This window comes from Lithobates pipiens, unplaced genomic scaffold, assembly GCF_037356315.1.
Source record: "Lithobates pipiens isolate NorthernLeopardFrog02 unplaced genomic scaffold, aLitPip1_a1.2 Scaffold_30, whole genome shotgun sequence".
NCBI lineage: Eukaryota > Metazoa > Chordata > Amphibia > Anura > Ranidae > Lithobates > Lithobates pipiens.
In genome coordinates, this window is record NW_027507791.1 from 6,166,949 (window position 1) to 6,455,306 (window position 288,358).

Sequence of the window (288,358 nt, forward strand, 5' to 3'; positions counted from 1 at the left end):
CTCTACTCTTGTTTTATCGTTGCTCCAGCTTGGACACCACAATCAGACGGTCTGGAAAATTTGGCTATCAGTCCGCCATCTTTAAAAAGAAGTTCCAGCGTGAAGAAATCCCCAGGTATAGAAGGCCTGAACATCTCATTACATCCACAATACTTTTGATCTTCTAATCAATGTAGAAAGTGTGATTTATATGTTTTCAGCCAACATAGATGTTGTAGGTTTATGTGACATATTTACAAAAGCTTTAGTTTAAGCGCATTGATTTTCCCATTTGAGGATTCTTCTCTTATTCTGAGGGGATAGGAAACAAGATGGCCTGTAGTTGGCAGATTTTCTTATGTGGCTTGCAATGTCCTCCTTTTCTCCTGTATCAAATCAACCGGCAACTTGTGTTTAATGTTCACAGTACAACGAAGTCCATACAGAGACAGATCTTCTATCAGTCGTAGCTCTGATGTCTTAGATGCTACTGTGCCCAAAGAACTGCCCAGACCAGACCTGGCCATCATTGAGGTGTTTAAACTTCTGTCTGATGATGACTGGTAAGCATCCAGGAAATATTTTATCAGTTTGTTTTTTGTTTTGTTTTTCATTTTGTTTTTTATTTGTTTTTTTCTTTGATTTGTTTGACGAAAAGGGCAGGACTTGTCAAAATTCAATGATCACTACAATATCAGGCAATGTTTGGGGATGCCTTAAAGAGGAACTGCAGTCTGCTCACATAATTTATAATAAAGACGACATTGCCATTCTGAAGCTTCCCTCCAACCACTTTGCATATTATTTTGTCTATACTGTGATTCAGTACTTTCCAAATATGCTGCAGAAATTCTTCCTCCACTGAGTCTTGCTGCATCCATTTTAACTGTGGGCAGCTGAAGCTGCTGCCTGTTCACTTCCTGGATTTACACAGGCACACCGCCCAGCTCTCATTGGCCCTCTTATGACTTATCCCCTCTCCCTTCCTGGCAAACTTTCACTATAGTTAGAGACTGACAGTTGTGCATGATGTCATAAGCCTAGGCGTTTTACCAGAGAAGAAACAGAAAGTGGGAAGTTTACCAGAGAACAAACAGGAAGTGCCAGGTATTTACTGGCAGAAAAAAGTGTTTTTCTATCCAAAGTTAAAACAACAAGAGTAGAAGATTTAATAGATTGAAAGTTGAAAACAAATTACTGAAGGTCCGCTTTAAAGTGTACATATAATTCTAAACTTTCTGTTTGATTTGGATAAAGTAGGAAAAGTTTACATCCCCTGTGACATTATTTTCCTTGTGTCCAGCTGGGGAAATGTCCTTTCCTTTCCTATATAAGAGACGCAACAAGGAAATTCTAGAAAATCTCACCTAAGTTGTGGAGGTTTCCATCATTGACAGTGGATCATTTTGTCCCTATTAGAACATTGTCCCTCGCCTCTTTCGTGACAACTAACGTTCTGGATTTTCATGTTTTCTCTCAATTATACTGGGCACCAGGACAAATAAAGGGTTAAATCTCCCTAGGGGGAACTTGGACAGCAAAAATAACCTGATAGTGTCTGACCCTTCTCTACTGCATCTAAAAACTAAAGCTACATGTTACATTCACATTAGAGCCAAACTACATGGAATGGTTTCCATTGGATGCTTACATTGGCCCAGCTTGGACCAATGTAAGTATGCATATATAATACCTGGGGAGCTAATGTGGAAGCTGACAATCGCTGTCATAGTTGACGCTATTGCAGTAAAAGCTGCAATCTTCTGGGTTCTGTGCTGAGCAGCTTCCTCCCTGCACATGGACTACAGAGGGGAATTTCCTTAACACCACCTACATTCACAGAATGCTTGCATTTTTTTAAATACAAGACATGTTCTGATTGTACCATCACTGCCCCTCTTCTCCATCTTGTTCAATCTCCCTCTCTCTCAATTAGGGAATTGGCATGTATTGGAAAAATAAAAAAGGTGAATGGTGGCAGTGTAGAGCAATTGACCCCCCCCCCCCCCTGTGGTCAGTGTGCAGAGGGGAAGCCACGCAGGACCCAGAGGGTGGCGGCTGTTGCAGTGATAGTGCCGAAAAACTACAGTGGTTGTTGGCTTCCCCAGTGCCATCCTGATTTAAAATGTGTGCTTTCACTGTTCCAGACTGGACAAGTCCAAAGCAGGCCATACCCCTATCCACACATTCAAGGTGGATGAGAGAACCTGTCCGGCTGCTCTATTGTGTTCTGATGGTGGGTAGACTTCCCTGATCAAGTGTTGCCATCTATAGCCAGAGGCAACAATTGATATGATAAATCTCAACAGGCAGCTTGTGCAGAAGTCAATCAGTAGATCGACTTCTGTTCAACCAGGGTGCCCATACATGGATCAAAATTTGGCTAGTCCCTGGTGAACTGGCTGAATTTCAATCCATGTATGGCCAGCTTAAGCATGCAGTAAGGATCATACCTTCTGTAAACATTAAGTTGTTATGCATTGGTATATGGAACCTGAGTAAAGTGATTTTACCCCCAAATGGAGACTGGATGGAGAATGTCCACACAGGCTTGGGAAGGTACCTAAATGATGGTACCAGAGTTAATGGTGGCGATACACAGGACAGCTTTATATATGATCATGTTGTTAATGGATAGGCTACCACAAGACTGAGGTCAAACCAATAGTCGGGTGGAATAGTTAGCTCTGCAAAATACTCTGAAGAAAACCTAGCTAAACTCTAGATTGTGCTATTCCTTTTTAAGTAGACTGATCAAGCAAAGGAAGTGCAAGCTTGGCAGACATTGGAACTTGTGAGGCTGAGAGTGTCTGTGTCCACAACAAAGCACAATGGGTGCTCAGTTGCACCAGGAACACTGCAAGATAAGGGGGAAGGAACAGGAAGCCATGTTGCAATATTCTGTTACTGCCCAACAGAGCCCCCCAGGCAATATAAGAAACCAAAAATTGAAATATTACTTAGGGGTGGACTATCTATTTAAATATCTCCCTATGTTCATTAATGGGGTTTTCTGTTTGATGCATATATTTACAGGGAGAAAAAGATTGAAGGTTTGAATCTGCTACGATCACTGTCCATCTTCCATGCGGATATCATTATTGAAAGGCTCCATGAGCTCAAGATTGCAGTTGCACAAGAGGTAAGGGGGATGTATTGGAGAGTATGCAGTTATGTGCTCTTTGACATGTTAAGATAATATGTAATCAATGATATAAAAAAAAAACATGACTGGTCAAGGAAACCAGATGTGGAACGTCCCCCACAACCCAAGGTCTCTTTTCCTTATATGTTCTTCTATTCTGAATAATTTGAACCAGGGGCGTACCTAGAGCATTTGGAACCCGGGGCGGATCCTATACCTGGCACCCCCCCCCCCCCCACCTTAAAATGTAAAAACACCCCACTTTGCCCCCTGCATACCTCTGCATCCTTGAATATCTTTTTGTCACTACTGTGTACCCCCCCCCCTCTCCACAACTGCACCTCTGGACCCCTTTATATTACACAGCACCCTGCACCTCTGCACCTTTTTACATTACACAGCCCCTCACAGCTCTGGACCCCCTGCATGTTACACAGACCCCCTACAGTGCAGACCTCCTCCCTACCGTACAGACCCCCCATCTTCAGTGTAGACCCCACTAAAGAAGAGGACTACATATCCCAGCATGCAAGGCTGCACTGCATTACAGAGGAGATCTAAAAGTCCCAGCATGCACTGTACCACAAAGGAGGGCCACAAGTCCCAGCATGGAAGGCTGCACTGCACTATAGAGGACTACAAGTCCCAGCATGCAAGGCTGCACTGCATTACCAAGGAGGACCACAGGTCCCAGCATGCAAGGCTGCACTGCACTGTAGATGACTACGTGTCCCAGTATGCAAGGCCTCTACTGCATTACAGAGGAGAACCACAGGTCCCAGCATGCAAGGCTACTCTGCATTATAGAGGGCCACAGGTCCCAGCATGCAAGGCTGCACTGCACTATAGAAGGGGACTACAAGTCCCAGTATGCAAGGCTGCACTGCATTACAGAGGAGGACTACAAGTCCCAGCATGCACTGTACTACTGAGGAGGACCACACCTCCCAGCATGTAAGGCTGCACTGCACTACAGAAGAGGACTACAAGTCCCAGTATGCAAGACTGCACTACAGAGGACTACATGTCCCAGCATTCAAGGCTACTCTGCACTATAGAGGACCACAAGTTCCAGCATGCAAGGCTGCATTGTACTACAGAAGAGGACCACAAGTCCCAGCATGCAAGGCTGCACTGCACGACAGAGGACTAAAAGTCCCAGCATGCAAGGCTGCACTGCACTACAGAAGAGGACAAGTCCCAGCATGCAAGGCTGCACTGTACTACAGAGGAGGCCTACAAGTCCCAGCATGCAAGGCTGCACTGTACTACAGAGGAGGCCTACAAGTCCCAGCATGCAAGGCTGCACTATGGAGGACTACAAGTCCCAGCATACAAAGCTGCTATGCTCAGCAGTGGAGAACTGTAAGCCCACACAGCCCGGTATGTTGGGACTTGTAGTCCTCCTCAGCTGCGTCTTGCAATTTGAGATGTTGAAGTTACATAATAAGAGCTGCAGAGAATCTCTTCACCCCCCGCAGTCGGTCTTTCTCTGTATGACCAGCACTGACCTGTACCTGGAGGACACAGAGCCAGTGACACCTGTCGGACCCGGTGCAGCATTCCCCTTCTCTGTGGTCGTGTTGCGCCGTTCTTATCAGTCTCGGGCAGCGGCTGTCATTCACAGCCGAGCAGAGTGAAGCCGCCTCCCCCTCCTCCTTTATGTCTACACAGTGCTGTGCATGCAGGAGGAGGGGGAGGCTGCTTCACTCTGCTCGGCTGTGAGTGACAGCCGCTGCCCGAGACTGATCAGAACTGCGCAACGCGACCACAGAGAGAAGGGGATTATTGCGCCGGGTCCCGGATCACTGCTGGCAGATGTCACTCCACTCGGGTGCTGCTCGCACCTCTCCCTGCAATGCCGCCTGCTGCCAGCTCTCTCTGTGTGGTCCGCCTAACCCGTGGCGCTGTCTCCTCTTCAGACGCGGAGGGGGAGGGCGCTGGCCTGGCACCCGGGGCGGCCCACCCCCCACTTAGTACGCCACTGATTTGAACTTGCGTATCTTACTGCTCCAGTTGGGAAAGATACTTTAGCACCACGCACACCCCTGAGACCTGGATTAAAATCTGGGAGGCATTATTCCATTCCTCCCGTTAAATAATAACTTTAGAAAACTTTCAAGGTCCTGTCTTGGTGGTACTTTACCCGGCTAGCATTGCGAAATGTCTCCCTACATACCCATCTACATGCATTAGAGGATGCTCAGACCTAGGTGATATGAAACATACAGTGCCTTGAAAAAGTATTCATACTCCTTGAAATTTTATACATATTGTCATGTTACAACCATACACTGTAGTGTTTAAATGGCTAACAACAAAATAACATAATGTCAGACCATCTAAAAAAAAATTGTGGCTTAATGGAAACAGGGAATATAAAAAATATCTGACTGTATAATCTCTGTTAGATATATCAACTACAGTGCCTTGAAAAAGCATTCATAGCCCTTGAAATTTTCCACATCGTTTTGCAACCAAAAAGGTAAATTGTATTTTATTGGGATTTTATGTGATAGACCAACACAAAGTGGCAATTTGTGAAGTGGAAGGAAAATGATAAATGGTTTTGAATTTTTTTTTACAAATAAATATCTGAAAAGTGTGGTGTGCAATTCTTTGCAGCCCCCTGACTCAATACTTTGTAGAACCCTCTTAGGTGCAATTACAGCTGCAATTCTTTTTGGGGAATGTCTCTACCAGCTTTGCACATCTAGAGTGACTTTTTTTGCCCATTCTTCTTTTGCAAAAAAGCTCAAGCTCTGTCAGATTGGATGGAGAGCATCTGTGAACAGCAATTTTCAATTCTTGCCACAGATTCTCAATTTGATTTAGGTCTGGACTTTGACTGAATATGATTTGATCTAAACCATTCCATTGTAGCTCTGTCTGTATGTTTAGGGTCGTTGTTCTGCTGGAAGGTGAACCTCTTCCCCAGTCTCAAGTCTTTTCTTCTAAGATTGCCCTGTATTTGGCTCCATCCATCTTCCCATCAACTCTGACCAGATTCCCTGTCTCTGCTGAAGAAATGCATCCCCACAACATGATGATACCACCACCATGTTTTACGGTGGGGATGGTGTGTTCAGGGTGATGGACAGTGTTAGTTTTCCGCAACACATAGCGTTTTGTTTTTAGGCCAAAAAGTTCAATTTTGGTCTCATCTGACCAGAGCACCTTCTTTCACATTTGCTGCATCTCCCACATGGCTTCTCTCAACTGCAAATGGGACTTCTTATGACCTTTCTTTCAACAATGTCTTTCTTCTTGCCACTCTTCCATAAAGGTCAGATTTGTGGAGAGCACGACTAATAGTTGTCCTGTGGACAGATTCTCCCACCTGAGCTGTGGATCTCTGCAGCTCCTCCAGAGTTACCATGGGCCTCTTGGCTGTTTCTCTGATGAATGCTCTCCTTGCCTGGCCTGTCAGTTTAGGTGGACGGCCATGTCTTGGTAGGTTTGCAGTTGTGCCATACTCTTTCCATTTTCGATGATGGATTGAACAGTGCTCTGTGAGATGTTCAAAGCTTGGGATATTTTTTTTATAAATTAACCCTACTTTTAAACTTCTCCATAACTTTAACCCTGACCTGTCTGGTGTATTTCTTGGCCTTCATGATGCTGTTTGTTCACTAAGGTTCTTTAACAAACCTCTGAGGGCTTCACAGAACATCTGTATTTATACTGAGATTAAATTAGACACAGGTGTCCTCTATTTACTAATTAGGTGATGTTTGAAGGCAATTGGTTCCACTAGATTTTAGTTACGGGGTATCGGAGTAAAGGGGGCTGGATACAAATGCACACCACACTTTTCAGATATTTATTTGTAAAAAAAAAATTGAAAATAATTTATCATTTTCCTTCCACTTCACAATTCTGTGCCACTTTGTGTTGGTCTATCACATAAAATCCCAATAAATTACATTTGCGTTTTTGGTTGTAACATGACAAAATGTGGAAAATTTCAAGGAGTGTGGATATGTTTTCAAGGCACTGTATATGGTGGACATGCCTGAAGGTCAAAAGACTATAGATAAGAGTCTACAACATTGTCAACTCAGTGTTGCACATAAACTTACAAAAAGACCCTTGGGAGGCACTCCTACACAAACTGATAGAAGGTGCTACCAAACGAGAGCGAGCTCTTGTGACCCATGTATTCTCGGCCAAACAGATGATTGCCAAAGCGTGGAAGATGCCTATTCTAAACTTTGACAAAGTAAAAAGGCTGTGCATGGCACCCCAGTGAATGAGAAATTGAAAGCGATTCTGACAAACATGATAGATTTCTGCATATTTGGCAGCCCTGGCTACATTATTTCCCATCAACACAACCTAGAACGGTAGTCTAGTACAGCTTTTTTTTTTCTTAATTTCCTTTTTAATTTTATTTTTTTTCTTCTCTTTGTATTGGAACCTGCATTTTGCCCACAAGCTAGAGTGGTCCCATAGACGACTGAATGTTTTTTTTAGCTCTATGGTCCACCCCCCCCCCCCCCCCCCTTTTTTTTGGGACATGAAATGCCTCGCAATTTCAGGCATGGCTTTACTATTTGATTTCCTATTAACTTAATGCTGCTGTGAATGGTCGTTGTTACTTTTTTTTTTTTTTTTTTCCTCTGTATCATTGATTAATGTTTAATACTTGCAGAGAGAAACTCCTTTTGAATTTGCTATTGTATAAACTTATTGCATTTTGTACGTGCCCATTTTCCTTATTCTTCTCAATAAAGTTAATGTAAACGAAGATGATATGTAATCTGAATGCTGACTTGGCCAACTTGCATTAAATTCATTACACAGACTTTCTGCTGTGTTCACTGGACATGGCGCAAAGGGAAATTTCCCCAGTGGACACAGACGACAAAATAAAGCCTCATATGAGTTTTACTTATTCCCCACTATTCAAAATGAAAAAAAGATTTTGACTTTAGATATACTTTTATATGTTCAACAGAAGCCAGTTGTTAGACTGGCTTCTGTTAAACAAACCTGATGGAAAAACCAACATTCGATCAGCTTCTGCAGCCAATGACTGCAGCACTGATCAGTGTGTTCTGACAGGGACGGAGTCCCCGCTGTCAGAATAATATAGTGCAGGGAGGGGGGAATACCTATATCCTCATCGCATGTGTGGATGCAGGAATCTTTGAATTCATTTTTTGTTCAACCAGCTGGTTTAAGAAAAATACTCATATTGTATGCCAAGCTTTAGAGAAGCACAGCCAAAGCTCATTTGGCTGTACTTCTCCTGTGGGTCACAGGAGTGCAGGCTGTTCTGCACTCCTGTGATCCGTTTTCAGCAGACAGAGGGGAAAGGCAGAAGCCTGCTGTCAGCTGACATCAGAGAGCCCGTCCAGGCTTGGGAAAGATTGCGAGTAGATGGTCAGGATCCACCAGAAGCCTGGACCAGTGCTTGGCTCAGCCTCTTAGTAAGGCGCTTTGAGCCTGAGCCAGCTACTCTGCCTCTTTCACAGCCCAGAGCCGTTCCAGGCTCAGGAAGGATCGCAACCATATGGTCGGGATCTGTCCACATACCTGGACCGGCACCCAGCTTAGCCTCTCAGCGAGCCGATGAGAGCCTGAGCCGGAAGCTCTCGCCCCCTCCACAGCTCAGCGCTCAAGTGAGTGTGGGTAGAGGGGCTAGCAGAGCGCTGGTTACTGACAGTCACCAGCTCATTGCTCAGGGAGCTCTGAGAACCGAGTGATCGACTCGGCATTAGAACCGGCGGGGGACTGATCCTGCATTCACCTAGGTAAGTATGATTCAGATAAAAAAATTTTTCTCCTACTTCTCTTTTAAGTAGACTTTGGTAGGAAACAACCAAGATAATCCCACATAAATACATACTCGTTATTACCCTGGGTTCCTTCAAATAACCGATCCCTAATGCTTCTAATTATCACAAAGAACAGGTCAGAACAGAGGATGATGTAGAGAAGATCTCTACAATAGAATAGTAAAGCTTTCAGACAGTTAGTAGCTGGTCACCAAGGATACTAAAGGGCAAGGATTATAAGATTCCTTCCATTTCCCCCGTTAATTCTACAGCACAGGAAATGAGGGCAAATCTGCCTAATGAGACAAAGATGGCAAAAAAACAAACTGATAGTTTTACTTAAAATTATACATTTTTTGTTGTTGTAATGTTTGATACAAAACTGTACTTAAAGTGGTTGTAAACCCAATGTGAAAAAAAAATCTAAATAATATCACCTGCAAGACGAGGCATAATGAGCTAGTATGCATAGCATACTAGCTCATTATGTAATATTCCCCTTATATCGAAACCCTCGCTGTGGTGCCTGTGCACAGCACTGGCGGCCGACATCACTCTCGGGGGTTACTTCTGGGTACCGCAGCTCTGTGCTGTGATTGGCGGGAGCCGCAATGACGTCACTCCCGTACACGGGAGCGGCCAGTAACGGCACAGTCTAGCTGAAGCAATGGCATGTATGTGCCGATGGGTTGGCTCCGGGCAATCACAACACTGGAGCCCGCGATACCCGGAAGTCATTTCCAGGAGCGATTTCTTTAGCCAGAGCGGTGTACGGGGACCGGCATTTCGGCCTGTAGTGGTGCGCTTTTACCCCCAGCTGGCGGCCAAGAAAAGGTTAAAACCGCCCGCAATAGCGGCGTTTTGCCGGCGGTATTGCAGCGCTGCACCATTGATTTCAATGGGGAGGAGCGGTAAACACACCGCTCCAAAGAAGCTGCTGGCAGGACTTTTCCTGATGCCCTGCCAGTGCACCGCCCCAGTGTGAAAGCCCTCGGGCTTTCACACTGGAGACAATGGAGCAGCAGTTTGAGGGAGTGGATTTCAGGCGCTATTTCTATTGCGGTATGAAAGGGGTCTCAGTGCCATCTAGTGGCGGAAATGTGGTATAGTTTTCTGAAACACCTCAAGAATTAAGAATTAAACATACTGCATTTTGGCAAGTAGATGGAGCTGACAATCATAGGAATAAACCGATTACCAGTGGCAGCCTGTCCATAGGGGGCTCCACACTACCCCCCCCCCCCCCCCCAATCCATGCGTCCAGCCCGATGATCTGCATGCAGGGCGCCAGACACATGGATACCAATCCGACCAATCACCCAATTGGCCGAAAGGAGATTTGATAAGATTAGCCGCCAGGAGAAGGATGATGATGCAGGGCAAGTGAGGAGCTACTGCAGGGCCCCCGACTACTGACAAATCAACCCCCCCCCCCCCCCCCCCCAAAAAAAAAAAAAAAAAAACACCAGCCGCCACTGCTTATTACAGAAAGTACAGGGAAATTTTGTCCAACCTGCACATACACTATATTGCCAAATGGCCTTCTTATCCAACATCAGTACCTGACCTCACAAATGCGCTTCTGGAAGAATGGTCAAACATTCCCATAGACACACTCCTAAACCTTGTGGACAGCCTTCCCAGAAGAGTTGAAGCTGTTATACTGCAATGGGTGGGCCAACTCGATATTAAACCCTATAGACTAAGACTAGGATCTCATTAAAGTCCATGTGTGTGTAAAGGCAGGCGTATCAATACTTATAGTGTATGTATGTGAAATTTATTCAAGGAATGTTTTATAAACCAAATCCTTAGTGTGTACCATAGGCTGGAAGAGTGTATTTGTCATGTTACTGCAGCCCCATTCAGTCCTTCACTGTATAACCCTGAAATGATCCGGTTTTCAGGGTTTGGCGTGAATAGGCACAGCACTTTTGGAATCTTTCTTTTTTAGGAGACATTCGGGGACTGAAGCGGTGCTTTGAAAGTGTTTTCAGTAAACTGTATACTTTGTCACCTTTTTAGTGCACACTGCACGGGCTTCACTTATAGCTTACATTGTATTGATTAATTAGAGGACCTCTTTAAGCAATTGAAAGAAGTGTGATCTGTTTTTAGTGAGTTTTTTTCTAAATTGTGTGTTTGTGTTTTAGGTGAAGAACTTGCGATCCACTGTTTCTCGGGCAGCCATCGGGTGTTTAGGAGACATGTTTACACACCTAAAGAAGAACATGGACCATGAACTGGACAACTGTGTCCGCGTACTTCTCCACAAAGCCGGAGAGCCAAACATCTTCATCCGAGAAGATGTGGATAAGGCCCTTGGCGCCATGGTACAACATGTGACGCCGCTGCGTGTTCTAGCCGCACTCATAAATGGAGGGCTCAGGTAAAATTAACCACCTTTTGACTTTTGACTTCCTTTGTATTCAGGGGCCAGAGTTTTTAAAGCAGCAGTGTGACCTTACTGCTACCATGGTGCTGCTTTTAATAAATAATAAACCTCGGCACATATCTAAAGTCTACACCCCTGTTAAAATATTGTTTCTGTGATGTAAAAAAAATAAGACAAAGTTAAATCATTTCAGAACTTTTTCAACCTTTTTATGTGACCTAAACTGTACAACCCAAGTGAACAACAAGTGAACAACAAACTGAAATCTTTTAGGTGGAGGGAAACCCTGCGCACCTCTGAGCTCCGCACTCTGAACACCACGCACCCCTGAACACTGCACTTTGTACACTGCGCACCCCTGAGCTCCGCACTCTGTACACTGCTCACCCCAACGCCACGCACCCCTGAACACTGCACTTTGTACACTGCGCACCCCTGAGCACTGCACTTTGTACACTGCGCACCCCTGAGCACTGCACTTTGTACACTGCGCACCCCTGAGCACTGCACTTTGTACACTGCGCACCCCTGAGCACTGCACTTTGTACACTGCGCACCCCTGAGCACTGCACTTTGTACACTGCGCGCCCCTGAGCACTGCACTATGTACACTGCACCCCCCTGAGCTCTGCGCCCCTGTGTCCTGCGCGCGCCCCCCCCCTGTGCCCTGCACGCGCCCCCCCTGTGCCCTGCGCACCCCTGAGCTCCGCACCCCTGCTCCCCCCTAAGCACGGCCCCCCTCCGCGCCCTGCACACGGCACCCCCCTGAACCCTGCACTCTGTACGATACCCCTAACTAAAATCTAGTGGAACCAATTGTCTTCAGAAGTCACCTAATTAGTAAATAGAGTCTACCTGTGTGTAATTTAATCTCAGTATAAATACAGCTGTTCTGTGAAGCCCTCAGAAGTTTGCTAGAGAACCTTAGTGAACAAACAGCATCGTGAAGGCCAAGGAACACACCTAGACAGGCCAGGGATAAAGTTGTAGAGAAGTTTAAAGCATGATTTGGTTTAAAAAAAATATCCCAAGCTTTGAACATCTCACAGAGCTCTGTTCAATCTATCATCTGAAAATGGAAAGAGTATGGCACAACTGCAAACCTGTAACAGATGACCCCTGCCCCCATCTATAACTGGCCTTCACAGCAAGGAGCACATGGAAGGGCAATGCATACAAGACAGCGACGGCCCATCCATTAGGGGCATGTGATTAGAGCCCGAGGCTCTTATAGGCTTCAAAAAAGGGTGAGCTCAGGGCGCACAGCACTGCTCTCCGAGCCCACGCAATTGTGTGACAATAGAGAATGAATATTCGCTGTTGCCACAGTGATCCTTCTCCCGGCCAATTAGTTGGCACACATTTGCAATTGCAAGCATAGGCTGCAAGGCCCCATAACGGCACCCTGTATTACCTGCATTCCTAACCCTTGTGAATTTATGAGAGTCTCCAACAGTGGGAGCACATGCAGCTGAGCTGGGAATCTTCTCAGGTTTTGTCTTGTATGCGTTTCCCCTCCTGCGTTGTGCTCCTTGCTGTGAATGCCAGTTATAGACAGGGGCAGGGGCTATCTGTTTGTTACTGGTATAAATATTGGTTAGGGGACACACTGGATATTGTTGCTGCCATGTGCTATGGGTTGGGTGTCCAGTGTCCCCCTGTGCCTTTAAGGAGGATTGGGCTACCTCCAGGTCCACCTGCCCTCTATTGATCCATTAGAATGCATGTGCTTCCGCTGTTGTAGACTCTCATAAAATTTCAAGGGTTAGGACTGCAGGTCATACAGGGTGCCGTGAAGGGGCCTTGCAGCTTACGCATGCATTTGCAAATGTGTGCTAACTAAACCCCTCTTTTTGACGCATACTGTTAGATAGGTTAATTCGGTATGGTAAGTGGACTGGTTGGTGAGTTGAGCTGGGAATTTTCTCTGGTTTTGTCTTGACAACTGCCAACCTACCAAGACATGGCCACCCACCTAAACTGAGAGGCCAAGCAAGAAGAGCATTAACCAGAGAAGCAGCCAAGAGGCCCATGGTAACTCTGGAGTAGCTGCAGAGATCCACAGCTCAGGTAGTAGAATCTGTCCACAGGACAACTATTAGTCCTGTACTCCACAAATCTGCCCTTTATGGAAGAGTGGCAATAAAAAAGCCATTGCTTGCAGTTTGGAGAAGCCATGTGGGGGACACAGCAAACATGTGGAAGAAGGTGCTCTGGTCAGAGGAGACCAAAATTGAACTTTTTGGCATAAAAGCAAAATGCTATGTGTGGTGGAAAACTAACACTGCACATCACCCTTAACACACCATCCCCACCATGAAACGTGGTGGTGGCAGCATCATACTGTGGGGATGCTCATCTTCAGCAGGGACAGGGAAGCTGGTCAGAGTTGATGGGAAGATGGTTGGAGCCAAATACAGGGAAATCTTAGAAGAAAACCTGTTAGTCTGCAAAAGACTTGAGACTGGAGCGGAGGTTCACCTTCCAGCAGGACAACGACCCTAAATATACAGCCAGAGCTACAATGAAATGATTTAGATAAAAGCATATTCATGTATTGGATTTAGGTTTGGATTTTGTACCATTCTAACTGAGAATCTGTGGCAAGACTTGAAAACTGCTGTTCTCCATCCAATCTGACAGAGCTTGAGTTATTTTGCAAAGAAGAATGAGACAAAAATGTCCCTCTCTAGATGTACAAAGCTGGTAGAGACATCCCCAAAAAGACTTGCAGCTGTAAGTGAAAGGGGGTTCTACAAAGTATTGACTCAAGGGGGCCCCATACAAATGTACTCCACACTTTTCACATTTTATTTTTTAAAAATTGAAAACCATTTATCATTTTCCTTCCACTTCACAATTGGCCACTTTGTGTTGGTCTATCACATAAAATCCCAATAAAATGCATTTACCTTTTTGGTTGTAACGTGAGAAAATTTGGAAAATTTCAAGGCACTGTAGTTGATATATGTAACAGAGATTATACAGTCAGATATTTTATTTTATATTCCCTGTTTAAGCCCCACATTTTTGTCAAGATGGTTTGGCATTATGTTCTTTTGTTGTTGTTCTGCTTCAATACCGTATTTTGGCTTGTGTCTCCATAGCCATTTGAACACTACAGTGAGGAAGTGCACAGCCCAACACATGTCGGACTTGGTGGAGCGAATGGGGCCTGGACGTGTCCTGTCTGGTATAAAGGACATCACAGATAGAGCGTTGCCCGCTATATCCAAGTTTGCTCAGGACAGCTCTCAGGAAACCAGGTAAGAAGTGCCATGTGGATGTGCCAAGCAAACATTCTGCACCATGCAGTTTGTCCCTGTACCCATTAAACCACTTGGATGTGTAGTTACAAATTGGCATAGATGTACAGCCTAAAAAAGAAACGCAAGAGGGCGCCTCCATCTAGGTGTCAGGAGCGTAACTATAGGGGGTGCAGCAGTCACGACCGCAACCGGGCCCTGTGATGCAGGGGGCCCATGCAGCCCCCTCTACATATGGCCGGCAGCAGCATAGGCAGCTAGGGGTACCAGTGCACCATGCACACGGGTGGCTGGAGGGTGACTAGCAGAGCTCCATGCTCGACTATTGCACTGGCTGCTCTTCAGTTGTGCATTCCCCGCATGACCTGTGTCCTCGGCCGGTTCCTCAGAGTACCCCTCTCCTGCTCCATGCATTGCCGCTCAGTCCAATGTCTGTTTTCCCCAGCCAGAGTCCCGCGCCCCCCCGAGTCCGGCCTGCACTGCATACGTCTCCCGGGTAAATAAACTTTAAGCACACAGATGCAGTTCAGCCCTATGAGAGCTCCCTGGAGGACACTGTAGGCTTGTCCGCCAGCCCCCCTCCCCCCCCCTTCATACAAAGATGATGAAAGGTCTTTCTGGGAGATATGCTGATCACCCGTCCAGCACACTGGATGGAGCCCAGGCCAACATGGATGAGTGCGCGCCCTACAGCTTGGTCATGGTGAATGAGAGGACCCCATCCCCCCACACACCATTACATACCCCCTCCATCTCCCCCTAGGGACAGGGACTCCTTCTCACGTGGGGACAGGGACCCCTTCTCACCTGGGGCAGTAACTTCATCTGCCCTGGAGAAAAGGTCCTCATCTCTTCTGGAGACGGGGACCCCATCCTGCCTAGGGACAGTCCCCCAATGGGGCACCTAAAAATAAAAAATAAATAATTAAAAAAAAACTACTGATACCAGTGGTGGAACTACAGGGCTCACAAAGGTCATACCTGTGACCACGCCCTGGAGTTCCACTGCCAGACTCGAAGGGCCCTGGCTGGGGTTCAGGGGGGCCCTTCATGGTTTCTTGCATCAGGGCCCTGAAAATTCTAGTTACGCCACTGCTAGGTGTAGCAATTTATTAAAAAGTATAAAAGACAATAAAAAGCACTCGCTGCATATGTGAATCAAAGCTTGTTATAGACCTCCATAGGAGCACAATGGGCTGCAAATAAATTAAAAACTGTACTGAGCTTTTTCAAGCTGCAGTGTGCAAGAGACCACAATGTGGTGGTTGGTTTGTTTTGACCAGGGCTTTTTTTTTTTTTTTTTTTTTTTTTTTTTAGCGGGAACGCAGTTCCGGCACCTCCAAGCATTGAATGGGGTTCTGGGCTGTGCTGGAGGGTCTATTGATGCCGACTGCAGGGGGATCTATTGCCACTGGGGGGGGGGTCATTTTGTTGCTAGGGAGGTCTATTTTTGCTGGGGGGATATTCAGTTAGTAGCTGGTCAATTATTGCTGGGAGAGATCTCCTGTGGAGGGGAGGGGTCCCTTGTTGCCAGCTGCTGGAGGGTCTATTGATGCTGGCTGCTGGGATATATACTGTATTGTTACTGGCTGGGTTTTTTGTTGCTGGGGAGATCTATTGTTGGGGAATCTATTATTGCTGGTGGGGATCATTATGTTGCTAGCGGGTCAGTTGATGCTGGGGGAATCTACCGTTGAGGAAAGGGTTTGTTGATGCTGGCTGCTTGGAGATGTGTACTGTATTGTTATATTGGGGGTCTATTGTTGCTGGGGGCATAATTTTCTACAGGAAATCTATTGTTACTGGGGGATCTGTTGATCTACTGTATTGTTATATTGAAGGTCTATTTTTACTGGGGGGGGGGGGGGGGTTTATGGTGTTATTTTGCTATGGGGCATCTATTGTTGTTGGTAGGGGATTCTGTTGTTGCTGGTGGGTATCTGGTGGCTGTTGTTGCTGGCAGGGACGCGCTGTCCCTCTCTCCATGGGGTCCCGTCTCTTGATTGGATAAATTGATAGCAGCGCAGCCATTGGCTCCCGCTGCTGTGAATCTAACCCAATGACACGGGCGCCGGGGGGAAAGGGGGCGGGGCTGAATCCGGCATTCATGTAGATGGACACAAATGCTGGACTCGGGAGCGCGCCCACAAGGTAACCTCCTCTGGAGAACACCTCTCCTAGGGAGTTATACGATGTGGGGAGGAGCCATGAGAGCCGTCGGGTGACCCCAGAAGAGGATGTTTAAGGTCACTCTGTGCAAAACAAGCTTCACAGTGGAGGCAAGTATGATATGTTAAAAACAAAAAAAACATTCCTTTACCATCACTTCAATGCTTTTGTTGCAGATTCTATGGCCGAAAGATGCTTCACTATCTGATATCACATCCCGACTTTGAAAAAATGCTACACAAATATGTACCGAGCAAGGACTTGCCTTCTATAAGGGACGTAATTAAACATATACAGGCCAAGGTAAGGAGAAAGATCGTCAAAGCAGGTTTCAGGAGACCACGTCCCAAAGGATATTGCTGACCTAAAACCTGGTCTATGTTCCATTCTCTATTTTCCAACAAACTACAGATGGAATGGTGCTCTTTTACTGTGCCAAAAGAAATTATTATCAGATTGCCCAGTTTGTACACGTTTGGTAGGGGAAACGGGGGAATCATCCAAGGGTCTATTTGTTGGGTTTGGAATAATCGGACCTTTTGTGTATGGGAAGTCTTGTATAAACGTGGTTGTGTCCCTGGTGTCAGTCTTGTCATTGTGTATTGTCTTTGTTGTACAGGGTGTAGGAGAGATCCAGGATGCACCATCTGCCCGCGGAAGGAGATCCTACCATCGCAGTGTTAGCAGCCTGAGAGCTTCTTCTGTTTCGCAGAATGCTCAGAATACACTGGAGAGGTATGCAGAAGTCCTCTCCTTCTATATGTTTGAATTGGGTTACCCCCACATATGACTAATTCTGTAGGTCGAGGACAACCTAGTCATTTTAAAAAAAAATAATCGAAGACAAAGTAACAGCACAGAAGAAAATCTATATGTACATAAGAGATCTCGATACATACATAGATATTTTCTGCTCAGAAATATAACTTTAACAGTCACATATTAGATTGTAAGCTCTAACGAGCATGGCCCTCGGATTCCTCTTGTACCAAATTGTAATGTAACTAATGTCTGCCCTCATGTTGTAAAGCGCTGCGCAAACTGTTGGCGCTATATAAAACCTGTATAATAATAATTATAATAATATTCTCTCCCTTTACTTTGGCATCTGAAGAGAGAGATTCTTTGGAGGAGCCTCTATTATTCTACTGATGTATGCGTTCTAGGGCTGAAATGATTAATCGATATTATGGATAATAATCTATAATGAAAATCGTTTTCAAGGATTTTCATTATCAATTAGTTGTTCCGCACCTTCCTCCCTGCCAGTCCATTAGAATCCTCCTGCGTACAAGCCGGTGGCTCCGTATGTGACCAGGCACATCCCTGCCGCACCTCCTCGCTGATGTTGGCTCCCCACTGATTTTCTCAGCCTCACCCGCTGCTGCCTCAATTGAATAGCAGAGAGAGGCGAGAACCAGCCGTCAGAGACAAGCTGCACCTGTGTGAAGTGATAAGGTAGCGGTTACTGGCTATACAACTCAGTCAGTACAGTACATTAATTACTATGATGAGTTTTTCTGGGGGGGGATTGCCCCATCATTGGTGTTCCGGGGGGTAGATTGAATAGTGCCCCATCATTGGTGTTTCCGGGAGGAATAGTTCCCCATCATTGGTGTTTCCGGGAGGAATAGTGCCCCGTCATTGGTGTTTCCGGGAGGAATAGTGCCCCGTTATTGGTGTTCCCGGGAGGAATAGTGCCCCGTTATTGGTGTTCCCGGGAGGAATAGTGCCCCGTTATTGGTGTTCCCGGGAGGAATAGTGCCCCGTTATTGGTGTTCCCGGGAGGAATAGTGCCCCGTTATTGGTGTTCCCGGGAGGAATAGTGCCCCGTTATTGGTGTTCCCGGGAGGAATAGTGCCCCGTTATTGGTGTTCCCGGGAGGAATAGTGCCCCGTTATTGGTGTTCCCGGGAGGAATAGTGCCCCGTTATTGGTGTTTCCGGGAGGAGTAGTGCCCCGTTATTGGTGTTTCCGGGAGGAATAGTGTTTCTGGGAGGAATAGTGCCCCATTGTTGGTGTTTCTGGGAGGAATAGTGCCCCATTGTTGGTGTTTCTGGGAGGAATAGTGCCCCATTATTGGTGTTTCTGGGAGGAATGGTGCCTCATTATTGGTGTGTTCCCGGGAGGAATGGTGCCCCATTATTGGTGTGTTCCCGGGAGGAATGGTGCCCCATTATTGGTGTGTTCCCGGGAGGAATAGTGCCCCATTGTTGGTGTGTTCCTGAGAGGAATAGTGCTGCCCCATCATTGGCGTTCCTGGGAGGAATAGTGCCCCATAATTTTCATTATTACTTTAAACTAAAAAAAATTGCATATTACGTTTTTTTTAATGATTTTATCTGTTTAATCAAAACAATAATCGACCAACTAAATGATTATGAAAATAGTCGTTAGTTGCAGCCCTAATGTGCCCTACTGTAGGGGGTCTGTGTCTGGCCAGACCTAATTAGTGCTGTGGCAGTCACATGACTAAATAAAAAAAGAAAGTGTTTCAGAAGAGCAAAATACGTTTTTTAGCTCCCTATAAATCTTTATTGAACATGAGATGTATATTTTTTGTTCATTAAGCCCTTCACGTCAGCCGTATGCAGCCTCGGCATGTGGGCCTTAACACAAAGCAGCTGCATATATGCATACCTGAAGGTAAATAGAGCCGTGCTGAGAGTGCCTGCTCCCGGGACAGTTAATAGGCGACTAACAGAAAACTCCTGATCTCTACAGGTGATCAGTAGCTTTCCGATCATGTGACTGCTGTGGCAGCTAATCACGGTGGTCACATGATCAGCAACCCTACCCCACCTCCCTGCATGAGAAACCGCTCAGGGCCGGGAGGTGGCAGCGGTAAGGGGGTTAATTTGCTGTAGGCAGAGTCCATACCTCCCAACATTTTGAGATGGGAATGAGGGACACCTACTAGCAAACATATGTAGGCATAGGACACTCCCCCCTGCCACACCCCTTAAAGGGGACTTAACCAGAAAAAAATAAAAGTTAATAAAACCCCCAAGTGCTTTTTTTTTAACCACTAATATTCCTTTATAATGGCTTTTAAAATGAACAGTTGCAGCAATTTAGAATTTGGATGAAAGGTTTAGCACTGGGAGACACTTTTTGAAAGCTAAAAAGTGCCTTTTATATACAACTATATAGATCGGGGACAGAGGGACATTACTCCAAATCAGGGACAGTCCCTGGAAATTAGAGACAGTTGGGAGTGACATTAGCTTATGCATCCAAGGCTTTTTTTTTTTTTTTTTTTTTTACTTTACAGGTATTACCAATTACATTTAATATATTTGCCTCTCATTTATACTAAAGTTAACTTTTTTTTTTTTTTTTTTTTTGTAAGTTTCTGAGTGAATGTAATCAATTGGCATACTATGTCACGGCCCCATAGTGTTTACCAGTAGGAGGACATGGAGGAGGGAGGGATGTGTTATGCACCATTTTGTATACGCCCACATGTGTGACTCTATAGACGTGGGCTGCACAGATTGGAAAAAGGAAATGAAGAGCTTAGAAGGGAACTGAATTTTGAGCATGCTTAGTAGAGGACACCAGCTGGGCTACAGAATCTAAGCCTGCAGTGTGGGGGCACAGAACAGATGAGAGGGACAGCTGAAGGCAGGATCAACCAGGTATTTTTCACTGGGCATAAAACAAATGTTTTAGTGGCCTTCTATGTATGAACACTCTGTTTATATAGCTTGTAATGAGAGTTTTTCATAGCCTGGGTTTAATGATACTTTAACCAAAAAGATCACTTGATGTAGAGAAGGAAGGGGGGTTACCTTACAGGCCATCAATAGATTTTCCCTTTAAAGGGGTCCATCTGTAGTGGGGCCAGAACTTCTCATCTAAAATACTGTACAGGCAATCTTTGGGGTGCATTGTAATCCAGGTTGAAAATAAGTCTTTAGCCTGGGACCAAAAGTTGCAGAGTACATTGCATGATCATAGGAGGTGAAGAAATCCCCCCCCCCCCCCCACAGTGACATGGCACTGTGCATGTGCACTATGCCTGTGTTTGCCCAGCACATGCAAAGTGCTGTACATTTCCCTGAAGCCCCCTAGGATGGTTGATGTGTTTATTTCAGAAGGCTTGTCTAGGGAACCTAGGAAGTATAGGGCTGGGACCCGCCAAAAGGGTTTATACAAAAGGGAGTACATCCCTCACATTCTTTGTCTGGGACGACAGCCATGCAGACCAATTTGATGCAGTGTGCAGCGTATGGTCTGAGCACTGACAGGCTGACCCCCCACCCCTTCAACTTCTGGCAGCACTCATTCGTCTATTTCCCAAAGACAACCTCTGGATATGAGGCTGAGCATGTGCACTCAACTTCTTTGGTCGACCATGTCAAGGCTTGTTCTGAGTGGAACCTGTCCTGTAAAACCGCTGTATGATCTTGGCCACCATGCTGCAGCTCAGTTTAAGGGTCTTGGCAATCTTCTTATAGCCTAGGTCATATTTTTTTTTTTTTCAGATCCTCAGGGAGTTCTTTGCCATGAGATGCCACATTGAACTTCCAGTGACCAGTATGAGAGAGTGAGAGTGATAACACCAAATTTAACACACCTGCTCCCCATTCACACCTGAAACCTTGTAACACTAACGAGTCACATGACACTGGGGAGAAAAAAAATGGCTAATTGGGGCCCAATTTGGACATTTTCGATTAGGGATGTACTTACTTTTGTTGCCAGCGGTTTAGACATTAATGGCTGTGTGTTGAGTTATTTTGAGGGGACAGCAAATTTACACTGTTTTACAAGCTATACACTCACTATTTTACATTGTAGCAAAGTGTCATTTCTTCAGTGTTGGCACATGAAAAGATCGCCATTTTGGCTCTCTGCCTAATGATCGAGACCGTGGTACCCGCAGATCAGCTCTCGCTGTGTATAATCGCAGCGGGAGATGGTTGCTGGCAGCGCACATCAGACCCGGAGGTACGGGATTACATGCTAGGTACATGATCCTGCGCAGGCGCCGCATATGTAAGTTTTATACGGTCGGAAAGCAGTTAAAGGCCACTTTTTAGAAGAAAATAAATGCGCAGGAAAAAAATGTGCATTTTTTTTTTTTCAATTTACAGAAGCCTGCAGAGCATTACACCCATGGTCAGGGGGTACACTTGCCATGCTCCTGCAGACTCTTGTGCCAGTGGACTACAAGTGTGGTGATTACTGCAAATCTGTCTGCCACAGTAGAAGACAGTATTTGTAGTCCATTCATTCACAGATCTCAGTGTAATGTGTTACTGGTGCTTTCTTCATTCAGCCCACTTCTAACTGTATTTTTTTTTTTTTTTCTGCAGCACAATGTACAGAGATCTGAAATCTGTGACTAACTAACAAACAAAATAATTTGCCATCATCAAGAAAGACGGGCAGAAGATATCGGTCGCTGACCCTGAACAACATCAAGCCACTAACACTGACAAAGAGATACTAACAATTCAATTAAACGTCTTTTGTAAAGAATAACCGGTGAAGTATTAAAAATGAATAACTGTATAGTTTTCTATTTTACCGTCTGTTATCGTGAATCATTTTTGTGATCCATAAATACTAAATGTCTAAAGGCAGATGCCTCAAAGCTAGTACAGCTACTCTACTCTTTACTAATAGAGATTTGCTTTACTTTTTATTGCCTGTATATTTTGTTCTATATATGTGTGTGTGTATATCAAGAAAAGAGCATTTCTTTAGTAAATTAATATGGAACCATTTAAAGCATGTTTACACCCAAAAAACAAAAGTGTATTTTATTGAATCTTACCGGTCCTTAGATGAGGTGACTGCATTCGTTTCCTTTTTTTTCCACTCGTTTACCTTCAGCGGCAAAAAACACAATTCCCGTCCACGGTTTGCTACGCTCCCTCCCTCCACTGTGTCTATAGAGGAAGCCATAGTTGTCACCCCTGGACAGGACTACAAATATGTCTTCCTTCTCCATCTCCATTACATAGAGGGTAGGGGTATCAATCTCTTACAGAAGATATCTGGTAAAGGAGAAAACTTTGTGATCTCACTACTAGGGTTGCCACCTTTTGTCAAGTCAAACCTGAACACTTTAGCGGGCACGAAGAAATTATTCTTTTTTTTATAGTATAAACTACATATATTTTGCTATTGCATAACATTTCTAATCATATGAAGTTAATAACAAGAGTTCCATTTTACATCTGTATCCGCAGAGTTCCCCTGTATCCGCAGAGTTCCCCTGTATCCGCAGAGTTCCCCTGTATCCGCAGAGTTCCCCTGTATCCGCAGAGTTCCCCTTCACTGTAAGGGGGGGGGGGACTCTGCAGACTCTGATGTAAAGGAGAACTCTGGGAACTAAGGGATGCTCTGGGAACCCTGATTCAAGGTGGAACACTGAGAACTCTGTACGGAGAGAACTCTGATGTAAGGGGGAATACTGTGGCCTCTGGTGTAAAGGGGAACTCTGATGTAAGGGGTGCTCTGAGAACCCCGATTTAGTGTACTCGGAGGCAGGAGAGAGAAGGAAGGAGACTTCAGTCACAGACAGATGGATGGTGAGCTCACGCACCCCTTGGCAATCATCACTTCTCATCCAGATGCATCTGGAAGCCATAGTCCATTCTAAATAATGCGTCCTGGTTTCAGGCAGTCTGAAACCTGGATGCATGATTCCAAACCCAAACTATCCGGGTGAATCCCGGACAGGTGGCGACCCTACTCAGTACACAGGAAGTGGTAAGGACTGGCAGGCTAAACCGGTATTTTCTCTAGTTTCTGAAGAAGTCATGGGCCTGAAAAATGAAAAAATAATGCAGCTACCACATCTAAGGACTGGCAATATAGAACATTTTTATTCATGTTTTTGGATATCCTTTAAGCCAGCCATGCAACCAAGTTGAGGATGCTTTGTGTGGCTTCTGTAGCACCTCATTAATCTTGACTTCTCATTTGTGCCTTTTTATAGTGTCTTGTTGACTTTGTTTACAAGAATGATCATATTACAGTTTTCGATCTGTCCATGTGACCTGTCTGCTCTCAGGTCGCTAAGATAGGTCGACATACACAAGCAGATCACTAACCGTGAAGGACTAGTGGTGAGAAAATGCCCATTGTAGTTACCGTTGTATTGGTATATCTGATCCTAGACTCTGGACACTGTATCACAATCTGTACACTGGTGATGGTTCTCTGAGACATCTGCCTGTGTATGGCTACAACCGCTAAGCAGACGCAAAGATTCCCAACATGTAATGATCCCTACCAATATGCCCTTGGGAGTCAAAGCAGGTCTTGTATAAAAATAACATTTTAACACATTCTACTTTGCTTCTGGAGCTATGAAATATACATAAGATGTGTATAACCTAATCAAAACCAATGTTACAATTTGAAGGCACACTATATTACTATAAGTATTGGGATGCCTGCCTTTACACACACATGAACTTTACTGGCATCCCAGTCTTAGTCCATAGGGTTCAATATTGAGTTGGCCCACCCTTTGCAGCTATAAGAGCTTCAACTCTTCTGGGAAGGCTGTCCACAAGGTTTAGGAGTGTGTCTATGGTAATGTTTGACCATTCTTCCAGAAGTGCATTTGTGAGATCAGGCACTGATGTTTGTGAGCAAGTCCTTCTCATCCGTCTCCGCTTTAATTCATCCCAAAGGTGTCCTTATGGGCCTTGCTTTGTGCACTGGTCCAAATCATTTGGTGGAGGGGGGAATTATGGTGTGGGGTTGTTTTTCAGGGGTTGGGCTTGGCCCTTTTAGTTTCAGTGAAGGGAACTCTTAAGGCATCAGCATACCAAGACATTTTGGAAAATGTCATGCTCCCAACTTTGTGGGAACCTGTGCACAAAGCAAGGTCCATCAAGACATGGATTAGCGAGTTTGGGTTGGAGGAACTTGACTGGCCTGCACAGAGTCCTGACCTCCAACCCGATAGAACACCTTTGAGATGAATTAGAGCGGAGACTGCGAGCCAGGTCTTCTTGTCCAACATCAGTGCCTGACCTCAAAAATGCTCTTCTGGAAGAATGGTCAAACATTCCCATAGACACACTCCTAAACCTTGTGGATGGCCTTCTCAGAAGAGTTGAAGCTGTTATAGCTGCAAAGGGTGGACCAACTCAATATTGAACCCTATGGACTAAGACCCTATGGACTAAGACTTTTGACAACATAGTAGTGTATGTAATATGAGTAAGATTTGGATGTTTGTTTATTGCGTGCCTGAATGCAGAACCGATAACCCAGTCCAGACTGTCTGGACTGTTGGTCATGTGATGTGTGATGTCGGTAATCTCCCGCATCCCCAGCTTTGACTGTACTTTTCTCTATATCTAAAATCTCATTCGGAGCCTGTAAGGGAAGTATGCACTCAGTATGTAAGATGCTTTCACACAGCCTGAGCATGAATAAATAATCCAGCTCCAAAATACACTTCACACAGAGAATGCAGGGTGTGTGTGGACCAGACCATGACAATAGGTATTTGATATTATTAGCTTAAAAATGGGTACGATTTTAGAGCTTTTTAAATGTAAAATGGTTTAAAAGGTTTATAATGCAAGGCCCTCTTTGAGAAAGGCTTCATGTACACAGGACGTTTTTACAACCTCTCCTGAACAATTTAACTTGACAGATAGTAACCCACATTTAAAATGTCCGCTTTTGCTGCATTTACATGCCGCATTTGCGTTTTAGAAGATTTTTTTAATTTTGTTTTTAAATGGCCAAAAACTCCTATAAACGAAACGCGGCTAAACGTGGGTTACCGTGTTTGGCGTCTGAAACGTTAGCGCCCAAACTCATTTTTTTTTCCTTAAAAAAAAAAGGCCTATAAACGCAACTGCCTAAAAACGACAGTAAACAAACCTGTGTACATGTACACATAAGATAACAATGAATGAGTTCAGGGGCCGTTGAAAAAAACTGCCTCTGAACGTCCGTTTAGCAGCAGCAGTGTACATGGGGCCTAAAAAGTAGCAATGTATATTAGAAAATTTGAGTATAGCACATGCGGACCATAACTACCTTGGCTAGGGTGTATAATAGTTCTCATTAGTCTAAATCTGAGCAAGGCCTCCAGTCATAATTGCTAGTTTAGTTTTGTTAACTATTAAAAACGTTACTTGGCTTAGCGAATATGCTTAGCTCTTTCTATACTTGTAAAGTTCCACAGTTATCTTGTTCATTCAGTGGTCATTCCACTGCAACAATGGGGACTAGATGTTGGCCTATTGGAAGAACGACAAGCTATCAACATAGTTTCATGCCACAGTGATGGGATCTATTTTATTTTTATTTTTTACAGGATCCAGCTAGTGAATGTGTAAAATTAAGAAAAAAAAAATATATATATATAATATACCAAGGCAGATATACCCTTAGTTTGACTGTTCTCTTCCCAGAACTGGGGCAAGACCAGCCATCTTATGGACTACCAGCAAGTGGAGAGGGCCTATCTATGGGGACTTTAGAGACAGCAAAGTTCCAACATGGGTACATGGTTCGGTCTTTGGCGATTTTAACACTTATGTGTATTTGTGTGATTTGGCGAGCCAGCCAAGAGTGGAGCCTAGCTTTTGGGGTCATTGAGGGAACAAGGGCAGATGTCTAAAACTGATTTACAGGGGGATCACCTTTTTTAACTTTGCACTTGTGTGCATTGTGTGATGGGGCTGTGTACACTTTAACAGGAAAGGCAAGATAATTCTTTGGTGCTGAAATTTGGTGTCCATGTGTACTTAGACTTATTGTAGTACTAAACTTAGAGCTGCACAATTCATCTTTAAAAACTTCTGATTCACCCCCTCTGATGATCTCTCCTGCGGAGGTTGCGTTTCTTTCATATAAACAAGTGGAGAAACTATCTGCTCACTCAGCTGTCAAAAGAAAACATCAGGGCAGTGTGCCAAGTTTTTTTTTTTTTTTTTTTAACTTGCAACATTGTAACTAAGCCTCCTTCTTAGATCAAAGGGATAGAACTGCAGGAAGTTTAACCACTTAAAGTCTAAATCTTTTTCTGATGCTTCTTTCTTAAGTTAAAATCAATATTTTTTGATAGAAAATGACTTGGAACCCCCAAACATTATATATATTTTAGCAGAGACCCTAGGGAATAAAATGGCAATTGCTGCAATATTTTATGTCGCACTGTATTTGCCCAGCGGTCTTTCAAATGCAATTTTTGGGGGAAAAATAATACACTTCAATGAATTAAAAAAAAAAAGAAAAAGAAACAGTAAAGTTTTTTGTTTTAATGTGAAAGATGATGTTACGCCCTGAGAATCGTGATCTATCTTCTAAGCAAAAAAAATCGTGATTCTCATTTTAGCCAGAATTGTGCAGCTCTATCTCAACTTTACTCAACTTTAGGCAGATGTAGGCAAACCTACTCCACCTTCCATCCATTACTAACAGTCTATATTTATATTTTTATTGGTGTTTTTTAGCGCTGCCTTGGTATATACTTTCTTAATTTTACAAATTTTTCGTATTTAAGGTAGCCACTGAAAATTTGTCTACCCAACATCTATCACAAGCTTTTCTTGAGTTTAGCGCTGCCTGTTTTAAAATAATTTTGCGAGTGATTGTGATTAAAAGAAAAGCTACTTTCTTTTAAATCTAAATTTATGTTGATTTCCATTTCAGTAAAATAATTATGGATTCAATTTTAAAGTGAAGCTAAATTAATAATGATTAATAATATTAATATTGAATTCACCCCCGTCCCCTTCTACAGCCAATCAAACTGACAAAAAAGGGCAAGAGCAGCACATGGCATTCACCTAGTTGGCTCCAGAAAGCATTTTGTAGAAACGGGTGGGTGCCCAGGTTATGATGGGAAAGCCCATATATCCTTACACTGCTACTATACAGATGTGGGCAAAATTATTGGTACCTTTCCATGAAAAAAGAGGAAACCACAATTTTCTTTGAAATAACTGCCCAAAGTAATCGGTATCCATCGTGGTCTACTCCGTATTTAATAATAATTTGATTTTGCTTTTCATTTTTGTTTGAACAGAATATTTAAAAATATTAAAACAGATGAAATAGAATAGACAAAAATGATGGGTTCTTTACCTAATATTTTGTTGCACAACCAACAACTTCAGCGTCTGCCAGCAGGTAGATTGTCCCTACTCTTACGCAGCTGACTCAGGTTCGTAGGATGCCTTCCCCAGACCGCATATTGTAGCTCTTGCCATAGATGTTTGATAGAATTCAGATCAGGGCGCATAGAAAGCAACCTCGGAATAGTCCTGTTTTGTTCTCAGCCATTTTGGGGTGCTTTTAGCTTTTGGGTCATTATCCTGTTAGAGCAGTGGTGATCAACCCTGTCCTCAGGCCCCACTAACAGGCCAGGATTTATGTATTACCTTGGGGAGATGCAGACTAGATACTGCAATCACTGAGCAGCAAATGATATCCCCTGTGATGTATTTCAGTTATCTTGCAAACCTGGCCTGTTAGTGGGCCCTGAGGACAGGAGTTGATGACCACTGTGTTGGAGGACCCATGACCTTCAACCCGAGACAGCGCTTTCTGACACTTGGCAGTAAGTTTTATTCCAGGATTCCTTGATAGTCTTGATTTCATCATTCAAGGCACGCTGTGCCATATGCAGCAAAGCTGCCCCAAAACATTGCTGAGTATCCTCTGTATATCACAGTAGGTATGGTGTTCTTTCTTTCTTGTTTTGGTTAATAAATGGGACATTGTGGCTAAGGAGGCCATGGGGGGTAGGGAGTAAGTTAATACATTTACTTTTCAGCTTCATACATTTTTATTTCAAATAAGTTGTAAAAACTTAAACTAAAAACATTTGCAGTGGCACTTTAATAAACTTTTAGTGTAATAGGAGAAGATATAAACACAAATTTTTAACATTTTAATACATAGTATTTTGTAGCTTTATAGCTGGATAGCTCCGTGCATACAACAGAGCTGTGTCAAATGCTGCACAAATCGATATTTGAATTTGTGTTAAAGTAATGGCACTAATCTGTCAAGGGCTGTCCTGTTGGGTTTTGTAAATCCCAAATTATACCAGTAATTATAATACATTTTATACTCTAATTAAAATACTAGTTTGTTCCCAGTCCTGACTCTCTAGTTTTGGGGGGTTTCTTTGCTTGTTTTCTGCTGTAGATACAGCAGTTTAGGCCAGCCATGAGCCGTGAAGGTGGGTGGGAAGATGCTTCCCAAAAAACGAGGGTCAGGTAGACACTCATCAGTCTTTTGTAGTGTGAAATCTGTTGCTGTTTCCTGTGCAACTCATTCAGCAGACTGAAGCAGAGGCTTTAAGTTAGGAGGAGAAAAGGTTTTTTTTTCTAGATTGTACAGAGATTCTTCAACTAATTGAAAAGTCTTTGAATGTGATGAGCTCCTTTTTGATGATGGAAGTTCTTATTATTGTCCTTTGAAATACCCCTAGTTTGACTTTTCCCCTCCCAGAACTGGGGCAAGATCAGGCCATCTTATGGACTACCAGTAAGTGGAGAGGGCTATCTGTGGGGACATTGAGAGAACTAGGGCAAAGTTCCAACACGGTGCATGGTTCAATCTTTGGTCATTTTAACATGTATGTGTATTGTGTTTTTGGCGAGCCAGCCAAGAGGGGAGCCTGGCTTTGGGGTCATTGAGGGAACAAGGGCAGAAGTCTAAAACTGATGTACAGGAGGTCACCTTTGGTAACTTTGCACTTCTGTGATTTGGCTGTGTATAACAGGAAACGCACGAGACTTCTTTGGTACTGAGATCTGATGTCCATGTGTACTTAGACTTATTGCCTACGTAGGCAATCCTACTCTACCTTCCATCCATTACTAATGAAGTCTGAATTTCCATAGAGATTTAGAGAGACATATTTAAACACTAAACGCATTTACAGCTGCGTAGTTCAGTAGCGGCTGCCCTTTAACAAAAGGCACTGAATGCCTCTTATAAAGGACTTATGTCAATCTTCGCTTATTTATGAAGTATTGATTTTTAGTAGCATATACAGTACTTCTCACTGGCTTCAGTAAAAAAACAAATAAAACCCAACTTTTTCTTAGTTAATAGACTCAGGAAGCCTAAATACTTCTGTCAAGTTTTTATTGCTAACCTGGGTTTGTGTCTGATACCTGTACTCTGCATTTCACCAGTACTTGCACTTCTCTCTGATTATTTCATCTGCAACCTATTGTCAAAACCGATTTTGGTTTTGTTGCAATCAAATTAAAATAGCTTCTATTGTAAATCAGCCTTGATGGGGGGGGGGGGGGGGAGGGGGGTGGTGGTATGTTTTTACTTTCCTGAGTCCATTGAATTATGGTTTACATTTCACAGTAAAGCAGATTTGTCTGTTTGAAACATTTTGTTAAAGTGGTTGTAAAGGCATTTATTTTATTTTTTTTATCCTAATGCATTCTATGTATTAAGATTAATAGCCTTCATTGTGCAGCAGCCCCCCTCAGCGCCCCTAATACTTACCTGAGCCCCATCTCGATCCGGCGATGTTGCATAAGATTTGGCTGTCCGGCACTGTCCTTCCTCATTGGCTAAGATGGCACCAAAGCTCCGTTGGCTTCCGCTGTTGTCAAAGTCAGTGAGCCAATGAGGAAAGAGGCACTGCTAACACAGCAACGTATACTTGGCTCTGCATTGGGGAGATTTCCCATCAAATCCTGGTATGATGACAATACGTGATATTAATTCTCTCTAGAAGTGCACACAGACCACCAATAAAAACCTGACAGAGGTTCTGACTCTTCCCTAATCAGTTAAAAAGCGTTGGCTGCAGTTGGCCTTTAAATGTAACTGTTATTTATGCAGGTAAACCTATTGTAGTACAGCTATTGCAAATTGTATTTTCTTTATACGTTTTCCCTTTGTTTGTCTCAAAGCATGCTGGGAAACTAATTTAAAATTGAATGTGTATTGTTGTCTGTATAGTTTTGCAGCTTCTTACAAAATTTATTACAGAAATATATTACTAAAGGTAATGTGAATTAATATATCTGTACAGAAAGCCTTACTGTTCCCTTTTGTAGTGCTGTGATGTATGTATGTACATATATATATAAATATATTTCTATTTATAAGTCTTCAATAGTATTTGGGAAATTTTGACGTTAAACAGAAGTCCGTTCCACCCCAAAACTGATAGTTCAATGCTCGAATCACCTAGTGGATGCTGGTCTCTGTACAGATGTCATCACTTACTGGGTTTTATGCCAAACCCAAGTCCAGGTTGCCCCCACTCTTGGCTGCTTCCCCCCCCCCCCCCCCATACAATGTTGTACACATACCTTTTTTCCCTGAGGTCTTCAGAATAGGGGCAGCAAAGAACCCATGATTCAACTAGACTGAAGGCTGCCGAGAACATCACTACACATAGTCTCTGCAGAATAATCTTATGAGCCCAGGGTGACTTGATTATGTCCACCAGGGGACGTGTCCTTCACACCGTAGGCTTTACTGGTAGAGGGTTAAATAGCACCTCCTTGAAACAAACAAAATATTCAGGCACTATAAAAATGATACTCAGATAAAATTTGTAGAACACAATCCTTTGCAGCTAGGAGGACAAAACTTGAGCACCACAGAGGTGCCCAAACATGGAAGACAAAGTCCCCTATCACTATTCAGTGAGGAACTTTGTGTTTGTAGCACCTCCTTGAAGAGTACTGTTGCTGGATCTTAGACCCCATTCACACCTTTCTTTGCATTGTGATTGGGGTGCCATTTTTTTCCTAATGGAACCCCCAAACTCAGCAGACACCAAAAATTGTGCAGAAGCTGCTTGGAAGTGCATAGGGCAGCCCATTCATGCTTGTTTAAGCGGGCATTACAAAGAAGGAGGAGCTGACATCACTGGCAGGGGACCGCCAAAGGGGAGGTAAGGGAATGCTCTGATCAATATCATTGCAGGTACCCTCCTTTTTTTTTTTTTGTTCCGTTAATATCGCTTTGAACATACCCGCAACATCAATTGAGCAAATCTGCTTGTGGGAGGCCTGGAGGGATGTGAGCATCTGGCAGGGTTCTAAACCCTCCAATACCCATCCAACAGTGAAATATCAACTTTGGGTGGATTTGGCTTTTACTTTTTCTCTCTCATTGCACATCTTTAACATCAAAGACCTTCTATTTCATATCAATACTTTAATGTTTGGAGTAAGCCTGCAGATTTTATTTTTACATGTCGTGACTAAAAGCTGAGTATTTTATATTTTATTTTTTTACATCTTGTTCTGTCTTTCCCAAATGTCTTTGTAAATTTGTCATGCCAGAATAATGTTATGTGAAGAATACACTCATTGTATGTTTTACCTATATATTTTTAATTAATAAAGAATATTTTTGGAAGTCTGCTTTCTCTGAAATTTGGTTCATTATTTTCTGTCTTGCTACATTAGACCAACAGGATTTGGTTGCATCTTTACATTTACCTTCCTTACTTTATGAGGAATAATGCAAACATATTGAACATTGCATAGGATAACAAATAGAACTAAAAGTATAACCGTTCTATTATAAAACAGCGCAATATGCTACAATAAAAGGTAATTATACTATGTAGTCCAACCATAATGTGCACACCGCTCAGGCAATTGATGAGCTGCTGACCGCTGCCGGTGCTCGCCCCGGATCACCACCATGAATATACAGATGAAGGAAAAGGGAAGGCCGCACACCACAACGGAATCAAATTCTTTAAAAATCTTTATTTTGACCGCACCAGACAAAAACGGGAACGCTGTTGACGCGTTTCACATGGACAATTCAGGCTTATTCATATGAAAAAGCAAGAATTGTCTGTGAAATGCGTCAGATTTTTTTCCTTTTTTTTTTTTCTGCCACGGTGACCATAAAGATTTTTCCTACATCTATTATACTATATAATTAGTAACAGATTCTTGAGAATAAATGGCATCAAGTGCAATCAAGTAGAGCTCACCATCACAAGGATCTCTGAATTTGCCACAGGTTAATTTCCCTGATTAGTGCAACCGCAGCCGGGCACACTGAAACAATCACTCTTCTGGCTCAATGAATAGTCTAGGGGTTGCCTTTCTTACAGTGATTGCTGAAATAACTTGTATAGGGCATAGGGTGCTTTGGGATATACTCCATGAAAGCTGAAAGGTAGACTGAGGACACTTTTCACCCTGTCACTACTCTTTAGGGCAGTCCTTTTTAATACTGGCTTAAAAAAGCTGGACCACACTGAGACACCATCAGAAATATCCCGGGCCAAGTAAATACTACTACTGTTAAACAAGGGATAGCAGCAGCAACAATCACAAGAATCCTACATGCAATGTACTCACAGTGCCCCTGAATAGTTGAATGCCTCCTTCCAATATCAGACAGACATTCCTACAGTGAACTCTCCAGACCCAACTCTGCTTCCCTCCCGCTCTCCCTCTTTCCTGTCGCCTCCCAACCCCCATCCTAGGCTGAGGCTCCGCTCCAGGTACGCTATGCTCACAGGGTTGGTCAAGCTGGACCGTGCCTGCTTCACCGACGTCTGGGTTCCCGAACTGCTTGGTAGGGGGAATCTGGGGTGGCACGGTTGGGGCTGGCCAGGGGAGGGGAGCCTCCAGTGGGGCACAGAGCTGGCCTCTGCTTGGCCATGCCATACACCATCCATGGCAGGGGGGTTTTGTTCTTTGTCTTCGTCCTCATCCCGCACTCAGTAGGGCAGCGGTGGGAAATTTTTTCTCCTTCAGGAACCCTTTAGGCAGAGGCATAACTAGAACCTTTAGGGCCCCCCTTTCCCCCGGCTGGGGCACTTCTCCTTCAAGCCTGGAGCCCTTCCTTCCAAGCCCAGTGGTGTAACCCCAGGGCCCAATTGCGAGTGTGACCTTTGCGAACCTAGTAGTTGCATTACTGATGGCGGTAGTTTTTAGTTTTATTATTATTATTATTATATACATATAATATATACATATTTATATATTATTTTTTTAATAGCCTCATTGTGGGGCTTTGGTGAACTATCAGGGGTCTAACTAGACCTCTGATGTTTTACCTGTAAGACAGAGAAAGGAGATCGAGGACACAGCTTCAGCTACATGGAATGAATGGACAGGAATAGCTTCCTTTTCATTTACAAATAAACACCGTTTATGCATCGGTTATGAACGGACAGAGTCAAGGACTCGGATAGGTACCGATCAGTGACTCTGTCCATTCACACCTATTCACACTTGACTAGCGCATATATTTTTTTTGGTGCATTTTTAACCACAGTGCCCTACAGGAGCTTATTTGGGGCAGGATCAAGTGTTTTTGGTGCCATCGATTTTTATTATGGGAGAACCTTAAAAATGCGCTCCCTTTTAGGCTCAATTCACATCTATGCAAGCTGCTTTTAAGCATTTCTGCAGTGCTTTTTGTGGTGCTTGCCGCTTTTTTGGATACGTGTTTTTGCTGCGATTTGAATTTTTAATTTTTATTTTTTTACACTGTATATAGCTGGTTGCTAAGGAGGGGGCCAGGAAGCCAGCCGCTGCGTCCTTAACAATGGACAAGTCATCAGCTGTCAGCGGGCTTCCTCGCTAACCCAACCCAAAGCACCTTGCCCCCATGTTGATGGGAACAAGGGCCTCTTCCCGACAACCCTTGCTGGGTGGTTGTCGGGGTCTGCGGGGGGGGGGGGGGGCTTATTGGACTATGGAAACCCCAGATCCCAGCCTCCCCCCCCCCTATGGGAATGCGTATGTGGTACATTGTACCCCTACCCATTCACCCAAAAAAAAGTAGTGTAGTGTAAAAAAATAGTAGACAGTTTTTGACAAGTCTTATTAAAAAATATCTTCTTCCCTGCTTCTTCCTCCATCTTCTCCCTCATCTTCCTCCTCGGGGCTTCTCCTTTTCCCACTGCTTTTTCTTATGCTCTTCTTCTTTCTCCTGTCTTCTTTGTCCAGTGTTCTCCTTCCTCTGCCTCAGAGTATGAGTCTGCTCCCACCAACAACCCTCCGATGCTGCGCCCCGCTGATCTGTCCGGCGATGACAGAGGGACATCCGCAGCATCTGTGGAGGGTCGGTGGCGGGAGCGGGACTCGGCATCGGAGGAGGGTCGGTGGCGGCAGAGGAAGAACATGGACAAAGACAGGAGAAAGAAGAAGAGAGGAATAAGAAGCCACGGGAGAAGGAGAAGCCTGGAGGAGGAAGATGAGGGAGAAGATGGAGGAAAACCGGATGAAGAAGCAGGGAAGAAGATATTTTTAATAAAAGACTGACAGTTTCTGACACTATACTACTTTTTTTGGTGTGAATGGGTAGGGGTACCCCATACTCATTCACATAGGGGGGAGGCCATATTCCGATAAGCCCCCACGCCCGCAGACCCCAACAACCACCAGCAAGGGTTGTCAGGAAGAGGCCCCTGTCCATATCAGCATGAGGTCAAGGTGCTTTGGGGCACCCAAAGCACCCACTCTCCCCCATGTTGAGGGCATGCGGCCTGGTATGGTTCAGGGGGGACACTCGCTCGGGCTCCTGCCTTTTCTAACCTGGTCGGCTGCATGCTCGGGTTAAGGGTCTGGCATGGATTTTGGGGGAGTCCCCTCCGCATCCATACTAGTACCAAGGACCTCAAGGGGGGCATGCTTTTTTCACAATTTTTTTTTTTTTTTTTGTAGCTGTAAATTTTTATTTTACATTCAGCGGGGAAGCCCGCTGACAGCTGATGACTCATCAGTTGTTAAGGATACAGCGGCCAGCTTTCCAGCCCCCTCCTTAGCAACCAGTTATATACGGTGAATGTAGAGCTAAAAAAAAAGCAAATCGTAGTAAAAAGTGCCACTTGCGCTTTGGATGTGGGTCTATTGAAGTCTATTACATGCAAAATGCTGCATTTTGCACGAAAAAAAGTCCCCAACCCTTTCCAAAAATGTAGAGGCACAAAAATGCATTGATGTGAACATATTCCATTCCATAGGAACCCGTGTTAAAAAAAAAATTCACTGCATTTCTGCAAAATGCATCAAAAACCGCATTAGTGTGAATCGAGCCTAGAAGTCAATGGGGCCAAAAAAAAAAAATTCGGTTTCAGAATTACCTCATGTGCCTTTTGATTCAGGAAATTAGCTACAGGCACTTGAATGCTCAAATGGCAACATGAACAGCTTTTAAAGATAACCTTCTCCAAAATGTTAGAACTGCAAGAGCTTTGTATTGTTGTTTGGACTCCACAACATATTTTATGGGAATGGACAAGTTGAAGTGGAGCTTACACTAAAATGGTTAGGTCAATTTTTTTTTTAAAGGCCTCCTCCCCATTTCAAAATGCTGAAAAATGAAAACCTGTGTGGAGCAAAAAGTTAATATACCATATGCCTACTTCCTGCAGTGGTGAATAAGTGAAATCCGCATCCTTTAGGCAATGTCTCTGTGGATGCCAATTAGCCCAGATCTCAGGAGAAGAAGCTAACGTACTGTGTTGTACCAGCATCTCACAAGATTTGAGGTTCTTGGGATAATGTCCAAAAGATGTCACCCCCTGCAACACAGAAACCGGGGAAAACTAAGTATTTTGACTTTTGTAGTTGTACAGTAGTTAGGCTACCAGTAAGCCTTTTGGATTATTGTCAGAGACCAAAACAAATTCACAGAACCACATAACTTATATGCAGTTTGTGTCCTTGGAGAACTTTAGACCTAGGACTTCAGTTCCAAAGATAACACCAGTGTTAAATAGTCACTATGGTGTCCAATATGCAATATGTCTTCAATATATGCCACATTTGGAAAACGCTCCAATTTTCCTACTTAAAGACTTCAAAATTTCAATGAACTCTGCCTAATTATTCTTGGTTTAAGGACATAAATTTCACCTCTCAACTAGCATGCTAATTAGAGGGGGCAGTTTATTTAGGAAAATTGCACAGTACACCTTGTTTCTTGCATGAACAGTCCTTTTAGATTTTCCTCATGAATCACCCTGACAATCCTAGCATGTTAAACATACCTCCCAACCATCCAAGATTCCTCGGGACTGTCCCGGAGTCTGAAGTCCAGGAGGCCAATGCCGAAACAAGTTCCAGCAGTGTGCTCCACTTAGGGGGATATCCTCAATGAATGCAATGGGGTTTATTTACTAAAGGAAAATCCACTTTGCACTGCAAGTGCACTTGGAAGTAAAGTCGCCGTAGATTCGAGGGGGACATGCAAGGGAAATAAAAAACAGCATTTTAGCTTGCACATGATTGGATGATAGAATCGGCAGAGCTTCCACTCATTTCAGATCTACCCCTTAGATTTAGAGCGACTGCACTTTCAAGTGCACTTTCAGTGCAAAGTGGATTTGCCTTTCATAAATAACCCCCCAATGTGTACTCTCACACAGTGCACCCAGTGAGGATTCCTGCATGCCTGCACTCTCGCTTCTCCCCCTCCACTTCAATCTTATCAGTCATTGGTTGTTAGGACTGCCGTCGTTCTAGCAACCAATGACGTGCTTTGCAGGTGCCCACTCTGCCACCTGACTTTGGCTCCCACTTACTGCCTCCCAGCATCTCCCGACACTGGCACCCAAGGATGATCATACCAGGTGCTACAGCTGCGGTGCAGGTTGTGTCCCCGCATACAGTGTCCCCTCTACTGTCTTCCATGTAATATTCCTTTCCCCCATGTAATGTGCCCTGCTCCCATATAATGTGGCCTGCACCCATGTAATTTATCCTGCTTCCATTTAACATGCCCTGCTCTTATGCAAGGTTCCCTGTCCCCATGTAACGTGCCCTGCTCTCATGTAATTTATCCTGCTCCCATTGTCCTGTGCCCATGTACTGTGCCCTGATCTCATATAGTTTACCCTGCTCCCAAGTAATGTGCCCTGCTCTCATGTAATTTATCCTGCTCCCATGTAAGGTTCCCTGTCCCCATGTAGCATGCCCTGCTTTCATGGAAGATTCCCTGTCCCCATGTAACATGCCCTGCTCCCACGTAACATGTCTTGTTCCCATGTAATGTGCCCTGCTCCCATGTAACATGTCCTTTTCCGTGTGCCCTGCTCTTGTCTAATTTGCCCCTGATCCCATGTACTTTACACTAGTCCCAAGCAGTGTTGGTCATCTTACTTTAAAAAAGTAATTAGTTAAGTTACAAATTACTTTTTCCAAAAAGCAATTGCGTTAGTAACTCGGTTACTGCATTGGAAAAGTAATTAGTTACACAGCAAATTAACTGTGACTTTTTTTTTAATCTATAGCCGGGACTAGCAAAGGAAGTGAATGTCACCGCCTCCATCAGTGAGATTGACATACTGTCGCCTGGTATGGATTTAAAGGGGAACCCCTACGCCGAATAAACGGCCAGAGTTGTCGGGAAGAGGCCCTTGTACTCATCAACATGAGGACAAGGTGCTCTGGGATGGAGGGCATGTTGAGGGCAGGTGGCCGATCGTGTGTGAGGAGGATATTGCGGTAACATCTCATTATTGCTTAGTGTACACCAACACATACTGATTACCCCCCCCCCCCCCCCAATAAAGAGGACCTGTCACCAGCCATCAAAGTACCTGTCATCACCCATCACAGCCCATCTGAGTACCTGCCCCAGCCCACCTGAGTATCTGAGTACCTGTCACAGTCCATCTCAGTATCTGTCACAGTCCATCTGAGTACCTGAGTACCTGTCACAGTTCATCTGAGTACCCGAGTACCTGTCCAAGCCCAACTGAGTATCCGAGTACCTGAGTACCTGTCACAGTTCAACTGAGTACCCGAATACCTGTCACAATCCATCGGAGTACCCGAGTACCCGTCACCAGCCCGTCGGAGTAATGGAGTACCTGTCTCCAGCCCATCAGAGTACCCAAGTACCTATCTGCAGCCCATGCCTCATAGAATACACGTTGAGGTGTTTGGTTTCCAAAATGGGGTCATTTTGGGGGTAATTCCATTGTCCTGGTGCTCCAGGGCCTTCACAAATGTAATAGGTCGTTAGGAAATTAGAGGTGTAACACATGTGGTATCGCCATACTCGGGAAGAGTTGCAGAATGTATTTTGGGGTGTAATTGGAAGTATGCATATGCTGTGTATGAGAAATAACTTGTTGTGTAAAAAAACAAAACAAATAAAAAACATTCTTCTTTTTCCCAAGAATTGTGGGAAAAAATTACAACTTCATAAAACTCACCATGCCCCTTACTAAATACCTTGGACTGTCTACTTTTTAAAAAGGGGTCATTTGGGGGGTATTTGTACTGTCCTGACATTTCAGAGCCTCAAGAAATGAGATAGGCCGTCAGTACATCAAGTGTGATCAGATGTGATCAATTTTCAATGATTTGCACCATAGCTTGTAGACTCTATAACTTTCAAAGAGACTAAATAATATCCACTAATTTGGGTTATTTTTACCAAAGAGATGTAGCAGTATAAATTGTGGCCCAAATTTATGAACAAAAATGAATTATTTGCAAAATTTTATCATAGAAACTAAAAAAAAAAGTGTTTTGTTTTTTTTCAAAATGTTCGCTCTTTTTTCACTTATGTCGCAAAAAAGAAAAAACCCAGTGGTGATTAAATACCACCAAAAGAAAGCTCTATTTGAAAAAAATGATACAAATTTTGTTTGGGTACAGGGTTGCATGACTGAGTAACTGGCATTCAAAGTGTGAGAGCGCTGAAAGCTAAAAATTGGTCTGGGAAGGAAGGGTGTATAAATGCCCTGTATTGAAGTGGTTAAACGCGCACTGTCCAGCTTGCATGCAGAAGCGAACGCATACGCTAGTAGCGCCCACATAGGAAAACGGTGTTTAAACAACACATGTGAGGTATCGCCGCGATCGGTACAGCAAGAGCAATAATTCTAGCCCTAGACCTCCTCTGCAACCTGTAGAATTTTTTAAACGTCGCCTATGGAGATTTTTATGGGTAAAAGTTTGTTGCCATTCCATGACCGGACGTAATTTTGAAATGTGACATGTTGGGTATCAATTTACGTAACATTATCTTTCACAATATAAAAAAATTGGGCTAATTTTACTGTTGTCTTATTTTTTTATTAAAAAAAATAAAAAAAATTCCCCCAAAAAAGTGCGCTTGTAAGACCGCTGCGCAAATACGGTGTGACAGAAAGTATTGCAACTACCACCATTTTATTCTCTAGGGTGTTAGAAAAAAAATTATAATGTTTGGGGGTTCTAAATAATTTTCTAGTAAAAAAATATGTTTTTAACTTGTAAACAACAAATCTCAAAAAGAGGCTCGGTCATTTATTGACACCCCCCCCCCCCCCCCCCGTATTTCCCGCAGGTACAGCAGTTGATTCAAATGAATGGGGTGCTGTGTTCATGCAAAAGCGTCACACTGGATCCACACAAGTGTGACCCTAACCTGAGATAAAGAAGATTGGATACAAATGTTGCAGTTTGGAAGTGGGCTTTATTCCTGGGTGCCACTTCTATACGATCCTGTGATTGTGGTGGATCGCACTCCCAGCAGTAACACTGAGATGTTATGGACAGCTTCCAGTCTCCTTCTAACAATCCAGAGCCAGTTGTTATTGATCGTGTGATCACTGTGATTAGCCAAATAACCCAGGGTTGTTTTTCCTCTGTGAAGGGGAAAATATACATTTTAGTGTTTGTAAAAAATTGAAACCATCAGTTGAAAAAAAACAATGAAATAAAGACTAAAGTGATTGTAAAGGTTTAAATTGTATATATTTTTTTTACAATAACCAACATGTTATACTTACCTGCTCTGTGTAATGGTTTTGCACAGAGCATCCCAGATCCTCCCCTTTTCGGTTCCCCCGCTGGTGCTCCTGGCCCCTCCCCCCTGCTGAGTGCCCACCATAGAAAGCTGTTTGCTATGGTGGCAATTGTGCATGCTCACTCCCAAGCTGGCTTTGTGTGTCTATAAGAACCCGTGCTCCCTCCTTACTGGCTGTGACTGAGTCTCTGAGCCAATGAGGAGGCAGAGATCTGAGAGAGCCTCTGCTCCTGTGCACATCGCTGGATCGGGATCGAAATCAGGTAAGCAGGGGGGGCTGGCAGGGAAACTAAATGCAGAAAGTTTTTTTACCTTGATGCAGAAAATGCATTAAAATGATAATAAAGGCATGATTTAAAAAAACAAACACGTCATACTTACTTGCTTTATGCAGTTACTTTTCAGAGAGCAGCCCTCATCCTCTCAGGTCCCCCACCGGTGCCTCTGGCCTCTCCCACCTGCCAAGTGCCCTCAGAGCAAAGAGCTTGCTATGGGGGCACCCAGAGCAGGCTTGCTCGCCAGCCACAGTTCTGCGTGTCCAATCAGACACAAAGCTGAGACTTTTGTCTTCTCTCACGTCTTATTGGCTCATAGGATATGAGTGACAGCAGCGGTAGCCGATATTAATAAAATAACAAACATATTAGCCCTTGTACACACGGTCGGACATTCCGACAACAAAATCCATCAGATTTTTTCTGAAACTGGTGTTGTATACACACGGTAGGACAAAGTTGTCGGAAAATCCGATCGTTCAGAACGTGATGACGTTTGTTTGTTGCGACGGGACTATGTTGTGGCTAGTAGCCAATAGCGTTGGTCTCGTAATTTGATCTGAGCATGCGTGGCACTTTGTCCGATCGGAATTCTCTAAAATGATTGGACAAAGTCCAATCGGACCATGTTGTCAGAAAATTTTATATCCAGCTCTCAAACTTTGTTGGTCGTAAATTCCGACGGAAAAAGTCCGATGGAGCCCACACACGGTCGGATTATCTGACAAAACGGTCAGATCGGACATTTTCCGTTGGAATTTCCTACCGTGTGTACAAGGGCTTACACTTACTTACTCTGTGCTCCTCTTCTGGGGTCACCTGCTGGAGCTCTTGGCTCCTTCCCTTATTTGTGTACCCCCGATAGCAGGCTGCTTCCAATCGGGGCACACCTGCAGGATTGATCCTGAGCCAGACTGTGTGCGTCTTTTGGCAAACACAGCATGGCTCAGCCCTGCTGCCTGCTCTCTGCTCATAGGATTTGATTGGCAGAAGTCAATGGTTCCTTCTGCTGCCTCTGTGAGCAGAGTAAGAGGGAGGAAAGAGCCACTGCAGATGGGCACAGCGCTGGATTGAGAGAGGACATAGGTAAGTATAAAACGGGGTGATTGGGCGATACAAACACTGGGACACTTTTTAGCTTAATGCAGGGAATGCATTATAATCACTTTAAAACAGAACTTAACTTACCTTCAGTGATACCACCCCTCAACGGTGCCAGCATCTTCAACTGTGTGCCGGTCTTCAGTCTTTTTCATGGGCCAGTGTAGTATGACATCACTCCTGCGCATGCACAGGAATCAGTCACTACAGCACCAGGGGCGGACTGACAACTCATGGGGCCCCCTTGGTCCCCACACTCAAGCCAAACATGCACAGGGAGACACGGGGGGAGGGAGAGCAAACAGGGGGACACTGAAGGGGGAGGGCACACCGGGGGGACACTGGAGGGGGAGGGAGAGCACACAAGGGGACACTGGGGGGGGGGGGGTGAAGCACACAGGGGGGACACTGGAGGGGGGGAAGCACACAGCAGGACACTGGGGAGGGAGATCACAATGAGGGACGCTGTGGGGGGGGGGCACACAGGGGGACACTGGGAGAATGTACACACACAGGGGGACACTGGAGGGAGAACACACACACAGGGGGACACTGGAGGGAGAACACACACACAGGGGGACACTGGAGGGAGAGCACACACACACACGCAGGGGAACACTAGAGGGAGAACACACACACACACATGGGGACACTGGAGGGAGAACACACACAGAGGGGGACACTGGAGGGAGAGCACCCACACTAACGGGGACACTGGAGGGAGAAAACACACAGGGGGACACTGGAGGGAGAACACACACACAGGGGGACACTGGAGGGAGAGCACACACACATGCAGGGGAACACTAGAGGGAGAACACACACACACATGGGGACACTGGAGGGAGAACACACACAGAGGGGGACACTGGAGGGAGAGCACCCACACTAACGGGGACACTGGAGGGAGAACACACACAGGGGGAGACTGGAGGGAGAGCACACACAGGGAGACACTGGAGGGAGAAAGCACACAGGGGGACACTGGAGGGAGAACACACACACACAGGGGGACACTGGGGGGGAGCGCACACACACAAGGGGACACTGGAGGGAGAACGCACACACACAAGGGGACACTGGAGGGTTACACACACACACAGCGAAAAATCTGGAGGGCGAACACACACACACACACACACACGGGGACACTGGATGGAGAGCACACACACACAGGGGGACACTGGAGGGAGAACACACACACAGGGGGACACCGGATGGTGGGGGGACCAGGGGAGTATCATGGGCCTTCCTGCGGTCATGTTGGGGCCCATACATCTGTACTCCCTCCCCCCCCCCCCATCATTTGTGATGGCCCTGGTGTCTCACTCACCGAGTCACCCAATGCCAGTAATAATATTTCTAATGCGCGTTGCTCCCCGCCACCACCTCCATTCTTCTTGTCCATCCCAGGTCATGTGATGTCACGATGCATACCGGACACAAGTAACTGGGACAGACAGGAGGGAAGGAGGGGCCGGCGGGGAGCAGCGTGCCATTAGCAGTATTATAATTGGCATAAGGGCATGTAATACAGCCGATTCAAGTGGCCTGTTAGGTGGCCGAGTGAACGCTCCTGTCCAGCACATAGAGACCAGGCCAGCAGTGTAAGCTGAGCTGCACATGTGCATTGCAAGTCTCTTCTGCAATAAAGAGCCTGCCTGCTCTCTGTGGCAGTGAAACTTTAGTTCTGCTTTAAGGTTTGCTTTGACCTTGGTTATAAAGGGTTTAACCTTATCGCTTTAAGCCCCACCCACTGTTAGCACAATTTGACCACATCCACCATTATTGTGATGTTCTATGCACATTGTATTGTTGCACTCCTTAGGGTGCCCAGGAGGTTCAACTGATCCTTCAAATTCCTACTTATGTCCCTGACTCTCAGCATACAGAATAGGAACAGTAAGAGCCGTGTACTGAGGATTACAGCCCGCATACTGAACAAGAGAAGTGAGGTGTCCATACCTGCAGAATGGGTGCTGAATGGGCTGAGGGACTTTTTATTTTTATTTTTTTGTACAACATTTTTACAGATGTTTTTGTGGCCATAATATTGATCCTGCTCCCTGAAAGCATGGTATACAGCTTGTGCTGTGTCATTTGGCCCCCTGTAACAACTAAAAAGCCTGACTGACCCTTCCTGGTTCTGCCCTCCCCCTGTAAACTGACCACAGTGTATGGATGCTGCAACAGGGTCCTTCCGAGTCAAGCATTGGCAGAGCCAGTTACAGCTTGTGCACAGGTCTGGTAGAGCAGAGAACACCCCTTCAGCACAGCAGCGTGCGGGTGTAATTCTCAGTAATGCCTGTAGATGACAGTGCTGAGCTGGTGACGTCACTGAGAATCCAGCTTCTAGATAAAGAGAAAACAGCAGTCCCCTCACTGGGCGTGGTGGCGTGCGTCTGTAATCCCAGCTACTTGGGAGGTTGAGGCTGTCGGATTGCTTGAGTCCAGGAGTTCTGATCTACCCTGTGCTATGTCGATCGGGTGTCCACACTAAGTTTGGTATCAATATGGTGGTTCCAGGGGAGCCCAGAGCCACCAGGTTGTCCTAAGGAGGGGTGAATCGGCCCAGGCCGGAAACGGAGCAGGTCAAAACCCCCGTGCTGATCAGTAGTGGGATTGCGCCTGTGAATAGCCGGTGTAGAGCAGCCTGGACAATACAGTGAAACACAGTCTTTTTTATATATATATATTAAAATAAATAAGGGTGTCTAAACACAAAAAAAGACAAAAGATTAAATATAAAAAAATAAGGGTCTGTAAATAAAACAATCACCTATAAATATAAATAAGAGTGCATAAAAATAATAAATATAATGCACACTTACTCATATTTATGAGTAAATATAAAAATACAAATCTAAATAAAGGGGTATAAAATAAATAAAAACCATAAATCTAATATTTCCATTTTTATATGTGATTGTTTTATTTACACACCCTTATTTTTGTATATATATATTTAACCTGTTTTCCTTTTTTGTGTTTAGACACCCTTATTTATTTATATTTGTTAAAACATGTTCACATTTTTTCCATAAACACAGAAAAAGAAAATGATTCCAATAATGATGATGGCAATAAACAAAAAGTTACTGAATTTGCATAGAAAGCACATAGAAGTAGAGCACCCAGGAGGTCATTTGGCTATCATGAAATGTATTCATAAATATATATTTTTTAACTTTTTTTATACACCCTTATTTATATTAATTTTTTTAAATTATTATCATTATTTAATTTTTTTATACACTCATTTTTTTTTTTTATATTACTTTTGTTTGTTTATATTAATTTAAATTATTTTTTATCCATCACATATTTACAATATTTTCTGTTTGATTTCAGCACATTTATAGAATAATTATTTGTAACATATTGCATTGCAGATTTTTAAAAGATTGAAACATGTTGTAATAATTGTGTTGTATTAATTGCAGTTTTTTATGAGGGAGAAATTCAATAATTATTAGTATGGAGTTTTTTTTTTTTTTTTAATCAGTAATACTTTTAAACAATAAACTGTATGAGCAGCACTGACCCCTGCTGGTAAAAGATAGATAATGCATCTTCAGATCACATGTGATGCTGCATATTTACCACACGAGGTCGCTCTGCTCACAGCTCTGAGCCTGCAGTTTGCCATCCCGAATGTGTAAAGCAAAAGCAGAAGGTTGATGCTGATGATCAGCTCTAGTGAAGTGCCTGTGAGTGACATTTATCAGAGGAATTACTGACAGAATAAGGAACCTAACTGATGCCAATCAGACTGCCAAAGCATTAGTGAGATGTTTTGAGTGCATAGGTCAGTGATGGCGAACCTTGGCACCCCAGATGTTTTGGACCTACACTTCCCATGATGCTCATGCACTCTGCATTGTAGTTGAGCATCATGGGAAAAGTAGTTCCAAAACATCTGGGGTGCCATGGTTCGCGATCACTGGCATAGGTGATCCCTTCCATCCCAATACTGGGCGACCTTCTGCTATAGATTTACAAATATTTGTAGATTTGTGATTAAAAAGTGAAGTTCTGCCCATCCTCCTCTCCCCTCCTCTACCTCTTTTTTTTTTTGAGTGGGTTCCTTTTTCTGACAGGTACCCGCTCCCACTTCTGCTCCTCCCCCCCTAGGTGAGAAAAGCCGAGGTTCGGCTCTCCCCCTACCCCACCCTCCTGGGACACGTCTCATGCCCTAGGAGATGCGGGACCAGTGTGAAAGTGCAGTAAATCTCGCACATGAGCAGTGGGGTGCCAGCTGTGGAACAGCAGGAAGTCACAGCTGGCTTCCCACAGTCAAGATGGCGGCGCTGAAGAACAGAAGACCAGCGAAGAAGCTGAGTTTACAACAAAAAAAGAAAAAATGAACTACTAAGACGAGAATCAGACATATGTGGGATGGGAAACACACGCTAATCGCACACGTTCCCCAACCTGCAGGAACTGCCGCACGCCCATATACGTCCTAACTTTGAAGAGGAGTATCGTTGTTGTGGAAGCAGCTAGCTGCCATAACCCCGGTATCCTCTTCTTCAGCGGGCGGTCAGGTTTCTGATAAGAGTGGTCTCTGCAGCGGATTCACCACGAGATCACTTCTATTGGTGGTGGTAGAGGGGCACCCCTCCCGCCACGCTCCGGTGCCCTCCGCTGCTTACCAGAGCCGTCGGCAGCGGCGGAGGTGACTAGATGTTGCCCCTTGCTAAGTATGGAGACGAGTGAGGGGAAGATGGCCCCCACCCGTCTCCATAACATTGCAGAGCGGAAGAGACGTAAAAACATCACTTCCGCCCATAGCTCTTAAAGGGCCATTTAAAAAAAAAAAATTTAATGACATTTATTTTTTATTTCATTTTAGTGTAAATATGAGATCTGAGGTCTTTTTGACCCCCAGATCTCATATTTAGGAGGTCCTGTCATACTTTTTTTGTATTATAAAGGATGTTTACATTCCTTGTTATAGGAATAAAAGTGACACAATCTTTTATTTAAAAAAAAAAAAAAAAGAACAGTGTAAAAAAATAAAATAAAAGGTAAAATAAATAAGAATTATTCTTTTTTTAACCACTTCAATACCGGGCCATAGTCAAATGATGCCCACAGATGGGATCTCCCATCCTGGGTGGGCGTCATATGACGTCCTCGGTATTTTGCTGCTCCTGGGGACCCACAGCGCGGAGATTGTGGATGAGGTGTGTCCCTCGGACACAGTCCATCCCCGATCCACCCCTGGTACACGTGACCGGCCGTGTCCAATCACAGCCGGTCACATGTACTGTGTACATTCACGGCACTCGTGCACGCGCCTAGGGCATGTGCAGAACGGCGATCGGGGATACGGCTTGTCACCCTGACACAGCCCAACCCTGATCGATGAATGAAATTGTCTCTTTACCACGTGACCGGCTGTGTCCAATCACAGCCAGTCTCAGAATGTAAACAAACCGAGATGTTACCTACCTCCTTTCCTGACTGGCCGGTCTGCATGCTCGGATAAGGGTCTGCTATGGACTTTGGGGGGACCCCCACGCCATTTATTCGGCGTAGGGGTTACCCTTTAAATCCATACCAGACGACGGGGCTCCTGAGGTCTCAATCTTGCCGATGGAGGCGGCGACATTCACTCCTTCGCTAGTCCCATCTACCTGGAGTCACGCTCAAAATGAAGCTGGTCAGCTGACTTCATTTTTCTGTGTCCGCCCCGCCTCCCTACATTCTCTCTCTCTCTCTGGATAGGCGGGGTGGGATGGGGCGGTCCAGACAGGATGTAATTGTGGTAACGCTGCCCAAGTAATGGGAACGGTGTTACTATGAGGGGAAGAGTAATCAGTTAGATTACTCGTTACCTTCTAAAGTAACTGCGTTAAGTAACTCTGTTTATTTTAACTAAGTTACTTACATAACTAAAAGAAAAAATATAGTGTAGCGCTTCAATAGTGGTAAATATAATCAATATCAATTGAAAAAGTGATCATGTAACAGAGATCATATAAATAATATAAATGGCTAAAGAAATAGTCCATAAGATAGGCACAAATTTCACAATGTAGCTGGCACAGGGGTGGCCGAATAGTCACAAAGCAGGTAGAGATCACACTAAGCGGATGTATTCATATGAATCAGCTTGTCTGTGAACATCAGGGAAGGTAGATAAATACTTCTTACCAGCTCTGTTGGACTCGCACAGTCATATGACAGTTGAGTCAAAAAAGGCTTGAGGTCACAATCTAGGACCAAGGGGTGTGTGGAGGGAGGTCCGTTGAACTGGTGGAAGAACTCCAAACGGCTGTATGTTCGATGGTATATTTCACAGATGGAACATCAAGGTAGTTGGAAATCCAGCTCAGACGCGACCCATTACACCGATACTCCAATCTCCCCAAGTGGGGAGGAAGATGTTTAGGGGTTTAGACCAAAAGGGAGGAAAAAAAGAAGAAAGGGCTCCACATGGTGCGGGTCAGATGGTATAAAATAGGAATTTATTGAAGTCAAAAAGTTATTAATGACTTGGTGATCACAAAAAATAGAATAAAATGAAATTAAAAGCAATGTAGGGTGCCAACAGCTAGCCCAACGCGTTTCGACACATATGTCTTCGACAGGGGCACTTACATAACTGCTCCCATGCAATGTGCCCTGCTCCTATGTAATGTACCCCGCTGTCAACTAATTTGCCCTGCTTCTATATAATGTGCCCTGCTCCCATGGAATTTGCCTTGCACCCGTGTAATTTACCCTGCCCCATATAATATGCCCAGCCTCCATGTAATGTGCCCTGCCCCTGTCTAATCTACCCTACCTCCTTGTAGTGTGCTCTGTTCCCATGTAATGTGCCCTTCTGTCATGTTCCATGCTCTCATGCAATGTGCCCTGCCCCTTGTAATGTGCCCTGCTCTTATGTAATGGGCCCTGCTGTGTGCCCCATAATGTGAAATGCTTCCGTGTAATGTGCCCTGCTCTCATGTACTGTTCCATGCTCTCATGCAATGTGCCCTACCACTTGTAATGTGCCCTACTCTTATGTAATCTGTCATGCTCCCATGTAACATGTCTGGCTCTCGCGTAAGGTTCCCTGCCCCCATGTAACATGACGTTCCCATGTAAGGTGCCTTGCTCCCATGTAATTTACCCTGCTCCCTTATAACATGCCCTGCTCTCATGTAAGGTTCCCATGCCCCCAAGTAACGTGTAGGGTGACCACATTTCCAAACTGCCATTTAGGGACACCCCCCCTTCTTAAAAATCAGCTTGTGCTGCAACGAATCACAGCACAGCTGGGGCAGTGGGTGCGCTCTTTACCCAGAAGCACTGATCACGCCCCTTAAAAAAGTCCTCCGAGTCACCACTTTACTCACTGACAGTACTTGTCCTGGCCGGCCGAGAACAATTTTACCTTGTTCCAATGCTGGCTCTACAGTGATTACACGCAAGAGGCGGGATTTATGATTTCTCCAATCACAAGCAGGGGGTGGGGATTGTGCCTCTCTAGACATTCCCAGCCCGGACAAGTACTGTCAGTGAGTAAAGCAGTGATGTGGCAGCCTTTTTTGAGGGCATCAGATCAGCCCTGGGTCGTGGGTGGTTGTGTCAGTTTTATTCCGGGACACTGTATTGTCCTGGAATGAGGGTGCTCGGGACAGACCTGCAAAATGCGGGACTATCCCGGGCAATCCAGGACGCGTGGTCACCCTAGTAACGTGCCATGTTCTCATGTAAGGTTCCCTGCTCCCATGTAATTTACCCTGCTCCTATTGTAATTTGCCCTACCCCCATGTAATGTATCTTGGCAATGGTCAGCTTTTATACATTTAAGTAAAACCTTTATCCCAAAAAAAGTGTCAACTGGAGTTCAGCTTTAATTTGTAGGTCAAGTCCATCAAATTTTGCTGCTCAATCTAACACCACCCTCTCCACAGGCTGACAAAGCTGCTGTCCAATGGTGACTCTGCTGTTTCAAAGAGTGAAGCCACCCGAGAATGGGAAGTGTGTTACTGCCAAGATAACAAAGTAAAAATAAAGGGAGGGGGGAAAAAATCTAAAAAAAACAAAAAAAAAGAAAAAAAAAAGAAAAGGAAACAAAAGCAACCGCCATATAAAGCTGCAACATGTTATTTTTTTTGTTTTGCTGCAGTTCAGAAAATCTACCATTAGATGGCGCAATGTCACACTATAAATGACTGCAGGAGTTGCAGAGTTTAGTTTGTGTTCATTTTATGGCTTTCATCAGAGAAAGACAAGACTCAGGATTGCAACACAATGGCAACCACAATGACTCCTGACATAGACACTCTACAATGGGAAGTATTCCTCCCTCTGTGATGTGACCTCCAGCCGCAGACAGAGGCGGGCAGTGGGACCCCGGGGGACAGGAGGGGGCTGATGTCTTACAGAAAAGGTGACAACACTTATGAGTCCCAACAAATTAAACTTTTTTTACAGAAGCAACAAGAGAATACCCCAATGTGCTAATATTGCCTAATGTGTAGAGAAGGGGAGGCCTGGATGGGTCTTCCCTGCCAATCACTACTTTTCCTCCAAACTAATTGCATGGATGACAGTGCTGCAAATTCTTAGAAACCTTCTTGTCTGACTACTCTCACCTTTCTCTATATAGGGTGTTTATTATATATATATATATATATATATATATATATATATATATATATATATATATATATATATATATATATATATATATATATATATATTTATTTATATACACTATATTGTCAAAAGTATTGGGACACCTGCCTTTACATAAACTTTAATAGCATCCCAGTCTTAGACCCAATACACACTATTCGATTTTATTCAGATTTACCGAAACCATATAATATGAGGTCAAACCTTAAGAGTTTCAATCGGTATACAATCAGGCAGGCCCTTGCACTACAGTACATGGTTTTAGTAAATCGGAAGACAAAAATCTGCAGAAAAGCTAATGGTGTGTATGGGGCTATACTCCGTAGGGTTCAATATTGAGTTGGCCCACCCTTTGCAGCTATAACAGCTTCAACTCTTCTTGGAAGGCTGTCCACAAGGTTTAGGAGGGTGACTATGGGAATGTTTGACCATTTTTCGAGAAGCGCATTTCTGAGGTCAGGCACTGGTGTTGAACAAGAAGGCCTGGTTTACAGTCTCCGCTCTAATTCATCTCAAAGGTGCTCTATTGGGTTGAGGTCAGGACTCTGTGCAGGCCAGTCAAGTTCCTCCACCCCAAGCTCGCTTATCCATGTTTTGTTGGACCTTGCTTTGTGCACAGTCCAAATCATTTAGTGGAGGGTGGATTATAGTGTGGGGTTGTTTTTTCAGGGGCTGGGCTTGGCCCCTTAGTTCCAGTGAAGGGAACTCTTAAGACGTCAGCATACCAAGACATTTTGGACAATTTCATGCTCCCAACTTTGTGGGAACAGTTTGGGGATGGCCCCTTCCTGTTCCAACATGACTGCGCACCAGTGCACAAAGCAAGGTCCATCAAGACATGGATGAGCTAGTTTGGGATGGAGGAATTTGCCCATCCGGCACAGAGTCCTGACCTCAATTCAATAGAACACCTTTGGGATGAAGTAGATAGAGCGGAGACTGCAAGCCAGGCCTTCTTGTCCAACATCAATGCCTGTCCTCACAAAGGCACTTCTGGAAGAATGGTCAAACATTCCCATAGACACACTCCTAAACCTTGTGGACATCCTTCCCAGAAGAGTTGAAGCTGTTATAGCTGCAAAGGGTGGGCCAACTCAATATTGAACCCTATGGATTAAAGCCCCATACAAACTATCAGATTTTCTGCTGAATTTTTGTCTTCAGATTTACCAAGGTCAAACCTTAGGAGTTTCAATGTGTATGCATTCAGACAAGCCCTTGCTCTACATGGTTTTGGTAAATCTGAAGACAAAAATCAGCAGAAAATCTGATAGTGTGTATGGGGCTTAAGACTGGGATGCCATTAAGTTCATGTGTGTTTTGCTCTGGCCTTTGAACATCTGGCAGCAGCTATTAGGGGGAACTTGAACATCATTGGTTTTAGGAGGGGGGACATGTAAGAAAAAATTGCTTTATATGCGGACAATGCTCTCCTTTTTATGGGGGATACCTTCAATTCTTTGTCACATTTCATGGCTTTGATACACAGGTTTGGGTCCTTCTCTGGCTTCCAGATAAATTGGGATAAGTCCACGCTTCTACCCCTGGATCCGATGGACCCACCCATGCCTCGTGTGGAAGAACAGATTAAAATAGTGGAGACCTTTTGAAATCTGGGCATAGTTGTACATCCCAAATTAGATAAATATGTCAAGCTGAATATTAAACCCTCAAAAGTTTAAACAAAGATAAGCTAGTTGGGTCAAGTTACCATTGACAGTGGTCGGTCGCTGTAACTTGATAAAAATGATATGGGGCCCCCAACTTTTATATGCTCTCCATAACGCCCCGGTGTAGCTGCCTATTCATATTTTTTAAAAAAAAAGTAATACTATATTTTGTGCTTTGCTTTAACGGAAAGAGAGCCCTCGTATTAAACTTGAAAACTTGCAAGAGTCAAAGGATTCAGGAGGGCTAGCACTACCTATCCCCAATTATTATTATTTAGCTGCACAACTACAGCATCTCACTGGCTGGCTTAACTCCGAATCGTCTGACCCCTGAAAGAGTATACGAATAGCGTTGCTGTCTAACAACGATCTAGTGGAATGCCTGGAAGCAAGGGACTTTAAAGATCTATCTACGCTTCCCACATTGGCCTTATAGATAACCTATGGTGTAAATCTAAACAAGAAAGGGATATTGGTAGCTATGGCGCTCCACTTGAAAATAAGTTATGTATAAATGAAGCAGAGATTCTCTCAGAACCCAATAAATTAATTAATTACAAATAGGTGTAAAAAAAAAAAAAAAAATGATATATAAAGGGCTAGGTGCCTAATACAGAGTGTTTACTTTTTTCACTTGGGCACTAGCACTTTTATTTTTATATTTTCTAGCAAATGTATGTTATAAATATTATTGTTAATATTGTCATGTTTATATGATACGGTGAAGTTTGATTTTAACACCGAATATTTGTATTAGGCACCTATCACTTTATATATCATTTTTTTTTTTTACACCTATTTGTAATTAATTCATTTATTGGGTTCTGAGAGAATCTCTGCTTCATTTATACATAACTTATTTTCAAGTGGAGCGCCATAGCTACCAATATCACTTTCTAACTCTATTCCAACCTGACAGGCTGGTAATATCAGGTAGTGGCAGCCCCCTTCCTAATTTAGTTTTTTGTGTTTTGTTTTTTAGCATCTTATTTTATTTTATTTTATTCATAGCGCGAACCTACCTACCTTTATTGTAAAGCTAAACAACACTAAGTATTTGGGCTTCACTAGTTATACTTGTATTCTCAACAATAGCCACTACTCTGAACTCCACAAGCTACGGGGACTTAGGACCTCCTGGGCTCTGTATGGGCTGAAATACATTCCACAATTGTATCGTGGTACAATACTGAAAGATTTTCAGTCTTTGAGAGAGGAATTTGGCCTACCTTAATAAATTGCTCTATCAATACCTACAAATCAGGCATGCCATTTCCTCCCAGTCCAACGTATCTCATTGGGAATACACTAACCCAACAGTGCTTTAACAATTGGCACTATCAGTATACAGAAAGAGACAGATCTTGTCACTATATAGGTCCTTTATTATTATTATTATACACGATTTATATAGCGCCAACAGTTTATGCAGCGCTTTAAAATGTATAGGAGGGACAACACTATTACAGTACAGTTCAATACAAAAGGTACAGGAGGGCCCGGCTCGTAGAGCTTACATTCTAAAGGGAGGGGGTGGTACATAACACAGGTTTCTAAGGCCATGTCTTTTGCAAGCAGAGCTAAATGGTCAGAAGACATTGGTAATATCTCTGATGAGGAATGGTCTAATATACTTGATAATGTCCCTAATTTAGCCTTTTCCTCGGCACAGCTTCTCATCCAACTCTTTATCACCCACCGTACATATCGTACTCCTTATAAGTTACATATGTGGCATAGAAGGAAAACTCCCCTATGCCCCGATATGAGGTAGACAATGGTATTCTCATTCATATGTTGTGGAGGTGCCCAGAGTTGAAGGGGTGCTGGGCTGAGATGATAAGAACTGTAAATAGAATATAGAATCCCTCCTTTAAAACACATTCCAAACTTTGTCTACTAGGATGGCTGGATAAAGAGTTATATACGCCACACATATATGCTGCTATTACGAGAGTCCTTTTGATTGCTAGAAAACTTATATCACAAAAATGGCTCTCTACTATACCTCCGCAGTGTAGGGAATGGGTTGTGGCCATCAATGCAGTCATCATACGAGAGAAATTAACTTATGCACATAGGGGAAGCCCATTTAGATTTGAACATATTTGGGATGCCTGGCTGGATACTCCAGAATTGGCCCCTCTACAACTGGTCCAAAATAGAATTTTAATAGGAAGCAATTCTTCTACTTTGTCATAATCTAAACTACTTGATAAGGTTTGCACTAACTAACTATCAACCTATTAATGATGTACCCAAGGTAATTTAGTCCTATAACTTTATTCTCAAGCAGACGTGACATGCGGTGGTTACCTTAGTTATTTGATTTTTGTTTTTGTTGGGTTCCATTTTTTATTTGTTTTGAAATGTTATTACGCAACCCAGTTTGAAGGGTTTAAGGTACCTTCTTCTTGCTCCCTGGGGTTTCTTTTTCTTTTTACCTCTGGGAACAAGGATAGGGACATAAAAGAAGTGGAAACACCCTCAAAATGGTCAACATATGCTTGGAGGTATATCTAGGTCTTTGTTTGTAATGTTTAATGTTGTGTAAGGTGTATGAATAATATGAAAAGTGACTACAAGAAACTTTTTCGGATAACGTTAACACTCATACTGTTGACTTTGTATGCTCTCATTAGTGTACAACGCTTCTCAATTTGATGTCTTAAGTGTTTGTTTGTCATAAAAGGTTTCAATAAAAACGCCCCAATACTTTTGACAATATAACGTATTTATCTACCCCAACTGGGTCCCTCCAACAAGGGCCTCCATGAATTAGAAAATGCTCCTCTCCTGACATTCAATTTACCTTTCCTATTAAGACCAGGATATCACACCTCCATAAGCTAGAAAATACTCTGCTCCTGACCTTCTCTTGCTTTTTGACTACACCCACCACCAGGATATCACATTCTCCAATCTTACCCTACATACGCTAGAAACTACTCTACACCTGACCTTCTCTCTATCTTTACGATTGCACCCACTATGGGGAGATCACATCTTTCAACATAACCCCCTTAAAGGTAGAATATGCTCTTCTCCTGGCCTCCTCTCTATCTCTGTGATTACACCCCCCCCCTCCCCCATTGGGATATCACATCTCCAACATGACCCTCTTTAAGCTTTAAACGACTACTCCTGACCTTCTCTCTACTTCTACCAGGTAGCTGAGCACCTGCATCCTAACAATACAGCCTAAAAGGGATGTATACATGGCACACAATGCTTTGCAGCCACAGCACCACCTGTCAAACATAACCATTGCTTTCAATGGAGCCACTCTGCAACCGCAAGCCAAATCCTTTACACAGTCCCACAACTTAAAGTGGAAGAAAAGTCATAACCAAACTAACTCTAAACCTACTCTGTGCCACCACAGTCTATGCCTAATTTCTATATTTGCCAGTTCTGCAGCTGTTCCAGGCTGGTCCCAATTCTGAGCTGTCAGCAGCAGCTCCAGTGTGTAGGCCCATGTAGGAGAGGCAGCTCACAATGAAAGCCCCATAGTAACTCTATGGGTGAAGTCACTTCCCAGGCATTTTCCAGACGTTGTTGATTGTATACTGTACACAGAGGACACCGCTGAAGACTGGACCAGAGTGGCTACAGAACAGGTAAGTATAGCAATTTTTCTTTTCTTTACAGGGCTAGAAATATTAGGCTTAGAATGGGGCTGAGAGTAGGTTTAGTGTTAGAGGTTTTGCCTTTGCGTCCACTTTAAGCAAAAAATGAAAAAAAAAAACATGTCAGTGTATGCAGCTGCAGTTAGCCACTTTTGCCACTAGATGTCTCTGTACCAGAATAGTGTCTGGTACAGCAGGCAGTGACACTAGGGGGTTGATTTACTAAAGGCAAATAGACTGTGCACTTGCTCCAGAGCTTAGTATATTGGGTATTCTTTGCAAAGTGAAGTTGTACCTAATCACATGCAAGGAAAATAAAAAAACAGCTTTTTTGCTTGCACGTGATTGGATGATGGAAGTCATAAGAGCTTCTGCTCATTTACTAAGCTTTGGAGCAACTGCTCTTACAGAGTGCAACTGCACTTTACAAAGTGCACAGTCTATTTGCCTTTAGTAAATCAACCCCTAGGTGTAAGGCCTCTTTTAGGTAGAGCCCTGCCACAGTGTCAGAGGTGAGTCAATAGTGCCTCCTGAATGCCTGTCAGCAGCTGCTATATCATCCTAGAAAAGTTATCCACCGTGGATCACTGTTCAGAGTGCTGTAAGCGTTACCGCAAATGTGAAGGAGATCTTATGCCGCGTACACATGACCGGACTTTCCGGCAGATTAGGTCTGTCGGAATCAGTCCGTAGGACAATTTGATCGTGTGTGGGCTAAACCGATCGTTTTTCGTAAAAGAAAAAAACAGACGGCCCTAGAAATAGAACATGTTTAAAATCTGTCCGATGGCCTCAATTCCTATCAGGAAAACCGTTTGTCTGTATGCTGGTCTGATTTTTTTCTATCATAGAGAAAGACACGCTGGGCATTGTGGTACCCCAATCAGTGGATTTGGAGTGAGGGGTATCTGGCTAAAAAAACTGAACTTCGCTGGGGGAAGGTCACTGACTGCAAATAACTGGATTTTGTCTTTTGCTGTTCGAAGACATGCTGGGTGCGGTGGTGCATCTCCCTCTAAGGAGGCCGGGGAATTGGTAATAAAGGCAAGTGAACTGAGAATCCTTTATATCCAGGATATGAACATAAAATTGATTATTTAAGAAACTGAACTGTATCTTTTTAACAATCATTTGATCTACAGATTCCCTAAGGCCGCGTACACACGCGGGGACTGTTCGCCCAACTTTGTCCGCTGAACAGTGTTTCGGCGGACAGTCCGCTCGTGTGTGGGCTTTCAGCGGACAGTTTCAGCGGACAGTCTGCTGAACAAAGTTTTTCGGAAATTCCGAAAAACTGTCCGCTGAAACTTTGTTTCAGCGAACATTCCCCTCGTGTGTAGGCTTGTTCGTCAAACTAAGTTCCGCGCATGCTCAGAAAGGATTTACACGCCGAAGTTTGCATTGCAGTGCATAGGACGTCGTATTTTTCGTCCCGTCGTACGTGCCGTTCACGTCATCGCGCACGGTTTCAGCGGACTGTTCGTTCGTCGTGTGTGGGCAAGTCCGTCCATGCTAATTTTGAGCGGACTGTCCGCTGAAACTGTTTGACGGACAAAGTTGAGCGAACAGTCCCCGCGTGTGTACGCGGCCTTAGGGCTTGCTCAGACCAGGTGCAGTTGTAGGAACATTGCATAAAATTGTGCATTTCCCGTCACTGCATGGAAACAGGCTTCTTTCTGCAGACACACGCAGGTACCATTATTTCTTACTGGCACCCCCACACATCTGGCAAATGCACATATACGTTCCTGGCCACCAAAACATATCTTACCTCAGTATCATGTGGTTTGGTGCAACACGGTGGAAAAAAAGGCCTTGCACTGTTCCACACGTGAAGGGAAGCATTATTAAATGAATGGGCTGTTCTAAACATGTAGTGAACACACAAAGCACAACTGGGCGCACCTTATGGTGTGAACGAGCCCTCCAGGAGAGAGTGTTTGTTACACGTTGTGCACAAGAGAAAGCTACTATTATCTGAGAAGCTAAAATTTCTGTTGCTGCTGAGTACTGTAGGCCGGGTCCACACATGATGTGTGGCTGAGGGTTTATGCCTAGGGTCCAAGGCATTCCTGTACACCGGTTCAGGTGCGATTTAGGTCTGAATTTTAGCCTGAATTTGCACCTGAATCAAATCCAAAGACCCACCGAACCGTTTTTCAAACTGGACCGCGGCCGCCAGAGACATGTGTGAACCAGGGAATCCGCATCCAATTTGTATGTGTGAACCCAGTCTTACATGCTGAACCCAAAGGTTTCCTCAAAAGAGGAGGGTGCTTTATAAATAAAAAAAAAAAAGAAAGTTACTTTTTTCAGATTAAACTATAATTTTTGTTGTTGAGTGATTTACACTGATTCCAGGGATTGTCCCCAACATGTTCGTAGTTCTTCTGCTATAAGTTTATGGTAGCGGGATGAATCTTCTGGGTTTGAAATGGGTCAATTGTTGAATTAATTTAATGTGATGGTCTTTGAACACTGGTGCGCTATAACTAAGACTGGGTGAGGTGTGTGGTAAGTTGCTCTTTTATTGGGTAGTGAGGTGTCAACTTATTTTCTATGACCCTCCATAAAGTAGATACTACTCTTTTCCTGACCTTCTCCCTATCTTTTTAATTAAGCCCACAATGGGGATATCACATTTTCCAACATGACTCTCCATAAAGGTAGAAATTCTCTTTTTCTGGACTATTCTCTGCCTTTCAGATTACATCCACCACCAGGATATCACACCTCCAACATGAGTTTCCATAAAGCAGAAACTCATCTTCTCCTGACCTTCTCTCTACCTTTCTGATTACACCTCCAACATGAGTTTCCATGAAGTAGAAACTATTCTTTTCCTGACCTTCTCTCTACTTTTCCAATTATGCCCACCACTGGGATATCACACCTTCCACATGGCCCTTCATTCGGTAGAAACTACTCTACTCCCAACCTTCTCTCTACCTTTCTGATTGTGCCCACCACCAAGATATCACACCTCCAATATGACCCTCCATGAGGTAGAAACGACTCTTCTCTCTACCTTTCTGATTATGCCCACCACCAAGATATCACACCTCCAATATGACCCTCCATAAGGTAGAAACTACTCTTCTCCTGACCTTCTCTCTACCTTTACGATTATGCCCACCACCGGGATATCATACCGCCAACATGAACCTCCAAAAGGTTGAAAATACACTTTTCCTGACCTTCCCTCTGCTTTTATGATTGCACCCACTATGGCAAGATCATATCTTCCAACATAACCTCCTATAATGTAGAATATACTATTCTCCTACATGTTGTCATACACCGTCCAGTGATGTAAGATATTGAGTAACTCTCTGCAGAGGATATTACATCTGGTGTTGGTCGGGGAGGTTGTAGAAGGGGATATTGTAAAATATCAAATATTGCATATACTGATGGCAGAAGAGAAAACTTTATACAAAGTTGCCTGGCTCCCAGCTCACACACAGCCAGCCAAGAGTTAACTGCAGTCCAGATGTTGTTGAACGACCAATCAAGAGGCAGTCTGGGGCAGTGGGTGGGTCTTTCATTTTCCCATCTCACTCAGAAGCCATCTGTCCCTGGATCTGCAGTTCAGAAGATCTTCTGAGCTTCATCCACCTTGTGATGCCTGACTGCCCTGTACCCCTTGGTCACTGGATCCCCTGTACCCCCTGATCACTGGATCCCCTGTACCCCCTCATCACTGGATTCCCTGCACCCCTGATCACTGTTCTCCCTGATCACTGGATCCCCTGATCACTGGATCCCCTGCACCCCTGATGACTGGATTCCCTGCACCCCTGATCACTGGATTTACTGCACCTTTAATCCCTGGATCCCCTTCAATTCTGGTCACTGTATCCCCTGCACCCCCTGATCTCTGCATCTCCTAAGCCCCCCTCTCTCCTGCTTCATGCCACCCTGAACACTGGCTCCCCTGCACAATCTCACCAGTGGATCTTCTGTTACCTTGTGATCCTCACCTCTCCTGAACCCCTAAAAACTGATTCTCCTTTCCTGTATTACATTGTTCTTGCTGCCTGCATTGCCGTCTTCTGCTTAGTGCAACTCTGACTACTTGCTGCATGCACCCACCAATTACTGTTGCTTTTCTTTCTCACTGCTGATCCCTGGTCCCCAGCACCCCAAACACCTGTCCTATCTGCACCCCCTCATTACTTTACCCTCTTGTTATCTTTAACTGCCCTTCACCTCCCTGATATCTATCAGCCCTAAACCCACTGATCTCTATCTCCAAAACACCACTGAACTATATCTCTCCTGCACATCCGATACCCCTCAATATAAACTCTGCACCCTCTAATCAGTCTCCCTATTCCTTCTGATCGCTCTTCTGCACCACCTGATCTCTCCTCCTTGCCTCTCTTGAATTATCTCCCCTGCACCCCCGATCTCTCTCCCCTGCACCCCCTGATCTCTCTCCCTCATGCACCCCTTGATCTCTTTCCCTTGCCCCCCTCCCAAATAATTTCTCCCCTGCACTCCCTGATCTCTCTCCCCTGCACCCCCTCATCTCTCTCTCCTGCACCCCTTGATCTCTTTCCCTTGCCCCCCTCCAAAATGATTTCTCCCCTGCACCCCCTGATCTCTCTCTCCTGTGCCTCCTGATCTGTCTCTCCTTCACCCTCTGATGCACTCTCTGATCTCTTTCTCCTGCACCCCTTGATATCTTTCACTCCCTTGCCCCCCCAAAATATCTCTCCCCTGCACCCCCTGATCTCTTTCCTCTATACTCCTTGCTTTCCAATTCCCCTGCACCCTTCATCTCTGTCCACAGTTGGTACTGTGAGAAATACCAGAGCAGGTAGGTCACCAGTATACATTGTACGTGAGATATATTTATCTCTGATATCATTGTTGCTGTTGGTTGTGTAATGCTGGTCTGTCGCTGCTCCCACTGGAGCCCCCAGAGACTGCAGAATTACAGATTAACTTGTCGGACTCCAAAATGTTCTGCTATCAATTCAAATTAGCCCAAATGTTCTGATCTTAGGGGACCTTTTCTGTGGGTCACCAGTGTGGTCACCCAGGGCACTGTCCTGAGCGGGGCGATATAACTGGCTTTAGTAATATGTACACAATGATCATTGCTAGGAAGGCTTTGATTTTCAGCTGGGGCATTTGAACTTTTACCCTATTATATCCTTGTGGTCCCAATTAATGTCCTGAAGCAGTTCTTATAGCACAGTTTAAAGTGGAACTTTGCCCCTAACAACTTGATAAAAAAATTATGTTCTTTAGCATTGGCTATGATGTCTGCTAAAGTTGACCCAACCATCAATCCTGGGGCCTGAGTGGTTGCTCCCTGTGGTATGGCGACATCTGACATCTAATGTTTGGTGCCCCTTGAGAATGTGGAACCATCATTATGAATAAACTCCTGACATATCCCAGTTAATAGTAACAGTTAAAAGACATCCTCCTGCGTTAATCAGTAACTTTGCCTAGGCTGAGATGATGTCGTCAGTTTGCTGCAGGTGGCTTGGTTCCTCGATGACTGAGGAAATGCTTCCTTCCACCTGCAGCAAACTGACGACATCATCTCAGCCAAGGTAATGTTACTGATTAATGCAGGAGGACGTCTTTTTGAGCCCCATACACACTATCGGATTGTCTGCTGATTTTTTCCATCAGATTTACCAAAACCATATAATATGAGGTCAAACCTTAGGGGTTTCAATGTGTATGCAATCAGGCAGGCCCTTGTACTACATGGTTTTGGTAAACCTGAAGGAAAAAATCAGCAGACAATCTGATAGTGTGTATGGGGCTTAAAGTGGTTGTAAACCCTTACAAACCACTTTGACCTACAGGCAAGCCTAGATTAAGGCTTACCTGTAGGTCCAAGAAATATCTCCCAAACCTATATGGTTTAGGAGATATTTGCCTGAAGACAGGCACCGCTGTCTACGGCGCATGGCATGCAGGCGCACTGAGCACGGCATTTCCAACAACAGAGCTGCCGCGTGTGTCGGCTCACGTGCGCATGCGCGGGAGTGACGTCATTGCGGCTCCGCCGAATGACAGCGGCGGAGCTGCGAGACCCCACCGAAAAGATGGATGCGCCAGACTACAGGGGACAGTGGTGACTTCGCTGGCTCCTGTGTCAGGTAAGTGACACATAATGGGCTACTATGCAATGCATAGTAGTCCATTATGCTTTGCCTTTGCAGGGAATGAAAGAGGAAGTAAACCCATCAGGGTTTACTTCCTCTTTAACTGTTACTGTGAACTGGGATATCTCAGGAGTTTATTCATAATGATGGTTCCACTTTCTCAAGGGGCACCAAACATTAGATGTCAGATGGCGCCATACCACAAGGAGCAACCACCCAGGCCCCAGGATTGATGGTTGGGTCAATTTTAGAAGACATCATAGTCTCTCATAGTCTCTCTTTCTGGGTTTGCGTTCTCCGGCTACATGAGTGGCTGGGGGCGTGATGACGTCACTCATGCACACATGAGCCGGCATTCATGGCACAGGCTCTGAAGGTCCGGGAACTGTATTCCAGACCTTCAGAGCACATGCACTGGTGATGTCACCCAGGGCCGTCTGTAATATTGTAATATTGATTGGAGCCTGGGAAAAACTTTTTTTGCCCCCCCCCCAATGCAGTTTTGCTCTCCACCTGCTCTGAGACATACAATAAATAGCAGCTAGACTCAAAATCAGTTTACTGAATCAGATCAGGCAGCTATTGCGATTGGTTGACAGAGGTTACAGTGTATCATTACCGCTCACTGACTGGTTGCTAGAGATTACAGCACACATAACAGCTCACTGATTAGTTGCTAGAGTTTACAGCACATGACTTCAGCTTGTTGATTGGTTGCTAGAGATTACTGTGGATATGACCTCACGGGGGCATGATATACCTATCAATGCTGCCGGCCGCCCCTATTTAAATATGAATAGCGCCGATATTTACATATGAATGTCGGTAATTCACATGTAAACACAGGGTCTGCAGGTGAGTTATCTTTACACAACAATAGGGCAGAGCTGGGCAGCATTAGTAGCAGCACTTCACACTGAGATATTGACACTGGACAGGAATAAAACCTCAAGGGATGAGGGAATTTAAACCAGGATAGTTGGCAAGTATGGGGCAGCTGCTTTGGGCCCCACAACAATGACAGGGCCCAGCGCAGCTGCCACTTTTGCCCTGCCTTAAAAATGAATCTGATGTCACCAGCTGGATGCACTCTGAATATCTCCTAAACCGTGAAAGTTTAGGAGATATTCACAGTACCTACGGGTATGCCTTATTATAGGCTTACCTGTAGGTACAAGTGGTAGTACAAAGTTTACTACTACTTTAACCACTTGAGCTCCGGAAAGGCTTTACCCCCTTCATGACCAGGCCATTTTTTGCTATTCGACACTTCACTACTTAAACTGACACTTGCCGGTTATACTACACTGTACCCACAAAATTTATATATATTTTTTCACACAAATAGAGTTTTCTTTTGGTGATATTTGATCACCGCTGTTTCTTCTTTTTATTGCGATATAAACAAAAAAAGACCAAAAATTGTGGAATAAAACCCAATATTTTTTACTTTCTGCTGTAAAACATATCCAAAAAAATGTAAAAAAATCGAATTTCTTCAAAAATGTTGGCTAAAATGTATTCTGCTACATGTCTTTAATGAAAACGAATCCCAATAAAGCCTCATGCACACTGGAAATAAAAAAAATGTCAGTAGCTTTAGCTGTGGAATGCTGCAATAAAAACACAAGTTTTGCAGCGTTTTCGCATTAGCGTTTTTTAGCAAAACTATACACCCTTAAAAGCTTATGGCTTAAAAATGCTCATAAACTCCCAACAGCTGCGTTTTCCAGAGTTATGCCCTGTACACACGGTCGGACATTCCGACCACAAAATCCATCAGATTTTTTCAGATAGATTTTGGCCCAAACTTGTCTTGCATACACACGGTCGCACAAAGTTGTCGGAAAATACGATCGTTCAGAACGAGGTGACGTAGCACACGTACGTCACGTATAAAAGGGGCCAGGAGCCAATAGCTTTCATCTCATAATTTATTCTGAGCATACGTGGCACTTTGTCCGTCGGAATTGTCTACACATGATCGGAATTTAAACTATCAGATTTTGTTGTCGGTAAATTTTAAATCCAGCTCTCAAACTTTGTGTGCCCGGGAAATTCCGACGGAAACAGTCAGATGGAGCCCACACATGATCGGATTTTCCGACAACACGTTCCGATCGCACATTTTCCGTCAGAAAGTCCGACTGTGTGTACAGGGCATTAGAGTGTTTCCACAGCTGCAAAACTCCTCTTCAAACCCACTAGTTCTAGGGTTTTTCAGCAGGAAAACACCCCTGTCAAAAAAATGCTGATAAAAGCCTACGTGTGCATGGACACATAGGATAACATATGTGTAAAAATAAGTGCAGCGCTAAGATATCAAATGTAGATAAAACGTCATAAAGTAAACCAATAGCATATATAATAACTGAAAATCATATACCGTGGCATGTAGCTAAAAATCGTATACTGTGACATATAACATATTAGTACAAAAAGAAAGTCCATAATAAAGCAAAAATTCTGAAGTGATTTCTCAGTGAAACAAAAATCCAGGTAGTGACATCCAAGGGTGATGAGTGGTTATTTAAAAGTAAAAATAGATATGTGAATAAGTGTCCAAGCAATGAAGTGTCAAGAGGAATCCACCACCATAAGCAATGGCCGCTTACCAGAAAGCATGGACACACACAGGTATACACCTGGTGAGTCAAACAGGCTTTATTAGGTTGGTCCTAAGGATCCAGATTCACAGCAGCGATGGAGACTCCAGACAATCAATCACAAGAGCATTTAATGTAGCCAATATGGGGCAAATGGAGGAGTGCACCTCACCAGGAATTTATAAAAGAAAGAAGGAAAGAAAGGGGCCACATAGCATAATTCCGTTTGGAATGTTTAATAAAAGTGGAACATAAGAATTGTACTTACATGCTCCCAATGTAAAACAAGCGCCGTATGGAACAATGTTAGGGGTAGTGAGAGGATCAGCATGTGTGTCCGACGCGTTTCGCTTCAAAAAGCATGATCTGGGGAGTGACATTTTTTCCATTCTTCTTTGCAAAATAGCTCAATCTCTGTCAGATTGGATGGAGAGCGTCTGTGAAGAGCAATTTTCAAGTCTTGCCACAGATTCTCAATTGGATTTAGGTCTGGACTTTGACTGGGCCATTCTAACACATGAATATGCTTTGATCTAAAACAGGGATCTCCAAACTATGGCCCTCCAGCTGTTGCAGAACTACATGTCCATGAGGCATTGAAAAACTCTGACATTCACACACGACTAGGCATGATGGGAATTTCAGTTCCTGAACTAGAGGGCCATAGTTTGGAGACACCTGATCTAAACCATTCCATTGTAGCTCTGGCTGTATGTTTAGGGTCGTTGAAGGTGAACCTCCGCCCCAGTCTCATGTCTTTTGCAGACTTTAACAGGTTTTCTGCTGAAGAAAAGCATCCCCACAAAACAATACTCCCACCACCATGTTTCACGGTAGTGATGGTGTGTTCAGGGTGATGTGCAGTGTTAGTTTTCCGCCACACATAGCGTTTTGCTTTTATGCCAAAATTTTTAATTTTGGTCTCATCTGATCACACCTTCCACATGTTTGTTGTGTCCACCACATGGCTTCTTCCAAACAGGACTTCTTATGGCCTTCTTTCAACAATTGCTTTCTTCTTGCCACTCTTCCATAAAGGCTAAATTTGTTACCATGGACCTCTTGGCTGCTTCTCTGATTAATGTTCTCCTTGCCCGGCTTGTCAGTTTAGGTGGACGGTCATGTCTTGGTAGGTTTGCAGTTGTGCCATACTTTTTCCATTTTCAGATTATGGATTGAACAGTGCTATGTGAGATGTTCAAAGCTTGGGATATTTTTTAAATAACCAAATCCTACTTTAAACATCTCCACAATTTTATCCCTGACCTGTCTGGTGGGTTCCTTGGCCTTCATGATGCTGTATGATCTGTATAATACGCACAGTATGGTGGGCTCTGTATGATCTGTATAATACGCACAGTATGGTGGGCTCTGTATGATCTGTATAATACGCACAGTACGGTGGGCTCTGTATGATCTGTATAATACACACAGTGCGGTGGGCTCTGTATGATCTGTATAATACGCACAGTACGGTGGGCTCTGTATGATCTGTATAATACGCACAGTACGGTGGGCTCTGTATAATACGCACAGTACGGTGGGCTCTGTATGATCTGTATAATACGCACAGTATAGTGGGCTCTGTATGATCTGTATAATACGCACAGTGCGGTGGGCTCTGTATGATCTGTATAATACGCACAGTACGGTGGGCTCTGTATGATCTGTATAATACGCACAGTACGGTGGGCTCTGTATAATACGCACAGTACGGTGGGCTCTGTATAATACGCACAGTACGGTGGGCTCTGTATGATCTGTATAATACGCACAGTATAGTGGGCTCTGTATGATCTGTATAATACGCACAGTACGGTGGGCTCTGTATGATCTGTAAAATATGCACAGTACGGTGGGCTCTGTATAATCTTTATAATACGTGGGCTCTGTATAATACGCACAGTGTGGTGGGCTCTGTATGATCTGTATAATATGCACAGTACGGTGGGCTCTGTATGATCTGTATAATACGCACAGTATAGTGGGCTCTGTATAATACGCACAGTGTGGTGGGTTCTGTATGATCTGTATAATACGCACTGTACGGTGGGCTCCGTATGATCTGTATAATACGCACAGTATAGTGGGCTCTGTATGATCTGTATAATACGCACAGTATGGTGGGCTCTGTATAATACGCACAGTACGGTGGGCTCTGTATGATCTGTATAATATGCACAGTACGGTGGGCTCTGTATGATCTGTATAATACGCACAGTACGGTGGGCTCTGTATGATCTGTGGCTCTGTATGATCTGTATAATACGCACTGTACGGTGGGCTCTGTATGATCTGTATAATACGCACTGTACGGTGGGCTCTGTATGATCTGTATAATACACACAGTACGGTGGGCTCCGTATGATCTGTATAATACGCACAGTACGGTGGGCTCTATATGATCTGTATAATACGCACAGTACGGTGGGCTCTGTATGATCTGTATAATACGCACAGTACGGTGGGTCGTATATGATCTGTATAATACGCACAGTACGGTGGGCTCTGTATGATCTGTATAATACGCACTGTACGGTGGGCTCTGTATGATCTGTATAATACGCACAGTACGGTGGGCCCTGTATGATCTGTATAATACACACAGTACGGTGGGCTCTGTATGATCTGTATAATACGCACAATATGGTGGGCTCTGTATGATCTGTATAATACGCACAGTACGGTGGGCCCTGTATGATCTGTATAATACACACAGTACGGTGGGCTCTGTATGATCTGTATAATACGCACAGTACGGTGGGCTCTGTATGATCTGTATAATACGCACAGTACGGTGGGCCCTGTATGATCTGTATAATACGCACAGTACGGTGGGCTCTGTATGATCTGTATAATACGCACTGTACAGTGGGCTCTGTATGATCTGTATAATACGCACAATATGGTGGGCTCTGTATGATCTGTATAATACGCACAGTACGGTGGGCTCTGTATGATCTGTATAATACGCACAATATGGTGGGCTCTGTATGATCTGTATAATACGCACAGTACGGTGGGCTCTGTATGATCTGTATAATACGCACAGTATGGTGGGCTCTGTATGATCTGTATAATACGCACAGTACGGTGGGCTCTGTATGATCTGTATAATACGCACAGTACGGTGGGCTCTGTATGATCTGTATAATACGCACAGTATGGTGGGCTCTGTATGATCTGTATAATACACGCAGTATGGTGGGCTCTGTATGATCTGTATAATACGCACAGTATGGTGGGCCGTGTATGATCTGTATGTGGGAGATTCTCTGTTTTTATCACCGAGCTCAGATGCTAAAATTAGATTGTGAGCTGTGAGGACTTTGTACCGTCTGCTGTTTATGTGGCGTGGAATGGTGGAGAGGTGAGAATCGCACACCCGACTTCCGATAATCTGAGCCTGGACTGCCTGAGCACCTCCGACTTCCTGTGCACTACAAGCCTCAGCATGCCCCGATCACCAGCTGTATATATAAGGTGAGTTTTCGCTTCATTAGACTGAGATGTGAGGGGGAAAGGTTTTCTAGATCTCTTTTTTTCATGTGTAAAACAGACCACCTTTATATATACTGTGTGTGTGTGTGTATATATACACATACAGTATCTCACAAAAGCGAGTACACCCCTCACATTTTTGTAAATATTTTATTCTATCTTTTCATGTGATGACACTGAAGAAATCACACTGTAAATGACAATGTAAAGTAGTGAGTGTACAGCTTGTATAACAGTGTAAATTTGCTGTCTCAAAATAACTCACACAGCCATTAATGTCTAAACCGCTGGCAACAAAAGTAAGTACACCCCTAAGTGAAAATGCCCAAATTGGGCCCAAATCTTCAATATTTTGTGTGGCCACCATTGTTTTCCAGCACCGCCCTAACCCTCTTAAGCATGGAGTTCACCAGAGCTTCACAGGTTGCCACTGGAGTCCTCTTCCACTCCTCCATGACAACATCAGGGAGATGGTGGATGTTGAAGACCTTGCGCTCCTCCACCTTCAGTCTCCACCTTCACCCCACAGATGTTCAATAGGGTTTAGGTCTGGAGATATGCTTGGCCAGTCCATCATCTTTACCCTCAGCTTCTTTAGCAAGGCAGTGGTCATCTTGGAGGCGTGTTATCATGTTGGAATAGATATACACTCAGGGGACAATTCCCCCTCCTTTGCATAATTACACAGGGCGGGGCAACGAGACACACAGGTGTATTCAAACTTCTCATCAGTAGACTGTCCTATCTACAGGGAGAGCTGTTGGAGGAATTCCCCCCTCCCTCCTCACAGCTAATCCACAGAGACATATACATCCCATAATAGGTTGCTCCCAAGGCAGACACAAGCAATAGAACAATTGGATACAGCCACACCTCAAACAATCTAGAGAAGAGTGTGATTGGTTGCTAAAGATTACAGCAGATCACTACTGTTTACTGATTGGTTGCTACAGGTTACTGAACATCATAACCACTCACTGAGCAGTGGAGCAATCCCAAATAATTGAGCTATAAAGTGGCACATTAATACAAATACTACTGGAGAGGGTCAGGGACTGCCGACATACTGCAGGAGAGGGTCAGAGACTGCCGACATACTGCAGGAGAGGGTCAGAGACTGCAGACATAATGCAGGAGAGGGTCAGAGACTGCAGACATAATGCAGGAGAGGGTCAGAGACTGCAGACATAATGCAGGAGAGGGTCAGAGACTGCAGACATAATGCAGGAGAGGGCCAGAGACTGCAGACATAATGCAGGAGAGGGCCAGAGACTGCAGACATACTACAGGAGGGAGTCAGGGACTGCAGACATAATGCAGGAGATGACCAGAGACTGTAGACATACTGCAGGAAATGACCAGAGACTGCGGACATACTGCAGGAGATGTCCAGAGACTGCGGACATACTGCAGGAGATGTCCAGAGACTGCGGACATACTGCAGGAGATGACCAGAGACTGCGGACGTACTACAGGAGAGGGTCAGAGACTGCAGACGTAATGCAGGAGAGGGTCAGAGACTGCAGACATAATGCAGGAGAGGGTCAGAGACTGCAGACATAATGCAGGAGAGGGTCAGAGACTGCAGACATAATGCAGGAGAGGGCCAGAGACTGCAGACATAATGCAGGAGAGGGCCAGAGACTGCAGACATACTACAGGAGGGAGTCAGGGACTGCAGACATAATGCAGGAGATGACCAGAGACTGTAGACATACTGCAGGAAATGACCAGAGACTGCGGACATACTGCAGGAGATGTCCAGAGACTGCGGACATACTGCAGGAGATGTCCAGAGACTGCGGACATACTGCAGGAGATGACCAGAGACTGCGGACGTACTACAGGAGAGGGTCAGAGACTGCAGACGTAATGCAGGAGAGGGTCAGAGACTGCAGACCTAATGCAGGAGAGGGTCAGAGACTGCAGACGTAATGCAGGAGAGGGTCAGAGACTGCAGACGTAATGCAGGAGAGGGTCAGAGACTGCAGACATAATGCAGGAGGTGGTCAAAGACTGCGAACATACTGCAGGAGACTACAGACATACTGCTTGTTGTTAGGGGTTACAGCACATTACCACTCACTGATTGGTTGCTAGAGATTACAGCAGATCACTACTGTTCACTGATTGGTTGCTACAGGTTACTGAACATCATTACCACTCACTGAGCAGTGGAGCAATCCCAAATAATTGAGCAATAAAGCAGCACATTAATACACATACTACAGGAGAGGGTCAGAGACTGCCGACATAATGCAGGAGATGACCAGAGACTGTGGACATACTGCAGGAGATGACCAGAGACTGCGGACATACTGCAGGAGATAAACAGAGACTGCGGAGATACTGCAGGAGATGACCAGAGACTGCGGACATACTGCAGGAGATGACCAGAGACTGCGGACATACTGCAGGATTGGGTCAGAGACTGCAGAGATAAAGCAGGAGATGGTCAGAGACTGCTAACATACTACAGGAGACCATCAGAGACAGCAAACATACTACAGGAGAGGGTCAGAGACTGTAGCCATACCACAGGAAAGGGTCAGAGACTGTAGACATACCACAGGAGAGGGTAAGAGACTGCAGACATAATGCAGGTGACGGCCAGAGACTGCAGACATACTGCAGGAGATGACCAGAGACTGCAGACATAGTGCAGGAGATGGTCAGAGATTGCGGACATACTGCAGGAGATGATCAGAGACTGCAGGCATGATAAAAGAGATGGTCAGAGACTGCAGACATAATACAGGAGATGGTCAAAGACTGCAGCCATGACACAGGAGATGGTCAGAGACTGCAGCCATGATACAGGAGATGGTCAGAGACTGCAGCCATGATACAGGAGATGGTCAGAGACTGCGGACATACTACAGGAGACTGTCAGAGACTGCAGACATAATACAGGAGAGGGTCAGAGACTGCGGGCATACTACAGGAAAGGGCCAGAGAACTTTCAGCAATGCACAGCTTTACAGTTGAATAACACAGCTCAAGGTTTCAGGATAGCAGTCAGGCATTCTATGAGTGTAAGGACATACTGGGCTCACTATACACTTTCAGAGGTCCGAGGGCGGGACTTCCACTCTGATCTCTGCTCTTATTACAGCCGCTCCCTCCCAAGCATACAGGCTGCGTGGGACGGGGCAGAGCATCAGTGGAGCTCCCAGCCCCACCCCCTCTATACTGACTGAGGAATACAGAGGTTCAGGGGCATTCACTACAGTCGCTCTGTTGCGAGTATACAGGCTACATGGGACGGGGTCAGAGCGTCAGTAGAGCTCCTGGCCTTGGTTGGCTGAGGAATACAGCGCTGCCTCCCATGTCCTCTGTGTGCTCTTCAATGCCTTTATCGGGACCCCAATTTGTGGACAGTGTGAGCTCAAGGGGCAGCTGCTTTGGGCCCCACAACAAAGAATGGGTATGGGGCAGGTGCCCCTTTTGCCTCAAGTTAATGACAGCTCTGCTCAGGATCTTTCCAACTGTATCAGTCCAGTACCTGCTTCTTTCAATAGTACCAACCCTGATGAAGAGGGACCCTCTGAACACCCGATACACGTTGGCTTTTTGCTTTATGAATTCTTTATTGGCTTTTCTTGATACAAGTGTGAGAATAAAATGAAATATGGACTTATAGGGGTTGATTTACTAAAGGCAAATAGACTGTGAACTTTGCAAAATGCAGTTACCCTCTGCAAGTGCAGTCACTCCAGAGCTTAGTATATTAGATAAAGCTTCACTTTGCAAAGAACACCCAATCACATGCAGGGTAAATAAAAAACAGCATTTTGGCTTACACATGATTGGATCATGGAAGTCAGCAGAAATTCTGCTCATATACTAAGCTCTGGAACAACTGCACTTGCAGAGGGCACAGTCTATTTGCCTTTATTAAATCAACCCCTTATATGTTCTGTTTTTGGCACTTTCCTCTTTGCGCACTCAATTCTTATGTCAGGATGATGCTGGCGTCTACACTCAGACTCTCGTATAATTCTTTATTGTTCCTTGTCTGTGGCTAATTGAAGGGTTAATATGTAGATCACGTATGTACATGTCAGATCAGATAGACGTGTTTATATGGTGAGTCAGGGTGTAAAACTTTTCTTTAATAAGTTGTTACGGGACGGGGTGAGTCACAGTGAAAACCACGGTGCCGGGATCGATGCGCCCGTACATGACTTCACTCCGGTAGAATGGAAAAACGTCTCCAATAATACCATCTACGGCTCACCTGTATTCCTCATAAATGGCATCTATACCTCTGATAGCTGGAGGGTGGTTGGCAATCGGTTAAGTTACTCTCTGCAGGCCGCGTTCTTATGATAAGTTCACTTATTTCCATCTAAACCCAGTGTAATATGGGATGAATGCCAGCCTTCCTGTGAAATAACTGTCCAGGGGCTTCATGTACAGTGCCTTGGAAAAGTATTCACACCCCTTGAAATTTTCCACATTTTGTCATGTTACAACCAAACACATAAATGTATTTTATTGGAATTTTATGTGATAGACCAACACAAAAAGTCGCACATAATTGTGATGCGGTAGGAAAATGATAAATGGTTTTCAACATGAAGGCCAAGGAACCCACCAGACAGGTCAGGGATAAAGTTGTGGAGAAGTCTACAGTAAGGTTAAGTTATAGAAAAATATCAGAAGCTTTGAACATCTCACAGAGCACTGTTCAATCCATCATCCGAAAATGGAAAGAGTATGGCACAACTGCAAACCTACCAAGACATGGCCGTCCACCTAAACTGACAGGCCGGGCAAGGAGAGCATTCATCAGAGAAGCAGCCAAGAGGTCCATGGTAATTCTGGAGGAGTGCAGAGATCCACAGCTCAGGAGGGAGAATCTGTCCACAGGACAACTATAATGCCACGTACACACGACCGGACTTTGAGGGACTAGGTCCGACGGTCTTTCCGAATGAACGGACTTGGCCACACACAATCACACCAAAGGCTGACGGATTTGAACGTGATGACGTACGACTGGACTAGAATAAGGAAGTTCATAGCCAGTAGCCAATAGCTGCCCTAGTGTCGGTTTTTGTCCATCGTACTAGCATACACATGAACGTTTTTCTCGGTCCTGCGGAGTTCCGGTGGAAAAATTGAAAACATGTTCTTTTTCTAAAGTCCGCTGGATTTTTGGCAAGCAAAGGTCCGATGGAGCCCACACACGATGAAATTGTCTGACGGACTCGTTCCGTCAGACCTTTGCTGTCAAAAAGTCCAGTCGTGTGTACGCGGCATTAGTCGTGCATTCCACAAATCTGGCCTTTATGGAGGAGTGACAAGAAGAAAGACATTGTTGAAAGAAAGTCATAAGAAGTCCTGTTTTCAGTTTGCGAGAAGCCATGTGGGGGACACAGCAAACATGTGGAAGAAGGTTTTTTGGTCAGATGAGACCAAAATTTAACTTTTTGTCCTGCAAAACGCTATGTGTGGCAGAAAACTAACACTGCACATCACCCTGAACACACCATCCCCACCGTGATACATGGTGGTGGCAGCATCATGCTGTGGGGATGCTTTTCTTCAACAGGGGCAGGGAAGCTGATAAGCTGATTCAGGGCAATCTGATGACATGTACACACGACCAGACTTTCCGGCAGAAAAGGTCCGACGGTCTTCCCAACAGAGTTCCGACGGACTTCCGACTGAACAGACTTGCCCACACACCAACGTACCAAAGTCCATTATTTTTGAATGTGATAACATATGACGGTACTAGAAAAGGAAGTTCAATAGCCAGTAGCCAATAGCTGCCCTTGCATCGTATTTGGTCCTTCAGACCAGCATACAGACGAACGGTTTTCCCGATAGAAATTTATTCCGTCTGAAAATTTGAAACATGTTCTATTTCTAGGTCCGTCTGAATTTTTGAAGAAAAAAGTCAGATGAAGCCCACACACGATCGTAATATCCGACGGAACGATTCTGTCTGACCTTTTCTGCTGGAAAGTTCGGTCGTGTGTACGCGGCATTAGAAGAAAACCTGTTAGAGTCTGTAAAAGACTTGAGACTGGGGCGGAAGTTCACTTTCCAGCAGAACAACAACCCTAAACATACAGCCAGAGATACAATGGAATGGTTTCGATCGAAGCGTATTTATGAGTTAGAATGGCCCAGTCAAAGTCCAGACCTAAATCCAATTGAGAATCTGTGGCAAGACGTGAAAATTGCTGTTCCCTGATGGTCTCCATCCAATCTGACGGAGCTTGAGCTATACTGCAAAGAGGAATAGGAAAAAAATGTTCCTCTCTAGATGTGCAAATTTGGTAGAGACATCACCAAAAATACTTGCAGCTGTAATTGCAGTGAAAGGTGGTTCTACAAAGTATTGACCCAGGGGGCTGAATACAAATGTACCCCACACATTTTTCACATATTTATTTGTAAAAAAATTGGAAAACCATTTATTAATTTTCTTCCACTTCACTCTTATGTGCCACTTTGTGTTGGTCTATCAAATAAAATGCCATTACAATACACTTAAGTTTTTGGTTGTAACATGACAAAATGTGGAAAATGTCAAGGGGTGTAAATACTTTTTCAAGGCACTGTGCACCTCTGTGCTTTAAGCATCTGAGATTTAAAGGGCTTGTAAACCCTCAAGGTTTTTCACCTTAATGCATTCTATGTAGGTGGAGTTTAGGAGTAGTGAAGACAAGCCTGGTAAGTGCAGGTGGAGTTCAGGAGTAGTGAAGACAAGTTGGGTCAGTGCAGGTGGAGTTCAGGAGTAGTGAAGACAAGTTGGGTCAGTGCAGGTGGAATTCAGGAGTAGTGAAGACAAGTTGGGTCAGTGCAGGTGGAGTTCAGGAGTAGTGAAGACAAGTTGGGTCAGTGCAGGTAGAGTTCAGGAGTAGTGAAGACAAGTTGGGTCAGTGCAGGTGGAATTCAGGAGCAGTGAAGACAAGTTGGGTCAGTGCAGGTGGAGTTCAGGAGTAGTGAAGACAAGTTGGGTCAGTGCAGGTGGAATTCAGGAGCAGTGAAGACAAGTTGGGTCAGTGCAGGTGGAGTTCAGGAGTAGTGAAGACAAGTTGGGTCAGTGCAGGTGGAATTCAGGAGTAGTGAAGACAAGCCATGTCAGTGCTGGTGGAATTCAGGAGTAGTAAAGACAAGCCAGGTCTGTGCAGGTGGAATTCAGGAGTAGTGAAGACAAGCTTGGTCAATGCAGGTGGAGTGCAGGGGTAGTGAAGACAAGCCGGGTCAGTGCAGGTGGAATTCAGGAGTAGTGTGTCATAAACCATGAATCAGACTGAGACAGAAGTACAATTAAATCACACTAGTTTATTAAATAAAAATAAAAAGGTAAATAGAAAAAGCGTAGTCAAAGCATAGCCAGAGTTCAGTAACAGGATAGTGTAGTCAGCCAGGCCAGAGTTCAATAACCAGATTGGGTAATCAGCCAGGCCAGAAGTCAATGATTCAAGTAGAGCAACAGCAAGCAGGATAAGGAGCCAGAAGGGATGTCAGCAAGCCAGTCATTAAACAGAACCGCAGGAGATGGTTTCTTGTGATGTGACCAAGGCGAAGGCAGAGGTGAAGTGAGCTGGACAGCTCAAGTAGGCAGTTCAGACGAGCATGATCAGGAACAGCTGGTAACTGTGGAGAGAGATGAGAGCTGGCAATTAGCCGACAGCTGAGCAGCCAGCCCAGAGAAGGAAGGACTAAGCCAGCCCTGACATAGTGAAGACAAGCTGGGTCAGTGCAGATGGAATTCAGGAGTAGTGAAGACAAGCTGGGTCAGTGCAGGTGGAATTCAGGAGTAGTGAAGACAAGCCGGGTCAATGCAGGTGGAATTCAGGAGTAGTGAAGACAAGCCGGGTCAGTGCAGGTGGAATTCAGGAGTAGTGAAGACAAGCCGGGTCAGTGCAGGTGGAATTCAGGAGTAGTGAAGACAAGTTGGGTCAGTGCAGGTGGAATTCAGGAGTAGTGAAGACAAGCATGGTCGGTAACAGTAGCCAGATGCAGAATAACAGGTTGAAGATATGCACAGGAATGCTGTTGACAAGGCAGCACTGAAGCATAGCACAGGCTCAATTTAAATAGCTTGCTTGGCGCCCATGTTAGCAACAGATGCATGAATATGCACGCATGTGCGCACGTGTATGTAAAGGAGTATGAATTAGCCTGTACCTATGCACAGGATGCCGTCCAGGAGAGCCATCTTGTCTGCTGGTATGCCCTTCCTGACACAAGTATACAACCCTGTCTAGTTGACTTTGCAGTTTAAGAGGGGTGCATTGGGGGGGCAGTATAAACGTGGCTCAACCGCCTGTTTTTATGGCCCCACAACTATAAATGTAAATCTAGCCCTAATTGGTTAAGACATTATCTAAAATATATTTTTTCTTCCCAAGTTCAGCTCAAGTGTGTATAGGGCTCATTTAGGCGGGTGGACGAGAATCCAGCCCCATGCACCCTTCGTATGCTCACAGCCGTGGCCGGCAGCCAAATTTGTTCCCCCGAACAAATTAACGACTAGTTTTTGGCATATAACCGTTCATACGAGAGTCTCTGGACACAGACAGTTTGTATTGTACGGATAATGTCTGCACTTTAGGTGGGTCAGGAGCCTCATTACGCCTTGTTTCTTCCAGCAGAGAGAAGGTTAATGATGGCACCTCACCACCCGCCCCGCGGCTCAGTAAACTTTCCAATTAGAGCCGGGATGAAAGATGTTTGGATTTGTGAAGGTTGCCGGATTTCTCGGGCTCCATGGTAACTGCTTTCACTGAACCGGGGGCCGCGAACTGAGAAAAAACGCTTTGTCTGAAGAGAGCGAGGATCAGCATCGAGTTTACCGTACCCGCCAACAATCACCCATCCGGGACCCCATGAGGCCCATTGGGCGGGATGGGGGGGGGATAAGGGATTGATTTTAATTGTCACGTTTATAACAATTGTCAGCATTGCATTTCAATGTCATCTAATTATTGGCTTAATTGCCCAACAAATCTCACCACACACATTACAATCAGTTTTGGGCGAACAGTTCAAGCCGAGCAAAAGTTCAGAACATCGTCTATTTGCCCGTTCGGCGAACACCCCAATTTGCAGGGCGCTCAGCCAGATGCCCCACAGAACCCCCCCCCAAAGCACCCCCCCATGTTGAGGGCATGTGACCTGATATGGTTAAGGAAGGCGGGGCACTTGCTCACTCCCCTATCTTGGCCTGCCGGGCTGCATGCTCAGATACGGGTTTGGGACCCCACGCATTTATTTTTATTTTTTAGCATGGATTTTAAGATTCCCCTATACATGCTACATATGTGCCACTTTACAGGCAGACTAAGAGGACCCCTCAGGCACGATATTTAAAGGAATTTTTCATTTTTATTGTTTCACTTTAAGCATTATTAACCGCCGCACACCAATATACGTCGACACAATGGCAGCAGTGGGCAAATGGGCGTACCTGTATGTCCCCTTTAATTGGCCGGCGATAGTTCATATTTCCATTGCACACGCTCCTGGATGCGCTCTCGGATGTGCATGTGCCTGACGAAGGGGCCCTGCACGGCTCCGAAACGTTGCACTATCCTTGTGTTGTGATCATGCAATAAATCACCAGCTTGGACGCTCTTTGTGTCGTTCCATGGTGTGCTGGCAAATATCTTCACCTTGATTTCCGGCGGTTTTCCGACAGTGTTAAGGAGCCGCAGAACTGATAGAGATCACTGCTCTCTATCATTGGGAGCAGTGATCGCTGTCATGTAAGTTGTAGGCCCCCCTCCCCCAGTTAGAATCACTCCCTAGGACACACTTAACCCCTTCATCGCCCCCTAGTGGTTAACCCCTTGACTGCCAGTGTCATTTACACAATAATCAGTGCATTTTTATAGCACTGATCGCTGTATAAATGACAATGGTCCCAAAAATGTGTCCGCCACAATGTCGCAGTCACGATAAAAATCGCAGATCGCCGCCATTACTAGTAAAAAAAAAAATGTGAATTAGAATAATTGATGCTTTTTGTGTTTATAGCGCAAAAAATAAAAACCGCAGCGGTGATCAACACTGGCCAGTGGTTGTCGGGGTCAGCGGGCTTTTCAGAATCTGGAAGCCCCCTTTAACATCGGGGGCCCCCAGACCCCTGCCCCCTTTAACAACGGGGGCCTCCAAACCCCGGCCCCCACTATGTGAATGGTTATCGGGTACACCATACCCCTATCCAAAAAAAAAAAAAAACAGCTGGTTTTTGACAAGTTCTTTATTAAAAAAAAATAGCTCTGTCTTTTTCCCAAGCCGTCTTCACCCGCCGCTGTCTTCTCCCTCACCGCTCGCTGTCTGACATCTCTTATGTAGCCATTGGGCATCGCCATCCGATGACATCACCAGAGAGCCGGGTGTCTCCTTTATCAAATTATTCATATCAATCCCCAAAGGAACTTGCAATCTAATGTCCTGGCAGGCAAAAGAGGAAGGGAGCTATTACGCTGGCAGGTACACTATATTACCAAAAGTATTGGAACACCTGCCTTTACATGCATATGAAGTTTAATGGCATCCCAGTCTTAGTCCGTAAGGTTCAATATTGACCTGGCCCACCCTTTGCAGTTATAACAGCTTTAACTCTTCTGGGAAGGCCGTCCATAAGGTTTAGGAGTGTGTCTATGGGAATGTTTGGCCATTCTTCCAGAAGCGCATTTGTGAGGTCAGGCACTGATGTTGGACGAGAAGGCCTGGCCCGCAGTCTCCATACTAATTCATCCCAAAGGTGTTCTATCAGGTTGAGTTCAGGACTCTGTGCAGGCCAGTCAAGTTCCTTCACCCCAAGCTCGCTCATCCATGTCTTTATGGACCTTGCTTTGTGCAATGGTGCGCAGTCATGCTGGAACAGAAAGGGGCCATCCCCAAACTGTTCCCAAAAACATGGGAGCATGAAATTGGCCAAAATATCTTGGTGTGCTGCACCTTAAGAGTTCCCTTCACTTGAACTAAGGGACCAAGCTCAACCCCTGCACAACAACCCCACACCATAATCCCCCCTCCACCAAAGGATTTGGACCAGTGCACAAAGCAAGGTCCATAAAGACATGGATGAGCGAGTTTGGGGTGGAGGAACTTGACTGGCCTGCACAGAGCCCTGGCCTCAACCTGATAGAACAACTTTGGGATGAATTAGAGTGGAGACTGCGAGCCAGGTCTATTTGTCCAACAGAATAGTCAAACATTCCCATAGACACAGTCCTAAACCTTGTGGACAGCCTTCAGTGAAGAGTTGAAGTTGTTATAGCTGCAAAGGGTGGGCCAACTCAATATTTAACCCTACGGACTAAGACTGGGATGCCATTAAAGTTCATGTGTGTGTGTAAAGGCAGGTGTCCCGATATGTTTCTGGGTTTTAGGAAAGGCCAGCTAAACACAGGGAGGATATATGAAATTCATACAGGTAGTGACCCTGATGGAACATGAACCCTCTACCCCAGTGCTGTGAGACCACAGTGCTGATTGTATAATATGTGTACGTTGGTGAGCCCACTTACTCCAGTGCCTTGTTGCCCCAGGGGAAGGGTTCATGTGTCTTTATTGATGACATTGCTGGGACTTGTGGTTCCACAGCCGATAGTGAGAAGGTAATATTGTTAGAGGTGAATTGTTTCTGCTGTTTTCCGCAGCATGCAGTATGAGGAGCCATGTGTGAGGGGGGAATCGGGAAGATTGGAATAGAGAATATTCTTCTATCTGTCATCCGCCCACACACATCAAATTCCCCCATCTCACCCTCCACCCTCCTGGATTCACTGACAGATCTAAACCTGCAAATCACCTCCCTCCGCAGATCCATCCAACAGCATTGTACCAAGGTGAGAGGGGCCTAAAATCTGCCCCGGGGGGGGAAGGGGAGGGGGCAGTATAAGGGGCAACAAGTCTGCTCACCCTCTCCAGAGGGGACTGATGGAAAGTCTTATGTAAGGGAAAGGATCTGCTACATTTAGCCATCTCTACTAATAATTTATAGATTATTCCATGCCTGGCTCTCTACAGATCTGCAGAACATTGCTCTGCCCTATATCCCCCCATGGCAGATACATATTAATATATTCTGCAGATTATTCCATTACTGGCCGATCTAGAGATCTGCAGATCATTGCTATGTTCCACCTGTCCTCTGACCGATACATACTGATATATTTTGCAGAATATTCCATCTCTTACCTTTTCTATAGATCTGCAGAACATTGCTCAGTCCCATCTCCCTACTCACAAATGTATATTGATATATTCTGCAGATTATTCCATCTCTGACCTCTTTAGAGATCTGAAAAGCATTACTCCCTCCTCATCTGCCCCTCAAAGATGCATATTGATATATTCTGCACATGGTTCCATTACCAACGTTCTATAGATCTGCAGATCATTGCTCCACCCCACCTTTACCATGATAGATACATATAAATATATTCTGCAGTTTATTCCATCTCTTACCTTTCTATAGATCTGCAGAACATTGCTCTGTCCCATCTCCCTACTTACAGATGCATATTGATATATTCTGCAGATTATTCCATCATTGACGCATTTAAAGGCCTGCAGAGCATTGCTCCTCCTAATCTGCCCCTCATAGATGCATATTGATATGTTCTTCAGATTATTCCAACACTGACCACACTAGAGACCTGCAGAACATTGCTCTGTCCCATCTCTCTACTGACAGATGCATATTGATATATTCTGCAGATTGTTGCATTACCAACTTTCTAGAAATCTGCAGAACATTGCCCCACCCTGACAGACACATATAAATATATTCTGCAGTTTATTCCATCTCTTACCTTTTTATAGATCTGCAGAACATTGCTCTGTCCCATCTGCCCCCTGACTGCTGCATATTGATATATTCCGCAGATTATTCCATCACTGACCCCTTTAGAGCTCTACAGAGCATTGCTCCTCCTTATCTGCCCCTCATAGATGCATATTGATATGTTCTCCAGATCATTCCAACACTGACCACAATAGTAACCTGCAGAACATTGCTCTGTCCCATCTCCTTACTGACAGATTCATAATGATGTATTCTGCAGATTGTTGCATTACCAACTTTCTAGAGATCTGTAGAACATTGCCCCACCCTGACACACACTTTGCTCTGTCCCATCTGCCCCCTCAATGATACATATCAATATATTGATATATTCTGAAAATTATTTAATCACTCTAGACATCTGCAGAACATTCCTTGATCCCATCCTCCTATGACAGATTTATGTTGAAATATTCTGCAGATTATTCCACTACTGCGCTCTCTAGAGTTCTGCAGAACCCTGCACCATCCCTGACAGATCCCGCCATGTATGTGCTGTGTTATGTTCCCGGGGTGCAGAGTTCAGGACTGTGTCATATCCGGGGAATGACGCTCTTTAGCTGATGATATAAAGACGGGGATCCGAGACACTAAAGGAATCTTAGAATAAGAAGCTCTTTAGTTAAAGGTTCATGATGGCGCCCCCGGCTCTGTTCTCAGTGCTGCTGTCCTGTGTGATTTCCGATGCACCTGGATTCACTGTAACTCTTTTAAAGATATTTCCAGGTGTTATGTTGAAGCTGAACTACAGGCAGATATAAAGAACACAAATGAATGCAACACTGTAATCATTAATACGTTATTAAATGTATTTTATACCTGGTATCGGCCTCTTGTAGTCCCTACACAGCAAGGCTGGAGTGTGAGAAGAAGAGGCAGCACAAGGAGCCACGAAGTGCATGTGCTGACAATAAGTACGCTGATAGGAGGAGAGAGCAGAGTGACAGGGAGAGGAGCCCGTTGCTGTGCTGCTTCTCTTTTCACTGTCCAGTCACAGGTTGGGGGCATGTCCGGGATTGAGTGGGTTGACTGATGCTGGCTGTCAGACTGAGGACATCTAGTGGCAGAAAAAAGTACTGCAGGTGAAAACTCTGGATTGAAGGTGAATGTTTTTTGATTTCTTACCTGGAGATCCTATAAGTAGCGGCACGTCTTCATTGCAGTCTGACCACACTAACAAATCTATGTATAAAACATTCACTGTGCAGATATCTTAAAGTAGAACTAAAGGCAAAACTTTTTTTTTGTAATTTTCAATAAAGTAAGAGTGGGTTAAACTCTCTCAAATGTTTTTTTTTCTGGCCATCTGTGCCCTACTAGGGAGATTTTCTTTCACTTCCTGTTTCATAGGCAGGAAGTGAGAGGGAATCCCCATTAGAAGATTTCCCCTATATTCCTGTCTTGGGGGTCAAACTAAAATTTGTGATTTGCTTTCACTTTTGGTGATAAAGGTAAACATGACAAATAGAGAGGGCAGACAGTAATAAAAACATAACTTATATTCTAATTCCTCTCCACTCTATCCAAAACTAGAAAAAAAAAAAGTTTTGCTTTTAGTTATTCTTTAACCATTCACAAAAGCCCAAACAAGCGTTTGCCATATTGTTAGTAATGTGATTGTCCCTCATGATCATCAGCTCCATCTGGTGGTCATAATGTGGTATTTTCTTGAAAAAACTCTTCCATAAACATAATTCTGCATTATGTCCACTAGAGGGAGCCGGTGATGATGGGAGATAATCATATAACAAGACTGCTGCACAGCAAATGTTTTATATATAAACCCGTTAGCCTCTGCAGTAGCCTCAGCCTCGTTGTGCACTCTTTCAGTTAGGCTGCGCATTTGATTGACCTGATAGGCAGCCCAGCAGCCAACTGAATGAGTGCACATGGCAGGCTGACAATGCTGCTGATAATTACAAGACGGTGGCAAAGGCGTCTATGTATAAAACATTTGCTGTGCAGTTGCCTTAACCATTCACATGGGCAACAATCATGTTTGCTGTATTATTTGTAATATGTTCATCTCTTATCGACATCAGCTCCATCTAGTGGCCGTAATGCAATTTTTTATTTTATTTTTACATTTAAATATTTCAGGAAAATACCACATTAAGGCCACTAGATGGCACTGATGATCATAGGATAAAGCTATGTTACAATTGATTCGTGGTGACCATGTGAATGGTTAAGACACCTGTACAGCAAATGTTTTATACATAGACCCCATTAGTGTTGTCAGCGTGCAACAGGAAGTACAGCTACTGGCAGGACCTCCGGGTAAGAAACGTTTTAAGGATGGAAATGCAATGTACATGTATGGAAAGGGCATGTAAAGGCGATTGTCATGCTTTGATTCATGGCTTCTGGGAAATGATGTTGCATGCTGGAAGCAGAACTAAGGAGAGGCATCGTCATTCTGGGGGTGTCCAATGTGTGTTTAGGAGAGCACTTAGTACCTACCTTCTGCAAACAGAAACGTGTGTACATTACCTTAGCAATATCTATGAGTGAATGGAAAACACAGCACTCCACCCAGAGTCCCAGACTCCACCCAGCTTCCCACATTCAGGAGTCTGTTGATGGCAGATTGTCCTCACCACATTCACCAGGAAGGACTCGTAGATTCACATGTCCAGCCTGGAGGAAAGAGGAGAAAACACTGCCATGAGAGTAGTACAGGGGGCCACCACGGCCAACCTACTCCTGAAAATGCTGTCTGCCTGGCTGTGACTTTGATGCTTCCTGACTTTCTTGCCTGCAACAAGCATGCAGCCAGCAAAGTCCACACTCCTGATCTACATCCTTGTCTGGGTCACTTCATGAGAATGTGCTGAAGCTGCAGGATCAGCATTACAGATAACAAAAACATTTCTGAAAGTGGTTGACAATGACAAACAGCATATTCCTATCATGACAGATGTACTTTATTTATGTGAATATATTATATAGGATTCTAAAGTGAAATGTATTCCAAAGTAAGATGATCTCTAGGACAGTTAGGTCTGAAGTTGTTGGGGAAGATCAGAAGAAACAGATTACAGGATCAGGACAAACTTGATTTACTACCATTACCCCCACTCTACACTGCCCCCCTGTCCATACACTGCCCCCCTGTCCATACACTTTCTCCCTGTCCATACACTGCCCCCTACATAACTGCCTCCCCCATAAACCACCCACACTACCCCCCCCCCCCCCCCCCCCACACACACACACACACTGCTTGCAATGTCCCCTTCTTTACAACACGTGCATTGCCCCGCTTCTTATACCACTTAGGCTAACTCCTCCAAGCCACCCTCACTACCCTCTACCCTAAACCACCTACACTGTCCCCCCATAAACCACCTACACTGCCCCCCCATAAACCACCTACACTGCCCCCCCCATAAACCACCCACACTACCCCCCCCCCCCCCCCCGCTACACTACCTCCTCTCACTACACCACCTATTTCCCCTTCCCTACACTACTCCCCCCATAAACCACCTACACTACCCCTCCCCCACACACACACACACACACACACTGCTTGCAATGTCCCCTTCTTTACAACACGTGCATTGCCCCGCTTCTTATACCACTTAGGCTAACTCCTCCAAGCCACCCTCACTACCCTCTACCCTAAACCACCTACACTGCCCCCCCCATAAACCACCTACACTGCCCCCCCATAAACCACCTACACTGCCCCCCCCATAAACCACCCACACTACCCCCCCCCCCCGCTACACTACCTCCTCTCACTACACCACCTATTTCCCCTTCCCTACACTACTCCCCCCATAAACCACCTACACTACCCCCCCCCCCGCTACACTACCTCCTCTCACTACACCACCCTCCCTACACTGCCCCCCATCCCTACACCCCTTCCTTATTACAAGACTGGCAGAGGTCTTGCGGTTAGGGTAAAGGTAGAACCTCCAACTCGGCATTTCTGAAACATTTCAGCACTTGGAGGAGCAGAACAGCAGTGATCATGAATCTACAATAGATACCTGGTGGAAGCCACAGAAATAGAGAATTATTCAGTCATATACTGTACTGACATTGTCCAAATTGTCCATTCTAAGCCCTTGTACACACGGTAGGGAATTCCGACGGTAAATGTCCGATCAGACCGTGTTGTCGGATAATCCGACCGTGAGTGGGCTCCATCTGACTTTTTCCGTCGGAATTTCTGACCAACAAAGTTTGAGAGCTGGATATAAAATTTTCCGACAACATGGTCTGATCGGACTTTGTCTGATCGTTTGTAGAGAATTCCGATCGGACAAAGTGCCACGCATGCTCAGATCAAATTACGAGACCAAAGCTATTGGCTACTAGCCTGAACGTAGTCCCGAACAAACGTCATCACGTTCTGAACGATCGGATTTTCCGACAACTTTGTCCTACCATGTGTATGCAACACCAGTTTCGGACAAAATCCGACGGATTTTGTTGTCGGAATGTCCGACCGTGTGTACAAGGGCTAATAGTCTTACCTCCACATTCCTGTTACAGAAACTGTATTGGGAGTCCATTAGGCACCAACGTTAGACCCAGCTCACTCAGTAATCCGCTCTTGGTAATAGGCTCGTGCACACTCTCCCTCTGTGATACCAGTCTGTGTGGCCACACATGAGATGAGAGGTGTGGCTGTTACTCAGCTCTGCCAGCACAAAGCACTGGAGGGGGAGAGCAGGAAGCAGCATTTTTTTTTTTAAGTTGTAAAGACTTAATTTCGGCGTTGCCCACTTAATGACCAGGCCATTATTTGCGATATTTTGCGAGATTTCTTTTGGTGGTATTTGATCACCTCTGCGGTTTTTATTTTTGGCGCTATAAACAAAAAAAGAGAGACAATTACTTTCTGCTATACTACAAATCCAAACAAAAAAAAAATAGAAACAAATGTATTCGTTAGTTTAGGCCGATATATATTCTCCTACATATTTTTGGTAACAAAAATCAAAATAGGTGTATATTGATTGATTTGTGCAAAAGTTATTGTGTCTACAAACTATGGGATAGATCTATGGACTTTTTTTTTTTTTTTTTTTTTTTTACTGGTAATGGCAGCGATCTGCGATTTTTAGTGGGACTGTGACACTGCATCGGAGGAATCTGACTCCAAATGAGACTTTTTGTGGACCAGTGACATTATTACATCGATCAGTGCTATAAAAATGCACTGATCAATGTATAAATGACACTGGCAGGGAAGGGGGTAACACTAGGGGGTAATCAAGGGGTTAACTGTATTCGCTGGGTGTGTTCTAATTGTAGGGCGGATGGGCTGCCTGGGACATGACAGAGATCACTGTTCCCGATCACAAGGAACAGCAGAGCTCTGAGGTGTCCCCAGTCAGAACGGGGATGGTCGGCAAGTGGTTAATGCTCACCTTTTGGGTATATTTAACCACTTGCTTACTGGGCACTTTAACCCCCCCTCCTGTCCAGACCAATTTTCAGCTTTCAGAGCTGTCGCATTTTGAATGACAATTGCACGGTCATACAACACTTTTCACACAAATAGAGCTTTCTTTTGGTGGTATTTGATCACCTCTGTGCTTTTTATTTTTTGTTAAAAAAAATGTAAAAAGACTGAATTAAAAAACATATATTTTTTTTATATTTTGTTATAAAAGTTTGCAAACAGGTAATTTTTCTCCTTCACTGATGTACGCTGATGAGGCTACACTGATGGGCACCGATGGCGTGACACTGATGGGCACCGATAGGGTGGCACTGATAGGTGGCACTGATGGGTGGCACTGAAGTTCATTGATAGGTGGCACTAATAAGTGGCACTGATAACTGGCAGTGATGGCCACTGATAGGTGGCAGTGATGGGAACTGATGGGTGGCAGTGATGGGCACTGATTGGCACTGGTAGCTTACACTGAAAGGCAGCACTGCTAGGTGGCACTGATGAGGCACTGATTGGCACCACTAGTGGGCATTGATAGGTGGCACTGGTGGGCACTGGCAGGAGGTACTGATTGGCACTGAGGAGGAGGCAGATGTGCCTCCTTCCTCTTAGGGACAGATGTCCCTCGAACATAAGCCAGTGATCAGCTTTTTTTTCTCCTCATTCTGTCAGTGTGAGGAGAAAAAAACAAAACGATTACCGAGCTTTTGTTTACACACATGATCAGCTGTCATTGGCTGACAGCTGATCACATGATAAGGGGTCAGGATTGGCCCCTTACTCGGAACGGTGATCACCCGAGTCTCTGCAGGGGGCGTGCGGGAGCACACAAAGGGGAGGACGTCCTATGACGGTCTCCCGGGAAATTCAGGTCCGCGCTGTAGCCGTCATTTGGCTATAGCGCAGACATCAATCGGTTAAAATAAAACTGAATTTCTGAATTTAGCCCTGCTGTTGGCCATATTGCTTCTTCTGCCCCACTGTCATATATTTTTTATGTCTTGTGTTTGAACTGCTAGAGGTTATAATTTTTCTGTAGTATGTTGACATCTAGTGGCAGTTTTGGGCCACTGCAACTTGTTTACAATGTGATTTTGGTATCTTCCTTTGTCAACTCCTCCTGTTTAGCACTAGTTAGTTCAGTCCTAGCTAGTTCCTCCCAACTTCTTCCATGTTTCCTCAGTCAGTGTTAGCCATTCGCAGAGACAGGGTTTAGGAGAGTTATTGCTTTCCGACACTTCAAACGACGTGAAAAACGTCCTCTGTACTGCAAAAGTAAAATTGCATTGGCTTCATGTGTGGCGTATTGAAGAGTTAAACTGCCTGTGGATGATGCCAAGTCAACAGGTGACCATACTGTCTGGACAGACTGGGTCTAAGGAGGTATGTGAATGCATAAAGTAGCATTTTTAAAAGAATATTGTTTTTCAGAAAAGTTTTCTCCACCCCGGTCCGGCCAGGATACCTTGTCTCTTTCGATTTACTGATCTCATGCCATGAAAAAAAGATTCAGAAGTTCCATCTACTCCTTTTCATCTGCAGCTGGTAATACAATGTCAACATTTATTAATATTTTAACCACAAAAAGGAATATTTATTGATCTATCTCACCCAAAGCTTAGAGAGCCGCACAATTTCCGTATTTTCTGAGGTTTGGCAAGATAATGTTATTCTCTTTGTTTGACATTACAGCTAAGAGGTGTAACTACAATCCACCCAGCCCTGTGCGGAATGTGAGCGCCCTTCTCTAATATCAGCTCGCCGACCTTTACCGAACCCTATGATTGTTTACACGTTTTTTTTAATCCAGATGGATAAAAAAATATCTGGTGCGTCCAACCACAATATCCATAGTATTCATATTGTACTATAAACAAAAAAAAAGATGGACAATTTTGAAAAATAAAACAACTTTTTTTACTTTCTGCTGTAAAACAGCCAATAAAAAAATATAATATAATATATATATTCTTCATCAATTTAGGCCAATATGTATTCTGCTACATATTTTTGGTAAAAAAAATCACAAAATATATATATATATATATATATATATATATATACAGTATCTCACAAAAGTAAGTACATCCCTCACATTTTTTGTAACTATTTTATTATAACTAAGGGCCGGTTCACACTGCGGGCGATGCGAGGCGACACCGACTTGCCTCGCCGCGACCTGCCGCGACCTCAGCGGCGATTTGCAAATGACTTCTGTATAGAAGTCAATGCAAGTCGCCCCGAGGTCGCCCAGAAGTAGTACAGGAACCTTTTTTCTGAGTCGGAGCGACTCGAGTCGCTCCTCTCAGAACGGTTCCATTGTACAGAACGGGGGCGACTTGTCAGATTGCGGCGAGGCAAGTCGTGTCGCCTCGCATCGCCCGCAGTGTGAACCGGCCCTAAAGAGACAACACTGAAGAAATGACACTTTGCTACACTGTAAAGTAGTGAGTGTACAGCTTGTATAACAGTGTAGATTTGCTGTCCCCTCAAAATAACTCAACACACAGCCATTAATGTCTAAAACGCTGGCAACAAAAGTGAGTACACCCCTAAGTGAAAATGTCCAAATTGGGCCCAAAGTGTCAATATTTTGTGTGGCCACCATTATTTCCCAGCACTGCCTTCACCCTCTTGGACATGGAGTTCACCAGAGCTTCACAGGTTGCCTCTGGAGTCCTCTTCCCCTCCTCCATGATGACATCACAGAGCTGGTGGATGTTAGAGACCTTGCGCTCCTCCACCTTCCATATGAGGATGTCCCACAAATGCTCAATAGGGTTTAGGTCTGGAGACATGCTTGGCCAGTCCATCACCTTTACCCTCAGCTTCTTTAGCAAGGCCGTAGTCGTCATGGATGTGTGTTTGGGGTCGTTATGTTGGAATACTGCCCTGCGGCCCAGTCTCCGAAGGGAGGGGATCATGCTCTGCTTCAGTATGTCACAGTACATGTTGCCACTCATGGTTCCCTCAATGATCTGTAGCTCCTCAATGCCGGTGTCTTGTCATATAAAGTCCCCCATCCGATAGTGTCCGCTGTGTACTGCGCATGCGCAGTACACAGCAACACAGATTCCGAAAATTCCCGAGGATGATCGGCGCATGCTCCGTGAGTCCAGGTTCTATCCCCACTATCCAAGTGGACATAGAGTAGGAATATAAAAGAGCCGAGCGCAGCGAGGCCGAGCCCGAAGCTCCATGTCCTTAGTCTGCTTGTCTTGTGGTCTTTCTTGTGCATCATCTTTAGAAGAGGCTTCATTCTGGGATGACAGCCATGCAGACCAATTTGATGCAGTGTGCGGTGTATGGTCTGAGCACTGACAGGCTGACCTCCCCACCCCTTCAAACTCTGCAGCAATACTGGCAGCACTCATTCGTCTATTTCCCAAAGACAACCTCTGGATATGACTCTGAGCATGTGCACTCAGCTTCTTTGGTCAACCATGGCGAGGCCTGTTCTAAGTGGAATCTGCCCTGTTAGACCACTTTATGGTCTTGGCCAACATGCTGCAGCTCAGTTTCAGGATCTTGGCAATCTTCTTATAGCCTAGGCCAGGGATCTGCAATTAGCGGACCTCCAGCTGTTGCAGAACTACAAATCCCATGAGGCATAGCAAGACTCTGACAGCCACAAGCATTACACCTAAAGGCAGAGGCATGATGGGATTTGTAGTTTTGCAACAGCTGGAGGTCCGCTAATTGCAGATCCCTGGCCTAGGCCATCTTTATGTAGAGCAACAATTATTTTTTTCAGATCCTCAGAAAGTTCTTTGCCATGAGGTGTCATTTTTAAACTTCCAGTGACCAGTATGAGAGAGTGAGAGCGATAACACCAAATTTAACACCCCTGCTCCCCATTCACACCTGAGACCTTGTAACGTTCGCTAACGAGTCACATGACACCGGGAGAGAAAATGGCTCATTGGGCCCAATTTGGACATTTTCACTTAGGGGTTTACTCACTTTTGTTGCCAGCGGTTTAGACATTAATGGCTGTGTGTTGAGTTATTATAAGCTGTACACTCACTACTTTACATTGTAGCAAAGTGTAATTTCTTCAGTGTTTTCCCATGAAAAGATAGAATAAAATATCTATAAAAATGTGAGGGGTGTACTGACTTTTGTGAGATATTGTGTGTGTGTATATATATATATTTCATTATGGGCACTACATGGATGCAAATATTTAATACATAGACCCATGGTGCACTTTGTGTATTTCTTCCAGATCTTGTTCAGTAGTCCAGTGTGAAGATTTTGTGCAGGAGCTTCCCATGATAAAGACCAGGGTGGTTAAAAATCAAAGATTTTTTTTTTTTTTCAAATAAAAAAAAAATCTGATTTTTTTTATTTTTAGCAAATTTATTTTAATAAAATGCTTTTGGAGTAAAAAGCTATCTAAAAATAGTTTTCTGTTTAGGATACATTAATAATTAAATTTTATCAGCATGAAATAGAGCTTACTTATGTAACATGAGGCTGTGTATTTGCAATATTTTTTCTTTTTGGTAAACTCATTCAACGAATCCAAGCTCTGCAAGCTGAGCTAACACGCACTGCATTGATGCATTCACACAATTTCACAGTAACCATGAAATAAAACAAAGTTCGGGAATATTCCTTTATCCCATTGTTTTGCAAATCTATGTACACTACAAACTGTATGATTGAATTGGTTCTGATATCGCTGTTTTACTAACCCGGCAGCTTTTTCGATGTAGGAAACTTTCCTTTTGTTTTTAAATATTAAAGCTTGTAACTACCAACAAGAATGAGTCCTTAAATTTAAAGAGCACCTGTGATTTCAGATCCATCATGGCAGCGCCTGTTAACGGACATCCACTCACCTGCTGCCGCCACGTCCCTCACCTTATTGTGTCACTGCCGCATCACCAGCCGCCCCATTAAAGTGAATGGGCCTGTCGGTGAGTCACCAGCGGATCAGAGGAGGAGCCGCTGGGGGACAAAGAAATGATGATTTAAATCAAGCCTTTTTACTAGTGATTTAAATTGACTTTAAATCAAATACACCCTGATGAAGAGTGCTCACTGCTGCTCTCTGTCCTTGTGCTGGGTGACTGGTCTGTTCACCGCCCCCTCCTGTAGTTTTCTACAAGCAGCCTGCAAAGAGTGGAGCCTGCTGGGCCCCTCCCACCGCTCTCTTCAGGCTATGTACAACACAGTTGATGATGTCACTACTAGTTTTACATAGTAATATCTGTGTTTGCAGAGGATTTTGGTGCACTCAAAGTAAATTTATATCCTTTGTGGCTATTGAGGATTATATTTAAATCATATTTTAAAGGCCTGGAGTTTACTTTTAAAGTAGAGATGCACGATTCTGGGAAAAATGAGAATCACATTTTTTTTTTTGCTTAGAATAAAGATTGCGGCGTGACATCATCTTTCACATTATACAAAAAAAAATTGGGCTAACTTTGCTGTTTATTTTTTATTCATTAAAGTGTATTTTTTTCCCCCCAAAAAATTGCATTTGAAAGACCGCTGCGCAAATACAGTGTGGCCTAGAATATTGCAATAACCGACATTTTATTCTCTAGGGTCTTTGCTAAATATATATATATATATATATATATATATAATGTTTGAGGATTCTAAGTAATTTTCTAGCAAAAAATACTGATTTTAACTTGAAACCAACAAGTGCCAGAAAAAGGTTTAGTCTTTAAGTGGTTAAACTTCCATCATTTACAGACCGAAGTTCATTCCTTTTATCTAAGAGCAAAACATTACAATGTTTAGAGTCAGCTCAGCAGGCTTAGGGCCGGTTCACACAGCGAGGCGATGCGAGGCGACACGGCTCGCCTCGCCTCGCTCCCGCAAGTCGCCCCAGTTCTGTACAATGGAACCGTTCTGAGAGGAGCGACTCGAGTCGCTCCGACTCAGAAAAAAGGTTCCTGTACTACTTCTGGGCGACTTCGGGGGCGACTTGCATTGACTTCTATACAGAAGTCCTCTGCAAGTCGCCGCTGAGGTCGCGGCGAGGCAAGTCGGAGACGCCTCGCCGCGCCTCGCTGTGTGAACCGGCCCTAAGGAATGTTGTGAAACTTGGAAGACTGCCTGTTTTTTTTTTTTTTTTTTTTTACAGCTGTTGGCTGGAGCAGAGAACTCTGCATAGAATCAGGAAAATGCTTTGTTAAGATTGCAAGGGGGAAAGAATCACGATCTCGATTCTTAATGATTAATCTTGCAGCTCCATTTTAAAGAGAAACAAAACTCTGAAAAATATGCACCTCCGCCTACACCCTCACTGGACGCTGCAATTTTTTGTCCTCGGGCTAATTCCGGGTGCTGAGTTTTCGGTCTTTTGATTGGCCAGCAGGGGATGATGTCATCCCATGCATGCGTACTGGAACCAGCCGGGATTGCGCACTGAGCTGTGCATGTGCAGCTTAGTGTAGAATCATTAGGAGACTATGAGCAGGCAGTCTCACAGTCCAGTAAAGAGCTGCTTGATCATAATTCCTAAATTGGTAGGTTTAGTTCTGCTTTTAATTCACATTGCAACTTTCGCTGCATATATAACAAGTATTTGCCCGCATGCTCCACCAGTTATGTCACAAATTATGCTGCTTGACCAACATCTGTGTTCACTTGTCCATTCCGAGTTCCAGCAGTCTTCCTTATAATATGGCCTATACTCATTGGCCGATGCTGACCATTTTTTCATATATTCACCCTACATTCACTCATTAATTTGCCCACCGCTCTTGCCCCCACTCAGGCACCTTCCACATTCAATGCAAGCTAATTGGGATTTTAAACTAAAGGCCTAATTTGCATACCCTTTTCCTTTTCACCCTTATTGTAGTCAGATTCACCTTTTATCCAATGGTATGCTGGGACTTGTAGTTCTCTCCCAGTGTGCAAGTGTTGACCTTCAACTATTTAAGGTTATTGAAGGCTCACTAGAAGCTGTACTTGAAGTTGATTGTGTGTGGGAAAATACCCCCCTCCACTACAAATTCAGGGATCTATTTATCACAAAATTCAACTAAGATTGAAATTAAAGTGTGAATCTTGGGTGAAAACATTGGCACAGAGATGCAGATTAGGTGTTTATTTCTGAATGTTCTGGGAAGTGCTGGGAGGAAATCTGTGATGTCATCTTAGTGTGTCAGTGGATGAAAGTCTGGGCCGGGTGTCTCAGGAGGGAGGGAGGGGGTGATGGAGTTGCCTGGCCGCACATGACCTCAGAGTGTTCAGCCTGAAAAGCGGAGAATTAAAGAAGCAAGATTGTGAGGAAGAGAAATCACCATCTCCTCATCCGTGAGCATGGAATTAGAACCATCTCCAGGGATCTGACCAGTGGAGGCTGGCGTTCAAAAGTTTTTTTTTGGGGGGGGGGGGGGCTAGGGGTGCAAAGAAAATGAAAAATTCTGGAAAAAGACTGAAACAAAAACATCAAATGCAGCCACTGTGCCATCAATTGCAGCCTCTGTGCCCATCAAATGTAGCCACTGTGCCCATGAAATTCAGCCTCTGTGCCCATGAAATGCAGCCTCTGTGCCCATCATATGCAGCCTCTGTGCCCAAGAAATGCAGCCTCTGTACCCATCCTATGCAGCCTCTGTGCCAATGAAATGCAGCCTCTGTGCCCATCATATGCAGCCTCTGTGCCCATCATATGCAGCGTCTGTGCCCATGAAATGCAGCCTCTGTACCCATCATATGCAGCCTCTGTGCCCATGAAATGCAGCCACTGTGCCCATAATATGCAGCCTCTGTGCTCATGAAATGCAGCCACTGTGCCCCATCAAATGCAGCCTCTGTGACCATCATATGCAGACACTGTGCCCCCCTGCCCGCCCGCCCACTGTCTGAACGGCACTTACCCCATCTTGGTGGTGGGTCAGGCAGCGGGTGATGGTGGCGAGCTGTGGGATGGGTAGGGCGGATCAGGCGATGGCTCCTGTGCCCTCCGTGGGTCTCTCCTTTGCTTCTGCTAGTTGACCAATGGGGTCGCCTGTGCCTTCAGCCAATTAGGTGACCGGTATTAGACCCATGCCTCCTGATTGGCGGAGAGGCGATTCAGTGTTAGAAAAGCAAATATTCATTTGCTTTTCTTACACACCTGGTTGGACTGCGAAAGCAATGCTCTGCGCTCCAAGTCCACCTTTTTTAAAGCCTATGGCAATAGCGGCATTTTGCCGGCGGCATTACAGCGCTGTCCCATTGATTTCAATAGGGAACAGCGGTGGAGGAGCGGTAAACACACCGCTCCAAAGAAGCTGCTGGCAGGACTTTTTTCTGACGTCCTGCCAGCGCACCGCTGTAGTGTGAAAGCCCTCGGAGCTTTCACACTACACACAATGGTGCAGCTTCTTTAGGGCGGATTGCAGGCGTTATTTCTAACGCTATAGCGCCTGCAAAACGCCCTGGTGTGAAAGGGGTGTTACAGGCGTTTTTAGTGAAGTTACATTTTTGACTATTTGAAAAAAATATATAATTATATATATATATATATATGCGCAGCAAAATGGACGTTTGTAAACATTGTAATCATTCAGAGGAGGTTGTAAAATGTCCTGTGTACATTAAGCCCTAGAGAGGAGACTGTGAGTCGGGCCCACCACCCACCACCGGGATGGGGTAAGGATTGGGGGGGGTCTGCTGGGGGTGTTAGTGCCACTCAGAAAGGGGGGGTGGGGGCAGTTGTGCTAGTGCCGCTCCTCCGGCCACCCGGAGGGGGGGGGGGTGTTTGCCACCCCCATCAATAAAAAAAAAACGCCAGCCGCCACTGGTATGGGGAGGAGTGTGGAGATACTTCTATCGCTTGATATATGAGTATATGGTAGGTTACATGGAAGTATGGAGAAGAGCATGGTACCACTTCTAGTGCTCAGTATATAGGAGTATAGAGAAGAGCATGGTACCACTTCTAGTGCTCAGTATTTGGGAGTATGGAGAAGAGCATGGTACCACTTCTAGTGCTCAGTATATGGGAGTATGGAGAAGAGCATGGTACCACTTCTAGTACTCAGTATATGGGAGTATGGAGAAGAGCATGGTACCACTTCTAGTGCTCAGTATTTGGGAGTATGGAGAAGAGCATGGTACCACTTCTAGTGCTCAGTATATGGGAGTATGGAGAAGAGCATGGTACCACTTCTAGTGCTCAGTATTTGGGAGTATGGAGAAGAGCATGGTACCACTTCTAGTGCTCAGTATATGGGAGTATGGAGAAGAGCATGGTACCACTTCTAGTACTCAGTATATGGGAGTATGGAGAAGAGCATGGTACCACTTCTAGTGCTCAGTATTTGGGAGTATGGAGAAGAGCATGGTACCACTTCTAGTGCTCAGTATATAGGAGTATGGAGAAGAGCATGGTACCACTTCTAGTGCTCAGTATATAGGAGTATGGAGAAGAGCATGGTACCACTTCTAGTGCTCAGTATATAGGAGTACAGCGAGGAGCATGGTACCACTTCTAGTGCTCAGTATATAGGAGTATGGAGAAGAGCATGGTACCACTTCTAGTGCTCAGTATATAGGAGTATGGAGAAGAGCATGGTACCACTTCTAGTGCTCAGTATTTGGGAGTATGGAGAAGAGCATGGTACCACTTCTAGTGTTCAGTATATAGGAGTATGGAGAAGAGCATGGTACCACTTCTAGTGCTCAGTATATAGGAGTATGGAGAAGAGCATGGTACCACTTCTAGTGCTCAGTATATAGGAGTACAGAGAGGAGCATGGTACCACTTCTAGTGCTCAGTATATAGGAGTACGGAGAGGAGCATGGTACCACTTCTAGTGCTCAGTATATAGGAGTACAGCGAGGAGCATGGTACCACTTCTAGTGCTTAGTATATAGGAGTATGGAGAAGAGCATGGTACCACTTCTAGTGCTCAGTATATAGGAGTACGGAGAGGAGCATGGTACTACTTCTAATGCTCAGTATATAGGAGTATGGAGAAGAGCATGGTACCACTTCTAGTGCTCAGTATTTGGGAGTATGGAGAAGAGTAGAGGAGAGAGGAGAAGAGAGGAGTGTGCTACTTCTTTTATTACCTGGTACACAGAAGTATGGAGAGGAGTGTGAAGCTACTTCTGTCACTCTGTATATAGGAGTAGACATGTGCACAACAAAAAAATTAGTTTAGTTTTGTTTCGTTTCTTTACGCTTCCGTTGATTCGTAACGATTCGTAATTTCGTAAGACGCAAGTTTTTATATTTGACTATTTGACTCAGACACAAAAGGGATAAGCTGATTGGCTAAAGATATTAAGTAAGATACATCACTCGCTAATACACTGCCCATTTGAAAGAACGATTCGAGAACATGAAATTGCGAACATAGATATTAACCACTTGCTTACCGGGCACTTAAACCCCCCTCCTGCCCAGACCAATTTTCAGTTTTCGGCGCTGACGCACTTTGAATGACAATTGCGCGGTCATACAACACTGTACCCAAATGAGATTGTTAGCATTTTTTTCCCCACAAATAGAGCTTTCTTTTGGTGGTATTTAATCACAGCTGGGGTTTTTATCTTTTGCTAAACAAACAAAAAAAAATGGAAAATTTTGAAAAAAAAATAAAAAATCATGTTTAATAGTTTGTTATAAAATTTTGCAAACAGGTCATTTTTCTTCTTCATTGATATGTGCTGATGAGGCGGTACTGGTGGGCACTGATAGGCTGCACTGATGGGCACTAATAGGCAGAGTTAAGGTGGCACTGATAGGCACAGATAAGGTGGCACTGATGGGGACAGATAAGTCAGTACTGATGGGCACAGATAAGGTGGCACTGATGGCCACCGATAAGATGGCACTGATGGGCCCTGATGGGTGGCACGGATGGGTGGTACGGATAGGCACTGATAGGTACCACTGATGGGCACTGATAGATGGCACTGATAGGTGGCACTGATGGGCACTGGTAGGTGACACTGATGGGCACTGATAGATGCCACTGATGCACTGTCCAGGCACTGATTGTGGGCACTGATAGGTGGTACATGTGGGTCACTGACAGATGGCACTGTGGGCACTGACAGGTGGTACTGTGGGCACTGACAGGTGATGCTGGTGGGCACTGACAGGTGGCGCTGGTGGGCACTGATAGGCGGCACTTGTATGGGGCACAGGTGTGCACTGAGGAGCTGGGGCACATCACAGTGATCGGGACTAATGTCCCGCTCACTGCCGCCGGTGATCGGCTTTTTTTTTTCCTCCTCACGCTGTCAGTGAATGTACGAATACTAACAAATTTGGATGAAAATCTATTTGTTACGAACCGAAACGCACATGTCTATATAGGAGTATGGAGAGAAGCATGGCACCACTTCTAGTGTTCAGTATATAGTACGGAGAGGAGCACTGTACTACTTCTATTCCTCGGTACACAGGAATACGGAGAAGAGTGTGAGGCTACTTCTGTTGTTCAGTATATAGGATATCAGTTTTTTCATCTAAGCTTAGTTCTTCCCTTCATCTGACCTGGTATATGGGCTTTTCACACTCCATCAATAAAATACTATACATTTAATATATATTACTGATCTCAATTCACAGATGTTTTGGCTCACCATCACCCACAATAGCACATTTACCCTGGTGAATCCACAGTGCTCCCTGCTTGTCCGCGTGTCTCTACTGCAGCTCCCATGCCAGACCTGATTAACGGCTCTGATCCTCTGTTCACATCTATGCAGCTGACGTGAGCACCTATAGAGATGTCCATCCTGTCCCTTACACATTATTTATTCCCATTACTCAGTTACAATATTATACCATATGGATATGTTTCTTTATAGATCACCAATGCATTCGCCCCTGAAGAGTTGGTATACCCCAACGAAACGCGTCGGGCTTACATAGACGCATGAGGTCCATACAGATGATTTTATGTCTCTTATTTTGTTTTACTCTAGACTTTGCAACATCATTCAACATCGTGGCCTATGTAGTGCAGGACTTGTTTTTACTTTATGATATGCCTATTACCATGGTGCCAATATTTATATGCAGTTTTCAGCATACCCTGGGTGTATGCGATTCTGTAAATGCATTTTTGTGGTATTCAATATGTTATACATGTTTTCACATGGTATAATAAAATGTTCTTTGCCAAGACTGCTTTTGGCTTACATCTCTCACTCAAATTCCCCCTTAAAACCCATAAAAGCAACACTGTGTTTTATATCCTACTTGTTTACTTTATACAGTCATTGGCCTCATTTAAAGTCCTGCTGACCACTTTCCCTTTTCTTTGTCTAAAATTTGGGATGGAGGCCAATTACTTTTGGTGCCTTAGACCACATCATTCTTCATCAGTATATAGGATTGTGGAGCATAGTACTTCTAGTGCTCTGTGTACTGGAGTACAGAGGGATGCATGGTACAACCACAATCACTCTGTATTTAGAAGTAGAGAAGAGCACTGTACTATCTCCTCTCCTGGTATGTTGCGTACAGAGAGGAGGGAGGTCCTTTTTCCTATTACCTGGTATATGGGAGTATATAGAAGAGCATGGTACTACTTCTAGTGCTCAGTATATAGGAATATGAAGTGGAGTGCGGTACTACTTCTACTGATTGGTATATAGGAGTACGGAGAGGAGTGTGGTACTGCTTCTGTTATTTGGTATATATTATTATGGCGAAGAGCATGGTAGTACTTCTAGTGCTCAGTGTATAGGAGTATGGAGAGGAGTGTGGCACTACATTTAGCACTTGGTATATTGGAGTACAAAGAAATGCACAGTACTACTTCTATCGCTCAGTATACTGTACAGGAGTATGGAGAGGAGTGCGGCACTGCTTCTATCACTCTGTATACAAGAGTATGGAGAGGAGTGTGGCACTACTAGACATGTGCATTCGTTTTCGTCCGAATGCATTTTCGTCCGAATTTTAGCTATTTTCGTTTTCGTTTTGACAAACGATAACGAAAGCACAAAATCCGAAAAACGAAAGATCCGACATAAATAAATGCTTTATTTTCGTTTTCATTGTTACAACAGTTCGATATAGAATAGGAGATTCGACATGACTCTGACAATAACAATCTGTGTCTATAGAACCTGTGGTCGAATGTGCCTAACCTTACCTCTATTAGTCCAAGATTATATAGAGAAAATATTCGACAGAGAAAAAAGATTTGATACAAAAGTACCCCTACCATTTCACAAAGAAAGTGTAAAAAATAGTTAAATAAGACAAACACACTTTTGAAAAATATCTTTATTAAAAATAAAAAAAATAAAAAAAAGATTCCAGCGGTGGTAATACACTCTTGCTATCCAGCGACGGACGGTCATCTCTCCAGCGATGGCTCATCTCATCCAGCGCAGCGAATACATCCTTCTTCTGTCTCCGCAGAGGAGACACTGCAAGGATTCCGGCGGCCTGACGTTTCTTATATACGGAGGGCGGGGCCACCCGTCACCTGACCCCGCCCCCCTCTGACGCAAGGGGAAACCCGGGGTTCCCCGTGACGTCTGGGTGACCCCGCCCCCTCTGATGTAACGGAAACCTGCCTGTGTTACATCAGAGGGGTGTGGGGTCACCCAGACGTCACAGGGAACCCCGGGTTTCCCCTTGCTTCAGAGGGGGCGGGGTCAGGTGACGGGTGGCCCCGCCCTCCGTATATAAGAAACGTCAGGCCGCCGGAATCCTTGCAGTGTCTCCTCTGCGGAGACAGAAGAAGGATGTATTTGCTGCGCTGGATGAGATGAGCCATCGCTGGAGAGATGACCGTCCGTCGCTGGATAGCAAGAGTGTATTACCACCGCTGGAATCTTTTTTTTATTTTTAATAAAGATATTTTTCAAAAGTGTGTTTGTCTTATTTAACTATTTTTTACACTTTCTTTGTGAAATGGTAGGGGTACTTTTGTACCCCCTTACCATTTCAAACAGGGGGGGGGCGGGATCTGGGGGTCCCCTTGTTAAAGGGGGCTTCCAGATTCTGATAAGCCCCCCGCCCGCAGACCTCCACAACCACCGGCCATGGTTTTGGGGATGAGGCCCTTGTCCTCATCAACATGGGGACAAGGTGCTTTGAGGGGTCACAGACCCCCAAAGCTTCCTTCCAATGTTGAGGGCATGTGGCCTGGTACGGTTCAGGAGGGAGGGGGGGCCGCTCTCTCGTCCCCCCCTCTTTTCCTGCGGCCTGCCAGGTTGCATGCTCGGATAAAGGGTCTGGTATGGATTTTAGGGGGACCCCCACGTAAATTTTTTTTAAAATTTGACGCGGGGTTCCCCTTAATATCCATACCAGACCTGAAGGGTCTGGTTATGGATATTTAGGGGGAACCCCACGTCAAATTTTTTCTTAAATTTGAGGCAGGGTTCCCCTTAATATCCATACCAGACCTGAAGGGCCTGGTAATTGAATTTGGGGGACCCCCACGCTTTTTTATTTATTTTTATTTTTTTATCAATGACTTTCAATGAGTGTTCTCTGTATTACGGAGCCGACAATTCATAATAGCTGCGAGTGATTTTAAAGGACTTTTTTTCCTGCATAAATGACACTTTGTGCAGGGACAGTTCTAAGCACCAGAAACATGAGCCCCTTCACAGGCATACTATAGACAACCCCCCCCCCCTACGAAATTTAAAGGAATATTACACTTTTATTGTTTCACTTTAATCATTATTAAAATCACTGCTCCTAAAAAAACGGCCGTTTTTAAAACTTTTTTTTGCATTGATACCTGGGGCAGGACCCGGGTCCCCAAACACTTTTTAGGACAGTAACTTGCAAATTAGTCTTTAAAATTAGCACTTTAGATTTTGAATGTTGGAGTCCCATAGACTTTAACAGGGGTTCTAAAGTATGCTATATACTAGCTCCGTCGAATCTTCTTTATACATTCGACAGACACCATAAGCCTTAAAGACAGATTCGACCGTAATTCATGTGGATTTTCGGACTAATGCAATTTTTGAACGAAAAACGAAATAAATAAAAACGAATTTCGGGAGTAACTAAATAAATAAGTTTTCGGACGAAAACGAAATTCCGAAACAAAATATTTTACTCTGCACATGTCTAGGCACTACATTTGCACTTGGTATATTGGAGTACAAAGAAATGCACAGCACTACTTCAGTCGCTCAGTATACTGTACAGTATGGAGAGGAGTGCGGCACTGCTTCTATCACTCTGCATAAAAGACTATGGAGAGGAGTGCTGATCTCCGAAACCACATGCAGAATAGTTTGTTGTCGATGCTCATCTCCAATGCCGCATCTCCATGACTATAATTTGTTAGTCACTAATGTGAAGTCCATCTAAATCTGCTAGTCTATCCAACACCACCCTCTCCACTGATTATCAATGCCGCTGTCCAAGGTTAGCTCCATTGCTCCTCCATAGATACAGCGGAGGAGTAATTGTAGCCACCCTAATGCCCCGTACACCCGGTCGGACATTCCGACAACAAAATCCATCAGATTTTTTCAGACGGATTTTGTGCCAAACTTGTCTTGCATACACACAGTCGGACAAAGTTATCAGAAAATCTGATCATTCTTAACGAGGTGACGTAGAACACGTATGTCGGGACTATAAACGGGCCAGTAGCCAATAGCTGTGGTCTCTTCATTTATTCTGAGCATGTGTGGCACTTTGTCCATTGGAATTGTCTACACACGATCGGAATTTAAACAGTCGGATTTTAGATCCTGCTCTCAAACTTTGTTTGTCGGAAATTTTGACGGAAAAAGTCAGATGGAGCCCACACACGATCGAATTTTCCGACAACGCGATCTGATCGCACATTTTCCATCGGAAATTCCGACCGTGTGTACAGGGCATAATAGAGGAGGTGTGTTACTAGCCAATCACCAGGTGAAAATAAAAGAACCAAAGTCTGAAGAAAAGAAAACAAATGCAGCCACCACATCCAATGATTGGTAAGATCCAAAATATATTACATTTTAGTCTTTAGGGTTTAATACCACTTTAAAGCACGCTAGATGCCAGGAGAAAATCTGAAGAGTAGCAACTCATTGCAGACAACCTGAATCCTTCTTGTGTTGCGTTTCTATTTGGTTTTCCGCAGTCTTCTCCTTGCACTGTTGTATTCTCCACAGGCGTAGCCTGGATCACCGGCGGGCGGTCGGCGTGAGTCAGACCAGCATTGACACGAGTGAATATTTACAGTATATATAATGTACTCAGACCTGTGCGCACCAAGGGCAGAACGTAACATACTATATAAGTCAGGAGATTCCTCGCTCTGCAGTAAATATTTATTCTCTCGCCTTCCGTGCGCTCAGCAGTGTTGGCATTTACAGTCAATATCTGCTGTGTCAATATAAGGAGGCCGAGCGCAGAGCTGAGGCCTATCTGGCATTACCCTGGTGTCTCTGTCTCCACCTCCGCATGCATTAATTGAAGTGCTAGCAGGAAAGGTTAGACGCTTCCTGCGGCAGTGCTGGTGGTGGTGTGGAGGTATGGTGTCCATACCTGGGGGGGGCGTCTGCCCAAATCAATATAAAACTTAGAGAGGAGCCGAGAGACGCTCTTTACTGAATATGTGCCCTGTGACACCTTCGCCGGGCAATCCCACCACTCTGCCACATGGTACCAGCAGGGCTGGTGCAAGGATTTTTGACACCCTAGGCGAAACCTCATTTTGCCGCTCCCCCCCCCCCCGCTCCACTCCTGGCTACACCTCCTTTGCCCTGCCCATGTATACTCCACCTTTTTAATGAAGTGCCCATCAAATGCAGCCCACCAGCGCCCTTCAATGGCAGCCCACCAGCGCTCATCAATGCAGTCTCACCAGCGCCCATCAATGCAGCCACACCAGTGCCCATCAAAAGCAGCTTCACCAGCGCCCATCAAAAGCAGCTTCACCAGCGCCCATCAAAAGCAGCTTCACCAGCGCCCATCAAAAGCAGCTTCACCAGCGCCCATCAAAAGTAGCATCACCATCTCCCATTAAAAGCAGCCTCACCAGCGCCCACCAATGCAGCCTCACCAGCGCCCATCAATGCAGCCTCTCCAGCGTCCATCAATAATGCAGTCTACCAGTGCCCATCAATGAATGTTTGCTTGCTTCAATTCATTCAGGAGACAGGACACAGACACAGTCCACCGCTGCACCTCTGACACTATGTGCGAATGGAGTGGCGGATGCCTGCTGATGCTGAGACTTATTTGCTTGCTGCAGAGAGAAGAGAGTAGGAACACCAGTGGCTGGGCGCCCTAGGCAGCAGTGTGCCCAAGACGGCTGCCTAGTTTGCCTAGTGGTAGCACAGGCCCTGGGTACCAGAGCTCAATACAGGGCAGATGTGCCAACCTGACACACTACAGTACTTCTAACATCACACAGTTATATACTATATTACCAAAAGTATTGGGACGCCTGCCTTTACACCAGTAGCAGCCGGTGCTCCACTTTTTGGGGGGGCTGGCAAGCAAACCAAATGCGCCCCCCTGCTCACCAGCCCCACACTGCCCCCTAGGTTGTGGGCAGCTATTGCCATGTAAAATCACATAATCATTTCCACATTATATTTCGATTATTTATAGCCATCTCCTAACAATCTGAATGATCTTGAAGTTTTTAAACTTACTTTATGAGGTTCCCCACACATTTACTTTCTGGAATTCTGCGACACATAGTCACTATGGAGGAGTTACAGCAGGCAGAGTCAGTACAGGAATCACTGCTTGCAGGCAGCAAGGTACCTTGGGACATGTAGTCCTTTCAAATTCAGAAGGAGCTGCAAAGAATGCAGGGAGTCCAGGAACATGTGGAAAGAGACTGGCCAGCAATCAGGCAGAACTCACAGTATGAAAGGAGGGTTTTCATGTAAACTTATATTGGATTGACAAATATAACTACTGCCTGTATTACATTGCTGTGTATGCTGTAACCATAGATCTCCTTTATGTGGTTTCCCCCAGCAGTTACGCTCACTCTGCTCCCCTATCCCAGCAGTGACTGAGCAGCCCAGCTCACACTGTACACTCCTAACAGCAGCTAAGCTCCCCCTTTCTCAGAATCTTGGCTCGCCATGCTCCTATTCTTCCAGCAATTAATCAGAAACTCAGGTTCCCCCATCCCAGCAGTGATTCAGTTCAACTCACTCTGCTTTGGCCTCCCAAAAGAGACTCTGATTTCCTTTTTCCCTCTACCTAATGTCACCATATTCCCCTGCAACAGCAATGATTCAGAAGCTCAGCCACTCCCCCTCCCAGCAGTGACTCAGCAGATCAAATCACCCTACAACAGTACTAACTTACCCTTGTACTACCCTGTCATGGTGTCCACCTACCTGTGTTATCCAACGAAGCCAAACTTTTGCAACACCAGTGTCCTGCTTGTACATTGGCAGCCGGGCAATAGAGAGACTCCCAGTTTGTTATATTATTACTGTTGTTATTCATATATTTGCTACATCTGACAAATCTGTCCTTATTTTCCTCCAGCTTTCTCCCTCTCACCATGACTGAGGCCACAAGATGACACAATGACTGAAATTGTTGCCACTCAGAAGTCACAGTGGGTGTCCTTTAATGATGACACCAAATTACAAGGTAAGGAGATTCCAGCAGTTCATATCACCATAATGTTCACTGAAATGGTGATCACAAAGCTTTGTTAGAAAACAAAGCCATGTGAGTTTATTTTTAAGCAAACCTTGTCTAAGCAGTCCCAATGGGACAATTGAAGGCAAATTTTGACAAGATCTTGGAGAACCTGGACATTGAACCTGGACATTGTAAATTAGCTGCTTAGCCCTTGCACACACGGTCGGACATTCCGACAACCAAATCCGTTGGATTTTATCTGAAACTGTTGCATACACACAGTCGGACAAAGTTGTCAGAAAATCCGATCGTACTTAACGTGATGGCGTTATTTCGTTACGATGGGACTACGTTCAGGCTAGTAGCCAATAGCTTTGGTCTAGGAATTTGATCTGAGCATGCGTGGCACTTTGTCCGATCGGAATTCTCTACACACAATCGGACAAAGTCCGATCGGATCATGTTGTCGGAAAATTTTATAGGCCAGCTGGAAAACTTGGTCCGTCGGATACTCAGACGGAAACAGTCCGATGGAGCCCACACACTGTCGGATTATCCGACAACACGGTCCTATCGGACATTGTCCATCGGAATGTCTGACCGTGTGTACAAGGGCTTAGTCAAGTGTAGGGAAATCATCTGGCCGCTCTCTAATAAGCATCTTTGAGGACTCCGGTTACAGAGGACCTACAGTCTGTAAGTAAGCAATGTACAATCTTCTGAGGGGCCCAATAGCTAAATTGTAAGAAATTGTGCAAGAGCGTTAGAATTTGTACAGACATACAAAATATAAATCAGATCCTGTCACTTCCTGGGGATGAACAGCACGGGTAGTTTATGGCCATTGGGTAATCTACCCAGTCCAGGCATATCTTCTGTGGACCCATAAGAGGATCTTCCCCTGAGGTTTGGTATGAGCTCCAGCCAGGATGAAAGGGCTCAGACATATTAGTTTAGTGTTCCAGTGTCTTGTTCTTCACACTCTTCATTAAATGTGGACCTGTGAGATTAAGTTTTGTCTGTTTTTTTAGATGACGATAAGGAACACCAACCAAGCCGCCAGTCAACAGAGCAAGAGAAAGTTGCAGAGATACAGGGTGGAGCTTCCGCGGGGGCTGGTTACTCCCACCTTGACCAATCTGATGGAGCAAATGGAGCACCAAAGCCTGTGAGGACTGATGTCTCATCTTGGGTTCACTTTGAGGAAACTCACCCTTCCCCGGTGACAAGTAAGGAAAGTAATAAGTCCAGCTATGTGTTGGTATTTCCAGGAGATCTTTGGGTGTGATGAAGTTTCTTATAAAGAATTTACTTTATTTTGATACAGAATTAAGATCAGAGGGCCTTATGAGATGGAATCCAGCCAACAGAGAGGATTGTTGTTCTACAAGGACTCCTATCCCAAAGGGGCTAAATGGCCCCCTAATCTAGGTGGCCCACCACTATCATGGCTGTTTCTATCCTGGGTGATTGAAGTGCTGGGTTCTGGAGGTCAGAAAAAGGCATTTTTTTTAATATATTGGAGGTCCAGAGATTTGTAACAACCAGATTTACCTGGCCATTGACATCTGATTGTTGACTAGTGGTGGATTATTGTACACACTGGACTAACAATGTTTGAACTAAGTCCATGCTGTTCCTGACCTCAGCACTGTACAGAAAGAGAGATAAAGGCCTCCTTCACCCTTCTCCTGATTTACCATAGAGAAACAGACTTCAGGTTCCAGTTCTGCTCAGCATGCCTGATAGTTACAGCCTCCTGCTAAAGTGTACTCTTGCCCTTACACTGTCAAGCCTAGCTGTTGTGAATAACCGAAGTACATGCTCCTAAATCGTTAATTCTCTATGGCCAACCTGAACCATGTTTGAGGACAGGAGAACATTCTACAAAATACTCTCGAGCTCTGGGCATGCCAGCAGAATCTGAAACCCAGAATCTGTATTTTAGTTATAAGTAGACTCAGATTTGTTCTGCTGGCTTTCATCCAGAATCAAAGTACCAGCTTTCAAGGTAGACTTTTAAGGCGTTAGCAGCCTGGAAGTACCATATCTTTCTAGTCAATATAGTGTGATTTGCAGGCTGTAAACAGTATATTTCCAATTCACACTATTTATATCAGGGGTCTCCAAACTTTCTAAACAAGGGGCCAGTTTATTGGCCCTCAGACTTTGAGGGGGCCAGACGGTGGCCATTGGTCCCAACATCCGTGGGGAAAAATAATGCCCCATCCTTGGTGTCAGTGGGAAGAATTTTGCCCCATAGTTGCTGTCATTGGGAGGAATTTTGCCCCATCATTTCAGTCATTGGGCCCAATTGTTGGTGTGATTGGGAGGAATTGTGTCCCTTCTTTGGTGTTAGTGGGAGGAATTGTACCCTATCGTTATTGTCAGTGGGAGGAATTGTGTCCCATCGTTGGTGTCAGTGAGAGGAATTGTGCCCTATCGTTGTTGTCATTGGAAGGAATTGTGCCTCATCGTTGGTGTCAGTGGGAGGAATTATGCCCCATCGTTGGTGTAACTGGGAGGATTTGTGTTCCTTCGTTGGTGTCAGTGGGAGGAATTTTACCCCATCATTTGAGTCAGTGGGAGGAATTGTGCCCCATTGTTGATGTCAGTGGGAGGAATTGTGCCCCATCGTTGTTGTCACTGGAAGGAATTGTGCCTCATCATTGGTGTCAGTGGGAGGAATTATGCCATATTGCTGTTGTCACTGGAAGGAATTGTGCCTCATTGTTGGTGTCAGTGGAAGGAATTGTGCCCTATCGTTATTGTCACTGAAAGGAATTGTGCCTCATCGTTGGTGTCAGTGGGAGGAATTGTGCCTCATCGTTGGTGTAACCGGGAGGATTTGTGTTCCTTTGATGTTGTCAGTGAGAGGAATTTTACCACATCATTGGTGTCAGTGGGAGGAATTGTGCCCCATTGTTGGTGTCATTGGAAGGAATTATGCCCCATCTTTGGTGTCAGTGGGAGGAATTGTGCCCTATCATTGGTGTAACTGGGAGGATTTGTGTTCCTTCGTTGGTGTCAGTGGGAGGAATTTTACCCCATCATTTGTGTCAGTGGGAGGAATTGTGCACCATCGTTGGTGTCATTGGAAGGAATTGTGCCCCATTGTTGATGTCATTGGGAGAAATTGTGCCCCATCGTTGGTGTCATTTGGAGGAATTGTGCTCCATCATTGGTGTCATTGGGAGGAATTGTGTTCCTTCTTTGGTGTCTTTGGGAGGAATTGTGCCCCATCGTTGGTGTCAGTGGGAATAATTGTGTCCCATTGTTGGTGTCAGTGAGAGGAACTGTGCCCTATTGCTGTTGTCATTGGGAGGAATTGTGCCCCATCATTGGTGTCAGTGGGAGGAATTTTACCCCATCGTTGATGTCAGTGAGGAATTGTGCCCCATTGTTGGTGTCATTGGAAGGAATTATGTCCCATCGTTGATGTCATTGGGTGAAATTGTACCCCATCATTGGTGTCTTTGGGAGGAATTGTGCCCTATCTTTGGTGTCACTGGGAGGAATTGTGCCCCATCGTTGGTGTTAATGAGAAGAATTGTACCCCATCATCATTAGTAACAGTGTGAGAAATTGTGCCCCATCATTGGTGTCAGTGGAAGGAATAGTGCCCCATCACTGGTGTCAGTGGGAGGAATTGTGCCCATCATTGGTGTCATTGAAAGGAATTGTGCCCATTGTTGGTGTCATTGGGAGGAATTGTGCCCCATCGTTGGTGTCAGTGGGATGAATTGTGCCCCATCGTTGGTGTCAGTGTGAGGAATTGTGCCCCATCTATGGTGTCAGTGGGAGGAATTGGGCCCAAGGGCTGGATAAAAGCAAGCAAAGGTCTGCAGTTTAGAGATCACAGATTTATATGAAAAACATCCGACCTGGAGAGAAAATAGCCTAGTAAGTTTTGATTTTGCCGGCATTCACACAGAACAAGCGTACATACTGTACATGCAATTGCCTAAGATGAATAGCTTTGCAGATTTTTTATAAATGCACCCCCTTTATTGTTGGCCAACGCAGATCAAAGACACAGCAAATACAATTGTTGTCTGTAAGACCAACTGACACCAAAGCATGGTGTTGGAGAAATGGAAGCATGCTGCATTTTTTAGCAGCACACAGATGCTCCACAATCCACGTAAAGGTGTTGCAAAGGTGTTAAAACAAGAAGGGAAAATAATGATCAGTGCAAAGGGATTAACAATGCACACGTGTTGCGCTCACAATAATGCGTGTTGCGCGGTGCCCATACGCCCCTATGTAACGTGTTCTGGAAATGCCCCAACTCCAGACTGAGCAAAAAAGAGGTAAAATACTGAGTTTTCCTTTGGAAAGATTATTGCGTGTTTTTTGTTTGTTTTTTTGCAATCTCATTATCATGGCCGCCCGCGCCATCCAAGACACCATCAGGAAATTGCACTGTAGATAAAAATGCCGCTGTAGTTATAGGGCCGCGTGTGCCGATGGCGGCACAGATAGAAACATATAAATATCCTGTGCAGCCTGTCATAACCTTCTGCTAAATGAACTCGTCGCCTGGAACTTCATAAATCCACGCCGCGTCTCGCTCAGACCCCCTCCCTCATTGGTCACAAAGTATTAATACCGTTTCTGCCGGGGAGATGAAATGGGAACTCCAGGCAAACAGCTGAATACACCTTTCATGTACGGGTTCTGCTTTCTGTGCAGAAGATTTGTATTCCTGGTCAGCCAGTCCTGAGATTTACTCCCTTAAAGTGTTACTAAACCCACAACAGTAAAATCAGTCTGTATATGCAGTAAAGCATGCTTGTTATACTCACTGTGGAACCTAAGGGGTTAATCTTCTGCATTGTGTAAAAAACGGCTCTCTGATCCTGTCTGCTCTGATCCTCCCCCTTTTTTTAATGTCCCTAATCTATCTCCCGAAAGAACAGAGTCTTGGAGGCACTCTGCACATGCTTAGTTTAGTGTGCACTGCTAGAGAGTTTTTTTCTATTCTTGGGAGAGTTCATGTGATCAGCACAGGGGCCAATCAGCACTGTCCAGACAGAGGGTCAGGGGTCATGCAGCATCATAGGACAGTCAGAGGAGAATGAAAACTCCTCCTACAAGCTTTAAGCAGACACTGATAGTCACAAGACTGCTATATACTGCTGATGAGAAAAGCTATCTAGCCATTTATATTCACTAAAATAATTGCATTTCCATGTTCTGTGTACTGTGGGAGACCAGATATAGAGAATGCAGACTTCTGGGTTTAGTAACACTTTAAAGTCAGCCTGGTGACCTGACTTTTCTCTCTATACTGCAGTTATGAAACATATTAGGTCACTTCCACACCACCCAGCCTGTTATTGGATAGTGGAGGAACAGCAGCATACTGATTGGGGATCTTTCTGCTCCCTCCTCCTGTCAGCATGCTCCTTGTTAGTACAGGACATCTGATTGGCCCCAGATACTGGCTTTTCCTTTCCCAGTCTGAGCTTTGCCAATGCTATAGGAGATCAGCTAATCAGCATAGTAATAGCGTTGGGTGAAGACATTGCAGCTCCACCACTGACTGCCAATAGCCTTACAAATAATTTTGGGTTCTGTTTAGCAGATCATCTAATTTACATATTAATAGGTGAATAATTACTAATAATTCTGGGTGTGGCTTGGGCGATCTGGTAATTAACCTATTCATAATGAGGGTTCGGTAACAACACTCTAGCCCCACCCATTTACTGCCTTACAAATAATTCTGGGTGTGGTTTAGAGGAACTGCGATTTAACATGTTAATAGTGGGGGTGGAGCAAAGACATTTGAACACAGGACATCTGATTGGCCCCAGATACTGGCTCTCCCTCTCCCAGGCTGAGCTTTGCCAATACCATAGGTAATCAGCTAATTAACATAATAGTGGGGGTGGGGTACTGTAAGACACTGTAGCCCTACCCACTAACTGCCAATGGCCATTTAAATATTTATGGGTGTGGTTTAGAAGGTCTGCGATGTAACATGTTAATAGTGGGGGGTAGAGCAAAGACACCGCAACCCCCTACTGACTGCCAATGGCTTTACAAATATTTATTGGTGTGGATAAAAGTAAAGTGGCTAATTATCCTAATAATAGTTGGGGTGGGGAAAAGACACTACTGCCCCCTACTGACTGCCAGTGGCCCTACAAATAATTCTGGGTATGGTTCAGGGGTTAAACTAATTAACAAATGAATAGTGGGGGTGGGATAAAGATGCTGTAACCCCACCCACTTACTGCCAAGGGCCTTACAAATAATTCTGGGTGTGGTTTAAGAGATCGGCAAATTAATATATTAATAGTGAGGGTGGGGTAAGTATGCCGTAGTCCCACCGACTGACTGCTAATAGCCTTACAAATAATTCAGGGTGTGGTTTAAGAGATCAGTTACTTAACATATTAAGTAAGTACAATGTAGTCCCACCCACTGACAACCAATGACCTTACAAATAATTCTGGGTGTGGTTAGGAGGTCCACAATTTAACTTGTTATTAGTGGGGGCAGATCAGAGACACTGCAGCCCTCTACTGACTGCCAATGGCCTTAAAAATAATTCTGGGTGTGGATTAGGAAATTGGCTAATTAACTTATTAATAGTGGGGGCAGGGAAAAGACATGACTGCCCCCTACTGACTGCCAATGGCCCTACAAATAATTCTAGGTGTGGTTTAGGATATTACCTAATTAACATTAATAGTGAGGGTGTGGTAAAGATATTGTAACTCCACCCACTGACTGCCAATGGCCTTACCTATAATTCTGGGTGTGGATTAGTAGGTCCACTGCATCCAATCCGTTTTGCACTGCTGTGACCCAGAGGAGAAGCCCAGTCTAAAAAGCTCAGTCTGGACTTCTCCTCCAACTTGTTAATAGTGGGGGTGGAGCAAAGACACCACAGCCACCAATTGGCTACTAATTACAAATAATTATTGGTGTTCTGCACGAAATCGGCTAATTAACGTAATAATATTGGGGGGCAGATCAAAGGCGCCACTGCCCCCTACTGACTGTTGATGGCCCTACAAATAGTGGGGGTGGGGGGGGGGGGGGCTGGATAAAAACACTGTAGCTCCCCCACTGACTGCCAATGGCCTTACAAATAATTCTGTGTTTTTTTTAAAGGGATCAGCTAATTAACATATTCATAATAGGGGTGGGGTAAAGACAGCATAGCCCCCACCCACTGACCACCAATGGCCTTACAAATAACTCTGAACAAATCACCATATCACACTTCATTTAACATTTCATTTTATGTTTGTAATTACTTTGATGCTTTAAGTCTTAGAATTTTGTTGTAGTTGTTATGGCAGAAGATTAGAAAGCTGAAAAGTCTCCCGAGGCTGCTGTTAGTTGCACTGTGCACAACTGCCAGTTGCTCTTAGATGATGCAGATTTTAGCAAGTATTTTGTTCTAACAGGTTTTAAAGTGCGATTCTTTGTCATATTTCTGTACATCAGGCTCCCCTTCGAGAGCGTTGGAATGGCGATCCCCCAGTCGCAGCCCATACAGACGCCCTGCATTGCCATCACAGAGCAGCTCAGAGGCCAATTATGAAGACAGCGGTACGAGTATGGGACCCCCGTACACAGACATTGCCAGCGAGGATGCTTCAGGGACCGGTTCTGCAGGTAAGGGACTAAATGCATTGTGCCAGAATCAGAGATCTAGAAACAGACACCAGTAGTTGAAAGCCTGGGGTTACCTCGATGGCTTGGGAACTACAAGTCCCAGCATGCCCCATCCATCCTAACTGGGATTGTATAGCTGAGCACAAATCCAGATATAATCATAAGATGGAAACAAGGGGGGTTATTTACGAAAGGTGAATCCGCTTTGTACTGCAAGTGCACTTGGAAGTGCAGTCCCTCTGAATCTAAGGGGTAGATCTGAAATGAGGGGAAGCTCTGCTGATTTTATCATCCAATCATGTGCAAGCTAAAATGCTGTTTTTTATTGTCCTCCTCGGATCTACAGTGACTTTAATTCCAAGTGCACTTTCAGTGCAAAGTGGAAATAGCTTTAGTAAATAACCCCCTATGTTTCATTTTATAGAAAAGAGATATAGAAAATCTGTATGATGCCCTTGATGGTGGCAATAGGTGTGATGATCTGATCGAATGATTCTTCACGGAATTAGACAATACCATGAAATCGTAAATCATTAAAAAGGAACACAATGTGGGGAGAGTTTCTAAAACTGGAACACGCAGAATGTGGTGCCGCTGTGCATGGCAGCCAATCAGCTTCTAACTTGTTCAATTAAAGGGGTTGTAAAGGTAAATGTTTTTTCACCTTAATGCATTCTATGCATTAAGGTGAAAAAATATCTGACAGTGCCTGCGCCCCCAGCCCCCCCCCCCCCCCGTTTTACTTACCTCACCCCTCAAAAGTCCCGCGCTCGTCCCTCGACGTCCTTTCCACCGTTCAGCCTGGCCGCTGATTGGCTGGAGTGGATGGATGGAAAGCAGCGCAGCCATTGGCTCGCGCTGCTGTCAATCACATCCATTGAAGCGGAGCGCCGGGGGGTGGGGCCGTGTGTTACAGCGAGCGGCTATAGCCACCGGCTGTATCACGGGAGCGCGCCCGCAGATGCTTCTCACCATGCGAGGGAGCTCGCATGAACGTTAGAAGCACCTGCGGGAGGAAGCCGAGGACAGCCGCCGAGGGACCCCAGAAGAGCAGGTTCGGGGCCACTCTGTGCAAAACGAGCTGCACAGTGGAGGTAAGTATAACATGTTTGTTATTTAAAAAATAAAAATAAATTCACTTTACAATCCCTTTAAGCTTTGTCAATAAAACCTGGAAGCTGATTGGTTGCTATGTACAGCTGCACCCCATTCTGTGTTGCACTAGAAAAGAATAGACTCCCAAATGGGGTCTATTAATTAAAAAAAAAAAAAAACTCAGATATTCGCCCAGTGAAAGTGCATGTACATGCGTTCTCTTCTAAAAGAAAAAAAGAAAAGAAAAACGATTGTTTCTTGTGCTGGTCGAATGTTTTTTCACACTGCAAAACACTGTAGCTCCCCCACTGACTGCCAATGGCCTTACAAATAATTCTGGGTGTTTTTAAAGGGATCAGCTAATTAACATATTCATAATAGGTGTAATGATCTGATCGAACGATTCTTCACAGAATTAGACAATACCATGAAATCTTAAATCATTAAAAAGCAACACAATGGGGGAGAGTTTCTAAAAATGGAACACTGAGAAACTGGTGCCGCTGTGCATGGCAGCCAATAAGCTTCTAACTTCAGCTTGTTCAGTTAAGCTTTGTCAATAAAACCTGGAAGCTGATTGGTTGCTATGCACAGCTGCACCCGATTCTGTGTTGCACCAGACAAGAATAGACTCCCACATGGGGCCTATTAATAAAAAATAAAAAAATCCTCAGATATTCGCCCAGTGAAAGTGCATGTACATTTGGTCTCTGCTAAAAGAAAAAAAAACAATTGTTATTGAGCTGTTTCTTGTGCTGGTCGAATGTCTTTCATTGGGTTAAAAGTGAAAATATGCCATTTGTATTGGTGGGGGGGATTTATGCTTAGGTGTAATCATGCGGATTAGTTCTACATTTTTAGCACTTGGGGGATTTTTGCTGACCCATTTTTGCATGGAGGGGGGGGGGGGGCAGTTTGGCATGTTTGCCCTGGGCTCTAGATGACCTTGTCCCAGCACTGTGCATAGGGGTTTAGTATGGTTTATGGGTAGAAACACTTCTGCATAGGAACCAATCAGCTTCCTGGTTTTATTGCCAAAACTTAATTGAACAAGCTGAAGTTAGAAGCTGATTGCTGATTGGCTACCGTGCACAGCTGCACCAGATTGTGCTTCAGCTTTAGTAAATCAACCCCACTGTGTGTGTGTGTATGATGGTGGTGATGATGGATGGTGGATGGTGGGTGGTGGTGGTGATGATGATGATGATGATGATGGTAGTGGTAGTGGTAGTGGTGATGGTGGTGGGGGGGGGGGTTGGCATGTCTGCACATATACCACACCAGGTCCATTAGGGGAGCAGGGGCACCACCCCCCTAGTTGCATGGGGGCTGCCGGACTCATATGTTTGTATATTTTTTTTCCCCCCCAAACATGCGAAAGAGGCTCTAAATGGCTTGAAAAAGGTTGGGCTCGGGGCGCAGTGAGCCCACCCACTTGTGACAATAGCAAATCAATATTTGCTATTGTCTTCTGGCTTTTCCTCCCAGCAAATCAGGACAGGAGGCGAATCGGGTTGACCGGGAGGAAAAGCTGAGGAAGCCGCAGAGGAACTGTGCCGTGTAGTGGTGAGTGCGGACCTGGAGGGGGGGTTTGTTTGCCCCCCCCCAAAAGTTTAGTACCGGCTGTCACTGAACCACACCAAACCCCCACGCATGCGCAGACATGCCACAAGTCAGTTACGTCCTATAGGATGGCAGACACCCGCAGGAGCAGAGCCTGGAGAAAGAACTTTGGGCTTGAAGAGGCAAAGCTAGACTCCATGGACTACTAAGTTTTTTTGTTGTTTTTTTTTTCTTTCCATTTATATAGAAGAACTAAAGTACAATATTGTCAGGGAAGGGTGGAGTTCCTCTTTAATTTGAGAAAATATTTACCGTTGCGCCCCCTGCTGTTTGTTATTTTATCTCTGGGACCCCCTAACGTTTTTACATGGATCGTCTGCACTCCCTAGGTGGGGGTCTGCACTTTACAAACAATGCTCTGCGTTTTTATAAAATAACAACAGAAAAGGAAGAACAATGTTTCTCTTTTGTTTCTTTGTTTTCTTTCTCTTTTGTTACTTTGTTATCTTTTGTATTTACCAAACACTCAGACCAGTACACAGAGATTGAACCGGCAGCCACTCCGGTAAGCAGGTGACCCCGATGGAAGCTGAATTTCTATGGGGGTTGTTGCATCGCCCGCCGTGCCCACTGCCCAGAGACGCTGGTAGTGCCCCCCCCCTTTCCTCCAGGGCCCCTGGAGTTGGTGGGGGCCGCTCTGGGCATGGCATGGCACGGGCAGTGGGGAGGGGGGACGGTTTCCTGGGTGACAGCCCCTGTCCCACCAACAATGTGTTTTGTCAGGGACTCCAGCTGGATCCGCCTGAAATCCTGCTGCTATGCTGGATGAGCCTGCTGCCAGGATACCCGACCGAGGAGGGCATACTGGGAGATCGCTCACCGCGTCAGCAGGATTGCAGGATATTTTGTCATAATTTATTAGGAAAGAAGCTTTCGCCATCTCGGTCATGGTGGAAAATCTTTTGCGGAACATTCAACTGAAATACGCCACCTCGTGAAGCTGACAGCAAACTATACGGGGGATTCCGAATCGCTTAGTATAACCCCTTTGATGACAGGTGCCTCTCATGCAAAACAAGAAACCCCGTACTGTGGGGTAGATTTACTAAAACTGTAGAGAGCAAAATCTGGTGCAGCTGTTCATGGGAGCCAATCAGCTTCTAACTTCAGCTTCTTCAATTGAGCTTTGAAAATAAAACCTGGAAGCTGATTGGTTTCTATGCACAGCTGCAGATTTTGCACTCTAAAGGGCCAGTTCACACCATGCAGTCCAGTGCGTTTTTTTGTTTTTCTGCATCAAAAAACGCATGGAAAGTAGGTTATATGGTTTCCAGTGGCATAGTTCACACCAGTGCTTGCAGTTCCAGGAAAAAAAAAAGTAGAAGAACCAGTTCACACCATAGAAATGCAGTCCGGATACGTTACAGATGCTTTTCTAAATGCGCGTTTTTGATGCGTTTTGGGTACAATTTTGCACCCTGACAAAACGCATTGTTGGTGGGACAGGGGCTGCCACCCAGGAAACCGATTCAATCTCTGATGCAGTCCAGTGCATTTTTCCCTTCTCTTTTTTTCTTAAGTTAAGTAAGGACTTGTGTGTTCCAGTGCCTTTTTGGTATGTTCCAGTGCGTTTTTGATGCGTTTTACAGCGTTCCAGTCAGTCTAGTGCAGGGAAAATGCAGCATGTTCTACTTTTTTTTCTGGAACTGTAAGCACTAGTGTGAACTATGCTATTGGAGACCATATAACCTATTTTCCATGCCTTTTTGATACAGAAAAAAAGAACTGGACTGCAGGTGATGTGAACTGCCCCAACCATGCTGCATTTTCCCTGCACTGGACTGTACTGGAATACTGTAAAATGCATCCAAAACGCACTGGAATGCACCTAAACACATCAAAAACACTGGAACACACACATCCTTACTTAGGGCCAGTTCACACCACATGCAGTCCAGTGCAATTTTTTTTCTGCATCAAAAACGCATAGAAAGTAGGCTATATGGTTTTCAATGGTTTACACCAGTGCTTGCCGTTCCAGTGGGTTCCAGTTCCTGCACTGGCCTGTACTGGAAGCCTGTTTACACCATGGAACTGCAGTCCGGCTGCGCTCCAGATGCTTTTTTGCATGTGCGTTTTTGATGCATTCCAGTGCGTTTTTGATGTGTTTTTAAAGCAGTCCGGTGCATTTCCCCCCCTTTTTTCCTTAACCTTAAATAACAACATGGGCATGCCAGTGCATTTAGGTGCGTTCCAGTGCGTTCCCGTGAGTTTTTGATGCTTTTTACAGCGTTCCAGTGCAGGAAAATTTAAGCATGTTCTGAAAAAAGCATAAAAAACGCACTGGAATGCACCTAAGTGAACCAAAAATGCACTGCAACACACTTGTCCTTATTTAAGGTTAAGATAAAAGAGGGGGGGAAGCACTGGACTGCATCAAAAACACACTGGAACGCATCAAAAACATACATGCAGAAAAGCACCTGGAACGCATCCGGACTGCGTTTCTATGGTGTGAACTTTAAGGTTAAGGGGAAAAAAGGGGGGAAGGGGAATGCACTGGACTGCATCAAAAACACACCAAAAACGCATCAAAAACACACTGGAACGCATCAAAAACGCGCATGCAAAAAAGCATCTGGAACGCATCCAGACTGCATTTCTATGGTGTGAACTGGCCTTTAAGGTTAAGAAAAACGAGATGGGGAAAAAATGCACTGGACTGCATCAAAAATGCACCAAAAACGTGCATGCAGAAAAGCATCTGTAACGTATCTAGACTGCATTTCTATGGTGTGAACTGGCCCTCAATGTTTTAGTAAATCATTCCCCATGTACAAAGCAGCTCAGATAGGTGTTAAGCTGGCCATACACCAGTAGAAGTTCGTTCGTAGAGAAAGTCAGAAAAATCGATCGTCAGAGCCTTCAGTATGCTCAACAGATTTCCTTTAATATTTCATTCAATTGGCATAAAGTTGTAGCAGCATTAAAGTAGTTCATGCACTACTTTGGTTTGACTTTCATGAAACTTAAGGGCTATAAACCTCAATGTTAACTCTCAACAGTTGCATGAAAGTCGCACCTGACTGTTTTACCTGCAACAGTCGGCCCGACTTTGCAGAGGGATAACAGGTCACATCCAACTCTCACCCATCCAAGGTTGCATTAAAGTTGCACTCCAAAGTTGTGCAAACTTGGAGTCATGTATATGTGTATACGGCCCTTTTTTTGGCTGATAGCGGGGGTTAAAACGTTTTTATTGGTAATGTTTTATAGCAGAAAGTATTAAATATTGTTTTTTTTATTTTTTCTAAATTAGCGTTTTTTTTTTTATAGCACAAAAAATAAAAAACGCAGAGATGATTAAATACCACCAAAAGAAAGCTCTGTTTGTGGGAAAAAAAGGACATCAATTTTATTTGGGTACAATGTCGCACGACCGCGCAAATGTCAGCTAAAATAACGCAGTGCCGTATCGCAAAAAATGGCCTGGTCATTAAGGGGGTAAAACCTTCCGGGGCTGAAGTTGGGTAAATAACATGGCTGGGGGATGTACTAAACCTGCCTATGAAGTGGCCCACCTGAACCAAGTACTACAGCAAAAGCAACATTTATAAGGGGAAGAAATACCATTGGCTGCTAAATGACCGTTCCCTGCTGGCTGATCATATACGGCTTTGTTAGGATAAAATTAATTTCAAAGAAACTTCACCTGCAAAATCATTTGCTTTAAAATCCCTCCAGCCATCTCCCGAGGCTCCAGGCGGTGAGGACTTTTGGAAAGTTGGGATTTACATAGCAGTAGTTTCTCTGGTCTCCTGGGGTGGGTTGCGGTGAAGGATAACAATGGAGACTATAGTGATATGCAGATGACACCTGCTTAGCTAATTCATTCAACATTCAGGGGAATTTGTATATACATATACACATATACACAACCTGGTGGGACATCTTATGGTCACCTCTGCCAGCCACACATGTAATCGCTTTCATTATATATAATGAAAGCGATTACATGTGTGGCTGGCAGAGGTGACCATAAGATGTCCCACCAGGTTGGGGGGTCTCATTGTGCTGTGTGTGATAAGTGATAACCCAGCTGTGTGCATTGTGCAGGGGGGAGAGGGGTCTGGGGTGGGGGTGGGTCTCCTGTGGGTGAGGGGTCAGAGACCTCTATAGTACTGTACATAGAGGGCTGAGAGGGGGAGGAGGAGAAGGAGGTCTCAGGGGTCTGGAGGCCAGTGACCACTTTGTGGACTTTCACTCTTCAGATATCCACAGACCAGAGAGAAGCCATGAGATTCCGATCAGGTAATACAATGTATCAATATCACATCCTGTGCTGGGATTGATGTACCGGGAGTGATGCTATGGGGCTTATTTACTAACATTGTCTATAGGAACCTATAACAACCAATTGGGGCTTTAACCAAAACTGGCCATACTCTGGTAGAGCTTCATTCTGTGATGGTATATCCAACACCTGCGACATCACTTCTCACTGTACCGGAGAAATTTCCTCCCTTTCCCTTATGAATCTCACTGATTGATGATCTTGGCTTGTGCAATATATGTACGTGTGAATACGTGTTCTGATCACATATTACACTATGAATCAGGTGGTAATTATATATCCTCCGGCTGTATTTGGCAGACATTGTCTGGGCTTTCTTGGTGGTGTGTGATGGGTTGGCAGACTGACAGTAAAGTGTTAGGATGATGATGTCTGCAGAGTACATAGTGTGCTGAGTATACTGAGGACACCAACGTCCAGTGTATGATATGGATCTTTGCCATGTAAAGCTGGTGGGGTGATGGGACCTCCATGGGGGGATGGGGCCTCCATGGGGGGATGGGGTCTCCATGGGGTGATGGGACCTCCATGGGGTGATGTGGGGCCTCCATGGGGTGATGGGACCTCCATGGGGGGATGGGGCCTCCATGAGGTGATGGGGTCTCCATGGGGTGATGGGACCTCCATGGGGTGATGTGGGGCCTCCATGGGGTGATGGGACCTCCATGGGGTGATGGGGTCTCCATGGGGTGATGGGACCTCCATGGGGTGATGGGGTCTCCATAGGGTGATGGAGCCTCCATGCGGCAACATCACGTGCCTGGTGAAGGGGTCTTGCGTGATTTTGAAACGTTGCTATCTGCTGTAGCATTGTGATTTCTGATTAAAAAAACTTTGGACCCACTCTGGAGATCCATGGTGTGCTGGTGACAATATTTGTTTTGACCCGTTCCAGCCGTTGGTCACTACAGCACCCACTTTGATGCACAGCCATTTTACCAGGAATGTGTGCGTTGAGATTAGTACGTTTCAAGTCCATAGTGGGGTGATGTGACTGCAGTGCGGTAATGTGACCTCAAAGGGGTGATCTGACCTCTGTAGGGTAATGTGGCATTGGTGGGTTGATGTGTCCTCAGAGGGATGATGAGCCATTGGTGGGGTGTATTGTCTTCAGTAGAATGATGTGTCCTCAGAGGGGTGATGTCTTCTCTGTGGGGTGATGCAAGTTTCCGATGGTGCTACACTGTGATTGTACTTTACTGCTCCTTTCTTTGGCCAGGCTGACAGGTAAGGTTAGTGGGTAGTTAGTGGTAAGGTTAGTAGGTTCTTAATGGTAAGGTTAGTGGGTAGTTAGTTGTAAGGTTAGTGGGTAGTTAGTGGTAAGGTTAGTAGGTTCTTAATGGTAAGCTTAGTGGGTAGTTAGTGGTAAGGTTAGTAGGTTCTTAATGGTAGGGTTAGTGGGTAGTTAGCGGTGCGGTTAGTAGGTAGTTAGCGGTAAGGTTAGCGGGTAGTTAGCGCTAAGTTTAGTGGGTAGGTAGTTAGTGGTAAGGTTAGTGGGTAGATTAGTAAGTAGTTAGTGGTAAAGTTAGTAGGTAGTTAATGGTATGGTTAGTAGAGAATTAGTGGGGAGGGCAGTAGGTAGTAAGTTGTAAGGTTAGTAGGTAGTTAGTAGTAAGTTTAGTAGTTATCCTGTCTGACTTACTTACTTTCTTACTCTATATGGATCATCTACAATTCTGTCACTCCTAGCTCCCCTCTTTATACATGGCTGGACCTCAGAGCTCACACTCCAAGCACACTGTTGATGTTGATTCAGCTGTTTTTCTCATATTGAGCAGACAGAACCGTGTAATAGCCAGAGTTGACAGGAGGAGGCGGTGGTTGGGTCTTACCACCTGCCACTCACAGGTGTCACCTGGGGGCGGAGCTGCCCCCTCCAGTGACCTTTGCACTCTGAGGTGTGAACTCTGCAGATCTTTATCTCCAGAATACATCTGATTACTCTTCCAGCAGGAATCCAAGAACAGACATTGTGTGAGAGGCATGGAGCCCCCATCTCCCACCGTACTCTGTGCTTTCCACCATTATAGACTAAAAGAGGCATTGAAATGGCCAGTGGTAACAAAGATATCCATCATGCTGGAAAATGTCTGACAGCCAGATCACCCATCATTATCTTTATCAACTACAGGTGGAGTCTGGAGGGAGGAGTCACCTGTGACCGTCCTATCCGTCCTGCCACTTTTTTTGGTGAGATCTGACCACCGCAGTCCTTGGCTGCCTTCCCGTCCACCTAGAGGTGCTCATTACTTACCTTATTTTAGACTCAGTGACATCATCACTAGGTCTCTGTGCTTCTCTATGCAATACAGGCAGATTTAAAAAAAAAAAAAAAAGCGCCCCATCCCTCCATGCTCACATGCAGAAGCGAACGCATACGCAAACGGCGTTCAAACCACACATGTGAGGTATCGCCGTGATCGGTAGAGTGAGAGCAATAATTCTAGCACTGGACCTCCTCTGTTACTCCAAACCAGGAACCTGTAAAAATGAAAGGGACAGTGTAAAAAGAAAAAGAAAAAAAATGTAAAGCGCCCCATCCCCCCGAGCTCACGCGCAGAAGCGAATGCTTACGTAAGTTGCACCCGCATAAGTAAACTGTGTTCAAACCACACTTGTAAGGTATTGCCGCGATTGTTAGAGCAAGAGAAATAATTTTAGAAGACTCCTCTGTAACTCTAAACAGGTTACCTGTACAAAAATTGAAAGCATCGCCTATGGAGATTTTTAAGCACCGTAGCTTGTCCCCATTCTACGAGTGTGGCATGTTGGGTATCTATTTACTCGGCGTAACGTTATCTTTCACATTCTACAAAAATTTGGGCTAACCTTACTGTTTTTACTTTTTTTTTTATTTATTCAAGTGTATTTTTTCCAAAAAAATAAAAATTGAAAGACGGCTGCGCAAGTACATGCGACATAACATAAAATATTGCAACAACCACCATTTTATTCTGTAGGGTCTCTGCTATTTATATATATATATATATATGTTTGGGGGGGTTCTAAGTAATTTTCTAGCAAAAAATAACGAAAAAGGTCTGGTTAACAAAGACATGCCGTTATTGTGAGGTCAGGGTTAGGTGCATTACAGCCCTTCTGGACGGATTAGGTTGCTGAGGGATCTGCTGACCCGGGTGGGCCCAAGAGCTTGCAATCTATGGAGCAGCGTCTTGGCGGAGCGGTGTCGTTTCTTGGGCTCTCCCTGTTTAATTATTCAGTGCAGCCTGCTCCTTCCCACACACACATGAAAGGCAGAGTCCTCCCCTGACTGACAGGCTTCTTGCACAGACACGCACAATGCATACCTCTCCTCGCTCACACACTGCCCGGGGTGTCTGCGTCCGGCTCTTCGTCCCTCTCCTCTGTCCCCGCTAGACGCAGCTTGTCCCCTCCGTGGCCCTCTCTGGGCTCGGCGCCCGATGTCGGGGGGGCTCGGAATCGGGAGGACTTGCAACTCAGGTGAGTGTTAACTTTTTTCTTGCTGTTGTGCAATGAGGCACGAGGTGTCTGTGCCAAAAAGAGGGGAGGAGGGGAGGATTGTCTCTGGCTGCTTTGTGTTTTTTTTTTTTTTCTACAAATCTCATAAAAATTTTGGCGACTTTGCAGCTTATTTCATGCATGCAAAGTGCAGCGATGGGTGATTCGCCACCAGTTTGTTCTCCGTCCGGCCCTGATTTGCTGGAACAGTCCCAGACTTTCATTGCAAGTACCTGGAAACGCTGTCCTTAGATGGAAATTAACGGAAGGCTTGGTTTGTGCCTACAGGTGCGACGGAGCGCTGGTGCGTGCCTGTATGTCACCTGTAGGGCAGCCGGTTCTTTTCAGTGTGAGAAACACGGAAATAATCCTCAGAGGCCCCATTCACATTATCGTGTAGCGGGAATGAGCGTCTCTGCTGTGCGATTTTCCTGCAATTCTGCGTATCACATTCAGTTGAATGGGCTGGCCCTACGTGCGTTTGTCGCTCAAAAAGAAGCTCCTGCTCCTTTTTCAGGCAACGAGCTCCACGTGATTTTGAGAGGCGCAATTCCCGAGCAATATTCATGTCAGAATCGCATTTTGTCTTAAGCAGCGATTCTGCGTGTCGCATGGGGTCAGCACCTTTCACTTCAGTTTTGAGATTGAGACATTCCCAGCAGATGCACATTTTGTCTGGAGCAGCGATTCTGCGTGTCGCATAATTCAAATGAATGGGCTGGCCCTACGCATGTTTGTCGCTTGAAAAGGAGCCCCGCTCCTATTTGGACGACAAGCTTCAACACGATTTTGAGAGGCGCGTTTTGCAGCAGAATCGCATCTTGTCTGGAGAAGCAATTCTGCATGTCGCATAGGGCCAGCACATTCACTTTAATTGGCTGGCCCTACGCACGTTTGTCGCCCCGAAAAGAAGTCCCTGCTCCTTTTCAGACCACAAGCTTCAACTTTTGAGAGGTGCGAATGCCGCACAACATAATAAGCTGTCGGTGGCGCCGAGCGAGAAATTGCGACTGAAAAAACGACGTGCGAAACTGTCACAAAGTTGAGAATCATTACGAAATGATCTATTTTTCACAGGGACCGTAGCTGATAAGGAGTCCTGCGACACCTCCTGCTTGACGCACCAATGTGCTTATCCTGTGCGTTCAAAATATGCACAAAGTGTTCCATTATGCGTCACACAAGTTGCAACATTTCTGTTGCAAATTGGGAATTTCCTATTTCTGTTGTACCTGTCGCATTTGACAAGAACGCACATTGCAAATCTTCATTTTTTTGGCGTTTTAGTAAAAAATACGCAATCTACGCTATTTTAATGCAGAGCGGCCGATAGTTTTTCGGGTTCATTGTAGAGATTTTTGGTGAAATGTCACAAATGCTGATTTTGCTATTTTTTACCGCACTTTCCGAATTCCACAGGAACATACTTTGCGAATAATCGATTATCTATCACGCTACTAAAAGCACTGCAGTCGGCGCTATTTTTTGGTGTGAGAGTTTATTGGGCCTATTGTAGAAATTTTTGTAACATGTCACAAATAGGGATTTAATTGTTTCTGAGACACCTGTCAAATTCCACAGGAAAATACACTGCGAATCGTAGTTTGTCGCACTAGTAAAGATCGCAGTCTGCGTTTTTTAATGTCGTGCCACAATATGAGTCCATTGTGAAGATTTTGACAAAGTGTCACAAAAAAAGGTATTTTTTTTTTTTTCTAATTCTGACACAGGTGTCAAATTCCACAGGAACATATATTGTAAATCATTGCTTATTGGTCACACTACTAAAAATGTCGCAGTGTGCGCTTTTTTTATGGCTGCGTCATTGATAGTTTATTGGGCACACTGTAGAAATTTTGGCTAATTGTTGCAAATAGAAATTTTACAATTTCTGAAGCACCTGTCGAATTCCATGGGAACATACATTTTAAATCATTGCTTATTTGACACCATACAAAAAATGTCGCAGTCTGCACTATTTCATGGCCACCTCACCGATAGTTTGTTGGATCCATAGTAGAAATTTTGGCAAATTGTCGCAAATAGAAATTTTACAATTTCAAAGCACCTGTCGAATTCCATGGGAACATACCGTACATTGTAAATCATTGTTTATTTGTCACACTACTAAAACTGTTGCAGTCAGCGCTATTTTACAGTAACGTCACTGATATTTTGTTGGACCCATTGTAGAAATTTGGGCAAATTGTCGCAAATAAAAAATTCACAATTTCTGAAGCACCTGTCGAATTCCATGGGAACATACATTGTAAATCATTGCTTATTTGTCACACTACTAAAAATGTCGCAGTCGGCACTATTTTATGGTAGCATCAATGATAGTTTATTTGGACATATTGTAAAAATTTTGGAAAATTGCCGCAAATAAAAATTTTACAATTTTTGAAGAACCTGTCGAATTCCATGGGTACATACATTGTAAATCATTGCTTATTTGACACCGTGCTAAAAATTAGAAGTCGGCGCTATTTTATGGTCACATCACTGATAGTTTATTGAACCCATAGTAGAAATTTTGGCAAATTGTCGCGAATAGAAATTTTACCATTTCGAAGCACCTGTCAAATTCCACAGGAACATACATTCTAAGTCATTGCTTATTGGTCACACTACTAAAAACTGATAGTTTATTGAGCCCACTGTAGAAATTTTGGCAAATTGTCAAGAATAGAATTTTTACAATTTCCGAAGCGCTTGTCGAATTCCAGAGGAACTTACATTCTAAATCATTGTTTACTTGCCGCACTACTTAAATTCTCAGAGTATCCTCTTGATATCAAAGATGAAGATAGATATGAAGAAGGTTGCAAGTAGAATATCCACCACCAATTGGATGAAGGCTTATCGGAAAACTTGGACCCAAAAGGCCCGATGAGTCAAAACATACATTTGCTAGTAGGTGTCCCTCACTCCCATATCAAAATGTTGGGAGGTATGGGGAAGTACACCAAGGGTTGAGGGTATCCATGTAGGTGACCTCTGGCTTGGAAGTCAGGTATTCCCACAATTCATCTCTCAAGGGTAGTGACCCTCAGGGTAGACACTCATAGAGCGGGATGTATGGAGGTGGTCTACATTGATACCCTCATCTCTTGGTGTACTTCACCACAAGCTTTTTTGACTCATCAGGCATACGCCCTTTTAGGTCCATGCTTTCCGGTAAGCCTTCATCCAATTGGTGGTGGATATTCTACTTGCAACCTTCTTCATATCTATCTTCATCTTTGATATCAGGAGGATGTTATGAGAATTTAATCTATGTATCTGGACTTATCACACGTTTGGTTACTCCATGTCACACGTTTGGTTACTTTTGGTTAAACGTGTGGTTGCTTCATGTACACATAGGTTGGACTTGATGGACTTGTGTCTTTTTTTGACCTCACCTATTATGTAACTATGTCTGGACTTTCTTTGTACACACACTCATTATTATTGTGGACATATTCAATTGTTTTTTCACATATTTGTTATTTTTTTGAGATTCAGGTGAACATTATATGGTCTTGGTTTACCCAGAGACGATTTCTTTAGCGCTGCACTTTCACTTTGTTATGTTTTACTTTGCATTTTTTATATTTGCTGTGCTGGCTGCTGTTCACTCCTTTAAAGGGGACAGCGCGGGATAATATTCTACTTTTTGCCACACTACTAAAAAGTCGCAGTCTGCGGCGTCACTGATAGTTTATTGAGCTGGTTGTAGAAATTTTGGCAAATTGTCACAAAGTAGAAATTTTACGGTTTCTGTCTAATTCAGAACAGGAACATACATTGCAAATTGTTGTTTATTTATCGCATTAGTCCTAATGCTGCAATCTGCTCTCTTTTAATTTCGGGCCGCTGAGAATTTTTCAGGTCCATTGTGAACAATTTTGGTGCAATGTAACAAATAAGTATTTTGCTATTTTTGTAGTTCACATTCCACAGGGACATGCATTGCAAACTATTATTTTGTGCACCATTAAGAATGTCACCATTAGCGTTCTTTTCTTATTGCACTGCAGATAATTTATGGTGGCCAATGATAACTTATGGGGCCAATCATAAAAATGTTGGTGAAATGTTGCACATTTTCCTGTTTCCAACACACATCAAGGCACGAGTGTACCTGTGCACAACATGTAGATTGAAGTTTGAATGGACCCATAGCCCCCGTTCATGCCAAATGCGACTTTGAAATTATGAGACTTGAAATTGCACAATTTGCAAGGTCAGTGTGACTTCAGGTGCAACTTGGCTGGCATCTGTGCGACTTCATGCACAGATGTTTATGTGCAACTTCATGCACAGATGTTTATGTGCAACTTCATGCACAGATCTTTATGTGCGAATTCATGCACAGATGTCTATGTGCGACTTCATGCACAGATGTCTATGTGCGACTTCATGCACAGATGTCTATGTGCGACTTCATGCACAGATGTCTATGTGCGACTTCATGCACAGATGTCTTTGTGCGACTTCATGCACAGATGTCTATGTGGGACTTCATGCACAGATGTCTATGTGGGACTTCATGCACAGATGTCTATTTGTGACTTCATGCACAGATGTCTTTGTGCGACTTCATGCACAGATGTCTTTGTGCGACTTCATGCATAGATGTCTTTGTGCGACTTCATGCACAGATGTCTTTGTGCGACTTCATGCACAGATGTCTATTTGTGACTTCATGCACAGATGTCTTTGTGCGACTTCATGCACAGATGTCTATGTGCGACTTCATGCACAGATGTCTATGTGCGACTTCATGCACAGATGTCTATTTGTGACTTCATGCACAGATGTCTATGTGCGACTTCGTGCACAAAGGGAATTTCATCTCTTCTCCTTTCAGATGAAGGACTCCGAATTTGGCAACATATGTTCGCACAGTGTATGTAAAAATACATCAACGGTGCGAGCCATCTGGCACCTGAAATGTTGTCATCGTTTGTGCATCACATGTGTGACCCCAACGACTCACTGCAGTAAAAGCAAGTGGCAGGGGGACAACTTTTACCGCCGTTAAATGAGTATCAGATTTATGGAACATTGAAAAGTGGCAAAAGGTTAACCAGACTTCTGCATATATGTCAGGACTTTTAGCTCCCTGGGGGGCACACGCTGAGACTTGTAGTTCCCTGAGGGGCATGCTGGGACTTATATTCCCCTGAGGGGCACGATAGAACTTGTAGTTCCCTGAGGGGGAACATAGGACTTGTAGTTCCCTGAGGGGGCACACTGGAACTTGTAGTTCCCTGAGGGGGCACACTGGGACTTGTAGTTCCCTGAGGGGTCACACTGGGACTTTTAGTTCCCTGAGGGGGCACGCTGGGACTTGTAGTTCCCTGAGGGGGAACATAGGACTTGTAGTTCCCTGAGGGGGCATGCTGGGACTTGTAGTTCCCTAAGGGGGCACGCTGGGACTTGTAGTTCCCTGAGGGGGCACGCTGGGCCTAGTAGTTCCCTGAGGGGGCGCGCTGGGACTTGTAGTTCCCTGAGGGGGCACGCTGGGACTTGTAGTTCCCTGAGGGGGCACGCTGGGACTTATAATTCCTTAAGGGGGCACACTGGGATTTGCAGTTCCCTGAGGGGGAATGCTGGGACTTGCAGTTCCCTGAGTGGGAATGCTGGGACTTGTAGTTCCCTGAGGGGGAACGCTGGGACTTTCAGTTCCCTGAGTGGGCATGTTAGGACTTTCAGTTCCCTGAGTGGGCATGTTAGGACTTGTAGTTCTCTGAGTGGGCACCTTTGGACTTGTAGTTCCCTGAGTGGGCACCTTTGGACTTGTAGTTCCCTCAGGGGGCATGTTAGGACTTGTAGTTCCCTGAGGGGGCACGCTGGAACCTGTAGTTCCCTGAGAGGGCACATTGGGACCTTTACTTCCCTGAGGGAGCACGCTGGGACCTGTAGGTCACTGAGGGGGCAAGCCGGGACTTGTAGTTTCGTGAGGGGGCATGCTGGAACTCGTAGTTCCCTGAGAGTCACGCTGGGACTTTCAGTTCCCTGAGGGGGCACATTGGGACCTGTAGTCTAAGGGGGCATGCTGGGACATGGAGTTCCCTAAGGGGGCATGCTGGGACTTGGAGTTCCCTGAGGGGCATGCTGGGACCTGTAGTCTAAGGGAGCATGCTGGGACCTGTAGTTCCCGGGGGGAGGGCACGCTGGGACTTGTAGTTTCCAGAAATATAAACTGTCCATGTGGATGGCGTTTGATTGCGTCTGTGCTGAATAATGCTATTCCAATGCACGTGTCGCATTTCGCAGGAACATGCATTGTGATTTGTTGGTTATTTGTTGTGGTCGGTTTTTTTTTGCACTCTGGCGGCTCAGGTTGGAGGTGAATGAATCTGTTGTTGGAGATGGCCGAGTCCTAAGTCTGGTTGCGCCACAGGCCTCCCATTCACCTCTTAGAGGAAAAACCTGTTCTGTCTGTTTAAGCTGCACTGAGAGATCCTTAAAGGACACCCACACTCCCCCCCGGAATAATCAGTGCTGTGTTTGCTGAAGGTGTAGCTGAGCCTGCAGCCAGGAAAGTGATGCAGATCATGGGTTACCCAATTCAGAGGCAGGCTTTAAATTCCGTACCTGTTTGCTGGCTGGCAGATGGGGGGGGGGGGGGGGGGGCGGAAATTATCCGCAGGGTGTCTGAGCCCCTACCCACCTCCACCTTTGTTCCTGCTCACGTTTGTTATGAATGGAGGAAAAACTCTGGTCTGATGTTTTGAAGGTGGAAATGTTAGCCCTTGTACACACGGTCGGAGTAATTCCGACGGATTAATTCCGGAAGAGGTCCGGAAGTGATGTTGCATACACACGGTCGGACTAAGGCCGCGTACACACGGGCGGACTGTTCGCCCAACTAAGTTCGTCAGACAATCCGACAAACAGTCCATTCAAAATTTGCATGAACGGACTTGACCACACACAATGAGCAGACAGTCCGCTGAAAGCGTGCGCGATGACGTGAACGGCACGTACGACGGGACGAGAAATTCGACGTCCAATACACTGCAATGCAACCTTCGCCGTGTAAATCCTTTCTGAGCATGCGCCAAACTTAGTCTGTCGAACTAGCCTACACACGAGCGGACTGTCCGCTGAAACCAAGTTTGGACGGACTGTCTTACGGAAATTCCGTAAGACTTTGTTCGTCAGACTGTCCGCTGAAACAGTCCGCTGAAGCCCACACACGAGCGGATTGTCCGCTGAAACACTGTTCAGCGGACTAAGTTGGGCGAACAGTCCGCCCGTGTGTACGCGGCCTAAGTTGTCGGAAAATCCAATTGTACATAACGTGATGACGTTATTTCGTTAGACGGGACTACGTTCAGGCTAGTAGCCAATAGCTTTGGTCTAGGAATTTGATCTGAGCATGCGTGGCACTTTGTCCGTCGGAGTAGGCTACACATGATTGGAGTATTTTGTCTGAAAATTTTACCGTCAAGTTGGAAAACTTGGTCCGATGCAGACCACACACAGTCGGAATATCTGACAAAACAGTCCGATAGGACACATTCCGTCGGAATCTCCGACCGTGTGTACAAGGGCTTAAAGGAGATCGGTTTACCGTAAGTCGCTGCCATCTTTCACTTCTAGGACCCTTTAACTTCCCTTTGGGGTGCTATGTTGCGCAATAACGTGCGCTGCTTCAGGAAGGCCAATAAAAAAGTATGGGCTGCAAACGCACCTTAACATTCTAAATGCCAACTGCAACCCTCCATATTTAATGCAATGCATTACCAGGTAGCATGCTACAATACAGGTGCGTTGTCTTTGCGGTGCATTAGGGTGCGCATGTTACTTGCAATTCCGTAACACAGAAATGTATATCTGGCTTTGGTAAAGTTGTCCCTGGCCCCATTCTCACCAAGCGATTTGAAATTAAGCTGAATAGGCGTAATCCCAAACCACGCAAAAATTGCTGCAAAACATACAACGTGTATTTGGGTGCCACTCTTGTGGCCCCCTTAGGTTCTCCTCAGCCTACCAGGTTATCTTTACCTTAGCAAGTTTTGGCCCCTTAGGTTCTCTTTACGATAGCAGGTTGTGGCCCCTTCAGGTTCTCTTTATGATAGAGGGTTGTGGTACCCTCAGGTTCTCTTTACGATAGCAGGTTGGGTTGTGGCCTCTTCAGGTTCACCTTACCCAGCAGGTTGTGGCCCCCTCAGGTTCTCTTTTTGATAGCAGGTTGTGGCCCCTTCAGGTTTCCATTACCCCAGCAGGTTGTGGCCCCTTCAGGTTCTCTATACGATAGCAGGTTTTGGCCTCATTGGGTTCACCTTACCCAGCAGGTTGTGGCCCCACAAGTTCTCTATATGATAGCAGGTTGTGGCCCCTTCAGGTTCCCATTATGCCAGCAGGTTGTGGCCCCTTCAGGTTGTCTTTACCCCAAAAGGCGGTGGCCCCCTCAGGTTCTCTTTAGGATAGCAGGTTGTGGGCCCCTTCAGGTTCACATTACCCCAGCAGGTTGTAGCCCCTTCAGGTTGTCTTTACCGTAACCAGTTGTTTCCCCTTCAGGTCCTTTTTATTCCAACAGGCTGTGGCCCCTTTAAATTATTTTTATCCCAGCCAGTTGTGGCCCCTTTAAATTATTTTTATCACAGCCAGTTGTGGCCCCCTTAGGTTCTTGTTTCCCCAGCAGGTTTTGCCCCTTCAGATTCATTTTACCTCAGCAGGTCGTTGCCCCTTCAAGGTTACCTTACCCCAACAGATTGTGTCCCCCTCAGGCTCTCTTTATGATAATAGGTTCTCTTTACAATAGCAGTTTGGGGCCCCTTCAGGTTCCCATTATACCAGCAGGTTGTGGCCCATTCAGGTTGTCTTTACCTCAGCAGACGGTGCCCCCCTCAGGTTCTCTTTTGATAGCAAACTGTGGCCCCTTCAGGTTCATATTACCCCAGCAGGTTGTGGCCCCTTTAGGTTGTCTTTAACCCATCCAGTTGTTTCCCCTTTATGTACTCTTTACGATGGCAGATTGGGGCCCCTTCAGGTTCGAATTTTATCCCAGCAGGATGTGGCCCCTTCGGTTTCACCTTACCCTAGCAGGTTGTGGCCCCTTCAGGTGGTCTTTACCCTAACCAGTTGTTTCCCCTTCAGGTCTTTTTTTAATCCAACAGGTTGTGGCCCCTTCAAGTTCTTTTTATCCCAGCCAGTTGTGGCCCCCTTAGGTTCTTGTTACCCCAGCAGATTTTGCGCTTTCAGGTTCGTTTTACCTCAGCAGGTCATGGCTCCTTCAAGTTCACCTAACCCCAGCAGATTGTTTCCCCCTTAGGCTCTCTTTATGATAATAGTTTCTCTTTACAATAACAGGTTGGGGCCTCTTCAGATTCCTATTATACCAGCAGGTTGTGGCCCCATCAGGTTGTCTTTACCTCAGCAGACTGTGGCCCCTTCATGTTCCTGTTACCCCAGCAGGCTGTGGCCCCTTTAGGTTGTCTTTATCCCAACCAGTTGTTTCTCCTTCAGGTACTCTTTATGATGGCAGGTTGGGGCCCCTTCAGGTTGCCATTATCCCAGCAGGATGTGGCCCCTTCGGTTTCACCTTACCCTAGCAGGTTGTGGCCCCTTCAGGTTGGCTTTACCCTAACGAGTTGTTTCCCCCTCAGGTCTTTTTTATTCCAACAGGTTGTGGCCCCTTCAAGTTCTTTTTATCCCAGCCAGTTGTGGCCCCCTTAGGTTCTTGTTACCCCAGCAGGTTTTTCCCCTTCAGGTTTGTTTTACCTCAGCAGGTTGTGGCCCCTTCAAGTTCATCTTACCCCAACAGATTGTGTCCCCCTTAGGCTCTCTTTATGATAATAGGTTCTCTTTACGATAGCAGGTTGGGGCCTCTTCAGGTTCCCATTATTCCAGCAGGTTGTGACCCCTTCAGGTTGTATTTACCACAGCAGACTGTGGCCTCTTAGGTTCTATTTATGATAGCAGGTTGTGGCTCCTTCAGGTTCCTATTACCCCAGCAGGTCGTGGCCCCTTTAGGTTGTCTGTATGCCAACTAGTTTTTTCCCCTTCAGGTCCTTTTTATTCCAGCAGGTTTTGCCCCTTCAGGTTCTCTTTACCCCAGCAGGTTGTGGCCCCCTCAGGTTCTCTTTACGATAGCAGGTTGTGGCCCCCTCAGGTTCTCTTTACGATAGCAGGTTGTGGCCCCCTCAGGTTCTCTTTACGATAGCAGGTTGTGGCCCCCTCAGGTTCTCTTTACTATAGCAGGTTGTGGCCCCCTCAGGTTCTCTTTACGATAGCAGGTTGTGGCCCCCTCAGGTTCTCTTTACGATAGCAGGTTGTGGCCCCCTCAGGTTCTCTTTATGATAGCAGGTTTTGGCCCCCTCAGGTTCTCTTTATGATAGCAGGTTGTGGCCCCCTCAGGTTCTCTTTACGGTAGCAGGTTGTGGCCCCCTCAGGTTCTCTTTATGATAGCAGGTTGTGGCCCCCTCAGGTTCTCTTTACGGTAGCAGGTTGTGGTCCCCTCAGGTTTTCTTTATGATAGCAGGTTGTGGCCCCCTCAGGTTCTCTTTACGATAGCAGGTTGTGGCCCCCTCAGGTTCCCTTGTGGTCCCCTTTAGCATAATGTGCCCTCCTTGAGTTATTTTTGCAATAGCAGGTTGTGGCCCCCAGGCTCTGTACTACGCTATAGACCAGACAGTTTATTGTATGTGAAGTGCTGAGTCTGCGGGAAATGACCTGGGAAATGTTTTTACTTTGTATCAAATCTGCAATGTGCTTTATAAATGATGACCGTGCATTAGAGATCATGAAGGTGCAGCTATATACAGAGGGACACACAGAGGTCCATGCTGTGGTCTTTATGGCAATGAATTCTGTTGTTTGCTATATTCCTTTACTATCTGGAATGTGATTGGTAGTTATGGGGAGTATATTGCAGTTCTTATGTGTCCCAATATGTGTCGGATAGAATGAGGGTGATGGCACTTGTCTTGCAGTGGTGGGGGGGAGGAGACAGTTGGCGGTCAGGGACAATAGACGCTGTCTACAGTCATCATGCTGATAAAGACCTCTGAGAAGTCAGCGTCCCTCCCATTTCCCACACTCCTTCCTCTATCTGTTCCTATTTATCTTTCTCCTTTTCACACATTTCTCCTGTGACCAGTCTCAGTCCTGGGGACACTGATTTATTCTGGCGGGGGTCCCTAAATGGGTGTGAGAAGAGGGGGCCCCTACATGGGTGTGAGAAGAGGGGGCCCCTACATGGGTGTGAAAAGAGGGGGGCCCTACATGGGTGTGAGAAGAGGGGGGCCCTACATGGGTGTGAGAAGAGGGGGGCCCCTACATGGGTGTGAGAATAGGGGGCCCCTACATGGGTGTGAGAAGAGGGGGCCCTACATGGGTGTGAGAAGAGGGGGCCCTACATGGGTGTGAGAAGAGGGGGCCCCTACATGGGTGTGAGAAGAGGGGGGCCCTACATGGGTGTGAGAAGAGGGGGGCCCTACATGGGTATGAGAAGAGGGGGCCCCTACATGGGTGTGAGAAGAGGGCTCTACATGGGTGTGAGAAGAGGAGGGCTCTACATGGGTGTGAGAAGAGGGGGCCCCTACATGGGTGTGAGAAGAGGGGGCCCCTACATGGGTGTGAGAAGAGGGGGCCCCTACATGGGTATGAGAAGAGGGGGCCCCTACATGGGTGTGAGAAAAGGGGGGCCCTACATGGATGTGAGAAAAGGGGGGCCCTAAATGGGTGTGAGGTGCTTTGGGGCACCTTGATGGGGACAAGGGCCTCATCCCCATAACCCTGGGTGGTGCTTGTGGGGGTATGCGGGCCGGGGGCTTATCGAAATCTGCCCCCAGATCCCTCCCCCTTGGGCCCCCATCCCATGTGAATGAGTATACCCCTTCACCAAAAAAGTCTACGAGTAAATAAAGACAGTACACAAGATTTTGACAACTCCTATATTAAAAAAACAAAACAAAAAAAAAACAATGTCCCTTAATGTAGATCCGCCGCCCACCACCAACGCCGGACTTGGAAAAAAGCCAAAAAAAAAAGCAGTTCCACTGTGACGTTGGCTGCCCAGCATGCACCGCATTACTACAAGCACGTATGCGCACGTGTATGTTTTGCGTGCATTCACATGTATGGAATTCCATTCATTTAATGTCTACCTGTAAGAAATGTTGGGAAAGAAGTTTCCAAACATTTTGTAAAATCGCACCGAACAGCACGGCGCTGCAGCAACATGTGGTTTAGCACACTTGAAAAATGTGTGTTTGTCAATGTGTGGGGGGGTTCCATTAAGGATTATTGGCACCCCCGTGCACCTGCATCACGTTTCTTTGCATGTCAGAAAAGTGTGTGTTTTTTGCATGCGTTCCCGACATGCATAGATGTAAAGCAAGCTTAAGATACCATGTTGGGGGTGGCAAAAGTGCCCCGATAATCCCTTTAGGCCCCATTCACACTTATGCATAGCAGAAACAAGTGTTCCCTATCACAATTTTTTTGGAGTGGTTTGCACGCAATTTTGCGTGTTGCATGGGGCCAGCCCATTCACTTGAAGGGGCTGCCCTATGTGGGTTTGTCACCCTACAAGAAGCTTGTGCTCATTTTCAGGGTGACAAGCTTCAAAGCGGCAAAATCACATCTTGTGTGTAGCAGCGATTCTACCCATGATCCCAAATCGCGAGTTGTAAAAAGGGCCTTAAAGAAAGTCCAGCTTCACGCAATTTTTAAAGGCACGGTTTGTCGCGTGATCTGGTCGCTCAACAGTCGCAGCAGAATCACATTGCATTTGGGGTGCTATTAAAGGATAATGGCACCTAAACTTACGGTGCGTTGTGCTGTGATTGTCACGTGACTTGGAATTGCAGGCAGCATCGAGGTATGAATGAAGCCTGGAACCTTTCCAACAACACAACAAAGTATGTGGTGCACAGTTTTGCATATGTGAAAACATGCGCATGTGTGGGGGTGCTGTTAATGGGCTGCGTATCATATCACGTATGACGAAACATGTCGGGCAGAGCTACGCTCTGATGTCATCACACCCCATGTGACCTCAGAAGTGTGGGTGATTTTGTTCTCCATTTGCCGACAAATGCTTTTTAACCAATGCGTGTGATTCTTTTAAACGTTTGAAAGTACCTTTTTGCTTTTACCAATAAACTAGTCCATACAAGATCACACTATTGGAGCTTTCTTCCATATACACATGCTCTGCGGTCCTGGCTGATTGAGACTTCCTGATGTGAGTTGGATACCTTGGAGAAACTTCTTGACCATCAGCGGGTCCCAGAGGCTTGGTTGCTCACTCCAATCTACAGGGGTTTACCCGTATGCCCATTTGACCTGTCTGGAAATAGAAGGTCCACGGCTCCACGCTATCCGGTAAGCGTCCCCATTAGTAAGGTGATTAGTGTCACAGGAGGATCTGCATGTTCTTTGGTGGTGGAACCTCCCGAAAGGAATTTCCCGTTTGGAACTTTCTATGTGTTCATCACATGGACTCACTTTTTACACATTTCTTTGAATTTTCTTTTTTTTCTTTTTCATATATATTGTCATTTCACTTGATTGTGTTTTTTAGTGCAAGTTTAAGAATTTTGGGTTGATTTCAATACCTTTTATATTGGGTCATTTTGCCTTGATACTTGCATTTTTATCACTTTGACTAGAGCGACTTTTTGTTTGTTTGTTGATTTTATGTTTACTATGTTTGTATCACATGTTTTTATCGCTGCTGCCACTTACTATTTTTTTACTTTAGCGCAGTATACCAGTTTGTATTGTCACCTGAAATAAAAAGCCACTGATCCTTTTTTTTTGGGGTGCGACACGCTTCGCGCGATTCTGAATGGCGCAATTTGCCCCATGATCCTGTTAAGCGACAATTGCTGCATCTCGTTTTGAGGCGCCATGAAGGTATAATGGCACCCAAACATGCGGTGCGCAGCAATCACAGTGCGATTTGGGATCGTGGGCAGAGTCGCCTACAAGATACCTGAAAATAATTCTGTAACTGCAATAAAAAAAAAAAAAGCTGGATAATGGCGGCCCAATTCACAAGCGGACGGCAATAAAATATAAACGACTGCCTGAATTTCGTAAGTTTTTATTTTTCCTGATGACGCTGTTTGAGCATCTGGGCGAGGAGTCACCGGAAGTCGGGACAGATAACGTGGATATTGACCCGTCTCCTGCTTGGCGCACTATCGGCTTGGCGTAGGGTGTGGAAGACCTGGCGGGGGGATCAGGATAAATCGCCCTCTCAAGCTGTTTCCTGATCTCTGGCTCTGCTTTCGTTTTGTGAATTGTTTGCATTCCTTGTGTGTGTGTGTGTGTGTGTGTGTGTGTGTGTGTGTCCCTAACAGGCGCAGTCTCAGTGCCTGTTGTTGTGTCTGCGCTTCCCCCATGTTCAGGCTTGTCTGTCCTCCTGCAGGCTCCTCTGGGGAATTCAGGCCTGGCGGGTGGCATCTGTACTCACTCCAGGTGTCTGCGCTGGTAATAGTCCTCCTTACCTCAGCTTTATTGTGAAATAATTGCAGGTCAGCGCAGGTAAAACATAACCTGAGATTAGCCGGTCACAATTGCAGAGCCTTATAATCCATCCAGGAGACCACTGCCTCTGGGATTGGGCTTCTAAAATGTTTGCGTTGTCACGAAACAGGAAGAGAGGTGAAATCTTCAAATGGGGAAACATGTTCATGATTAGCTGAATGTCTAACTTTTATTTAGTTTTGGATAGAGTCATGAAGGATTAGAACACCTTTCAGGTCTCTCTTGCAGCCATGGACATCCCTGGAATCAGGGATCGGATCAGGAGTGATGACCCCCCCCCCCCCGTCTCTCTCTGTCACACTCCTCTCTCTCTGTCACCCCCTCTCTCTCTATCACCCCTTTTCTCTCTGTCACCCCCACTGTCTTTCTGTCACCCCGCTCTCTCTCTGTCACCCCCCACATGTATGCAGTCTCTTAGAGTCTCTTGTGCCATGCCCGCAGTCTCTTATAGTCTCTTGAGCCATGTATGCAGTTTCTGACAGTCTCTTGAGCCATGTCCGCAGTCTCTGACAGTCTCTTGTGTCATGTCCGCAGTCTCTAAAGTCTGTTGTGCCATCTCTGCAGTCTCTTGTGCCACGTCTGCAGTCTCTGACAGTCTCTTGTGCCACGTCTGCAGTCTCTGACAGTCTCTTGTGCCACGTCTGCAGTCTCTGACAGTCTCTTGTGCCATGTCTGCAGTCTCTGACAGTCTCTTGTGCCATGTCTGCAGTCTCTGACCATCACCTGTGCCATGGCTGCAGTCTCTTGTGCCATGTCTGCAGTCTCTCACAGTCTCTTGTGCCATGTCTTCAGTCTCTCACAGTCTCTTGTGCCATGTCTGCAGTCTCTGACCATCATCTGTACTACGTCTGCTGTCTATGACCGTGATAATGTGATAATGACATTGTCGAAAAGGGTCAAAGCATGGGTGACCTTAAAATGATGCCCCTTCCCACCCCGAAAAAAGTTCTGCGGATGCCCAAGCTCGCGGCCTGTGCTCCCGCCAGGGAGATTCACCCTCCTGGTGTCCGTTATCACCGAAAGGGAAAGAAAACCCCACATTTTGGGCTGTCACCAGAACAGGAACAGAGGGGAAATCTAATGGGGACACTTATTTGTGTGACAACCAAGGATTCCATCACCTGGGAGGTTTTTCCTCCCACTTCCTGTTTTTGGCTATGGGGTAGGAAGTAAAGGGAAATCTCCCCAGTGGCACACAGAAGGCAAAAAAAAAAATTGAATTACAACACTCCCTTACTCTTTCCAAAAAAAAAAAGTGTGGTCTTTAGTTGTACTACTGGCTAAGAGGAGATTTCAATCATAGTAATTTCTCTCACTTCCTGTTGTGTCTACACAACAGGAAGTTAGGAAGTTAAAGCGGGAGTCCACCGTGCCGCCGCCATCTTGGGTATGGGAATCAGGAAATGGAGCCTTTCGGCTTCATTTCCCGGTTCCCTACTGCGCATGCGCGAGCCGCGCGGCGCAATCCGGACGGTCCCCGCTGCCTCTGGGAGCTGTGTGTTTCCCAGCAGGCAGCGGGGCACTTGCTGAAGGGGGCGGGCGCTTGCGGAAAGGGGCGTAACGTACGCCCCTTTCCGCAGAGAGCTAGCCCGGAAGTGGGTGCAGTTACCTGGATTCCGATGAGCGGAGGTCAATTTTAGGGTGGACCTCCGCTTTAAAGTAATTTTCCCCAATGGGACACAAATAGCAAAAAAAAATAAAAAAAGACAGGGCTTTAAAGTATAACTAAAGGCAAAACTTTTTCTTTTTTTTTTTTTTTGTGTTGGATAGAGTGGAGAGGGATTATAACCCCTGCCAATTTTTTTTTTTTTTTTTTGCTGTCTGTGCCCCCGTTAGGGAGATTAACCCTCTCTATTTGTCCTTTTTTACCATTATCATTGAAAGTGAAAGTAAAAGAAAAAAATTATTTTGGGTTGTTCCCAGAAAAGTAATAGGGGGGTAATCTTCCAATGAGGACACTCGTTCTGATGACCAGGGGGTCCCCAAGGAATTACCTTAATTTGCAGGGATTTCCTCTCACTTTCTCTTTGGCTATGGGAGAGGAAGTGAAGGGAAATCTCTGCAATGGGAAACACATGGTGAAAAAAAAAATATGACAGGGGTTATAACCCTCCCTTGCTCTATCCAAAATGAAGAAAAAAGTTTTGCTTGTAGTTCTACTTTAAGGCCTACATATCCTTATTCTATGCTTACATACAGTATATGAGAAGGAAGGCACCCCTTATGTATCATTCTGTGGACTGTTAGCCCTTGTTTGCCTGCTGTACACATTGGAGCCCTTGGAATGTTGATTCTGATTGGTGATTCATCAGTCAGGGAGAGAATTGCCCAGATGCAGGAACTGGATCCATTCACTCCACATGGGAGGAGATCTCTGGAATCTGGCTGCAGGAAGTTTGTTCAACACAACTCTCCAATCAGGAGACATCTTTGCTGATTGGGGCACGCTTAAAGGGCTTGGTGACGCATTGCTAGGTGTTTGAGCCTAAGCCCAGCCCCTTATTGAGTTCTCAGTCTCTTTTTTGTCTCCAGTGACCCCTCTTACTCTCAAGTCCTAGATACTCCAGTGTCTTGTCTCAAGTGCACCCCCATGTCTTCAAGGGCACCATTGCGCCTCCAGTGCACCCCTGTGTCTACATGTACACGCTTGTGCGCCAATGTGACTCCAGTCTGCCCATGCGCACCCTTGTGTCTTTAGGGTACCTCTGCACCAACATGAATCTAGTGTGCCCATGTTCACCCCAGGTTCTGTGGTTAGTACAGATGTTGCTGTGTCAGTTGTTGGACTCCCAGCAATGAAATCCGGTATACATTCTGTATCAGATTCTCTGTTCCTTCATACAACAGAGCGTGTGCGTCCTTGTCTGATAATTTCCAACATATACCCTAAATTTGGCAATGGTCACACGTGTTTCATTAATTGCTGTAGTCATCTACTTGGCAGGCCGGGCAATGATGACATCATAGCTTGTGCGGTGATGTCACCTGTTAGGAAGGGGTGTAATCACAGCTGCGTTTCCTGCTCTGGGGACTGTTCAATGTACGCTGCCCAGACCCTGAGGTGGAGGCCCTCCTGTTAACCCCCTCGCTGCCGCAATCTCCAGAATCGCAGAATATGAACTGCATGAAAATGGCTATTCTCTTTCTTTTGTGAGAGGGCCCTGGATTTTGTTCAGGACCCAGGCAGAGGTTATCATCTTCTGAAAGGCGGTGATGTTATGTGTCCAAGCATCTAGAATAACATAGAATTATTTCATGGAGATCAGAATGCTCACACTCAGGTTCTTATCTGTGTTCTGTTCCACAGTGAGGACTATAAATCTCATCATGCTTCAGGCATAATGGCCAATTGTGCCAGATTTCCAGGGACAAGCTGGAGCATGTGGGGATTAGTCCCTGGAAATGTCCTGGATCTTGGATTCACCTTCTGAACAAATCTGAGATTTCTAGAAAAACATGAAAGGGAGGGACACCCTGAAGCACCTTGGAAAGATCACATTTGATTTTCCTGCGGTGAGCGGCAGCTCTCTGTTACATGGAATATCCTTGAAGGTCCCTGGAGTAGTTCAAGCCCAATATGAAAAACGAGAACACCACGCAATTCTAATAAGTCCAGTAGAAGTAATTAAGAGGAGAACAAAGGGGGTTTGGGGAACTGAAGAGGCACAATCATAGAGGGGAGGGATAGAGAGGGGTTTGGGGAACTAAAGAGGGACAATCATAGAGGGGAGGGATAGAGAGGGGTTTGGGGAACTAAAGAGGGACAATCATAGAGGGGAGGGATAGAGAGGGAAGAAGGAGTTTGGAGAACTAAAGACGGAGAATAATGAAAGAGCAAAGTAGAGAGGGGTTTGGGAAACTTGAAGGGGACAATCATGAACAGAAGAGGGAGAGAAGGGTTTGCTAACTGAGAACGGACAATCCTGCATAGGAGAGAGAGGGGTTTGAGTAACAAAAGAAGGGCAGTCTTGGGGGGGTTTAGAGAACTGAAGAGGCACAGTCAAGGATGGGAGAGGGACAGAGGAATTTGGGAAACTGAAGAGAGACAATTATGATGGAGAAATGGACAGAGGAGTTGGTGGAACTGAAGAGCGACAGTCATGGAGGGAAGAGAGACAGAGGAATTTGGGGAACTGAAGAGGGGGACAGCCATAAAGGGAAGAGAGACAGAGGAGTATGGGGAACTGAAGAGGGACAGTCATGGAGGGGTTTAGGGAACTGAAGAGGGACAGTCAAGGAAAGGAGAGGGACAGAGGAATTTGGGGAACTGAAGAGGGACAGTCATGAAGGGAAGAGAGACAGAGGAGTATGCGGAACTGAAGAGGGACAGTCAAGGAGGAGTTTGGGAAACTGAAGACAGACAGTCATGGAGGGGTTTAGGGAACTGAAGAGGGACAATCAAGGAGAGGAGAGGGACAGAGGAATTTGGGGAACTGGAGAGGGACAGTCATGGAGGGAAGAGAGACAGAGGAGTATGCGGAACTGAAGAGGGACAGTCATGGAGGGGTTTAGGGAACTGAAGAGGGACAGTCACGAAGGGGAGATGGACAGGGGAGTTTGCTGAACTGAAGATGGAAAGACAAGGAGGGGAGAAGGACAGAGGAGTTTGAGGTCTTGAACAGGGACAGCTGGGCATTCTCCATGTCCCTGTATTCGCCTCCGGCTAGATCTGGTGGGTCTGCCAGTCTCCCGCATAGCTTGGATTTGGTCCCTGTGCTGCTATGGTAACTGATGGTATTATTCCTAACTCTTTGTATCTGCAATTGTGAAGATGGGGGAGGGAGGAGAGCTGGGTACAATGAAATGGGGCATACATCAGCACAGAGCACCCTTCCTCAGAAGACTCACCCCCTCTCTTTGCCCCATCCGGCCTCGCACAACTTTTAGGCTGCGTGTCACCAGAGCACACAAGGTGCACAGCCTCTGCGTGAACCTTTCCTGAACAGCTTGTAATGGTGTGACACAATGTACAAAGTCACCATCTGGGCTTTTAAGTGATAATCCCAGTCGCCGTCCTGCTCATAAATATAAATCAGCCGTTATTCTTTTTATTGTTGTTTGTTTTGAAGGATGCATTTAACTTTTATCCATGACTACCTATCCATGACTTTATGACGTATTTGGCTGCTAATTTTAAAGATGCAATTTAGAGGGATATATACAGAGCAGTATATAGCAACCTAAAGTAAATTTAAACCCTGCCCATGAACTTCTCTTGTCTGCTCACCCCCCGATCTATGGTATTGATAAGAGAGGGATGTGTTCTGTAGTCCTGTTGTAGGATGATAATGCTACCTCTCCATAGACACAGTACGATGAATGAGTTTTTTTGTTGTAGGACAGGAACTGGGTTACTGGCAGGATCAGCATGTGAAATTAAAGTAAAGAAAATACAGAAAAAAAGAAAACAAATGCGGCCACCACATTTAGGGACAGCCTCGGGCTGTGTATAACTCTGAAGCTTACTGCATATCATCATAGATTGGTATATTACCCTACAGGGCAGTATATAAGGCATTGCGTTGTATATTGTTCTGTATAACAGTATATGGTACCATAGAGCATTATGGCATTCTATATAGCACTATAGACTCACCGGACACTTTATTAGGTACACCTGTTCAACTGCTCTGTAACACAAGTTGCTAATTAGCCATTAACATGGCAGCAACTCAATGCATTTAGGCATCTAGACACGGTGAAGACGACTTACTGAAGTTCAAACCGAGCATCAGAATTGGGGAAGAAAGGGGATTTAAGTGACTTTGAACATGGCATGGTTGTTGGTGCCAGATGGGCTGGTCTGATTATTCCTAAAACTGCTGATCTGGGATTTTCATGCACAACCACCTCTCAGGTTTGCAGAGAAAAAATCCAGTGAGCGGCAGTTGTGTGGAGGAAAATGCCTTGTAGAGGTCAGAGGAGAATGGGCAGATGGGTTCCAGATGATAGAAAAGTAACAGTAACTCAAATAACCACTTGTTACAACCAAGGTATGCAGAATATCATCTCTGAACGCAGATCATATCAAACCTTGAAGCAGGTGGGCTACAGCAGCAGAAGACCACACCGGGTGCCACTCCTGATGGCTAAGAACAGGAAACTGAGGCTACAATTTGCACAGGATCACCAAGATTGGAAAAACGTTACCTGGTCTGGAGACATTCAGATGGTAGGGTCAGAATTTGGCGTAAACAACATGAAACCATGGATCCACCCTGCCTTTTATCACTGGTTCAGGCTGGTGGTGGTGTAATGGTGTGGGGGATATTTTCTTGGCACACTTTGGACCCCTTAGTGCCAATTGACCATCATTTATACGCCACGACCTACCTGAGCATTGTTGCTGACCATGTCCATCCCTTTATGACTACAGTGTACCCATCATCTGATGGCTCCTTCAAGCAGGATAATGCACCATGTCACAAAGCTCCAATCATCTCACCACTGGAGAATAAGGTCACTGTACTCCAATGGCCTCCACACTCACCACATCTCATCCAATAGAGCATCATGGATGTGCAGTCGACAAATCTGCAGCAACTGTGTGATGTTATCATGTGACTATGGAGCAAAATCTCGGAGGAACGTTTCCAACACATTGGTGTATCTCCGCCACGGACAATGAAGGCAAAAGGGGGTCCAACCCGGTACTAGAAAGGCATATCTAATAAAGTGTCCAGTGAGTGTAAAACTGGAGTTAGAAGTGAGATTATCGTGAATCGGGACTCTGCAATTCCCCACCGAATATCACCTATGACCCTAAAGTAAGTGACAGGGCCTCTTTATTGCCTGTGGGGGTTACAGATGAGCTACTATCCACCCAAAACATCATGCACCAACAGCAGGCCAAATCTAGGAGCCTCGGTGGGCCCCACCTTCCACCAAAAAGATCGGCCGATCTGACACGTGCCACTGGGATTTGGAACAAGCGGTTTTCGCTCTCCAGCCGTTCCACTCAATCTGTCAAGGAGATATTTGTGCATTGGAGTTTTGGGATAAGGCCTAAAGCTGCTCCATAAGGCACCCTGGCCACCCCCCTAGGCACTCCCATCACTGTGCATAATGAATGGTTCTCATATCCTGCCAACTACACCAAATGTGGGAGCTGAAAAATAAACAAAATAACAGCTGTGGAGACTCTAAAGATTAATTTTTTTTTTTTTTTATTAAAATAAAAAGATTAATTGTACTCTAACTTATCTGCTGAAACCTTCGTCACTCACAGTTACACAATGTCATATAATTAAATATATTGTAGCTACCAGGTGGACTATAGTCTTTATTCAACCTTACCAACTATGTAACCGATAATGACCCCCACTGAGCCGACCATTCTCCCTCCATTCCTGTATCTGTCTCTTCTTGCAGATTTTATAGACTGGATATCTGGTATGCTGTGCTTGTATTAACCATTTTCTGACCTGGCCTTTTTCTGACATTTGTTGCTTACAAGTTAAAATCAGTATTTTTTGCTAGACAATTGCTTAGAACCCCCAAACATATATATATTTTTTTAGTAGAGACCCAAGGGAATAAATTGGCAGCCATTGAAATTTTTTCATGTCGCATGATTTTTGCAAAGTGTTTTTTTTTATTTTTTGGGGGGTGGGGGGTGCACTTTAATCAATTAAAAAAACTAAATACTAAAGCTAGCCCTATTTTTTTTGTAAAAGATGAAGTAAAACCGAATAAATAGATGCCTAATGACGTGTACACATGACCAGACTTTCCGGCAGAAAAGGTCAGACGGAATCATTTCATCGGATATTCCGATCCTGTGTGGGCTTCATCTGACTTTTGTTTTCACAAATTCTGATGGACCTAGAAATAGAACATGTTTTAAATCTTTCCAACGGAATCAATCCCTATCGGGAAAACTGTTCGTCTGTATGCTATTCCGATGGACCAAAAAGCGACGCAAGAGCAGCTATTGGCTACTGGCTATTGAACTTCCTTTTTCTATTACCGTCGTACGTCATCGCGTACTAAACGAACGGACTTTGGTGTGATCGTGTGTAGGCAAGTCTGTTTTAGCATAACTCAATCGGAAAGACCATCAGAGTTTATTCTGATGGAAAAAACGGTTGTTTGTACGTGGCATAACATGATGTGCTTTAAAATTGCGCGCGCTCGTGGAATGGCGCCAAGCGATGGTACGTAAAAATCTTCATAGGTGATGCTTTAAAATTTTCTACAGGTTAGCAGTTTAGTGTTTTACTGGGAAGGTCTAGTCCTAGAATTAATTATTGCTCTCGCTCAGACGTTCGTGGCGATACCTCACATGCGTGGTACAAACACTGTTTACGTATGTGGGCGTGACCTACATATGCGTTGATTACTGGGCGCGGGGACGGGGGTGCTTTAAAAGAAAATTTTTACGTTGTTATTTTTTTTTTTCATTTTTACACTGTTCCTTTAAAAAAACATTTTTTAGAATTTGTATTGCTGTCACAAGAAATCTAAACATCCCTTGCGATAAGACACTACAGCTACAGGTCCTCTTTATGGAGAGATTAGGGGGTCTAATCTTTCTTTTAAATAATAAAATAATAATAATAATAAAATTCAACTTTTTTTTATCTATTTTTTTGTATTCCAAGTGTTATGGTACCATTAAAGTCCATTGCAGCCTCAATCCAAAGTTCCTTCTATAATTGATAGGACGAAGGTACCTTTTTTTTATATAAAAAAAAATCTATATGGCACTCCATTTATCCTCTACACACAGCATACAGGAACAGAGTTGAGGCTGTCAATCAGCTGAAGGTCCCACCCTGTCACCATTTGTCTCTTGGTGTCAGGGTTGATTTACTAAAGACAAAAAGACTGTGCACTCTGCAAGTGCAGTTGCTCCAGAGCTCAGTAAATGAGCAGAAGCTCTGCTGACTTCCATCATCCAATCATGTGCAAGCAAAAATGCATTTTTTTTTTTCTTGCACATGATTGGATACTATTTGCAAAGTGAAGCCTCATTTACTAAGCTTGGGAGCTACTGCACTTGCAGAGGGCCACTGTACTTTCCAAAGTGCACAGTCTATTTGCCTTTAGTAAATCAACCTGATAGTGCTCTGGATTGAGCCAAGTACACGCTATAAAGGGATATGCTTTGTTCATATTTCATGAGGTTTACAACCGCTTTAAATTTCCTTATCTCTGATAATATTTAGAATTTCCTGTTATAATAATCAAATCATAATCATATGTATTTTTCTCTCTCTATGATAATATTGATTCATGATGATATTTATATTTCTCTATCTGTAACGAGCTTGATCAGCACAATGGCTTATAGGTTAGCGCCTCTGCCAGGGGTCCTTGCTTCAAATCCCAACCGGGACACTATCTGCATAGTGTTTGCGTGCACTTTGTGGGTTTCCTCCCGTAAAGACATGCTTGTAGGTAAATTGTAGATATGTGAAATTTGTTTATTCCAAATTCGTTTTTGAACAAATTTTGAATTTCCGAATTTTTAAATTTCGGAAATTAGAAACTCCGGAAATTGGAACATTTCGGAAATTGGAACATTTCGGAATTTGGAAATCCAAAAATAAGAATGAAAATCTGAACATTCAAAAGAATGAAAATCCAAAGATTCAAAAACATGAAAATCTGAAATAATATCTAACTAATAATAAAGATTAAATTATAGGTATTGGAATTTCCTTTCACATTTGGCTGTTAGTGAACATATTTGAACAAATGATCTGAAATAACGAATGCCGGATCTAAACGAATGGAACGTAATGATCTAATAATAATAATAATAAATAATAATAAAACCTTTTTTTATTATTATTTATTATTACTTTGTTCCATTCCATTTGTTTAGATGCGGCATTCGTTATTTCGGATAATTCGTAACTTCAGATACATTTGTATTTGTTACAAACAGCCAAATTTGAAAGAATTATTAGTTAGTTATTATTTTAAATTTTACAGATTTTCTTTCTTTTTTTCAGATTTTCGAATTTCAGAATTCAAAAATTCAGAAATGTGAAAATTCAGGAATTTGGAATTTCCGAATTTTCGAAAAAAGCAAAAAACCGAAAACGAATGAATTTTTTGTCAGTGCACATGTCTAGTGAATTGTCTCAATTGAGTGCACCCATAATGGTGCCTCACCTAAGTCCCCAGAGGAAAGCGCTATATAAATACAAATAAATCTGTGTTGATAATTATAGTTCTCTATCTGTGATAATATGTAGGTTTCGTTCACACTACACCTTCTCACTTGTATCTCCAATGCGTTGCGCTCCCCAAAATATTTCATGCACCTTTTTTTTTGGCTCATTTGGAAGCCCCTTTAAATGAATGGGCTGCCATAACATCAAGGGCATCATAGCTTGCATGCGCTAATGCAGGATCACAGCGTGATCCCAACCTTATATTTCTCTATATTTGATAATATTGGTATTTTCCTATCTGTGATAATATGTGTCTGTGACATTGTTGGATTGATGTGAGTGGCTCTGGTCCCCAGTCCTCTCCCATCTGTTCCTCTCTCATACATCACACCATTCCTGAGTGCAGTGGCCTGTCCCTCCGTCCTGTCTCTCTGGAGATCCAACAAGAGGACAGTGTGTGCTCAGCCTCTTCTCTGTATACAGACAGTGACCCTCTGTGTGCTCAGCCTCCTCTCTGTATACAGACAGTGACCCTCTGTGCTGCAGGAGAGTCTGCGGGGAGGTGTGATGGCCGCCTCTGCTCTCATTATTCTACAAAGGGCACAGCCTGTCCCAGAAAGAAAGAAAAATAATCAGTTTATTTTTTCTAAAAAACATACATTTCTACAAACTTGTTTTGCAAAATCTACGGGAAACATAATATAATCATTTAAACAGGATTTAGGCTACGTTTCCACTAGTGTGACTGGTCATGCGACTTGGGACTGCAAAGTCGCATGATAAGTCATACCCAATGATTACCAATGAGTACCGTTCATATCTGTGCGACTTCAAGTCACAGTGACTTCAAAAGTAGCTCCTGCACTACTTTGCTCCGTTTTTAACACGACTTGAGGTCCATAGACCTCAAGAATACACAAGCATTGCTTCAAGTCGCAGACTTTGGGGTTGCAATAGTGGAAACCTAGCATTACTTTAAAGTGTATCTAAAGCTGATATAGAGTGTATATATACAGCAGGTAAAATAAGTATTGAACATGTCACCATTTTTCTAGGTAAATATATTGGTAAAGGTGCTACTGACAAGAAATTTTCACCACATGTCGGTAACAACCCATGCAATCCATACATACAAAGACACCAAAACACAGAAGTTCAGAAATGAAGTTCTGTGTAATAAAATGGAAGGACACAGGGAAAAAGTATTGCACACTAACTGAAATGTAATACTTGGTACAAAATCCTTTGTTGGCAATGACAGCTTCAAGAGTCCTCCTGTATGGAGAAACTAGGCCCATGCGTTGCTCGGTGTGATTTTGGCCCATTCTTCTACACAGTCTTCAAATCTTGAAGGTTCCGTGGGCTTCTTCTATGAACTCTGATCTTTAGTTCTTTCCATAGATTTTCTATTGGATTCAAGTTCGGTGATTGGCTGGGCCATTCTAGCAACTTTATTTACTTTCTTTGAAACCAGTAGAGAGTTTCCTTGGCTTTGTGTTTGGGATCATTGTCTTGCTGAAATGTCCACCCTCATTTCATCTTCATCATCCTGGTAGATGGCAGCAGATTTTTCTCATGAATGTCTTGGTACATTTTCCATTCATCCTTTCTTAAATCAAATGAAGTTTGCCAGGACTGTATGCTGAAAAAAGCCCACAGCATGATGTTCCCACCTCCAAACCTCACTGTTGGTATGGGGGTGTTTTTAAGGTGATTTGACATTTGACCTCCAGACGTTGTGTATATTATGGCATCGAAAGAATTCCATTTTGTTCTCATCTGACCAGACTATATTCTCTCAGTATTTCGCAGGCTTGTCTAAATGTTGTGCAGCAAACTTAAAACAAGCTTCAACATGCTTTTTCTTCAGCAATGGAGTCTTGCGTGGTGAGCGTGCATACAGACCATGGCGGGAGAATGCATTACTTATTGTTTTCTTTGAAACAATTGTACCTGCTAATTCCAGGGCTTTCTGAAGCTCTCCACAAGTGGTCCTTGGCTCTTGGGCAACTCTTCTGATAATTCTTTTCACTCCTTTGTCAGAAATCTTTTGAGGAGCACCTGGTTGTGGCCAGTTTATGGTGAAATTATGTTTTAGTCCACTTCCGAATTATGGCCCCAACAGTGCTCACTGGAACATTCAGAAGTTTAGGAATCCTTCTGTAACCAATGCCACAAGTATGTTTTGCAACAATAAGGTCGCAAAGGTCTTGAGAGAGCTCTTTGCTTTTACGCATCATGAGATGTTTCTTGTGTGACACCTTAGTAATGAGACATCTTTTTATAGGCCATCAGTTGAGACTGAACCAGCTGATATTAATTTGCACTGAAAAGGGGCAGGATTGCTTTCTAATTACTGATAGATTTCAGCTTGTGTCTCTGATTTTCATTCCCTTTTGCACCTCCCTCTATTCATGTGTTCAATACTTTTCCCTGTGTCATTCCATTTCATTACACATAACTCTGATTCTGAACATATTTTTTTTTTGTGTCTTTGTATGGATTGCTTGGTTTGTTGCCGACGTGCTGAAAATGTCATGTCAATAGCACCTTTAGAAATATATTCACCAACAAAAAAGGTGACGTGCTCAATACTTATTTTACCCTCTCTATATACTGTATGTGTATATGTGTATGTATGTATATAACATTTTATTTTATTTTTATTTATTTTATTTTTGCTATCTGTGGACCACTGTGGAGATTTCTATTCTTTTCTTGTTCTGTGCATACTTTAAATCCTGGAAGTGATGTTCTTGTTCACAAATTTCCAAGGGAGATGACCATTTTCACTTAGCTGTCCCAACCACATATTCTAGATTTGATCTTCTGATAAACGATTCCTCTATCGTGATCAAAGAGGCAGCATCCTAAGAGCAGAACCAGTACTGAATATCCAAAAGGGCTAAAGGACAATGAGCCCTGATGGTCCCGTAATATTGAAGTCAGTCCTATAGAAGGTTTCTTCTAGTGTCATCCTAGAAGCACTTCCTTTATGGGTTCCATGGGGTAATACATGGACCTTACTGTCCTGTTCAAATTGGGGGATCCTTCAACACAATGGCTAGCTAAATCAATAAGAGAAGGGAGGATGCACCAGCCTCATTCATTACCTTGAAAACTATTTATTTCAAAGAAAAGAATTTCAGGGGGGTTTTCTTACTTACTAAAAGTATGTATAATCAGGCACACTAATGAAACCCAGTAACTGATTTAATAGCAATATTCAAGTGATGCCCATTGACTGGGAGTGAGGTGTACGTGATTCAAGGGCAGAACCCTCTTCATCAGAGCCCAGGGTTCTGCCCTAAAATGCTTACGCCTCAGTCCCAGTTGATGGGCATCACTTGTATAAACCTTGCTGCCCTCTTCAAATTGGGGAATCCTTAAACACAATGGCTAAAACAACAGAAGAGAGGGCGCACCAGCCTCATGCATTAACGAAAAAAACGATTTATTTAAAATGAAATGAATTCCACTATATTCACAGAAGTAAGTATAATCAGTAATATCAATGAAATCCAGTAAACAAACCAATAGCAATACTCAAGTGATGCCCATCAACTTGGAGTGAGGCTTACGCATTTCAAGGGTAGAAGAGGGTTTTGCCCTTGAAACGCATAAGCCTCACTTCCCATTTGATGGACATCACTTGAGTATTGCTACTGCATAGGTTACTGGATTTCATCGTTTTGCCAGATTATACTTACTGTTGTGAGTATATTGTAATTCTTCGTGTTTTAAATAAATAATGTTTATGGTAATGCACGAGGCTGGTGTACCCTCTCTTCTGTTCTTGTTTTAGTCATTAAGAGCAGAGCATACTTTCACAATACTTCCTCCAAGAAGAAAACCCCCCTTGGATTCACACCAAAACCTATTTTTATTCCTACTGGTCCAACTCTACTACATATCTACCAATTCCTATAGACACTTGAAAATATCTCTCCAGTTGAGGGAAATTGCTTCTTGTTCCAGATTACACTGGAACATCGACATTGAAGGATTTTCAGTCTACTTGTGTTCAGTTGACAACTCAAACATTTGGCATCTCCTATCACTTGCTGCAACCCTATAATGGTTGCCAGGACTATCGGCAAAATAATATTTGGCTTAATGTAACAAAAATAGAAATTAGAGTGCCATACCATGAGGTCCAAGAGTTCCAGATATGAGTTTATTCCAATGAAAATCAAAGTGGCACGTTTCAAAGCACGTTGGCTACTTTTTGGATGGTCCCCCCGACTTTTATTGGAATAAAGTTGTATCTGGACCTCTTAGCAGTGGTGTGAAACTTAAATTTACATTTTTGTGGGATTACCCTACAAGCCAAGGAGGCAGTAGAAATCTTCTGGGGTGTAGCTGCCACCTGCCCGGGAACCAGATCATAATAGAAACATCAATACTTAAGATAGCAATACCAGAGAAATAACTTTATAGGCCCAGTGCTATTTTTTCATTTTCCTTGACTAGCAAAAAAAATCCTGAGGGGTTCTAACCCCCTCAGCTACCACATCCAAAACTTAATGTTGGCCTTTGCAACACCTCTACAGGTGAGTGAGGCTTTTGCTGGGGGACAGTAAAGTCCAGAGCTCCGTCATCAAGGCTGGAATCTTCTATTTGCACATTGACGCCACAAAGCGTCCCATCAATTACAGGCAATGCAAATGGCTTGCAACATGCGTGATGCTGGTTAGAGAGATTTTTTCAGCATGCTGTGAAGAATCCTGCAACTGTTGTTTGATCCATAAGAAGATGAACAGGAATGTGCTCTCCTTACCAAACCTGTTGAAGGAGACCTAGTTAACCTTTCCCTGTCTGTCTGCTGAGGGTAGATTAACCCCTCACTATCATGGAGGGGGAATATTAACCCTCCCATGTCAATAGAGGGACAATTACCCTACCATGTCCATGGAGAGCAGATTACCCCCCCCCCCCCCCCTCCAGGCAGAGTAGATTAAACCTTTCCTCTCTTTGGAGGGCACAGTAAACCCTCCAGGTCCAGATTTACCTTTCCCCTTCCATGAAGAGTGGATTGACCATCCCCTGTCCAATGGAGGCAGATTAACCCTCCCCTGTCCAGGCAGAGTAGATTAAACCTTTCCTGTCTTTGGAGGGCATAGTAACCCCACCAAGTCAAAATTTCCCTTTCCCCCTCCATGAAGAGTGGATTGACCATCCCCTGTCCATTGGAGGCAGATTAACCCTTTCCTGTCCATTGCAGGCAGACTAACTCTTCCCTGTTTATGGTGGGGGGGGGGGGGGTTGGCAGATTAGCCCTTCCTTGTCCATAGAGGCAGATTGACCCTCCCCAGCCCATGGATGCTTGTCCATGGAGGGAAGATTAACCCTTCCTTGTACATGCAGGTCAGAATAACTCTTCCCTGTCCATGGAGGGCAGATTGATACTCCTCTGTCCACAGAGAGCATATTGACCCTTCCCACTGTTCATGATGGGCAGAATAACCCTTCCCGGGCAATGGAAAGCATATTAACCCTTTCCTGGGGGGGGGGGGGGCAGATTGATCATTATCTGTCCAAAGAGAGCAGTGTGATTCTTCCCTGTGCATGGAGAGCTAACACTTTGATGTCCATGGGAGCAGAATAATCCTTCCCTGTCCATGGAGGGCAGGTTAACCTTTTCTTGTACATGGAGGGCAGATTAACCCTTCACAGAGCAGTTCTGGGTCATTTAGTATGCTTAGCCTCTTATAGGAAAGTGAATCTCGGAGGGCCATTAAGAACCATTGTGTGTTGGCCCTCCAGGCTTAAGAGGAACTTTGAGCTTCAATAAGATCTTTCATTTCCCTTGCCTCACTGCCTCATGGATTTAATGCTCTGTATCCCACATTCATCTTGTTCTAGAGGGATTTTACCACCATTGTACTGAAGGCGGCTCTATTCATCGGGTTCTGCTTTGTCACAGCCAAGGCCCCCGCAAGGAGATTCTCCACCTTTCAGACACAGACTCCCTGGAGGGGCACTTATACCGCTCTATATCTCAAGACAATGGCCTGATTTGGATGTGATGGCAGTGCTTCTCCTAGAGGGTCATAGCTTAGTCCTTGTCTCTCTCCTATTCCTTAGGGGGCCACATGTACCTCTCAGGTAGATAGACATAGAAATGACTGTTTGTCATGCTCAGGGTGCCATTTGCTACAATTGGTTGTGATAGAAGAAGCCAACTCGAGACAAAATTTGTTTTCAAGGGTTCAATTTTTTGACAAGCTTGTAACCCATTGGAAAGTCTTCTCCTCACTTCCAGTTCATGTGTGTGTACAAGAAACGGGCCGTCACTGACCACCCCCTCCAGAAATGCCAGTTGAACTTCCTCACACCGAGCCCATAATATTTATGCATCCCCATCCTAACAGAGCTTCAGCTGGTCCTTTTACCCAAACCTTTGTTGTCCCAACCAGGAGTGCATATCAGGGTGGCTACAATGGGGCTTCAGGAAAACCTATCATAGCAGCACACCCTATAGGTGGAAATAAAAGATACATCAATTTTGTAGCAAGATTGTGCTCCAAAGACAAAGGGCACATCCACGTGCCTTGAAGTGGTGGTACAGGTGAAATTTCTTAACAAGTGTTTGATAGCACTTCAACATCTATGCAAACTTTTAGATCTGGCCCACAGAGGACACAAAATACAATTATCCTGAAAGATCGTTACATAAATCACTGCTCCGAGTTAGGATTCGGCTGGTTGCCTTTAAACAAGAGCAGACGCAGCAAAGAATTCTGGGAAAGGGGGTAATTGTTCATACTGTGACACCGCAAGTTACTGGAGTCACAAATGTCACACTTAATTATTTTCTGGCCACCGTCCACCCTGACATCTGCTGGGAGTGGGGGATGACGTGTCACCTATTTGTATCAACGAGGTTAAACGATCGGATGCTATCCCAGCCAGCGACAATGCGCACCGATATGAGAAATCCGGTGGGGTGGAAGTGAGAAGATTCTCCGACAAGGGAAATTGTATCACATATGATGTGTAATTTATAGTAATATCCCTGGTTCTCCTGTAATAAGTCCTCCGCTTGCTAATAAATCTGCTTCTTATTTGGGGACCGCATTGCAGCAGGAAGCCATTAGAAAATTGTCACATCTGGCAGCCATGCCTGACACGTCGCAGTGACACTGGGAGATGAGATCTTTGTGCTGATAACAGCAGAACGTGCCACTCAGCTATCTCCTCCAAGACCCCCATTGTGTCCCCCTTGAATTCTTCCATCCAAATGACAGTAGAATGTGCAGAATCTTCAAAGTATAATGGCAGTGTGCAGGGGATCATCGTATATTCCCTCATATATGAGATAGACTGGAGGACTTACCTGGGATGAGTATTTGAATATGCTAAATTGATCCTAAAGGGTCACTGCACCCAAAACTGATATTTTAGTTTGGTAGTTGCGAAAGAATTATTATTATTTTTTTTTGGCCTTTCAGGGACTGCATTGGTGACATCATTGTGCTGGGTGTGCGCACTTATAGTGCCAATTACAAGCAGTTGCCACCATCTTTGCACTGAGTTCCTGGGTCTGTGCACCCGCTGCGCCCGTTATGATGGGGTTCCCACCATCCCTGTGCTGAGTTCCTGGGTCTGTACACCTGCTGTGCCAATTATGAGTGGTTCCCACCATCCCTGTGCTAAGTTCCTGGGTCTGTAACACCTGTTGCGCCCATTGTGAGGGGTTCCCACCATCCCTGTGCTGAGTTCCTGGGTCTGTACACCTGCTGCACCCATTATTAGAGGTTTCCACCATCTCTGTGCTGAGTTCCTGGGTATTTACACATTTTGTGCCCATTATGAGGGGTCCCCACCATCTCTGTGCTGAATTCCCATGTCTGTACACCTGCTGTACCCATTATGAGGGGTTAACACCATCCTTGTGCTGAGTTGCTGGCTCTGTACAACTGCTGTACCCATTAGAAGGGGTTTCAACCATTCCTGGGCTGAGTTCCTGGGTCTGTACACCTGCGGTGCCCATTATGAAGGGGGTTCCCACCTTCCCTGTGCTGAGTTCCTGGGTCTGTACACCTGCTGTACCCATTATGAGGGGTTTCCACCATCTCTGTGCTGAGTTCCCAGGTCTGTTCACCCGCTGTGCCCATCCCTGTGCTGAATTCCCTGGTATGTACACCTGCTTTGCCCATTATGAGGGGTTCCCAGCATGCTTGTGTTGCGTTCCTGGGTCTCTACACTGCTTGTTCCCATTTTGAGGGGTTCCCACCTTCCCTGTGTTGAGTTCCTGGGTCTGTGCACACCTACTGTGCCCATTATGAGGGGTTCCCACTATAGCTGTTTTTTTATTTGCTTGATATTATGAAGAATGTAACAGGAGTTCAAGAACGCACACAGATGGGTGAGAGCATGCAAAATTCCTAGTTGTGTAGAAACATTGGTGGGGTTGGAGTATCCAAGACATATAAGAAGTAAGCGCCGACTCAGCACACCATGCTCTACCTTTACCTTTACATGCCACTTTTGGGTGGACTGACTATTTAACATACCTGATTGTAGAGATTTTCCAGTATGTCTCAGAGGAAGGAACAGTGATCAAGCAAAACTAGTCTAACTACATTTTTGGGCAACATAGAAGGATTCCCTGAGCAGCGGGTGTTGTAAAGCTGGTCATACATGGTTCCATTTGTTTTTATTCAGCCAGTGGACTGAACAATAAAAAACTGACATGATTCACCATCCTCTTATTCAATGTGGGTGCAAGAATCCCCTCTCCTGTGTCATTGTATTCTGATACTGATGGCAGAATATGACTGCTGGGAGGGGTTAGTAGAGCACTGTACACATTACAGTACCCAGCCTCAGTACCACTCTTAGGACCCCCTAACCCAGATGCAAGCAGTAAAATGAGCTATGAGTAAGGCCTGGAGCAGCTAAAACGCGCCAGCATACCTGCTGGGCTGCTTTTTAGCCATTTGATCTCATAAAGGATACCAAGGATCTTTAATGGAGTGCTGGCCTGTGTCGGCAAGCGGTAAAATCCCATAATGAGTGGAGGTGAGCCTGGAGGAGTTGGCATTTCTAGGCAGGCTGAATTTGAATGCAGATTTTCCTAGGTCATGCTCAAATGTGATTCTGAGCCTCCACGGTTGAAAAAAACTGGAATCCAATGATTGAAAGGGGTGGGCCATGGACAGTCAGGCTGAGGAAGATGATGCTGGAAGTCCTCCAGCCAGGAAATGTGGTGCTGTAGCTTTTTATGCACATTGTGAGAAGCTTACAGTGTGCAGTCAAATCACAGTAGGCCATTTCAATCCAGGAGAGAAGCCGGGACAACTGTTCTAGACTGAAGGGAAGACTGGAAGTCAGATTTGTTACATTGTTTGTTTGATTTTACATTATACAAAGTCACGATGATACAAAGTCACTCACTGATCCCTTACAATCCCCTCTGAGTCTTATATCTCCTGTGTGATGGGGGAGGTCCCTTTCTGTAATCCTTGAAGCTGACAATCTATTTATAGCAAAAATTGGATTTGATCCACAGATGGGTTTCTAAACAGGAGCAGCTGTCTCAGATCTCAGTCATCGCTCAGCATTTCACATCCCATCTGTAAACAGACACGAAAACGGGAGTCACGCCTCTGCCGCCAACGCTGCTGTCACCAAATCTGGTGTCCCTCGTCACTTCTGTGTGTCCTTTAATAAAGCGACAATCGGAAAGGATGTTATTGTATCTGTGATCCCCAACTAGGAGCGTCCTTCAGCGCCGTGACAGCCATGATCATTGTTCTACTTAGTCGCTGTACACACCCACATTACACTCTGATTGTACAATCTTCATTACAGCCACCTACAAATATGTAGTACAAAGGTCTATAGCAGGGGACTCCAAACTTTTCATTACGAGGATCACATCGAATAGTACAATAATATATGTGGGCTGAAAAAAATACTAGGTTTATATATGAATGAGTCCACCATTGTATCAAGTTTCCCGTCAGAGTTGCCCCTTACATCAGCTGTCCCCGTCAGAGTACTTGCCTTACACCTGGTGAGCCCATCAGAGTCCTCCCTGACATCAGGTGCCCCAATCAGCATCCCCATCAGATTCTTCATTAAATCGGGTGTCCCCCTCAGAGTTCCCCCTTTCATTAGGTGTCCCCATCAGAGTCCCCCCTTACATCATGTGACCTCATCAGAGTCCCCCCATCACATCAGGATTCCCATCACTGTCCCCTTAAATCAGGTGTCCCCATTAGGGATGCCTCTTACATCAGAGTCCCCCATCACATCAGAGTTTCCATCAGTGTCTCCCCTTACATTAGCTGTCAGATTAGAGTCCCCCTTACATCTGAGTTCCCACCTTACAATAGGTGTTCCCATCGGTGTCCCCCATTACATCAGGGTTCCCATCAAAGCCCCCTTACATGAGAGTCAGCCAGCGGTCCTAGAAACTAGTGACAGGTATGATGCAGGTAGAGACCTAGTGGCAAAATGAAAAAAAATATATGAAAAACATTCAACCAGCACAGGAAATACCCTAATAATATTCTTTTATTTTTATTTTTTTGCACAGAAATAGTGCATATACATTATCAGTGGGATAAATGCTGTGTGTTTTTTTTTTTTTTTAATACATAGTTATATTTAGTCCGGTTGAAAAAAGAGTCCATCTAGTTCAACCAAAAAAAATACAATCCCATATACACAATCCTTCACCTACAGTCCAGAGGAAGCCAAAAAACCCCATGCTACAATTTGCTACAGCAGGGGAAAAAATTCCTTCCTGATCCCCCAAGAGGCAATCGGATTTTCCCTGGATCAACTTTACCTATAAATGTCAGTACCCAGTTATATTATATATACTCCTTGGCAGTCTACCACCAGCAAGTTTGATTGACCACCAAAATTTGGTAGTTCATGTAGTAACTGGGCAATAGAGAGCATGTAACCAGATAATAGCAAAGAAAACTGTGCCACAAATGTGAAAATTAAACACTAAAGATCAATAGTAACCAGTGTCCTAAAGTGAATAATATAGACAGATAATGTGCAATCCAGTGAAGCTCTTTTAATATATCAGTGTCCTGATCATAGTACAATAAGCAACCATTGTGATATACCCAAAAAATATATAATCAATAGGTGGAAAACAAAAATGGTGAACTTGAATGAACAGTCTCTTAATATGCAATGTCCTTGGTAAACCACCACTGTGCTCCACACTTTCAGTGAATACCGCCACCGATAAGAAAGCCGCTTACCAGATGGTAAAAACAAGTAGCATTCATATAAACCCAGCCGCGGTCTTAAACATAAGAGATGGGGTCCCTCACAGCAACTTCCTCCAGGTAGTTGAAAACATTTGGACTCAGCAATTCATGTGATTCGTAACAATGTGGACCATATAAAATACCATATAAAATAAACAGAGGACCATAGCGTGATACCGTAATAACAGTTGATTTATTAAAATATAAAATATACTCACAATGTTCCAATAGTAAAAAGCATTAAAAACAAACCGCCGGCCGGCATTCTAGGAGCCCTTCCTCCTTCGTAAACAACGCGGTGACGCCACTGCACTTCCTCCCAGGCACGTTTTGTCATTACACAGACGTTCTCAATGGGGATATTAATGTAACCAGATACATCAAGTACTATTGGATGTCAGGTTCCTTATTTATTTGCAAAAAAATGACCAATTTGTGTATTTTTCATCCTGGCTGATCCAGGTTCCTTTAGGCTTTGTTCATATGGGCAACCAGGGGGCGGTAGAAATAGGTGGTTTCACTGTCCCTATTAAAGTGATTGCAAAGTTTTAGTTTTTTTTTGCGATAAAAATACCAAACATGTTCTACTTACCTGCCCTGTGCAGTGGATTTGCACAGAGCAGCCCAGACCCTTCCCTTCTCAGGTCCCTCTTCTGTGCTCCTGGCCCCTCCTTATTGTTGAGTGCACCACAGTAAGTAGCTTGCTATGGGGGTACCCGAGCCAAATCACATCTCCCTGTTTAAAACTCCTACAAGCTTTAACCAGACACTGATAAAAGTCACAGGACTGCTATATACTGCTAATGAGAAAAAGTATTTAGCAGTTTATATTTACTAAAAGAATTGCATTTCCATGTTCTGTGTACTGTGGGAGACCAGATATAGTGAATGCAGGCTCCTGGGTTTAGTAACATTTTAATTTGCAACAACAGCCAAATGGGGTTGTACACATGCTGTGACTACAATGCCTTGTTTCATGGTTGCGACACAAAAATGTGATCCAGTGTCGGCTCGCAGACAGTACCTCCACCAAATGCAGCCCATTCAAGTGAATGGGGCCTGAGCTGCAATCACATGCAATGCACACAGTTGCAGCGCAGTGGTGCAGGTTTATCAGAGTTAAAACACACAGTTCAACATAATTCCTCACAGCTGCCTGTCAAAAAGCAGACTTCTCAAGTCTCCCGCGAGACGCGGGACTCTCCTGCATTTGACTGCGGGCTCCCGCACACCCATGAGTGGCGGACGATCTCCCAGCTGGGAGTGTCACTCAGCCACAGACAAAGCAACCCGAGCGGCCAAATGGAGTACAGCCGCGGTGGCCGCTCAAGCTGCTCCATCTTCTGTCAGTGGCCAGGGGAGAGGGCGGGACAGAGCTGGGGGATCTGGAGACATACCCCATGCTGGTGCCCCATGCTGCACTGAGACCTCTCATGGCACGCTTCTCCCCACTGGCCCCTCCTTCCCTCCTGTCCACCCCAAGTGCTTCTGCCACGAGAGGTGAAATGACAGCCGCTTTGCAGGGACCAGATCTGTCATCACCTCAGACAGACTAGAAGACAGGAGGGGCCTGTGGGGAGGAGCATGCCATGAGAGGTAATGACAGCCGCTTCCCATGCTACTCTGCAAGTAATGTAACAGCAGCTGCTTGGAACTTGCTGTGATGTGTGCCCCATGCCCTGCTGTGTGCCCTCCTGTATGCCTCATGCCCTGCTGTGTGCCTCATGCCCCGCTGTGTGCCCTGCTGTGTGCCCAGTGTCCCGCTGTGTGCCCCATCCCCTGCTGTGTGCCCAGTGTCCCGCTGTGTGCTCCATGCCCCGCTGTGTGCTCAGTGTCCCGTTGTGTGCCCCATGCCCCGCTGTGTGTCCCATGTCTTGTTGTCACGAGACCTTAAAAAAAGTGAACCGCTGGCACCCGAAAACCACTGCAAAGTGCCGCTAAAATGCTGTTAAAGCACCGCAAGAACGACTGGGACTTTAGCGGCTGTTTTAGCAGTGCTTCAGTGTAAAAGGGGTCTTACTGGTGTCTTCTGTTTTGTTTTATTTTTATGCCAGTGGTTTACAGTAAAGGGTTAAGGGAGTTGGGTGTAAGTGTCAGGGGTTCTTCCTGCAGCTGAGGGTTGTGTGACTCTTATCTCAGCCTTTTCCTGGTTCCGGAGGTTGTGCGGTCAGCGCCAATGCTGATTCTCAGCCCCAGAGATTCTGGGAAGCAGCATGCAAAAAAACACAGGCGTCCTGTTTATATAGTACGCAGCCTGCAGGACGTCAAAGCACTCATTAAAAGGTAAGACATTTGTAAAGGCCGTCGAAATCACTATATATAACTGTTTTGATTTGCGATGGGAGTACAGCCAATTTACAAGTCTTGGGAATGACACCTTTAAGTGTCTCTTTTTATATCCCCCTACTGGATCATGGAAGCTGCTCAGCTATGACATGTTCAGGAAGGAGAATGGCCATGATCTGCATCAAACATTCCTGGTTTGAGTTCCATATTAAATTTACCTACTTTTTCATTCCTATAAAGTTTTTATTAGTACACATTTTGTTGACACTTTACTCTCATGTTTGTTGCCTCATGTTATATCTGTAATATTTTTTTTCATCCTTCAGATAACTCTTCTCTCCAAGATGATGATGAGCTAGACATGGAGACCGTCAGTTGGCCATCCAACACTTGTCCAGTTAATGGTCACAACAAAACCAGTTCTCGTTTTCCCAGTTGGGTCACTTTTGAAGATGAAACTGCTCCATCTTCCCCAAGGGACACTCCTCACAAACCACCAGAGAGCCCAAAATCTCCTTCAACACCAGACTTTGTCTCTAAACCTGTTGGAGCCTTAAAAAAAAGGGAAAGGCCGAAGAGCTCATTTGTTGACTTAAACAGGACGCAGAGGCTTGACATTTCATCTTTGCACAGGCAGCTCTCGTTAAATTCCACCCCCACAAAGGCTCCCAACCCATTTTTAGATGAGGCCCTGAAAGATGTCCAGCCATCACCAATCAACCCGTTTAGCTCGTGGTTTGAGGAGCAAGAACGGCGTTCGCAACACTCTTCGGTATCCAGTGGCCCGGACTCAAGCCAAAGAAATTCCATCTCCCTTCTTGCTGAAGAACTTGATACCGATCAGTTTGAGGATTACCGAAAGAAGGCTTTGCAAGCTGATGCTGTAGAACATCTCAAACAGATTCAGATTGAAGACCCAGATTCTCCTGGTAGCCCCACTCTGCCAGACGACCCTCTGAAATACGATGAACCCCTTGGCCCTTGTTTGACTTTTACCAAGCCCCAGCCAAAGGATGGCTGGCCTATGATGCTTAGGATTCCTGAGAAAAAGAACATTATGTCCTCTAGGCACTGGGGCCCTATCTACGTCAAAGTCACCGAAGCAGGGTTTCTGCAGCTCTTTTATGAAAAGGGTTTGGAAAAGCCTTTTAGGGAATTTAAATTAGAAGTCAACCATGAGATTGCAGATCCTAAACTTCAAAACTATGATGAAAATGGCAGGATTCACACTGTCCGTATTGACCGGGTGCTGTACAAAGAGAAACGCAAGTACCAGCCAATGCCTCTGGTCAGTCACACAGGGGAGAGAGAGCAGGTGGTCAAACTGGGGACAACAGACTATTCAGACTTCATAAGCATGACCGCCTCTGTCCAGGATGTCCTCTTCCGCCTTCCAGCCACAGTAGACCTTAGCACTGTGCACCAAAATTACATAGAGGAGGAGATCACTGTGGATGTGAAAGATGAATTCCGTGGAATCCTCGATAAGGGGGAAAGCCAACTCCTTGAACACTCTGTGGTCACACGCGTCCATGTTCTTAGCTTTATCTCAGGTATGGCGGACTGTAGCCTAGGGCTTAATGACATCCTTATTAAAGGCAATGAAGTTGTCTCCAGACATGACATTATGCCAACCACTACCACCAAGTGGGTGAGACTCCATGATTGCCAATTTCACTCGTCTGTAGATGATGAAGCATTTCACAGCTCCAGAATGGTGATGTTCACCCCATTGGATGCCTGTAGGTTTGAACTAATGAGGGTAAGGACAATATTTTCTGAAAAGACTTTGCCTTTTACCCTCAGGACCATGGCTTGCATTCGTGGGGCAGAGGTCGAGCTCCAGAGTTGGTTGGTCATGTCATCGGGCTTCTCCTCCAACAGAGACAGTCTGTCACAGGTCCCTTGTGAGAACATCACTATTCGGCACCCAGTACCACCAGAATGGGTGAACTATTTCCGGAGAGACAGTGTATTGGGCGAAAAGTCCTTGAAGGCCAAAGTCAACAAGGAGGCCAGCTTTGGTTCTCCCAGCTTATCTGGGACAGAGCCAGCAATGAGAGTAACACTGGGAACAGCTAAGTATGAACATGCCTATAGCGCCATCGTGTGGAGGATAAACAGACTGCCAGATAAAAACTCAGGTGAGAAGCTTTGTTCTGGGATTCCTGCTAGTACTTTATTTACTACTTTGAGCTGTATTACAAGTACAATTTAATTTCTGGTATGGAAATCTCCTGAGACTTGTATGTATTTATCCTTAAAGCCCGACTCTAATCTTCAGGCTTTAACTTACTTTGAGCCTGACTCTTCAACTTGAGAGTCAGCAGAGGTTAGCTAATATGTGACGGTTGCTGCACTGTCAACACACTATCCACCAGCTCCTGAATGTGCATAATAGCTGTTACATTCTTATGTGTAGGTCTTATTTGAAACTGTAATTCACTTTCAAAAGACAGTAGGCCAGGCAGTTAACGTCAGAGTTTAGATGACCAAGGACCATGAGGGCTAATGTGTTATGCCCCGTACACACGAGAGGACTTATGTCCGACAGACCTCCAAAGGAGTTCCGACGGAGTTCCGACGGAGTTCTGGCGGACTTTTCGACCGAACGGACTTGGACACACACCATCACACCAAACTCCGACGGAGTCGAACGTGATGACGTACGACTGGATTTGAATAAGGAAGTTCATAGCCAGTAGCCAATAGCTGCCCTAGCGTCGGTTTTAGTCCGTCGGAGTAGCATACACACGAGCGGATTTTTCGAAGGGGACCGGGTCCGGCGGAGTTCCGTCGGGAAAATTTGAAGCATGCTTCATTTCTAAAGTCCGTCAGACTTTAGCGAAGCTAAAGTCCGTTGCAGCCCACACACGATCGAATAGTCTGACGGACTCAGTCCGTCGGACTTTGGATGTCGAAAAGTCCGCTCGTGTGTACGCGGCCTTAGTCTCTGACAAAGTAAGCAGTTATAAGGTTACATAAGGCGAGCAAAGAATACATCCTTCATAAGTGAGCCTGCACCAGCTGATTAATTCAACATTGACTGTTCATATTACTGCATACACCCAATTGTTTTCTTGAAATGCAAGTCTCCCTCTAGTGGCCATCTATATAGCAGGCAGTGTAATCATTATCCCTGCAGATTGGCTACTGAGATACTAGGATCAGTCCCATAGCCCAGTGTTTCTCAACTCCAGTCCTGAGAGCACCCCAACAGGTCATGTTTTCAGGATTTCCCTCAGATGAAACAGCTGTGGTAATTACTAAGGCAGTGGAATTGATCAAACCACATGTGCAAAATAATGGAAATTCTGAAAACATGACCTGTTGGGGCAGCTTGAGGACTGGAGTTGAGAAACACTGCCATAGCCCATTGCTTTAAGGCTTCATGTATACAGGACATTTGAAAACCTCTTCTGAACGCTGGAAACTTGACAGCTAGTAACAGTTTTAAAAACGTCAGTTTTGCCGCTTTTACATACTATGTTTCTGCGCATTCAGCGGCGGTTATGAGTGTTTGCGTTTAGAAGAGTTTTTTCACAAATAAGCTCAGGAGACCTCCCAAATGTCCACAATGCAGGAAAAACAAGTATTATTGTAGATAGAGTTTTATTTTTTATTTATTTCTCTCTCTCTCTCTCTCTCTCCCCCTCTCTTTCTATCTCTTTCGTCCTCCTGTTTTCTCTCTCCCCCTCTCCCTCTCCTTTCCCTCTCTCTCTCCCTCCCCTTTCTCTCTCTCTCTCTCTTCCCCCTCTCTCTCCCTCCCACCTCACTTTCTCCCCTTTTTCTCCTCTATCTCTCTCCCCCCTCTCTGTCCCTCCTCTCTCTTCCCCGCTTTCCTTTCCTCCCTCTCTCTCCCCATCTCTCCCCCTCTCTTTCTTTTTCACCCTCCCCCCTCTTTCTCTCTCCCCCTCTCTCTCTCCCCCCTCTCTCTCCCTCCCTCTCTCTTCCCCCCTCTCTCTTACCTATTTTTCTGCTCTCTCTCTCCCCTCCCTTTCTCTCTCTCCCTCCCCCCTCTCTCTCTCTTCCCCCTCTCTTCCCCTCTGTCTCCCCTCTCTCCCCCCTCTTCCCCCCTCTCTCTCTCCCTCCACCCCCCTCTCTCCCCCCTCTTCCCCTCTTTCTTCTCTCTCCCCTCTCTTTCTCTCTCTCTCTCCACCCCCCTCTCTCCCCCCACTTCCTCCCTTTACCCCCCTCTTTCTTCTCTCCCTCTCCCCTCTCTCTCGTTCTCTGTCTCCCCTTTCTCTCTCCCTCCCCTCTCCCTAGAGCCCTGTCACTGACAATAGACCCACCAGCACACCCCAGCACCCCTTGCCATTACATACATTCAGTGTTTCCGCTGAACTACACTAATAAATTGCTGATAAGATTATTTACAGTTACCAGTTTTGATCGTAAAAAAAATAAATAAACTTTTAATATTTCATCATGCCTTTGTGCAGAGTATCACTGACTTCTGTTGTTCCTTTAAGGATCGGGTCATCCCCACTGCTTCTACTGTCACCTGGAGCTTGGATCAGACCGGGAAGTGCCACGGACCTTTGCAAAACACGTGGAGGTAGACTACCACATGCCAGCAGCCTCGGCGTCAAAGATCGCCGTGCGTTCCATCTCTGTGGAGGACAGGACAGAAATCAAAAAGTGGGTGAATTATTCTGCCCATTATCACTACAAGGTGAGACCTGATTAGATTTATTTTCCTGTGGGAATAATAATATGATATAAAGGAGGCAACATTCACATTAGTCTGTGCACAGGAGCTTACACTCTAATGTCCCACCACAGTCACACACTATTATTGTTATACATTTATATAGCTCTGAAATATCCATAGTGCTGTACAGAGAACACTGAGCCAGTCACATCAGTCTGTGCACCAGAGGAGCTTACACACCAATGTCACACCGCAGTCACGCGATATTATTTTTATACATTTATATACCATAGCTCTGACGTATACCACAGTGCTGTACAGAGAACACTAAGCCAGTCACATCAATCTCTGAATCAGAAGAGCTTACAGTCTAACGATGTCCAACCGTGTGTACAAGGGCTAACACGTTACTGTTATGTAACATTTATATAGCACCGACATATTGCATAGTGCTGTAAAGAGAACACTGAGCCAGTCACGTTTAGTCTCTGCACCAGAGGAGCTTACACTCTAACGTCCCACCACAGTTGCACACTATTATTATTACACATTGATAAAGCTCTGACATATTCCATAGTGCTGTACAGAGAACACTGAGCCAGTCACGTCTTTGCATCGGAGGAGCTTACACTCTAATGTTGTACCACAGTCACACAATATTATTATTATAATGCATTTATATAACAATGAACACTGAGCCAGACACATTAGTCCATGCAGAATAATGCCCTGTACATACGGTCGGACTTTCAGATGGAAAATGTGCGATCGGACTGTGTTGTCGGAAATTCCGATCGTGTGTGGGCTCCATCTGACTTTTTCCGTCGGAATTTCCGACACAGAGTTTGAGATCTGGATCTAAAATTTTCCAACAGCGAAATCCGATCGTTTAAATTCCGATCGTGTGTATACAATTCCGATGCACAAAGTGCCACGCATGCTCAAAATAAATTACGAGACGAAAGCTATTGGCTACTGGCCTCTTTATAGTCCCATCATACATTGTTTACGTCATCTCGTTCTGAACGATCGGATTTTCCAACAACTTGTGCGACCGTGTGTATGCAAGACAAGTTTGGGCCAAACTCCGTCTGAAAAAATCAGACGTATTTTTTCGTCAGAATGTCCGACCATGTGTACAGGGCATTAAAGCTTACACTCTAATGACCCCCCCCCCCCCCACAGTCAGACACTATTTTTCTTATACATTTATGTCTCACATATTCCACGGTGCTGTATAGAGAACACTGAGCCAGACACATCAGTCTTTGCAGCAGAGGAGCTTACACTCTAATATCCCACCATAGTCACACACTATTGTTGTTATACATTTATATAGCTCTGATATATACCGCAGTGCTGTGCAGAGAACACTGAGCCAGTCACATCAGTCTCTGCACCAGAAGAGCTTACAGTCTAACGTACCGCAGTTACACACTATAGTTATTAAACATTTATATAGCACCAACATATTCCGTAGTGCTGTTCAGAGAACACTAAGCCAGTCACATCGCTCTGCAGCAGGGGAGCTTACACTCTAATATCTCACCACAGTCACGCTTTTATTATACATTTATATAGCTTTAACATTTTCCACAGTGCTGTACAAAGAACACAAGCCAGTCACATCAATCTCTGCATCAGAAGAGCTTACAGTCTTAACATTCTACCACAGTTACATGCTGCATATATAGATCTGAGATATTTGGTGGTACTGTACAAAGAACACTGAGCAATTAGCGGAGGAACTGAGTCATCTTAGTTGGATTTGTTTGTTTTCCTCAAAATTCTCATTCACGTAGTTTATGACAATTTGCTACATCTGCACTTTGATGAATTAATATATTGGGCCATCAGTAATCGCCATCCTTCTTTTCTGGCTAGGTGGAGATTGAGCAGAAGAAGACATTGAACACGGACATGGACAGTGAAATGGTAGATAACCCTCTGGAATGTGTCACTCAGTGAATTTTCTGGGAACTAATAAACAGAAGGTGAACCTGTGCATCATGACTTCTGACCACACACACCAGACCTGCCAGGCAGTGATGGAACAAATACTTCCTATAGCTGGATTTACAAATATGGTGACATTTTGTTGGTGGCCTTTTCTCTGGACTTCTACCCCAGGATCATTGTGGATGAAACATTAGAAGTCTAGTTATTGGGATCCTACATGGTGGTCGGTGAACCGCACCTCGAGTCTACCACCACAGACTGTGGCCCTGGTTCTCCATGGAGGGGTTCCTGCGGCGTCGGTTGTCTGATATGAAGTCAGTCTTCGAGCACCTCTTTTACCATTTCCAAAGTTCGGACCATTTCACAACCCGTTCTCGGCACAGTGCGAACATTTTATCTGGGAATGCACAGAAAACAAACCTTCAAGGACAATTAAAAGACATCCTGCGTCGGGAAACACAGGGAAAGATTCTTTTTTTTCTTGTAGAATCAATTTGCACAGAAGTTTTTTCATATTTTATTAGGGAATATTTAGGGATTTGCAGTAAAGGGCTGAATCATCTCTTGATTTACATATCAGATTACTTCTTGGTGAGATTGTAGCACCATCATCTACATCTTAGTAACAGGGTTTTATTGGGTGAGGTTTGTTACATTGTACTGGGTGACTTCACTCTAGAATATAATTTGACCTTTATCAAGAGCTGCTCTGTGCGCCGACACCCACTCGGCAAGCATCACCGCGCAGCTGTGAATGGATCAGTGTCTGTTATGTGTCCAGCATCATATGTTCCACAAACACTGGATATTAATGCAGTCCATTCCTCTCCGGACCCTCCTCATCATAGAAACTAAGCTGTGAGTTGGGTACAGCCATGGGCACGACTCCCTTGTCCTCCCTGCTCAGAGCTATTCAATGGACTGTTATTTAGACCCAACACTAGGCAAAATTCACAAAGTTTACACATCAGCGTTTTTTTTTTAAAGTGACAGTTCTTTTCAGTTGAGTCCATTGAAATATGAAAATTATAGACACATGGTTGAAAAATAGAATGCCTTGGGTCAAAGTTTTGTGAATTGAGCTTGCTGTGTGCTATCACTGCAACAGCATCGTCACCTACAGTCATTCTAAACCCTCCAGCCCTTCACATTACGGTGATGTCCTCCACCCTCAGTAGCCCCAGGCAGGGCCATATTTTCATGATTTTCATCACCTTGCTCAGATGATGCAATCATTTTTTTACAGGTTCAGTAATTATCATAGATTTTCCTGCTGAAAAAATGACCAACTGAGCAATAAGGTTGGGAATCATTTAGAGGCTTATTTGAGTACTGTCCGTGATACTTTTTTTATTTGCACTAACATACAATTTTTCAGGACAAGCTTTCGGGGTATGTCCCCTTCTTTAAGGTCCAAGCAGTACTGCTTGGACCTTAAAGAAGGGGACATACCCCGAAAGCTTGTCCTGAAAAATTGTATGTTAGTGCAAATAAAAAAAGTATCACAGACAGTACTCAATTTTCTCTGTCACAATTGCACTAATACGGCTACAATCACATTAAGTAAGAGGCTTATTTAAAAGTTTGCTGGGCGATTGCTACAACCATTCACCCAGCCATCACAAATAACCACGGCAATTTGTCCAATATTTTTATTTCTTATGATTGTCAACTCAATCTAGTGGCCATAATCTGATATTTCCCTGATCATGGTATTGCAGGAAAATACCACATTATGGCCACTAGATGGCACTGTCAATCAAAGGAAATATTCATATTAGACAAAATAAAGATAACTCATGGTGGCTGGGTGGTTGCTTGTAACATTCGCCCAGCAAATATTTTTTATAAACAGACCTATTAGGGTTTATTCACAGCGCAAAGCATGGATGTGTGTTGCCAGCATTCACAGTGCACTGCAACGCACCTGTGTTTTAATGTACTGCACGTATACATATGCTCAGCACACTGCCTTTTTGGTGTGAATAAGCCCTCAGGCATGTAAGCGTATGTTGTGTTAAGGCAGCTCATTTACGGTAATGGTTCTTTTACAAGCCTTAACATATGGAAAATTGAAAATCCTACCCTATTTTTTTTAGCAACACAGCAACGCCACAACTCACATTGCATTAACATCTGTGCATTATGGTGCTCACAAGGGCAGTAGCGTTTTTTTTTTTATATACTGTGTATGTGTAGTTGTGGTGGCGATGCACATATACTGTGAACTGTGGTGCGTGTGACTGAATGTGTGTGTGGGTTCGTAAGTGTGAATCCCCCATCAATGTTATTCTCAGCACATTGTAATAAGCACAAAAACTCCTGTACTCTGCTGTCAACTTCTACAATTAAATGTCCTGCCTAAGAGCAGACGCTGTAGAATGCCTGCTATTACCTTTCTTATTTAAAGTGTAACTTCACTTTTGTTGAGAAAAAAACAACCCCCTCTGGGTGATTTTAGAGCGGAGTTCCAGCCACAAACATTTAAAAAAAAAAAGTCAGCAGCTACAAACACTGTAGCCGGTGACTTTTAATAAGGACACTTACCTGTCCAGGGAGCCCGCGATGTCGCCCCCCTGAGGCCATTCCATGCATCAGATTGGGTGCAGGTGCCGCCATTGTAACTAAGGGAAATCGGCAGTGGAGCCTTGCGGCTTCACTGCTGGTTTCCTGCTGCGCATACATGAGTCTTGCGGCACTTTGTGAATGGCCAGCTTGTTTTCTGGCACACGCAGGTCCCAGAAGACAGTGGAGGGGTGGAGCACAAGAGGAGATGACCTCCTGCGCCACGGCCCAGGTGAAACGGAAGTAAACTATGTACTGTAAAGGTACTAAAGAAGAAAAATGTAAATATCCAAAAATGAGGGGTGGAGGGGTGGTCTTTCATTTAAGACCACCTCTCAAAAGTGGGTGGAACTCTGACTAAACCAACAAACATGTCCTTTTTAGAATGATTCCTCAGTGGGAGAGGCCTGATTCCTGAATGGGAGGGGTCTATTTCCTCAGTGGGAGAGGTCTGATTCCTGAATGGGAGGGGTCCAATTCCTGAAAGGGAGGGGTCTGATTCCTGAAAAGGAGGGGTCTGATTCCTTAGTGGGAGAGGTCTGATTCCTGAAAGGGAGGGGTCTCATTCCTCAGTGGGAGAGGTCTGATTCCTGAATGGGAAGGGTCTGATTCCTGAATGGGAGGGGTCTGATTTCTCAGTGGGAGAGGTCTGATTCCTCAGTGGGAGAGGTCTAATTCCTGAATGGGAGGGGTCTCATTTCTCAGTGGGAGGGGTCTGATTCCTCAGTGGGAGAGGTCTAATTCCTGAATGGGAGGGGTCTCATTTCTCAGTGGGAGGGGTCTGATTCCTCAGTGGGAGAGGTCTGATTCCTGAATGGGAGGGGTTTGTTTCCTCAGTGGGAGACGTCTGATTCCTGAATGGGAAGGCTCTGATCCCTCAGTGGGAAGGGTCTGATTCCTGAATGGGAGGGGTCTGTTTCCTCAGTAGGAGAGGTCTGACTCCTGAAAGGGAAGGGTCTGATTCCTGAATGGGAGGGGTCTGATTCCTGAATGGGAGGGGTCTGATTCCTCAGTAGGAGAGGTCTGATTCCTGAATGGGAAGGGTCTGATTCCTGAATGGGAGAGTCTAGTTCATTGCAATCATCTGGTACAATCTACCTAGTGGGAAAAATGTGGTAGAGTTTTCTGACTACCTCAATGAGAATATATACAGCATTTTGGCCACTAGATGGAGTAATTAATTTATTAACGATAATACTAGGAAATTTCATCCAGCTTGCACAAATGCGCATGACGTTCGTCAAACGATAAACTGACCCCTAAGTGTTCTGATGAGGAAAGCTGCAGTGTCAGCATCCTTATAAAAGTAGTTAAACCTACGGAGTATATTACCAAAAAATTAAGTTGAATCAGATTCTGAGTACACCAGTTTTGGTAAATCTACCCCAGTGTCTAAGACCCCATACACACTATTAGATTTTCTGCAGATTTTGTGTCTTCAGATTTACCAAAACCATGTAGTGCAAGGGCCTGCCTGATTGCATACAAATTGAAACTCTTAGGCCACGTACAGACGATCGGACTTTCCGAAAGGAAATGTTCGATGACAGGCTGTTGGCAGTAAATCTGTCTGTGTGTACGCTCCATCGCACAATTGTTGTCGAATTTTCCGTGGACAAATGTTGGCTAGCAGGTTTTAAGCCCCATACACACTATCAAATTTTCTGCTGATTTTTGTCTTCAGATTTACCAAAACCATTTAGTGGAAGGGCCTGCCTGATTATATACACATTGAAACTCCTAAGGTTTGACCTCATATTATATGGTTATGGTAAATCTGAAGGAAAAACTCAGCAGAAAATCCGATAGTGTGTATGGGGCTTTAAAATTTTCCGTGGACAAATGTGTGTTGTCGGATTTTCCGACCGTGTGTACACAAGTCCGTCGGACAAAAGTCCAAAGTAAAAACACGCATGCTCGGAAGCAAGGAGGAGCCGGAAGCTCCTCAATCGCCACAATTTTTTTTTATTGTGCATTAAAAAAAGAAAACAAATAAAATTAGACATGCTATCTGCCAATAGAACTTAACCAAAATATGCTTTCTACACATCCAAAAATATAGAAAATATACCAAAGCAAATCATTATTCAACCCAAAAAAATAATGTCAAAGCAATAACTCCAAGGCCAATAATAACACGTTGTCTCCTCTGATTCCGCAACATGTCTGGTTGACGAACAGCCATTCAGAAACAAACTGAAAAGTGCAAAATGAAAAGTGCGAATCAACACTCACCAAACTTCTACTACAGTGTATCTCAGCTCCAGTCCTCAAGGCGCCCCAACAGGTCGTGTTTTCAGGATTTCCTTCAGTGAAACAGCTGTGGTAATTACTAAGGCAGTGAAACTGATCAAATCACCTGTGCAAAATAATGGAAAGCCTGAAAACTTGACCTGTTGGGGCGCCTTGAGGACTGGAGTTGAGAAACATTGTTCTACTAACATGAAATTAGCAGAAGGAGCCCAAAGGGTGGCGCTAAAGAGCTGAAAAACATTGTAGTACATCTAGTGCGTCACTACGCTCGTAACTGTTGGCCAACAATTGTGTGGCCGTGTGTATGCAAGACAAATTTGGGCCAACGCCCAAACTTTGTTGGCGAACAATCCGATCGTGTGTATGAGGCTTTAAGATTTGACCTCATATTATATGGTTTTGGTAAATCTGAAGATAAAAGTCTGCAGAGAATCTAATAGTGTGTATGGGGTCTTAGGGCAGATGTCTGAGAAAATCAGTGAGCCAATCACATAAGCAGCAAATTAGTGGGGGAATTCCGTACACCAGCTGAGTACAGAACGTCTCCAGGTTGCCATATTGTAATTTTTTTTGATCATTTTTTGAAAATTTGAGCGGCTTGGGATTGAAGTAGGCGATTTTTAATCACATTAAATTACAAAATGGTTTGTGTATATTCATTTTTTTGAACAAAGTTGAAGTTGTTTCTTATGACGCGTACACACGATCGAATTGTCCGGCGGAATTGGTCCGGCAAACAATCCGCCGGACTTTATAACGAACGGACTTGGCCACACATGGACGCTCCGAAAGTCCGGCGATTTCTAACACAATGACGTACAGCAGGTACGATGGGACTAGAAAAAGGAAGTTCAATAGCCAGTAGCCAATAGCTTCCTTCTCGTACTTGCTTCAGAGCATGCGTCATTCTTAGTCCGCCAGATTAGCACACTGACGAACGGATTGTCCGCATGAAAGCCAAGTCCGGCGGACAAATTCTGAGTCAAAACTACTTTCTAAGTCCGCCGGACTCTACGATGAAAAAGTCCACTGGAGCCCACAAACGATCAAATTTTCCAGCGTAGTGTGGTCCGGCGGACTACAATTCGATCGTGTGTACGCGGCATTAGACATACAATATAGAGGATGAAGGGACAGATAACCTATTGCCAGCAAATATTTTACACACAGGAACCTGCACAAAAACCTTCACAATTCTACTATGTGCCAAATAAATTATATGCACTGCAACATAAGGCCAACCATAGATAGAGCACTTTTTTTACTGCAACCACGGGTTGCCGGAAAGAAATTAGCTGGTTTGCTCCATCAACACAGTCAGTGTTGACAGGTGGAACCCTCCCATTAAACCACTGTGTTCTCCCAGCGGGGGGGGGGGGGGGAGGGGGTGCATGGGGAGCCATCTCCAACAGTAGGACTCAGTGATTATTGCTAGCGGCTTAGGGTTGCCACCTCATCCCTTTAAACCCGAACACTTATTAATTACACAGGTTCTGTGGCTGATTAAGGTGGTAATTAAACTCACTTGGTGCCTTATTTGCATTCAGTTAGCCTCAGAACCGGTGTACTCAATATGTGTTCGGGTTTAAAGGGATGAGGTGGCAACCCTATAGCGGCTACAGCCACTTGCAATAATAGCATGTAAACACTTTTAGGCTGGTTGTACCCAAGTTGATCAATCAACCAACTTAGGTACATTCAACCTTAACCATACATGGTTTGTACCTGCTGAACCGCTTGAGATTTGAACTGTCTATGGCCAGCTTTATTGTTTATTTGGCATGCGATGCACCAAAGGGTCATGACATTTTGCATTCCTTAACAACGGTCAATCTTCATTTATCTGGCTTTGTTTCTACCTGCTCAAAGGGAAGGTGAGAGAATATCCCAAGAATGCTGATGTAGTGTCACAGTTTGATGCCTATCACAGGATGGTGCGGAAGTGACGTTGTTGCGTACTGCGCATGCGCGATGCGCTCCAAACGCTCGCGCCGTGCGTTCCAACATAGTTTCGGCAATACAGTTCAGCGAAACCATCACATAATGTTACGGAAGTGATGTTACACACAACACAAACACGGGCCACGTTGTTGCGTACTGCGCATGCGCGATGCGTTCCAAACACTTGCGCCGTGCGTTCCAACATAGTTTCGGCAATACAGTTCAGCGAAACCATCACATAATGTTACGGAAGTGAAGTTACACACAACACAAACACTGGGCCGTTCGTTACAACACTAATACTTCCCTTGTTACCTAGTAGGTTTTGCATTGCTGGGACTTGTAGTGCCTATCCTGAGCTACATGCTTCAATGTTCAGTGTCCTCATCCCTATCCCCATGCTTCAATGTTCAGTGTCCATCCTTATCCCCGTGCTTCAATGTTCAGTGTCCTCATCCTTATCCCCGAGCTTCAATGTTCAGTGTCCATCCTTATCCCCGTGCTTCAATGTTCAGTGTCCTCATCCCTATCCGCGAGCTTCAATGTTCAGTGTCCTCATCCTTATCCCTGTGCTTCAATGTTCAGTGTCCTCATCCCTATCCCCATGCTTCAATGTTCAGTGTCCTCATCCCTATCCGCGAGCTTCAATGTTCAGTGTCCTCATCCTTATCCCTGTGCTTCAATGTTCAGTGTCCTCATCCCTATCCCCATGCTTCAATGTTCAGTGTCCTCATCCCTATCCGCGAGCTTCAATGTTCAGTGTCCTCATCCTTATCCCCCTGCTTCAATGTTCAGGGTCCTCATCCTTATCCCCGAGCTTCAATGTTCAGTGTCCTCATCCCTATCCCCCTGCTTCAATGTTCAGTGTCCTCATCCCTATCCGCGAGCTTCAATGTTCAGTGTCCTCATCCTTATCCCCCTGCTTCGATGAGGACACTGAACATCGAAGCATGGGGATAAGGATGAGGACACTGAACATTGAAGCTTGCGGATAGGGATGAGGACACTGAACATTGAAGCACAGGGATAAGGATGGACACTGAACATTGAAGCTCGGGGATAGGGATGAGGACACTGAACATTGAAGCAGGGGGATAGGGATGAGGACACTGAACATTGAAGCTCGGGGATAGGGATGAGGACACTGAACATTGAAGCATGGGGATAGGGATGAGGACACTGAACATTGAAGCTCGGGGATAAGGATGAGGACACTGAACATTGAAGCAGGGGGATAGGGATGAGGACACTGAACATTGAAGCTTGCGGATAGGGATGAGGACACTGAACATTGAAGCACAGGGATAAGGATGGACACTGAACATTGAAGCTCGGGGATAGGGATGAGGACACTGAACATTGAAGCAGGGGGATAGGGATGAGGACACTGAACATTGAAGCTCGGGGATAGGGATGAGGACACTGAACATTGAAGCATGGGGATAGGGATGAGGACACTGAACATTGAAGCTCGGGGATAAGGATGAGGACACTGAACATTGAAGCAGGGGGATAGGGATGAGGACACTGAACATTGAAGCATGGGGATAGGGATGAGGACACTGAACATTGAAGCTCGGGGATAAGGATGAGGACACTGAACATTGAAGCTCAGGGATAAGGATGAGGACACTGAACATTGAAGCACAGGGATAAGGATGAGGACACTGAACATTTAAAGCTTGCGGATAGGGATGAGGACACTGAACATTGAAGCACAGGGATAAGGATGAGGACACTGAACATTGAAGCTTGCGGATCGGGATGAGGACACTGAACATTGAAGCATGGGGATAGGGATGAGGACACTGAACATTGAAGCACAGGGATAAGGATGAGGACACTGAACATTGAAGCTCGCGGATAGGGATGAGGACACTGAACATTGAAGCACGGGGATAAGGATGGACACTGAACATTGAAGCTCGGGGATAAGGATGAGGACACTGAACATTGAAGCACGGGGATAAGGATGGACACTGAACATTGAAGCATGGGGATAGGGATGAGGACACTGAACATTGAAGCATGTAGCTCAGGATAGGCACTACAAGTCCCAGCAATGCAAAACCTACTAGGTAACAAGGGAAGTATTAGTGTTGTAACGAACGGCCCAGTGTTTGTGTTGTGTGTAACTTCACTTCCGTAACATTATGTGATGGTTTCGCTGAACTGTATTGCCGAAACTATGTTGCAACGCACGGCGCAAGTGTTTGGAACGCATCGCGCATGCGCAGTACGCAACAACGTGGCCCGTGTTTGTGTTGTGTGTAACATCACTTCCGTAACATTATGTGATGGTTTCGCTGAACTGTATTGCCGAAACTATGTTGGAACGCACGGCGCAAGCGTTTGGAGCGCATCGCGCATGCGCAGTACGCAACAACGTCACTTCCGCACCATCCTGTGATAGGCATCAAACTGTGACACTACACTGACTCCAAGTTACTAAGGGGTATATTTTAGGGTTGCAACTGACGATTATTTTCATAATCGATTCGTTGCCTGATGATTGTTTTGATTAATCGGATAACAACCTCTAAAAAAGGGTGGTATACAATTTAGTTAATAACTTTAATAAAAAAAAGGCAATTTATTTGTAAATATCTCTATGCAGTGGTACATATAAATAACCAACTATATGGTTAGGGAGCAAAATCTCGAATCTACTCTGAGAATTAAGCCCCATACACACTATTAGATTTTCTGCAGATTTTTGTCTTCAGATTTACTAAAACCATGTAGTGCAAGGGTCTGCCTAATTGCATACAAATTGAAACTCTTAAGGTTTGACCTCATATTACATGGTTTTGGTAAATCTGAAGATAACAATCTACAGAAAATCTAATAGTGTGTATGGAGCTTAACAGACAGAAGAGATATACGGTATATACTATTAGAGGAGTTATACTGTATATACTATTAGAGGAGATATATGGTATATACTATTATGCCCTGTACACACGGTTGGACTTTCCGATGAAAAATGTGCGATCGGATCATGTTGTCGGAAAATCCCATTGTGTGTGGGCTCCATCAGACTTTTTCCTGTCGGATTTTCCGACACACAAAGTTTGAGAGCAGGATCTAAAATTTTCTGACCACCAAATCCGATTGCATAAATTCCGATCGTGTGTAGACCATTCCGACGCACAAAGTGCCACGCATGCTCAGAATAAACTAAGAGACAAAAGCTATTGGCTACTGGCCCGTTTATAGTCCCGACATACGTGTTTGATGTCACCTCGTTTAGAACGATCAGATTTTCCGACAACTTTGTGCATCCGTGTGTATGCAAGACAAGTTTGGGCCAAAATACGTCTGAAAAAATCAGACGGATTTTGTGGTCGGAATGTCCAACCGTGTGTATGTGACATAAGAGGAGATATATAGTATATACTATTAGAGGAGATATACTGTATATACCATTAGAAGACATATACGGTATATACTATTAGAAAAGATACACTGTATATACTATTAGAAGAGATATACGGTATATACTATTGGATGAGATATACGGTATATACTATTAGAGGAGATATACTGTATATACTATTAGAAGAGATATACGGTATATACTATTAGAGGAGATATACGGTATATACCATTAGAAGAGATATACTGTATATACTATTAGAGGAGATATACTATTACAAGAGATATACGGTATATAGTATTAGAGGTGTTATACGGTATATACTATTAGAGGGGATATATTGTATATACTATTAGAGGAGATATACTGTATATACCATTAGAAGAGATATACGGTATATACTATTAGAAGAGATATACTGTATATACTATTAGAGGAGATATACGGTATATACTATTAGAAGAGATGTACGATATATACTATTAGAAGAGATATACTGTATATACTATTAGAGGAGATATACTGTATATACTATTTATATTGTATATACTATTAAAGGAGATATACAGGGTGAATCTAGTAAATATCATCAGACTGTGAAACAGTGAAGATAATGATGATATACCATATTTATCAGTGTATAACACGCACATTCATTTTAAGAGGGAAGTTTCAGGAAACAAAAAAAAAAATTAAATAAGGAACTTTGAAGCAAAATAAGGGTCAGTGCCCATCTGCAGCCTCACCATTGCCATCAATGCAGCTTCACCATTGCCATCAGTGCAGTCTGATTGATGCCCATCTGCTGCCTAGAGGGGACAGGGAGGGGGGTGACGAGACGAGCGCCGACAGATTACATACAGTGAGAATCTTCTATGATAGACAGAACAGTGGTCCAATGGCGGCCCAGGAGATGGGACTTCCTATTACAGAGGCTGCCAAGTAAACAGGAGATTCTCACTATATGTAATCTGACGGCGTTGTACTTACCTGCTCTGTGTAATGGTTTTGCACAGAGCAGCCCTGATTATCCTCTTATAGGGTCTCCCACCCACACTTCTGGCTCCTCCTGTCTTCAGAGTTCCCTAATTGCAAGCTGTGAAGTATATTATAACGTGCCCCAATAGCAAGGTAAAAAAAAAATCTGCCTTTAGAGCCACTCACTTCCTGCCCAGGACTACATGTCCCATGAGTCATTGCTCCTCACACATTCACAAATTCTCTGGCAATTCTTGACATGTATGGATGGTGTACTGAGCTATATGTGTGCTTCACTGTGTTTCCTGATATGTAAGCAAAAAATGCATTCTGTATGCAGGCCAACTAATCGGCTGGCTGATTAATCGATTATAAAAATACTTGACAACTATTTTCATAATTGATTAGTCGTCGCTTAATCAATTCGTGGTTTGGGCCCTAGTATATTTAAAATAAATTGTGTAGCTCTTCGTGTAATGAAGCTGCATGCAAATTTATTTTGTGTGAATGTGCAAAAAAAAAAATATTTCCAGGTTGTTTTCTCTGTAGGTTGAATGTTCTTTATTGAAAACAAAAAAAAAATTATGTGAATTGGGAAAATACTGCATTATGGCCACTAGATGGTGTTAATTATCATAGTAAATACATATGCTTCTTAGCTCCTTCTAGTGGCCACAATGCAGTAACAAAACTTTTTATTTTCAATAAATAACATTCGATCTCCAGGGATTATAGCCTGAAAACATTGTATTTTGCCCAACCAGGAAGTTTTAAAGAAAGAACAGCTATGCAGACTTTTTTGTAAATGTGGGTTTATATTACTAAACAACCAAGAATGTACAAATGTAACTCTTTCAGGCTCTCTCTACATCCTCAAAATAATGTCTGCAACATCATCCAGGGTCTTACACATACTGCAGCTGCTGGCTTTTAATATTAGGACACTTACCTGTCCTGGAGTCCCGCAATGTCGGCTTCATGTTTCCATCAGCTTTCGGGTGCTGCCACCGCCATTGTGGGTGAGGGAACCTGGCAGTATACCCTTACTGCTTCACACCGGGAACCCTACTTCTCATGCGCAAGGCTCCGCTCCTCTCTCCTACTGGCCCAGCAACAGGGGGAGGAGGAGGGAGCCCCGCTGTGACATCATGGGCTGCGGCGCGGACTCCCGCATGTGGGAACAGGATACCTGTCCAAGACAGGTATCCTTTCCCTTATCCCCTTCAAAGGTGCCAGTTGGGGCACCGGAGGGGGAGAGGAGACAAATGAGCGGAAGTTCCATTTTTGGGTGGAACTCTGCTTTAAAGAGGAATTTTATTTCCCCCCCAGAGTTCTGTCCTCATAGCCAGCTGACTCTAGCCCTCCCCTGGTCCTCCTCCAGACCCTGCACTTTCTGCTTCCCAGCTTCACCCCCAGCTTCTTCCTAGCATCAGCGCAGGGTAAGGGGGGGTCACTGTGATGTGAGGGAGGATGGGGGAACTCTTTGCATCTGATGTAAGGGGAATGAGGTACGAATTCAAAGGGGGGGGGCCTTCCATAGTTTTATATATATGTGATTGTCTATTTTATTTAATGTAAAGGTAAATTTAAAAAAAGGACTGTTACATTGAAGGCTGAATGTTACATTGTAACAAGATCTCCTCTGCGTCTGGGAACGTGCGCATTATCACGTGTTTGTTTTCCCGACCCCTATAGAAATGTGCTGCAGTTTAGTGGATGTGCAAGGGTGCCACTAATTCTTAATGGCACCTCCGCACATCAGTACCCATAAAGGATTTTCGTGTGCGCTTCAATACGATTCCTTGCAGCGTGATAAAAAATAATAATTTCCCTTTTCTTGGATTTTCGCAAACACGGACGTACATATGCGAACAAGGTCTAAAATAGTATATTACCTTTTCTAGCCAGAAAGCCCCTTCCATGCACCTCTCTGATTTTGTTTCACTTTATTACTGGAAACAAGGGACAGTCTGCTACCACCTGCCACCAAACAAAAAATAAAAAATACTTCCACCTCTGGGCTATAGTGCCTTTCCACAATTTCATTCCATGATTACGGCACACGTGGCATACACAGCTCCACACTGAAAGTCCAGAAGATCTGTGCAGTGCTGCCAGGATTCTGAGAATTCTGACTGTCAGGAACCAGGAATCAGACGGAGACAGAAAATGCCATAAAAATCACACCTTTTAATATAGTGGTAAAAATGGGACAAATAGTAAACGTATTCACAGCTAGGGTTCGGTAATTAAAGCGGGTAGTGCAAGCCAGTAAATCAGGAAGCCAAAGATCAGCATAGACAGAGACAGAAAACAGGATCAGGAACCAGAAGGGACATCAGCCAGGTAAGTCTTAACAGGAACACAGCAGAGAATCTTCAGATATGTTGACCAAGGCGAAGGCATGGGAGAAATGAACCAGGCAGTTTAAATGGCCACAAGGGGGTGGCTGATGAGCAGGAACTTATCACCAGATGAGGCACTGTGGAACAATGAGTGCTGGCAATTAACTGACAGCTGAGCACTGAGAAGGGAGGGCTCTGCCCTGACAGTGACGTGGTCTCATTCTGGGGGGAAGGCAAACAGACCCGCCCCCCACTCACACCAGCCCCCCCCCCCCACGGCTCTTGATCGATCCATCACAGCTGTAATCCTCTTGCGCTAAAGCCACTCCCCTCCCCGAGTGATCAGTGGCCTTACTTTATACTGTGGTAGAGGTGCGGGGAGGAGGACGAGGTGGTGGTGCACTGCTAAATCTGGGGTAGGCTACTGCCGGGCCAATGCTTCTCCTGGCCAAACGGGAGGTGGGTGCTGAGACCCATCCTAAGCCCTTGTACACACGGTCGGAGATTCCGACGGAATGTGTCCTATCGGACCGTTTTGTCGGATAATCCGACTGTGTGTGGTATGCATCAGACTGTTTCCGTCGGAATATCCGTCGGACCCAATTTTCCAACTTGTTGGAAATATTTTCTGACATACTCCGATCATGTGTTGAGAATTTTCATTGGACAAAGTGCCACGCATGCTCAGATCAAATTCCTACACCAAAGCTATTGGCTACTAGCGTGAACGTAGTCCCGTCGTAACGAAATAACGTCATCACGTTCTGAACTATCGGATTTTCCGACAACTTGGTCCGACCGTGTGTATGCAACAGTTTCAGACACAATCCGTCGGACAAAATCCGTCGGACAAAATCCAACGGATTTGGTTGGCAGAATGTCCGACCGTGTGTACAAGGGCTAAGACTCCCGACCAATCGGGTCTCAGAAGTAGTTTCCTGATTGGCCGGGAGGAGTAGAAGAAAGAAATTAGCGAACATTAATTTGCTAATGACACACAAGTGGGTGGACTCAGGGTGCCCTGAGCCCACCCTTTTTAAAGCCAATTAGAGCCTCCGGTTGTAATCACGTGCTTTAAAAAAAATACCCACATTGAAATCCATGCCTCCGGCAACCCGCATGGAGATTAGGGGCCAGACACATGAATTAGAGCGGGCTGCACCCCTAATGGATGGGTGGCCACTGCTGGGTTCACACTGCTGTGCGGAGCGGCTCACAGCAGGGGTCCAGTGCGTCCCTGTTTTTTGTTTCAGGTCCTATTTTGGTCCGAATTTTTGGCTGAATTCGGACCTGAAACGGACCAGAAGACACACAGGACTCTTCTGCAAACTGCTCTGCAGCCATCCTGGGAACTGAGCACAGGGATGGTGGGAACCCTTCATAATGGGTACAGCACGTGTACAGACCCATGAACTCAGCACAGGGATGGTGGGAACCCCTCATAATGGGCACAGCAGGTGTACAGACCCAGGAACTCAGCACAGGGAAGATGGAAACCCCTCATAATGGGCATAGCAGAAGTACAGATCCTGGAACTCATTGTGGGGATGGTGGGAACCCCTCATTATGGGCACAGCAAGTGTACAGACTCAGGACCTTATTGCAGGAATGGTGGGAACTCAAAATGGGCACAGTACATGTATAGAACCAGGAACTCAGCACAGGGTTAGTGGTAACCCATCATAATGGAAACAGCAGGCGTATAGACCCAGAAACTCAGTGCAGGGATGGTGGGAACCCTTCATAATGGGCACAGCAGGTGTACAGACCCAATAATTCAGCCCAGGGATGGTAGGACTCCCTCCTTATAATGGGCACAGCAGGTTTACAGACCCAGGAACTCAGCACATGAATGGTGGGTGGGAACCCCTCATAATGGGCACAGCAGGTGTACAGACCCAGGAACTCAGTCCTGGGATGGTAGGAATCCCTCATAATAATAGGCACAGCAGGTGTACAGACCCAGGAACTCAGCACATGAATGATGGGTGGGAACCCCTCATAATGGGCACAGCAGGTGTGCAGACCCAGGGACTCAACACAGGGATGATGGGAACCCCTCATAATGGGCACAGCAGGTGTACAGACCCAAGAACTCAGTCCAGGGATGGTAGGAATCCCTCCTTATAATGGGCACAGCAAGTCTACAGACCGAGGAACTCAACACGGATGATGGGAACCCCTCATAATGGGCACAGCAGGTGTGCAGACCCAAGAACTCAGTCCAGGGATGGTAGGAATCCCTCATAATAATAGGCACAGCAGGTGTACAGACCCAGGAACTCTACACATGAATGATGGATGGGAACCCCTCATAATGGGCACAGCAGGTGTACAGACCCAGGGACTCAACACAGGGGATGATGAGAACCCCTCATAATGGGCACAGCAGGTGTACAGACCCAGGAACTCAACACAGGGATGATGAGAACCCCCTCATAATGGGCACAGCAGGTGTACAGACCCAATAATTCAGCCCAGGGATGGTAGGAATCCCTCCTGATAATGGGCACAGCAAGTGTACAGACCCAGGAACTCAGCACATGAATGGTGGGTGGGAACCCCTCATAATGGGCACAGCAGGTGTACAGACCCAGGGACTCAACACAGGGATGATGGAAACCCCTCATAATGGGAACAGCAAGTGTGCAGACCCAGAAACTCAACACAGGGATGATGGGAACCCCTCATAATGGGCACAGCAGGTGTACAGACCCAAGAACTCAGTCCAGGGATGGTAGGAATCCCTCATGATAATAGGCACAGCAGGTGTACAGACCCAGGAACTCAGCACATGAATGATGGGTGGGAACCCCTCATAATGGGCACAGCAGGTGTACAGACCCAGGAACTCAACACAGGGATGATGGGAACCCCTCATAATGGGCACAGGAGGTGTGCAGACCCAGGAACTCAACACAGGGATGGTAGGAACCCCTCATAATGGGCACAGCAGGTGTACACAGACCCAAGAACTCAGCCCAGGGATGGTAGGAATCCCTCATAATAATAGGCACAGCAGGTATACAGATCCAGGAACTCAGCACATGAATGGTGGGTGGGAGCCCCTCATAATGGACACAGCAGGTGTATCGACCTGGGAACTTAGCACAGGGATGATGGGAACCCCTCATAATTGGGCACAGCAGTTGTTCAGTCCTGGGAACTGAGTGCAGATACCTAGCTAACGGAGTCAAATTAGGAATAATAGAGATTGTCAGGTGGTTTGTCTCTCCAGCGTACACCGAACACTAAATTATCAGTTTTGTGTGGAGTGACTCTTATAATCTCTTTTGTGTGGCTTTTAACACCATATATGGATCCGTCTCTGGGGCCGTGTGCAGCATATTTTCTTACTTGTTTTTATAAATATTTTATCTTGGAAGGCGCAGCATGCTTCCCTATAAATATATAATAACATATAAATCCCAGCAGGACACTCAGAATTCAGCTCAGTGCCTCATCAATTCTCAATATAGTGGGGGATAAGCCAGACGGAGCCATCATCTGTCCTGAAGATACAGAGATCAGCTCTGCCCCTTGGTGGTGATCTCTGGCATTGCAAAGCACCATCCGGATAATGGGGACTACACCACCTGGTGGTGATTTCTAGCATTGCACACCACCCTCCTGACCATGGGAACTCATTCCAACTTGGCAGTTTTCACTTCCTCAAACATTTTGTTCAGCCGTCCCATGGGAACGCTTTACAGCAAATTTTTCACCGCAACATGATTATTTGTGTATTTCCTAACATTTTGTAATGATAGGGATTGGAGGACTATCATCTGTCTTAAAGATACAGGGAGCAACTCTGCTCCCTGGTGGTGATCTCTGGCATTGCACACCACCGTCCTGACTATGGGAACTTGGTCCTGCTGAGCAGTTTTCACTTCCTCAAACACTTTGTGCAGCTGCCAGCTGGGTATATGCATGGGCGCGTTTTTTTCAACCGCCACATGCCACATTGACTATTTTGAAGAATTTTCTAATGATACAACATAAAATACAATTTCGGTTTCTGATCCCTTATACAAGTTCCTCTTCAGATCAGCTACACACAGCTTTAAAGCTGGACTCCAGGCATATATAAAATAACACCACATTTTTATTATATCTATATTTAGCTATATATACTTATATACTTAGTAAAATACAAAATGTAAGGGTCCGTGTACATTTTTGTGGTGTATTAACACACTTGCATTGATGTCCAATATGTTACAATTGAATGTGCATTGTATTAAGGTAGTCTATTGAAATGAATGGGCTACCAAGGCACAATAACATCCTAAAAATTGGACATGCCACACAATTTGTAAAGCAATGCTCCAAAATGCACTTTCCTACTGCCTTCATGGCAGCATACACATGTGGGCACCAGGAAAGGAAAATTAGGGAAAGTTAAGTATTACATTTTCCGTTATAGTGTGTTGCAGAACACAGTGCAATTGTGGCTCAATTCAAAATGAATTGAACTGCAATGCAATCAGCAATGCCACCTGTGTTCCCAATCCAAAACGGCTCCTAATGTTTTTTTTTTTTTTTTTTTATGCAAGTGGTGTAAGTACTGGATTTAGCTTACAATGAGAATGTAGTAATACTCTCACAGTAAAACTCATACTAGAAGAGGGATGGGCAGTGACCCGCAGTAAGAAGGTGATGTGTCATTATAACCCTGAATATGCCAACCCATCCACTTTAATAAGTCATTTTTGGCAGCGGTAGCGCCCACTGAATGCGACATTCCATTAAATTTGTGCTACACCTGTGAAGCAAAGCAGTGTGGCCACAGCATGTGTGCAGCCCTGAGGATCTAGGTGCCCTAGTTTAGGTGGTCTTTTGGGGGCATGGGGCACTAAAACTGTGGCCCAACTGCCTGCTTTACTGCCCCTTGTTCACCCATGTGAATGAGCAACACAATGCATGTTGATGTGTGTGCATTTAACACACCATTGTGGACCAGGCTAATATGAATGGGCCCTAAAGGAAACCTCTACAGAAAGCAATGTGGAGCTGGTGGACCTGTGTCTGACGATACCAGTTGCCTGACTGTCTGTGGCCTCAGTAACAGTCACCAACCTGGAAAACTCAGCCAGTTTTCTTATACATCGATCAATCTTACCATTATGACCACTTACCATAATCCTTCAAGGCAAGGACTCCACTAGTAATACTAGTTTTTGCAATAAATATTTTTACTGGTATAATGCAGTGTGGTCTGCCCGTGACGTATTTTTCAGGGGGATCTTTTCTTCTTCCCCCTGTATTACTATTTTCACTTGATTTATAAGTCATGGAGACCACACCTTGAATGGTGAGTCTGCGTTTCAGGGACGCTGTATCTGGTATGCACATCTATGGGATGGTGCAGCGTATACTTAGTGGTGAGTTGATGGTCTCCAATTTTTGCTTATGGACTCCACTAGACCTCTGAAGGTAGGCTGTGGTTTGTGGCACCAAGCCGTCAGTAGCAGATCCTTTAAGTCCTGTAAGTTGTGAGGTGGGGCCTCCATGGATTGGACTTGCTTTTTAAGCACATACCACGGATGCTAAACTGGATTGAGATCTGGAGAATTTGGAAAACAACACTTCAAGCTTGTTTGAATTACGGTAATCAGACCAGACCACCTCCTTCTTCTATTGCTCCGTGGTCCCGTTCTGATGCTGTGGACACCGGTCTGCATGGACACCCTGACCGGTCTGCAGCTACACAGCCCCATACACAACAAACAGCGATCCTCCATGTTCTGACACCTTTCTTTCGGAATCAATATTAACTTTTTCAGCATCTGGACTTACAATAGCTTGGATCAGACTACACGGGCCAGCCTTTGTTCCCCATGTGCATCCATGAGCCTTGGCCATCCATGGCCCTGTTGCTGGTTCACCAGTTTTCCTTTGTTGGCCCACTTTTGGTCGGTCCTGACCACTGCGGACCGGGAACATCCCACAAGAGCTGCAGTTTTGGAGTTGCTCTGACCCAGTCATCTACACATTACATTTTGGCCCTTGTCAAAGTCGTTCAAATCCTTACCCTTACCCATTTTTTTCTGCCTTCAACACATGTTTACTTGCTGACTAACATATCCCACCAACGTTTAGGTACCATTGTCATGAGATAATCAATGTTATTCATTTTACCTGTCTGTGGTCATAATGTTAAGGCTGATTTGTGGTATATACAGTGGGTTTAGGAATCACCTCCCCACCCCCCCTTTAAAATAATCACATTTTGTTGCTTTGCAGCCTGAAATGATGACAGGCACAGTTTTTGTTTTATCCAGCTATATTTACTATATTTTATATTTTAGTGCAACTTATAACATCCAAGTGAAAGATATAACACCAACATATCAGAAAAAAATAAAAATAAAAAACAGAATCATTGAGTTGGAAAAGGGATCACCCACTTATGTCAGAATTTTGACCATAACACCTTTTTCCATGTGGCCTCAGAATCTTCAAGATGATGCTAATGCAGCGTACACACGATCGGAATTCTCCTCGGAAAAAGCTCTGATGGTTTTCCCATCGGAGTTCCAACGGAATTTCGCTCAAACTGTCTTGCCTACACACAGTCACACCAAATTTCGATGGTCAATAAAACCATGACATACAACATGTTCAATGGCACTATAAAAAGGGAAGTTTAATGCATGCATGCGTTGAATTGTTTCTGAGCATGCGTCAGAATTTTGCGTGTCGGAATTGCATACACATGATCGAAAAAACAGGCTCTCAATCTAAAGACCGTCAGAAATGCCGACAGAAAAAGACCGATGGGCATACACACGGTCGGAAAATCCGATGAAAAGCTCCCATTTGACTGTTTCCATCGGAAATTCCGGCCGCGTGTACGTAGAATAAGATTGAGTTATTTGGCATCAACATCAAACAATATGTCTGGTGGGAATCCAATACAGTTCACCATCCAAATAACACCGTTCCTACAGTAAAGCATGAAGGTGGTAATATCCTCTTATGGGTTGGTAATATTATCTTATGGGATGGTAATATCCTGTTATGGGGGTGGTAATATCCTGTTATGGGGGTGGTAATATCCTGTCATGGGGGTGTTTCTCTGCAGCAGGGACTGGAGCATTTCTCAGGATAGAAGGAAAAATGAATGGGGCAAAATACTGTCAAATTCTTGAGGAAAATCTGCTGCCCTCTGCCAGAAAGTTCTTGGGAAGAAGGTTTACCTTCCAACATGACAATGACCCAAAGCACACAGCAACAATGAGCACCCAGTGGGTGAAGGAGAAAAAGGTGAATGTCCTTTTATGGCCTAGTCAGACCCCAGAATTAAACCCCATTGAAAATCTGTGGAATGACTCGAAGACTGCAGTCCACAAATGGTCACCATCAAATTTAACTGAACTTGAGCAGATCTCCACAGAAGAGCGGGTAAATATTGCAAAGTCTAGATGTGAAAAGTTAGTAGATACAAATCCCAGCAAGCTAAAGGCTGGAACTAAAGCAAAAAATAGTACAACAATATACTGACACAAGAGGGTGATCCTTTTTCCAACTCAGTGATTCTGTTTTTGAATTCTCTGACATGTTGGTGTTATATCTTTCTGTTGGGCGTTATTAAAAGTTTAATGGAGTAAATACAGCTGGATAAAACAAAAACTGTGTCTGTCTTCATTTCAGGCTGCAAAGCAGCAAAATGTGATTATTTTAACCACTTCAGCCCCAGAAGATTTGGCTGCTGAATGACCAGGCCGCTTTTTGCAATTCAGCACTGTGTCGCTTTAACTGACAATTACGCGGTCATGCAATGCTGCAACAAAATCAACGTCCTTTTTTCCGTCATAAATCCCTCCTTCACTATTTGCTGAGTGGCATGCAGAACAATCCAGCGGGTAAAGAGTTGTGTTTTTTTTTTGTTTTTATTTTAATTGGACCAGTAGATTGCACAGGACAATGAGGCACACAGGGTGATATAAGCAGGGGCGGGCAAGAGGGGTGGCTGCTCTGGGCAATGTGGTATCATGTGAGGTTCAGGGGCACCACAAGGAGATTGGGGGGGGGGGATTTGCATAGCTCCCAACTGTCCCTAATTTCGGGGACTGTCCCTGGTTTGGAGCAATGTCCCTCTGTCCCTTGTCCCCCCTCATTTGTCCCTCATTTTGGTCTGATCTATATAGTTGTAATATAAAATTCACTTTTTATCAAAGTGTTTCCCAGTGTTAAACCTTTCATCCAAATTCTAAATGGCTGCATTTGTAAATTTTAAAAGCCAATATAAAGGAATAGTAGTGGTAAAAAAAAAGCTCTTGTGGATTTAATTAACCTTTTGTTTTGGTTAATTCTCCTTTAAGAGGGTGTGGCCGGGGGCGTTTCCTATGCCTACATACGTTTGCTAGTAGGTGTCTCTCATTTCCCATCTCAAAATGTTGGGAGGTATGGATTTGTGTTGGGAGGGGAAATTTGAGGGGTAGAGAATTTGTGCTAGGAAATGGGAATTTTTTTTTGGGGGGGGGTTGTGCTGGGAGCATATGTGAAATGAGAGGATTTGAGCTGAGCATGCATATTAGCGCTCAATTTTTTTGGGGGGGAGGGGATTTATGCTGGCATATAATGCTCATACATCTTGGGGGGGGTGCAATTTGGCATGTGGTCGGTGGTGGAGAAGCGGCATTAGCTTGCGGCCATCCTGGCTCTTCGCTCACGAGCGCCCTTGGTATATAGTGATTTCCGATAATGCCAAGTAATTACATTCTCCCCTCACACCAGCAGGCTGTAGTAAGAAGAGTTTTTTTGGGTGCTGGGTGTAGCAAGATGGCTGCCGTCATCCAGTGTAGGCGGGAGCCAGGGCCTTTCCTGGGAAGAAGGGCTGCAGCAGGCTGGTATTTGGTGTAAATTCAGGGGCAGTTAACAGGGCTACCTCTAGCCTCGGCCTCCTCACTGCCCAGGGAGACAGCACCCACCCGATAGGGAGAGAGTAGCAGGGAAGGCTAAGAGTAACCCCTCAGGGGACTCACCAGGCCAAGGGAAGTCCGTTTCTGATGGCGGAGAGGTGGCTCCGGTCTGGGAGGTTCCACGAGTAGAGGGACCTCTCCCGATGGCCGTCCGCCGCCCATGCGGTGGTTCCCGGCCATCCCAGCAGGCGAGCACAGTGGTTCCAGAGGCCGAGTAGGCCGCAAGATGGTGGCCGGCGGCCCGCCGATGGGATCCGCGGCGGGCCGGGTCGCTCCGTCCGCGGGCTATGGAAAGCGGCCAAAGTCGTTCCGAGCCATAGGGGAGAGCCCAGCAGAGCGGATGGGTGATTTCTGCGGCTGTGTAAGCAATCCACAGCGGAGGATGGCTGTGGATTGTCGGGAGGCCTCAGGTCTCCAAGATGGTGGCGGCCATGGGTGTGTGAAGGCTGCAGTATACGAGTGTCCAGGGAGTAATTCAAAGTGCAATATCAGCCCAGGACTCTGCGGTGGGCCAAGCTGATGCAGCTGGTATGTTTTTTTAGCCCGTTAAGGCGATCAGATGCACGGATGGCTGCGGATTAGATGCAGAGTCCATCATTTTAATTTTTAATCAAAGCACACTCACATGTGAGTTTAGAAAAGGGTTTTACAACAAACCAACAAATTGGGTGTATCAAAAACATTATTTCAGGTAATTTTTGTTTACTTTTTGTGTAAACAGGCATGTATCAAAGCGTAACATACAGAACACAGGAACTTACAAAGTTCAACTTTGAAAAGTGAAGACAATATGAGACATGAGTATGTACAAACTGGGCTGATATTGCCTTCATCACATGGGGTGTCACCCCTGGAAAATCCAAATTTGGAAGATGCACACAGTGTGTCAACATGTGCTATCTTCCATCATGGGGGGTCAATGTACATGTTTTGGGGCTGCAACCCCTTCATCTCAGCCACTTTCCACAAAACACGTACATCGACCACCTATGATGGGAGATAGCGCATGTTGACACACTCTGTGCATCTTTCAAATTTGGATTTTGAAAAAATACAAAAGTTGTGGTTTAAAAGCCAAAAAATAAAACCCTAGATAGTTTGGACTGTTTCACACTCTCCCCAAAACATCAATGATGTTCTTCATTTTATTTTTAACATCATTGATGTTTTGCTGTATATTTTCTAAATCCCGATTGCACCCCATTATCTCCCCAATCAGGATCTGGGCACTTTCACTGGTAAAATGGGATTCTTCTTCCACATCACCTACAAAACAAAGCAAAAAATAAACACACCATGTATTATAAATATGGTGACATATATTGATGAGCTTACCGGAAGCTGTGTTCTCCGACACTCACCTGTTGTGGTGACAATTTGTCCAACTTCAACGATCTCTCCTTCCTCCTCCTCCTCCTCCTGTTCCTCTGCTTCTGGTTTTGGAATTTTGCCTTCTTTGGGAGGGGTGGGGTCCCTGGTGTCCTCATACTTGCCGAATCTTCTCTCCCCTATGAGAATGTAAAAAAAGAATAATTAGCACACAGAGGGCAGAAATAGGAATATGAAACATTGATTGGAAGTGTTGTACAATCGTGTTTTTTGGCCGAGTTCCAAGGTGAGAACATTATTGTGGACACTGTTAAGCTGGAATACTTACCTGCAGAACGATGTTTCTTACAGACGAATGAAACCATGAACTTGAAAGTGGCCATTTTAAAATGCACAACATAAAATCAAAGCACATGGAGCAGTATGCAAGCAAGAATAATGATATGAACACACAACTACTTACTTTTTTGAAGAACACGCTTGATCCTTCTGTACTGATCGTGCTCCCTCAGTTTCAGGTCTGACCAGCGTTTTCTCAGTTGATCCTTGGATCGGCGTACCCCAAAATTCTTATGAAGACTCTTCACAACTTTAGTCATGATCTTGGCCTTTCTGATATTTGGGTTTGGGTAAGGTCCATACTTCCCATCATAGTCGGTCCTGTTCAATATGTCCACCATCTCCAACATCTCTCCAAAAGACATATTTGAGGCCTTAAATCTTCTCTTCCTGGATGGGGACGTTTCAGGCTCCGGGCTTTCCTCACCCTACTCCTCGTTAGTGGAACTCTGATTGCGCACCTGCGTTCTCTCCGCCATGTGCTCTCCCCAATGCGCCGAAAGCGAAGGTGCGGGGAATAGTCTAGAAAAAACGTCAGGGGTGGGCGGAGTTTCACGCATGCGCACTGTATATAAAACTCAACACGCGTGTGTCATCCGTACGATCTGGGAACAGAGTGAGGAGCTGACGCGACGATCGTGCAAACGAAGGTAACATTTTGAACTTGGTACATCACTAGACTAGACTGCTTCTATCTAGGCCGATGTTGGGACAAGATTAGGAGGGTTTATCATGGCATTATTAGTATTTTAGGGTTTGTCTTGTGTTGTGTCTTGCAGAGAAGATGGATCCATTCAAAAACCACAATTGTATGGGTCTATTTCTGGAACTGTACAGGGAGATGCCCTGCCTGTGGCAGATCAACAACCAGTTTTATTACGACAGAAGAAAGAGGAACACAGCGCTGGAGAAACTTCTTTCTTTGGTGCGGATCATGGTCCCCACGGCAGACATGGCCTATGTGACTAGGAAAATTGGTGTAATGAAGAGTACATATCTCAGGGAGAGAAAGAAGCACCTGGAGTCCTTGAGATCAGGAGATCCAGATGCCATTTATTACCCCAGGATGGTTTACTTCAAGAGGCTGCATTTTCTGGAAGACCAGGGGGTACCCAGGCCACCACTCTCCAGTCTTCCTTCAAGGCTTCCTTCACCCCCAGCTGAGGCTTCCAACGTCCAACCTGGGCCTTCCAGGCAGCAACATGTGGTGGGGCCCAGCTTGAGACAGGTATTGCATTGTTGAACATATTTCTTGTGGTACATTTAATAATGTTAACTAGATGTTCTTATTGATCAGTAAGTTGTGATTTAACAAAGTGGTTTACATATCAATAGACAGTAGTGACCAAAAATGATTGGGACGAGAATTAAAAATGCTGGGCTCAGAATGATAGTCTGTTCTATTTGGTAACATTCAATTTGCAAAAGTCATGAGCTAAAAATGGTGTGATTGATGAGCAAAAAACTTAAACTATGTCCCATTTTCATACACAGGAAGACCTCAGTCGGGGGGGAGGCTCTGGCAAGTGGCAGCCAGGAGGTCGGCCAACGCCCTCCTTCTCCTCCTCCTGCCACAACTACAGGAGCCCAGCCACAGCCCCGAAGGATGCCTGGAGGGAAGTGCCTAAGGAAGACGAGAGAGTGATGGCCTGGGTTCAGTCTGGTCTGAAAGAAGATGCAGCCTCTTGAAGAACCACATCCTGGGGACATAGGTGGCATCTGCTCTTCCTGATCTCTAGGACTTCTGGACCAGACTTCTCTCCCTCAGATATGTACTCCTCAGGCCACCAATTTTTCTTTTTCTAATTAGTTCATGTCTGCCCTGGGGGCCAAAGGCTGCGCCAAAGTAACACGTTTCTCCAGCGCTGCCTTCCTCTTTTTAGTTGTTTGAGACCTAAATAAAGGTTTTTTTTGTTTGAAGAAATACTTGCGTATGTGTATTCCTTCCAAAAAGACCGTTTATTTGTGAGCAGGCAGGTACATTTCAAAAATACAAAGTGAAATGAATAACAAGGGGCACCAACACTAAACAACCTCCTGTAGATTAAAAAAGAAAATAGAAAAAAATATAATAATGTTGTTGTGGTAAGTTTACACACAAAACACACCCCAAAAAATGGAAAGATGAGCAAACTGTCAAAAAAGGAGTTTATGAAAAAAATAAAAAAATTCACCCAAAAAAGAATAAACAAAAAATAAAATTGTGTAGATGTGACGAATTCAAAAATTGTATTGCTAATATGAGTAGAAAAGAGTCAGGAAATACGTTCAGGAGAAGTGTGTGTGACTATGAGCATCAAAAGAAGTTCCTTCTTGCAGCATTGTAAAGAACAAGAGAATGCACTTCATGAAAGAATTTTTAACATTGCAGCTTGACGAATGTGCTATATCGATTACGAGCAGTAGTTTTACCTGAACGAGCACTTCCGTGTCGGAATTTGATTGTGAGCATGTGTGGCACCTTGTGCGTCAGAGTAGGCTACACATGATCGGACTATGTCCAATAGGAGCATTTTGTTGGAAAATATTTCCGGCAAGTTGGAAAAGTTGGTCCGTCGGATATTCCGACGGAAACAGTCCGATGCAAACCACACACAGTCGGAATATCCGACAAAACGCTCCAATCTGAAACATTCCGATGGAATCTCCGACCGTGTGTACAAGGGCTAAGTCTTGTTAAATTGCTGCACATTTTCACTGGAGAGTTGTACTCTTGCAGAGCTTTTGAAGCACAAGTTCTAGTTGACACTTTTCCAATTTGTACCAAATTTGCGTGGCAAGTCTGTAGCAAGAGCAAAGTTGCAGTGGTGAGTCTACAGCAAGAGCTCTGAAAGTCTACAGCATGGAAAATCAGCCACAATGCACCTTGTGGTGGGATGACTTTTGCACAACATAACTGAACCAGAACTTGCAGAATGTTTGCAAGGAAAGTTGATCTGTAGTCACGCAATGCGGACTTGCTGCAATGGTGCAACAAGCGTGTGAAGGCTGGTAAGTGTAGCAATAGCTTAGCAAGTCATTTTCAAACTTGCAGCACAATTGCTTGCTATCTGGGATACAGCTTTCTTACACAGATTAGTTATCATGGGGGTTAGGAGAGCACCGTTTTAAGGCTAGTTAGGTGTAAGCTAGAATTTCACGTTCTTTCCTGCTAAGACTGGGCATACAGGGAAGCAGCACTGAGAGAGCAGGAGCCAGCAGCATTGAAGGTTGCAAATTGCTGGAAATAAAACTAGTAATAAATTGTTTTGTTGGAATACATTATTCATGTATTCTTGTACAACTACAGATATATTTTTCAACCAGTAGATGTCAGCATTTACAAGTTTGTAGCTGCATCTATGGTAATACTCTATGTCTTTTCTCCGATAATAAAGTTCCTGTTTCCTGTCTGCAGTTAAGCAGCAAAGCCCATGTGGATTGTGCACTTTCTGTTCTGTAGGGCTATATACAGAATTTCTAACACATTTTCTGGGTTATTTTATTGTGCTCAATGCATTGAGCTAAAAACAAAACAAAAAACAAAGCAAAAAAAAAAAAAAAACACAGATTTAATCCTGCTGCCATAAATGTGCCATAATTCCATATGACTTTAAAGGTGTCAATAATCCATCAAATATAGACCAAAGAGAGATCATTTATCACACATGCATCCTCATATTTATTATACAAAAAAAGTTTGAGGACTTTCAGCTCCTTTCTTCTCCGGCATTTACATCTAGTATGTATCTTCCTGTCCACCAAGCGAAAAACCCTGTTAAAAGGATGCCGGGGCTGGGCGGGATGGGGTTAAAAGAGATCTCTCTTTGATCTATATATAACATATTATTAGTCCTTTGAAGTCCCATGAAGGTATGTCATGTTTAGACTGTGTATAGTAATACAATACTTGGACTACAAATGAGTTGCATTTTCCATGTACAGAGTCCAATAAAGGCATTGTCGCTGTGCCACCTCTCCTTGTCCTTTACTGCATCTCTGGAGCAGTTGGCAACGTAGTGTGGCCAGGAATGTATAGATCTCCTCCGCTGATACATTGGGGAAAATAATGATTGGATCCCCTGCAGATTTTGTAAGTTTGCCCATTTACAAAGAAATGAAGGGTCTATCATTTTTATCACAGGTGTATTTTAAATGACAGAGACAGAATATCAACCAAAAATCCAGAAAAAAACACACAACACAAATGTTATAAATTAAGTTGCAGTTCAGTGAGTAAAATAAGTATTTGATCCCCAATCAAAACATGACTTAGTACTTGGTGGAGAAACCCTTGTTGGCAAGCACAGAGGTAAGAGGTTTCTTGTAGTTGGTGACCAGGTTGGCACACATCTCAGGAGGGATTTAGGTCCACTCTTATTTACAGATCTTCTCTAAATCCTTAAGGTTTCTTTGCTGTCGCTGGACAACTCGAAGTTTCAGCTTCCTCCATAAATTTTCTATAGGATTAAGGTCTGGAGACTGACTAGGTCACTCCATGACCTTAATGTGCTTCTTCTTGAGCCACTCCTTTGTTGCTTTGGCAGTATGTTTTGTGTCATTATCATACTGGAAGACGCACCCGTGAGCCATCTTCAGTGTTCTGGCTGTGGGAAGAAGGTTCTCATCCAAGATTTTACAATACATGGTCTCATCTATTGGCCCCCCAATGCGGAAAAGTCGGCCTGTACCTTTAGCATAGTAACAGCCCCAAAAGCATCATGTTTCCACCTCCGTGCTTGGCTGTAGGGATGGTGTTCTTAGGGCCATAGTCACCATTTTCTTCCTCCAAACCTGGCAAGTCGAGTTAATGCCAAAGAGCTTAATTTTGGGCTCATCTGACTGCAACACTTTCAGTCCTTCTCTGAATTATTTAGATGTTCATTGGCAAACTTCAGGTGGGCCTGTACGTGTGCCTCCATGAGGAGGGGGACCTTGCGGGCGCTGTAGGAAGTGGGTCTGACTTTGCGAAGGGGCAACAAGTCACATCCAAGTTGCACTCGAAAGTCAAGCTGATGAAGGAAGTTATTAGTTCTCCAGAAACACGTACACACACGCACTCCCTCTATGGTGCTTCCAGGCTGTCCTACCCTTTCTGTACAGCAGTTTCTTCCAGTGAAGCTTTGTCTCTCCCCATCCAACTGTGAACACCAATAGCTGCAGGTCCCCTCCCTGCACCTTTAGTGACTTCCTCTCCACTAAACCTCCAACGGCTCGAGCCATCCATCAGCCTGCGCCCATAAACTTTTTCTACCATGACATACCTGTCTACTTCAACCATGTGAGTGCATAATCATACGTTTTTAATAGGGCTGTCGAAATTAATGATTAATTCCTCAATTTATCGTTAATTTTTTTGATCGATCAAAATTCTTTTGATGGGTAGGCTGCCTGCTCTGGGGCTGCTTTGGGCCAAGCTGTGGCTGCAACGCATCGCTCCGCTCCTCCTCCTCCACTATATGTCATACACAGTCTGCGCGCATCTCCCACGGTGTGTCTCCGAGCTGAGTGTGAAAACTTTGGCTGAGCTGTGAAAAAAGTTCCGCCCTACTCCTAGAACAGCTTGTGTGATAGGCGCAGTGTTCTGTCTATCACACAAGCTGATCTAGGAGGAGGGCGGGACTTTTCTCACAGCACGGCCAAAGTTTTCACACCCAACTTGGAGATGCCCGCAGACTGTGTAATCCAGCCACAGGCACTGACTACAATGAGGCTGCGATTATGGGCACGGTGAGACTGCATTATGGGCATGGTGAGACTGCATTATGGGCACGGTGAGGCTGTCATTATAGGCACGGCGAGGCTGTGATTATGGGCATGGTGAGACAGCATTATGGGCACGGTGATGCTGCGATTATGGGCATGGTGAGGCTGTGATTATGGGCATGGTGAGACTGCATTATGGGAACGGTGAGGCTGCGATTATGGGCATAGTAAGTCTGAGATTATGGGCACGGTGAGACTGCATTATGGGCACAGTAAGGCTGCGATTATGGGCACAATGAGACAGCTTATGGGCACGGTGAGACTGCGATTATGGGCATAGGGAGGCTGCGATTATGGGCACGGTGAGACTGCATTATGGGAACGGTGAGGCTGCAATTATGGGCACGGTAAATCTGAGATTATGAGCACGGTGAGACTGCATTATGGGCGCGGTGAGGCTGCATTTATGGGCACGGTAAGGCTGCGATTATGGGCACGATGAGACAGCATTATGGGCACGATGAGGCTGAGATTATGGGCATAGTGAGGCTGCGATTATGGGCATGCTGAGACTGCATTATGGGAACGTTGAGGCTGCGATTATGGGCACGGTAAATCTGAGATTATGGGCACGGTGAGACTGCATTATGGGCACGGTGAGACTGCAATTATGGGCACGGTGAGGCTGCGTTTATGGGCATGGTAAGGCTGCGATTATGGGCACGATGAGGCTGAGATTATGGGCATAGTGAGGCTGTGATTATGGGCATGGTGAGACTGCATTATGGGAACATTGAGGCTGCGATTATGGGCATGGTGAGACTGCATTATGGGCACGGTGAGACTGCAATTATGGGCACGGTGAGGCTGCGTTTATGGGCATGGTAAAGCTGAGATTATGGGCATGGTGAGGTTGAGTTTATGCTGTGTGATGTCCTAGCCATGCCCCGCTATATCCGGCTTCGGCCGTTGCCATAACAACGGTGCTAAATCAGCTAAAAGTAGTTGGATCTGTATGTGCGTTATAAATAATCAAAATTAGTTGATTAATCGATTTAAAAAAAATCGATTAATCAAACACGAAAATTTTAATCAGTAACAGCCCTAGTTTTTAAATATTCTTCCAATTAATTGAATGGGTACACTATATTGGGCTCCCTGGCGCCTCTCTCCTCTTCTATCCATTTTTGTTGTTTTTTTTCATATACCTCCCCCTGCCTTCGTGTCTTCATCCACAGGTCCATATTTACTGCTGGTCACCTCTGCTTATGGATTTCCCCATCTTCTCACGTTTGGGACAAGTTCACAAAAAAAAAAAATCCTTAAAACTGAACTCCAAGTAGATATAAAAGGCACACATTAATGCAGATCTGTAATCATCAATCCAACATTCTGGGGCAGTGATTCCCAACCAGGGTACCTCCAGAGGTGGTTAGGGGTTCCTTCAGCATTGGGCAATTTCTGCCTCTCAGATAAGTTCCCACTCACACCATTGATCTTTTTAGCGATCTGTAAGGACCATTCTTCCCACTGACCATCACACTAATGTATCATGAGTTGTAGATTTCTAATTTTTAGAAGGGGTTCCCCAAGACTGGAGAACTATTTCAAGGGTTCCTTTGTGTTGAAAAGGTTGAGAAAGACTGTTCTGGGGTCTATGTGTAAAAAATGTTTGCTCAAGGAATGTAATAAACATCCTGCTCCAGAGGCGTAACTAGAAAATTCAGGGGCCTGGTGCAAGAAATCATAAGGGCCACAGCATGCCCCTTTACATGTTCAGTCACAGGGTGTAAGTGAAAGTGAAACTGCAGCAGGGAAAAATGAAGTTTCCCGTCCTGACAGATGGGGTGTTCCGTCACATATGGCAGCCCATCACATTTGGCTACCCGCTGGACTGCGCATGCGCAACACCGCCATATGCGTTCCACCGCAGGTTCAAGCCCTACCATCCAAGTGGACATAGAGTTAGATTATAATTATGCCAAAGGGAAATGATGCCGTGCCGGAAGCGTGGCGAGCGAAGCGATGCTGGACCCGAAGCACGGCAAGCCAAGCAAGCCCGCGAGGGGCCCTGTGTTGGAACTCCTATGGCGGCTTCGTGCACGCACACTCCAGTGGGTAGCAAAATATGATGGGTAGCTGAATGTGACGTGACAGGCTGTGCTGCGTGGAAAAAGGATGAAAAAAAAATAAAACAAGTCATCTAAAGACTGCTGGGCTGAATATATTACATTTTGGTTTAAGCCTGTTTTATGGAATATGGCATCCCCGGCAGTATACATCTGTGTATAGGGATGGCAGGTAGGGTGACCACGTGTGCCAGATTGCCCGGGACAGTCCCGCATTTAGTAGGTCTGTCCTGGGCACCTTCATTCCAGGACAATACAGTGTCCCGGAATGAAGCTGACATCCACCTCCTCCTAAACCTTCTCCGGCGGCATGCTCAGAGGGGAGGGAAACTGCCAGCAACTCTCAATACTCAGAGGTGACGCCGAGTCCCGGGGATGGATGGGACACCACGCGTGACTGCACAGAGGATGGCACATGAACTAGCAGGAGAGGACAGGTGACACCCTCAGAGGGATGGGAGGACATATCCTTAGATCACAGGAGGTCATGCTGGAACTTGTAGTCCTTCACTTTTAGGGGATGTGACCCCCCCAAAAAAGTGAAGAACTACAGGTCCCACCAGCATGAATCCCTCAGAGTTGAAGATGTAACCCCCCCCCCCCCCCAACCAACTAGTGAAAAACTATAGGTCCCAGCATGAACCCGTGAAATCTTTGGGGTCACACCCTCAGGGGTTCATGCTGAGACTTGTAGTCCTTCAATTTTGGGTGGGGGGGTCACATCCTTAGATATCAGGGGTTCATGCTGAGACTTGTAGTTCTTCACTTTTTAGGTATGCGACCCCCCCTCCCCCAAAAGTGAAGAACTACAGGTGCTAGCATGAACCCCTCACAGAGCTGATGATGTGTCACGCCACCCCCCCCCCCCCCAGCTAGTGAAGAACTACAGGTCTCAGCATGAACCTGTGATATCTATGGGGTTCACAAAAAAAAGTATCATAAATCATCTTTTTTTGGAAGGTGGGGGGTCTCTGAATGGCAGTTTGGAATGGTGGTCTCCCTAATGTGAGGGGTGCAGATATCACAGCACTGGGCCTGATCACGTGATTACAGTAAGGGCGGAGCTCTCACTTATTTGGGAAGTTGCAAATGTCCCAGAACCTGCAGAACAGAAGCAGGCGAGGATCTACGGGAGTGTGGATTTGATTGCACCTTACTATAGATCCTCGCCTGCTTCTGCCCTGTAGGTATGGAGAGATTATCTGCCTGTACTTCCTTTCTTCAGGATATTACTGACCAAACAAATGCAGTCACAATGACAGACATTTAAAGAATGTAGAGTAGGTGACCCCGGCCTGATACGGCCTCTGATTGGACAGACAGTAACAATTACAGACAATTAAAGTCACAGAATGTAGAGCAGCGATGACTAAGCGCCCTGTGATTGGATGGCTAAACTGCTTAATCCCTTTTAATGAGGTTTAACCCCTCGATGACCATGCCCTGGAATCCATGTACTGCCGCTGTCAGTCATCTCACACTTGTATGGCTCAAAGGGAACATGGGAATGGGGGAGGCACTCAGAGGTCACATGACATACTGACCCCCAGCTCCTGAGTGCACACAGGCACTGAACTCTGACCCTCCAGTAAAGTCAGCTGATCAGGAACAGAAATATTCCATAGATGGAACAATCAGAAGGATTACAGAATGGACACTCTGATTCTGGAATCCATCCTAGGCGGGTTCTCGGCTATGACAGTATTTTATGACTGGGGAATATCACACCGAGCTCAGGACACAATGTGATGGGTGGAGAGTCCAACTATCATTACAGCTCACATACATAGCACCGAGGAGCAGGGAGGGGTGCTGGGCCGTGTAGTCTTCTGTATGGGGGAGGGGACATGTAGTCCTCTGTATGGGAGAGGGATGATGGCACCTGTGGTCCTCTGTATGGGGGAGAGGACATGTAGTCCTCTGTATGGGGGGGAGGGGTAGTTCCCTATATAAGGGAGGGGGGGGTGCTGGGACATGAAGTCCTCTGTATGGGGATGGGGACATGTAGTGCTCTGTATGGGGGAGAAGTGCAGGGACATGTAGTCCTCTGTATGGGGAGGGGGACATGTAGTGCTCTGTATGGGGGAGGGGAGGGGTAGTTCCCTATATAAGGGAGGGGGAGGAGTGCTGGGACGTGTAGTCCTCTGTATGGGGAGGGGTACATATAGTGCTCTGTATGTGGGAGGGGGAGGGGTGCTGGGACATGTAGTCCTCTGTATGGGGAGGGGGACATGTAGTGCTCTGTATAGGGGAGGGGATGGGTAGTTCCCTATATAAAGTAGGGGTGCTGGGACATGTAGTCCTCTGTATGGGGAGGGGGACATGTACTCCTCTGTATGGGGAGGGGGACATGTAGTGCTCTGTATGGGGGAGGGGCTATAAGGGGGGTGCTGGGACATGTAGTCCTCTGTATGGGGAGGGGGACATGTAGTCCTCTGTATGGGGAGGGGGACATGTAGTGCTCTGTATGGGGGAGGGGCTATAAGGGGGGTGCTGGGACATGTAGTCCTCTGTATGGGGAGGGGGACATGTAGTGCTCTGTATGGGGGAGGGGAGGGGTAGTTCCCTATATTAGGGAGGGGGAGGAGTGCTGGGACATGTAGTCCTCTGTATGGGGAGGGGGACATGTAGTCCTCTGTATGGGGAGGGGGACATGTAGTGCTCTGTATGGGGGAGGGGAGGGGTAGTTCCCTATATAAGGGAGGGGTGCTGGGACATGTAGTCCTCTGTATGGGGAGGGCAACATGTAGTGCTCTGTATGGGGGAGGGGTAATAAGGGAGGGGTGCCGGGACATGTAGTGCTCTGTATGGGGGAGGGGAGGGTAGTTCCCTATATAAGGGAGGGGAAGGGGTGCTGGGACACGTAGTCCCCTGTATGGGGAGGAGGACGTAGTGCTCTGTATTTGCGAGGGGTAATAAGGGAGGGAGAGGGGTGCTGGGACATGTAGTCCTCTGTATGGGGGGGTGGTTCTCCATGAGGGAGAGGTGCTGGGACATGTAGACCTCTGTATGGGGGGAGGGGTGGTTCTCTATACGAGGGAGGGGTGCTGGGACATGTAGTCCTCTGTATGGGGGGGTGGTTCTCTATATAAGGGAGGGGGAGGGCTGCTGTGACATGTAGTCCTCTGGATGGAGGGGTGGGGTAGTTCCCTATATAAGAGAGGGGGGTTGCTGGGACATTGTGCCCCCCTGTGGAATGGGTGAAAACACGCAGCCCCTCCCCCGTTCTCTGCCTCTGTCCGGTGACCTGGGCTCTCACACACTCAAGTGATCTCCCTGTGGGGGGCGGGGTTGTTTGTGCTCGGCGTCTAGAGTGGGGGCAGGGAGGGGGCGGGGCTGATCACATAACCAGGGCGGGTGTCGAGGAAGGGGCGTGGTCCCCTACTTAGCAGCCGTTGTTCATCCCGCCTCACGCCTCTAGGCCCCACCCCCGGAGGCGGAGTTCTCGCGAGAGCCTAGTCATCCCGCGGCTCGTCTGGGCGGCCGGATCGGTATATAAAGGAGAGCGGAGAGTCGGAGCTCCGGGCTCACTGCGGGACATGGCGACCCCCGCCAACGCCAACCCCGTGGTAAGGAGCCCGGGAGAGTCGGAGGGTGGGAGAGAAGCCGAGGGGCCCCTGGATGGGCTGACCACATGAGCTTCAGGGACCTTTGGTCCCCACAGTGAACGTAGAGGGGCCCCTGGATTGTGTGGTGGGGGAGTACAGGGGCCCTCGATCCGAGTGATATATAGAGTGGGGGAGGATGGGCCCAGGAGCCGTGTAAAGAAAGGGCCCCTGAAATGTGAGAGGCGGGTGACCTGGGGCCCCTGGACTCGGAGACCAACAGATAACGAGCAGGACCCTATAGCATGGCACAGGGGCCCCAGAGTGTGCTAAGGAGTGTGGGGCCCTATGAAGGTGGCCCCTGGGCCTGTACACTGGTAGATGAGGATAACTGGAGCCCCTGAATGTCTGTATCCAGGGGTCTCTGGCAGGTATAGGTTAATATATGGGGCCCTGGACTGTAGGTTCCCAATTGGGGGACCCCCCCTGCTGTAGATTCCCTATTGGTGAGGGACCCCCTCGGGCTGTAGGTTCCCTATTGGTGAGGGACCCCCTCGGGCTGTAGGTTCCCTATTGGTGAGGGACCCCCTCGGGCTGTAGGTTCCCTATTGGTGAGGGACCCCCTCGGGCTGTAGGTTCCCTATTGGTGGGGGACCCCCTCGGGCTGTAGGTTCCCTATTGGTGGGGGACCCCCTCGGGCTGTAGGTTCCCTATTGGTGGGGGACCCCCTCGGGCTGTAGGTTCCCTATTGGTGGGGGACCCCCTCGGGCTGTAGGTTCCCTATTGGTGGGGGACCCCCTCGGGCTGTAGGTTCCCTATTGGTGGGGGACCCCCCCCCCCCGGGCTGTAGGTTTCCTATTGGTGGGGTGGTAGTGGGCCTAGTAGTATTGCGTTCTGCTGATGATCATAGTGATGTTTTCTGTTGCGGCCCCCAGGAGTTTTCCATGTTGGGGGGGGGGCCTTGATATGCCATAGTAAGGCCCTCAGTGAGCGGTGGGTTCCCCTGGGTGTTGAGCACCGTGTCTCTAGCCTCTGTGTACACATTTGGGGCCCCAAATTGTGTTGTGAATAAAAGAGAACCTGTCCTGTAACACAGACAACCCATCCCCCCCACTCACATGGTTTTATTACAGGAGCCCCCCCAACACACACACATTACCCGTGTTAAGAGTGTATGGGGGACCCCCTGTTGCCTGTGTCTAAGGTGCAGGGGGATCTCCTTTTGCCTATATCTTGGGTGAAAGGACTCACATCACCTGTGTATGGGGTGAAAGGATCCCTTTTGCCTATATCTAGGTTGCAAGGACCCCCCCCTGTGTTTAGCATGTATGGGGACCACCTTTTGGCTATATCTAGAGCGTAAGGACCCCTATCGCCTGTGTATGGAGTGCAAGGACCGCCTGTGTCTAGAGTGTATGGGGACCCCCTTTTTGCCTATATCTAGGGTGTAAGTCCCCTATCACCTGTGTATGTGGTGAAAGGACCCCTTTTGCCTATATCTAGGATGCAAGACCCCCCGTCGCCTGTGTATGAGGTGTAAGGACCCCTGTTGCCTGTGTTTATCATGTATGGGGACCACCTTTTGCTTATATCTAGTGTGTAAGGACCCCTGTTGCCTGTGTCTAAGATGTAAAGGACCCCTCCCCCATCACCTGTGTTTAGAGTGTATGGTGTACCCCTTTTGCCTGTATGTAGGGTGCAAGGACCTCCCATCACCTGTGTATAGGGTGTAAGGACCCCCCCATATCATCTGTGTCTAGTGTGTATGAGTACCCTGACCTCCCCCTCGGTTCCTGTGTCTGTGGTGGATGAGGACCTCGGTTCCTGTGTCTGTGGTGGATGAGGACCCCCCTCGCCCTCGGTTCCTGTGGATGAGGACCCCCCTCGCCCTCGGTTCCTGTGGATGAGGACCCCCCTCGCCCTCGGTTCCTGTGGATGAGGACCCCCCTCGCCCTCGGTTCCTGTGGATGAGGACCCCCCTCGCCCTCGGTTCCTGTGGATGAGGACCCCCCTCGGTTCCTGTGGATGAGGACCCCCCTCGCCCTCGGTTCCTGTGTCTGGGGTGGATGAGGACCCCCCTCGGTTCCTGTGTCTGGGGTGGATGAGGACCCCCCCCCCTCGGTTCCTGTGTCTGGGGTGGATGAGGATCTCCCCCCCCCCCCCCCTCGGTTCCTGTGTATGAGGACCCCCTCGGTTCCTGTGTCTGCTTGCTCTGTATGGGTATAGCTGCTATATGCAGACACAATGATGACTACAATGTATCAGTGTGGGAGGCGTGTATATTGTGTGTATGAGGACCCCACATTGCTGGGGGTGTATACAACATATATGACTTCCACACTGTAGGAGCACAGGCGCAGTATACAATGTCTGTGCACAGGGTGATCAGTGTATGTAGCACACATCCCCGCGCTCCCAGCCTCCTGCCTGCACACAGCCATAGCAGCTCTCTATATACAGGCGGTGGGGAGGGGGAGTTTTGGCTGCTGATGTCAGTGCCCCATCCCCCCACCGGCTCTGCTGGCTTTATATAGCAGTGACAGTTGGGAGGGAGCAGTGTGCTGACAGTCGCCTCCCCTGTGTTCTGTGCAGCCTGCTGACTGGAAGGGGGGGGGGGGGGGAAATCAGTGTACAGGCAATGGCGCACAGTGCTGTATTGTATTGCAGAGTGTTCACATTATTATGGCCGCTCAGATTGCAGTGTGGAGGCGGCTGGAATGATTGTGTGCTTGGGGGGGGGGGGGGGGGGTCAGGGATAGGATAAGGTGCCTGCACTGGAGGGTGGAAATCACTGGCAGATTGTGTTCTGTGGGTTTTGTAGTACTGGTTGTGTCGTGTTGCTTTTCTGAGAACCTGTCACCGGTCTGATAGCTCAAAAGATCACACTGTGCCTCCTTTGTAGCAGACGTGGCTCTCCGGTGTGCTGTGACAATAGTTGTGTGAATGGAGAGTTTGGGAAGAAGATGTTGACCATCAGGCTCACCGGTTTGATGGCTCGTACCTGCACTGTAGGTGATCACCTCTAGCAGGGCCTTAGCTAGATGGAAACCCCAATATCTCATATCTGGATGCCTGTAGCTGTCTTCAGCCTATTTTTTTGGGGGGGGGGGGGGGGGTGCAGAGTTTTGGATGATGGTATTGCCAGAACTGGCATGATATGGGGGGGGGCTGGAGTAGACAATCAGTCTTGCTGGGTCAGTGGCTTGTGCCTACAGTGAAGGTGACCACTCATAGCAGGTGATCCACTAGATCAGTGATGGCAAACCTTGGCACCCCAGATGTTTTGGAACTACATTTGCCATAATGCTTATAGCCCCCATCTGCACAGAGGGAGAATGAAGATGTTGCCAGTGCTGGCATGACGGGTGCTACAGTAGCCCACCAGTGTCGCTAGTAAGGTTGTTACTGCCCCTACCAGGGGCTCAGCTAAACTGAGTACCTGTAGTCCTCTGCCCAGAGAGGGGGAATAGTGGAGAGTTTATGGTGAACACATTGCCAGAACTGGCATATCAGGGGACTTCAGTAGTCGGTATCACCAGCCCAAGGCATGTGCTTGTAACATGTTTAACCACCCATAGATCTAATAGGTGGACCCTCCCAATATCCCATGTCTGGGTACCTGTAGTCCCCTCTGCCTGGGGGTGAGAAATGTACACAGCGCACTCCGAACTCTGTATTCTGTGCGTAATGTACTCCTGAACTTGGCACTCTGTATGTGATGCACCCCCTGTAACCTGCACTCTATGCATAGTGCACCCTAACTCCAAATGGCCCCTTTGAGGGCAACCATACTGCTGATGTGGCCTGCAATGAAATTGAGTTTGACACCCCTGCTCTAGCTTCTGTGAAACAGTACATTTATTCTGAGTGCCGTCTAGTGGCCAAATTTATTGTTTCAGGGAGACCAACGAATGCAGAACAAAGATGTTGCTTACTGGCATGGCAGGGGCCACAGTAGCCCATCAGTCTCTGAGAGTCAATGGCTTTAGACCATTGTAGTAAGGGATCTTTTAGATGTGATTCCTGGCATCTTGCATCTGGTACCTGTAGCCTTTCTCAGTCTGGGAAGGGGGGAGAAAGTTTTGAGAGTTTTGGATGAAGATGGTGCCAGAATCAGTATGTCGGGGGGGCTGCAGTCATTCATCAGTATCTCTGGTCTGATGTCTTGTCCCGACTGTGTAGGTGACCACTTATTGCAGGGATCCACTAGATAGACACATTCATATCATGTCTCTGTATCTTTTTAGTCCCTCTACCTGGAGGATGGTTGTGGGGGCATTGGAATTTAGGGTTTTGGATAAAGACTTTTCCAGAACTGCCATGGAAAGTTCTGAGGGGCACTAGCCCCTCAGTCTCACTGTTCAGATGGCTTGTGCTTGTATTGTAGGTGACCACCCTTAACAGGGGATATATTAAATGAGACCTCTGGCTTCTCCTGTCGGGGTACCTGTGGTCTCTCCTCACCTGGGGGAGGCTGACTTGGAAAAGTAGGCTGTGCACTGCTCAGAGGAAGTGGGAACACCTGCATTGGGGCCCCAGAACCAGCACACTGCTGAAGCATCTCAGGCACTGACCTGGCTTATCTCCACCGAAGCAGTCCGTTCTGGATGAGGATAGTGTTGGCATCAGTATCTCTGGTTCAATGACTTATCCTGACTGTGTAGGTGACCACTTACTCCAGGGATCCACTAGATCAGTGATGGCGTACCTCGGCACCCCAGATGTTTTGGAACTACATTACCCATGATGCTCATGCACTCTGCAGCTTAGGTGAGCATCATGGGGAAATGTAGTTCCATAACATCTGGAGTGCCAAGGTTCGCCATCACCTTTAGTCCCTCTACCTGGAGGATGGTTGTGGGGGGGATTGGAATTGAGGGTTTTGGATAAAGACTTTGCCAGAACTGGCATGTAGGGGCCTGCACTAGCCCATCAGTCTCGCCAGTCAAATGGCCTGCATTGTGGGTGACCACCGTTAACAAGGGGATCCATTAAATGAGACCCCCGGCTTCTCCTGTCAGGGTCAAAATAAGAAGTAATGGCTGCATGTCAAGAAGTTCCAAATGCCGTTTATTAAACTACTGAAGTCCTACCATAGGACACCAACAGACAGACTTTGGGTTTTTTATTAAACAGCATACGGAACTTCTCGGTGTGCAGTCATTGCTTCTTATTTTGATACTACTCACAGAGGTGGGCCGAGGCTGGCACTCGACAGAGGACTCCATCAGGCTCATTTGTCTCACCTGGAGCAGTCAATTCTTTTCACCTTCTCCTATCTGGGTACCTGTGGTCTCTCCTCGCCTGGGGGAGGCTGAGTTGGAAAAGTAGGCCGTGCACTACTGAGAGGAAGAGGTGATACCTCCATTGGGGCCCCAGAACCATCACATGGGAGGCATCTCAGGAGCTGACCCGGCTTATCTCCACCGAAGCAGTCAGTTGTACCAACGACCAGAATGCCGCATACCAAGATGCAAAATAATAACCTTCTTTTATTAAAATAGCCAGCAGGAAGAAATATAATCATGAAAAATGTTTTTACCACGTAAATGGTTATCACAATCTTTGCAGTGGAACATGTACTGTGTTAAAAATAAAAAAAAATAATCTTTATGGAAAAAAAAAAATAAAATAAAAAAAATAATGGATACATGTAAGAATTGCAGTTTAAAGGTTTCGCAGCACGCCATCTGGTGGCATAAATGGTAACCTACAACCCACTGCAGTACATATTATACAAAACTCTTCCACCTACCTATTGAAATGAATATAAATGAGGACTGTAGAAATATGCTCTTTTAAAAAGCCACACAGTGTCTCAAAAAACTCCCTATAAACAAGATCTGAAGAAGCACTTATTTTGATTATAGCATGAAAATGTTTTTCTCAATACATACTCTATTCCCAGCTATGCAGGAGGAAGTAATCTCACCCCTAATAAGGAGTAACATCCTATTCTAAATTCATACCAGCCGGAATCCTGTGTGGTGTTATCAATACAATTTTTGAGGAATGATGTATTCCGTGATGCAGACATATATTGTTTACCTGCTTTCATGTACACAACAAGGATCACAATTAATGCCACAGTTATATACAGTGGGGAAAATAAAGAAGTGCTTCTCAGCAGATTGTGTAAGTTTACCCACTTACAAAGGATCTATAATTTTTATCATAGGTCTATTTTAAATAATAGATACAGAATATCAACCAAAAATCCAGAAAAAAAAAACACGATACAAATGTTATAAATGAAGTTGCAGTTCCGTGAGAAAAATAAGTATTTGATCCCCAAGCAAAACGTGACTTGGTACTTGGCGGAGAAACCCTTGGCAAGCACAGAGGTAAGACGTTTCTTGTAGTTGTTGACCAGGTTTGCACACATCTCGGGAGGGATTTAGGTCCACTCTTCTTTACAGATCTTCTCTAAATCCTTAAGGTTACTTGGCTGTCTCTTGGCAACTATGTTTCGGCTCCCTCCATAGATTTTCGGTCGTGTTGGTAAGACTGTTTTCTTGGGGTCGGTGTTTGGGAAAGAGCCGCCTCCTTGGGGGCGGTCTTTGGGAAAGGGCTGCCTCCTTGGGGGCGGTCTTTGGGAAAGGGCCTCCTCCTTGGGGGCGGTCTTTGGGAAAGAGCCGCCTCATTGGGGGGCGGTGTTTGGGAAAGGGCCGCCTCATTGGGGGGCGGTGTTTGGGAAAGGGCCGCCTCATTGGGGGGCGGTGTTTGGGAAAGGGCCGCCTCATTGGGGGGCGGTGTTTGGGAAAGGGCCGCCTCCTTGGGGGGGCGGTGTTTGGGGAAAGGGCTGCCTCCTTGGGGGGGCGGTGTTTGGGGAAAGGGCCGCCTCCTTGGGGGCGGTGTTGGGGAAAGTGTATTGAGATCATTCACAAGCTGTGTAATTCTGTGCTAATCCCTCACTTTTCTCATGATCATCCTTGCCTCATGGCGCTCCAAAACAAGGTGGATTGGTGTGTGTGTGTTTGTTTGTGTTTGTTTGTGTTTGTTTGTGTTTGTTTGTGTTTGTTTGTGTTTGTTTGTGTTTGTTTGTGTTTGTTTGTGTTTGTTTGTGTTTGTGTGTGTTTTTTATTTTTTTTCCAATTTGCGAATAATCGCTCCAACAGTTATCTGCTTCTCGCCAAGCTTCTTGCTGATGGTCTTGTAGCCAATTCCTGCCTTGTGCAGGTCTACAACCTTGTCTCTGACCATGAGATTTGAATGGAAGAAATAGATTCTGTGGACAGGTGTCTATTATACACATAACGAGTTGTCGTTAGGAGCACCTTCTTGTATTGACAGGACTAATCTGTACCACATGAGCACCTACTTTAGCCAGTCTGGGGGAGCCATAATTATTGCTGGTTGATGGGTCAAATACTTATTTTACTCACTGAACTGCAACTCCATTTATAACATTTGTATCGTGTGTGTTTGTTTTTTCCTGGATTTTTGGTTGATATTCCGTCTTTCATTTAAAATAGACCTATGATAAATTATAGACCCTAAATTTCTTTGTAAGTGGGCAAACTTACAAAATCTGAAGGGGATCAAGTCATTATTTTCCCCACTCTATGGCTTCAAAAACGTGGGCCCATTCACAGGGGCAATGATGCCTATACAGTGTGACAGGGCTGTGTTTTTTTTTTTTTCTTTTTTCTTCCGTGCCTCAACATCTAGGTGCCATGTGCATGCGTCTGTTAGGACGCAGCTGCTAATCCTAATGTGACAGGGTGAGCGGTCCTGAATGCAGACAGCGTATGCATTTGACCATATACAGTGATATTTAACACTTACAGTTTTTAACCACTTTCAGCAGCTGATTTAATCACTGAGTATCCAGCTTCTTTATCTTGTAATCCTTGCCAGTGTTCTGGTTTAAGCTCCTGCCATGACCACTGCTCCAGGTTTCCTGTTTTAGGGTGGCTTCTTTCTCTTGCAGCATCTTATAGAGCCACCCTTGCATGCAGGGACTAGAGTTGTCACCTACACTGTGTTCATTAATGGAAACACACAGCCCCATAGCCAAGGCTCTCCCCTCCTTCTCAAAGCTAACAGACTGACTGGAGACTGCCCTGTTCACTGTTAACTTTTTTTTTCTGGCGAAGGCTCAAAGAACAGCATTTTAAAAAAAAAATCAGAATACACAGAATCCCAATAAAATACAGGCAAATACCTTTTGTATAACTTCTTATATCTTCAACATCGAGATTTTATTTAGTAACACAAGTTGCCTGGTATCTTGTTCCTTTTATCTTGTTTGTTCTGTCATCAAGTCTATCCTTAGAAGCAATGTTGAAGGTTCTCTTCAAAATATCATACATATAACCATGTTTCATTAAAACATAATCCTAATTCAGTTGCAACCCCTTCATAATCCTCCAAAGAACTACAAACCGGGTGTAGCCTAATATAAACTCCTATTAATGATGCCGAAAAAAAGGCTGCTTCCTTGGCGTCGGTGTTGGTAAAAGGCTGCTTCCTTGGCGTCTGTGTTGGTAAAAGGCTGCTTCCTTGGCGTCGGTGTTGGTAAAAGGCTGCTTCCTTGGCGTCGGTGTTGGTAAAAGGCTGCTTCCTTGGCGTCGGTGTTAGGGAAAGCCGCTTCCTTGGGGTCAGTGTTAGGGAAAGCCGCTTCCTTGGTGTTGGTAAAAGGCCGATTCCTTGGGGTCGGCGTTGGGGAAAGAGTAATCTCCTTGGCCTCCCAGAGTGAGCACAGAACGCTTAGTAATAAAATTGATTACCACGGGGGACCACAGTGGTGCTTTTATTGCAGGTGCCAAACTGGTCTGTTTGTCCCCTAATTGTTGCTGGAGAAAATTGGAGGCCTTTCCCTCACTTCATTTGATGCTGTCTGGTGGAGTGGCGTGTTTTTTTTTTTTTTTTTTTTTTTTCTAATTGGGTCATCAATTCTGCTGCTTCTTGCCCTGGGTTTTGGATCAGAAAGTGTGCTTCACTGTTTCCTACTGCTGTGTCTTTTTGGGTCAGGAGGCCTGCTTTGTTGCCTTGTTTGCTGTGACTTGATTGGGGTCTATTTTGCTGCCTCGTATTTTTGTGTTTTTTTGGATGGGGGTTCTGTTTTGCTGCCTTGTATTTCTGTGTTTTTGGATGAAGAGGTTTTGTTTCCCCGTAATAGCTATTTTTGTTTTTTGTATTGGAGTCTGTTTTTGTTGCCTCTTTATTCCAATGTCTTTTTGGATGTGGGGGTCTGTTTTGCTGAGTCATATTTCTGTGTCAATTGGATTAATACAGGATTTGGTGTCGCCAGGCTAAAATGTGACAGTCGTGTGACTCTTGTATCATTGTGTAGTCATTGTCGGCAGATTAATCGTTTCTCCCAGGCTGTCGCATGACTGCATGGAGAGCTCGCCATGAGATATCCGTGCCACAGTAACACTCGCAGTGGCATTTTACACTTTGAGAATGATGGGAGCCTCTACCCTCTATTCAGAAAGCCAACACGCCAGGATAGGAATGCTTTTCAGTGACAGTTACTTTCAGCCAATGAAATTTGGCAATTGCAGCCACATGGCTAAAGAAAGCGCTATATCGTTGTGCTAATGCTTGGTGCATTCAAGTTTCTGTCCAGGTCCCATATTACCGCTGTGGCTGTTATGCCCACTTCTTCCATAGGCCGCTTGTCTGTAGTTCTTCATTTACCAGCTGCCACATAATTGCGTCACACTGGCCGCAGTGGCAGGACCTTGGATCCCACCCACTAACACGGCTAAATTTGATAGACTCATGGTCTCTCCAGCCCACCATGACATAACGCCATGATTGACACGCCATGAGACTTTGGTCTGTCACTCCCATATTTTGCCTGCCAGGCAGACTACATAAACGAGCACAATCGGCTACAATCCCCATTGCATGGTGGCAATTTGAAGGTCCTTCCAATGGTGATGTTTTACATGGATTAATATATTCAAAACAGCTTTGAGTCTCCTTTTTTTCTTCTTTTTTTATTTTTTTCCTGAGCAGCAATAAAATGGCTCTGGAGAATGGTAAGACTTGGCTGAAAAGCACAGAAGGAAGCCAGAAATATTGTATATATTTTCCTAAATCTATTACTCTATGGAAATATTAATTCCTCAATTTTTAGATTGTTACAGTTGAAATTCAAAGGAATAAATTGCTTTACGTGCCAACAGAGTTGTTCTGTTATGTCACTGTTGATGATCACTCACCTCTTCCATACAGTCACTGACCTCATTTTTCTTTTGCAATGAAAATGCCTTGGTCAAGGCCCTTCAACAGCCTGTGATTGGATAGGGAAGGAGCAGCAGTGTAGTGATTTAGTCACCCCTGTGTGTGCTCTTCCTCTATCGGCACATTGGCAGCACTGAGCAATGCAGGAGACCGTGATTGCTCCCAGTCCTTACCTGAGCTCATGCATTTCTTAAACTCCTTATACTACCTTTACCTGAACCCCCCCCCCCCCCCCCCCAACTCCCTTAGGTTGGCCATGTATACAGTGTGACCCTGGATTTCAGGAAAGAAATTCACACGATTCCTCCAACACACACAGCGCTGCCAGTGGAATCGGCTATTGTATTCTCCCGGTGCGGAGGAAGCTGTCCCCACCGGTGAAGCAGCCGCTGGCTATAATTGCAAGAGAAATCCAGCAGGCTGGGTGTAACCAAGTTGATCAATCAACTTGTCAGTCAGCCTGCCCATTAACGGTTCAAATCTCGGCAAGTTCCTGCTGAACTAGGTGAGATTCAAATTGTGTATGGCCAGCCTTATATTAATTTTTTTCCCAAGTTCGCCTACTCTGCAACTCCCTTATAACTTCCCTTTCCCAAACTCCTCCACCTCTATACTACCCGTACCTGAGCTCACCCACCCACAACTCTCTTATAGATCCTAGACTTCCTTTACTGACCTTATGCACTTACTAAATCCATTATACCTCTATTACCCAAGCTCACCCACCTTTACAACTCCTTTTTATATTTTGCCTTTCCCAAGCTCACCCACCTATACTTCCCTTACCTGAGCTCACCCCCCCCCCCCCCAACTTGCCTCCCAATTCCATTATACTTCCATTTCCTGAACTCCCATACCTGTACTTTCCCTTAACAAAGCTCACCAACCTCCCGACTCCCTTTATACTTCCCTTTCCCAAACTCGTCCACCGATACTACCCTTAGCTGAGCACCCCCCCCAAAAACTCTCTTATCCTTCCCTTTTCCAAACTCGTCCAACTATACTACCCTTACCTGAGTTCACCCACCCCCCGACACGCTTATACAGGCAGTCCCCGAGTTACGAACACAATAAGGACTGTAGGTTTGTTTGTAAGTGTAATTTGTGTGTAAGTTGGAACACTGCATTTTTAAGTGTAACTTCTGCCTGTGCATGGATGTGGGATGTTCTGGGCTCTTCTGGCCATGCAGTACATGTAGTACTGCAGTGTGGGATGTGTCCAGCATGGCAAGATAGCTGCTCTGAGGTATCCAGGACCAGCATGGAGCACAAGCGGCTGGCACTGAGGCCATTCGTAAGTAGGAGTCGTTCGTAACTTGGAGGTTCGTAACTCGGACTGCCTGTAGATCCTTTCCTGGACTAACAAACCTAAACTTCCATTACCAAGCTCATGCACTTCCTAAATCAATTATAGCTCCGTTACAGGAGTCCACTCTCCTATAGTTCCCTTACCCAAGCTCACCCAGTCCACAAATCCTTTATACTTCCCTTTCCCAAGCTCCTCCACATATACTTCCCTTCCCTTAACTCAGCCACCCCCCGACTCTTAAACTTCCCTTATCCGAGCAAACCCACCTGTACTTCCTTACCTGAACTCGCTAGCCTCCCAGTTCCCTTTATACTTCCATTTCCTGAACTCGCCCCACTTCCCTTAACCAAGCTCAAGCAACCCCCCCTCCCATGACTCCCTTATACTTCCTTTTCCCAACTCGCCCACTCCGCAACTCCCTTAAAGTGGAAGTGAACCCATTCATAAAACGGCTTCTTGTCCGGCACGTGCCGGAAACGTAACACTCCCATTTGTTGTGCGCTCAACCAAACTGTCAAGCCATCCAATGGCTGGTGTCTAAACTGATCACATGTGCAGCATCATGGCAGTTGTAGATTAAACAGAGGCAAAGACTGCAGCTTCCTTGGCTAAAAAAGATAGGTTTACTTACACTTTAAGCTTCCCTTACTCATGCTCCACTTCTGCTGTTGTGCTCCCAGGAATAAAATCTGTGTAACCTGTTTATCAGAGTTTACAAAGTGTAGATATTGTCGGGTTACTTGCCACTCTATCTGAGCAATGCATTGTGGGAGGAGGTTGCGTACGTCACCATACCTGAAAGTGGCACCTGCAGTGAGGGGGAAAAAAAAGTATTTGACACCTGCTGATTTTGTACGTTTGCCCACTGACAAAGAAATGGTCTGTCTATAATTTTAATGGTAGGTTTATTTTAACCGTGAGAGACAGAATAACAACAAAAATATCCAGAAAACACATTTCCAAAAAGTTATAAATTGATTTGCATTTTAATGAGTGGAAACATTTGACCCCTTTGCAAAACATGACTTAGTACTTGGTGGGAAAACCCTTGTTGGCAATGACAGAGATCAGATGTTTCTTGTAGTTGGCCACCAGGTTTGTACACATCTCGGGAGGGATTTTGTCCCACTCCTCTTTGCAGATCCCCCAAGTCATTAAGGTTTCAAGGCTCACATTTGGTAACTCGAACCTTCAGCTCCCTCCACATATTTGCTATGGGATTAAGGTCTGGTGACTGGATAGGCCACTCCAGGACCTTAATTTGCTTTTTTTCTTAAGCCACTCCTTTGTTGCCTTGGCCGTGTGTTTTGGGTCATTGTCAAGCTGGAATACCCATCCACAACCCATTTTCAATGTCCTGGCTGAGGGAAGGAGGTTCTTGCCTAAGATTTGACGGTACATGGCCCCGTCCATCATCCCTTTTCATGCAGTGAAGTTGTCCCGTCCTCTTAGCAGAAAAACACCCCCAAAGCATAATGTTTCCATTTCCGTGTTTGAAGGTGGGGTTGGTGCTCTTGGGGTCATAGGCAGCATTCCTCCTCCTCCTCCAAACACAACGAGTTGAGTTGATGCCAAAGAGCTCTATTTTGGTCTCGTCTGACCACAACACTTTCACCCAGTTCTTCTCTGAATCATTCAGATGTTCATTAGCAAACTTCAGACAGGCCTGTACATGTGCTTTCTTGAGCAGGGGGACCTTGCGGATGCTGCAAGATTTCAGTCCTTCATGGTGTAGTGTGTTACCAATTGTTTTCTTGGTGACTATGGTCCCAGGTTCCTTGAGATCATCAACAAGATTCCCCCGTGTAGTTCTGGGTTGTTTCCTTACTGTTCTCATAATCATTTATACTCCACGAGGTGAGATTTTGCATACAGCTCCAGACCGAGGGAGATTTACAGTTACATTTGCGAATAATCGCACCAACTGTTGTCACCCTCTCACCAAGCTGCTTGGCAATGGTCTTGTAGCCCATTCCAGCCTTGTGTAGGTCTACAATCTTGTCCCTGACATCCTTGGACAGCTCTTTGGTCTTGGCCATGGTGGATAGATTGGAATCTGATTCTGTGGACAGGTGTCTTTTATACAGGTAACAAGCTGAGATTAGGAGCACTCCCTTTTAAGAGTGCTCATAATCTCAGCTTGTTACATGTATAGAAAACGCCTGTGAGCCAGAAATCTTGCTGATTTGATAGGGGATCAAATACTTACTTATTTCACCCATTAAAAAGGAAATCAATTTATAACTTTTTTTTTTTGTGTGTTTTTCTGGATTTTTTTGTTTGTCTCTCACTGTTATAATAAACCTACCAGTAAACTTATAGACTGACTGTTTCTTTGTCAGTGGGAAAACATGCAAAATCAGCAGGTGGTTTAAATACTTTTTTCCCTCACTGTATATGTGATATCTCAATTGAGGTGGTGGGGCATATGGAATGGTGAGTAAGGTAGGGGCTAGTAAGGAACTCTCTAAATAGGCAAAGTAGTAAGGTATCATTTTAATATTCAGAACCCTATCCACAACGATCCATATAAAGATTTGACCAGTTGTCTCTTTATCCCAAAAACTGTGCAGAGGACAAGGAGAATTCACCTGTGTACTAGCAGAATAGGGAGGGGGTCTTTGCAGTAAGTGGTACCAAAATCAATAATCAAATCATTTTGGATACATTATGATTCAGGAATTGATCTGGGAGCCTCTGTGGGGTTGTGGCTCCTCTTCAGTTTTTTGCTGTATGGCGGTCTTTGCAAGAGGTCTTAGTAATATTAATTGCCACCATTTCTTCTTACAGCCTAAACTGTACAGATCGGTGATTGAGGATGTGATTAATGATGTGCGGGAGCTCTTCTTGGATGAGGGAGTCGATGAACAGGTTCTGATGGAGCTCAAGACTGTGAGTATATACACAACAGGATTTTGTTAAAATGGCCGGTCTACCCAAAAGTACGGTAATTTTTGTAAGAACCCTTTCACACTGAGGTGTTTTTCGGGCACTTTTGCGCTAAAAATAGCACCCGAAAAGCTCCTGAAAACTGCTTTCCATTCATTTCAATTGATACTTTCACACTGGGGTGGTGACCTGGTGGGTCGGTGAGAAAAGTCCTGCAAGCAGCATCTTTTGGAGCGCTTAAAGCACCTCAAAAACGCCCCTCCCTTGAAATGAATGGGAAGCGCACCGCTGACGCCTCAAAGGTGCTTGAAAGAGATGGGAAAAGCCCCCAACGTTTTACGAGTGGTTTAAGTGCCAAAGTGTGAAAGGGGTCTTCTTGGTGTGAAAGGGGATATATATATATAATATACAGTATAATTTTTTTGGCCTTTATTTTTACTTGTCAGGCTGCGTTAATTGCTCTCTTCTGCAGATGGAAGCTCGTCCCTTTTGATCTGCATATGAATGAAACAGAGTAGATACAAAAGTAACAATGTTACTTTGAATCTCTCTTATGTCTGATCAATGCTCATAAGTTTGTTTATAAACATTGCTCAGACAGGAGACAGAGAGAAACAATGTTACTTTTGTATGTCTCTATCTTCTGTCTGATCAATGTTTAAAAATGATGCTACTTTGTATCTGTCTCCTAACTAAATAATGTTTATGAACAATGTTACTTTTTATCTCTCGGTCTCGTTTTATTTTATGTCTGGTCTGTTTTAGTCAGATTTATAGTAGAATAAAGTGAGAAAAAACTGGGTTTACTCCCTAGCATGTAATGTACTTTGCCTTTAATATTTGCCCATCTTCCAGGAATCTAGCAGTTGCAGCCCACCTAACAACAAGCTGGCATTGAACAGGGCATGCTATCGGTTGTTGTGAACGACTTTTGTGTTTTTTGTTTTCTTTTCCAGCTCTGGGAGAATAAATTGATGCAGTCAAAGGCAGTGGACGGGTTTCATTCAGAAGAGCAACAGCTTCTACTGCAGTCTCAGCAACAACAGCAGCAGCAACAGCATCATCATCAACAGCAGCACCACCACCATGTCCAGCATCACCCACAGCATCATCAGACCACGGCACACCAAACTCAAGCACAGCAAGTCCTCATCCCAGCCACACACCAAGGTCAGTCCATACACTGCAATCAGATTGTACATGTTCTAGAGCGTAGCTCAGCTTTGTATGTACAGTGTGAGATGAGGGTCAGTCATTAAGACTGAATTTGGGGAAAATGACAATAAAACACTTTTTGTAAAATTGTTCTACATCATGTGATCTGTTGGTTGTACAATCCATCTGTGTGTGCAGCAATTTTAGAATCGTGCCTGCAAATTTCAGATGATATGGTTTTCCTTTTGTGTGGTAGTGTTCTCCATGTACAGTCTAATCCCAGCAGGGTGGATACAATTTTTTTTTTTAATATAATGCTTTTGGAGTTTATTTAAGATGCATTAATAATTTAGTTTATTCAGCATGCAATGGAGCTTGGTTATGTAGCACAAGGCTGCAATATATAATGTGTGTGTGTGTGTGTGTGTGTGTGTGTGTGTGTGTGTATATATTATAATATTTCTGCAATATTTAAATTTTTGGTAAACTCATTCGATGAATGCAAGCTGAGATAACATACACTGGCAATGTTCTTGTTTTAATGAAATAAAATAATTTGAATAGTTCTCCAACTGTGTGGTTAATCTAAATTCGGTTCTGATATCAGTTTTACTAACCTGACAGCTTATTATTCTACATAGGAAATCTTCATTTTGTTTGCAAGTGTAAAAGATTCTAACTACCAGCAAGAATAAGTCCTTACATTTAAAGCGCACCTGTCATTTCAGATCCATCATGGCAGCGCCTGTTAGCGGACATCCACTCACCTGCTGCCGCCACGTCCCTCACCTTGTTGTGTCACTGCCGCATCACCAGCTGTCCCATTAAAGTGAATGGGACTGTCAGTGAGCCAACAGTGGGTCAGAGGAGGCGCCCCTGCAGGACACAGATGACAGCTGCTCTTTAAAAATTAGGCTTTAAATCATGTTGATTTAAATCAAGCTTTTTTACTAGTGATTTAATTCGTGAGTTAATTTGACTTGATTTAAATTAAATCCACCCTGCAGAAAAGCATAACACTGAGATAAGATGCAGTGTGTGGCGGCTTAACCAAGATCCTTTACGGAGGCTTCACACTGCCCCGCTGCACTTTTGCTAAAGGGCAGCTAATCCACTGTTTTAATGCAGGTTAATTGCGCTAACCATGTGATCAGTGTCCAATCACAGCTGATCACATGTAAACAGACTTGCTGGTCAACGGCAGTCCTTTCTTCTTGTAATGTGTCTGTGTGAGCAAAGGAAAGCCTCTTCGCCCTGCACGCTGAAATTTTGTTTTCTGTTTTTTGTCCCCCCCCCCCCCCCCCCCCCCCCCCCCCTTTCCTTCTCCACATACATCGGCATAAAAATGCCAAGGAAAACGGCATCTCCACCATATCCTATTCACCGGCTGTGCCCACCACTTGCCAAGAATGGTCTCTGTAAAAAAATGTTATCGCGTTCCCCCCTACCCTTCAAACTTCTCTCTACAAGATGTTCATTAGTGATTGAACTTGATGCTCATCAATCGTCTGATTGCTGGAATGTTTCCAGCTCATCAGGGGAGAAATTCCTGGTGACTTTTTTCTGGGCCAGCCAAGGCTCCTTTCCAGCGCCACATTCTGTCATTGTCTGACTCCCAGGATCTGCGTTTTGTTGTAGGGCCACCATCCCAACTCAATTTTTACCTCCTCGTAGACTTCAGCCAATGGTCACAGCTCTTATACTTGCCATCTGTAATGCATTGCTCTTTTAGTAAATGATCAGATTTTTGATTTTAGGGCTGCGCCCCACAATATCAGACATGGCTATCATTTTATTACCTTTTTTTTATTTATCGTTTGCTTTCTACAGCTCCGTACACATGATCGGAAATCCCACCAGCAAAAGTCCGATGAGAGCTTTTGGTCGGATATTCTGACTGTGTGTACGCTTCATCGGACTTTTGCTGGCGGAATTTCCGCCAGCAAAAGATTGAGAGCAGGTTCTCTATTTTTCCGACGGAAAAAGTTCAGATCGGAAATTCCGATCGTCTGTAGCAATTCTGACGTGCAAAATTCCTACGTATGCTCAAACAATTTGATGCATGCTTGGAAGCATTGAACTTAATTTTCTCAGCTCGTCGTAGTGTTGTACGTCACCGCGTTCTTGACGGTTGAAAGTTCAGAGAACTTTTCTGTGACCGTGTATGCAAGCCAAGATTAAGCGGAATTCCGTCGGAAAAACCATCCAAGATTTTTCAGACGAAAACTGATAGCGTGTAAGCGGCAGTCAACGTGACATGTTGGTGGAGTCCTGGACTCAATCATAGGTGCAAGCTAACTTCGCATCCAGTGATTTATAAAGATTGTTTTTTTTATTTACATAACAGAGCTGTTTTACTTGCTCTGTGCAATGGTTTTGCACAGAACAGCCCCAATCCTGTTCTCTCCTGGCTCCTCCTCCCCCACACAGCGTGCCCCTAATAGCAAGCCTCTTGCTATGGGGGACCCCGAGCCACGCTCCTGTAAATGGGCATTGTCCATTCATACAGAGCATGGCTCGGGCCCCCCCCCCCTGCTCTTCATTGGATCACTGGCTGTGATTGAAAGCAGCAGGAGCCAATAGCTCCCTCTTCTGTGTGAGCCAAAGAGAGAGAGAGAGAGACCAGGACAGCTCTCATGCACATCGCTGGATTAAGATGGGGCTCAGGTAAGTATACAGCTCTTCTTTCTTCTTCTTTCTTTCTTCTTTCACGATAACCTTTTCATGCCGGCGCCTCCTGAATCTCCTTATTGGGGCATAGAGGGCAATAAAATCTGGCAAACATTCTAATCTCTCTGCACTCCAAAAATAAAAAAAATGGAATGGTCAGAAAATGTTAGAGCACCACTAAAAGTTTATATGAACAGGTTTGAGGATACTTCCAACGCGTTTTCAAAGGGCTCAAACTCCCCCTTCATCTGGGCCTAAGTGCTTGCAATTTTAACCCTTTAACAATCTGCTCCATCGTTTGGTAGCACACATTTTGCGTGACACTAACTCATTGAAAAATGTGGACTTTAAAGGTTAATGGACAGCAGTTGTGGCATTAGATTGCAGATCACCAGTCTGACCTAATTCCAAGTTATAAGCAATTGCTGCCCAGCATACCCGTGTCAATGCCAGCACTTAAGCCCTAATTAAGGGATCGTTCTGAACACACAAAACCTGTTTGATATATCTCAAATGTTGTCAAAATAAACTTTTACTGTGCTTGGTATGAACTTGTGGTGCTCTCATTCTTTATATACTGTTTGCTCCTTTGCTGACTCACATAAAAACAACAAGGACTAATATAGAAGACTTTTAAAGCAGCAACGTTGGATAGCAGCGCATAGTTTTTCAACTCTTGCCAGAGTACCCCATTAGCCCAATCCTTGGTGCCCCAAATCTGCAGATACTTCCTCAAGATCTGACATTTAGCTGAAACGTCAGAGTGGAGACCTGACAATGCCTGCGCTATGCTGAGGCTCGATTCACACTGTCGCAGCTTGGGGATCCAACTTGTGAGACCCCAAGTCACGTGACATGTGAGACCCCAAGTCACGTGACATGTGAGACCCTATTTTTGTCAGTGTGAGCGGTCTTAATTAGCACTACTGAAGTCGTTCCGACTTTAGAAGAGGTTCCTGTACTACTTCAAGGCAACTTCTATCCGACTTCTCCCTGGCACTCACAGCTTTGAAGCAAACAAGTGAAGGCTTTATGGAAGATAAAATTCATCAGACAACATCGTAGACCTCAATCCAGAACTGGCAGATATTAACGCATTTCACTAAACTTAAATTTGCTGATTCTTTTCTGACTAAGGCTGCTTTCACACTGGGGCGGTATTCAGGCGTTACAGCGCTAAAAATAGCGCCTGTGTAGCGCCTGAAAAAAACCGGCCCCTTTCACTCCAGTGTGAAAGCCGGAGGGCTTTCACACTGGAGCGATGCGCTGGCAGGACGGTGAAAAAAGTCCTGCTAGCCGCATCTTTGGAGCGGTGAAGGAGCGGTGTATTCACCGCTCCTAAACCGCTCCTACCCATTGAAATCAATGGGACACCTCGGCAATACCGCCGGCAAAGCGCCGCTGCAGCGGCGCTTTGCGGGCGGGTTTAACCCTTTTTCGGCCGCTAGCGGGGGTTAAAACCACCCCGCTAGCGCCCGCAGACCGCCGCTAAAACGACGGTAAAGCGCCGCTAAAAATAGCGGCACTTTACCGCCGGCGCCACTCCCGCCCCAGTGTGAAAGCAGCCTAAGCGACTTCCAATTTGTGAAACGTGTTAATCTCTGCCAGGTCTGCATTGCTGTCATAATGTCTGTGATGTCTGATGATTTTTATGTTCAATAGTCTTCACTTTTTTGCGTCAAACCTGTGAGTGTGGTCAAACCTTTTCCTGTTCCAGTGGCTCCTATACAGATTACGGACTGGACCTGCACCTTGAGTCGCCTCCAAGTCGGATCCTCATCTTAATTGATGTGATTTGAATCTGACATTACAGAACGATTACACAGGCATTCCCTGACGTTGCTTCAAAGTCTTGCCCAGTCGCGCCGAAGTCGCCTGGCCAAGCTGCACTGTAAGATGAGCAATTTTCAGGTTGTGGCAGTGTGAACAGAGCCTTTTTTTTATTTTTTTTTATTTTTTTAGGCTTGCTTCAAAGGGAACTAGTCAGGCTGGATGGTAGAAGTCCTTTCTGGCCATTTATTCTAATTCTAGGGCCCTCAGGGGCAGCGTTGAGACCAACCATGTCTACACTTTGCTTTGGGCTCTGATAGATTCTTGTGAACTTTTTTTCGCAGTCTTGATTTAAATGACACTAGTCGGGCTAGACATAATAGGAGATGATTTTTCTGGCAGTTATTTTTTCTGATCTTGGGGTCCTGGGTGGGGCAGGACTGAGACCTGATAATAATTGCATTTTGTTTAGGGCTCTGTAAGACCTTGTACACACGGTCGGACATTCCAACAACAAAATCCGTCGTATTTTGTCCAAAACTGGTGTTGCATGCACGCGGTCGGACAAAGTTGTCGGAATATCCGATCGTTCGTAACATGATGATGTTATTTCATTACGACGGGACTACGTTCAGGCTAGTAGCCAATAGATTTGGTCTCGTAATTTGATCTGAGCATGCGTGGCACTTTGTCCGATCGGAATTCTCTACAAACGATCGGATCATGTTGTCGGAAAATTTTATAGCCCAGCTCTAAAACTTTGTTGGTCGGACATTCTGACAGAAACAGTCCGATGGAGCCCACACACTGTCGGATTATCCGACAACACGGTCCGATCTGACATTTTCTGTCGGAATGTCTGACCGTGTGTACAAGGGCTAAGACTTCTCCATGGTGGTGTTTTTTTTTTTTTTTTTTTTTTTTTTTATATATATATATATATATATATATATATATATATTTATATTTTTATTTTTTTTTATTATTTTTTATTTTTTGCTTTATTTAAAGGGAACTGGTCAGGCTAGACATAATGGGAAATGTCGTTGCTGGCTGTTCACCCTGATTCTAACTTTACTACTTCCTAAGCTACTGATCTGGAACCAGCATGCAGGTAGTGACTTTAGGATCAAGATGACAGCTTGCATCTTTAGAAACAAGCTGGCAGTCACCGCTCTCCTCCTGTTTCTAGCTTGACAGGGACACTTAAGAAATATGGCTGCCCTGTTCTGCTCAGTGGGTTGCTAGATTTCAGGTTGGATCTGCACATTTATTGATTTAGAATAATGGCTTTGCCTGGTCTGTTAATATCTCTGTTCTGTTTCAGCTTCTCAACAGCAAGTTCTGATTCCAAGCAACGATTCCAAGCTGATCCAGCACATGACTTCCCAAGGAATGGTATGGTCCGGATGCTCAACTGCTTTGCACACACATGTCCAGGATATGAAAAAATGAGACAAACTTACACTAAAATTCTGTTCTCCATCTCTCGCAGAGTGCAGCAGCTACAGCGGCCACCCTGGCACTACCTGCCGGCGTGACACCGGTTCAGCAGCTCATCACCAATTCCGGTAAGCATAGCGTGGCCTTTATGGGAAGATTTGCATTTGGAATAAAAGTTGGCAATGCTTGAGTAAAGGTTGGACATAGTAGTGGAGTTCTTAGACGTAACCGTGCTATTATCACTGTTCTGGTTATCCATAGACTGAATGGTAATCGCTGGCCTATATGGTGTGTTTGTCCCCATGGGATAATGATGATTAACATGTGACTTCCATGATTGTCCAAGGGGTGTTGGTAGAAGGTCATCTTTAACATTTGACTTCTGTATAATTGTACTCGGCTCTGCAGTCTTCTGCTTGCTCCATGTGGTCACTGGCCTGTGTGTGTGTGTGTGTGTGTGTGTGTGTGTGTGTGTGTGTCTAGGAGGTGGTGGTTGGAAGCTCCTACCCCCTTACCATTTGTGGTCATTGGCCTATATGTATGTACAAGGAAGGTCCTTTTTAACATCTGACTTTTCCAGCATTGTATTCGGCTCTCTAGTCTTCCTCACCTTGAACTCTTGTCCTGCCATCAGTCTTCTGGGGGCCTACCTCCTAGATGGGTAGCTTGCCACGTGTGGTCTTTGTCCTATGGTTTGTGTATATAGTGGCTGTTGGTGGAGGGTTCTCATGAACAGGTGGCTACTCCAACATTGTACACAGCTCTGCATTCTTCATCCCAATCTCCTGTCCTGCTATCAGCCATTAGTCTTCTGGGGGCCTACCCCTAGACAAGGAACTTACCACATGTGGTCCCTGGCCTGTGTGTGTGTGTGTGTGTGTGTGTGTGTGTGTGTGTGTCTAAGGGGTGATATTTTGAAGATCCTACCCCTAGAAAGGGAACCTGCCATGAGTGGTTACTGGCTTGTGTGTCCAAGGAAGGTCCTCTTTAATCCGTGACTCCTACTGCATTTACTCAGCAGTCGGTCTTCCAGGGTCCCCCCCCCAGACACTGAGCTTGCCACCTGCCTGAAGCGACTGGTTGTGTATTGTTTGATCGTGTCCAATGATCTCTTGTCTTCCTCTTCGCAGGTCAGCTGCTACAGGTGGTGAGAGCAGCTAATGGTGCACAGTATATTCTACAGCCCCAGCAGCCCATGGTCCTACAGCAGCAAATGATCCCGCAGATGCAGCCTGGAGGGGTACAAGCTCCAGTCATACAGCAGGTGATGTCCTGGTAACCCATGCGCAGCAGAGGACTGTTTCTGTGTGTGTGTATATATATATATATATATATATATATATATATATATATATGTCTTCCAATTTGGAGGGCCTGTCCCCTTTTGGCTGTTGTGTATTACTACTTTTTTTTGTTTGCTGGAAACTATTTTCCCTGCCCTCTAAATTATAGCATGTCAACCCGTAAATGTTCAAACCAAACTTTGTTTTGGAGTTTGGTTGGCTTTGGTCCCCCATTGAGCCTCTTTTGGGGTCCTCCCATTTTGACATCATGAGTTATGTTTGTCCCCCTATGACTGACCATGGAGAGCTCTCTGGGTGATGGTGACACCTGTGAAGTGTTCTCGGTCCATTTGATGAAGTGATCCGCAATATAAAAATTCTGAGCTGTGACATAAAAGACACTGAAACAGCGATCAATAAAAACAGAAGTGTAAGGCAGCGGTATGCCAGAGATGGCTGCGGGTGATGTCCTCAAGATGGCTTCTCCCCCCGTACGCGATGTGTCCTACGGGACTTCGTCAGCGTATTTCTCACAAATCTGTGTAAAAGTACTTATGCGCAGCTATGTAGGTGAATAGAGAAAGTAAATCTAATTCTCCTATAATTTCTTATTGAACAGATTTAATCATTAATTGGTGAACTCAAACACTACAAACCAAGAAAGATATTTATCAAGATAGATAAATGGTGTGCTTATTCAAAATCCTTGTCATATAAAGAGAAACCCAATAACCTATGAATATATAGAAGAAATACTCAATGAATTAGTAATCTACCAGACTCATAACTAAAAGATGCCCCTATCCAGTATGCAATATTTAAAAAAAACAACAAACATCAAAAAATGGCCAAAAATAAATAATAAAAAAAACTTTTGTAATGATGCAATAAAAAAATGTGTGCATAATTCATTCACAGGAGATTCGCCCCTGTTATTGAACATACCCAAATCTTAAATTTGTGAATAGGTACCTCCACCAGCCACCATTTCATAAACGCTGCTCACCTTCGCAAATGACCATACAATCTGTTTGTATTGTATGCAAACAGAGCCTTTTTGCATACAATAATTTCTTCAGGTTCTGCGTGGTCCGACCTGATACTATCTAAATCCACTTCTAAATCCACTTCTCTCACTAGCAGTCCCCCTGTTGGGACAATTTGAATCCCCTCCTCACACTTCCCGTTTTGTCTCTGGATATATAAGAAAGAGTTCATAGCGCAATATTATTAAAACTATCTATTTATTATTTTAAGAATAAAATGTATACGCTCAAATTAAAAAAATCTTTCGGGTATCTGAGACACCTGATCCCTGAAGAAGCTGCGTGACAAGTGACGCAACGCGTCAAGTGGCGCCAGTTAGGTCATTTCCGGCATCTCCGATCCCTGGAAGTGTAGTGAGGAGGCGATCAGCTGAGTTGTCGAAAGATGTTGTAAATGTGAGGGTATACCTTTTTATTTTTAAAATAATAAATAGATGGTTTTAACAATATAGCGCTATGAACTCTTTCTTATATCCAGAGACAAATGGGAGGAGGGCATCCAGATTGTCCCAACAGGGGGATTGCTGCTGAGAGAAGTAGGCTGAGAATGTCCCAACAGGGAGACCGCTGGTAAGACGGATCGTATCAGGTGGGACCACACAGGACCTGAAGACCTTGTATGTAACAAGGGGCTGTTTGAGGGTTCTGGTCATTCCGGAAGGTGAGCGGCCATTTCACTTAATGGTGGCTGGTGGAGGTATCTATTCACAAATTTAGGCTTTGGGCACATTCAATAATGGGGGTGAATCTCCTGTGGATGAATTGCCTACACGTTTTTTATTGGATCATCACAAATTGTTTTTTATTATTTGGACTTTTTTTTTATTTAATTTATTTTAAGTGTCAATATTGCATGGATGTGGACATCTGATTCATTGAGTATTTCTGTTGATCATTGTGACATTAACCATCCTGTCCTCTGCAGGTTTTGACGCCCCTTCCAGGTGGACTGCCCCAGCAGACGGGGGTCATCATCCAGCCGCAGCAGATTCTCTTCACTGGGAACAAGACCCAGGTCATCCCAACCACTGTGTCGGCCCCGCAAGCCCCTAGCCAGGGGCAACTTGCTGTAGCCAATCCCCAACAGCCCCAGCAAGGGCAGCAGCAGGCTCCCCTCGTCCTGCAGGTGGATGGGGCAGGGGACACCTCGTCTGAGGAGGATGAAGATGAGGATGAGGACTACGATGATGAAGAGGAGGAGGACAAGGAAAAGGATGGAGAAGATGGACAAGTGGAAGAGGTAAGAACACCAACATCTGATAAGCTTGCCGTTACAAGAAACGGCCAGGCTTTGTCCCATCACACTTAGAAATAGAGAGAGGGTTAAAGAGGTATTAGTATCTAATGGAGGAAAAGCTATAAATATGGGGATTGCTTTACCATATTTGCAGAGGTTGTACAAAATTCTGTACATTGGGATATAATTATATGGAGCTGGACATGTGATGGCATAAATGCCCGCCGGTAATCCCACTAGCTCCTATAGTCACAGTTTGAGTGATATAACCTAAATGTAAGAATTTCAGGCTCATATATACACTCACCGGCCACTATATTAGGTACACCTTGCTAGTATCTGGTTGGCATAGATTCAACAAGGTCTTGGAAACATTCCTCAGACTTTGGATCCATACTGAACATGATAGCATCACACAGTTGCTGGAGATTTGTCGGCTGCTCATCCATGATGGGAATCTCCCGTTCCAACACATCACAAAGGTGCTCTATTGGATGAGATGTGGTGAGTGTGGAGGCCATTGGAGTACAGTGACCTCATTGTCCAGTGGTGAGATGATTAGAGCTTTGTGACATGGTGCATTATCCTGCTGGAAGGAGCCATCAGAAGATGGAGACACTGTAAACATAAAGGGATGGACGTGGTCAGTAACAATACTCAGGTAGGCTGTGGTGTTTAAATGATGCTCAATTGTTACTAAGGGGCCCAAAGTGTGCCAAGAAAATATCTCCTGCACCATTACACCACCACCAGCCTGAACCATTGATACAAGGCTGGAGGGATACATGCTTTCACGCCACAATCTGGCGCTACCATCTGAAGGTCGCAGCTGAAATCGAGACTCATCAGACCAGGCAATGTTTTCCCAATCTTCTATTGTCCAATTTTGTTGAGCAAATTGTAGCCTCAGTTTCCTATTCTTAGCTGACAGGAGTGGCACCCGGTGTGGTCTTCTGCTGCTGTAGCCCATCTGCTTCAAGGTTTGATATGTTGTGTGTTCAGAGAAGGTATTCTGCATACCTTGGTTGTAATGAGTGGTTATTTTAATTACTGTTGCCTTTCTATCATCTGGGACCAGTCTGCCCAGTCTCCTCTGACCTCAACAAGGCATTTTCCTCCACACAACTTCCATTCACTGGATATTTTTCTCTTTTTTTTCCCCACTATTCTCTGTAAACTCGAGAGATGGTTGTGTGTGAAAATCCCAGTAGATCAGCAGTTTTTGAAATGCTCAGACCAGCCTGTCTGGGACCAACAACCGTGGCACCTTCAAAGTCACTTAAATCCCCTTTCTTCCCAAATTCTGATGCTCGGTTTGAACTTCAGCAGATGCATTGAGTTGCTGCCATGTGACTGGCTGATTAGCATTTGAACAAGTGCACCTAATAAAGTGGCCAATGAGTGTATAACAATAATGGTGTGTGACTGCGGAGGGGACATTGAAGTGTAAGCTCTTCTGGTGCAGAGACTGATGTGACTGGCTCAGTGTTCTCTGTGCAGCACTACGGTATATGTCAGCACTATATGAGTGTATAATAACAATACTAGTGTGTAACAGATGGGACATTAGAGTGTAAACTTCTCTGGTATAGAGGCTGATGCCATGTGATTGGCACATTAGCAATTTGTGTTACCAGGCAATTGAACGGGTGTATTTAATAAAGTGTGCTGGTGAGTGTGTGGAAGACATAGTGACCAAGTTTTGTCTGAACTTTTATCTAAGATATATTGCAGTTTGCTTGGCCTTTTTGTTTTTGATGTTTAAATTCTTCCCTGTTCTTCCCCAGGAACCCCTGAACAGCGAAGATGACGTCAGTGATGAGGAGGGTCAGGAGCTGTTTGATACAGAGAATGTCGTTGTGTGCCAATATGACAAGGTGGGTGGAGGAAGTAGGGGGGTTTCTGTAAACTGCAACCGCTGCTCATAGCAAAGCTTGTGTCCTCCCTTTTTAAACAGACAAAATCAGTTGTGGTATAACCGCTTTTCATTGGGTGGAATGGCCTGATCGTGGCAGAGGGGCTGGTCTGATCCATGGCGGGGTGGGCGGCCTGATCCCAGCAAAGATGGAGCACAGGGTGCCAGTTGGGTATCCTCATGCATGTGTTTGCCACTATCCCCTTACTACCTGACAGGGATAGGTTTTTGGAAAACTCGATAGCAATTCTATGAGTAATGTACTGGAGGAAATCAAAACGTGAAGATTAACTACATTTTTGTCACCTGAAAATTATTTACATATTTTATCATTCAGTATTTTGTGTGTGTGTGTGTTATATCTACACACCATATTGTCAAAAGTATTGGGGCACATGAACTTTAATGGCATCCCAGTCTTAGTCTGTAGGGTTCAATATTGAGTTGGCCCACCCTTTGCAGCTATAACAACTTCAACTCTTCTGGGAAGGTCGTCTACAAGGTTTAGGAGTGTGTCTATGGGAATGTTTGACCATTCTTCCAGAAGCACATTTGTAAGGACAGACACTGATGTTGGACAAGAAGGCCTGGCTCACAGTCTCTGCTTTTATTCAGCCCAAAGGTGTTCCATTGGGTTGAGGTCAGGACCCAAACTCGCTCATCCATGCCTTTTATGGACCTTCCTTTGTGCACTGGTGCGCAGTCATGTTGGAACAGGAAGGGGCCATCCTCAAACTGTTCCCACAAAGTTGGGAGCATGAAATTGTCCAAAATGTCTTTAGTATGCTGATGCCTTAGGAGTGCCCTTTACTGGAATTAAGGAGCCAATCCCAACCCTTGAAGAACAACCCCACACCATAATCCCCCCACCAAAGGATTTGGACCAGAGCACAAAGCAAGGTCCATAAAGACATGGATGAGTGAGTTTGGGGTGGAGGATCTTGACTGGCCTGCACAGAGTCCTGACCTCAACCCAATAGAACACCTTTGGCATGAAGTAGAGCGGAGACTGTGAGCCAGGCCTTCTCATCCAACATCAGTGCCTGACCTCACAAATGCGCTTCTGGCAGAATGGTCAAACATCCCATAGACACTCCTAAACATTGTGGACAGCCTTCCCAGAAGAGTTGAAGCTGCAAAGGGTGGGCCAACTCAACATTAAACCCTACGGACTAAGACTAGCTACTGGTGACCCCAACATGACATGGAATTTGCATCCAGGCAGACCATTATTATTATTATTATTATAATACAGGATTTATATAGCGCCAACAGTTTACGCAGCGCTTTACAACATTGGGGTAGACCTTACAATACAATTCAAGACGGGGGGGAATCAGAGGCCCTGCTCGTTAGAGCTTACAATCTAGGAGGGAGGGTCAAGTTATACAAAAGGGTAATAGCTGTGGGGGATGAGCTAATGGAGACAATAGTGACCTTGTTAGATGGAGGCAGGATAGGCTTCTCTGAAGAGGAAAGTTTTCAGGGATCGCCTAAAAGTGTATACATTTGGAGACAGTCTGTCAGATTGGGGTAGTGAGTTCCAGAGGATGGGAGAGGCTCGGGAGAAGTCCTGGAGGCGGATATGGGAGGAGGTGATGAGGGAGCTAGAGAGCAAGGAGGTCTTGGGAGGAACGAAGAGGGCGATTAGGTTGGTATTTTGAGACTAGGCTAATGATGTAGCTGGGGGCAGAGTTGTGGATGGCTTTGTAAGTAAGTGTTAGTATTTTGAATTTAATTTGTTGGGCAAGTGGCAGCCAATGAAGAGATTGGCAGAGAGGGGTAGCAGACACTGTGCGGTTTGTAAGGTGGATGAGTCTGGCAGCAGCATTCATGATGGACTGAAGGGGGGATAGTCTATTTGTGTGTCGTCAGCGTAGAAATGATATTGAAAGCCATGAGTGGCTATCAGCTGACCCAGGGAAGAGGTGTAGATTGAAAATAAGAGGTCCAAGAACAGAACCTTGGGGGACTCCGACAGAAGGGAAGAGGAGTGAAGGAGGTAGAATTGTAAGTGACACTGAAGGTGCGTTGGGATAGATAGGATGAGAGCCACTGAAGAGCACAGTCACGGAGACCGAGGGAGTGAAGCTTTTTGAGGAGGAGGGGTGGTCGACCGTGTCAAAGGCAGCTGCAAAGGTCCAGAAGTAGGAGTACAGAATGGTGTCCGTTGGTTTTTGCAGTTACTAGGTCATTTGTGAGTTTTAAAAGAGCAGTTTCTGTTGAGTGTTGAGGGCGAAATCCAGATTGAAGGGGATCAAGAAGGTTGTTTTTAACCACTTGAGATCCGCGCTATAGTCAATTGACGGCTACAGCGCGGATCTTCTTTTCCGGGACTACGTCTATTGACGTCGCCCCGTGTACGAGCGGCCTGCCTGCCCTGTGATCGGCGAATCCATGAGACTCGCCTGATCACCGATCCGTGCAAGGGGTCGATCCCGACCCCCTTATCACGTGATCAGCTGTCAGCCAATGACAGCTGATCATGTGATATAACGGAGCCGGTAATCGGCTATTCTTCCTCCTCGCGCTGACAGCTCGAGGAGAAAAAAAAAAAGCCGTTCACCGGCGGCCGTGATCGGGACATCAGTCCCGATCATGGCCAGCCCTGCTAGCGACCACCTGCCCCCTGACAGTGCCCACCTGCCCCCTGCAGTGCCCCACTTATTAAAAGTAAGTGCCACCCAGCAGTGCCCACAATCTGCCTCAAAGGTGCTGCACCCCAGTGCCGCCCAGCAGTGCCACCCATCAGAGCCACCTATCAGTGCCCATCAGTCCCATCTATCAGTGCCACCCATCCGTGCCATCTTATCTGTGCCCATCAGTGCCATCTTATCTGTGCCCATCAGTGCCGCCTTATCTGTGCCCATCGGTGCCGCCTTATCTGTGCCTATCGGTGCCACCTTAACTATGCCTATCAGTGCCCACCAGTGCAGCCTATCAGTGCCGCCTAAGCAGCGCACTTCAATGAAGGAGAAAAATGACCCGTTTGCAAAATTTTATAACAAACTATTAAAACATGATTTTTTATTTTTTTTGCATCTTTTTTTGTTTGTTTAGCAAAAAATAAAACTCCGAGCTGTAATTAAATACCACCAAAAGAAAGCTCTATTTGTGGGAAAAAAAATGATAAAAATTTCATTTGGGTACAGTGTTGTATGCCCGCGCAATTGTCATTCAAAGTGCATTAGCGCTGAAAGCTGAAAATTGGTCTGGGCATGAGGGGGGTTTAAGTGCCCAGTAAGCAAGTGGTTAATGAGGTAGTCACTCAGTTGGTTGTAAACCAGGCGTTCAAGGAGTTTAGAGGGAAAATGGAAGCAAGGAGATAGGGCGTAGGTTGTTAGGATTGGTAGGGTCCAAGGACGGCTTTTTAAGTATGGGGGTGACCAGTGCGTGTTTTAGAGCATTGGGGAAAATGCCAGAGGTGAGGGAGAGATTGAAGATGTGGGTTAGAGAGTGTAGGATAGAGTCAGATGGCGACCGTAGTTTGAGAGGGAATAGGATCCAGGGGGCAGGTGGTTAGGTGGGCGTTAGAAAGGAGTTTAGCAGCTTCATCTGTAGTAGCAGTTTTGAATAAGGGGAGCGTTGAGAGTACCTGTTGTAGTGGGGTCTTAACTGGGGGAGATACCTGTAGAGTGGAGATTTCATCACGGATTGTATCAATCTTGTTTTTGAAGTGATTAGCAATCTCCTGGGCAGTGAGTGAGTCAGTGGGTGGAGGCGGCGGAGGACGGAGTAGAGAGTTGAAGGTAGAGAAAAGTTTACGGGGACTGGACAAGAAGGTGTTAATAAGTGTTGTAAAATAGGTCTGCTTAGCAGTGTGGAGGAAAGAGTAGTATTTTTGGAGGGTAGATTTGTATTGGTTGAAGTCTTTGCGAGACTTGGTCTTGTGCCACAGACGCTCAAGAGCGCGACTACGTTTTTGAGAATTCTAGTATCAGCTGTTTGCCAGGGTTGTAGGGGTCGAGGCCTGATTCTGCGTGTAGTGAGGGGAACGAGCTTGTCCAGGGTGGAGGACAGGGATTTATTGTAGATGGAAGTGGCTTGGTTGGGGCAGGACAGGGGAGAGATTTTGTCATAGAGGTGGTCAGCAGCAGAATAGAGGAGAGAATATATATATATATATATATATATATATATATATATATATATATATATATATATATATATATATATATATATATATATATATATATATATATATATATATATATATATATATATGCGGTAGTAAACCCGCAATTTTTTTTTTTTTTTTTTTAAACCTGCAAAGCAAAAGGCATAATGAGCTAGTATGCACCGCATACTAGCTCATTATGAAATACTTACCTTAGAACGAGGCCCCGACATCTGGCCCGATCCACGCCGAGGGAGCTGACATGCTCCCTCGGCGTCTCTTCCGGGTATCGCGGCTCCGGCGCTGTGAGTGGCCGGAGCCGCGATATCGTCACTCCCGCGCATGCGCGCGGGAGATTTCAGTCCGGCCGGACGAGCGCTGCCGGATTTTCACGGCGAGAACCCCCTTGTGCGCATGCGCCGCTGCAGTCAGCGGCGCATACCGAGGGGAATATCTCCTAAACCGTACAGGTTTAGGAGATATTTTTTTTACCTACAGGTAAGCCAGGTATAGGCTTTCCTGTAGGTTAAAGTTAAAAAATTGACCATACAACCACTTTAAGGCCTCTTTCACACTGAGGTCCCGTTCAGGCCCACCTGTCAGTTTTTCAGGCGGACCTGAACGGGTGCTCCATAGAGCTCTATGGAGCGTCGGATGTCAGCGGTGACATGTCCGCTGACATCCGACCCGCTCCGATCCGAAAAAGTGTAACGGAGGAAAAAGCTATTTTTCCATCCGTCATCGGATCGGGTGACGACGGGCACTGCGGTCCGTCGTCATCCGATCTCCCATAGGGGAGAGCGGCGCTGTGACAGGTCCGTCCCTGCGCAGTGTGCAGAGACGGAGCTGTCATCTCCCTGCTCAGCGGGGATCGGCGGAGTGATCCCCGCTGAGCAAACGGATATCAGAACTGATCCGCCCCGTGTGAAAGGACCCTAAGGCTTGGATGCAGAAGGCGATTCCATGTCATGCTGGTGTCGCCGGTAGTTATAACATTTCACCAGCAGATGGCAGAAGAGTTCTTATTTGAAACGGCATTCTAAACTAGAGAATGAGAAGCTGGAAATCTTCTATTGTGATCTGCAGCTGGAGGTTAGCGAATTGATCCGACTTGGATCAGCTAATTCACTGATGGCTACTCGCCATCTTCACCCAGCAGAGAAGGTAAACCCATCATCACATTAAACTTTGTGAAATAGTGTATACCATTTAGTTACATTTGACCTGCCCATCATGTGACCTTCATTGTCTCTTAATGTGTGTTGTAGTCTCTATTGGAAGCCTGTGTGGCCGTCTGACAATGCCAGGAGCACAATTAGGAGACAGAGAGAGAGTTGTGACCCTAGAACAGGAAGTGCCTGAACGAGGACCTTCATGGCAGGATCACCAGGGATTATTTTAAAGTTGCAGATTTATAAATATTTTAAAATTTACTTTTGAAATTACATTAACATGTTAAAGCTTCTATGAGTTGTTACTGATTTGGCTTTCATCTACATCCTATGTTTCAAATTTCCTGCCTTAGAAATTAGAGTAAAGTAAAAAGTTTTAACTGCTTGCCGACCGCCTCTTGCCGATAAACGTTTGCAGAAGGGCTCGTACATGCAAACTAACGTACCTGCATGTGGCCCTTTAAAGCGGAGGTCCACCCTAAAATGGACCTTCCGCTCATCGGAATCCTCCCCCCCTCCGGCGCCACAATTGGCACCTTTCAGGGGGGAGGGGGGTGGGGGGTGCAGTTACCTGGATAATCCAGGTAACTGCACCCACTTCCGGGATAGCTCTCTGCGGAAAGGGGCGTAGATTACGCCCCTTTCCGCAAGTGCCCGCCCCCTTCCGCAAGTGCCCCGCTGCCTGCTGGGAAACACACAGATCCCAGAGGCAGCGGGGACCGAAAGGCTCAATTTCCTGATTCCCATACCCAAGATGGCGGCGGCAGCACCTTACAGACGATCTAGAGATCGGCTTCGGGTGCCGACATCGCGGGCGCGCTGGACAGGTAAGTGTCACTATTTTAAAAATCAGTAGCTGCAGTATTTGTAGCTGCTGGCTTTAAAAAAAAAAAAAAAAAAAAAACGCGGAGTCCCGGCGGACTCCCGATTTAAGAGGCGGGCGCACGCCCGCCCACAGCAAGCTCCGTGAGCCGGGTTACAGGATACCCGCGAACGCCTCATGAAGAGGAAGAACGGGGGGGGGGTGCTTGTTTACATTAGCATGCCTAGTTCTGCCTAGTGACTGTCACTGATCTCTGCTCCCTGTGATCGGGAGCAGAGATCAGTGACGGGTCACACGTAGCCACTCCCCCCACAGTTAGAAACCCCAGGCCACACTTAACCCATACACTTCCCCCTAGTGGTTAACCCCTTCACTGCCAGTGACATTTACACAAGAATCAGTGCATTTATATAGCACTGATTGCTGTATAAATGACAATGGTCCCAAAATGTCCGATGTGCCCGCCATAATGCCGCAGTCACCATTACTAGTAAAAAATAAATTGAATGAATAAAAATGCCATAAAACTGTCCCCTATTTTGTAAACACTATAACTTTTGCCCAAACCAATCAAATGCTTATTGCGATTTTTATTTTACCAAAGATATGTAGAAGAATACGTATCAGCATCAACCGAGGAAAAAAAATTTTTTTTATATATTTTTGGGGGATATTTATTATAGCAAAATGTAAAAAAAAGAATGCTTTTTTTTTTTTTTTTTTTTAAATTGTCGCTCCCTTTTCTTTTGTATTTGTTTATAGCACAAAAAATAAAAAACGCAGAGGTGATCACATACCACCAAAAGAAAGCTCTATTTGTGGGAATTTTGTTTGGGAGCCACGTCGCACGACCGTGCAATTGTCAGTTAAAGCGGCGCAGTGCCAAATCGCAAAAAGTGCTCTGGTCAGGAAGGGGGTAAAATCTTCCGGGGCTGAAGTAGTTAATTGGGCTGCCCACATTGCAAATAAAAATATTTGTACCCATTCCTACTGCGGTGTGCTGACCTTCTACTATAGAGGCCTTGTCCCCCCTCCACCTTTTTGCTTTCTTTCTTTTTTTTTTTTCCTCCCTCCCTCCGGTAGAGTGATGTAGAGTCTTTTGTGCCTCTTCCGGGAACAGTCAGCTATGACCGTCTTGTGATCACAAGTTGCTTGTGTCAGTGATGCGGTCCAGAGAGCAATGACATGTTCAGGGCTGTAACCCCCGAGCAACCAGTTAGACTTCAGTTAAATCTGACCTCCCAGCCTTCCCTTCAGTCTTGCACAGTTGTACAGGTCCTCCAAGACTGAAATTGCTTACTCTGATTTCACTGCACACTGTCAGCTTCTCAGAATATGCATTAAAATCTGCAGCAAGACAGAACCCACCTCCATTTTTTGGGCTGGAGGATGTCCAGTAACATCAAGCAAGACAGTCCTTGGCCAGCCCCTTTTTATTCATTGGAGTTAATTTCTTTCAATCATGGACACTCAGCATCACATGTGGATGTTACCTATGCAAATATAGCCTGCCTAGAAACACCCACTCCGTCAGACTGACCCCCGCATATCAAGGCATCTTCATATTTACATAACTCCTCCCAAGAGCCAATCTACTGCTTGTATTAGGACTGAGGCCGGGTGCTGTGGTGTTTTATAGGAAGCTACAAGTATTCATGCCTCTTGATATATTCCACATTTTGTCATGTTGCAACCAAAAACATTAATGTACTTAATTGGGATTTTATGTGATAGACCAACACAAAGTGGCACAATTGTCAAGTGGAAGGAAAATTATAAATGGTTTTCATTTTTTTTTTTTTTTTCTTTTTTTTTTTTTACAAATATGTGAAAAGTGTGGTGTATATTTGTATGGCGCCCCCCTGAGTCAATACTTTGTAGAACCGCCTTTCATTACAATTACAGCTGTAAGTCTTTTTGGGGATGTCTCCACCAGCTTTGCACATCTAGAGTGAAACTTTTGCCCGTTTTTCTTTGCAAAATAGCTCAAGCTCCGTCAGATTGGATGGAGAGCGTCTGTGAACAGCAATTTTCTAGTCTTGTCACAGATTCTCAATTGAATTTAGGTCTGGACTTTGACTGGGCCATTCTAACACATGAATATGCTTTGATCTAAAACATTCCATTGTATCTCTGGCTGTATGTTTAAGGTCGTTGTCCTTCTGGAAGGTGAACCTCCACCCCAGTCTCAAGACTTTTTCAGACTCTAACAGGTTTTCTTCTAAGATTGCCCTGTATTTATCTCCATCCATCTTCCCATCAACTCTGACCAGCTTCCCTGTCCCTGCTGAAGAAAAACATCCCCACAACATGCCACCACCATGTTTCACAGTGGGGATGGTGTGTCCAGAGTGATGTGCAGTGTTAGTTTTCCACCACACATAGCATTTTGCTTTAAGCCAAAAATTTCAATTTTGGTCTCATCTGACCAGAGCACCTTCTTCCACATGTTTGCTGTGTCCCCCACATGGCTTCTCACAGACTTCAAATGGGACTTCTAATGGCTTTCTTGCCACTCTTCCTTAAAGGTCAGATTTGTGGATTGCAGGACTAATAGTTGTCCTGTGGACAGATTCTCCCACCTGAGCTGTGGATCTCTGCAGCTCCTCCAGAGTTACCATGGATCTCTTGGCTGCTTCTCTGATGAATGCTCTCCTTGCCCGGCCTGTCAGTTTAGGTGGATGGCCATGTCTTGGTAGGTTTGCATTTATGCCATACTCTTTCCATTTTCGGATGATGGATTGAACAGAGCTCCGTGAGATGTTCAAAGTTTGGTATTTTTTTTTTATTTTATTTTTTTTAAACCTAACCCTGCTTTAACCTTCTCCACAACCTTATCCCTGGCCTGTCTGTTGTGTTCCTTGGCCTTCAAGCTGCTGTTTGTTCACTAAGGTTCTCGAACAAACCTCTGAGTGCTTCACAGAACATCTGTATTTATACTGAGATTAAATTACACAAAGGTGGACTCTATTTACTAATTAGGTGACTGCTGAAGGCAGTTGGTTCCACTAGATTTTAGTTAGGGGTATCAGAGTAAAGGGGGCTCACTTGACTCAAAGGCGCCACACGTTTCACATATTTATTTGTAAAAAATGTTGAAAACAATAATTTTCCTTCCACTTCACAATTATGTGCCAGTTTGTACAAAAATTTGGGAAAAAAATACTGCGCTAAAGAAATCTCTCAACAATCAGTCTAAATATCTAAAGGCTGCGATTGATACGATGTGATACACACCTATAAAGCATATAAGTCAGGAATTTCAACCGCGCTCACAATTACAAAAATCTAAAAAAAAATATCTAAAACTTATAACAGAATAATATGTATACACTATAACTAGTCAAAAATTATAATACAAAAACCCAACTAAGTGAATAATAAAAATATACTCTATAACTCATACAATAATCAAGTGTACAAAAAAATATATAAAGTGCTCAAAAATTATATACAAGCAACAGTTCCTCATAAAGACATAGTAATGAGCATACAGTGGTAAAGTGCACAGAATTTTTGTGAACAATCAGAAATATTATGAATAGAGTGCTCAAAAATTATATATAAGAAAACAGTTCTTCATCAAGATGTAATCATGGGCATAACAGTCCAATAATCATAAGTGTTTCTTCTCAAGAAATCCTATGCGGGTGCAAGAGAGAATTTCCTTCACCAACACCGTGCTGATGAATGGTAAAAATGCGCGCTTACCAAATCCCAGAATCAGAAAGGCATTTGATATCAGAAATCTTAGGGGTCATCACACAGGGACATCACCTCATTTTCACGTGGTTGGACCATTCATAAAAGGCAAGCAAAGATTCCCATAGCGTAAAACCGTAAACCAAAATCTTTTATTCCATAATAAAAAACATACTCGCAAACATAGGTCAAATCAGCGTTAAGAAAAGCCGGCCGGCAAAGCGAACGCCTAAATGTCACGCGATTTGCGTCAAGCACATCAAGACCACCCTACGTACGTTTCGCCATATGTGGCATCGTCTGGGGCATGGGCGACGCGCTGACGCATCACGTTTTATATACACAAACTAGAACCAAGCCTTGTTCTGAGCTGAGGGGAGGAAACCGGAAATGATGGAAAACAGGAAGTACATCACACCAACATGGCCGCCACGTGACACCACAGGCTCCATATTGGGTGAGGGCAAAAATTAACTAATACAAAAATTTTTTTTTTATAAACTTGATGACCCCTAAGATTTCTGATATCAAATGCCTTTCTGATTCTGGGATTTGGTAAGCGCGCATTTTTACCATTTATCAGCACGGTGTTGAAGGTAATTCTCTCTCTTGTACCCGCATAGGATTTCTTGAGAAGAAACACTTATGATTATTGGACTGTTATGCCCACGATTACATCTTGATGAAGAACTGTTTTCTTATATATAATTTTTGAGCACTCTATTCATAATATTTCTGATTGTTCACAAAAATTCTGTGCACTTTACCACTGTATGCTCATTACTATGTCTTTATGAGGAACTGTTGCTTGTATATAATTTTTGATATATATATATATATATATATATATATATATATATATATATATATATATATATATATATATATATATATATATATATATATATATTTTTTTTTTTTTTTTTGTTCACTTGATTATTGTATGAGTTATAGAGTATATTTTTATTATTCACTTAGTTGGGTTTTTGTATTATAATTTTTGACTAGTTATAGTGTATACATATTATTCTGTTATAAGTTTTAGATATATATATATATTTTTTTAGATTTTTGTAATTATGAGCGCGGTTGAAATTCCTGACTTATGTGCCAGTTTGTGTTGGTCTATCACATAAAATCCCAGTAAAATACAATTACGTTTTTGGATGTAACATGCGAAAAGGTGGAAAATTTCAAGGGGTGTGAATACTTTTTCAAGGCACAGCATCCTGCAGGTCCACCCACCAGCCATCCATGATCTGCCTGCATTGGGAGGCTCAGTGATGACATCACTGGATCTAAAATATGGTACATCATGAAATCCGGTTTTATTATTTAAATATTTAATTAGCATGTTGATGAGTGAGGAACCAAGGAAGGCAAAATGTAAGCAAACTTCAGCTTTAACTCAAACCTGTGAAATGCTTTTTCTGATTTTTATTCTGTTTTTTTGTTTTTTCCCCAGATCCACCGGAGTAAAAACAAGTGGAAGTTTCACCTCAAGGATGGGATTATGAACCTGAACGGTCGTGATTTTGTCTTCTCTAAAGCCATCGGTGACGCAGAGTGGTGAAAACCTCCCCCCCCACCCCACAGCCATCCCAATGAAGGGTGTTTGGAGTAAGGGGACGAAACTGAAAACTGGTTAAACTAAAACCAATCCTGACAGCGTGGGAAACGCCCCTTTCCCTGGTACCAATGACAAGAAACTCAAGTGGCATGTCCCTGTGGGATTGGTGGACGGGCTGCACTGCAGGAAGAGACTGTGCGGGATCGCTGCCCACCACCCCTACATATACATTACAGTCCCCGCCCCTTCCTCAGGCTTCACAAATATGGCTCCGGAGCATTTTCCGCGAAGATTCTTTTACTGTTCTCTTTGCCTGATCCTCTCTGTCCTGTATATTTCGACTGATCTGATCTCATGATTTTATCTCCCACCCCTAACCCCGCCCCAAAGACATATACAAGTGCTTTTATTGGAAGTATTCTTCTCTCCTCAGCCAGTCACTGGTGTCCCAATGTATTGTACAGGCCTCTCTCATCTCCCAGCAGTTCACTTGTATCTTCCTGTCTCCCAAAGCCGATATGTTTTTCTCCCAAGGTGTCCCACCCCCTCCGGTTTTGACCCCCTGACATCTGTGTGTAGTTTCCGGGGCTTGGCTGATCTCTTTTTTCCTTCCAGAGGATGTAGCAGTCCCCTGGGGAAGGTCATCTGGGTTGCACTGTGAGGGAAGGGACTAGACTGCTGTGACTTCCTTTGGGAACCTTTCATACCCAACCCAACCGCCCCCCCCCCCCGAGCCATTCCTGGTTAGCGGAAGTTGCAGCAGGGCTCGCAGAGCAGTGGTTGCCTTATGCAGTGCTTTACTGCCCTGTACATGACACATCACCAGAGGGGAGGCTAGCGGAGATGTATGCGGGGGGGGGAGACATACATTTTATTGCCTTGTGACTAGTGCCTATGCTAAAGAGATGGAAGCTACGGTTGACCAAAGCCCGGCTTGCATAGTAGAAGCGGAGCCCCATTTTTGGCTGCTTGGGGGGGGGGGGGAGAATTGTTGTCTCAGAGCTGCCCCCTAATGGCCAGTGCTCACCTTACCTTCTGGTTTTTATATGGACTTTCAGAACTTTAAGGCCGGGCATGGCTGGTGGTTTGGGGGTAGCGCTCGGCGCATCAGGTTCCGCCAGCACAAGACACCCTAATGTTCCTGTTCTCGCACGGTTTTTGGAGGCCCTCTTCAAATACCTATCTTCTGCTTTCCAAAAAAAAATAAAAAATGCAATCGACGGGGAGCTGAGAAGACGCAGGTTAAGGTTTGTTAAATGTGAATTTCTTTGTACGTTGGCCCGCTCCTGTGTGACATGGGGGTTCTTAGATTGGATTTTTATAGGGGACTGATAGGGGATTTTTTTTTTTTTTTAATTTACTAATGTCAACTGCTGTTGTACATACAGTTCTGTGGAATGGGGGGGGGGGGGGGGGGCAAAGCTATTTATTATGTCTGTAAAATTCTGTACAATGGCAGACGGAGGTTGCTTTTTTTTTTTTTTTTTGTCTTATGTTTTTAAATGCCACGCTTTAGACTCCGATTAGACAACTTTTTTGATCTTTTATGTTTTAATATTTTACCTTTGCAAAAACCTTTAATTAAAGTTATTTTAAAAATGTGGTTGTGTCTGTTGTGATGAACGGCTTCATGAAGAAATGTAGAGAGCAGAGTGAGACCTAAAAACGGTGCTGCTGCCGTGGAGTGACTAGCACCCTTTAGCATCAATGACCATTTGTAATCTGTTTTGAATGAGGCACTTGATTTAATTTCTGTGTTGAATCTGCCCATTTTTCAGGAATATACCTGTTTTTTTGAAAATGTTAACGGTTTTGTTCCGCTTTATGATTTACTTCTGCTCAGGGGCTCTGGGCTTCAGCAGAATGGTAGCCTCCAGCAAGAAGAAACAGGAGCAATGCAGGAGGCATTTTACAGCGCACATTCCTTTTGGCAGCATAATTATTAATATGGAATGGGCTCATTAATATGGCATTATGTAAATATGGAATGCCTTGCTAAAGAACGTTCTTTTTTATCAAGTTGTTCTGGGTAATGTTTCACTTTAAAAAGTGGAATTAAACGCATCAATTTAACATGTTCCATTCCTGGCATGTGACAGAAATGCTAGTTGTCACATTTGCTTGTGCTCTCAACCACTTGTCTAACCATCAAATGGATGTATGTTTTATAACTGATCACATGTGCAGAATCAGATTCCAAGATGGCTTCCTTGGTTGAAAACGATAGGAGGTTTTTTTCTACTTTTAAGGTGTAGAAGTCTACTTCTTTAGACTTGGAAGGTGCCTTTTAGTTCATGTGGCTCCAAGGAATTTCACCAAGTTTTTTTTTTTTTTTTTCTGTAAAGGTCTCTCTTCATCAGCTGGGCATGGGACCAGTGTTTGGCCATTAGTACCATCAGGGATCGGGTCTCTGCATTGGCTAACCTATTCCACCACTGGTGTCCCATCCTCTGAGACCACAGTTCAGGGTTGTACATGTGGTTCACCCTTATATCCTTTCTGCCTCCTTGAGATTTGAACATGGTCCTGTAAACCCTTTAAAGGCTTCTTTTCCAGCAGATCAGATACATTGCTCTAACTTCCTTGCCCAACAAGGTTTTTCTTCATTAAGTTGGCCAAGGTGTTTTTTTTTTTTTTTTTTTTTTTTTAACTAATGGCATTGTCTTGCAAAGAACTTTTATTTTATTTTGGTTCTGCACAGGGACAAGGTTCCTTTAAAACCACCTTTCTGCAGGCATTCACCGCAATGAAGCTATTGTTGTAACATTTTTGTGTGGAGCTCCAGCTCGCCAGAAGTAGAATTTCCATGATTTTCTTAGGTTATGTCTGTTTTGAGCTGTGGCTTCTTTCAAAAAATTGATTCCATGTAGGGAATTCCAGGTTCTTGTGCTGCCCATTCCACTTGGGCCAAACAAACCATTGTTCAAGCCTATGATCCAAAGTATAGGGATCCTCTGTTTTTATGTGAAAGCTCGCCTCACTAGGGCACTGTTTCCAGGTCTTAAAGTGGAGCTCCAGTCCCACCCCCCCCCCCTCAATTAAGTCAGCTGACTTTTACCAAAAGTAAGACAATCGCACGTCCAGGGATCCCGCGATGTTCACGATCCAGCCGCTTCTTTAGTTGACTTCCGGGCCAGGCACCGGCATCTTGGGTAAGGAAAACCAGCATGCTGCGCTTTGTGAATGGTCCCATAGTCTTCTGGGTCCTGTGATGTCTTCCAGAAAGCTGTGGAGAAAGAAGGTGGGGGGGTGGAAAATGTCCCCTCAGCCACAGTTTGTCAAAAACCAGGTACCTACTCCCCTGGCAGTGCAGGGTTGAGGATGCAAACAAGCAGGACCTCCCCTTTTGGGTGAAGTTCTGCTTTAAGGTTACCACCTTGTCCTCTCCTTACACATTTCCTGTAGTTTGACCAGATGGATGTTTCAGCCTTTGCCAGTTTCTGATTCAAAGTGCTGTAGGCAGCCCTGGTTACCACAGCTCCTTGTTTTTCCCTCTTGGGCCTGTTAGCCATTGTCACCTGCCCTTTTGTTGGACTGCTTTTGGATGTCCCCGTTGTCTTAAAATTCCTTTAATGAATGATGGGGAAAAAATAGATTTTTGAACTCAACCATAAGGTCCCTTTTCTCATAATCCACTGAGGGGCACATGTCCCACTCCTCTGTGCTTACAATGAGGGAAAAAAAGTATCCGATCCCCTGATTTTGTATACTTGCCAAAGTAATGATCAGTCTATACTTTTAATGGTAGGTTTATTTTAACAGTGAGAGACAGAATAACAACAAAAATATCCAGAAAAATGCATTTCAAAAAAGTTATAAATTGATTTACAATTTAATGAGTGAAATAAGTATTTGACTCCTTCACAAAACATGACTTCGTCCTTGGTGGCAAAACGCTTGTTGGCAATCGGAGGTCAGACGTTTCTTGTTGCTGGCCACCAGGTTTGCACACATCTCAGGAGGGATTTTGTCCCACTCCTTGCAGATCCTGTCTAAGTCATTAAGGTTTTGAGGCTGATCTTGGGTAACTCAAACCTTCAGCTCCCTCCACATATTTTCTATGGGATAAGGTCTGGAGACTGGCTAGGCCACTCCAGGACCTTAATGTGCTTCTTCTTGAGGCACTCCTTAGTTGTCTTAGCTGTGTGTTTTGGGTCATTGTCATGCTGGAATACCCATCCACGACCCATTTTCAATGTCCTGGCTGAGGGAAGTAGGTTCTTGCCCAATATTTGATGGTACATGGCTCTGTCCATCTTCCCTTTGATGAGGTAAAGTTTACCTGTCTCCTTAGCAGAAAAACACCCTCAAAGCATAATGTGTACATCTCCATGTTTGACGGTGAGGATGGTATTCTTGGGGTCATAGACGGTGTTCCTCCTACAAACACGGGGAGTTGAGTGAGTTGATGCCAAAGAGCTCAATTTTTTTGGTCTCATCTGAACACAACTTTTTCAGCCAGTTCTACTTTTGAATCACTCAGATGTTGGCAAACTTCAGAGGGGCCTGTACATGTGCTTTCTTGAGCAGGGGGACCTTGCAAGTTCTGCGGGATTTCAGCCTTTTCCGGTGTAGTGTTACCAATTGTTTACTTGGTGAGTATGGTCCCAGCTGCCTTGAGATCATTGACAAGATTCTCCCATGTAGTTCTGGGCTGATGGCTCATCATTCTCATGATCATTGAAATTCCACAAGGTGATATCCAGCCCCAGACAGAGGGAAATTGACTGTCATTTTGTGTTTTTCTTCCATTTGTAACTAATCGCAGCAACTGTTGTCACCCTCTCACCAAGCTGCTTGGCAATGGTCTTGTAGCCCATTCCAGCATGGTGTAGGTCTGCAGTCTTGTCCTCGACATCATTGGACAACTCTTTGGTCTTGGCCGTGGTGGAGAGATTGGAATCTGATTCTGTGGACAAAATGTAAACGAGGGTACTAGGGTGCACAACCCCAACTACTGTCCCTAATAAATACCTAACACTCAAAAATAGTAAGGGAAGCTGCCAATATATAGTGATCTCTACACCATCAAAAAAATTGTGAAAAAAGTATGTGGTGCTACCTATCCCAAAAATAACATTTACAATAAAATACAGAATCATTGCTAAAATTAAATAAATAAATGTGCAAAAACTGCATATAGTGCAATAATCAACACCCTTAAGTGCAATCTGCAAATAAAGTACAAGATGTATACAATAAGTCCATATATCACAGCAATAAAGTGGTCTTAATGAGAGCAATGCAGTTCAGAATATAAAATCCCAAAAAGTTCAAAAACGTCCATGCAGTGAAAATTAGGTGTAGAAAGCTCCAAACTGTGACAATCCACCGATAATTGACACTTCAGGGCTCAACTTGTGCACCCCTCGTTTCCCCCCAGCCTCTCACCTCTATGTAAGGCCACTAGGGGCCATATGACGCTGTATAAACACTGGCTGCAATCCCAATCCTCCTTTCCTCCTCGTATATCCAGCCCGTCAGAAATACAAGTATCATCAGTGATATAAGCACATATAAGATAAGAGGGGGAGTTCCAATGTGCAGTAGTATTAAAACAAGACTTTAATAGAAATAATCCACACTTGCATTCAAGCTGTAACAATCTCGAGTGAACAAACAAAACTTCCAGTCTCGGCCGCAACCGGAAGTGACGACAGTAACACCTGGCTTTTGTCACATACACGTGACTTTATAAAGTTTAAAATTTGTCCATCAGAGTGCCCCTTAACATAAAAGGTGCCCATCAGCATGACCTTTAACAAAATATTCCCAGCATATGGTTAATATGTGGCCCACATACCTTGAATGCAGGAGGGCACAACTAAAATACCAAAGGGGCGCACGCACGCAGCGTCACTGGGTTCTGGGGAAACCTGCGGTCCCAACAAACTAGTGATGGCTGTTTTAGGACACTTCACTGTTTCCCCCCCCCCCCCAATAAATTGTACCGCCCTCCCTCCCCCGTACCGGCTCTGCCCCCAACATTATACTGTGCCCCACCATGTGTCCCTCCAATTAAAACACATTTTTGTTTGTATTTGTAGCAGGTGTCTTGCATCTTGCTAGGGCTGCCACAGAGTTGACACAAGCTTCCCTGAGAGGCAGAGCGTCCTTGTCGGGTTCTCCCCCTCCCTCACTGACTGACTGTCAGGGCTGGTCTCAGCCCTTCCTTCTAAGAGCTGGCCGCTCAGCTGTGGGCTAATTCCCAGCTCCTATCTCTACATAGTTACTCAGCTGTTTATGATATCCTGCTCACCAGTCCTGCCTACTTAAGCCGTCCAGCCCAGAGGATCTCTGCCTTCGTCTTGGTCAACATCGCAGAGACACTCTCCTGCATTCCTGTTAAAAGACCTGCTTGGCTGACATCTCTTCTGGCTCCAGATCCTGCTTGCTGTTTTACTACGCTCATCTCCGGCTCCCTGATGTTTGGCTTGTCTGACTATCCGTTCTGGCTATGTTTTGACTACGTTTTGTTCTATTTTACTTTTTATTAAACAAGTTTTATTTAACTGTACTTCTGTCTCAGTCTGCTTTCATGGTTTCTGACATGACATTGTGCCAATGCTTAACCACTTGAGATCCGCGCTATAGTCAATTGACGGCTACAGCGCGGATCTCTTTTTCCGGGACTACGTCTATTGATGTAGTCCCGTGTACGAGCGGCCTGCGCGCCCCGCTCTGTGATCGGCGAGTCCATGAGACTCGCCTGATCACCGATCCGTGCAAGGGGTCGATCCCGACCCCTTATCACGTGATCAGCTGTCAGCCAATGACAGCTGATCATGTGATATAACGGAGCCGGTAATCGGCTATTATTCAGGAGAAAAAAAAAAAGCCGATCACCGGTGGCCGTGATCGGGACATCAGTCCCGATCACGGCCAGCCCTGCTAGCGACCACCTGCCCCCTGCCAGTGCCCACCTGCCCCCTGCAGTGCCCCACTTATTAAAAGTAAGTGCCCCCGTCAGTGCCACCCAGCAGTGCCCATAGTGCCACCCAACAGTGACCACAGTGCCACCCAGCAGTGCCCACAATCTGCCTCAAAGGTGCTGCACCCCAGTGCCGCCTATCAGTGCCCATCAGTCCCATCTATCAGTGGTACCTATCAGTGCCCATCCGTGCCACCCATCCGTGCCATCTTATCTGTACCCATCTTTGCCCATTAGTGCCGCCTTAACTATGCCTATCAGTGCCCACCAATGCAGCCCATCAGTGCCGCCTAATCAGCGCACTTCAATGAAGGAGAAAAATGACCCGTTTGCAAAATTTTATAACAAACTATTAAAACATGATTTTTATTTATTTTTTTGCATCTTTTTTTGTTTGTTTAGCAAAAAATAAAACTCCGAGCTGTAATTAAATACCACCAAAAGAAAGCTCTATTTGCGGGAAAAAAATGATAAAAATTTCATTTGGGTACAGTGTTGTATGCCCGCGCAATTGTCATTCAAAGTGCATCAGCGCTGAAAGCTGAAAATTGGTCTGGGACTGAGGGGGGTTTAAGTGCCCAGTAAGCAAGTGGTTAATGTGAGCGGTGCTCTCAGCCACGGCCGCCCAATCTGCTCCCTCATCCTTCATCCTCATTGGCAGAGAGAAGAGCGAGTTGCAGGAAGGACTCCACCAAGCCTCCCATTATCTCAGTGACAGTGAAGAAAACGGACTTTCTCCCATCCACAGGACAGGAGAATCGGTGTGTAAATTCTGAGACTGGTGACTGCAGCTGAGTCGAGTGTCTGTGACACTCTTACACAGCCCAGCGAACACACCCACCTCCCTCACAGACAGGAAAGCAGAGAGGAATGCGTCTCCTCTTCCTCCTCCCGCCCCTGTTCCTTCTGTATCTGCCTGTCCCACCTACATTATCCCGGCATGCAGCTGTATCTGAAGAGAGGGGATTTGTGGGCGGGAAATATGAAACTGAGCAGCTGGCAGATTCCTCTGTGTCAATGATGCCTGCTTAGAGCCTCAACCCGCGGGTGAGTGCACACTGCAGTACACCGTGATCACTGAACTGTCCCTATCTTGCTCCCTTCTCTCCCTCCCACCTCCTGTTCTTCCAAGACCTTTTACAATTTTTCAGTTCCAGTTAGGCTTGTAATAGACGGTGCAAATTTCTTTCCTGCAAACACTGATTGCAGGAAAGAAACTTGCATGATTCCCCATCAACACAGAAAGTGGTGATAGGAGAATCCCTCCTGCCCAGCAATTGTATTCTCCTGACAGTGATTATCAGTAGCAGCTATAGCAACAGCTAACAATAAATATGAGTATCCGGCAGGCTGGTTGTACGCAATTTGATTGATCAACCTGGTACATTCAGCCTGCTCATTAATGGTTCAAATCTCAGCCAGTTCCTGCTCAACCAGCCAAGATTTAAACTGTCTTAGTCTTAGCACTTAGGCAGCCCATACATTGATCACTTTTTTCATTCAACTATTAGGCTGAATGAAAAAAAAAAAAGATCCAATTCCTCCATCTACACATTCCAGGTGGATGGGGGAATCCTCCCACTGTGGACCAGTGGCTGAACTATCAAGGTTGCTGTCCTGTCCCGGCTATTGACAGTGCTGGTCTCTGTCTCCATGGCAGCAATGCATTAGGACTCAGTGCTGGTTACTTTATAGGGCTGATGCGTGCATGCACAGGAGGGTCAGCAGAATTGGTTGTTAGAGATGGCCTCGGATGTGTTCAAACTCCCACGCGCCCATTTCTGCCGGGAAGCCGACACTGCACACCGCTAATCACAGGCAGTGAGACATCTCAGAATCCGCAGCTGCACAGATCAAGAAATGTTTCACTTCCCGTGATTAGCAGTGTGCAGTGTCGGCTTCCTGGCGGGATTGGGCATGTGGCATTTCAAACACACCGGAGCCCATTTCTAATCATTGTAGACAGTTGAGCTCCCTGCATGTTGCTTAGCAGCAGTGGGGCCTTCTCTGACAGGCTGATCAAATCTAATATTAAATATGATAGTGGTTTTATTGATCAAAACTCACACCTTACATTCATGGAGCCCACATGGCTGCTGAACATACGGTTGATTTTTATATATATATATATATATATATATATATATATATATATAAATTTGTGCTCAAAACTTTACATACCCTGGCGGAATTTATTATTTATTGGGCATTTTTCAGAGAATATGAATAACACAAAAACTTTTCTTCCACTCATGGAGAGTGTTTGGCTGAAGCCATTTATTGTCAATCAACTGTGTTTAGTCTTTATAAATCATAATGGCAACAGAAACTACCCAAATGACCCTGATAAAAAGTTTACATACCCTGGTGATTTTGGCCTGATGACATGCACACAAGTTGACACAAAGGGGTTTGAATGGCTATCAAAGGTAACCATCCTCATCTGTGATCTGTTTGCTTGTAATTAGTGAGTGTGTATAAAAGGGCAATGAGTTTCTGGACTCCTGACAGACCCTTGCATCTTTCATCCTGTGCTGAACTGATGTTTCTGGATTTTGAGTCATGGGGAAAGCAAAAGAATTGTCAAAGGATCTGTGGGAAAAGGAAGTTGAACTGTATAAAACAAGAAAGGGATATAAAAAGATATCCAAGGAATTGAGAATGCCAATTAGCAGTGTTCAAACTCTAATCAAGAAATTGAAAATTCTGTTGAAACCAAACCACGGTCAGGTAGACCAACTAAAATTTTAGCCACAGCTGAAAAACCCACAAATACGTTGAAATACGTCTGAAAACGTGGTGTGGCTATTTCAAGATATACAATAAGGAGGCACTTGACGAAAGATGGACTGCATGGTTGAGTCGCCAGAAGAAAGCCATTACTACACAAATGCCACAAAGTATCCCACTTACAATACGCCAACTGGCACAGAGACAAGCCTCAAACCTTCTGACACAAAGTCATTTGGAGTGATGAGACCAAAATTTAGCTTTTTGGCCACAACCATAAACGCTACATTTGGAGAGGAATCAACAAGGCCTATGATGAAAGGTTCACCATTCCTACTGTGGAACGCTGATGTTTTGGAGATGTGTGCTATAAAGGCACAGGAAATTTGGTCAACATTGATGGCAAGATGAATGAAGTATGTTATCAAAAAATACTGGAGGAGCATTTGTATTCATCAGCCAGGAAGCTGCGCATGGGACCTACTTGAACATTCCAGCATGACAATGATCCAAAACACAAGGCCAAGTCTATCTGTCATTGGCTACAGCAGAATAAAGTGAAGGTTCTGGAGTGGCCATCTCAGTCTCCTGACCTCAATATCATTGAGCCACTCTGGGGAGATCTCAAACGTGCCGTTCATGCAAGACAGCCCAAGAATTTACAGGAACTGGAGGCTTTTACCAAGAGGAATGGGCAGCTTTACCATCTGAGAAGATAAAGAGCCTCATCCGCAAATACCACAAAAAACCTCAAGCTGCCATTTATGTTAAAAGGGGCAATACACAGTATTAGAAACTGGGTTATGTAAACTTTTGATCAGGGTCATTTGGGTTGTTTCTGTTGTGATTATGATTTAAAAAGAGTAAACACAGTTGATTGATAATTAATGGCTTCAGCCAACCACTAAACAGGAGTGAAAGAAAAGTTTTTGTGTTATCATTCATATTCTCTGAAAAATGCCCAAGAAATAATAAATTCTGCCAGGGTATGTAAACTTATGAGCACAACTGTGTGTGTGTGTGTGTGTGTGTGTGTGTGTCTGTGTATATATATATATATATATATATATATATATAATACACACACACACACACACACCCGCGCTGTAGATATATATGGGGTTTTACTCTTATCTGACTGGGAGCATCACGTGTAGGGATGAGCTTCGTGTTCGAGTCGAACGTACGTTCGACTCGAACATTGGCTGTTCGGGCGTTCGGCGAAATCCGAACTCTTGGTCCGTTCGCGTCAAAATTCCTATGGCGCGCGCGGACCACAATGCACTGCGATGGCGCAGTGCATTGCTGGCTCATGATTGGCCAAGCATGCACTGTGACCCCGCATGCTTGGCCAATCGCAGCGCCAGCAGCGAGGAGAGCCATGATTGGCCACAGGCATCCTGCCTGTGACCAATCATAGCTCAGGCTGTGTAGTGCACGCCCCACACTATATAAGGCCGCCTTTGAGGCGGCCTCGTGTAGTGTGTTGCCATCTGAAGCAGTGGGTGTTCTGTGTACCTTCAACACAGTTACACACCAATCGTTTTTGGCTGATTTCCTATCTTGCTCTTGTGTAGTGGTTATTGTCTGTGCCCTGACCGCAGTATACACCACTACACTATATTCACCTCACCTATATAGCTAGCTAGTGATCTATCTTTAACCACTTAACAACCGCCCATTGCCGATTAACGGCTTCAGGGCGGTTGTTTAACTCTGAGAGGCCGTTAATTAACGGCCTCCCAGAATTCTGCTCTCGCACGCCCCCTGGGGCGCGCACTCGAGAGCATCCGTGACCGCCGGGTCCACAGGACCCGGCGCATCACGGATCACGGTAAACGGCCGCTCTTCGCGGCCGTTTACCACGTGATCGCTCCGTCAAATGACGGAGTGATCACTTGTAAACAAACCGGCGTCATATTATGACGCCGGTTCCTCCCTCCCCTCTCTGTACCGATCGGTACAGCGGAGGGGAAAGAGATCGGTGTCAGCAGCGATGTGGGCTGCATCTGCAGTGCCCACATCGCTGCTCACCGAATTTAACCCCTCAATTCCCTGCCAATACTCTGCAATACCAGTGCATACTCTGCAGTACCCTGCCATTACTCTGCAGTACCCTGCCTTTACTCTGCAGTACCCCCCATTACTCTGCAGTAACCCCCATTACTCTGCAGTAACCCCCATTACTCTGCAGTACCCCCCAATACTCTGCAGTACCCTGCCTTTACTCTGCAGTACCCTGCCATTACTCTGCAGTACCCCCCAATACTCTGCAGTACCCTGCCTTTACTCTGCAGTACCCCCCATTACTCTGCAGTAACCCCCATTACTCTGCAGTACCCTGCCATTACTCTGCAGTACCCTGCCATTACTCTGCAGTACCCCCCAATACTCTGCAGTACCCGCCATTACTCTGCAGTACCCTGCCATTACTCTGCAGTGCAGTACCCTGCCATTACTCTGCAGTGCAGTACCCTGCCTTTACTCTGCAGTACCCTGCCTTTACTCTGCAGTACCCTGCCATTACTCTGTAGTACTCCCCAATACTCTGCAGTACCCTGCTATTACTCTGTAGTACCCCGCCAATACTCTGCAATACCAGTGCATACTCTGCAGTACCCTGCCATTACTCTGCAGTACCCCCCATTACTCTGCAGTACCCTGCCATTACTCTGTAGTACTCCCCAATACTCTGCAGTACCCTGCTATTACTCTGTAGTACCCCGCCAATATTCTGCAATACCAGTGCATACTCTGCAGTACCCTGCCATTACTCTGCAGTAACCCCCATTACTCTGCAGTACCCTGCCATTACTCTGTAGTACTCCCCAATACTCTGCAGTACCCTGCTATTACTCTGTAGTACCCCGCCAATACCCCGCCAATGCTCTGCAATACCCTGCCATAAATTGCCATACCCAGCCATACTCGGAGATACCCAGCCATACTCGGTGTTACCCTGAAATAACCAGCCATAGACGCCCCCCACCCCTCACCGCCCTCCGATGCTTCTACCAACTCGCCAGTACGATCAAAGCCAGAATCTTTTTTTTATTTTTTATTTCAGGCTTCCCAGCCTAGAGGTGAGATGTGGGGTCATATTGACCCCCAGATTTCACTGTAAAGAGGACCTGTCACCCCATATTCCTATTACAAGGGATGTTTACATTCCTTGTAATAGGAATAAAAGTGATCAAAAATATATTTTTGGGGAAAAAAATGTCAAACTAAAATAAATAAAGTAAAATGAACAATAAAAAAAAATAAATTAAAGCGCCCATGTCCCCATGTGCTCGCATGCAGAAGCGAACGCATGCGTAAGCCCCGCCCACATATGAAAACGGTGTTCAAACCACACATGTGAGGTATCGCCGAGAACGTTAGAGCGAGAGCAATAATTCTAGTCCTAGACCTCCTCTGCAACTCAAAACATGTAACCAGTAAAAAAAAATTTATGAAGAAAAAATTACTAATCTGCTAAATTTTATAACAGAAACAAAGAAAAATTCATTTTTTCGCAGAATTTCCGGTCTTTTTTCTTTTATAGCACAAAAAATAAAAAAACTGAGAGGTGATTAAATACCACCAAAAGAAAGCTCTATTTGTGTGAAAAAAAGGACAAACATTTCATATAGGTCCAGTGTTGCATAACTGAGTAATTGTCATTCAAAATGTGAGAGCACCAAAAGCTGAAAATTGGTCTGGTTATTAAGGGTGTTTAAGTGCCCAGTGGTCAAGTGGTTAATAATAGAGCTTGCAGTCAGTAGTGCTAGGAGATAGTGCGTGCTGTCTGCGTGCTCTGTACCCAGTACATACCGCTATAATATAGGGCAGGCCCCTACTTTCAAACATCCAACTTACAAACATCTCCTACTTGCAAACGCAAGGAGACAGCAGCAAGTGAGATGAAAAAAGACGGATGGCAAAACAAATTATACAGGGGTGATAACCCTTCCCTATGTTTTCCAAAAAGCTTAAAAATAGTTTTTTTGACTGGAGCTACACTTTAAAAATGTACCAGTTGAAAATTACAAACAGATTCAACTTAACACAACAAACCTACACAGTCCCTGTCTTGTTTGCACCGCCTGTATACTGCTGTTCTGAGTATATAGGGCCTGGGGGCCACACGCATTTCCTTTTTTTAATATGGGTACAGGGTTCCCCTTAATATGCGTACAAGACCCAAATAGGCTGGTAATGGGCAGGGAGGGCTACCCATGCCATTTTTCTGAATGATTTTCAACCATATTGCAGGAACCAGATATAACATTAAAACCGCAAGCAGTTTTAAATGGTGTTATTTCCGTTAAATGTCATTTTGTGCAGGGACTGTTCTAAACACGGGAAACACGTGGCACTTCACAGGCATACTACAGACACCCCCCAGGCACCATATTTAAAGTAATATTTCACTTTTTTTTTTCACTTTAATCGTCATTAAAATCAGTGCTCCCGCCAAAACGGCCGTTTTTAAAACTTTTTTTTGCATTGACCCATGTCCCCTGAGGCAGGAGTCAGGTCCCCAAACCCTTTTTAGGACAGTATCTTGCATATTAGCCGTTAAAATTAGCACTTTCCATTTCGAACGTTCGAGTCCCATAGACTTCAATGGGGTTCTAACGTTCGTAACGAACGTGGGGGCCGTTCGCAAGTTCTGGTGCGAACCGAACCGGGGGGTGTTCGGCTCATCCCTAATCACGTGGATCACTTCCCAATTGGCAACAAAGAAGGTTATACAGCATTACTGCTGCTAGGTGACCAGCTTGGGGCTCAGCTCTCTACAACCAATAGTGCCAGCCTGCCCCTGTATGTACCCATGATGTCACCAGAACTAGGTCCTAATAGACTGCAGCCGCTGCCAAGGAGACAGAGGCCACACCAGCTCTGTCAACAGCAGGGGCGGGACAGCAAGAGGAGGCTGGGGAACCCTACAGTGGCAGAACCACCAGGGCCTGGTTACCTTTGCAACCCTGGTAGTTCTCCCACTGCTTTTGGACCCTTATATTTTGCTGGTGATATATCTCTTGTTTTCTACCACCCTGGGGTGCCCAAATACAGTAGGAAGGGGGTTTACTGCAGAACATGTGAAAGGGTTCATAATAAAGGGCCACTGTGTGTATATATATATATATATATATATATATATATATATATATATATAAAATTGCATTTTATAGTTGGCTCCCCTACTTTTGTCCCTGTCCCCCATGTGCAGAGCATCCCAGTGAGAGATGGAAAAAGTCCTTTTCCGGGTTTATACATCTCCCAGGCTCCACAGACAATGGATCCATTTTTTGATTGAAAATGTATACTTTATTTTGCAAGAAAATATACAAAAAAACAAAATACTTTTAACAGGGTACATTCCACACTGTACTGCGACGCAGCGCATAAAATACACTACATAACAATACAGTTCCAAACATACAAATAAATTACATTCATCCTGCGGTATGATGCCTGATGTGTTGTGCAGAGTAATGATACCCCGAAACATCACATCATGCATGACGCCGCATTACCCTGAAAGCATTACCAAAAACCATTACTAAATACATATCACGTCATACTGTCAAAGTCAAAATCTAAATGGTATTTCAAAGAGCAACAGGTGTGATGGGGGGGGTTGGAGAAGGTGGGGAGGGGGGGAGAAAGAGTTCACAGGCCCGAAGCTTTATTGAACTGCCAAAAAGGGTACATAGTGGTGGGGGGAGGGGGGGGGGGAAGGGGAAATCTTCAGACCTCCTCTTCCTCCATGTTGTCCATCAGGTGATAGTCTCTGAGCAGACTGTGAATCAGTCTGCGGCAGTCCTGGATGGACATCCTCTCCCTCTGGTGGATGAGGCGCTTTCTGGCGCACCAAACGGCGTCCTTAAAACAACACAGCACCCGCCAGGCACTATCAATGTCCTCTTGTGAGTGAGTCCCACAAAAGAGTCCGTTTAACACCCCAAAGTGTGTTATAGCAGTCTGTGGAACAAAGTCTTTGAGATCAGGTTCCAGAGCCCTCAACAGGCCCTGTGCAAAGGGACACTCCCAGAAAACATGCAGGGCAGTTTCCTCCTGGGTGATGCAAAAGGGGCAGTGTCTGTATCTGCACAGGTTTCTGGCATGCATGAATGTCCTGAGTGGCAACCCCCCTTGGATTGCCATCCATGCCAGATCTTTGTGCCTGTTGGTAAGTCTCTTTGAAGAAACATTCCTCCAGACCACTTTGCAAGTGGCTGAAGGGAGGCCTGGAACAGTCTCAACAATGTCTGATGCTCTGATCAACTTGTGGATAGTTTTTGGCTTCCACAAGTCGGGCTTCACTCCATGTAGCCCCTGCTCCTTAATAAACTTGAAAGTATCCAAGTAATACCAAGGAGTGTCCCAGTTGTAGGGGATGGAGCTGTCCCATTTGTCCCATCCAAGGGACCTCCAGAGAGGCAGGAGGAAAAAACGGGACATGGAGTTACCGCCAGAGTCTACAGTTCTGTCCACCAAAGTTCTGCGGATGCAGTTACAGGCAAAGAAGACCCTCAGTAGAGTGGCGATGTCGGGCACGCCCTTACCGCCCTTGAGGGGTTCCTTGAACATAACCGCCCGCTTTACTCTGTCCATTTTGGAGCTCCAGATGAAGTGAAACACTGCCCTGGTGATGGCCTTGCAGGTGTTAACCCGGGGGGGCCAGGCCTGGGCGAGGTACTGCAACACAGGGAGAATCTCGCTGCGGAGTACCAGTGTTTTACCTTCGATGGTGAGTTCTCGGAGGCTCCAAAGTCCAAACTTCTGTCGCATCTTTGCCAGTCGTTCTTCCCAGGACTTCAGGGCTGCGCCCTCTGCTCCAAACCAGACCCCAAGGATTTTGATGAAGTCTGCTTTGACGCTGAAGGGCATAGGTGCAGAAGAAGGCAGGAACCACTTTCCGAAGAGCATGACTTCCGACTTCCCGCAGTTGACTTTTGCCCCTGAAGCTTGGCCGAAGTCCTCACACGTCTGGGCGAGTGTGTTGATGGAGTGCCGGTCGGCACAGAACACCGTCACATCATCCATGTAGAGCGAGCACTTGACCTCCCGTCTGTCCGGTCCTGGTGCGGTGATCCCTCTGATCTCTGGGTTCCGTCTGATGCTTCGGGCGAAGAGCTCTATACAACAGACAAAAAGCAGAGGTGAGAGAGGGCAGCCTTGTCTGACCCCAGACAACACTGGAAAGGGGTCAGTTTTCCAACCGTTCACCAACACCACACTACGAATTTCATTGTACATTACATTTACATATGAACAGAACATTTCCCCAAGACCGAACCTGCGCAGAGCGCTGCACATAAACTCATGGGAGACACGGTCAAAGGCCTTCTCCTGGTCAAGGCTGACCAGGGCCGCGTGCACACGGCGGCCATGAATGTACTGGACCGTGTCCCGGACAAGCGCGAGGCTGTCCGCAATCCTGCGACCAGGAATGCCACAAGTCTGATCCGGGTGGATGATCTGTCCGATGACAGATTTCAGCCTGTTGGCCAAAACCTTGGCGAGGATTTTGTAGTCCACGTTCAGAAGAGAGATCGGACGCCAGTTTTTCAGGTCCGATCTCTCCCCCTTGCGCTTATACAAAATCGTGATCATCCCCTCCCTTAGGGTCGGAGGCATTCTGCCCTCCACCACCATCTCCTCGTACAGCTCGAGCAGGTCCGGGCCTACGAGATCCCACAGCGTTACATAAAGTTCAACTGGGAGACCATCGCAGCCCGGGGTCCTGCCTTGCCTAAAGGATTTAGCGGCAGAGTGCAGCTCCTCCAACACCAAGGGGGCGTTGACGTCCGACGAACCTGCAGGATCAATTTGGTTAGAGATACCTGACAGGAACCTGTCGGCTGCCTGTGAGTCTGTTGTTTTCGGGGAGTAGAGGTTGGTGTAGTAGTCGCTGACCACTTGCATCACAGCCTCCTTTCCCTTCTGGAGTGTTCCGGTCTCGTCACGCAGCTCAGACAAGGGTGTGTGTCCTGAGTGGAGTTTCCTGAAAAAGAAAGAATTACACTTCTCACCTTTCTCAAGGTTCTCCACCTTGGCACGGAAGACAATGTGCCTGGATTCTTCCTCAACGTGCCCTTTCAGGCTCTTCTTGGTGTCCTCCAGGTCCTGCCTAACGTCCCAGCCACAGTGGTGAAGGTCCTGCAGGGACTGCAACTGACGTTGCAGTCTCCTGAGTTCCTTCTTCCTGGCACACACTTGCTGTCGTCCCCTTGCCTGAAAGAAGCTGCGTAGCTTGACTTTCACAAACTCCCACCAGTCACTTACCCTTCCGAAGAATCGCTTTTCCTCCTTCCAGGTGGCGTAGGCCTCCCGGAGTTCCCCCATCAATTCCTCATTTTCCAGCAGGGTACTATTCAGCTTCCAGGAGCCTGGTCCGCGGGCAAAGCCCTCGCCCAGGTCACCCCGAAAGTGAATAGCCCTGTGGTCAGAGAAAAAGCAGGGGATCATGGAGAAATCGCGATGCTTGACTGCTCTTGAAGTGAGCACGAAGTCGATCCTGGAACGCACTGATCCGTCGGGACGGCACCATGAGTAGTTCACGGTACCTCTCCCTATGGATCCCACGGCGTCCTGCAGGGAAGCCTCCGAGATCATCTCCTTGAGCAGCCTGGATGTAGCATCAAGTTTTGCGTACATGCTGGAGCTGCGCCCATCCTCCTCTATCGGACAGTTAAAATCACCGCCGATTACTACTGCCCTGGTGGTGACGAGTTGGGTCCGCAGGGTCTGGAAAAGTTCCAGCCGCTCATTCTTATCTGGGGGGGCGTACACGTTGATGAGCCTAATTGGCTCTCCCACCCATGAGCCGTCTATGACCAGAAGACGGCCACAGACTAGCTCATGGATGGAGTCAACCGCGAAGCGCCCACCCCTGACAAGAATGGCTACACCTGCAGACTTACAATCGCCACCCCCGGACCAGTAGGAGGGACCGAGGGTCCACTGGGAGGTCAGATGAGTGTACCTCCTCAGAGGAGGAAGTGCGCACTCCTGGAGCATGTAGACATCACTCTGCTGAGTGGCTAAAAATGTCAGTGCCGCTTGCCTTCTAGATGTATCCTTGATACTCCTCACATTAATGGAAAAGATTGAGATCTCTGCCATAATGAAAAAGGGGTATGAGGTCTAGTCGGTAAGGGACCGAACTTACCTCCCCGGAGGGGGGTCTTCCGCTGCCTCTTCTGCTTGTCCTGTGTTCTCGGACAGGCCGAGCTCCTGCAGGACAGCATCCATCATTTTCTGGGTGATGGGGACGTGGATGTCGGAGGGGAGGTCAGGCTCAGGGGTGGCCATGACCTCCTCCTCCCCCTCCACGTCCTCATCCTCCTCCCCCGCTGACTCGAGGTCCTCCACTATTGGCTCTGGTCCCTCGCTTTCGCGCCGGTCGCCAGTGGGCCTTTTAGTGGAGGAAGCGGGTTCCTCTGCTGTTGGACTACTAGGCTTCCGTTTCCGGCTTCCTGAGAGTCCACTGGTGGGGGTGGAAGGGAGGGTGGGGAAGTCCTCCAGGGAGGACAGGTCCGGGGTGGGTGGGGGGAGGGTGGGGAGGGTATCCTCCAGCACCGGGGTGGCGGGTGGGGGGGTGCTGGAGGTTGGGGCCGGGGTCCGGGCTGGGGCCTGGACAGGGGTGGGGGTAGGGGTGTGCTTACCCGTGGTCTTCTGTGGCTCTTTTTCCCTTTCCGGTGGCTTCTTCCTGGTGCTGGAGGATGGTTTGCCCTGGATCAGGGCGCCAGCATAGGACCGGGACCGCTGGGGGCAGTGTTTAAACACGTGCTCAGCCGCTCCGCAGAGGTTGCAGGCTTTGGACCTCGGACAATCCTTGGTCTCGTGGCCTGCAACCCTACAGAACCTGCAAGCAGGTTCTTTGCAGTCCTTCCCCATGTGTCCGGTGTTGCTACACCTGTTGCAGGTGAAGGGTATACCGGGGTAGAAAAGGGTGCCTGCGGAGTTGCCCAGGGAGAAGCACGGCTGCAGGTGCAGGATGTCCCCCGAAGGGTCCTTCCTGAACTTGCAGAGTACTGACCACTTACCTATCCAGAAGCCGTTGGCATCGAGGATTCGGACGGGGTCCTTCACCACGGTGCAGAACCTCTGGAGGTAAGTGGCTATATCCTTACCTGAGGTATGGGGGTTCCTCATGGCCACTGTCACCCACTTCTCGTCCCGTGTTATGGGGCAGTTCGCGGCGAACTTACGGAAGGGGGATTCAGGACCACTCGCCTTGACCATATCCCAGTATCTTCTGCAGGCCTGGAAAGACACAAAAGTTATAAAAAATATACCTCTTGTGAAGGCCTGCACTGAAAGCGTTTCCGCTTTGCTGAACCCCTGCTCCAGGATCATCTTCTTGCCGAAGATCTCCGGGGTCATGTCGGGGACCCTTCCGTCCACCTCCTTCAGTTGCAGCACGACCGTCTGCTTCATCCAGGACTCCAAGGTAGGGAGCCCGTCTGCAGGGGGGGAAGGCTTGGCTGGTCCCGGCTGGCTGGTGCTGGCCGGGGTAGAGGTGGGGGTTGGGGCAGCAACATCCCCGGGGACCTTGGTGGAAGTGGCTGGAGCGGGGTTCTTCTTGCTGGTCTTTCTCTCGCTCTTCCCCATCGTCTTGGAGAGAGAGAAGTCGCTTCAGGTGTTCTTTCGGCGGCTTCCTTCTGGATTCCTCGACGTCTTCGCTCTGAAGCCTTTATAAAGGCTCTTGCATCTACTGCCCGAAGGTAGTAATGCGGAGGGGGGGAGGAGGGAAGACCGCAATCTCGTTCCTTGTGGGGGCTAAGCCTCTGGCCCAATAGCAGCAAGTAGGTGAAGCTGAATTTAATCAACGATCCTACAAGGCCGAGCAGAGGGTACCCCACAAGGACCTAATGGCTTGGATAGATACAAGTGGTTCTCAACGTCCTAGCTGTGAAGCAGAGACACCCCTAAGGGCTATAGTCGATACTACACTTGATCTTAGCCAAAAGGCCGAGAAGCGATCCATGGTCCAGTTCGGGTCTTGGTCCTCTTCACCAGACTAATTTAAGCTCACCTGACAGCCTTTGCTCTCTGCCTGGGAAACACAGACAATGCTGGTCTGTGAGAGCAAAAGGTTGGTAAAAGCTGTTAAGGAGGTTATATGGAAGCTGACAAGATGTAGGCTTGCTCAGACTGGTAGTTGGGGCCTGTATATATTGTGTAGTTAGAGCCGACACACGGCTAGGTTTTTGTTTTGCTATTGCTATTCATATTTGTTTTCTGAAACACTGCACAGCACCTGTATATAAACTTGTATATAGCACAAATAAACACAGCACTGTTTGTCACTACCTTGCTGGATTTGGTTTCTGTGCCTGAAAGACTGCTCATCCCAGGGAGCTTTGTACCTGCTACCTGTCCCCCCAGGTTACTAATATATGTATGTATGTGTGTGTGTTTTTACATGTATGTATGCACATTTTATGTATGCATTTTTAATCCTGACCCCCTATATGTGTACAATCAGAACTGATTTTTTTTTTTTTTTTTTTTTGCTTCTTCATAGTACCAGCAAAAAATTATGCTGCTCATCGAAAAGCAATCCATGGTCAGATTGCTTTTCAGAGGCATTTGACAGCCAGTAAAGAGGCAATATGTTGCCTCCTGACCGCCTGTTTTTAACCACTTCCCGACCGACGTCCATTCGAAATTGCCACCCTGCCATCGCGTGCACACCGCCGGTGGGGCGCGAGCATGGTGATCAGACCCACATCAGTCCGGTCGCGGGTCCCGCGGACTCGATCGCCGCGGGGATACCCGCAATCGTCTCACGGGGAAGCTGAACGGGGAGATGCGGAAGTAAACAGCATCTCCCCGTTCTGCCTAGCAACAAGTGACACTGATCTCTGCTCCTTGTGATTGGAGAAGAGATCAGTGTTCACTAACACACAGCCACGCGCCCCACAGTTAGTAACATGCCTAGGACACACTTAACCCCTACACTGCCACCCCCTGGTTAACCCCTTCAATGCCAGTGTCATTTACACAGGAATCCGTGCATTTGTATAGCACTGATTGCTGTATAAATGACAATGGTCCCAAAAATGGCCATTACTAGTAAAACTAGTTTTTTTTTTTTTTTTACCAAAAATATGTAGAAGCATACGTATTGGCCTAAACTGTGGAAAAAAATGTTTTTTTTATATATTTTTGGGGGATATTTATTATAACAAAAAGTAAAAAATAATGCGTTTTTTTTTTTTTTTTTTTTTTTCAAAATTGTCACTCTTTTTTTTTTTGTTTATAGCACAAAAAATAAAAACCGCAGAGGTGATCAAATACCACCAAAAGAAAGCTCTATTTGTGGGGAAAAAAAGGACGTCAATTTTGTTTGGGAGCCGCACAATTGTCAGTTAAAGCGACGCAGTGCCGAATCTCAAAAAGTGATCTGGTCTTAAGCCAGCAAAACAGTCCGGTCTGAAAGTGGTTAAATGCATCATCACTATGCTACAACTGCATGCAATGCATACAGTTGCAGGGTGGTTGCAGTGCAGCCCCATTCACCTAGGGGTATACCTTAAGGGTGTACAAAAAGATTGAGAAGCACTGGCATAGAGGAACCCATCTCTCCATTTTCCTCCTGAAGCCGCTGAATGCCTGCGGGAGGGAGAGGAGGAGAAGTAGGGGGAAATTGAGAAATCGGTTCGTTTATATGCAGACAGCCACTTGCAACCGGGCCCTGTTGTTTCGCCACCGGCTCGGAGGAAAGGGCCCTTCATGAGTTCTTGCATGGGGGCCCTGAAGGTTCTAGTTACGCCATTGGTTTGTAGTTTTAGGCCTCCTGTACACTGCTGCTGGTAAACTCACGTTTAGAAACAGTTGGGCATTTTTTTTTTCAGCAGTCCCTGAACTCCCCTCTGTTATCTTATGTGTACATGTACACTAAGTGAGTCGTATATAGTCATTTAGTGGCAGTTAAGTTTACTGACATTTTTTTTTTTTAAGCATAAAAATTGTGTTCAGGACTGTTGTTTACCGACATTTCAAGCATTTGTAAATGCGGTAACCTGCGTTTATGAGCATTTGCGTTCAAAAGCATTTTTAAGTGAAACTTGTAAAATGTGTAAAAAAAAAAAAAAAAAAATAAATTTTCACCACACGGAGAGAGAGAGCAATGGATGGAGAAGGATGGATGGATGTAGAGAGCGATGGTATTTTGCAATTTTTGAACCCTTATATCCAAGATTCTAGCAGTTAGATTCCCACGATAGGTGACAATGGTGAGATTCCCCCCAATATTTTGTCTTTGCCCCTTCCACAATAGTGAGATTCCCCCTAATAGGTTGTCTCTGCCCCTCCCACAATGATGAGATTCCCCCAATATTTTGTCAATGCCCCTCCCACAATGTTGAGATTCCCCCCCAATATTTTGTCTCTGCCCCTCCCACAATGGTGAGATTTCCAACAATATTTTGTTTCTGCCCCTCCCACAATAATGATATTTTCCTTCAGTTGTTTTTTTTTCCCACCACCTCTCCATATCACTAAGAAGGCTTTTAAGGATCATTTGCATTACCCGTCTTAAGGCCCGGTTCACACTATTGTGATGTCAGACATCACATGTGATTTGCAGCAGGATTCTCGCATCGCAATAGTGTGAACCGGCACTAAGAGAAATTTGCTGTGGATCACTGCACTGAGAAAGGGGGTGTGCCCCCAAAACACGTTAGCTGTACCCAGGGTTCTGTGCATGTCCATGCACTGTGTTAATGGCATTTTGTGAGTACACACTTTTTTTTTTTTTTACAAAAATGTCTTATTAAATTATCTCTGGTAATGCACTAGGTGTGCGCGCCTTCCATTTTTTTCTTTTTTTTTTTGTAGTTCCTTTTGGGATTACTCCACCTGAGGAAGGCAGCAGCATCCACCTAGTTTTGGGATATCATATATACCCTTTCAAACCACCATTTTATCTGACATCTGTTACTCCTCACCTTGGAAGACCTATTAGCGCTGAAAGTGACTGTTTTTTATATCTCTGCTGTGGATCACTATTCAGAGGTCATTTGACAGGTGGTGAGGAGGTAACAAATTGTCCCCTCGCCATCTGTCAAATGCCCTCTGAACAGTGACCCGCAGCACCATGACACAACTGCATGCATAGAAAATAACACTATTGCTGGCCAAACATAATGTGTATACCCCCATGTAGTAGCCTTTGCAGCTGAGAGAGGGGGGGTCATGGAGAATTCATCCTTTTAGGTTGGGTCCGCCATTTGCCATTGCAATGGGTCCAGGAGTTGGCATAATGAGAGATGTATGATGGGTACTGAGAAATTGCAAAATTGCATATGCCAGCATTGGATTCAGCACACCTGCAACCACACTAACCCAAAATATTCCATTTGGGGGACTTCATTTACCAATCGAGTTGTATCCTCATGTGCAGCAGATTTTAAACAAAATACATCAATGGATGGAATTCAGAGTTTTGCTGCATTTTCCAGCAGGAATTTTAATCACTTCCAGGTTTCAATAATTTGCCCCGGTTTTTGTGTTGAATTCAAATTTTTTTTTAAAAGTTCTCATCACGAAGTGTTGTTGTTTTTATTAATTGTCTAACTGTTCAGTGTGGATGAGCCTGGAGCAATAATGAGCGAATTCTTGAAGAGGTGGCCACTGGCTCCCTGTTCTCCTCTCATGAGAAACTCTCCTTCCTTTGTTTCCTGGATCTCTTACGGACAAAGCCCAGCCAAATTTAGAAGCTCTTCAGGATGGCCCCGCAATTAGTCATTGTACACAAGCTTGCTGGAGAACCCAGGGGTGGGGTTTGCTTCTTTTCTGTATATTCCTTTCTGAGCTAGCAGCATCATTCCTGTCCTGGGTAGAAATTTGCAAATAGTAGCAGCTTTGAAATTGAAGGAGAATCTGCAGTTGCTAGGACTGGGACTGGTGATGACTTGCCTGCCTCTGTTCCCGCTTTGCAGTTGCCTTCACCATTCATGCAGTCACCAGCATAAGTTGGCAACTCTATAACATCCAGAGGCAAGGGGGCTTGGAGGGGTGCATTGGATGAAACATTGGTAGAGGGGATTGGGTTTGGTATAGGAGAATGTGCAAAGTCTAGGCATTGGTGGAAAGTATACTTTTGACTATGTGTGGGGGAGAGTGGTTGTATTGGGCTAGGCATGGGTGGAGAGTATACCTTGGGTTCGGCATGAGGAAAGAGGGTACATTGGGCTAGGAATAGGAGGATGGGTAAACTTTGGGATAGGCATGGGGGTAGGGGGTGCAATGGGCTAGGCATTGGTGGAGTGTATCATTTGCAAGGAGGGAGGGGTTATATTGGGCTAGACATGGTTGTAGAATATGCTAGACATGGGAGGGGGTATTGAGTTAGCTATAGGGAGAGACGGTGCATTTGGCTAAACATGGGTTGGCAGTATACTTTTGGCTAGGCATGGGGGAAAGCGATGCATTGAGCTAGGCATGGGGGGAAGAGTATACATTGGGTTAGACATGGGAAGGAGGGGGTACATTGGGCTAGGCATAAAGAGTGCAATTTGGACTAGGGACAGGGGGGCACAATGAAATAGCTATAGGAGGGACCGGTGCATTGGGTTAGGTGGGGGGGAGGGGGGGTGATGAGGATACATTGGGTTGACTCAAGTATAGAGGGTGCATTGGACTAGGCATGAGGTGGGGATGGTGATCCCTGTTGATGTTGGCCATCAACAGAGGGAATGAGTTAGCTATGGGAGAATGGATGGAATTTAGTTTTTGCAAGAGCAGAGAGGGTGCGTTTAGCTAAATATAGGGGTGGATTTGGTGGGTTCTTAGCTCGTGAACATAGGCAAAGCTTGCAGGCATGTATCCAAAAATGTTAAAAGCAAGTGAGTAATCGCTACTGCTTTGTTCCCTCTCTGGGTCTCTCGTGACAAAATGGTGCTATGATGCTGCAGCAGGAGTTTTCCCTGTTCCCTGTAAAGCCAAGGAAACTTGTCATGATACACATACAGAGCTGGTAGTTACTGACATTTTCCTGAATAACCGAGTCGGAACACGCGTATAGTGCCTTGAAAAAGTATTCAGACCCCTTTTACAGTTTTCCAAATGTTGGCATGTTATTGGAATTATATATGATAGACCAACACAAAGTGGCACATAATTGTGAAGTGGAAGGAAAATGATAAATGATTTTCAACATTTTTTTACAAATAAATATGTGAAAAGTGTGGTGTACATTTGTATTCAGCCCTCTTTACTCCGATATCCCAAACTAAAATCTAGTAGAACCAATTGCCTTCTGAAGTCACCTTATTAGTAAATAGAGTCCACCTGTGTGTAATTTAATCTCAGTATAAATACAGATGTTCTGCGAAGCCCTCTGAGGTTTGTTAGAGAACCTTAGTGAACAAACCGCATCATGAAGGCCAAGGAACACACCAGACAGGTCAGGAATAAAGTTGTGGAGAAGTCTAAAGCAGGGTTCGGTGATAAATAAATATCCCAAGCTTTGAACATCTCACAGAGCACTGTTCAATACATCATCCAAAAATGGAAAGAGTATGGCACAACTGCAAACCTACCAAGACATGGCCGTCCATGGCCGTCAGGCAAGGAGAGCATTAAATCAGAGAAGCAGATAAGAGGCCCATGGTAATTCTGGAGGAGCTGCAGAGATCCACAGCTCAGGTGGTCGTGCACTCCACAAATCTGGCCTTTATGGAAGAGTAGGAAGAAGACAGCCATTGTTGAAAAAAAAAAAAGCAATATGAAGTTCTGTTTGTGAGAAGCCATGTGGGGGATCCAAACCTGTGGAAGAATGGTGCTCTGGTCAGATGGGACCAAAATGGAATATTTTGGCCTAAAATCAAAACGTTATGTGTGGCGGAAAACTAACACTGCACATCACCCTGAACACACCATGCTTTTCTTCAGCAGGGACAGGGAAGCTGGTCAGAGTTGATGGGAAGATGGCTGTAAACATGTTAGTCTGCAGAAGACTTGAGACTGGAGCGGAGGTTCACCTTCAAGCAGGACAACGACCCTAAACATACAGCCAGAGCTACAATGGAATGGTTTAGATCAAAGCATATTCATGTGTTAGAATGGCCCAGTCAAAGTCCAGACCTAAATCCAATTGAGAATCTGTGACAAGACTTGAAAATTGCTGTTCACAGACGCTCTCTATCCAATCAGACAGAGCTTGAGCTATTTTGCAAATAAGAATGGGCAAAAATGTCACTCTCTAGATGTGCAAAGCTGGTAGAAACATCCCCAAAAAGAATTGAAGCTGTAATTCCAGCGAAAGGGGGTTCTACAAAGGATTGACTTCACAATTATGTGCCACTTTGTGTTGGTCTATCACATAAAATCCCAATGAAATACATTTTTGTTTTTGGTTTTAACATGACAACATGTGGAAAATATCAAGGGGTAATACATTTCAGCATTTCACGTCAGTTTTTGGTCAGGTCAGGATTGCATCAGGATCAGGGCAGGATTTTATCCTGTTCACAACGGAATGCATCTGCGAATCAGATGCATTCCCATAGAAGATAATGTGCTTTCAATTCGCACAGCAATGACAATTTTTTGGGCACTGCGAATGCAACGCACACATGTAAACCAGCCTCATTCAAATTAACGTATTTTAAAATGTCATGTGAATTGGATGCGGTGTAATACGCATCCAATTTGCATAGGTGTGAACTGGGCCTAAAGGATCTGCATCTGATAGACATCCAGGACTTCTGAAAGACTTCTGCAAAGGTATTGTCTGGATTTTTTTTTTCAGCACAGGCTCCCCTATATTTAAATCCTGTGTTCTAGGATATTCTTTTGACCAGAATCCGCATTTATCAGACAGCAAGGGTTCACTCTGGTACCTGCCAACATCCCTTATACGTATTGACAAACTAAAATTATTGCCCCCCAATTGTTTGAGACTTTAATGGCAGAGATGCTCCAACTGTTAAAAAGCTACATCAATCTTTATTTATATCAACAATAAAAAGCTACAATTATAAAACATATCTGTCAGCTGTTCCATAGCTGTCAGCTATTTCTTCATATAAATATTGCACCACCAGAATAATAATACATTTTATTTATAGGCTCCTTTCAGAACCCCCAAGATCACCTTACAAAGATAACCGAGCAACAAAAATAATATAAAATAAACATTATGTAGTACTAACCCCCGAAGGAGCTGCTGGTTAGATTTGGGCTTACCGTTACTTTCTGTTCTCCTCGTTGCACGTCTAGGGGTGTCCCGTGGTAAATGGCCCAGTAACTTGAGAGACAGACAACAGATCCACTTGAATGGATTTTATTTGTAATACATAGACAATGAACAGTCTCTTTAATTGGGATCAGAGGGTTGGAAAGGAAATTCAGGTACTCCTAGTGTCAAAGTCAAAATGTTGAAGAACTTGCTTACTTCAACTGCATCCAGAGAATAGCCATTCGCAACTGGATGGTCACTCTGGTTGGACAGTCCCTCTCTCACAAGGCCTAGCAGCCAACAAGGTGCTTACTCAGGAACAAAGTCTCTGCCACAGACATTATTGTAGAACGTACAAGATAATATCTCTGCCACAGACGTTGTTGTAGAACACGTAGGGAAACTAAGCTTGAAAACACTCGTAGGATACCTGGATCTTTCAGCCAGCTTGGCGATATCCACAAGACTGGGTTCTCTTGGGTACCTCAGCCCTTCCAGGCTCTTACTAAGAAACCAACCCGTACGTGGTCTTCTTCTAAAGAGTCCTCCCCTGGAATGCTTGAAGTCACTGGGTCTCTCCCAAACCAGAGATGGCACCCAACCACCTCAGAATCCTTCTTTAGTTTCCTTGCCTCAGGCTAGCCAGCCCCGAGACATCAAAATCAGGTGGATCCGCACCCCAGGCCATAGCCTTCCTGGGGGCTGGTCAAGAGGACCAGGACCATGAAGTCAGTACATCATTCTGGACTGAAACCCCGAACCCCGAACCCCGTGATGTCCGCATCTTAAAAACCCTCTCCCAGAAAGCACAGTGAGAGCACCACTCCCACTGGGCGGGCTCCGAGAGAGAGTAACTTAAGCACCTAACCAGACCATAGTTCCATACCTGCCAGAAGAGACAGTGCCCCCTGTGGCCAGGCTGAACATCTCCCAGTACAGTCAGACTGATGCTGAAGTCTAAATTTAGACAATTGTACCAAAACCAAACTGCAGTTTAGGCAACTTTAACTTTGAAAAAAATGCATAGCGTGTGCTCTTCAGGAGCCGCCGCTACAATTACATAACCATTAAATTAGAAAAACAAAGCAATGAAGCCAGAGTATGGGTTGCAATGCTGTCTGCTGATCTGGCACTCATTCCATTTAGAGAAAAGTTGTAAGTAAATCCGCGCAAAGGAGAAAAATACAAGCAGACAAACTAAAAATTAACTGCTGCCCCAACAGATATACTGTCACCTGCATGGAGTATACTGGGTTAATTGAAAGAAAAAAGTAGGTGTGGCGCTGTTCTAATTTTAAAAGGGGATGATACTTCTCTGTTGTACCCTCTGCAGAGTGCAATGCTATGAGTCTTCTTAAAAAAAGAGAGTGAAATAGGAGGTTGTTACATTTTAAATGCTGTTATTCAATATATGCACCCTCTGCAAGGTGCAACGCCTTGTAGTTTTTATACTAATACTCCATGTATTACAACCTCTGCAAAAAAAGCCACATGTAATTAACCACTTGGGATCCGCGCTATTGCAAAATGACGGCAATAGCGCGGACCCACATTTTCGGGACTACGTCTATTGACGTAGTCCCGGTTACGAGCGGCCTGCGCGCCCCCGGCGCGCTCTGTGATCGGCGAGTCCGTGAGACTCGCCTGATCACCGATCCGTGTAAGGGGTCGATCCCGACCCCTTATCACGTGATCAGCTGTTAGCCAATGACAGCTGATCATGTGATAAAACGGAGCCGGTAATCGGCTATTATTCCTCCTCGCGCTGACAGCGCGAGGAGAAAAAAAAAAAGCCGATCGCCGGCGGCCGTGTTCGGGACATCAGTCCCGATCACGGCCAGCAATTTAAAAGGACACCTGCCCCCTGCCAGTGCCCACCTGCCACCCGCAGTGCCATCCTGAAATAAAGTAAGTGCCCCCCTGTCAGTGCCACCCAGCAGTGCCCACAGTGCCACCCCACAGTGCCACCCAGCAGTGCCCACAGTGCCACCCACAGTGCCACCCAGCAGTGCCACCCACAGTGCCACCCAAAATCTGCCTCAGGTGCTGCACCCCAGTGCCGCCCATCAGTGCCCAGCAGTGCCGCCCATCAGTGCCCAGCAGTGCCGCCCATCAGTGCCCAGCAGTGCCACCTATCAGAGCCACCTATCAGTGCCACCTATCAGTGCCCATCAGTCCCATCTATCTGTGGTACCTATCAGTGCCCATCCGTGCCACTTATCCGTGCCACCCATCCGTGCCATCTTATCTGTGCCCATCTTTGCCCATCAGTGCCGCCTTATCTGTGCCCATCGGTGCCGCCTTATCTGTGCCTATTAGTGCCGCCTTAACTATGCCTATCAGTGCCCACCAGTGCAGCCTATCAGTGCCCACCAATGCAGCCCATCAGTGCCCACCAATGCAGCCCATCAGTGCCCACCAATGCAGCCTATCAGTGCCGCCTAATCAGCGCACTTCAATGAAGGAGAAAAATGACCCGTTTGCAAAATTTTATAACAAACTATTAAAACATGATTTTTTTTTTTTTTTTTTTTGCATCTTTTTTTGTTTGTTTAGCAAAAAATAAAACTCCGAGCTGTAACTAAATACCACCAAAAGAAAGCTCTATTTGTGGGAAAAAAATGATAAAAAATTCATTTGGGTACAGTGTTGTATGACCGCATAATTGTCACTCAAAGTGCATCAGCGCTGAAAGCTGAAAATTGGTCTGGGACTGAGGGGGGTTTAAGTGCCCAGTAAGCAAGTGGTTAAAAGAACTCCAGAAAGAAGGAACATATTTGCATTGTACCAGGGTGATGGAAAACAAAAGATGTAAAAAAACAGATATATGGCACCTATGATAGAAATGTGCTACTGTGTTACACTCTCTGTACAATGTGTCTCTATAGTGGAAATGTACTTCTGTGTCACACCCTCTGCACAAAACGTGCCTGAAGCAGTGTATTTACTTTGATGTTAAACCCCAGAGGTAACTGGTGACAGCTCAAAAAGAAAATCTAACTAATACCTTAATTTCAAATAGTGTTAATATTATGCGGGGTGCACTGTGCTAATGGGTCACTCCTTCCTTAGTGGGTTCCCAATGACACTACTAACACACACACAATCCTATAAATTTGTTACACCTAATCCTATAAATGTGTTACATGTGCTTTTAAAATTAAGTGCTTGTGCAATATTGAAATATTTAACCCGGAGGGGCGGTGGCGTTTCACCGTTTTTGACAGCGATTGGTAGCACCAGGGTGCTCTACAAAAAGGTATGTCGCTTTGGGTTTGGGATAAAAATTGGTAGGGGTTGAAAGAGGTAAAGAGGTATAGAAATTTGGGAAGGATACTCATTTTAAGTATATTGCAACGTCCAAACCACAAATGTAGTCCAGTATGCTATGTGTTTAGGAGAGCTCTGACTTTTTTCAAAAGTGGGGGAAAATTCAGGTTGAACAATTGTGACAATTTAGGGTGGATGAATGTTCCTAAATATTTCAGCGTGGAATTCGTCCATTTTAGTTTAAAGCTCACTTCAAGTGGTAAAAGGAGGGACTGCAGTATACTCACCCCCATCGCTTCAGTTTTGGTGGCATTTTGATTTTTTACCCTTAGGGGTTAAAGGACGATGAGTTGTTGCCAGATGGAGTGATTAGGGTTGGAATTGTCGATATGGAAGCTCTGTTGGGATCAGCATGGGTGTCACCCCTCTAATACATGCGCCCTGCCCCCTAATCTACATACAGGGCGCCGGACACATGAATTTCTATGGATTTCTTTTTTTATACAAGCACATGGTTATAGCTGGATGCTCTAATTGACTTCAAAAAGGGTTGGCCTATGGCACAGAGCACTGCGGCCTGAGCCCACCCTGTTGTGTGACATTAACGAATTAAAATTCACTAATGTCTTTCTAGTTCTCCTCCCCAGCCAATCAGAAAGAGGGTCCTGAGACCCCATTGGCCAGGAGTAGAATCAACGGGCAGGACATGGAGGAGACGGGGGGGAAGAGTCGCCATCACAGCCGTGAACTGCACCGCGTATGTATGGGGCTGACGTGGACCTGGTGGGTGAGCCAGTGACCAGGTGAGGTGGGCAGTGGCGGGCTGGAGTGATGGGGTGGGGTTAGTGTAGGCTGGCGGACTGGAGTGGCGAGGGGTGGGATCTGTGGTCAGGTCTGTCTGCCGCCCCCCCCCCCCCCCTCAACCGATGAAGCATCTTGTCAACAAAAGTATGCAGGCATAGGACACACCCCGAATTGTACAAAAAAAATAAAGATGGGTTAAACCCACAAGTGCATTTTTACCATTACTATTCCTTTATATTGGCTTTTAGAATTGACAATTGCAGCAATTTAGAAATTGGATGAAAAGTTCAGCGCTGGAAAACACTTTTTGATAGATAAAAAGTGCAGTTTATATACATCTATAAAGATCAGAGAAAAATGAGGGACAAATGAGGAGGAAAAGGGACATTGTTCCAAATCCGGGACAGTCCCTCAAAATCAGGGACAGGTAGGAGCTATGCATACATATTATATGTTCACATCAGTCCCTGCTGTGAATAAACTCACAAGCTAAGGTCCATAACTCACATTCATATATACACATACTGGGGCCTAGTTAGACAGGAGCCAATTAACCTACCAACATGCCTTTGGAGTATGGGAGGTAGCTGAAGTACGCGCAGGCACAGGGAGAACATGCAAACTCCAGGCAGGTTTTGGCGTAGGTGGTGTCCACTTCCAGAGATGCCATATAAATAGATGAAGCTTGTCATAAGAAGTGGATGGAATAGAGGTGCAATGGGTTCTCCTCTTCGGCAGGAGAGGTGAGTTTCCAGAATAATATGGCACAGAAAGAATAGGAGGCTGTAGATGCACCTGAGCCGCATATCTTTCTCTATGCGGCAATTAGACCAATTTGACCTTTTTTTTCGGACCCTGAAAGGCTCTTGTCTGCAAAGGGAGAGTTTGGGGCCTTAGCCATGTTATTGCTTGTACACAACACAAATTAATCAGCCTCCCTAAAATCTCCTTTGTTAGTTCTTACAGTCCAAATCCAGGCATTTTTTGTTTTAGTTTCGGATGGATTTGGGAAGGATCGCAAAAGCATGGCTTAACCATAAGATTTTGATGCCCCTCACCCCTAGGGTTGCCACATCATCCCTTTAATCCAGGAAACATATTAATTACACAGGTTCTGTGACTGATTAGGGTGGTAAACAAGCCTTTAGGCTGGGTTCACACCGCTGCGGGTGGGAGACCCGGATGTGATTCGCACCTCACTGCAGTGCAAATCGCATCGGATCTCTGTAGCGATGCGAGTTCAGCCATACAGATAATATGGCTGAATTCGCATCGCACCCGCCGCAAACTCGCACAGGACCCTTTTTTTGGTCCGCAGCAGAATCGGATCGCATTGGGTGTTCACACCATGCGATCCGATTCCTGTCCGAGTTTGCAGATCGCACTGCGATATGCGGACTGATCTGGGGGTGTCATTAAGATTTCTATGACACTTCCAGCAGTCCGCATAGGGCAGTGTGAACTGCCGGCGGGAGGCATGCGATGCGGGAAAATGCAGCGGATTCGCGGTGTTCCCGCATTGCTCCGGTGTGAACCCAGCCTAACACTCCTTTCCTTTTGTTTTCCCCCCGATACAGTTTCTGTGAAAATGAAATTGAAATGCATCTAAACGCATTTCAATGCATGTCAACGTGCATCATAATGTGCGTTTTAACCCCTCCGCACCTAAAGGTAAACCAAATCTTAATGCTTAAGCACAATTCTGCAACTTTGACATGTGTTAGTAAAACCGTACATATCATCACAACTACTTTGTTTATCAGGGGGATTATACCGTGTTTTTTCAGGACAAATTGGGCTTTCATTTGGTGGTAAATGGTAATGGATATATCCTGCTTTTTTCTGGCCCAAAAGAGTAAAAATGTAGCTGTAATACAGTGTCTTGAAAAAGTATTCATACCCCTCGAAATTTTCCACATTTTGTCATGTTACAACCAAAAATGGCACATAATTGTGACGTGGAAGGAAAATGATAAATGGTTTTCAATTTTTTTTTTTTTTTTTTACAAATATCTGAAAAGTGTGCCATCCATTTGTATTCAGCCCCCTTTACTCAGATACCCCTAACTAAAATCTAGTGGAACCAATTGCCTTCAGAAGTCGCCTAATTAGTAAAAATTTAATCTGCAGAAGTTTAAAGCAGGGTTAGGTTATAAACAAATATCCCAAGCTTTGAACATCTCACGTAGCTCTGTTCAATCCATCATCCGAAAATGGAAAGAGTATGGCACAACTGTAAACCTACCAAGACATGGCCATCCACCTAAACTGACAGGCCGGGCAAGGAGAGCATTAATCAGAGAAGCAGCCAAAAGGTCCATGGTAACTCTGGAGGAGTGCAGAGATCCACAGCTCAGGTAGGAGAACTATTAGTTGTGTGCTCTACAAAACTGGCCTATATGCAGGGGCATTGCTAGGTGGCAAAAAGACCAGGGGCTTCAGCCCGAAGTCCCAGAACCGGGCTGGGCAGTGAGGTTGTGTGACTTGCCAGTACCCATCAATGCTGACTACTAAACACACCTGCCTGACACTGACCATTACACTGACCTGCCTGACTTAATACACTGACCTCCCTGACCTACATACACTGACCTACATACACTGACCTGCCTGACCTACATACACTGACCTGTCTGACCTGCCGTATTTATCGGCGTATAACACACACCCGAAGTTTAGGAGGGAATTTAAAAGAAAAAAACTTTTAGGAGGGAAGTTTAAGGAAAAAAACGTACATTTAAATGCCCATCAATGCAACCTTGCATTTGCAGCCTTGTCAGTCGTTTGCAGCCTTGTCAGTCGTTTGCAGCCTTGTCAGTCGTTTGCAGCCTTGTCAGTCATTTGCAACCTTGTCAGTCATTTGCCATTTAAAAATGGCGCCGATTGTTCTAGGCCGTTCTCGGTGGCTTTAGGGTATTTTCGGCTGCACTCGGCCGTTCTCGTGGCTTTTGGTGGCCGAAGATAGCAGAAAATGGCCGAAAATACAAGGAAGCCGCAGATAGCAGCAGAAAGCCCTAGCAACAGCAGAGATCGGCGTATAACACGCACCCCCGATTTTCCCCCTGATTTTAGGGGGAAAAAGTGCGTGTTTTACACCGATAAATACGGTACTTACACTGACCTAACTGACCTACATACACTGATCTGCTTGACCTACATACACTGACCAGTGACCTGCCTGACCTACAAACACTGACCTACATATACTGACAATGACATACATACACACACTGTCTGACCTACCACCTCAGCTCAGCCGTGTTGTGCGGTCACAGCAGGCAGTCAGTCAGTAACTCGTCGGAGAGGAGCCGAGCCGACGAGGAGAGGAGAGCCGCCCGGCCGTGCTGGGAGTGGGGATGTGGTGTTCCCGCCTTCTGGAGCCTGCAGGCTAAGATGGATGTCACGTAATGCGGTCCTGGAATTGGCGCTGCAGGCTCCAGAAGGCGGGACCTGCTATGGCACTTGGGCTCTTTGAAAACGTCACATGTGATGAAACATGTCAGGGTTGGGCTACGCACTGACATCACTACACTATACGTGTAGAGACAAAGCACTAGCGATCGCTGTAACTTTTATTGCCGGCATTTTTTAACTCTTGTTTTGTAAATGAACTTTTTGTATGCGATTTTTTTTTTTTTTTTTTTTTTTTTTTTTTTTTTACTAATAAACCAAAGCGATTAAGTATAACACACTATTTTCCTCCACTTCTTGTATCCTCCCATGTGGGTCGTATGGATGCTGGGTGAGTCGCGGCTTTTCTTAAGCAAGCTGATTCCCTATGCACAGCGAACAAAGGACATAAGTTCAGTATTGGGAGAGAGGAAGTGTCCATACTCACTTTTTTGTGGTCTGTACTCTAAGGATAGATTCACTTTTTTCGTTCTCTGATGGTGGCGGAATTATCTTTCAACCTACTCGTCTTTTTCTCTATATACTGTGGAGTTTGGACTTTATTTACACTATATGCAGATTTTGCACTTTATGACTGTTTTAGTTTGGAGACACTAACTGGCACTAATACTAATTAAAAAAAAAAATCCTGTCCAAAAAAACACTGACCTTTGAACCTGACCTTTAACCCTATCACAGCAATCAGATGACCCGGAATTGGTTGTTCCGGGGTCCCGATTGTCAGTATGCATCCCGGGGCTCTCAGGGAGCACAGCGTGGTGGGAGCATGTTGTGCGGCGAGCTCCCAGCACAATAGGAGATGCACAAATATGCGGCCCCATGGAAAAAAGCCCAGTCTAGTGGGACCACATATTTGTGAGGTCAGCTTCAAGGGGTTAACACATTAGAAGATGTACTGACTTGCATTTTGATGTGTTTTAGGGCTCAGTCACACAAAACAGTGCACATTAATGTGCACACAATGTGCCTTGGACAACAATACCTAATGCAGCTGGTCTGAACGAGTCCTTAATGAGGCAGGAGCACAAAATTGTGTTTTCAGTATCAAACTCTTGATCCGGGGCCAAGGAGTTCAGGACTAATTTATGATATAGGGCCTATGTATAAAGGAGTTGAAACCAAATTTAACCACTTGACCACTGGGCACTTAAACACCCTTAATAACCAGACCAATTTTCAGCTTTCGGTGCTCTCGCATTTTGAATGACAATTACTCAGTCATGCAACATTGGACCTATATGAAATTTTTGTCCTTTTTTTCACACAAATAGAGCTTTCTTTTGGTGGTATTTAATCACCGCTGGGTTTTTTATTTTTTGTGCTATAAAAGAAAAAATACTGAAAATTCTGTAAAAAAAAAAAGAATTTTTCTTTGTTTCTGTTAGAAAATTTAGCAGATTAGTAATTTTTTCTTCATACATTTTGGCCAAAATTTATACCACTACATATCTTTGGTAAAAATAAGTACAAATTGGTGGATATTATTTGGTCTTTGTGAAAGTTAGAGTCCACAAGCTATGGTGCCAATATCTGAAAATTGATCACACCTGAAGTACTGACGGCCTATTTCAATTCTTGAGACCCTAACATGCCAGAAAAGTACAAATACCCCCCAAATGACCCCTTTTTGGAAAGAAGACATTCCAAGGTATTTAGTAAGAGGCATGATGAGTTTTTTGAAGTTGTCATTTTTTCCCACAATTCTTTGCAAAATCAAGATTCTTTTTACTTTTTTTTTTTTTTCACAAAATTGTCATATTATCAGGTTATTTCTCACACACAGCATATGCATACCACAAATTACACCCCAAAACACATTCTGCTATTACTCCCGAGTATGGCGATACCACATGTGTGAGACTTTTACACAGTGTGGCCACATACAGAGGCCCAACATGCAGGGAGCGCCATCAGGTGTTCTGGAGCACCCAGGACAATTCTGACATTTCTCTCCTACATGTAAAAATCATCATTTATTTGCTAGAAAATTACATAGAACTCCAAAACATTATATATGTTTTTTTAGCAAACACTCTGGAGAATACAATGGTGGTCTTTGCAACTTTTTATCTCGCACGGTATTTGCGCAGTAATTTTTCGAATGCTTTTGTTTGGAAAAAAAACAGTTTTGTGCTTAAAAAAAAAAAAAAACACAGTAAAGTTAGCCCAATTTTTGCATAATGTGAAAGATGAAGTTACGCTGAGTAAATAGATACCTAATATGTCACTCTTCAAAATTGCACACGCTCGTGGAATGGCGCCAAACGTCGCTACTTAAAAATCCCCATAGGCGACAATTTAAATTTTTTTTACTGGTTATATGTTTTGAGTTACAGAGGAGGTCTAGGGCTAGAATTATTGCTCTCGCTCTAACGTTCACAGCGATACCTCACATGTGTGGTTTGAACACCGTTTTCATATGTGGGCGGGACTTACGTATGCGTTCGCTTCTGCATGCGAGCACATGGGGACAGGGGCGCTTTAAAAAAAAAAACATTTTTTTTATTGTTCATTTTACTTTATTTATTTTAGTTTGACATTTTTTTCCCCAAAAATAATTTTTTTGATCACTTTTATTCCTATTACAAGGAATGTAAACATCCCTTGTAATAGGAATATGGCATGACAGGTCCTCTTTACAGTGAGATGTGGGGTCAATAAGACCCCGCATCTCACCTCTAAGCTGGGAAGCCTGAAAAAAAAAAAAAGATTCTGGATTTGATTGTATTAGCGATTCGGTAGAAGCACCGGAGGGCGGCGGGAGGGGGGGGATGTCTATGGCTGGGTATTGCAGGGTATCACCGACTATGGCTGGGTATCTCAGAGTATGGCGTTGCAGAGTACTGCGTTGCAGAGCATTGCAGGGTGTTGCAGGGTGTTGCGGGGTGTTGCAGAGTGTTGCGGGGTGTTGCAGGGCATTGCGGGGTGTTGCAGGGCATTGCGGGGTGTTGCAGGGCATTGCGGAGTGTTGCAGGGCATTGCGGAGTGTTGCAGGGCATTGCGGAGTGTTGCAGAGTAATGGCAGGGTATTGCAGAGTAATGGCAGGGTATTGCAGAGTAATGCAGAGTAATGGCAGGGTATTGCAGAGTAATGCAGGGAATCGAGGGGTTAATTTTCGGTGAGCAGCGATGTGGGCACTGCAGATGCAGCCCACATCGCTGCTGACACCGATCTCTTCCTCCTCCGCTGTACCGATCGGTACAGAGAGGGGGAGGGAGGAACTGGCGTCATAACATGACGCCGGCTTGTTTACAAGTGATCACTCCGTCATTTGACGGAGCGATCACGTGGTAAACGGCCGCGATGAGCGGCCGTTTACCGTGATTCGCCGGGTCCACTGGACCCAGCGGTCACGGATGCTCTCGTGTGCGCGCCCCAGGGGGCGCGCGAGAGCAGAATTCTGGGAGGCCGTTAATTAACGGCCTCTCAGAGTTAAACAACCGCCCTGAAGCCTTTAATCGGCAATGGGCGGTTGTTAAGTGGTTAAGGACCAAGGACCTTAAAAACCGCAGACTCCGACAGTTTCCATGGCTATGGTGACGTGTTAGTCTTGAAAACTTTTATACAATAAATAATACCGATAGAACCTAAAATTGTAGCGCTAATGGTTGGAAATGGATTTGACTGAGCTCAACCCTTGAACAAGTGTTTACTTGAACAGGCTGAATTATAAAAAAGAGAAAGAAAATGTCAAAGTGACCAATTTAAACATTTATTTAGAATTATGCAGTAGAATTTGATTTTTTTGCTCTGTTGTATCTGGCAGCAGTTGTTGTGTTTGCCATTAGAGGCAGCACTGATCTTCTCTTCCATTGACGGTGCCTTTCATAGCCCCATGAGAAAAGCGGAAAAATTGTCAAATACCGCAATTTTTCTTTCCTAACGAGCTCCATGTCAGCACACCCAGGGTAGGCTCTACCCACCCCTACACTGACAGGATCATAGCTCTAAATTTTAGCTAAAGGCCAGCGTTCCGTAACTAGACTCCTTAGACTAAGAGGGAAACTGTGCTGCCATGGAGCTCATCAGGAAAGCAAAATTGCGCTAAGTATCTGTTGACAATTTTCTGTTTTCCCTCACAGCTTCATGTGAGCACACCTGGGAAATAACTCGCCACAAACGGGGGGGATGAATGCCAGAAACTTTAATTATGGCCTGAGGCCAAAGACCTAATTATTCTACCAAAATCAATGGTGGTGTGTCATGGTTATGCAGTGATCTTCCTCTGGTTGCTTACCTCCCCTCATGTGTTCTGACTAAAAGGCCAGCCACTTCCACCTGGTGGTTTTTATAACCTCTCCTCTAAGCATGGCTCCACCCCAGGCCCTATCAGGGAACCCTATATTAACCTGTTCACTGCAAGCCAGCAGTGCTGATCAACCATTGTGTGTTTGGCTTCCTGTTCCCTGCTTGCTGCGTGCTCTACGTTTGACTCTGTTACTGACCTTGGCGTGTTCTCAATGATTCCTGTCTGCTTGTGACCTTGACCCTTTGCATGTCCCTGACCATCCCTGTCTGCCTGTGACCCTGAACCTTTGGCGTGTACTCTGTTGTTCCTGTCTGCTAGTTGCCCTGACCTCTGCTCAAGAAACCAAACCTGGACCCTCGAGATCCAAACAACCGTAGGCCAATTACAAGCCTCAACACCATTTCTAAGATCATGGAGAAAGCTGTAGTACATCAGCTACAACTTCACCTGGATACTCACAAACTCCTGGACCCGCTGCAATCAGGCTTCCGCCCGGGTCATGAAACAGAAACAGCTCTCCTCAAGATTTGGGATGACGCCCTCGAAGCAGCAGATGACGGAGAGCCGTGTCTCCTCGTACTGCTAGACCTAAGTGCAGCGTTTGATACAGTAGATCACAATACTCTACTCGTCCGCCTCACAGAAGTAGCCGGAGTCCAAGACATAGATCTCCAATGGTTCGTGTCCTTCCTAGGAAATCGGTCACAGACAGTGAAACTAGGAAAATTCCTCTCCGAATCTCGGGCAGTCACCTGCGGAGTCCCTCAAGGCTCTCCTTTGTCACCCGTTCTCTTCAACATTTACATTCGCCCACTCCTTCAAATCATCAGATGCTCAGATCTCTGCTTCCACTCTTACGCTGACGACACGCAGTTTTATGCGTGCATAGAGAAGCTCCGCAATACCTAATGGAGAAAATAAATCATTACACACCAAACCGCAGTCTTCGATCAGCCAACAAAAACCTTCTCATCGTGCCCAAAGCCCGGTATAAATCCAAGGGGGATCGGAGATTCGCTGTCCAAGGGCCTCGGCTATGGAATGCTCTACCAATCAACATCCACCTGGAAGAAAATCACCTGGCTTTTAGGAAAAAACTCAAGACCTTCCTCTTTTAGCAGATGATCAAAGCTCGCCACAGCGCCTAGAGGCGATTCAGTTCGCATTGTGCGCTATACAAGTATTTCATTCATTCATTCTGCCGTATCCCCTTACTATCCTTGTTGTTCCAGCCTGCTGCTTCCTTCTCCTGTAGTCTACTGTGAGCGTGAGCTGTGAGGCCCTAGGGGCCACGACCTGGAGCCAGACTGCAGCGAAGTCCATCCTCACCACTGGAGGCTCTGGCGAACACCCGCTGGCTCTTAGACTCCACGCCCTGGGGAATCTATGCTCCAGCTCCCATTGGGATCTGTGTTAGTAATCCTGTAGACCTGTGTCCTGAATCTCCCTGGGTACAATCTGCAGCAGTCAGTCCTAAGGTCCACTACCTAGCGGTGCACTTCCGACTCCTATGGAGTGCATCTGTCACCTGGTCTCAGGTGACCTGATAGTTTGATCAGCCATGGACCCAGCTGATATGCCACTATCCGCAGATGATCCATTGCAGGGCCAGTTTCCTGACTGTCATTCACCTTATATAATAGCTGATAGTATTCTGAGAAGATGTTACTAATGTCTCTTGTTTGAATATTTCATTACTCCCTTCTTGTCTTTAATTTTTGCAATATAATTATAGTTTCTTCTAGGTTTAATTACCCCTGCTAGAACTCTCCCTGGTTTGTTACCAAATTCATATTGCCTTTTGGCAGACTTCAAAAAGACCTGCCTAATTTCCTGCTCTAATAGCTCTCTGAATGCTTCCAGTTTTCCTGTTAATTCGACCATTATTTTATGGTCGTTTAACCCTTTATGTAACTGTTCCAACTCCTGGATTTCCTGTAAGAACAGTAGTTTTTGCGCTATCCATATTTTCCTTCTTTTGGCTGCTTCCACTATCAATCTCCCTCTCGTATATACCTTATGAGTCTCCCACTAGACCGTTGGTGTAATATTCTCTACATTGTTTTCTTTAAAAAATAAATTCAAATCCATTTCTAAAGCCTCAAATATTTTATGGTCATATAAGAGAGACTCATCCAACCTCCATAATCTTTGCCTATCCGGTATATCTTCTAAGTCCAGTGTGGCCATGACGGGAGCATGATCCGATAGGGTTATTGACTTCACTTCTACTTCCCTCAACCCCTCTAGGAGCTGATGATCTAGAAAAATATAGTCAATTCTTGAGTAGGAATGATGCGCCTGAGAATAATAAGTGAAATCCTTCCCCCTTGGATGCACAATTCTCCATATCTCAACCAATTGCTGCTGATGCAATTTTTGTTTCATTACCTTAAAATGTTTCCCTTCTGACCGTAAAGATGGAGGTTGGGCGTCCAGGGCCAGGTCAAATACAAAGTTAAGATCCCCTGCCATGATCACCCCTCCCTCCTTAAAACGTTCTAATTTATTCAATACTTTCCCAAAAAAAGGGCAGGGGAGAGAATTAGGGCAGTAGACATTAACCAATGTGTACATTTTATTAAAAATAGAGCCTTTAATAAGTAAGTACCTCCCTTCAAAATCCGATTCCATGACTTTTAGAATAAAGGGAGTATTTCTATCAAATCCGATGGCAATTCCTCTAGACCTCTTACTAGAGGAATATCCATGGAACCAGGTTGGGTACTCTCCAGAAGGACCATTACAACACTAGGGCATCCATCTGGATTGCCTGAGGGCCACGAAGCCCTGAGTAGAACCTGGGAAATTTGTTGTTGAGAGGAATATCCACTTCCAGCAGGAACCCCCAATTTGTCAGCTTCATTTGAATCAAAAGTGACCACTAGTTGTCCACACATGCACAAGAAAGGCCTGAAGATTGGACCTCCCTGGAATTTATAATGCTGAGAGGTGCAGGAGATTGTCTTGGGCCTAATTGAGAATTGGGGCTACTAAGCTGAGTAGCATACAGCTCTTGGTGCCCCCTTGCTTTTTGACATAGGCCACTGCCATGGTATTTTCCATCTTTAAGAGCACTGAGTGACCTTGCATTAGATGACGAAAAGCTTGCAGGGCTGGCAAGCCATCCGCAACTTCAGAACTATGTTCAGTGCTTGAAAATTTCATTGACCCTGAGCACAACTGCTGTGACAGATTGCACCCCAATCTTTGGTGCTGGTGTGTGCCAAGATCATTACCCAGAAAATCAGAAGCAACAAATGACAGCGGCTGAGATTCTCCCTGCTCGACCTCCAAGAAATACACACGTATGGAGTGATCAACTGATCTAGGTATTCCAAACTGGCTGAGAAAACCAAACTCCAGGGCGGGTGTTCCACTGCACTCATTTAATCATTGGGATTTAGGTCGTCACCCATCCCAGTAATTGTAGACACTTACATGCTAATAGGGCAAGGAGCATCTTGTGCACAATAATCAAGATCTTGACTGAATGGAGATACACTCAATAATTTGGTCTATCAAAGCTTGCCTCAAGATAGGTTAGGTTTTGAGTGGATGTCGAATTACCTTTTTCCCCAGTTAAACAACCAGACAAATGTCTGAGGTGTTGAGAAAGCTATGTCGGAGTACTGTAAGCCCTTGTACAAACGATCGGTCATTCCGATCACGAAATCCGTCGGATAATTTCCGATGGATTTAGTCCAGAACTGGTGTTGCATACACACGGTCGGACAAAGTTGTCGGAATTTCCAGGTCGACAAGAACGCAGTGACGTAAACCACATACAACGGGACTAGAAAAGGGAAGTTCAGCACCACGTGTGGCACCCTTTGGGCTCCTTCTGCTGATCTCGTGTTTATCGCGTGTTAGTAGAAGTTTGGTTAGAGACGATTTGCGCTTTTCAGATTTGTGCTTCAGATTGTTACTGCTCTTCAGTTTGTGCTTGTGGGTGTGTATCTGCTTATCAGTGCGTGTAGTCAGTTTGAATTTGTTGGTCATTGCGGACTATATCTTGGTATAGTACACTTTGATTTTCAGTGCTTATTGTCTGCTCGTTTCTGGTTTTCAGTTCGTTCTTTCAGGCCTTGCAGTTTATCGACCAGCCGACCATTTTGAAGCCATGTTTCGTGTACGTACTCGTCACAGAGTTTGTGCTGTACAGGGACTTGGTGTTGGGCTTTTAGCTTTGACACAAGCCCAGTCCATGAACAGGGAGAGGAGGAGTTCATGGACAAGAATTGGTTGCTCCAGCGTGACCAATTCTTGCACATGCCTTTGCTTCGTGAGATCCGGGAGAATAATCCTGATAATTTCAGGAACTATCTCCGGATGATAGACCCCATTTTTCACAGTCTGCTGGCTTTGCTGTCCCCTTTATATCAGCAGGCAGGATACCTGCATGCGGCAAGCCATCACTCCGGAGCAGAGGCTCATTGCCACGTTGCGCTATTTGGCGACAGGGAGAAGTCTTCAGGCCCTCAAGTTCTCCACAGGCATCTCCCCCCAGGCTCTGGGGATAAGTATTCCAGAGACCTGTTCTGCCATCATACAGGTCCTGCAGAAGAACTATATTAAGGTAAGTTTTATCCTTTAACATCACATTCTATGTATTTAATGTTTGCTAATGTATTGTATTTCTTTCCTCTTTCCCTAATTACCATGATTGCAATATGCTGTAATTGATATGCTGCGCCCCTTTGTCCTCATGCATGCTGGAAGCTTTTAAAGTTCCTTTTTTGTCCTTCATGCATATTTGCCTTCACTAACCTCCCCAGAATGCTCTTCTGGGCCCATAAACCTATAGCCTAGTCACTTAGCAATGTATTTTGTCAGCTCCATAGTATTGCTTTCCCCTAAACACCCCCTAAAATGTGTAAAAATTTTATGTGTGTGCTTAAATTCATGCAGAGAGCCAGAGGATTTTTTTATTTTTGGTGGGCTAAACTCATTAGGAACCCCCCTCCCCCCAACTGCTAGGTCAGCTGATAGCAATCCTCTATCTGCTGATTTTGCCAAACCCAATACACACTATACTTACCTCTTTTTTGGTCGGATTTATGGATGAATTCACCAAAACATGTAGTGCAGGGGCCTGCCTCAATACTTTCAAATGCTACTGTTTAAAGTTCTTTTTTTTTCTCCTATTATTATCTTGATAGGTAATAGCAGAATGTAAAAATGTGCTTCCATGTGTTAATTTTTTTTGTATTATGATACTTCTTACCTGTCCAGTGGGCTGCCAATAGTGTAAGTAAGGAGGGACTGGCCAAAGTATCACACATTATTTATGCATTCAGCTCTCAATGAAGTGGAGAGGGCTACCTGTCCAAAACATCCCCCCGCCTAATTTTTTGCAATGGGCCATCGAATGGGGGGGGGGGGGGGTGAGGAATCTGATAAGGGGACCTTATACTTTTGGCTTTGAATACTCCTTTCCAAAAATGTTTGTGTCTAATCTGCTTGCAATGTTGATGTGCAAAATTACTATTTTTTTTTTCTTTTTTAACTCCACAGTTTCCTTCAACGCCACAGGAATGGCAGACTGTGGCCTCCCACTTTGCCACCCGTTGGGACTTTCCCAATTGTGGAGGTGCAATTGATGGGAAACACATCCGCATCATCCCACCCCCCAACTCGGGGTCCTACTATTATAATTACAAGGAGTTTAATATTATCGTGATGTTGGCGGTGGTGTCAGCGACATATGACTTCCCGTATGTGGACATGGGGAAAAATGGCCGGATGTCGGATGGTGGAGTGTTTGCGCAGACGGAGTTCTACTGTTGTCTCCAGAGTGGCAGTCTGGGCTTGCCACCTCAGGAGGAGAATGTGGAAGGACTCCCCTTCGTTTTCATTGCGGATGAGGTAGCTGGTTCTAATCCACATGGCGGAATATAAACTCAATCATATTGTGCTTTCGTGCTGCATTCTGCACAATTTTTTGAAGAAACATTCACCAAACTATCTGGCCTCAGTTGGGCCTGATGCAGACTTGCCTGAACATGCCAACCTAACGGCCCTTGAAGCTGGCCGTCCACATATCAAGAGGCCTTTGCCGCCTTGGCTGTGTGCAAACTGCAGCAAATGGAGGAGGGGCAATGTCTCATGTGTGAGGAGCTAATTATCCAAACTTTAAATAAGGGGTTAAAGGGCCAAATGACACAAATAACTCTTGTGTGACTTGGACCATGCTCCTCCTCCTCCTTCTGCCACACCTCCAGCACCACAGCTACAGCCTGGAAGGAAGCGTGGAAGGAAGACCAGAAAGTGATGACCTGGGTTCAGTCTGGTCTGACAGAAGAAGCAGGCTTTTGTATGACCACAGCCTGGGGACATAAATGTCATCTGCTGCTGTTCCGGGTTTCTTGGACTTCAGGACCAGACTGTTCTTCCTCAGATATGTACTCAGGCCACCAATTTTTGCATTTAAATAGTTGATGTGTGTCCTGGGGGCCAAAGGCTTTGCTAATTTCTCCAGTTTCTCCAGCGCTGCCTTCCTCTTTATTTGTTTATGACACCTAAATAAAGGTTTTTTTTTTGGTTCAAGAAATACTTGCTTATGTGTTTTACATCAAAAAGGACAGTTTATTTGTGAGTAGGCAGGTACATTTCAAAAATACAAAGTCAAATTAATAACAAGGGGCACTAACACCAAACAACCTCCCAGAGATTAAAAAAGAAAACAATAAAATAAAAAGATAATAATGGTGTTGTGGTAAGTTGACACACAAAACACACCAAAAAAATTACGAAGATGAGCAAAATGTCAAAAAAGGAGATCTTGATTAAAAAACCAACCACAAAATTTACAGAAAAAAAAATCAAAAATGATTGGGGAGATCTGATGAATTAAAATATTGTATTCATGAAATTAGGAAAAAGAATAAAGAAATACATTTTGGAGAAGTGTGTGTGAATATGAGCAGCAAAACAACTTCATTCTTGTAGCATTATAAAGAAAAAGAGAATGTGCTGCATTAAACAATTTTTAACATTGCAGCGTGACGAATGTGCTATATCCATTACAAACGGTAGTTTTACCTGACCGAGTGCTTCCGTCTCAGAATTTATTCTGAGCATGCATGGCATTTTGTCTGTTGGACTAGGCTACACACGATCGGCATTGACGCGCATCGGATCATGTTGTCGGAAAATTTTATATCTAGCCCTCAAACTTTGTTGGTCGGACATTCCGACGGAAAAGTCTGATGGAGCCCACATACGGTCGGATTATCCGACAACATGGTCCGATCGGACATTTTCCGTCAGAATGTCCGACCGTGTGTACGGGGGCTAAGAGCATCGCCCTGTCCTGGTGAAGGAGCAGGATGTCAT

At 45.1% G+C, this 288,358-nt stretch overlaps 3 protein-coding genes and 1 pseudogene across 5 annotated transcripts in view; 3 read left to right on the plus strand and 1 right to left on the minus strand.

Annotated features, from left to right (window-relative positions):
* TOGARAM1 (TOG array regulator of axonemal microtubules 1) overlaps positions 1-22,478 on the plus strand; it is a 91,702-nt gene extending 69,224 nt beyond the window's left edge. The window contains exons 11-18 of the mRNA XM_077463569.1: positions 29-115; positions 407-542; positions 3,016-3,121; positions 11,061-11,296; positions 14,410-14,568; positions 16,914-17,040; positions 17,357-17,472; positions 22,061-22,478. Of these exons, the coding sequence (XP_077319695.1) occupies positions 29-115; positions 407-542; positions 3,016-3,121; positions 11,061-11,296; positions 14,410-14,568; positions 16,914-17,040; positions 17,357-17,472; positions 22,061-22,097 (1,004 nt within the window). The 3' untranslated portion in view covers positions 22,098-22,478. The remainder of the gene's footprint in view (positions 1-28; positions 116-406; positions 543-3,015; positions 3,122-11,060; positions 11,297-14,409; positions 14,569-16,913; positions 17,041-17,356; positions 17,473-22,060) is intronic.
* Positions 22,479-59,524: 37,046 nt separating this feature from the next.
* Positions 59,525-168,289, plus strand: STON2 (stonin 2). 3 transcript variants are annotated; one of them, XM_077463571.1, is made up of 7 exons: positions 59,525-60,600; positions 104,704-104,811; positions 105,837-106,034; positions 112,276-112,446; positions 161,429-163,246; positions 165,575-165,777; positions 167,641-168,289. In XM_077463571.1, the coding sequence occupies exons 2-7, from the start codon at positions 104,745-104,747 to the stop codon at positions 167,722-167,724; spliced, it is 2,541 nt and encodes an 846-aa protein (XP_077319697.1). In that variant the 5' UTR covers positions 59,525-60,600; positions 104,704-104,744; the 3' UTR covers positions 167,725-168,289. The 3 variants fall into 3 exon arrangements, with proteins under 3 accessions (XP_077319697.1, XP_077319696.1, XP_077319698.1); XM_077463570.1 differs by lacking the exon at positions 59,525-60,600 and adding an exon at positions 67,853-68,001; XM_077463572.1 differs by lacking the exons at positions 59,525-60,600; positions 104,704-104,811; positions 105,837-106,034; positions 112,276-112,446 and adding an exon at positions 122,724-122,920.
* Positions 168,290-203,015: 34,726 nt separating this feature from the next.
* GTF2A1 (general transcription factor IIA subunit 1) lies at positions 203,016-243,035 on the plus strand. Its single transcript, XM_077463573.1, has 9 exons — positions 203,016-203,157; positions 217,433-217,534; positions 218,488-218,701; positions 224,454-224,524; positions 224,622-224,697; positions 225,700-225,833; positions 227,824-228,138; positions 229,923-230,012; positions 241,330-243,035. Exons 1-9 carry the CDS (start codon positions 203,128-203,130, stop codon positions 241,435-241,437), a joined length of 1,140 nt encoding a protein of 379 aa, XP_077319699.1. The 5' UTR covers positions 203,016-203,127; the 3' UTR covers positions 241,438-243,035.
* Positions 243,036-261,926: 18,891 nt separating this feature from the next.
* LOC143950454 (U2 spliceosomal RNA) lies at positions 261,927-262,078 on the minus strand (annotated as a pseudogene).
* Between the last annotated feature and the right edge of the window lie 26,280 nt (positions 262,079-288,358).

Coding starts and splice junctions, on each gene's coding strand:
- STON2 (XM_077463571.1), top strand. CDS start 104,745: ATGACTGAAATTGTTGCCACTCAGAAGTCACAGTGGGTGTCCTTTAAT. Junction 106,035..112,275: donor TCACCCTTCCCCGGTGACAA/GTAAGGAAAGTA, acceptor TCTGTACATCAG/GCTCCCCTTCGAGAGCGTTG. Junction 112,447..161,428: donor TTCAGGGACCGGTTCTGCAG/GTAAGGGACTAA, acceptor TTCATCCTTCAG/ATAACTCTTCTCTCCAAGAT.
- GTF2A1 (XM_077463573.1), top strand. CDS start 203,128: ATGGCGACCCCCGCCAACGCCAACCCCGTG. Junction 224,525..224,621: donor ACATGACTTCCCAAGGAATG/GTATGGTCCGGA, acceptor CATCTCTCGCAG/AGTGCAGCAGCTACAGCGGC. Junction 228,139..229,922: donor AAGATGGACAAGTGGAAGAG/GTAAGAACACCA, acceptor GTTCTTCCCCAG/GAACCCCTGAACAGCGAAGA.